Here is a 288,358-nt window from a genome sequence, read left to right as displayed (position 1 = left end):
CCTTTTCAATATCCCTTTGGCTATTCGAGGTCTTTTCTGGTTCCATATAAATTTTAGAATTATTTGTTCCATTTCTTTGAAAAAGATGGATGGTACTTTGATAGGAATTGCATTAAATGTGTAGATTGCTTTAGGTAGCATAGACATTTTCACAATATTTATTCTTCCAATCCAGGAGCATGGAACATTTTTCCATTTCTTTGTGTCTTCCTCAATTTCTTTCATGAGTATTTTATAGTTTTCTGAGTATAGATTCTGTGCCTCTTTGGTTAGGTTTATTCCTAGGTATCTTATGGTTTTGGGTGCAATTGTAAATGGGATTGACTCCTTAATTTCTCTTTCTTCTGTCTTGTTGTTGGTGTAGAAAAGTGCAACTGATTTCTGTGCATTGATTTTATATCCTGACACTTTACTGAATTCCTGTACAAGTTCTAGCAGTTTTGGAGTGGAGTCTTTTGGGTTTTCCACATATAGTATCATATCATCTGCGAAGAGTGATAATTTGACTTCTTCTTTGCCGATTTGGATGCCTTTAATTTCCTTTTGTTGTCTGATTGCTGAGGCTAGGACCTCTAGTACTATGTTGAATAGCAGTGGTGATAATGGACATCCCTGCCGTGTTCCTGACCTTAGCGGAAAAGCTTTCAGTTTTTCTCCATTGAGAATGATATTTGCGGTGGGTTTTTCATAGTTGGCTTTGATGGTATTGAGGTATGTGCCCTCTATCCCTACACTTTGAAGAGTTTTGATCAGGAAGGGATGCTGTACTTTGTCAAATGCTTTTTCAGCATCTATTGAGAGTATCATATGGTTCTTGTTCTTTCTTTTATTGATGTTTTGTATCACATTGACTGATTTGTGGATGTTGAACCAAACTTGCAGCCCTGGAATAAATCCCACTTGATCATGGTGAATAATGCTTTTAATGTACTGTTGAATCCTATTGGCTAGTATTTTGGTGAGAATTTTCGCATCTGTGTTCATCAAGGATATTGGTCTATAGCTCTCTTTTTTGATGGGGTCCTTGTCTGGTTTTGGGATCAAGGTGATGCTGGCCTCATAAAATGAGTTTGGAAGTTTTCCTTCCATTTCTATATTTTGGAACAGTTTCAGGAGAATAGGAATTAGTTCTTCTTTAAATGTTTGGTAGAATTCCCCCAGGAAGCCGTCTGGCCCTGGGCTTTTGTTTGTTTGGAGATTTTTAATGACTGTTTCAATCTCCTTACTGGTTATGGGTCTGTTCAGGCTTTCTATTTCTTCCTGGTTCAGTTGTGGTAGTTTATATGTTTCTAGGAATGCATCCATTTCTTCCAGATTGTCAAATTTGTTGGCGTAGAGTTGCTCATAGTATGTTCTTATAATAGTTTGTATTTCTCTGGTGTTAGTTGTGATCTCTCCTCTTTAATTCATGATTTTATTTATTTGGATCCTTTCTCTTTTCTTTTTGATAAGTCGGGCCAGGGGTTTATCAATTTTATTAATTCTTTCAAAGAACCAGCTCCTAGTTTCGTTGATTTGTTCTATTGTTTTTTTGGTTTCTATTTCATTGATTTCTGCTCTGATCTTTATGATTTCCCCTCTCCTGCTGGGCTTAGGGTTTCTTTCTTGTTCTTTCTCCAGCTCCTTTAGGTGTAGGGTTAGGTTGTGTACCTGAGACCTTTCTTGTTTCCTGAGAAAGGCTTGTACCGCTATATATTTTCCTCTCAGGACTGCCTTTGTTGTGTCCCACAGATTTTGAGCCGTTGTATTTTCATGATCATTTGTTTCCATGATTTTTTTCAATTCTTCTTTAATTTCCCAGTTGACCCATTCATTCTTTAGAAGGATGCTGTTTAGTCTCCATGTATTTGGGTTCTTTCCAAACTTCCTTTTGTGGTTGAGTTCTAGCTTTAGAGCATTGTGGTCTGAAAATATGCAGGCAATGATCCCAATCTTTTGATACCCGTTGAGTCCTGATTTAGGACCGAGGATGTGATCTATTCTGGAGAATGTTCCATGTGCACTAGAGAAGAATGTGTATTCTGTTGCTTTGGGATGAAATGTTCTGAATATATCTGTGATGTCCATCTGGTCCAGTGTGTCGTTTAACGCCTTTATTTCTTTGCTGATCTTTTGCTTGGATGATCTGTCCATTTCAGTGAGGGGAGTGTTAAAGTCCCCTTGCAATCTGTTTTCAACCAATCTTTCCACAATTGTATCATTCCAAATTCTTACATTCTAGTGAAAGAGTCCATTCATCATTTCCTGAACATACTATTCACTTGTATAACTTTCTACCTTTCTTTGTGTTGGCATTTCTCCTAGGATGTCTCCTTCCCCTTTTCTACCTACACATCCTTCAAGTTTCTATTCAAATTTTACCTTATTTACAAAAGCTTCTGCTATTGTGCTTCACAAATCCCATGCTTTCAGAGAACTACACTACTCGCTACTCATTGCAGCAATTTGGGCATACATATTGTTATTTTATTATCTTTATCTAGAATAAAACAGAATCTTATTATTGCCTACCACATCCAGAAGAAGAGAAGGGGAAAAAAAGCAAGAGAGCAAAAACAGAGTAAACTGAAGATGAGGGTTTTGAAATAAAAGTATATACTCAATATTTTTGTCAATTGATTACAAATATTAGTTTCTTCACAATAAAAGCTTAGCTAAGATTTTATATAAATCTTGCCTATTAAAAAGACCTGGATTTAAATATTAAATTCTAGTTTAAAAAGTAAAATATGAATTTTCTATGGTAGTAGAATTGCCATAAGTTAGATATAAAGCCTCAGATTTTACTCAATAATTGAACTATGCCTAGATAAAGTAGTTATAATTTTTTTGGTTATAAGTAACTGAAACTGAAACTGACTCTGATTAATAAGCAAAGGGGAACTGCATTACGAGTAATTGGTTTTCTTACTGAACACGAGGACAGGCTATGGCTACCAGAAGTGCAATGGAAACGGGAATTAACTCAGTCAGGAGTCTCCCTCCAACTTGCACCTTCGCTCAGCTTTGTGAAACTGCTTCATTGTTCTCCCTCTTCTTTTGCTTACTCCACTTCCTCTTTCCCTCCCTCCTTCCTTGTTTTTTCCCCCTCACTTTTCCTGTTTCTAAGTCTATGTGACAGAAAACACCATATCCAACAGAGCCCAAGGTTGAAGTTAAGGAATTCGGTCATTTAGTAACATTTTCTTTTTTTCCTAGAAGTCTCATATTCTTTTTGACCCAACTTGGGTCCGTGGCTACCTACAATCTAACAACTACAGCCAGGAAACAGGAGCTTATTGTAGAAATAGCATAGCTCCCAGAAATAGCATAGCTCCCATGGTGTAGTGGAGAAGGGAGAGGCAATTCTTAAAAAAAAAAAAAAAAAAAAAGAGAGAGAGAGAGAGAGAGAGAGAATGAAAAGTTGCTAGAAAAAGCAGGGCAGTTTCTAATCAGCCATGCAAATAAGTACCCTATTTGCCAAGTTAAAACCAAAAAGAAACAAAGTTAGAGCTACAAATAATTAACAAAATAAGCTGCTTTATATTTTATCTCTTCCTTTCCTTCACTTTGACTTAGTTGAAATGACTTGTTGGCACAATTAGCAATATAAAATAGATGATGACCAAAGAGACAGGCTATCTTAAATTTGGCCAGTCAGTAGCAGAATAAGCAAAAGTTGATAGTTTACAGCAGAATTTACTAAACAGTATGCTCTGAAGCACTAGACCCATGAAATGTCCCAGGACAAAATTGTTCCATGTTCAATTATGTTTTAAAAATCACTTTTCTACAACCCTCTCCTGGAGAATCATAATACATATGTATGTTCCAAAGGCTTTAGAGAAATAATTCTCTATAAACACCAGGAAATTATTCTCATTCTAAGCTTACTCCTTTCTAATGATTTTTGACCTTACTGTTTTTCTAGCTACCACTTTATGTTATCTTTATAACTATTTCTGCTGAGCCACAAGTCCCTTTATGCTTTTCAGTCTCTGGATATTCCCCAAACTTAGGATGGGTAGGAGGTTTGGGTTCACTAGGCAATTTCCGACAGGCCTGGAAAGTTTAATGTGTTCACTCAAGGGCAAGGTCAGTGTTATCGTGTTTAATCAACTTGTTGTCAGACTCTTTAATAAATCTTACCTTAATTAAAGTTCTGGGTACTTTCCGATCTTTGTTATTTCTGAAGTAACTACAATTTTGGAGAAATGTGATGAAATTTAACAAAATATTAGGCTAGTTTTCAAGTTTAAGGATTAAAAATGTATCTTTGTAGATTTGTTTGTAAGAATGCTAAGTTTACTTCTGTTTTGGACAAAGATTGTATTGTCCAAACTTTGAAACTTTATTAAATCTTAATTATGTTGATTTCTTCTAATGAACAGAAAGAAATCTATGGCATAAATTATTTTTTATAGGGCAAGTCAGAGGCAACAGAATCATCCACTACATTTTGATTTCTCATTAAACTCCCAATTCTAATGGGAATTTCCAAGTCTATACTCTCCCTAAAAAGCTTTATTTTTTTAAAAAAAGTTTTTGAATAGTTAACATGGAAGGTGATCTCTGTTAAGGAATTGGGCATAAAGTGTATTTCAACATATATTAAGTCATAATGTTATAAAGCATGCTGACACAAAGCCTATAGTGTCATAGGAAACTAAGAATTAATGTATTTTGCATAAAAAGGAAAATGGAATTTAGCCAAGACAGCTATAATTGCGAGACAATTTTATAGTTAGGTTGGGTAGCTTCTCCTTCACTGGTGTTTAGGTCTACAATGTTACTTGTGAGTCAACAAGTATAAAGAAGGATCTTCATGACCCTGAGAATACTCCTTGTCAGGTGTTTTCTAACATGTCATTAATAAAATGGAGTCATGGGGCCATCCCACAATGTAATTATGTCATCATGAGAAAGTTAAAGGGAAATATTTGAGGATTAAAGATTGGAAAATACCACTGCTTCTCTTGTGATGGAAAAATTCCATGTAGCTAAAGAATAAATAAAGGATATCTCCAAACAGGGGTCACAAATAAGTCATCAGCATAAGTGTACACCGTGCCCATGTAGATATTGTAAGACAAAGAAACCCAGGTAAGAATGCAGGGAAGTTTTTCTTTTCTTTTCTTTTCTTTTTTTAAAGATTTCAGTTATTAATTTGAGGGAGGCAGAGAGAGAGCATGAGCTTAGAGGGAGAAACAGACTCCCTGTTGAGCAGGGAGCCCAATGTGAGCTGAAGGCAGGTGGCTAACTAACTGAGCCACCCTGATGCCCCCAGGGAAGTATTTCTAAATATGAATATATTTGCAATCCATAAAGAAAAAAGGCTTTTTCTATAATAAAAATGTATAAAATTAATTGCAAAAAAGTGTTTTACAATAGATATCAGGGTTCCTATGGAGTCCTGTGATATTCTAATACATTCAGAAATATAATATAATAGTTAGATTTTATCTATCTCCTGTATTTATTTTATGATAATTTTGATCCAGGTTTATTCTTTTGAAACTGAAAATTCTTTGGCTAAATTTTAGGAATTAAATTAAACTTCATCTACCTCTTAATCTAGCAACTTTTATATTCAAATTCTTTATAATCCAGGTGTTAGAGGGTAAGGGAATGAATGGGAAGACAATTTACCTTTATTTTTATATTCAAATATATATAAACATATTTTGGGGGATCTCAAGCTTACTCTCTACCAGTCAATATTCTTGGCACTATGGAAATAGAGATGAACAAGAGGGAGAAGTTCCCTTTTCTCACAGAGCTCACTTTCCATTGAGGAGATCAAGCAGTTAAACATGTAAATCAGTACCAAATTTAAGCAAGATGGTAAGAACTAAGAAGAAACAAATAGGAGATGTACTACATGCAATCTCTGTTAAGAGGTGATGTTTGAGTTGAGGCACTGCTGCAGCCATGTGAAAAATCCTGTATAAAATGGTACTATTTATGAGGAACAGCAAATGCTAAGACCTCAAGAAGCAAAAGAATTTGAGTCTGTTTTGGTAACAGAAGTACCTGTATAGAAGTACAGAGTAACTAGTACCAAGAGCAAAAAGGAAAGAAGTATGAAATGAGCCTTTGAGGAAGGCAGAGACGGGTTTTTGTATGGAGTCTGCATTTTATTGGAAATGCAATGGTAAACTATTGAACTTCCTGATTAGACTCAGTGGTTAACATCCTAAAACTAAATCGTAAGTATTTTGAGATATCAGATAACACAAAGATTAAGAATTATTTTGTGGAAGATTTTTTTCATCATAAAATCTTACATTTATCTTCCATACTGTCATTGCTAAAGAGATGAGATCTTAGTTATGAAGTTAAATATAGCTATTATTTTACAGGATATCATTTGGGAAGTTAATAGTTTACATTTTGAAATGATTAATTTTATAAATCATGAATAAGGAGTAATCTATTTGGAGGAAGTAGTTGTGGGTTAAGAAGGCAAAAAGGTTTAAGAAGTTATTTCATTTTTATTGTGTTGAACTGAAGAGGGCTTTCTGAAACAGGGATTAATAATATTCATTATTTTATATCTACTTCAAAATGCAGATGTTAATTTTAATAAATTGATAATTATAGAAAGGAACAAAGAAGAAAATAATAACCCATAATAACTTTACTTTCCATTCTTTCTTAATCACTGTAATATATATTTGACAAAATCAAAATTTTATAGAATATGAAATTTTACAACCTAATTATTTTCATATAACATTACATTTTTGGTAATTTTTTCATGTCAGTTAATATTCTTTGACAACATCATTTTAATATTTGTATAATAATTATTCTTGTGAATCTACAATGATTCACTTACTCATTTATCTCTTTTGATTCATTTTTCCTTTTTAACCTAGAAGGGGTTTATGAGAAATTGTTACTCATAGCACTTTTTTATTTTAAAATTTGTCCAACTATTTTAGAAGACACAGGACCAAATCCTTGGCAACACAGAAATATAGAAATTCTTGGTGATGGAACAATTTTCTTTTAGTTCTGTTACTAAGCATCACAATGACTAATAAGACAACCTCAACAATGACAACAAAAATTATTAAGGCCCAAATATTGGAATGTTACTTATATGAGTATGTCAGAAAATTATTTTTTCTGAGGTGTTCCCCCCCTTACTTCATATCTAGTGTGGCTTTAGAAGTTGTATCTAGTGTGGAATGAAGTGGGCAATGTACATTCATTAATTCTGAATTCAAACTATAATTCCCAACCACCAAGAGGATTCCCATATTTCTGCCTGCCAAGGATTGATTCTATGTGTTCTAATGTAAAGGGATACATTTTTTTTTTTTCTTAGAGAGAGAACATGAGTGGGAGAGAGGAGGTACAGAGAAAAGAGGAGCAAAGGGAGAGGGAGAGAGAGAATTTCAAGCAGTTTCCACAATGCAGAACTTGATCTCAAGGCCTGAGATCATGACCTGAGTTGAAACCAAGACTCAGATGCTTAATTGACAGAGCCACCCAGGTGCCTGGTAATCGGACACATTTCAATATAAATAACTCTCATAAGGGGCACCTGGGAGTCTCAGTTAGGTTAAGTGTCTGACTCTGGGGTTTAGCTCAGTTCATGATCTCAGGGTCATGAGATGAAGCCTGCTTTGGGCTTCACATTCTGTGTGGAGCCTGCTTGAGATTCTTTCTTCCTCTCCCCCTGCCCCTCCCTCTGTGCTCACCTCTTTCTCTCTCTCTCTCAGATAAATAAATCTTTAAAAAAAAAAAAACTGTCATGAGTAAGAAGATCTTTCTGGAGGCCAAGACTGATGCTACAGTTTTTATTAGAGATACCTAAATTAGAGATAATTTTAAAAAATTATTTATCATCTTTTGTTTGCCAAGAAAGGTGATTTCTGCCTGGAAGGAACCTTTGTTTTAGTGAAAAGACAAATATCAACCAAGTAATCAAATAGTGCAAAGTGTCTTAGAAAAGAGATACAGTATTATGAGAAAGCCTAACAAGTGACCTATCTTGGACTGGGTAGGGTCATCAAAGTCTTCCTTAAGGAGTGGCATTTGAGCTGAGATCTTTTTTTTTTCTTCTAAAGATTTTATTTATTTATTGGACAGAGAGAGAGATCACAAGTAGGCAGAGAGGCAGGTAGAGAGAGAGGAGGAAGCAGGCTCCCCGCGGAGCAGAGAGCCCGATGTGGGACTCAATCCCAGCACCCTGGGATCAATACCTGAGCCAAAGGCAGAGGCTTAACCCACCGAGCCACCCAGGCACCCCTTGGGCTGAGATCTTAAAGAGAAACAGAGGTTAACCAGGTAGAGGAAAATCTTTCAGATAGGAGGAAAAATAAAGACTCATTGCTGCCATCACTGACTCCAAATAGTGAGATATAAATATTAAAAGAGAACAAGAAATAGAATTGGCTTTTCAGTGTTCTCCCACTTGAAACATTTGAACAGAGCCTCATTTAAAAGAATAAAGACGCAGGGAGCTTGGGTGGTTCAGTCAGTTAAGTATCTTGATTCTTGATTTCTGCTTAGGGTCATGATCTCAGAGTCATGATTTCAGGGTCGTGATCAAGCCCCACATCAGGCTTCACACTCAGCATGGTATCTGCACGTCCCTCTGCCTCCCCCTCCTACTCCACTGTGTGCTCTTCTCTCTGTAAAATAAATGAATAAATCTTTTTGTTTGTTTGTTTAAAAATCACATGATCTTTAAAAAAAAAATAAAGACTCGTGCTTTGTACCATATTACATCATTAGAGTGTATAACAATAATTGTGGGGAATTGGGAAGTACAAATAGAATCAATTAAGATGCTTTTTAGCTACAAAGATTATTTAGCTTTTTGCTTATAGTTCATCAAATTAGTTAGAAAGAAAACAAATGACAAGTGTTTGTCATGGATAAGTAACTCCTAGAAATACACACAGCATCAGTGTCAACATGAAAAGTCCTTTGATATGCATTTTAACCAAAACATTTTAATCTAATTAATAGAAGTAGTAGTAGTATTAACAGTAATAGTAATAATAGTAGCATTAATTGTAATAGTTAATTGTAATACTTATTCTGAGCTTACCACAAATTTACCAGGCTAGTGCTTGATTGCTAATACTTACAATTATGGATGAAGACAGGCACTATGATCTCCTCTTTACAGAAAATACAGTTTAAGTTCAGAGAGGTTAAGTGAGCCATTCAAGATCACATAGAAAACAATGGGGTAAAGTAAAACACAAAACCATAAAAGATAATAGGGAAAAAGCCTAGATGACCTTGACTATGGTGATAACTTTTCAGATGCAACACGAAAGACATAATTCATGAAGGAAATATTTAATAACCTGAACGTCATTAAAATTAAAACTTCTACTCTGCAATAGAAGATAGGTCACAGACTGGGAGAAATTACTTACAAAATACATATCTGATAAAGAACTTTTATCCAAAATATGCAAAGAACTTTCTAAATTCAACAATAAGAAAACAACCCAATTTAAAAAATGGACCAAAGACTTGAACTGAAATACCATCAAAGAAGACATATAATATGTACAATATGCAAATTGTGTGTATATATACATAAAAATATGTACAATATTATACACACACACACACATAGTCATATGGAAAGATGGTCTATATCTTATGTCATCAGAACAACACAAATTAAAACAAAAAGATACCAGTATACACTTTTTAGAATGGCCAAAACTGATAACACTATAACAATAGCATATGCTAGTGAGGATGTGAACCAAGAGGAATTCTCATATATTGCTGGTGGGAATGCAAAATGGTACAACCACTTTTGAAGACAGTTTGGCAATTTCTTACAAAACCAAACCATACTTTTAGTGTATTATCCAGAAATCTTGTTCCTTGGAATTTACTCAAATGAACTGAAAACTATGTCCATAGAAAAACCTGCATATGAAAAAAACCCTGCATATGTACCTGCATATATAGCAACTTTATTCATAATTGCTAAAACTTGGAAGCAATTTAGATGTCCTTTAGTAGTACATGCAGACAATGTAAGATTATTCAAAACTAAAAAGAAATGAGCTATCAAGCCATGGAAATTCATGAAGGAAACTTAAGTGCATATTAGTAAGGGAAAGAAGCCAATCGGAAATGTAACACACTATATGATCCCTACTATATGGTATTGTGAAAAAAGATGAAACTATGAACACAGTAAAAAGATCAGTGGTTGCCGGGGTAGCAGTGGGAAATGAATAGTGGGGAGAGATGAATAGGCAGAATAGGCAGGGGATTTTTAGGATGCTGAAACACCCGGTATATTATGATGGATATATGTTATTATACACATTTGTCCAAACCCATAGAATGTATAACACAATGAATCCTAAGATACACTATAGACACTGCATGATTATGATGTGCCAATATAGGTTCATCCTTGGTAGGAAAATAAAGTAGTACTTTGGTGAATGATGTTGATAATGGCGGCTATGCATGTGCCTGGGAAATCTCTACTTTCCTCTGAATTTCGTTTTAAATCTAAAGAGAAAAACAAGTTTTCAGTTTGAAAGGCTCAAAGTGCCAAAGAAGGTGAAGGAAGAAAAAACCCATACCTAAGTGATGACAAGCACTTCTTGATTTTCTCCTCTAAACCTGTAAGCCTTTCTGTTTCTGTGCCATCTCTTCCATCTTCTAATCCTGTTACAAAGGAGAATGCAACAATTCCTATCTCAAAAACTTATCTCTGAGCTGTACCCTGTCTGAGAACTTACACCTGCTTAAAGTCTTTGCTCCTTCAGTTAGCCCATTTCCCTCCAGCTATATAATTTCTATCAACAGACAATATGTTCTAGAATTCTTATCCTAAAGCAACAATAAAATCCTCCTGTTATGTACATTCTGTCTTAGATCCTCATTTCTCAGCTCTACTTGAGAATTTTCTTTTGTTGTCATTTTTTAACAATTAGAGATCTTTCTCACCTTTCTCACTATTTCTCAATTTTTCCAGTATTTTCTTTAAAGAATTGTTTACTTAGATTGCATCCAGTTCCTTTCTTCTCATTCACATCTCAGCTCACTTCTGTCTGGATTCCACCCCCAGAATTCCAGTGGCACTGCTTTTGTTAAAGGTACCAGAGGCCAGATACTGAGAAATTCAACGGATTTGGTATTCACCTTACTCAGCCTCTTATCAGAGCTTGACACAGCTAATCACTCCTTCCTTCTTAGAAACTTACATGTTCTTTATAATTTTTCCTTAACTCATTGGCTTTTACTTCTCAGTCTCTTTTTGCTGATTCCTCCATTCTTACCAATCTCCTAATAGATTTCTTCAGATTTTTCACTCTTCCTGATGACTTCCCTTACTGTACTCTCTTTAGCTTATCTTGTAGATCCCTTGGTGTAACTACTACAGATGTGTTGTTAGCTCCCATATCTATATTTCTGGTGCAGACATCACCACTAAGCTCTAACCTCTAAAGCTGTGCACTCAACTTCTTCCCTGACACCTCAAAAACTTACATATCTTAGCATTTCAAATTTGAAAAATTCAGACCATGAAATAAAACTTGGTTCTCACAATCTACCCAGTTGCTCTCACTAAAGATTCTAGGAATTATATCTGGTTTCTTGCTATATCAAATCAATCAGCAAACCCTGTCAATTCTTGCTCTAAGATATGTCTTCTTCATCTCCTTTATTTTTTTTTTAATTTTTTATTTTTTATAAACATATATTTTTATCCCCAGGGGTACAGGTCTGTGAATCACCAGGTTTACACACTTCACAGCACTCACCAAAGCACATACCCTCCCCAATGTCCATAATCCCACCCCCTTCTACCAACCCCCCTCCCCCCAGCAACCCTCAGTTTGTTTTGTGAGATTAAGAGTCACTTATGGTTTGTCTCCCTCCCAATTCCATCTTGTTTCATTGATTCTTCTTCTACCCACTTAAGCCCCCATGTTGCATCACCACTTCTTCATATCAGGGAGATCATATGATAGTTGTCTTTCTCTGCTTGACTTATTTCGCTAAGCATGATATGCTCTAGTTCCATCCATGTTGTCGCAAATGGCAAGATTTCATTTCTTTTGATGGCTGCATAGTATTCCATTGTGTATATATACCACATCTTCTTGATCCATTCATCTGTTGATGGACATCTAGGTTCTTTCCATAGTTTGGCTATTGTGGACATTGCTGCTACAAACATTCGGGTGCACGTGCCCCTTTGGATCAATACGTTTGTATCTTTAGGGTAAATACCCAATAGTGCAATTGCTGGGTCATAGGGCAGTTCTATTTTCAACATTTTGAGGAACCTCCATGCTGTTTTCCAGAGTGGCTGCACCAGGTGCATTCCCACCAACAGTGTAGGAGGGTTCCCCTTTCTCTGCATCCTTGCCAGCATCTGTCATTTCCTGACTTGTTGATTTTAGCCATTCTGACTGGTGTGAGGTGATATCTCATTGTGGTTTTGATTTGTATTTCCCTGATGCCGAGTGATATGGAGCACTTTTTCATGTGTCTGTTGGCCATCCGGATGTCTTCTTTGCAGAAATGTCTGTTCATGTCCTCTGCCCATTTCTTGATTGGATTATTTGTTCTTTGGGTGTTGAGTTTACTAAGGTCTTTATAGATTCTGGACACTAGTCCTTTATCTGATATGTCGTTTGCAAATATCTTCTCCCATTCTGTCAGTTGTCTTTTGGTTTTGTTAACTGTTTCCTTTGCTGTGCAAAAGCTTTTGATCTTGATGAAATCCCAAGAGTTCATTTTTGCCCTTGCTTCCCTTGCCTTTGGCGTTGTTCCTAGGAAGATGTTGCTGTGGCTGAGGTCGAAGAGGTTGCTGCCTGTGTTCTCCTCAAGGATTTTGATGGATTCCTTTCGCACATTGAGGTCCTTCATCCATTTTGAGTCTATTTTCATGTGTGGTGTAAGGAAATGGTCCAATTTCATTTTTCTGCATATGGCTGTCCAATTTTCCCAGCACCATTTATTGAAGAGGCTGTCTTTTTTCCATTGGACATTCTTTCCTGCTTTGTCAAAGATTAGTTGACCATAGAGTTGAGGGTCTATTTCTGGGCTCTCTATTCTGTTCCATTGATCTATGTGTCTGTTTTTGTGCCAGTACCATGCTGTCTTGATGATGACAGCTTTGTAATAGAGCTTGAAGTCCGGAATTGTGATGCCACCCACGTTGGCTTTCCTTTTCAATATCCCTTTGGCTATTCGAGGTCTTTTCTGGTTCCATATAAATTTTAGAATTATTTGTTCCATTTCTTTGAAAAAGATGGATGGTACTTTGATAGGAATTGCATTAAATGTGTAGATTGCTTTAGGTAGCATAGACATTTTCACAATATTTATTCTTCCAATCCAGGAGCATGGAACATTTTTCCATTTCTTTGTGTCTTCCTCAATTTCTTTCATGAGTACTTTATAGTTTTCTGAGTATAGATTCTGTGCCTCTTTGGTTAGGTTTATTCCTAGGTATCTTATGGTTTTGGATGCAATTGTAAATGGGATTGACTCCTTAATTTCTCTTTCTTCTGTCTTGCTGTTGGTGTAGAGAAATGCAACTGTGCATTGATTTTATATCCTGACACTTTACTGAATTCCTGTACAAGTTCTAGCAGTTTTGGAGTGGAATCTTTTGGGTTTTCCACATATAGTATCTTATCATCTGCGAAGAGTGATAATTTGACTTCTTCTTTGCCGATTTGGATGTCTTTAATTTCCATCTCCTTTATTTTAAGTAACCTCTAGGTTACTTCTTTTAAGTAATCTCTAAGTACCTCTCTTCATTCCATTTATTTTTATGTAACCTTTACACCTAACATGGGGCTTGAATTTTCAACCCCAAGACCAAGAGTTCCATGCCCTATCACATGAACCAACCAGGAACCCTCTTCTTTTCCTTATTACAAATAATTAATTATAGTGGTATTATGGTCTCCTTCAGTTTACACTGTACTTTTTATAAACATAATCTTACTCAGTCCTGCATTAGCAATTGATGTGTAGGTAGTAAGCTATCTTATGACCATGAAGGAAAATGGGTCTTAAACTGAAGCTTGACATTCAGGAAGGTAGAGGAAAGAAAGGATTATAACAGGTCTTTCCTTAATGACATCACTAAACTGCTGAAACAAACCAACACTGAAGCTAACTTACCTCTAGACTTACCAGTTATGTGAATCTTTTTTATTGACAGATTTCTTTTGCTACTTGAAACTGAGAACAGCTAAATATTACACCACATTTTGTCATATAAATAATGTCACTAACAATTGGCCTTCCTAATCTCTCAGTTGAATTCCCCCCCACCCCGGTGAAAGATTCTTTTGTCAAAGCCTGCAGTACTTTGCTTTAATGATCAGTTTGCTCCCCCAGGAGACCAAACACCCAAAAGGAAAGGTGTTCCTATTATTTGCTGCTCTATGACTTTATTATCAGACTGAGTGTGCTCATAATCAGCCCATCATCCATCCTCCAAACACTTTTATTTAGTGGAATGTCTCATCCTCAGCACTCTTGGAATTTGGGGACAGATATATCATTGTAGTGGGCAATTCTGTGCAATGTATAATATTTAGTAGCATCCTTGGACACTACTCATTAGATGCCAGTAACATAACCCCTCCCCATAATTGTCACAATAAAATGTATCTAGGAATTGAAAAAATATTCCCTTGGAAGTAAAATGGTCCACCTGAGAACTACTGACCTAATATAGTGACCAAGAGTATGAATTTTTTTTTTTTTTAAGAAGAGAAAGAGAGCATGCATTGGGGGAAGAGGAAGAAGGAGAGAAAGAATCTTGAGAAGGCTCCATGGTAGTCTTGATCTCACAACCCTAAGATCATGACCTAAGCTGAAATCAAGAGTTGACATTGAACCAACTGAGCCACCCAGGTACCCCAAGAGCAGGAATTTTATTACAAACATTCTCTTGGGCTTTTAAGATAATGGCAATTCATAGAAGTTAATTCTTACAGGATCATATTATATCCAACTTTGAACATAGAAAGAAAAGGCAAAAAATCCTTTGGTTTGGTATGTAATAAAGGAGTATGAGGGTATACTCAACTTTACTAGGTACAGGATATGATCTCACACACCAAACCTGCTTTTCACATAAGTCAATCCCCCTCAGAAACTTCTCATTCCAAAGGAATGGGTCATTTTTATCACTGAAAAAGGAAGGACCAAAAAGAGGAGAACGTTTCTTGTTGGTAAAGCATATCATACTAGGTTCCTGTAACAGAGCTTTGCACCAAACCTCTTTCATCACTTCCTTGTTTCTTACACATACCCAGCCTAATCCCTAAATGGTTTCTCTCCATGTAGAGTGAGATCTTTCAAACTGTTACTAATTATAAACTTCTTCAGAAGCAAGGTGTTTTCACTGAGAGTGAACGTGCAGGTACTTGAGCCCACACAACCTCCTTAGCCTCAGGGCACGCACTTCTGCCTGACCCGCCTTCTCTCATAGACAGGATGATGAAAACGGAAGCTGTAGAACTGGGTGAGCCAAGCCAAAAACCTTGTTTGGATGATTAAGTGTTCTGTAATACATAAAGAATTCATAGAAATGGTGCAAAGTGAATGTACCTCACCATGATCTGATAGAATATAGTCCCTATCTTTATGTCCAAACATACTTTTATGTATACCAATCACTATTTGAATATATCATTTTGGTAAATGTGAAAATTAATTACTGAAGGCAAAATCTGTAACTTATAATCATGCCTTTTGACTTTTGTTTTCCCCCATCTCTTAGGCTGAAGCAAACACAATATTTGCCTTTGAATCTAAATGTAGTTTTAATATTAATTTTCATATGTATTTACTTAAAAGTTTACAAGACAGGGGCGCCTGGTTGGCTCAGTGGGTTAAGCCTTTGCCTTCAGCTCAGGTCATGATTTCAGGGTTCTGGGATCGAGCCCTGCATCAGGCTGTCTGTCAGCGAGGAGCCTGCTTTCCTCTCTATCTCTGCCTGCCTCTCTGCCTACTTGTGATCTCTGTCAAGTAAATAAATAAAATCTTTAAAAAAAAAAAAGTTTACAAGACATCAGTTAGAGGTCTTGATTCCACAAACAGGGACATTAATGAAAGCCGTAACAATTATATATAATGTTAATAATTAAGGTCATTGTTATGATTAAGAATGATAATGATATATGGTATGGTTCATTTCCTCAGATACTCCAGGAAAAACATAATTTTAAGAACTGATCTAGCCATGAGTAGAATGTCTATATTTTCTTTATAGAAAAGAGATTTTTGGTGCCTGGGTGGCTCATTGGGTTGGGCGTCTGCCTTCAGCTCAAGTTGTGATCTCAGGGTCCTGGGATTGAGCCCCACATTGGGCTCTCTGCTCAGCAGGGAGCCTGCTCACCCCACCCCTGCCTGCTGCTGTGCCTACTTGTGATCTCTCCCTTTGTGTCAAATAAATAAATAAAATATTTTTAAAAAGAGAGATTTTTACATTAAAAAATTAAGTCAGATTATAATAGAATATAGGGAGCTTGGAATGAAAGATTGTAATGGGTATTTTTTTTTTAAGATTTCTTTTTTTTTTTTTTTAAAGATTTTATTTATTTATTTGACAGACAGATCACAAGTAGGCAGAGAAGCAGGCAGAGAGAGAGGAGGGGAAGCAGGCTCCCCACTGAGCAGAGAGCCCAACATGGGGCTCAATCCCAGGACCCTGAGATCATGACCTGAGCTGAAGGCAGAGGCTTAACCCGCTGAGCCACCCAGGCACCCCTAAGATTTCTTATTTATTTATTTTTCAGGGAGAGAGAATACAAGCAGAGGGAGAAGCAGGCTCCCCGCTGAGCAGAGAGCCCTATGTGGAATTTGATCCCAGGACCCTGGGATCACGACCTGAAGGCAGCCACCTTCCTGAGTATACATGGTATTCTTATTTTTACTTTGTAGATGGTAATATTCCTTAGGATTAGCTTGGAGATAGATGCCAAGTCTAAGACTTTTTTTTTTTAATTTCCCTAGGTTCCTATGAATATTTTGAATAGTTAAACAGCCAAAATATTAACTGATATAATAATTTCTCACTATTTTGATTCTATATCCTAATGCATGTGGAGCCACTTGTCTCTATCTTTATATGCTGCCTAATAATAGTTATTCTAGCTACTAAATCCCTATAATATACTAAGCATGCATATAGTATGCCAATAAGTTACCCTCCTCCCAAAAGAACTCTGAAATAATACCATTATTCCTATCTTACGGATGAGGAAACGGAGTTTGGAGAAGTCAGGAACTTACCCAATGTCATATAGCTTGCAAGAAACAAACTGTGTTGTTTCTATGAAGGAAGGCAATTAGTACCTCATCCATCAAATAGGCATAAGACAGAAGGGATTATCATCCAAAAAGAGGAGTTTTTATTTTTTGTTTTTTTAAAGAGAGAGAGGGTGCACTTGTATATGGGCAGGGGAGCAGCAGGCAAAGAGAGAAGCCCGCTTCCTGCAGAGCAAGGAGCTCAGTGCGGGACTTCAACCCAGAACCCTGGGATCATGACCTGAGCCAAAGGCATATGCTTAACTGACTGAGCCCCCCTGGTGCCCCAAAGAGTAGTCTTATTATTGAATATGTAGGTGGCAGGCACAAAGCTGGAAGTGAAAGCTAATAAAACTTCAAATGAACTTAGCAACTAAAAGAACAGATATCCTATATCAGCAAGATGGAATTATTATAACGATGAATGTAATGGCTTAGACTTACTTTCAAAAAAATCCATTAAAACAAAAATCCATAAAGAACGGGTGGTTGATTTGGGGTGACTCTCTCTCAATAATCATTGGTCATAAGCAGCTTACAACTGTCATTTTATCAAATATCTTAAGCCATTAGAGCCACTTGGTGTTCATAGCATTCCCCTTATCTATCAAACTTGTGACCCTAGCAGAAATAAAACGGATTTGTTTTGCCTGATTTGTTTTTTGGAACTCATTCTGGATTTTCATTGGTAACTGCTTGACTCAAGTTTTCCTAAGCTATCCATTTAATAATATATTCTAGAAAATTTTCCCAAGGATTGATGTAAAGTTTACTAGACAGAAATCCTTGAACTCTATCATTTCCTTTAAAAAAAAAAATCAGAACAACTCTTCTTTGGACTTCTGCCATCTCTATCCAATTTTTCAAACACAACCAATGAAGAACTTTGTGTTCATGTATCCAGGCACTTTCAGAAACCAGGTTACAACCTGGACCTGTAATTTGAACAGGTTAGTTATAGGTTGGGAAAGGGAAAAAGTTTTCTTTCTGTAACTTATTAATTTTAGTTCCCCATTCCTAAATAGTGGGCCTCTCTGCCTAATTCTTTTTATTCTGAAAATCTAGGAAGGGAGGAGGGAAGGGAGGGAGGGAGGGGAGGGAAAAGAAGGGAGGGAGGGGAAGAAAGAAGATAAAAAAAGAGAAGAGAAGAGAAGAGAAGAGAAGGGAAGGGAAAAAGAAGGAAGGAGAAGGGGAGAATGGAGGCAAGGAATAAAAAAAGAAAAACTTTTTGTTTAGCCTCATTTTTCAATTCTCTATTGATTATTAACTTTAAGACACAATAGACAAAGTCTCCCAAGCTTCACATTATTCATAGATTTCTCAACCAGTTCGTCCTTGTCTTAATTAAGCCCGGAGATTCTCTTACCACTTTTATTTAAAACATTAAATTTTCAAAAGAACAAGTCAAGAATTTCCATAAACTGCTTTTATTCTAATCATAAGGAAAAAAGATATCTGCTTAGTGGAAATCACCTATAAACACCGTATCTTGTTTATACAATACTATGTAGCAGTGCCTTAATACAGAGAATCTGTTTCAAAATCATCTTAAAAATAGCCAACTTACTCAAAACATGTTTTTACTTCTAAGAACACAGGCACAAAGCCAAGAAACTAAGAAGTTCTGATGGTAATTGGAAAGTTAGAAAATTCATTCATAGGGAAAACATTTGTGATTAGTTAGTGCAAACTTTCCCTTAAAATATATCTGGTTTTGTTTGCACTTGTAATGAACTATTTTCCCATCTTGTCACAAGATTATTTTAGAGCATCTGTTTAAAGGCAACATTGGTTTTAATACATCATCTGAGAATGTCTCCTATTTGGCATGTGAATGTACCAGAATAGTTGGTCATTTAAAAATACAGTCATGGGGCATGGTGGGGGGGGCTGTATCTACCTTTGGCTCAGATCATGATCCCAGGGTCCTGGGATAGAGCCCTGCATCAGGCTCCCTGCTCAGCAGGAAGCCTGCTTCTCTCTCTGCCACTCCCCCTAAATGTGTTCCCTCTCTTGCTGTGTTTCTCTCTGTCAAATAAATAAATAAAATCTTAAAAAAAAAAAAAAAAGAGGTAGGTCATATGAGGCTCAGGATATCAATGGGGACTCAGCCAGTAGAGCACACAAGTCTTGATCATTGAGGACTGAAGTCCCATGATGGGTGTAAAGAATGCTTACAAATAAAAAAAAGAAAAGAAAGTACAGTCCATGTTTATTTAAAATCCGAAATGCAATGTAAAGGTACTGTTTGGAAAAAAAAAATAGTGGTATTTCTTCTTTTCTACATACCCACTCTAATTTCTTAGGTTCTGCCTTGTCCCCAGCCAGACCTCCCATTCTCAATCATCACATATCAACTCTCACTTTAATCAGTGACTTTGAATTCCATTTCCAGTCTTTTTCTTTGCCCGAGATTTAGGCCCTCTAGAACAATCTCCTCCTCACTCCACTCTCCCAATAAGCAAGAAATAAGGAAGAGAATCCTGTTGTTTCCAACCTGGAAAGATTTCCTGTGCTGTACTACCTAACTTTAGCCCTCTCATGATCTGTCACCAAGATAATAAGAATGGACTTTAACTGGTCTCCCATTAAGCAAATTTTCCCTGTTCTTGTGTAATACCCATACTGCCATATCTGATAACTTTCTGATTTTCATCTTTCACTGGATCCCTGTTACCTTCAAAACAGAATTGGTGCTCATTGGCATTGGAATCTACAATTAGTCCCCATTGATATCCTGAGCCTCATATGACCTACCTCTATGCCCTTCTACCTCTGGATAAACCATGAATACATCCTCACCTGAATATGCCATTTCACAACAGGGTACTTTTGATTATTCATTTCACTGGGCCTGGAAATTCATTCTTCTCTTCTCTACACATGTCTTCTGATTCTTCAGGCCCACTGCAAATACCACTTCCTATATGATTTTATTTTCTTATTCAGAATGAACCATTTATTCCCCTTAGCACTCAATGTTCAGTATATTTTTCTTAATTAGTCTAAAAAAAGTTAATTACTAAATTTATCACTGTTTTAACATTGGATTTCATGTACTTATATTTTCCTCCAGTTGTCTAATGTGTTCAAGCCTAGTCTGTCCAATAGGAAGACAGTAAATTCCTAGAGGTGAGGCATCAAAAGATTCATAGCCTGCGTTAAATAATAATCTTACACTAAATAAACTATCTTTACCTCAAAATTAGTTTCCTGAATTAAAGTTTTTATCATTTCTGTGTAAAAATACCAAAACTTGATGTAATCTGTTATGTGGTCATTGCTCAGTCTACTTGGAATGTGATTTGAATATGTTAATAATTTGGGGAATTTTTTCCAAGATGACACATAAGGTGGATGAATATCACAGAGTTGACACAAGAAACTGAAATAGATCTTATTTAAAGTTACAGTGGAAATCATAAGTTATATGGCTTCCATTAGTTTTACAATAATCAAGAATAAAGCAAGAAAAAGCAGCTGGTAACCTTTATTATTTTAGAGTTCCCAACATTATCATAGTTTATAACAATTTTTTAACAATCTGAATAAAATCCTAGCATACTGTATATGCTTCCTATTCATTTTTTTTTATAATGTGAAGCTTGGTAAATTCTATTATTTCATGAACTTTATCTAAAGTTGACAGATTTTGATCTTTTTTAAAAAAATCATTGAAAATACTTTAAAATGACTCCTGAATGGGTTTGGGGGCTTTTCAGTTTCCTTAGTATAAGTTTATGAGAATATTGTTTTTAATAACTTAGAAATTTTTATTGTTTAACTTTGGCTGAAAATTAACTTACTAGTTTCTTTGCCATCTAACATTTCTTTTTTCTTTAATTATTTTTATTAACATATAATGTATTATTTGCCCCAGTGGTACAAGTCTGTGAATCATCAGGCTTACACAATTCACAGCACTCACTATAGCCCATACCCTCCCCTATGTCCATAACCAACCACCTTATCCCTACCCCTCAACCCCCAGCAGCACTCAGTTTGTTTTGTAAGATTAGGAGTCTCTTATGGTTTGTCTACCTCCTGATCCCAACTGCCATCTAACATTTCTAATTAGAGTCATTTGTAATTTGAAATATCTGATTATATAATTACATTGTCCAATATCTAAAAATAAAGTTTGTGATCCATTGTAAGAATCATTCCAAACAACAACAAAAAAGTATGTGTGTAGTTGTTCATCACATCATGATATATACCACAAAGTTTCAAAGAACTTCAATTTCTGGAAGTAAATATTATAAATAATAGACTGAATCTAATATTGCAGAATTTGAATGATTCTATAGCAAAGTAAAAAATGCTTGTGTGAGTTAAATTTTTTAAAAGCAGAATATAAAGTATGCTTATTATGATTACAAATATGTAAAAGAAGATTATCTAGAGGTGGATTGCTGGGAAACCTTAAGGAAGAGATTCTAAAATATCAGTGATGGTTGTGTTTAATTTATCAATTTGGGGAGATAATTTTTCTCTCTTTCTTTATTTCTCAATTTTTTAAATTTATTTCTTTATTTCTTTATTTTTATGAGGTTGTTTCATGATTATTTTAAAAATATAATTTAAAAGAATATTTGCAATAATACATAGTAAACTCTTTCAGCAAGAAATCTATTTGGAATTTGAATTTACCAATTAGTTTATAACTTTTATGTACTTAAGGTAACCTAAAATTGTGTTATCTATACAATATTTATAAAGATATAGATATTGCCAACTCACACATGTTCTTATTTTATTTGCAAAAAAAAAAAAAAAAAAAAAAGTAGACCACCACCATGCCTATTCTGCTTGTTTTCACACTTTCTATTCTACTTGTTCTTCAATTTCAATATATTTTCTTGGGCTCATCTTCAATTCATCACAGATATGATTGGGTGGATGGGTCAAGACCTGTCAAATGGAAAGATCCAGCTTACCTCCAGACTCTCTCTCAATGCATGACTATACTGATTATTTTTTTAAAAAATCATCTTTCAGGGGCGCCTGGGTGGCTCAGTGGGTTAAGCCGCTGCCTTCGGCTCAGGTCATGATCTCAGGGTCCTGGGATGGAGTCCCGCATCAGGCTCTCTGCTCATGTTTGTTTTGTAAGATTAGGAGTCTCTTATGGTTTGTCTACCTCCTGATCCCAACTGCCATCTAACATTTCTCTCTCTCTCTCTCTCTCTCTGCCTGCCTCTCTGCCTACTTGTGATCTCTCTCTGTCAAAAAAACAAATAAAATCTTTAAAAAAAATCATCTTTCAGGGGCACTTATACATGTTTCAGACACCATGCTGAACATTTAAATTTAGTATCCTCCAAGCAGCCCTATCAAATGATTTTTAATGTCCCCATTTTAAATATGAGAAAACCAAGTATCACAATATTCAGTAAGTAACACTCAGATAAAGCTTCTGACTTTGGTAAGGTGCTCGTGTCTTCAGCTGTAGCTGTTGTCTTCTGGTTCACAGATCCTCATATAATTCTCTCTCTATAAGAACCCTAGTTTTCTGCCAAGGTTTAGCTGCAGGAAGTGAGGAAAGGAATATGACTACCTAAACAGAATGTCCACCAGTCATCCTGTTTTCTACCTCATTCTCACCTCACTCTCACAGGTATCTGGTGCCAATAACCTCTGAGCATTTAGGGATCTACAGTGGAAAAAAAAATTTCTTCCTGAATCTCTCATTGTTTGTTTCAGATTCAGATTTCTTGGGTCTACTAAGTTACCACATACTTCAGTATTTCAGTTTTTAAAATACTGAGCTCTTGCTGCTGTTTCTTCCTCTTCTTTTTTTCCTCTCTCAATATTTTATTTTGAAATATAACATACACACCTATAAGTGAATAAAACATACATATACAGCTATGGTAGGCAATACAATGGCTCCCAAAGGCATCATTTCCTAATCACCAAGACCTTTAAATATATTATCTTACATGGGAAAAATATAGATGTGATTAATAATTTTGAGGGCTGCCTGGGTGGCTCAGTCAGTTAAATGTCTAGTTCTTGGTTTTGGTTCAGGTCATAATGTTACAGTCATGAGACAGAGCCCTGAGACCAGCTCCTTGATGAGCATGAAGCCTACTTGAGATTCTCTCTTCTCTGTCTGTCCCTCCTGCCTCTTCATGCATGCATTCTCTCTCTCAAAAAAAAAAAAAAAAAAAGAAAAAAGAAAAAAGAAAAGAAAAAGAAAGAAAGAAAAAAGAAAAATCTGGTGCCCCAGGTGGCTCAGTTGGTTAAGTGTCCGATTCTTGATTTTCAGCTCAGGTCATGTTATCTCAGGGTTATCTCTCCACACAGAGTATCTAACCTGGCTAAGACTCTCTCTCTCTCTCTCCTTCTGCTTCTCCACCCCTCCACTCCTGTACTCTCTCTCTCTCTCTGAAAAGAAGATCAATATGGAGACTTAATCCTGGATTACTTAATTGACTCAATATATCCACAAGGGTTATTAAAGGTGGTCATAGGATGTGACTGCATGTTGACCTGTGAAAAGGATTCCAGCAATCAGAGGCTCCTCACTGCCTCACTTGTCCTTAGAATGAGCATCTTGCTTGTCTTCCCTGCTCCCAGAAGCTACCTCAGGAACAGCTCTGAGATAGTAATATGGTATTGAGACCATCTGGATAGCATATATGAGTGAACCCAGTTAAGGCCTGTATATAAACTTTTTTTTTTTTTTAAGATTTTATTTATTTATTTGACAGAGAAAGATCACAAGTAGGCAGAGAGGCAGGCAGAGAGAGAGGAAGGGAAGCAGGCTCTCTGCTGAGCAGAGAGCCTGATGCGGGACTCGATCCCAGGACCCTGAGATCAAGACCTGAGCCGAAGGCAGCAGCTTAACCCACTGAGCCACCCAGGCGCCCCAAGGCCTGTATATAAACTTTTAAGATTCAATGGTCAGGCATGGAGTTCTATTTGTCTTGTGGCCACCAAAGTCAAGAATTGTATGTAAGTTCCCATGCTTATTAAAATTGCCATTGACCAATCTGAAGTGGCCTCCTTCTTTCCTTGGTCTTTCCCTGCTCTTTGATTATGGGGACCAATTTCAGATTATATTCTGGAAGCTCCCCATGAGGTTGCAAACCAAAAAGGTGGGTAAAGTGAAAGAGCAATAAAGGAGAGAAAGTCAGAACAATATGTGAGAAGCTGTTGCTGCTTTGAAGATGGAGTAAAGGAACTAGGAACCAAGGAATGCCAGTGGCCTCTAGAAGCTAGAAAAGGGAAGAAACAAATCTTCCCCTAGAGCCTTCAAAAAGTAATGTAGCACTGTTGACTCCTTAATTTTTGCTTAATGAGACCTATGTTGGACTTCTAATCCCCAGAACTATAAGAAAACAAATATGTGGGGGTTTTCTTGTTTTTAAGATTTTATTTATTTATTTGGAGAGCATGTGCTAACAGGGTTAGAGGGAAAAGGAGCTGGAGAATCTCAAGGAGACTGCACTGAGTGTGGAGTCTGATGTGAGACTTGTTGCAGGGATAGATCTCACAGCCCTGAGATTACGATCTTAAGGTCATGACCTGGGACAAAATCAAGAGTCAGATGCTTAACTGACTGAGCCACCCAGGTGCCCCATAAATTTGTGTTGTTTGAAGTCATTATGTTTCTGGTAATTGTTAAAGTAGCATTAGTAAACAAGCACAGCATAATATAAAAATAATTAAAAGTTAATACTCATGCAACCATCATCAAAAAATAAAACACTTTCCCTGCCATATGTCCTTTCTCCAATATATCCTCTTTGTACTAAATGTAACTACTGTCTTGATATTTATGTCATATTATTCCTTGTTTTTCTTTATATTTTTATATCTCGTGAATGCACACAAAAATATACTTTATTTTTGCTCGACATTTTTAGTATAAGAAGTATAATAAGGATGTGTGCATTGTGTCTTACTCCTTTAGTTCAACATTATTTCTATATGATTCATGCACATTGCTGTGTATACGTCTAATCATTGTAATATATATTTTTATTAAAGCCTATTTTATCTGATATAGTTATACTAGCTTTTGTTTATCTGATATAGTTATACTAGCTTTTGTTTATAGTGCTTCTGTGCTATTTAATTTTCCATCCTTTTCAAATTTTTTGTACCCTTAGGTTTTACATATGTCTCTTTTAAATAGCATATAGATAGACTTTTAAAGCAACCTGATAATCATTGCTTTTAACTGGCATTAAGGCCATTTATACTTAATGTAATAAATGACAGATTTAAATTTAAATCTACCATCTTGTTTTGTGATTTCTATTTGTTATCTTTTTTCCCTCCCTATCTCTCTTTCTTGCCTTTTTTGGGGAGAGGCACAAATTACTGAGTGTTTTTTATCATTCCACTATTTTCTTCTAGTTTTTCTTCTTCTTTCTTTTTGAAAATTACACACTTTTGTTTTTATTCTTTTATTGTTGCTTCCATAACTTATTCAGTTCTGATGTCTCCTAATAAAATAATAGATTTGTCCATGGTTAAAAATGCTCATGGTGGGGGGAGCACCTGGGTGGCTCAGTGGGTTAAAGCCTCTGCCTTCGGCTCAGGTCATGATCCCAGGGTCCTGGGATCAGGTCCCACATCAGGTTTTCTGCTCAGTGGGGAGCCTGCTTCCCTTCCTCTCTCTCTGCCTGCCTCTCTGCCTACTTGTGATCTCTATCAAATAAATAAATAAAATATTTTTAAAAATGCTCATGGGAAACTTTACAGATCAAGTGGACATCATCTGATCTTAGCCTCACTAAATGCAAATCAACCAGACATATTCTTGTGGTGTGATGAAATGTAAGGCACACGATCTCAACTGTGTAACACTATTACTGATAAACCAAGCCATGGAACTATATTCCTATGGACTGAACTGTGTCCCTCCAAGTTCACACGGTGAAGCCCTAATCCCCATTGTGATATTTGGAAGTGTAGCCTTTGGGAGGTAACTTCATTTAAATGAGGGGGGGGCTTATAATGGGATTAGTGCAGTTTTATGAGACACCAGAGAACTTGTTCTACCTCTATCCCTTTGTGACCACAGAGAGAAGGTCATGTGAACACACAGAGAGATGGTGGCCACCCATAAACCAAGAGAAGAGGTCTCAGGATGAAACCTCTTTACAGCAATTTCTTAGACTTCCAAGCCTCCAGAACTGTGAGAAAAATAAATGTCTATTGTTTAAGCTACCCTGTCAATGGTATTTTGTTATGGCAACTCAAGCAGACTAAGAATAGATCTAATCAAACTAATCAAGCATCTAGGTCTAATTACTAGCTTAGAGGAAATTCAGGGGGAAAAAGAAAAATTTAAGTAGTAACCACCCAAATCTAGAATATAGGCTATTTGATAGGACAAATACTCATATTCTTTAACAACTCAATGGAAGGATAAAGTAGGAGTTTGGTGGGGGTGGGTGGGTGAATGACACTGTTACAAAATAAGAGGCAAATCCAAATGTAATGTGTGGGCTTTGTTTAGATCGTGACTCTAATAAACCTACTGTAAAAATTCATTTGGAAGATAATATGGAAAACATGAACATGAACTGGGTATTAGATGTTATTATAGAATTATTATTAATTTTGTTAGATATGATAGTCACAAGGGATTGAATTTTTAAAAAAGGTACTTAGGTGTCTCAGTCGATTGGGTGTCTGACTCTTAATTTTAGCTCAGGTTGTGATCTCAGGACTATGAGATCATGCCCAGCAGGGAGTCCCCTTGGGATTCTATTTCTCCCTCTCCCTCTGCCCTCCCTCCTCCCCGTTCAAAAAAAAAAAAAAAAAAAAAAAAAGTCTTTATGAGGGCGCCTGGCTGACTTGGTCAGGGAAACATGCAACTCTTAATCTCAGAGTTGTGAATTTGAGTCCCATGTTGGACATAGAAACACACAAAAAGGTCTTTATCATTAAAGATACATCTTGAAAGATTTATAAGTAAAATGACATAATGTCTATGATTAGCTATATAATATTACTACTACTACTACTACTCCAACAAAAAAAAAAAAAAAATAAAGGTGTGGGACAGATGAAGGAAGGAATTTACCAAAATATTATTTCTATATAATTGAAAATTTTGTGCATGATATTAAAAATCTGTAATAAAATATTTTTTAAAATCTAGACCTTATCAATAACTTTATTCTTCTACCAGAAAATAACTTCTGGGATTCTATTAGTTTCTTATTAGTGCTGTAAAAGATGACCACAAATTTAGCAGCTTAAGACAACACAAACCTATTCATCTTACAGTTTTGAGATCTGAAGTCCTAAAATCAAGAAGTCTGCAAGTCAACAAGGATGTATTCCTTCTGGAAGCTCTAGAAAAGACCCCATTTCCTTACTTTTTATAGTTTCTGGAGGCCACCTGAATTCCTTTGTTTATGGTCTCTTTCTATCTTCAAGGCCAGTAGGATAGCATTTTCAAATATCTACCCATCTCCGTCTATCTCTTTCTCTTTCTGTCTCTCTGTCTTCTTCTCTACTTTTTTTCTCTCTCCTCCCTCATCTCCTTTCATGCCTAAGACCTTCCTATCTCCCTCTTCTAACTTTTGTGATTATATTGGGCCCATCCAAATAATCCAAGATAAGCTTCCTATCTCAAGATCCTTAACTTAATCATATCTGTGAAGTCCATTTTGCCATATAACATATCATATTCACAAGGTAACCATTATTGGGCTTACTGTAAGGACTTGTACACTACAGTTGATTTAATTCTACATATTATTCTCGATAGAAGAATATACACAACCGAAGTGAAAGAAGTTCAGAGTTAGGGGGAAAATTGCTTTTCTTCATCACATATTATATTTAGGTATTTATAATTTGCCTTTAAGGCTGTATTTCACAATTTGATTTCCTTCTTTTTTTTTTTTTAAAGGTTTATTTATTTATTTGACAGACAGAGATCACAAGGAGGCAGAGAGGCAGGCAGAGACAGAGGAGGAAGCAGGCTCCCCGCTGAGCAGAGAACCTGATGCAGGGCTCCATCCCAGGGCCCTGAGATCATGACCTGAGCCAAAGGCAGAGGCTTTAACCCACTGAGCCACCCAGGCGTCCCTTGATTTCCTTCTTGATTTAACATCTATAAAGGGTCATAGCTAAAAACAGAAATATGCATAGAAAATTTTTCAAAGAAAATAAAAATAATCCATAATTTTACTACCTAAACATAACAAGTTTGAGAGAATTTATTTTATTTTCACTTTTTTTAAAGATTTTAATTATTTATTTGACACAGAGAGATACAGTGAGAGAGGGAACACAAGCAGGGGAAGTGGGAGAGGGAGAAGCAGGCTTCCTGCTGAGCAGGGAGGCCTACTCGAGGCTCAATCCCAGGACCCTGGGATCATGACCTGAGCTGAAGGCAGGCCAGCCAGGGGCACCTATTTTCACTTTTTTAAGACAGTGAGATTATAGGGGCACCTGGGTGGTTCCGATGGTTAAACATCTGCCTTTGGCTCAGGTCATGATTTCAGTGTCCTGGGATCATATCTCATGTTGGGCTCCCTGCTCAATGAGGAGTCTGCTTCTCCCTCTGCCTCTCCCTCCACCCTGCTTGTGCTCACTCTCTCCAATAAATAAATAAAATCTTTAAAAAAATAAAAATAAATAAACAGTGAGATTATATATTATAAAAATATTTGGATCTTTTTGTACTTACATAGGATTATGTAAGGATTATAGCCATTTACTTCTATCATGGAATGTTTTTTAAAATATCATTACTATCTTTGTGTTATTCTATTGTTTTATAAAACCATCAACCTATTTTGAATGTACTTATTATCTTCTTTTTTTTTAAAGATTTTATTTATTTATTTGACAGAGAGAGATCACAAGTACGCAGACAAGAAGGCGGGGGGGGGGGAGCAGGCTCCCCACGGAGCAGAGAACCCGATGCAGGGCTCGATTCCAAGACCCTGAGATCATGACCCCAGCTGAAGGCAGAGGCCCAACCCACTGAGCCACCCAGGCACCCCGAATGTATTTATTATCTTTAGAGTGATTACTAGAAATAGTGTTATTGACTCAAGAAACATAAATATATTTTTATGGTCTTGAAGTATAGCAAGAAATTTCCCTCTTGAAATCTTTGGCCTTTTCTGATTGTGATTTTTAAAACAGACCCAGAAAATAACCAGTTTTTGCCTATTATTTTCTTACAATTCAGTTATATTAGCAGCTCTCTAACTTTTTTTTCCTACTTCTCACATTTTGTTTTTCTCTTTCCCTTCTTTCATTTCTTGAGCATATTCATAAACACCAACAAGTATGGGGATAAACAAAACATAGGCTTTTTAGATGATCAAGACTTACTCTTACCTCCAGTAATGGAGAAAAGAGATTTAGAATAATGAATGGGTGGATCAGACAACTAATCGTTATTATAATCTGTTCAAATGTTAACTGTAGGTAAATGTACTAAATCCAGAAAAAATAAAAAGTAATATTTTATAAAATTAGACACATTATTTATGTCTTTAGCAATTCTATTTATTTTTGCTTTCCTAGATTTCCTTTTGACCTCACTCTGTTTGTATAACAAATACTCAAATATATTTTCAGAATTAATTCTAAGGAACTCATAGTGGCCAAAGATTTCAGTATTGCAGTATTACAAAAATCTAAGGATTACTAAGAAATGTAGCATGGGCTAGTGACGAGTTATGATCTCTGAGTCAGAAGTTGAATTTATTACTAAGGGCTGAATGACTTCAAAGGGATCATTTTAAGTCCACAATGTTATAATTTCTCAATTTATAAAATGGGGATCTTATAGGATAATACACCTAACATAAATATAATGAAGATAACATTGTAATTTGTTTCAAATAAATTCACAAGTATTTACTGAGCAGCCTTTCATAACTAGATATGAAAGCATTATTCTAGATACAATAAAAAAGATTGAATGGTCCAAACTTCATAGAATTTATAGGAGTCTAATAACTATGGTGACTCAAAAAAGAATGATGAAAGTTACAAAAGGAACTGTCAGGGCTGCTGGGCAAGCTGTAGAGCAAGGAAATTAACTGATGGAGGGAATCTCCTGAGGGGATGAGAGCCTAAGGCCAGGGAGAGGGAATAATAAAAAGAAATACTGTCTTTATGAGTTAACAGTCGGGCTGCTTACAGGAATAAAAACAGAAAGCAGTTCATGATTTGTTGACTTTCAGAGTGTTTAAACAAATTAGTTGCCAATAGTAAGAACTTCAAGAATACAGAGAAAAAAAAAGAAATTTCCGGATTTCTTGAAAAATGAGAGGATCTAAACCAAGATAGCAACCAGCTAAAGCAAGGAGCATCTACTTTCATTTAAGTACGTGCCCTCCAGTTTGTCACAGAGACCCCCCTCCTTACTCTCTTACAGCTAACCTATTTTACATTAATCTGCCTCTGCCTATATTTGGGTTTTCAGTATCTGATCTGGAAATAAGCCTATACACTAAAGAGCAGAAGTCAGTCCTGTGTACCTGGAGTCCAGAGACAAAGAGGTATCAGACTGGGAGCCTGAGTGGCAGTGGCTAAGTTTGTGCCAGACTGGAGCAGGCCTGGTATGGTCAAAGGATAAAACTGGAGTCCTGGGGCATCTGGGTGGCTTAGCGGATTAAGCAACAGACTTCAGCTCAGGTCATGATCCTGGGGTCCTGGATGAAGTCCTGCATCGGGCTCCCTGCTAAGCAAGGAGCTTCTTCCTCTCTTCTGTCCCTCTCCCCACTGGTGTGCTCTCTATTTCTTTCACAAGTAAATAAATAAAATCTTTAAAAACAATCTGAGGGTTTTGAAGGGGCGGGGGTGGGAGGTTGGGGGAACCATGTGGTGGGTATTAGAGAGGGCACCGATTGCATGGAGCACTGGGTGTGGTGCAAAAACAATGAATACTGTTTCGCTGAAAAGAAATAAAAAATTTAAAAAATAAACAAACAAACAAACACTGAAGGGTCTTGGGCAGGGAAATTATATGCCCATACTGGAATTTTTAAAGAAGTTCTCTGGATAAAGAGTAAAAAAAGGGATTATAAAAAGTGCCTTAAAAGCTGAAGACAACAAAGTATCAATTTGGATGATTTTGTCAAGTTTCAGAAGAAAATGACGGATGAATTTTAAATTTTGTGCAGACTGGGTCTAGTCTGATTTAAAAAAAAAAAAAAAGTAATCGTGACTCCCTGGCTTTTTCTAAAGACAATAAAGTAAAAGTTAGTCATATCTTGAAAAAAATATTGACCAAAATTATTTTAACATGAAGGGGGAAATAAAACTTGCATAAAAAGTGAAAAACCAGATGATAAAACCTGAGTGAGTGATAAAAGAAAACTTTCCCGTATGTTACAGGAAAGTCTTCCCCTTACTCAATACAGTACATCCTAGTATTATTCAAATAAACTTAAACTCATACAGACACACTGAAAAAGTTATAGCTCAGAATGACCCATGGGGCTTATTTCCTGTTAGACGCCATCCCTTGTTCTGCTCTCAAATTTTATTTGAATACATTTCAGCGATGATTCATTTTGTCAGTCTGCCAGAAGTTTTTCCTACTGAGCAAGTGGCATGTACTTCACGTACTTCAGCAGGAACACAATTGAGAGTTTACTCAGAATGCTTCCAAATACCTTATTTGCTAATTTAAACATAAGTCATACTATTTTTTTTTATTGGTAATATGCCTCTCTGAGACTAAATATCATATGACAAACAGTGGAAGTTAAAACAGCAAGGGAACATGATCTAGGAATGACCTTGACCTACATTTTGGGAACCAGACCTCCTTCAGGGAGGCCCACTGCCTGGAATCTATGTGGAATCTGTGTGTGGTGTTCAGTGTAAGCCACCACCTCCCAGATCCAGGCTGCACCAGAGGATATACCCTGCCATGTCTGACAGAATGACACACGCTCGTTTTTTGATTCTTGTGCCCTAATATATTAGCGAGATTTTAGTCAAGACCATTATTTTATTATATTTTCATCTACCTCAAGGCTCAAGTTAGAAGTCTATGAATTGCTGAAGTAAAGCAAAAATAATGATAATGATAGCTAATATTTATTGAATCATTATGTGTCTGAGGACGTTAACTGCTTTGTATATATCAATTCATTTGTTTTTTAAAAATTTTAATAGATTTTATTTATTCATTTGAAAGAGAAAGAGAGCACAATCAGGAGAACAGGAAGAAGGAGAGGGAGAAGCAGACTGCCTGCTGAGCTGGGAGCCCAACCTTGGGCTCGATCCCAGGACCTGGAGATCATGACCCTAGCCAAAGGCAGACACTTAACCATCTGAGCTACTAAGGTACCCCCATATCAATTCATTTAATCCTCACAACCATCCTATCAGATAAGTGGGGAAGTTATCCTTTTTACAAATAAGGAAACTGGGTTATATAGTGGTAAAATCATTATTGAACCTTTGCTATTAACCACCACACTCTAGCTCTAGAGTTTGTAAAAAAGACTTTCAACATCTTTTTTTACAAACATTCTCCTGTACTCTGATTCACCTTTTTTTCCTGTAATGTTTAGCATTGCATTGGATGTGCTCTTTTTTGGAAGGCTTCTAGACTTCTCATGGACATATCTTATGAGTACAAGTCCCACCACATATAGTTACATAGCAGTGATCTGAACTTAGGTTGAAGCTGGGATCCTTACTTTCCCCAATTCTTGGGTAACAACCACCCACAAATCTTCCTTTGTCCTTCCTTCATCTCCATCAAGTCCAATTGACAACTTGATTTTTTGCTTTTACTTACTGCCCTTTTGGAGACAGCATTCCTTCTTCAGTTGGGGATGAGCAAATAAAGAATCCTCTCTCTTCACGGAGTTAGAAACAAGAAACAAAGGAGACCTTCTCCACACAAGTATACTTATGGAAGCCCGGTTGGCAGCAAGGACCATGTGTTCCTAAGATCCAAATTTCCCAGCTGCAACTATTGTCCCCTAGAGAGAGCTGATTAAGCCAAATCTAGAGACTCATCTCTTGAACTGTCCTTCTCCTTAACCATCTCACTTCCATATAAGCAGCACATTTAAATTATTGCTGAGTCCATCTGTTTCCCTTCCTATTCATCCTCATTAATTTTATAAAGGCAAAATATTCTCTCACCTGAAACACTGAAAATGTGTTACCTGGTTTCCCAGACTTCCCTGCCTTTACCATTCCATTTTTCACACTCTAGCTAAAGAATCATTGCAAAATGCAAACTTAACCCATTTATTTCCATGCTCAAATCCAATGACTCTCCATTGCTCTTAAAATAAATAAAAAATTTCCAACATTGCTTTCAATTCATTTATCTTTCCAGACTCATCTTTCATCATCTGTCCCAAACACGGCCCTACATTCTCTTCCATTCCATCACTTGTAACTTCTCTTTGTTTTGCTAAGATATTTTTTTCTTGCCTACTGGGCATATTTTGCACATATTTTGCACATATTTTCTCCCCCACTTCTCACTGTCCCTTCTCTTTTATTTATTTATTTATTTATTTATTTATTTATTTATTTGACACAGAGAGAGAGAGAGATCACAAGTAGGCAGAGAGGCAAGCAGAGATAGAGGGGGAAGCAGGCTCCTCGCTGAGCAGAGAGCCTGATTCAGGGCTCGATCCCAGGACCCTGAGATCATGACCTGAGCCGAAGGCAGAGGCTTTAATCCACTGAGCCATCCAGGTGCCCCATGTCCCTTCTGTTTTGTCAGACTAGCCTATCCATGTTTTGTGTGCTTCTATATACATATTTTCCTGTACTTCCTCATTTTGTTCATGGCCGGTTTCATTTTAATTGCTATTGTTTGTATAGTTTGTATCTCTGGCTAAACTGTAAGCTATGCAGGAACAGGAACTATTTTATTTTTATTACTATTGTGTCCCTAGCACCTATTACAGTGCCTGGCAAATAATAGGCACTGATAATGATTTATTGAATGAATGAGCACATGAGTAATCTGCGACATTACAAATTAAATAGCTTTCCACAGATCTGTTTGAAAACTAAATTTTCAAATTTACTTCTGAAGTAGTTTGTTAATAATTTGGAATTTTGATCCATTTTATCCATTTGTTCTTTTAGGAGTGAATATATTTTTACATAATCATCTCTTTCTTTCATCATTAATGACTGCTTCTAAATTTCCTATATTTTTTTTTTGTTTGACTAAGAATATACAGTAAAGCCATGATCCAAGGTAGAGAAGTTAGAAATGGCAATAAGAACTGGAAAGACTAGAAAATAGAAAAATAAAATGTTATTTAGAAAGTCAAATTACCTGGTATTTATTGAGTGCCTAACAAACACAGAGCCTGGCACTTAGGTGGCAGTCCAAAAATACAGGTTGACTTTCTTAATGAATGAAACAAATTTTGAGAGTAGTTTTATCCCAATGTCCCCAATAGAGAAGGATATTGATAACAGCGCAGATACCTCTCTGCTTATAAATCAAGGCTAAGTATTGACTTTATAATTTTTGTTTCTACTTCTCATGTGGAATAAGTGTTTTGTTGGGTCTCCCTCCTACAGAATTACAAGCTGTGGACAGGACAGGTGTTTGAGGTATTTTGAATCTTACAGAAGTTTTGGAAGTTCTTTTAGTGTCTTTTTGGCAGGAGGCGTGGTTGTGGATAGAATTAGCTGTGGCCAGAGCTGGGAGCTAGGAGTCGTAGACAGCCAAAAGGGGCTGGATTTCCCTGAGAATCTGAGAGAAAATGCTGGCAGCAATACTACTATTGGGATACTGAGCCTTAAGCCAGCAACTAAGCATTGAATTGAAACTTAACTCCCAGGTAATCCAGGAATCCTTAGAGAGAACTAAAATGATCCTTAGCTGTGGGAACCCCATGGGTACCAGCAAAAGCACAATGCAAATCCCCTCTGTTGGAACTGCTGCCTAATTTAGCCCCAGTGAAATGCCACATAGTAAGATAAGGCAATTTGATAAAATTTAAGGGTTACAAAGAAAACAGCAGTTAAGATTATTACAGTCAGTAAAAACAATAAAGAACAGATTTAGACCCCTGTACAGACTTAGAAGAGGATGGACTTAGATGTTTTGAGTAAACATATATGAAATATTTAAAGAAATAAAGGATTCCATCACAAAGATAACCAATTAAAAGCTATGAACTCATATATTTGAGGGGAAGTGAAACATCTAAAAATGAAAATACAGCTGTTGAAATTAAAAAAAAAAAAACTCCATCAATAGTTAAGCAATAAACACATCAGCAGAGAGAGTTAATGATGATATTGCTGAGAAATTACACAGAATGCATCACAAAGAGACAAGGAGATATGAAAGACAGGTGGAGGACAGAAAGAGGTTAACACAGACCTAGACAGAGTTCCAGAGTAAGATAATAGAAAGAAGAGGCAAAATTTAAACACATAGTAGTCATAATTCTTGCCATATGATAAAAGCATGAATCTCTGTAGAATCACAATATATTCCAAGTAGAATAAATTAAAAAGAAATCCTGAAAACACGAGATTACATACAAAGGAATAATGTTCAGAATGATAGCAACAGCAATAAAGGAAGTCAGAGAGATGGGATAATTTCTTCAAATTGTTGAGACACAAAACTATCTTTCAAGAATGTGTAAAATAAAAACATGCCTAGATTAACCAAAACTGACAGTCTTTATTATTGAGAAATCTACACTAAAACAAATAAAGCAATTAATATGTGTGAAATCAAAGCCCATATTGACTATATAATTTAGAAAGAGCAATGTTGAATATATGGGACTAAAGAAAGAACAAGAATAAAATCCTGGACATAGTAGGCTAATTAGCATAGTATGGAGGAATAGAGTTAAGGTATTTTGAGGTTTTTATATTTGGGAAGGGGTTAAGATATTAATTAATTCTGACTTCTTTTCTTTTCTTTTCAGTAGTCTCCATGCCTAGAATGCAGTCCAACATAGGGCTTGAATTCACAACTGTGAGATTGAGATTTGAGCCGAGATCAAGAGTCATATGCTTAACCAACTGAGCCACCCAGGCACCCCTTAATTCTGATTTCTGATAACGATTTGCTAGGCTCATGTAACATTCCTGCTAAAAATAATGAAAATTATTCAACAAATTTTGAAAATAAGCCAACACTTTTTAATCATTGAATATATTAAAAGACATTGGGAAGTTCACTGGCTAGCTTTTGGAAGAAAGCCTCCATTTGGAGATGTAGAGAAAGCATTAGATCCCCAAATTAGCAAAAGCTATAAACTCACATGCAGTAAATATAGCAAAAAACAAAACAGGAGGGATAGACAAAAAAAAAAAAAACACGAAACAAAGGCAAGAAATGGAAATTAATTTTCTCATTCAACAAATTTTATTATGACACTACTATGAGAAGGCACTCTAGGTGTTAGGCACTATTCTTGGAGTTGCAGAAACAAGACAGAAGAGAACAGATATGAAAGCCTTTAGACTCTGGAAGAATCAATCACAGATTTTAAAGCAATTACCCTAAACATGTTTAAGGAAATAACTCACAAACTTACAAATATGTATGGGAAACAATAAACCATAAAAAATGACATAGCAGATAAGAGAAAAAAAACCCAAACAGAACATCTAAGAGTGAAAAATAAAATAAGAGAAATTTTGAAAAGCAATGAAGATGGCAAACAAGCATACAAAAATGGGAATTTTTGTGGGAATGCAACACAGAACAGCCACTTTTGAAGACAGACAGATTGGCAGTTTCTTACAAAATTAAACTTTTACCATATGATCTGGCAATAGTGGATAGTTATTTACCCAAAGGAGTTGAAAGCAGCCTTTTCCAGCATATTAATAATTCCCTTCAGTAGGTGAATAGATAAATAAACTATGGTACATTCAGATAATAGAACATTATTGAATGTTTAAAAGTATGAGCTAACAAGCTACAAAAAGACATGGAGAAATCTTAATCTTATATTACATATACATATTAATACATATTAGTAAGTCAATCTGGAAAGGCTATGTACTATATGATTCCAAGTATTTGACATCCTGGAAAAGGCAAAACTATGGACACAATAACAGGATCAGTGGGTTGCTAGGTGTGGTGGCTGGGGAAGGGGGAAGAGGAGGGAGAGACGGATGGGCAAAGTAGAGGATTTCTAGGGCAGTGAAAATACTCTGTATTGTAATGATAGATATATGTCATTATATATTTGTGTAAACCCATAGAATGTACACCAAGAGTGAACCTTAAGGTAAACTATAGACTTACAGTGATTATAGTGATTATAATATATCTATATATTTATATATCTGATTTATATTTGATTATATCTGGTTTATATTTGATTATAATATAACTATATAATTATAAATATAGATTTATAGTGATTATAATGTGTCAATATAGGTTCATCCTTGGTAAAAAAGTGTACCATTTTGATGAGTGATGTTCGTACTGGGGGAGGTTATGCATGTATGTGAGCAGGGAGTATATGGAAAATCGCTGTACCTACCTCTCGGTTTTATTGTAAACCTAAAGCTGCTCTTAAAAAAAGTCTTTTTTTTAAAAGAGACCCTATATATCTATATATATTTGTCTGGTACAGAAAGAGATATGGAAGGTTACACACCAAACTCAAACATTGATTACTTCAATTTGATAATAGAGGAAAGAGAAAGTAGAAGAGAGAATGAACTTTATCTTTATTTGTAAAAAAAAGGAAATAAACCAAGGATGGAGCTGGCCATGATTGGATACAATGTAAGAAATAACCAACTGATAACCAACTGGTGAACTACAAGAGGAATTAGAGTAAATTATCCAGAAGACAGGACAGAGAAATGAAATAAAAAATGGAATAAAGCAAAAGTGAAGATAATAAGTGTGAAGAAGACAATGAAAATATCCTTTTGTTTGGTTGGAAAACCATCAGAAGGGGGAAAACAAAAGTGGAAGCGGTTTAAGATTGGAAAAGATAAAAGCTAAGAATTTTACCAATCTGAGGAGAGATAACCACAAATTCAAATTATTTTTTGGGATTTGAGCCCAACAAATCCCAAAAGATGATTTGTTGAAATACATGCTTAAATGCATCATGATGAAATATCAAAACTCAAAAACAATAAAAAGTTTTCAAAAATCAGTCAAGAAAAAAATTACCTTTAATGGAGCCACTGTTACTTTGAAGCCTACTTCTCATCAGCAACGATGAAAGTAAGAAGATATCATTTATTTCCAAAGTAATGGGGAAAATAGCATCAATCAAGACTTCTACAGCAAAAATGAAGGTGAGAGAGTTACCACGAGCAGGCTTTCACTAAATGAAATTCTTAAGAATCAAATTCAGGCACAAGGAAAGTAATCCCAGATAGATGTGTGAGATACAGAAAATAGTAAAGAACAAAGAAATTTACAAATACATGAGCAAATTTAAGTAAACATAAATTGTATTAAAAAGTAATAATAATATCTGCTCACTTTAAAAAAATATTAAAATGCCAGACTGTAAATATTAAGTGTAGTTTAGGGTGTTAAGGTATTAATTGAAGAGCTTGATGTCTATGTCAACTATTTCCAAACTAGTGGTGAGAAAAATAATAAAAGTACAAAAACCAATTTGACAAATTGAAAAATAAAGAAAAGAAATATAAGCACTTGGGATAAATAAAGAGCAAAACATACAAGGCAAAAATTTTATCAGTAATTACATTCAGTGGACATAACCTAATGCCTTAAGTTTAAAGTTGGACAAAAGGCTAACCAAAAACAAACAAACAAACAAACAAAAAACCCACAACTCTATGATGTTAAAAAAATAACTAAACTATAAAATTCAGGAAAAAACTGAAAGTTACAGGATCAAAAGAGATACACCATGCAAATTCTAACTCAAAGAAAGCTAGTCTAGCTACATAAATATTTTTAAAAGTTAACTTCAAGTCAAAACATTGGAAAAAGAAAGCCAAAATGAGAAAAGGAACCTACAGCAATTTTAATATTGTGTGCACAAAAAATATGGTCTCAAAATGTATTATCTACAAATAATATCACTTTTATTGTCCTTTATTTGTCCTTAATGCCTTTTGCTTGTTTTCATCTCTATGTGCTCTAACTAAAGTATCTAGTGAAGAACTTTATGGAAATGATGATAGCAAACGTCCTTACCTGGTTGTGGGTCAAAAACAGGAAGTCTTTTAAAATGTTACTATCAACTGTGAGATCTTTTTGAAATTACTCTTTATTAAGTTAAAGAAGTTTCCCTATACTCATACTTTTAATTACTTTAATTATTCATGACTGGATGTTGAATTTTAACAAATGTTTTTATTTGCAAAGTTACAACAACTTATTTTTCAATACTTGCATTCCTGGGCTATAACCCAGTTGGCAATAATGTTTGATCCTTTGTATAGGTTATTGAATTTGGTTTGGTAAAATTCTGTTTTGAAATCTTGTTTCTAGGGGTGACTGGGTAGCTCAGTCAGTTAAGCGACTGACTCTTGGTTTCAGCTCAGATCATATATCAGGGTCATGAAATTGAGGCTCTGTGCTTCACGCAGAGTCTGCTTGGGACTCTCTCTCCCTCTCCATCCGCCTCTTCCCCTCTGCTTTCTCTCTCTCTCAAATACATAAATCTAAAAATCTTGTTTCTATTTATATGAATGGAATTATTCTTTCCTTTCTCATATTGTTACAATCAGATTTTCTTTTATTTTATTTTAGTAAGAAAATGTTGTGGCTGGAAAGAGACTGCAGGCCAAGCTAAGACAATTCTGGGTCCTTAATTTCTATGTGAAAGTTTCATGCAGCTGTGAGACTATCAAGGGTTCAAACCAGGATATGCAGTCTCTGCTTTTATTGGCTATTTCTATTTTGCATAGTAAGCAAATGGCTCTAATTCTCTATTCATCAGAAAAATTTCAGGAATTAAGATCCCTATGAATTCTCAAATTAGATAACATGTACTCCAAAATAGGGAGCCTTCTGCCAATGTTTCCAGAAAATTTATACGCATGTGTGATTGCTCATACTATCTTACACTTTGCCATCATTCATTCCCTGCCTTCACTCTCAGCTCTGTTCAGCTATGAAATAGGTTAGTAATAGTTCAATGGCTGTTTACACTTTTTGCTTAGGGCACCTTTTGCTGTGGGCCTCCATCACAGCTGGCAGTTTTTCCCATCTCCTGGTGAATGGCCAAAGCACGGTACAGAGATGGGTTTCTGCTTCTTCCAAGGCATGCCAATTATTAGGACTATTTCTTAGCACTTCAGGGTTAAAAGCACAGCAAGTTGTTTTTCCCTTTGGTGGGAATATCGTGGCATCTCCCAAACGTCCTTTTTAGTATTACAGCAAGATCTGACACCAAAGTTGTCTGGTCTTTCCTTTTTCAAGGGGATCCGATAGTGTAAACAATTAGGTTAGGGAATTGGCTAAGGGATGTGATCATGACTTTCTCTTTTCCTGGCTTAAGTAAGACCTCTGATTACTGGACCAGGGGTTTTTGTTTCGTTTTATGTTATGTGATTGTTCCACTACCAATTTTTTCCTAAGGAACTCATTCATAATCAAGTAGTCATAGCCAGATAGCTCTTCCAGACAGGCCAGTCTGATGATTGTGCCAGTCCTACTGCCTATTACGGTCTTGCCTTGTCTTAGCCATCCCCATGGTGCTGCTCATTTTCAATGAAATATTTTATAGCAGCCTTTCTGGCCTACAGAGAACAACTATTTTAAACAGATGTTTAAAAACAGATTTTTTAAAAGATATTCATACTTTCTTCAATATATATTTCAGGTGTTTGTTGAAGAGACTATTATATAGACCCTCTAGATCTGGCCATTCCTATAATTTCTAAAATAAAATATTTCTAACACTTAACATCCAACTTTCTCTATTGAACCCATTTTTAAGTATGTTTGTGTATTTGTGTTAAATAAGACCCCGAAAAAAAAAGTTACAATCTACTCAGCTAGTCTATTTCATATAAAATCTTTGGTGTATGAACCATACTGACAGATTCAGTAAAACTAAAATTATGCTGTTTTCTCCTTAGTCAAGAATCTATCTACAAAATCTATCTCACATATATTTCCCACTTTAGGGTTAATATATATCAGCATGTTCCTGCCTGCTATTATTTTGTTGTATAACATTTTACTTTCCAATATTAATTTTGGACTCTGGACTCATGCTAGGGTATTATTCTAATTAATAGTCTATGTATGAAAAGATGTGGGGCATAAGAAAGACTGTTGACTTCTTTCTCAATGTGACCTCTATCAGATGAAGGTATGTAGGTATCTACAAGCTTGAAAGAAAACAGCTTTTCAGAAAATACATAGAGAAGAATCACTTCTCTATCAAGAAAAACTTTGAAAGTTCAAATTACTCTGGCTCTAGATCTTTTTTTTTTTTCCAAATGGATGTCCTAACTTTCATACAAGGAATTTAGCAAAGTTCTAACAGCTGTCATTAGTGCTCTCCACCAATTATTTCTAGTTCTCATACTAAGAAAATCTGTACTTCATTCCCCCTCAAAGTTATCAAAGTCTGTATGACTTCCTTTACATGAGTGGAAGTGATGTCTCCCACTTCCCTTCCAAAGCTTTAAGAGCTACTTCGCAATTTGTCATCCTTTCTTTCCTTCCCTTTGCCACAATCACCAGCAATGGTCCAGATAATGCATCTTGCATTAACTGGGTCCTGGAGTGAGGGGGTGCAGAGCACAGCTACCAACCAAGCCTGCAATGGATTCTTAGTATAAGTGACCCTTATTGTTTTAAACCATTAAAGGTGTGGAGTTGTTTTGTTATCACAACCTAGTCTATCCTGACTCTGAATTCAACGCTGAACTCAACTGACAGTAAAACACGGAGTCTGATTCTTGGCTATCTCAATCCAGTAGGTACAAGATATAGGAAATTCTTTCAATATATTCATATAAAGGCCCTCAGTTTACATCAACTTTTTCAAGCAGGTACTTTAATATTTTGAATCTATAATTCCTTTGTCATTATTCATCCAATGCCATTAAGAGCCTCCCTACCATGCCATCCTTGAATTCCTCACATTCTTTATATTGTTCCATGAAACTATTCCAAGCCCCCAAACTTTATCTTTTATTGAGATTTGTTTTTCCCAATGACCACAGGTCATAATTTACATAGCTGTTTTATCAAAGGACACTGTACTTGATATATCACCCTTCCATGAGGATGTATGTTCTGAGATTCTTCATCATTCATATTTCTTGGTTGAAAGCAGCAGACATGGACTCTGGCTAACTTTAAAAAAGGAAATTTAGGGGCGCCTGTGTGGCTCAGAGGGTGGGGCCTCTGCCTTCGGCTCAGGTCATAATCTCAGGGTCCTGCGATCGAGCCCCACATCGGGCTCTCTGCTTAGCGGGGAGCCTGCCTCTCTGCCTACTTGTGATCTCTGTCTGTCAAATAAATAAATAAAATCTTTAAAGATAATAATAATAATAAAGGAAATTTATTGGAAGGCTGCTGGGGTCATGCAGATAAAACAGGAAGTTAGGAGACCAAACCTGCATGAGAAAGGAACCAAGGGAGATCTAGAAAACAAGGAATGAAAAATCACAAGGAAGCAATTATCCTAAAGCTGGAATAGTTGTTTCTGCCCTGAAAGATGTCTGGCTACTTATTCTCTCTATCCTTACACCACTTGCTCAAACTTCAAAGTCTTGGAAGAAAGCTTCCAATTAGCAGAAGTTAGATCACAAGCTCACCCACCAGCAGTTCCCAAGAGTGGGAGAGGTATGGTCTGGCCTTTCAAGTTTCATTATTAGAGGCATAGACCTGACATTACCTCTACCATGATTATACACAGTGGAAGGAGGTAAATCCTCAAAGTCATCAAGTTCTACTAGGGAAAAGAATGGATGCCAGGCAATGACAATACCTAAAAAGATAGCTGTGCTCTAGAGAAATGAGAAAAAGGAAAGGATGATATGGTCTTTAATGAAAGAAATGTTTATGACTTTATCATGTTAGATTACTCTAGGAACTCTGGAAGTCTTTACTTATCAAATGCATTTTTTTCCCTGTAGGAGCATGTAGCTGGAGGCACTTGGGAATGATATAAACCTCAATTCAAACCAGAGCCTGTCATTTTCTGTATATTTGGGGGCAAGTTCCATAATAACTTTGAATCTCTATTACTTCTTAGAGTTACCTGAGGATTCTGAGCTAATATGTATAGACACACACCCACACTAAATAAATATTGGTTTCCATCCCCTGTATATTGGTCAGGGTTCTTTAGAGAAAAGAACCAATAGGATATGTATATACAAAGAGAAAGAGACTTATTTTAAGAAATTGGTAATTATCCTAAGGAACATGCAGTTATGGAGGCCAGCAAGTCCACAATCTTCAGTGTGGGCCAGCATGCTAGAAATCCAGAGAAGACCCAATACTGTGATTCAAATCTGAAAGCCATCAAGGTGAAGACTCAGGAAGAAGCAGATGTGTTGTACTTCAAACATGAAGTCCATCTAATGCAGAATCCCCTTTTGCTCAGAGGAGGTCAGTCTTTTGTTCTATTCAGCCCTTCAGCTGACTGGGGGAGGCATACCCACTTTATGGAGAGCAGTCTGCTTTACTCAAAGTCCATCAATTTAAACGTTAATCTCATCCAAAAATATCCTCACATAAATATCCAGAATAATGTATGACCACATTTATATGGGTACTGTAGTCCAGCCAAGTTAACATATAAAATTAAGCATCATACCCCAAGAGTTTCTATTATTCAGGAAAATAGTCTTATTTCTCTGCATTCAGTAAAGCACTTTCTAGGGCTGTTAAAACCAGTTGAACAAGGGATGTCTAAGATTGGGTATATGGGAAAGATGGAAATGGCAGATGTGAGCCACAAAACAGTACAACCCAGAGCCTAAGTACTCAAGTTTTAGAAGAGGCTGCTGCAGCAAGAAAAAGGTATAATCAGACTCTATCCTCTCCTCCTCCAAGATGATGACCTTCACCAATACCAGCTCCTATCAGCAAACCTTGAACTTGATAAAAAATGAGCCAATTGTCTGCAAGCTTGTAACTGTCCACTCCTAGAACAATGCCAGAATAGTACTTCGCCCCACTATAGAGCAGGAATGTGGACACAGACAGGCAAAATGTTTACTTCCAAAATTCAAATGCATGAGGATGACATAAATGAGAAAGATGAGATTTTTGCAAGGACTTCTCAGGTGATAGAATGAATGCAAGAAAACTAATGGCTATATGTAACATGGCACATACCTGGAGATGCATAAATCTCCAGGATGAAGATAGACAGGGTCCACAAGAGTCCTTTGAATGACCATGTTGAAGCTATCTGCATTATGAAGAACAGCTACAGGCCAAGAAGGGAAAGATCATCCAGAGTCTGTCCAAGAAATAAGAAATTAAGAAATAAATTTCCTGTTTCATCGATACATAGTGGACTCATCAAAAATAGATGATCTCCCAAAACCCAAGCCTTTATCTGGGGGAAAATGGTTAAAGAAAAGAGAATATCTGAAGAATTTAAGAAGCAATTAAAATAATATCACTAAGTAAGAATTAACGTTTACATTTAATTATATAAAATTGTTATTTGATCACTTTTAACCTACAAAAAGAGTCAAGGTGAAGCCAAGTTACCATAAGCAAACAGACAGATCCCAACCTACAAATTATTACATCATTATTCTAAGTCCAAGGAAATATAGCTATTTATTTTAAGAGGGAAGAAGACTTGGAAATGTTAATACTACAATTCAACATTATAAAATCAGAGCCTTGAGATCAATAGCACAGCTAGTAAAAATGGTTTGGATATAAAATATAATACATATTACACACATTCATACAATAGAAAGAACCCTTTCTCTTGCAAATGAAAGGTGTTTTAGCTAAGCAAGGGCTAGACTCTTTATGGGCAAGGGTTGGGGGATGGATGATAATACATACACATGTGTATATACGTGTACATGAACAGGTGTGTGTGTGTGTCTGTGTAGACATAGGGGCATGTGTATTTATGTTCATAGGTGTATTATGTGTGTGTACATTTTTATGTGGGTAGCTGTGTATGTAGGTGTGTATGTGTATAAGTGTATGTTTAGGTATAGGTGCATGAGGTAAACATTTCTAGTCATGATATTTACAATATTACAGAAAACATAGACCTCATTGCTTCATCACTGTAGGTCTAGGTGCTATGCTAAGTTCTCCCAGGGACATATAAGGCAGTTGCATAATTGAGCTTCTCCCTTACAGATGGAAAACAGACGGAGACTGAACCAACTCCATCTGCTTCCTTTCAAATTTTCCTTGCCATTTCGTTACTTCCTCTTTTCCTCCTGCCTTTTCCAAATGTATGGGAGTAGGGAAAACCTTTCATAAGGGGGATGTTGGCTGCCCGAAGGGAAAAAGTTGCTTCTGCTCTAAGTAACTAATGAGTTTTGCATCCTCTCCCTTGGCCTATGGCTTCTTCAGGAAACTGATGCACTGGTTCCTCACAGTACTTGAAACCTGAAGAGATTTATCAGTTTAACTGTTTTACCAGTTTTTCGTGTGTGTGCTTTGCCATACAATTTTCAATTTTTCTTAGTTGTATATATTCCTTTTAAATAAGGAAGCTTAATCTGTAAATTGTTGAATTAATCAAGACAAAACCGAAAGGCTTGAATCTAAGCAATTCTTAAGAACAGCGTCATATGTTTCTCTAAAGCACGTATTATCTAAGCTTATTACTTCACAAAGATCTTTTAAGCTTTGCAAATATCACCCACAGACCAAAAGATTAGATTCAGGAAAGTAGAGAATGGCCAAAGTCCAAGAAAATACTCTTGATCTGGATAACTCTACAATGTTTTGGATGTAGTACAAAGAAAAATGCATAATGCTACTATTGGACTACAATGCTCAGATTATAAATCTGATTACCATCTTAATCATCTCATCAGACTATTAAGAGAATATTTTACTAAAGAAGATTTTGGATTAATTTGAAGTATAGCAAATTCAAAAGAGGCAAACATCTAACTCAACAAGTACTAGCATCTACTATATGCCAACTGCTGTGAGAGAAAGAAAAATAGTATAAGAGAGTAAAGCTTCAAGGAGTTCAAAACATTTTCTGGGAAGTGGAAATTCCAATTTTGGTAGCAGCCCTATGAAGCCTTGGTTCACAAAGTTTCACTAAAGCTAGACATTCCAACATCCTTAACTCATGGCTTTGGAGACTGCTTTAAAAAAAATACCTATGCCAGGAACATGAACACACCTACGAAATTAACAAGGGAAGTAGCCATCAAAGAAACCTTGTGGACCCCTGCTTGGGTTCTGCAAATTTTGGAAAAACAACCACCTTGGGTTCAGGGAGGACAGAAATGAGTATTCTCTAAACCAGTCTGTCTCAACATGCAGGCGTTCCAACCCCCAACCTGCTCTCACAGCTCTCCTTCCTGTGGTCATCATGATCCTAGATCCTGGATCACTCAACCAACACTGCCTCCTTGAAAATCAGTTGCTTTTTTGGCAACAAGGCTAGCAGTGCTTGATTTTACTTCTATAAGTTATAGAACATGAGACACTATTCAGTAGGTCCTTTCCCTTCTGCTTCCACAGCTTCCCATCACAGCACACAATTCTTGCTGTAAATGCTCTGTTGTCCAATCAATAAAACTATATTATTCTCCCTGAATAAACAGAACAAGAGAAACTAAAGATTTGACTCTCATCCTTGAGGACCCTACATATGGAGGAGAAAAATTATATATATATATAATATATTATATATATTATATATATATATATAGAGAGAGAGAGAGAGAGAGATATCTCCATATATATAAATTTGAAAGAATTCAAGGATAATTAGAAAAATAAGAAATAACATTGTATTGAATAAAATGTGCTGTGGGAAAGAGAAAAGAATAATCAAAATGATATGAAATGAAGATGAGAAAGCTTCCTAAAGGAAAAGAAGTAAATTCCAGGTAAAGGAAATGGAATAGACAAGAAGATGTGAAAACAGAATTCATTAAGCATTAGGCAATCTTAATTTTATATTTTTGACAAGAATATAGCAGTTCTAGAATAAAACAAATTCTGGAAGAGGATGTTAATTTATAATCCTCTGATTTGATGGAGAAGGAAAATATAGAATAGAATTTTGATTCTGAGTAGAACTTTGGGTTATGAATTCTAGATTTTAAATGAATCAGTCTTGGCAACATGTAAGTCTAAGCTCATAAATGTCACTAACCTTATAGCATTGACACAACCTTAATTTGGGAAATTTACACCATTGACACAACCTTAATCTGGAGTATGCCTTTTGATTTAAAAGTTGGGGCACCTGGTTGGCTCAGTTGGTTGAGCGTCTGCCTTCTGCTCAGGTCATGTGGGATTGCCCGGAGCATCTCATCAGGCTCCCTGCTTAACAGGGAGTCTGCTTTTCCCCCTCCCTCAGCTTGCCAGCTTATGCTTTCTCTGTGTGTGTGTCAAATAAATAAAATCTTAAATAAATAAGTAAATAAATAAACTAAAAGCGATATTTTACTTCTCTCTCTCTTTATTTTCCTGTTTTAATTTGCATATTTTTTATTTTAAATCATTTTTTAAATTTATTTTCAGCATAACAGTATTATTCATTGCTTTTGTACCACACCCAGTGCTCCATGCAATCCATGCCCTCTCTAATACCCACCACCTGGTTCCCCCAACCTCCCACCATTTCAAACCCCTCAGAATGTTTTTCAGAGTCCATAGTCTCTCATGGTTCACCTCCCCTTCCAATTTCCCCCAACTCTCTTCTCCTAACTCCCCATGTCTTCCATGCTATTTGTTATGCTCCACAAATAAGTGAAACCATATGATAATTGACTCTCTCTGCTTGACTTATTTCACTCAGCATAATCTCTTCCAGTCCCGTCCATGTTGCTACAAAAGTTGGGTATTCATCATTTCTGATGGAGGCATCGTACTCCATAGTGTATATGGACCACATCTTCCTTATCGATTCATCCATTGAAGGGCATCTTGGTTCTTTCCACAGTTTGGCAACCGTGGCCATTGCTGCTATAAACATTGGGGTACAGATGGCCCTTCTTTTCACTACATCTGTATCTTTGGGGTAAATACCCAGTAGTGCAATTGCAGGGTCATAAGAAAGTACTGAGATCAATGAGGTAGAAACCAGAGATACAGTAGAACGTATCAATGAAACTAGAAGCTGGTTTTTTGTAAGAATCAATAAGATCAATAAACCATTGGCCACACTAATCCAAAAGAAAAGAGAGAAAGCCCAACCTAGATGAAATGGATGCATTCCTGGAAAACTATAAACTCCCAAAATTGAACCAGGAAGAAATCGCCAACCTAAATAAACCAATATCTAGTAATGAGATTGAAGCAGTGATCAAAAACCTCCCAAAAAACAAGAGCCCAGGACCTGACGGATTCCCTGGGGAATTCTACCAAACTTTCAAAGAAGAAAAAACACCTATTCTCCTGAAGCTGTTTCAAAAAATTGAAGCAGAAGGAAAACTTCCAGACTCTTTCTATGAAGCCAGCATTACCCTGATCCCCAAACCAGGCAAAGACCCTACCAAAAAGGAGAATTTCAGACCAATATCACTAATGAATATGGTTGCTAAGATTCTCAACAAGATCCTAGCAAACAGGATCCAACAGCACATTAAAAATATTATCCACCATGACCAGGTGTGACTCATTTTCTGTTTTCTTTTTAAGATTTTATTTATTTATCTGGCAGAGAAAGAGAGCAAGCATGAGCAGGGGGAGGAGCAAAGGGAGAAGGAGAAGCAGGCTCCTGCTGAGGACAGAGCCCTATGTGAGGTTCTATCCCAGAACGTTGGGATCATGATCTGAGCCTGAGGCAGATGCTCAACTGACTAAACCACCCAGGCGCCCCCCTCTTCATTTTTTTTTATTTAGTTTTTTCTCTTTTTATTTTTTAATAGTAACTTAAAAATCTAAAAAATATTTACATTACCTGCTTCAGAAAAAATAAATGGCTATGCAAACAGCACAAATTTCCTCTTACTATATGAATGAATGCTATAATGCTGAAAACAAAGTGAGTTTGTATAGCCATGGGGATTGGATAAATCTCCATTCTTAGAAGTGTCCAAAAATGAACTAGGCAAATATTTAGAAGAGCCAAATGAACTTTTAAGCTCCCCTATAACTTTGATTTCAAGACTCCATGGCTCTAGCTAAGAGCTTTCCATATGAACAATCTTATTTATTTTTAAAGATTTTATTTATTTATTTGACAGAGAGACAGTGAGAGAAGGAACACAAGCATGGGGAGTGGTAGAGGGAGAAGCAGGCTTTCTGCCAAGCAGGGAGCCTGATGAGGGACTTGATCCCAGGACCCTGGGATTATGACCTGAGCTGAAGGCAGATGCTCAACCAACTAAGCCATCCAGGTGCCCTGAATAATCTTTTCTTATGCAGTCTTCAATAAAGGCAAAAATTTCACTTTATACCAGCAATGAGCTATGTAACGGCCCATCCTAGGGATTCACAGCACTGCCTAACATTTCACAAAATTTGATCCTGGACACATACATATCAGAGTCTCTCGGATACATGCTAAACTTTTGAATTTCTAGGTGCCTCTTTAGACCTACTGAAGAGGAATCCCGACATGTGAATCCCAGAAATCTACATATTTCACAAGCTTTCCAAGTGACTGATATAATACCATAATTTGTAAACCACTGCTCTAATCCTTAATATTCCTACTGAGAAGGCAGACTTAGTAAGGCCTATTTACAGTTATGACTTCAGTAATAAAGTCATCTGTTCCTTAAGGAGTGAGTTAAGCTTACAGGCATCTCAAACACTGTTTAAGCATCCAGCTACCTTTGGAAAGTAAACTTATAGCATGTAAAATGTTCCTTGACCTTTTCTTTACAAGAGATCATTTTTTTTCATGGCCATTACAATTACTAAGAGTAATCTTTCTCAAAGTTATTTGTCTCAACGAAGAACATTGAGTGAATAAGGCCTCAGTTATCAGGTTAAGACAGCCAGTTGTCTGGTTAAGACTTAAATGTATAAATATTTTAGTCTTTTTCATTTCTATTTGATATTAGAAAAGGACATAGCATTCAATCACATTTACAACCTAAACCACAGAATGCAACTTAAGAAATGCAAGGGAATTATCTTACTTATTTCATTTTACTGTAAAAGTATCAACTATTTGGTTGTATTAATAAATAATTACTTCTTTACCCTCTGTCCTACGATTAATAATTACAACAGCAAAATTGAGGATTCTAGAGTCTCACCTACCACTTTTCCCACTACAATTCCTTTTAAGTACATGCCAAAAATTTATTACAGCATATTGAAAATATGGAATTAATAGTAAAAACCTGGCTAAATTGGGCTAATTGATAAAAAGATTAATCATTAAGTCTTTTATATATTATTTTCAATAATATACATGATATCTAATTTTAATACTGAAATGCTAATAGTGAGCATATATAAACTGTTTAGGTAAGTAAGAGTATAATAATTAACATTACTTATTAAGTTTTTTGTAAATTCTTTCTACAAATAGACCAGGTCAAAATCCTTTCTGAATCATCACAAATTCCAAATTAAAAGGATTTGATTTATCTGTCTATTTATCTTTTATTTTCTTATTTTTATTTATTTATTTTTTAAGATTTTATTTATTTGACAGAAAAAGAGATCACAAGTAGGCAGAGAGGCAAGCAGAGAGAAGAGAAGGAAGCAGGCCCCTTGCTGAGCAGAGAGCCCGATGTGGGACTCAATCCCAGGACCCTGAGATCATGACCTGAGCCTAAGGCAGAGGCTTTAACCCACTGAGCCACCCAGGCACGCCTATTTATCTGTCCTTTAGACTTTGATAATCAAATTATGATATAGATTGATATATGTTACCTTTCATGCTTTTGATATAACTATTGATATAGTTACCTTTCATGCTTGCCATAATTTATCTTCTAAGGACTTTTTAAAAAATACATTTTAAACAGAAAATGCAATTTAATTTTTAAACTAATGTCTATAAAAAGCCTTGGGCACAAATTAAGCATAATGAACACTTAAGTAAGTTTATCCATGAGTACATTTGGAAAGGTCATTTCAATTTATGAGAGCACATTTTGCTAAAGTTAGGAACATCTTAAGATGTACAGATTCTAAGTTTCAATTGGCCACTAAAAACCAATCCTCATTTCTATAAAAAGAATAGTTTTTGGCTTCAGGGGCCAAAGAAGATTAGAAGAGAAAATAATAGTTTATAGAAAATACTGTATTAGAACACCATTTCAGAGAGAACAGAGAATTAAAAGAGTATATGTTTTGTGAGTAGCGTGTTCAAATGCATCTTAAGTGTGGAGGCTGAGAAAAATTAAGGCCATCCCACCTCAGGTTTAGCCTTAGCATAAGTACAGCCATCTTAGCTCCGGCAACCATCTCAGACCCCTGTGCCCAGGGCTGAACTTTCCCCTACTTTGCTTTAGTTCTAAGGACCCCCACCCTGCTTTAGTAACAAGAAGCCCCACCCTGCTTTGGTTCCAGAAACCCCCACCCTGCTTTAGCAACAGGAACCCATAAATACCCCTGCCTTAATTAAGCTCGGGGTCCAAGTCCCTACTCCGCTGTGTTGGGTATACTTGGGCCCAAGCTTAAGCATATCGAATAAACCATTGTGTGATTGCATTGGTGTTGGCTCCTTGGTGGTCTCTCGAATGCGAAAACTCGGGTACAACATTAAGGAGGTATGTGGGTGGTCTAGTCGATGAACCGTCAGACTCTTGGATTCAGCTCAGGTTGTAATCTCAGGGTGGTTAGATCGAGCTCCACATAGGCCTCTAGAGCTCCGCACTCAGAGGGGGGTCTGTCTCCCCACCCTGAGCTCACTCATTCTTTCTCTCTCAAATAAATAAATCAATGTTAAAAAAAAAATACACCTTAACTAAATGACTAGCTCTTCTTCAGTTACAGAACTTGATTCACCTACTTAGATACTACAGAGCTGATACAGGAGCCTAGTAGGGGGTGGAGCATGACACGGCAGACAAAATACATACCCTAGAGGCATAGTAAGGCCCTTGTTTATAACCCTATTCTGACAGTTGTATCACTTTGGACAACATACATACTCTCTCCAAGCCTCAGTTTTTCCCTTTGCAAATGGGGATGAATCACATCTAGTTTCTAGGGCTTTTATGGAAACCAAATGAAATAATCGTGGTAATATGGTTAGCATCATAACTACTATATACAAAGCCTCCAATATCTATTAACCATTAGAGATATATATACATGTTCCTGTGCATGAAAACTTCAAAAAAGTATAAAAGTTTACAAGATAAAAATGGCACTAACTAATTTTTTTCTAAGATTTTATTTATTTATTTGAGAGAACACCCAAGCAGGAGGAGGGGCAGAAGGAGAGAGAAAAGCAGACTCCCTGCTGAGTGGGGAACCCAACATGGGGCTCAGTCCCAGGACCCTAGGAACATGACCTGAGCTGAAGGCAGATGCTTAACTGACTAAGCCACCCAGGTGTCCCAAATTGGTACTAACTTCTGAGAGATTACAAAAATGGATTCTAAACAAATCCATGTAATAGAACATTATGACCATTATGTACCACTAAAAATCATATTTTCAAAGAATAATAAATAACATGGGAAAATGGCAACGGTACAGTGTTAAGTAAAATAGCAGGATATAAAACAATAGATTCTATGAAAAATGGTATGCATAGAAAAGAACACTAGTAGTAAATCTCTCAAAGGGTACAGTGGTGTTCTCTGGGTGCTATACAGACACTATTACCCTTGCCCTGGTTTTTAGCATCCATGATCACTCTCCTTCTGATATACTCTTGTTCATTCATGTCCTTTTAAAAGCATCAAGTTTTTGAGCTCCTGATTGAACATAATATTCCATGTGTATTTTAATACAATAGGATGATCACTTCCTGTGATCTGAATACTCTTTAGTATAGAGAGAGAGAGAGAGAGCACTTAACTCTGTGCCAGGCACTGGGGACACAAAGATAAGATACAAATTTTTCCTTAAGGGATCTATAGTTTAGTAGAGGACAGAAAAAAAAAAATATGATGAATATTCTTAAAGAGTATATAAGATACTCTTTAGAGGCATAGATGAGAGCAGTCAATTCTTCTTAGATTTTTGGCACATCAGCTGAATTGTGACACATGAGTAAGAATGGCTTTGATTTCATGCCTGTTAAGTGAGATGCATGTGAGATATTCTTATAGAACTGTCCAGTAATCAGTGGGATACATGAGAGTAGAAGTAAGAAAGAGTTCTGGGGTGGAGATGAGAATTTGAGTGCCACCAATACACAGCTGATGGTAAAAGCCATGAGAATGCATGAAGTTGGTAAAAGTGATCATGAAGAAAGAAGCAGGAATATGATGCAGGCATAGAAAAAAGACAATGTCCTCAAAAGCAGCATTAAGGGATGTACAAAACAAGAGGGTCCCACAAATAAAGGCTGAGCAAAGATGACTGGAGATGTAAATTGAGGAATAAAATAACTGACAAGGGATTTTTAAAAAAGAAAAGGGGTCAACTAGATGTCCATAAAAGTGAGACATAAAACCAATTGATTGGATATAGAAGTGAGGTTCTTTGGGGTGACATTTGCCTGAGCAGTTTCAGCGTGTCTCTGTGTGAGTATGTGTGTATGTGAACTTGTGGGAGTGGGAAGGTGGAGGTTGAGGGTGCTAAATTTAAAAATGAACGAACATAGGGTGGTGGGGTTATGGACACTGGGGAGGGTATGTTATATGGTGAGTGCTGTGAAGTATGTAAACCTGGCGATTCACAGACCTGTAAACTTGGGGCTAATAATACATTATATGTTTAAAAAAAATAAATAGAAAAAAATGAATGACAATAAAGGACATAACAGACAGTTCACTGAAAGAAAATACAAATGGAAAACATGCTATATATAAAAATTGACCTCTACAACATATAAATCCAAGTTGAAATCAGATACCAGGTTTGCTTGCCAAATCAACAAAATATTCTAAAAAATAACCCTCCATGCTGGCAAGGGCACAGCGTGATAGGACTGGCAGGAATATGACATCATTCCCCATTTTTCCTGTTATATACCTGTATAACTGATCTCCCCTTCCTTTACGGCCCCATTGTATACTACCTGTGACATTTCATTGTCCATGTGCTCTTGTGTAACTCTCCCTTTGGCTAGCTTTTAAAGTTTTGAGGATTGCCTCCCAGTGTGACTGATCCTTATTGTCATTTAGCATCTAATTTCCATCACAGTGCCTGACTCATGGTAAGTACTTAAGAGATGTTTGGTAAACAAATTTATAAGGACCAGAGTTCCTGTTTTACTATGTGATTTTAGCTAAAACTGGCAAAATCCACCCAAAGTCTGAGTGGTATGATTGAAAGAAATAAGCCATAAGTGATTTCCTTTATGAAATTCTGGTAGTGTCTGTGAAATCAGATATAAAAGTGGGAACATATACCAAGCATCTCATGCATATCTACAAATATTTATGCTGTCCTGAACTTCCTTCCATTTTATTTTAATTCTCTCAAGGTAAGTATTTGCCCTTAGTTAAGTCACCATTTATCCCCCCATCATTCCTGAGTATAAACTGTAAAAACTATCCAGAGCTGCCTCATCAATCTAAGCCAGTCATAACCTCTACTGTTCGTCTGGGCATATGACTAACACTGTCTAACAATTTTATTGAAATCGATGAAAATGGAAAAAGTATAAATTCACTTGGTATTTGAAGTAGGAAAGTAAAACATGAGTCGGCGTTAAAGTGTATTTTTAATGTGCTTCGTATTTCCTAAACTGTAATTTTAATGAATCATCAGAAATTATTGTGTCTGTATGTACTATTCAGGGAATCTCAGGAAAAGTACAGTCATCACTGGGCCCGCAGGAAAACAGGTATAAGATTTTATGACACCTCTTCTGTGAGAGCCAAAGTACCCCCAACCATCAGCATTTTCTGGTGTAACTCTTTTAAGACTGATCAACATCACCTGGAGAAAGAACCAAGCCAGGTCTTCCAAAGAACTGGCCAATTTTCTTTACGTATGCTAACATTGTACTCTTATTCCCTTGCTTCTTTGTGAAAATACCAAAATGAAGACAATTTCTCTAATTATACATGACTATCCTTTATGGGTTAAATCAGTGATACTCAACCAGGGACAATTTTGCTCCCCCACCTCATGGTACATTGGTAAGTCTGAAGACATTTCTGGTTGTCACAATTTAGGGTAGAGAAGAGGGTTACCACTAGATCTAGTTGACAGGGGTCAAGGAGGCTGCTAAATATTCCTTAATGCATAGGATTGATGAAGTCCCAGAACCTAAGTCAGGTTCGGTGGGGTGAGGAGGTTCGGAGCCGACGACTAAAGAAAGAATTCTTAAGACGTCATTGGTGCAAAATGGTGGTTTATTAAAGCACGGGGACAGGACCCGTGGGCAGGAAGAGCTGCTGCCCCGGGTTGTGAGGAGTGGTTGGTTATATACACAGGAGTTGGGTAGGTGAGGACAAAGGGGTGTTCAGAAGGGCTATTGGGGCAAAGAATACTATCAGAATATTGAAGGCTTAGTTACTATCAAGTAAAGACAATTGAGAGTCTCCTGGTGGAATGTTACATTCCTGCTATCAAGCATCCCTGTTAATGAGATTTAGGTTTAAAAGAAATTTAACTTTATTTACTTTTCCTTCTACTTCCACCTCCTTCGGTTTTTTATGGAGGGGAGGGTGACATTAGGCTTGAGGAACTGAGTTCTGTGTCTTTGGAAATTGGGCTATTGATAAGTAACTTCTTTGTTGTAATCTCAAGGACATTTGCAAACCAAGGGAGACTCCTGTCTTGTAGGATTGTGATCTCAGCAAGTTAACTATTTATCATTTTATGGCAGTCAGGGGTGCCTGAGGAATGCTACACACATGGAGGCGAGCGGATGAAAGGGGGGGGGTGCAAGGCGCCAGCTCTTGCTTTGTCCTCAGCCAGCCTCCTGCTCCCTCATCAGGATAGGCCCCTCAAACAAAGGATTATCCAGTCCAAAATGTCAATAGTGCTACAGTTGAAACACCCTGTCCTAAATGATAGAATGTGTACAACTTTCAGAGAACCCTGTCTATCTTTTGAGACCCAACTAAGCTACCACTCCTTTCATGAGGTTTTCTTGGATCAACCCACAATGATATCTTCACAAGTTGGACCTTCTATAATTCAGGTTTCATTTGATGGTGACCTCCTTCAAAGAAATTCTAGGGAATCATGCTCATACTCACTACTGATACTTTCTTCTTCTCCTTCTTCTTCTTTTTTTTGTAATCTGTCTGTATTCACTAATGAAACTATTTGATAGCTTTCTAAGTTAAAAAGATTCATGACTTACATTACTTTCTCTTTCTAAACTTTTTAAAAAAACTTTTCCAGGATCTTTATTTTAATACTGCTTTCATAGATAATAATTTCTGAAGTATTGAAAAAGAAACTAATTATTCCATTGTTTTTCCAGCTAAAATGTTTGGGTAATATTTCTAGTAACCCATATTGTCAATGTCCATTGTCTGGCCATTCTACTAAGAATAAAAACAAACAAAAAGGCTATGATTTTTGGCCTCTGATCAATCATGTAATTCACCTTCTATTTAAAGTTTGAAGATTTGGCTTGTTATTTCTAATGCCAGGAATTCACAACTCCCATGAGTGCCAGGAGTGGTAGGAATGGGAGATGTGGGGGGAAAAAGAAACTACTCTGAATTAAAGTCAACAATTGAATAGAATTCATTAGCAGTACTTTAATGAAACAAGTGATTTCCTTGGAAAAGAAAGGCATTTCAATAAATCACTACCACATTGGTCTTTTTTTTTTTTTTCTATTCTTAAGGGTCCTATAATATGTCTGACACATACAAACATTGAAACTGTAAGCACATAGGATAGAGTTTGCCAAGGACATAAACTGTTATACAATTTATGTTATGTTATATTATATAAATTACATTGTGATAATTATTTTCATTTGATCTACCCATTTTAAAAAAAAGCTAACAAGATAGGTTAATTGGTTGTACATTTTAAGAAAGGAACGGTCGTGATAGAAAATCTGAATTTTGAATTTTGCCTGAGACTGAAGGCAATGATGACGTGGTAAAGTCACTAGCAGAAGCCAACTAGAATATTTTAGTTTTCATACTCAAATGAAATTCTGTTATTTCCATACAGCTTTCCTTCTAAAACAACACAAACCCAATCCAATCTGCCTTCCACAGAAAATCCCTTCAGATACTTGAAGACAGCCTCTTTTATTCTTCCCAAGTCTTCTCTTTGGGCACATTTTGATACATCAAATATCTATCCTAACCAAAGACGGGGAAAATTCAGAGAGTCAACACTGTATGATGCTGACACCAAAGTATAACTCAACTGTAAGCAGTCTGTCTTCCAAGATCTAAATATAATTTGACTCTCTTGAACTCCAATCCCTGTGTGTTGGAGTGTGCCTCCTTCATGTCTTAAGGGATTTTTAAATAGGGAGGAGAGTTAAAGATTCTTTCTCCTGGTTACCTCTGACTCAGAGCTTATGTTTTCAGTAAACATTCTATTTTACTTGATTATCCTTTCTCTTTGCCTTTAGCACTAACTCAAACATGAAATACAGACCTTTGTCCTACATTTTCCCAAAACCAATCACATAAGGCATTTGTGGTTGTATCGAACTTTACTATAGTTTGGGGAGCAACAGCAGATGCTTACAGTGTAGGAATGTAAATGACTTAAAATTACATAGTAGGCATCTTTGTAAAATTATATAGTACACATCCTTGTTTTTAAAAGTCCCTTAACCATCCTGTTTGTTTTTCTGTGCTTTTAAACACATTACATAGATTTCACCCATTCTTTTTGCCCTAGCATCTACCCATTACAGTCTTAGCTCAAACTCCAGCTTGTCTTGTTACCTCCTGTGGGACAGGGTCTGGTTTTAGAACCTTGCATTATCAGTGGTACCACTATTACACTGGTCAACCTGGCTTAGAACCACTTTAATGCATTCAGGTATTCCTTTCTTTGCTATCAAGTACTGTCCACTCATACATGAGCTTGTAAGTTATAGGAAAACGCACCCTTCCTTTGCAAAGGGCAGATCCCTTTCATCACGTATATGGCTTTACTTTCAGTGTTTGTTTGATGGAAGCTCTCACATAACTGCCAGATTCAACTTCTGAAGACAGGGCATTCATAATTCCACCTCTGCTCCAAACGTCTAACCGGACCTGCTGAGTTAAGTTTCACCTTTTTCAGGACAGTATCATATCACACTGCTTCTCTAAGAAACCAACTAAATTCATTATCAAACCACTATTTTCTTATTAGCTCTCCTCCAGGGAAATACACATTTCTGCTTCCACACGTTTGGTTATAATTTCCCCCACTGTGTTTATTTACTAAGACTACCACAATGAAGGGGTGCCTGGATGGTTCAGTGGGTTAAAGCCTCTGCCTTCGGCTCAGGTCATGGTCTCAGGGTCCTGGGATCAAGCCTCACATTGGGCTCTCTGCTCAGCGGAGAGCCTGCTTCCTCCTCTCTCTCTCTCTCTCTGCCTACTTATGATCTGTCAAATAAATTAATTAATTTTAAAAAAAAAGACTACCACAATGAAGTTACACAAAATGAGTGACTTAGAATGAAAGACCCCCCCCATCGTTAACTAATTAACTGCTCTTTTGTTGTGTAAGAGTACCCCTCCTCCCCTTGCAATGAAAAGACCCTTCCCCCAGGGTTGAATTCAATGTAACTGCTCTTTTGCCTTTCTGTAACCGCTTGGCTTTTAGGGAATGACACTTGTCTCCTGTTTGAACAAGATACCTTCTCCTAATAGCCGAGGCATGGTCACGCAGGCAAGGGGGCTGCATGGTCACATAGGTCACGTAGACAGGGGGCTGCATAGTCACATAGACAGGATGTCTTTCTGCTGAGTAATAAGGTCAAACTTTCCCTCTTTGTTTCCCCTTCCCGCCTTTCTCTTCGCGCGCGGGGGTCTTCCAAAGCCAATCCACTAACACCAAGTATGCCTTTTTTCAAATGTTCAAATTGTCAGCCAATCGGCCCCGTCCCATCTGGGACTTGTATGTACCGGTCTATAAAAATCCTGCACCACCCCAGACTGGTATGCTCAGCTAGCAGGAGCTGCTGACCACCCGCAGGCGCCCGCGCTACAATAAAGAACCTCTTGCTGTTTGCATCCTGTGGCAGTGTTGAATTCTTGGGTAAGGGGATCCGCGGGTCTTTCAAAACAACAGAAATGTATTTTCTTGCATTTCTAGAGGCTAGCATCTCCTGTTCTTAAAAGGACATCAGTCATACTGAATTAGGGCCCACCTAATGACCTCATGTTAAATGTCTCTTTTGAAAGTCCCTGTCTCCAAGTATATTCACATTCTGAGGTACAGGGGTTAGGACTTTAACATATGAATGGGAGGGGTGGGGGACACAATTCAGTCCAAAACACCCACCTAAGTCTTCTCTTTCCTCTTCCTCTCCAAATCCCAACCAATATTTAAGGCCACATTCAAATTCTACTTCCAGTCCTACTATCTAATCATTACAGTTAACTATCTCTCTCTTCTTTCTCTAAGCCCTGACCTTATGCACTCTGGCACTTGTATATTTTCTTTCTCTTTCTCTCTCTCTCTCTTTTTTAAAAGATAGAGTGTGCATGCACACAAGTTGGGAGGGGCAGAGGGAGAAGGAGAGAGAGAATCTTCAGCGGCCTGCACCCTAAGCTCGATCTGAGGAACCTGGAATCATGACTTGAGCTGAAATCGAGATTTGAACGCTTAACCTACTGAGTTGCCTGGGCTCCCTGGCACTTGTATAGTTTCACTTTACTGGATATAGGTCTGTCTTCAGAAAGTTCAAGCTCTTTTAATCTCCTTAAGTTGTTGGTAAGTGCTTACTGAATATGGATTTAAAACTCAATTAGATTGACTTTCTTCAGTCTTGTCATTTTTTTCAAAAGAACTTTTCAGACTCTTACTATGATAATTGTCTTCATAGATAATGGATAAGTTCCTAAGTAGCAAAGAGTCACTACTCTGTTACCAATCAAAAAGTAAGTGTTCAAATATTTGAGAAGAAAAATTTCCCCTTTGTATAAGCACATATGACATCTCTTCCCTAATTTTCAATGAATCTTAAACTTTCTGCCTTTAACATTTCTCCCTCTTCTTAAATAGCTCCTTTAAACGTATTTTTCCCCAGGATCCCTCTTACAAAATAGCATAAAATACAGACTAGGTATCTCACTCAAATTCTTTCTTGCACATTGGACTGATACTTTAAGTTCTTTTAAATTGAAAACTTTAGCATTTACTTTATGAATATAATGGAATCTAACATGTACAGTGCATTTATGTGTAGAGTATATTCAAATTGTCTCCCTGTATTATCTCATTTAATCCTGAACAACTCTGTGAATTCATACCATGATTCCTAACCTTTTGTATTTGAGGAAACTAAGGCATAGAAATGTTAAGTAGCTTGCCCAAAATATTAAGGTGGGTTAAGACAAAGTAGTCTAACACTGGTGCCCAACACTTAACTGCTCTCTGTATGTTTCCAACAGAAAGAGAATGTTCTGTGTCTCTGTCTCCAGTATTCTTTTTAAGATTTTAAGTTTTAAATTCATAATTACAAATTATTTTTCTTTCTTTATTTTTTTAAAGATCTTATTTATTTATTTGACACACACACAGAGAAATCATAAGTAGGCAGAAAGGCAGGCACAGGGAGAGAGGGAAGCAACCTCTCCCCTGAGCTGAGAGCTTGGTGCAGGACTCGATTCCAGGACCCTGAGATCATAAGCAGAAGGCAGAGGCTTAACCCACTGAGCCGCCCAGGCACCCACAAATTATTTTTCTAATGTAAATCACATATTCCTTTCTTTTTTTTTAAGATTTTATTTATTTATTTGTCAGAGGGAACATGCACAAGCAGGGGGAGTGGCAGAGGAGGGAGAAGCAGGCTCCCCGCTGAACAAAGAGCCTGATGCAGGATAATGCAGGACTCAACCCAATACCCCAAGATCATGACCTGAGCGAAAAGCAGACACTTAACCACCTGAGCCACTCAGGCATCCCCACATATACTTTTGATAAGGATTTTCAATTACAGAAAAATATTCTTAAGTATATTTGTTCTAATTTTTTTACCTTTATTTCAATCAGTTGAGCAGTATGTGTGGGAAAAATTGACTCTACAAGTTCTCAAGCTGTTTGGTTTCCTTTGTAATCAGGTCTCTTATCTAAGGTCAAACCAGACAGCAGGCCTGTGTGTGATTATGCTGCCCTCACCTGACAGATATTGGGAACTGCAAGTAGAATAGACTAGCAGAGACTATGAAGCCCAACTTAGAGGTGCTGAGAGAACCTACCGAAGATTTCACTGAACATTTTCAAAGCCACTTTATCTGTGACCTTGAAAAGCCAGTTAAGTTTTCATATGTCCTTAACTTATTTCATAGACGAAATGTACCAAGTGGGAGACTATTCAGTTAGTGTAATTATTTATAACACTATGTATTTATAGATACTACATGCATGTACAATGTGATAATAGGAATGTCAAAAATGTTCTCCCTGTGAACTCAACATACTAATAGAGAATGCTGGTATGTTACACTGAAAATTATATTTTTAAAAACTGGAAAAACCTTGAAATTTCTCCGGGGGCATATGTAATTTACCTATTTAATTTTACTTAACAAGGCCTGCCATTTTTAAATATCTTTAACATAAATCTTGGAACATGGAATTTAGAACACTAAACTGAATCCTCTATTCATAACTATAAATATGGGAGCAGCCTGCATTGATTAGCTATAACAGTAGAGATCATGCCCCACAACAAAACCCAAGGTGGGTCTCTAAAAAGGTTCTCTTTCTCTCCTTGATAAACGATCTGTTGGCTTGCAAAGGCAGTGGCTGAAGTTCCTTGTTGATCATAATTTTACATGATAGTCTCATTGAACAGAGTTAAAAAGTAGAAACAGAGCAACAAAATTCCACGCTTGTTGATATAGACAATTCCCTGGGAAATGTAAATCTGAGGCCAGCAAAAGGGCTCAACATTATTTCTCAAACTGGTCTGCCCCAGAGCCTAGGATTCCTGCCATCGATATTTTTTTTCCTACTTGCAATATGATGTGTCTGGTAGTTTCTCTGGTAGTCCAGTTTTGAAATATCAAAATACAACATTATCTAGAGAGATAAAACACTATAAATCACAAATTCTTCAGCACGGATTAGTTTATCAGAATACTTACTGTCAAAAGGAAAGCAGTAAATAATACCTTGAAGGGAAGAGGGGAAGATGCAGGTAGTGTAGAATGGTCAGGAGGAGAGAAGAATGTTCCAAAGCATATGGAAATGCCAAGGAAGTGGGAGCAAAGAAAGATCACATAGGCAAAGGAAACCAAACATTGAAAGGGAAAGGGGAGAAAGACTGAACACAAAACCTGGACCACTTGAGAATTTTATGTGGGACTGGCCTTGTTGACCAAAACTAAAATATAGAGATCGTCCAGTAAGAAGGGTAATTTTTTTTTTTTTTACCAGTTTCAAGATTAAACAACGCAAACAAAGTGTAGAATGATCACATTTCTTTATAGGACTTTAAAGTTGACGACTTTGCCACAAATAAATTCTCGCTCTCTCCAGATAAAACATTCTGCATTTAGAAATACCAAATGATATTGAAAAGCTGAGGCCTCAGCTAAATATTGAACAGACTGTTCCATCCCTTCTCAGCCGGGATAAGGAAAGGACAAAATATATTTCTAAAGGTTCTAGTTACTTTATGTCTTCAAATGTTTAGAATAGACTAAATAAATGTTTAAAAAAAAAAAGGAAGAGAAGAAACATAATTGAAATAATGTATAACAACAAAAGAAAAGGAATTGTCATGACTCCTAAAATCTAATTTTAATTCTCCCAAACTGTAAAAATGAATACTAGATGCCAAATAAGTGATAATGTAAATAAGTTCTGTTTGGGGCGCCTGGGTGGCTCAGTGGGTTAAGCCACTGCCTTTGGCTCGGGTCATGATCTCAGGGTCCTGGGATCGAGTCCCACATCGGGCTCTCTGCTCAGCAGGGAGCCTGCTTCCTCCTCTCTCTCTCTGCCTGCCTCTCTGCCTACTTGTGATCTCTCTCTGTCAAATAAATCAATAAAATCTTTAAAAAAAAATAAGTTCTGTTTGTTTGCATATCTGAGAATTGTTAGTTGGTCCTTTTCTGGTAACCTCCTTGTCTGGGTTACACACTTACTTGTATCATAATAGTTCTTTCCACAGGAAATATTGATACAGTATCTGTACTGATGAAGCATGGCTCTAGCATCTGAAACACGGCAAAGAAAACAGTCCCATCTGGCTCTGCTGCTCTTCCAGTAAAGGGCAGCACAGCCTCCTACGCTGGGTTCTTTTAGTCTCTGTCCTTCTCCCTATTTAAAAGACAACATACTTTAGGTAAAGGTTAAATTTTTCTATTTCTAATTCCTAAAGATGATATTCAAAAGATTTTCTTTAAAGAACAGAAAGTGGTACTCTGGCCAATCAGGACAGATTCTGGATGTAAACAACAGGTATTTGGCTACCTTATTGTTTCCTACACCTCCTGTTCAATCTCAGTTCTACATTTCATTTAAAGCTTTTAATTTTAATGTAATTTAAATGCCATCACTTAAAATAATATGAGTTTTGAAAATAAAACCAAAATATGTGTTGTTTACAAATATAGCTGAAAAATTGCTTGTAACTTAGTTAATTTTAACATAGTCACACAGCTTCATAAAACAGGAAGGAAGGAAGGAAGGAAGGAAGGAAGGAAGGAAGGAAAAAAAGAAAAGAAAGGAAGAGTCAAGCAAGAACTTACAACCCTGATACCATCAACATGGTGAATGAAAGCACACATTTTTTTCCTAAGGTGCTGATCACATTTTAGTAGCACAGTTACCATACTGGAAGACTTTTTAAGAGAAAAAGCAAGATATTATTATAGGCTATTCATTTAAGATGACTACCTAACAGGAGGAATACTAAATATTAGATTATAAATATTACTAGTAAAAGTAGAGACATGTCTCTAGGAATTAAAAACCCATCTGGAGTTAAGTCCTGGGTCCAACTCTTACTGACTCTGTGATCTTGAGCAAGATACACAACCTCTCTGAGGTCTGTTTCTTCATCTATTAAATGGTAACGACTCTCCCTCTACTTGGATTATTGAGATGTTCAAAATGAAACCACATCAGTGAAAGGGTTTTGTAAATTATTCAAAGTGATTCAAGGTTACCTCATTAAGCATTAGAATAATTATATTAATAATAATAATAAGCTAAATCCTAAGATTTTCCTTCAAGAAAAGTTTCTTTCTTCATGTACAAAGCCTTAAGATGTTAGAAATGTGACAAGAATGTAAAAGCTTGATAAATGTTTTAGGGACTAACCCTGGATTTAAAAAAAAAAAAAACCATTAAGCTAGAAGGTCTCTCCTCACCATGACTATACTTTGTATCTCAGACTTAAAAATGAATGTTATTTATAGTTAAAGCTGTTAATTCCCACAAGAGGATTACAAGACTGCCAATCAAGCAAAAGCCCCAGCAGGTGGGGTTAATATCAGCTGATAAAGCAGGTTCTGTCAAAGCATTTGCAGAAGTGAATTTCAGGATCACTGACCCTTCTACACCCTCTTCTGAATCTAAAAAATTATATCTTCCAGCTCAGAACAAAATATAACAGTCTAGTGTTAAACAGATGTGTTCCACCTAAAATAAACTGCATATTATACAGAGAGTATGTGTGTTTTATACACCTAGATTTGGGACATTATACTAAGAATTCAAAAGACTGCCTAGTGTTTTCAAGGGTATTTTCAAGTAAATTATATGCATTTTTTGCCAATTATAACAATATTATTCTACATCCAAAATTGGACTCTTTACTTAACATCCAGGTCCAAAGTCCATGTACGTTTAAGACCAATCTACCTGGACTCCCAATACAAAAGACTTTATACACAGTCTGTCCCCAAACCTCCCTTCACGAGCATTTGGGCTCTGTGAATATTATCACTATCATTCTAACCACCTGTGTAAAACTTTACATCATCTTTGATTCCTTCATCATCCCCACTCCTACCACAGCCATTAATTAATGAAAACCTTTGGCTTTTAGCTCTGAAATGTCTTTTATATTCATTCACTCCTCTCTTCAATTCCTACTGTCACTGCCCTCATCCAGGGATTTATCAAATTTCAATTAAATCATCTGTACAACATTTTAACTGTTCTCACTGACTGCCTCACCTTTCCAAATGTACTTTCCACATTCCTAATGGAGGAATCTTCTGAACAACAGGGCAGTGAGATTAAAAGTCCTGAGCAAAATATTTCACAATGTAGTTCATACCTGTCTTTCAGACTTATCTCTAAGTTGATGTCTCCATAAACTGTTCTTTGGTCACACCACATACCTAATGGTTACTATTTCTTGAGTACTGTATTCCATTGTCCAGGGGTTGTAGTCATGCTATTCCTTCAATCTAGAAAGTTCTTTCCTCCCTGCTCCAAATAGTAACATTTGTCCTTTTCGAAACTATTTTTTCCACCTCCTCTCATTTGAGCTATACTCCAACACTAAAAATTTATCACTATTTCCTATACTCTTATAAAGTCCTGTTGCATTTCTAAAAAAAAAAAAAAAAAGCAGTTCTTTCACATATGCATGTTGTTTTTTCACCAGATATTAAATCCAAATACCATAAGCATGTCATTTTTAGCTTAGTATTTCCTATGGTCTCTAGCAGTGTGTGTGTGTGAAGTTCATCCATCAGAAGCTCATTGCATGTTTATAAAAACTAATGATTATTATTGTAATACTATGCACGATGTCCTGGCAGCTACAGATGTGATGAGCATATAGAGTTGTCTAATCATTATGTCGTACACCTCAAACTAAGGTAACATTGTGTGTCAGTTATATATCAATTTTAAAAAATAACAATAATGACTATCATTAAGAGAGCTTATTATGAGCCAGCTCTACTCCAACATTTTTCACTATATGAATTAGGTTTAATCCTCAAAATAAATCTGTGAAGTAGGTAACGTTAGTCCCATTTTATAAGTGAAGTAACAAAATGCCCAAAAAAGTTAAGCAGCTTACCCAAAGTCTATACTAGTCTGGGGTCAGGATTAGAATCAAGATCTCTCATAATTCACAGCTTGCCCTCAACCAGTTTGCTACACAGCCATTACTGGATAGATAAACACAAAAAACTATAGTAGATAAAAAGAATTTTATATGACTACTGACTGACAACATTGAGAACATTGTTGTCTAAGGGGTAATATGATTAGAATCCAGAAATTCAAATTCGCTCTTTAAAGAATAACATTTCCTATCTCATAAGGCCATTTTGAAGACTAACTGAAATGAAGTACATAAAAGGTCCAACACAGTACCTAGAACACAGTAAGTTTCAAACAAGTTGGTTTTTTTCTTTTTTTTTTTTTTTTCAATTGTAAATAGTTTAGAAAATATACTCAGACTTATTCCCCACATCATAAAGTCCTAAGGGAGGAGAGATGCTTTACATTCAGAGTGGCTGAAAGTCAGATAAAAGGAAATGTTTAAATATATCTGCTCTATGGGACCCCTGAGGGGTATAGTCAGTTAAGCATCAGACTCTTGGTTTCAGCTCAGGTCATGATCTCAGGGTTGTGAGACTGAGCCACACATAGGGCTGCTCCATGAGCTTGGAGTCTGCCAAAGTTTCTCTCTCCCTCTCCCTCTGCCCCGTCCTGCTGTCTAACTCACTCTCCCTCTCTTGAATACACACACACACACACACACACACACACTTGCTATAGATAGAAAATAAAAATACATTAACAATAGTTTGGCAAAAGCTATGAATGATTGCCCCTGGATAATATCAAAAAGAGATTTACTTAGCTTTTCAGCTGATGGCATCTCAGAATACATTCTTCTCATCCTTTTGCTGGGAATAGAGCCCTAGAGCCTATGGAACCTGAAGCATGAAGTTTATCCAGCAACAATAATCATATCACCTACTGCCATTCACTGAACAATTATGCATCTCATGTGTATCAACATTTTTCACGAAACACCTATGGAATCCGTGCTGCTATTATCGTGACTGGTGTTGCTGCTGTTACTATACAAACAAGGAAATTGGTGTGTGAAGAGTTTAGGTACCTTACCCAAGTTACACTGCTGTAAGTGACATAGCCAGATTTTAAGTGTATGTGTGTCTGGCTCTGGAGCCCAACCTATTAATCACTCAGTCTGTTTTTAGTCAATCTGTAATCTACTGTTGCCTTAGATTTATTTTCTTTCATAAAGGGAAATTTTTTAGTGTGATTCATTACATTATAAATACTTGCTGCTTTAAAAAACTCATTCAAGCCAAACACTGGTTGTCTAAGCAATCCAACTTCTTTTAATTTAACACAAAGAGCAGACATAAACAAATTATCATTTATGTAGTCTGAATTCTGATACCATAAAACCAGAGGGCACAATGTACATTTATCTATCCACATAGTCTTTTTCTAGAATGTCTGAAACCAGCAATGACATCATTGGAGGGTAGACTGACTTCATATCATATGACTTTATGGTGATGTGTTCTGAGTCTGCTTTTATCTTGCTTTTTAAAAAGGTCATATGGGTAATACATCAAATAAGGTATTTTTAAAAATTCAGCTCTTTCCAAGTCAGCAACACTGTCCAGTCTTCACATCTCTATAGTTTCATTGCTTTTTTTATGGTGATTCTCTTTTCTTATTTGATATCTACCACTGTCTGTTACAGTCTGGGCTCTCACATTAAAAAATGCCTCTGTTAAAAAATGCCTTGCATGGAAATTCTGTCTCCTATAGGAAAATATAAGTTTTAAATATTTATGTTGGACCTGCTCACTGAAATAAAAATGTGAACAATGAAGACGATCATCCAATCTTTGCCATAACTATCTGAACTCTCTTTTTTCCACCACATAAAGCAACAGAAAGAACACAGAACTCAGAGGGTTTAATTTAACATGACGGTGGTTTGGGGGCCCCAGCATCTGATGGTAGTAATTATAGATTCCTGTTGCCAAATTCAGTATTTTGAAGTTGAAACAGAGCTTTCATTTAAACCTAACTTTCAACTATTCATAAGGTTTGAAGTTATTTTCATTGTTTTGTCAGACATTTCAAAGGCTGTTTTTCAGTGATTATCCTGAAACTCCAGAGATACCCACTAAAAGATACTTTTCTCCTTAAATAGTTTGAAGTGTTATGTTTTTGTGCCACTACACTTTCATCATTTCCAGCTTTGTATTTCTGATTCTTTGACCAGACCCAGAGTCTTTATGAACCTAAGGCTATTCCAAATGGAGTTAAGATCCTGAACAAATCAGTCTACATGCTCCTTTCACATCTTCTGTACTAAAATGCTTTATTTAGATAAGATATTTAAATTAAAATTTGAATTGGAAAATTCCAGAATGGCAACACAGTCCAGAAGGGTATATATGGAAGAGAAAAAGAGCAATCTTCCCATGAAAATAAGACATTCTCTGTTTTGGTTATGTATACAAAGGAGCTCCTCACCAATCTTTCTTTTATGATGGAGAAATACAAATTTCTCCTAACCAAATGTCCATCAAAATCTGCACAGGGTGCCTTCATGGCTCAGTCAGTTAAGCATGCAACTCTTGGTTTTGACTCAGGTCATGATTTCAGGGTTGTGAGATTGAGCCCTGTGTAAGCTCTGTGCTCAGTATGGAGTCTGCTTTCTGCTTGAGATTCTCTCTCTCTCCCTTTCCTTTTGCCTCTCCCCCTGCTTGCACTTCCTCTCTCTCTCTAAATTAAATAAATAATCCTTTTTAAAAATCTCCACATATCAATTTATTTTGTTGTTTCTTTTAGAATTGAGTGTTTAATTTAAACTATCATTTGGGTCAGTCAAAAAAATAACATATTGTAGCACCTACAAAATTATTCTTGTACAGTCCTTCAATACTATTTATTCTGTCCTGCAATGAAATCCAGTGCTGCCAATTCATAAAAGTTGCTCAAGTTATATTTAATTATCAGAAGATATAACACATTTCTAAACATTTTGGTAGTAGACTAAATAAGGGCCACCAAAGATATCCAGGTCCTAATCCCTAGCATCTGGGAATATTACCATCTATGGCAAAAGGAATTTTGCAGATATAGTTAAGAATTTTGAAGTGGGAAGATTTCCCTGGGTAGTCCAGGAAGGTAGGCCCTAAATGCAATTACAATTATCCCTTTAAAAGAAAGGCAGAGACTTGACTACAGAGGAAAGAAGGCCATGTAATAACTGAAGAAGAGATTGGAGAGATGTGGCCAGAAACCAAGACATGTCAGAAGCCTCTAGAAACCAGAAGAAGCAAGAAATGCAATTCTTGCTGGAACCATTCCTACTAACATTCCTACTGACATTTTAGCCCCACAAGACTCATTTCAGACTTCTGGTCTCTACACCTGTAAGAGAATAAATTTCTGTTGTTTTAAGCCAGAAAGTTTGTGATGATTTGTTATAGCCACAATAGGAATGTGAGACAGCATTGCACATACATGGCTACATTTTATAAACAGAAGTGAGGTCACAGGGCAAACCACTGCCACCAGAATTGGAGAAACACACCAGTGAACAGAGAGAATCACAATTAACTAGAGGAGAAACCCACCAGCAGAATTATCTAGGAACCAGTGCCACAATAGGAAAATATCAACCTCAATCAACAAATTGCCAAAGACTCAATTTAAACAAATCTAAGAGTTCAGGATGGCCCCCCATTTTTGTGAGTTTTACCTTCTGGAGCTCTCTATCAGGTTCTCTCAGTGAATATCAAAGAAAACTCCTCTCAGTTTCTGGCAGGGAGAGAGGGAAAGTAACCATTTTGAAATATGCCAGAGCATTCTGTTCTTCTTAACAAGACTTGGGCTCAGGTGGAAACTATTTTGCCGGAGCCTAACCCATTAGGGTTTTATCAGAGCCTAATTGACCCCCTCTGGTCTTCCGTGTGAGGAAAGGGAAATATTCAATTCCACTCCCTACCCAGATCTGACCCACCTAAAATGTGGGAATGGATGACTAAGAAGCACTTGTGAAGTTCACAGCTCAGAGACTCACTAAAAAAACATAGCCCTATCACAGGGCTATAGCATACTTCTCCTCTCCCACGCCTTATCAGCACATCACTATAGGCCTGTTTATGAGAATTCCTTTCACCCAGTACATCATATCTAACTTACAAAAAAGAAAAAATTACAAGACATTCTTAAAGACAAAAAACACAGTTTGAAGAGACAACACAAACATCAAAACTAGCCTAGATATGGCAGGGATATTGGAATTTTTGGAAAAGAATTTAAAACAACTATGATTAATATACTAATGGGTCTAATGAAAAAAACAGACTACATGAAAAATAGATGGGTAATCTAAGTAGAGAGATGGAAATTCTAAAAAATACTCAAAAGAAATGCTAGAGATAAAAAACACTGTAACATAAATGAAGAAAACCTTTGGTCGGCTTGTTAGCTGAGGAAAGAATCTAAGGATGTGTCAACAGAAACTTCCAAAACTGAAAAGCAAAGAGAAAAAACACTGAGGTGTGAGGGGCAAACCAGAACAGAATATCCAAGAACAGTGGGACAAATGCAAGATGAATGCCCAGAAAATTACACCTAGTCAAAATGTAGAAAATCAAAGATAAAGAAAAAATCCTGAAAGAAGCCAAAGACAATAACACCTTACCTACAGAGGAGAAAAGATAAGATTTGCACCTAACTTCTCAGAAACCATGCAAACAAGAAGTCAGTGGAGTGAAATATTTAGTGTGGAGAGAAGGAATGAAGTAAGACATTCAGAAAAATTAAAGCAATACTTTAAAAAACTATCTATTTAGGGCGCCTGGGTGGCTCAGTGGGTTAAGCCACTGCCTTCGGCTCAGGTCACGATCTCAGGGTCCTGGGATCGAGTCCCATATCGGGCTCTCTGCTCAGCAGGGAGCCTGCTTCCCTCTCTCTCTCTCTGCCTGCCTCTCTCTCCATCTACTTGTGATCTCTGTCTGTCAAATAAATAAAATCTTTAAAAAAAAAAAACTATCTATTTATTTGAGTGAGAGTGAGAAAGACAGCACACAAGCAGAGAGAAGGGCAGAGAGAGAGAACCAGATTCCCCGATGAGCAGGGAACTGATATGGAGTTTGATCTCAGGACACAGGAATCATGACCCACGCTAAAAGCAGACGCCCAACCTACTGAACCACCCAGGTGCCCCCAAACAATATTTATTTTACATAAGGCATAAAGTGTGTTTTTAAAACAAAGCTTTGTAAATAAAATCTCATACAAACAAAATATGAGAAAACAGTACCCAAGAATCATAAACCATTCCTATTTCAATCTTTAAGACTGTTTCTTGGATTAGAAGCCACAAAATATTGCTGATGCTTAGCTGACAACTGGAGCTACAACTCAGAGGGTAATTAGAAGAGATATTCCTGATGGAAATGAAGTCAATGCCCACACAGAAAAACATGGTTCCTCTCAGTAACACAATGCATAAATATGAGAGAAAAAATAAGAGTATCAACTTATTGTCCACTTGCCATATGCAAATTTCTGTATTTGGGTTAACTCACTTAAAGGGATTAATGCACCTATTCCCATTTTAGAAACAGAAATGTTAAGCAATTCAGTCAAGGCTACACAAGTGGTGAACCCAGACAAGCTGGCTCCAGAGTCTGCCAAGCACTAGGCTATCTTCAGTGAAATCTGAAAAGGAACTGCATTGTTTCCCGCCCCCAAACATTGACTATATTCTGAGCTTCCAGTTTGAAGTACCAGTTTAAATGGCTATCATTATTTAGGTTTACAAAAGTAAAATTACATCTTTTAAACACCTCTAATCCAAATTTGTTATGATTTTTCTAAATAAAAATGATTTTATTTGAAAGTCTTTAAACCAGATAATTATCCCCTTTAATTATCTCCCAAGGTCAAATCCCATAAAATTTTTAACTTCAATGTAAAGAAAATTCCTTGGATTAATTTGTTTAAATTTATTTCTTTCAAGCTTAGGGTGTTATGTTGAGTAAGTCCATATTCATTAGGCCTACAGCCTTCAAGATTTTGTAAATGACAAATATATCTATTCTAAGGTAATAATTTTTCAATTTTAAGAGTCTATTCAAAATATTTTGTATGAAAAATATTTTTGTATGAGTATTTCTAAACACCTTGTTATTAATTTTCATTTCTCTGGAGGTTTTCCGGCTTTATTAGTATTTTTAACTTAATCCAATTCTTCCAATATGGTTATACTAATGGTATTAGACAACAGCAAAATAATATGCTTGATTTCATTTCTGAAACCATTCCTGATGTTACTCAATAATTTACTGGTTGTGAGGATTATAAGCAAGTCATTGGCCAATGATTTAAGAAATAATCATCAGTTCCAAGTTCTTCATTATAGTAAAATATAATTGAGATTATTTTTGCTAACATGTATTGATTTACCATACCAAATACATATGAAGATCCTGCTATGTACAAGGCATTATTGCAGCATAGCATTGGCCATTTAAGAGCTAATAATCTAATATAATCTAGAAATAATAAGTATAACATAGAGAATATCAGATAAATTATTTCCAAATAAGTGTTTTCTTTACTCATTGAGCTTAGATACCATAAAACAACATCAAGTGTATGTCTTCCTAAGTTTTATCATTCTTGGTGGGGGTCAAAAATAAACTTCTATTTCTATTAACATTTCTATTAACATTTTCTTTATCAGTCGCCCATTACAATAGATGTTTCTATTAAACAGTTGTTATATAATTTAGTTTAAAAGAAGAAAGAGGGGCTCCTGGGTGGCTCTTTGGGTTAAAGCCTCTGCCTTTGGCTCAGGCCATGATCTCAGGGTCCTGGAATCGAGTCCCGATTCAGGCTCTCTGCTCATCAGGGAGCCTGCTTCCTCCTCCTCTCTCTCTCTGCCTGCCTCTCTGCCTACTTGTGATCTCTCTCTGTCAAATAAATAAGTTAAAAAGAAAGAAGAGGAGAAGGAGAAAGATATAAAGAAGAAACACCACTGAACAATGTGATCTAAGGGCTGTTAATAGTTTTACTATTATTAACTCAATGAATAAATTACTGTGGTAAAGTAGCTGAATTATAGATTTATGACTCCAGTTAATGTCTGCTCATTTCTAGAGTTGAACCACAAAGTGCTTCCTATTGCATGAGTAATATTTTTACTAATACAGAGGATTCCCCTTTTCCAGATGAAGTGTTTCATGTAATACAATATGTGTAATTGCCCTTTTCCCACAAGTTTTCCCAGCAGCAATTTGACGTTTAATAAATTCCAAGTCCTGGTAAGCTAACAATGTATTATAATGGTAATAACAAGTAAATATTTACCTAATTAAATAAAATAACTCTTAGATGTTATTTTTATATTGGTCACATGTGTAAGCCCAAATAAGAAGAAGCAAATAGCTAAAAGAAATACAATCCAACCCAATAAAACAAACATTTTCTACTTATTTTTCCACATTTGACTTTTAAATATGTATAGGTCCTATAAATTATAAATTTTACTAGCAGGTTCCAAACTATAGACTCAAAATGCAAAGTGAAATATCAGATAACCACCCCCCCAACAGAAAAATAATATGAGTACTTCACTAGAAAGGTATGTATTTCTAGTCCTCAAAGTTCAGAATATAGATATCTGAGGACATTAAACTAGTTTCCCACAAAAGAAATGAGTCTTGAGTACTCTGGATAAAAGGAAAGGATAAGGTTTTTAAAACTAAGCACTGAAATTGTTATAATCATATCAAGAAGAATACATAGAAAAGAGCGAAATAGAAGAGGCAAAAATAATAACATCATCTCCTTATTATGTGCTGATTAATAGTGCCACCAGTTAACATACATTAGAGTCCCACACTAATGCTCTAAGGTCATCATTTTATGCCTTAGAAAACTGAAGCCCAGAGAAAAATGTCATTATAACAAACAAAAGAGCTAGGACTTGATTTAGACATCTCTTACTAAAAACAATGTTCTTAACCAGTACTTTATGCTACCTACTTAGCAAGCAAAAAAAAAAAAAGTAGAAAGTATTTACTCTTAATTTTTTTGGCCTTTTATTTTGAAATCATTTTTAGCATACCTAAATTTGTAAGAATAGGATGAGAGAGAATAATCACACAAGTGTGATAAAACACTAACAACTGGCTAAACATCATTCATCACTAGGGAAGTACAAATCAAACTATAATGAGATCACCTCACACCTGTTAGAATGGCTGAAATAAAAAACACAAGAAACAACAGGTGTTGGTGAGGTTGTGGAGAAAGGGGAACCCTTCTGCACTGTTGGTGGGAATGCAAACTGGTGAACCATGCTGGAAAACAGTATGGAAGGGCCTCAGAAAGTTAATAATTGAACTACCTATGATCCAGCAATTGCACTACTAAAATGCAAAATGCAAAATGCAAAAAAAATAGTAATTCAAAGGGTTATAAGCACCCCAATGTTTATAATGTTATGAACAATAAATTAGGGACACCTGGGTGGCTCAGTTGGTTAAATGTCTGCCTACAGCTCAAGCCATGATCTCAAGATCCTGGGATCAAGTCCCACATCAGGCTCCTTGCTCAGAAGCTTCTCCCTCTGTCTGCCACTCCCCCTGCTTGTGCTTGCGTGCTCTTGCTCTTTCTCTCAGACAAGTAAATACAATCTTAAAAAAAATGAAAACAAAAAACAAACCAAAACCCCCACAACAGTAAGCCAAATTATGGAAAGAGCCCAAAAGTCCATCAATAGATGAATGGATAAAGAAGATAAAGTCCAAAGATCCATCAAAGGATGAATGGATAAACAATGAAATATTGCTCAGCCATTAAAAATGAGTCTTGCCATTTGTAACAATGGAGCTAGACAGTATTATCCTCAGCGAAATAGTCAGAGAAAGAGAAACACCACATGATTTCACTCATGTGGAATGTAAGAAACAAATGAACTTAAGCGAGGGGTGGGGGGAAGGAGAGGCAAAATAAGAAACAGACTCGTTAACTACAGAGAACAAACTGGTGGTTACCAGAGGGGAGGTGGGAGGAGTGATGGTTGAAACAGGTGACGGGGATTAAAGAGAGCACTTGTAGGAATGAGCACTGGGTATTGTATGTAAATGGCTAATCACTAAATTCTACACCTGAAATTAATATCACACTGTATGTTAATGAACTGGAATTTAAACAAAAACTTGGAAGGAAAAATATTTAAAACTTCAGAGTCTAGGAGAAGAATATACTAGAGTTCCTTGTACTATATTTGCAACTTTAAGGGATGTGTGGAATGTTTTCGAATTTAAAAGTCACAAATAGTTAAAAGAGTATGTATTTTTACACATATTTTTTTCCTTTAGAATCATTAGGGAGCAAGTTTACAGACATGATGTCCTGTTACATTAAAATACTTTGATGTGCTTTTTCTAAGAACAAGAACATTCCCTTTCATAATCACAATATAGTTGTCAAAATCAGAGGACTAATATTGATACAATACTATTATCAAGTCTTCAGACCTTATTCAAACTTCATCAGTTGTCCTACTAATGTCTAAGAGTAGAGCCAAGAAGTATTGTAAATTTTTTTTTTCTGGAATCCAGGATCACATATTTGATTTAGGTGCCACATCTCTAAGCTTCTTTAATCTGAAATAGTTCTTCATTCTTTGTCTTTCAGAAACCTCTAATGACGAACCAGCTACTTTATAAAATCTCCCTCAATTTTCTTTTGTCTGCCATTTCCTCATGACTAGATACAGACTATGCATTTTTGGTTAGAATTCCACAGGAGTTAATGTTCTGTCTTATCAGCCTTAGAAAGTACATGATGTCAGTTTGTCTCATTGCTGATGATGGTGACTGATCACTTCTTTAGATGGTTTCTATCAGGTTTCTCCACTATAATTTATTTTTCTCTTTGTAATGGATAAGTAATTTGTGGGGAGATACCCTGACACTTGTATATACAACCTGATCCTCACCAAACTGTCACACAATAGTTTTGGCATCCATTGATAATTCTACTTGAATGAAATATTACTATTGGTGGTTCTAAGAACATACTAGTTTGATGCTGTAAAAAAAATATACAAATATTCAGGTCCTGATTGGTTACTCATGAAGAAATGTGTAATGGTTGGTTTTTAAAACCACTTGAGGAAAAAAAAGTTAATGGGGAGAGCTGTATGTGTAATTAGAGCTGTGCTTCCTGCTAGCAATTCTGCTATAGTCAGAGGTCTGGCAGCTCCTCCCTTTTAGTTCTTACAGAAATATAGACACTTGACACACAATTTTTTTTTTTTAGGAAAGAACATTTACTAATATTATGAAAACAATTCACTCTCAAAGTATTTCCAGATTTCCAATCCAAATCAAACCTTCCAGAGGAATTGTTAAACAATACAGGGCACTGGACATCTGGTCAGTACAGATAAGTTCTTGGCCAGCAGAATTTGTAAGACCCCAGACAAATGATGTAAACTCACTTGGCCTGAGTTTCCTTTACTGTAAAGAGTTAGGTTCAGGCTAGTGATTCTTAATCTGGGTGCAAAACATACATACAACATCTATTTTACAAATCTTATATCTGACCCAACCTTCAGGAACTCTGACTTAATGGTTTGGGTGAATATTGCCAAGTAGATTTAAGAGCCAATAGATTAATTAGGTGATCTTGGAGATACCTGGTTCTATGATTATGTAGTTCTTTTTTTTTTTTTCTTTAAGATTTTATTTATCTACTTGAGAGAGAGAGAGAAGAGAGAGCAAGAGAAAGAGCACAAGTGGGGGAGAGCAGCAGAGGAAGAGGGAAAGCAGGGAGTCCAATACAGGGACTCAATTCTAGGACCCTGGAATTATAACCTGAGCTGAAGGCAGATTCTCAATGGACCGAGACACCCCTGATCAGGTGCCCATGATTATATGGTTCTATTTCTCCTTCCCATAGCAGACCAGAGAGGGGGCATATTATTCCAAATTTCATTCTCTTTCATGCTTTTTCCCCCCCAAGATTTTATTTATTTATTTGAGAAAGAGAGAGAGAGCATGGTAGATGCGGAGGAGGGAGAAGCAGAGTACCTACTGAGCAAAGTCCCCGACTCAAGGCTCTATTCCAGGACCTTGAGATCATGACCTGGGCCAAAGGAGACACTTAACCAACTGAGCCACCCAGGTCACCTCTCCTGCATTTATTTATTTATCTATTTATCTATTTATTTATTTATTTATTTGACACAGAGAGAGAAAGAGAGATCACAAATAGGCAGAGAGGCAGGAAGAGAGAGAGGAGGAAACAGGCTCCTTGCTCAGTAGAGAGCCCAATGTGAGGCTCGATCCCAGGACCCTGAGACTATGACCTGAGCTGAAGGCAGAGGCTTTACCCACTGAAGCCACCCAGGTCGCCTCTCCTTCACTCTTAATATAAATTTCTGGCCTGTACTAAGGATGGTGGTACAGTGGTAAGTCATAAATAGCTAGTTAAGAATGTAGGTTCCTAGACATACCCCATAAAATTCTGATACAGTAGATGTGGGACACCATTCAGGAACCTGTGTTTTTATAGGCACTCAGGTGATTCTGAGGCCACTGATCAAGAGTCACACCTTTTGAAACACTGTGGATAGTGTAACTGGAAACTACAAGGATGGGGTTTTACTTGAGGAATCTTTGGGACTCTGGTTCATGCTAAAATACAACGAGGTAGGTGCAGTGACTACAGAGCCGGAGCCTCACAGCTCTGAACCTCCCTCTGCATTTGAGCTCCAGTCATGCATGTAGCCAGGATCCTGGCTTTCATCGAAACCTATTCTGAACAGTTAAGAGAAAGAGGGTTAGAATCCAGCACAGACCAACAATTTCCACAAATAAATAGAAACAAAATTACAATTGAAAAATGGGCAAATGACAGGATGAGGCAATTCACAAAAGAACAAATCCAAGGGGGAGTAAGCATTCATATCATCAATGAGATAGAAATTAATAAAAGAGTAAGATACCATTTTTTCACCAAAATGGCATGCACTTTAAAAGTTTGATAGTATCAAGTAATTTGCAGGAAAACTTGCACTCTAATGCATTCATGGAGATATAAACAACATGAGTCAGTTTAGAAAGCAAGCTGATAGTGTCTGTTAAAATATGTTCATATGCTCTGATGGTAAAAATTTCACTTCTCAGGGATGCAAGCTGGTGCAGCCACTCTGGAAAACAGCATGGAGGTTCCTTAAAATGTTGAAAATAGAACTGCCCTATGACCAGCAATTGCACTATTGGGTATTTACCCTAAAGATACAAACGTAGTGATCCAAAGGGGCACATGCACCCAAATGTTTATAGCAGCAATGTCCACAATAGCCAAACTATGGAAAGAACCTAGATGTCCATCAACAGATGAATGGATCAAGAAGATGTGGTATATATACACAATGGAATACTATGCAGCCATCAAAAGAAATGAAATCTTGCCATTTGCGACAACATGGATGGAACTAGAGCGTATCATGCTTAGCGAAATAAGTCAAGCAGAGAAAGACAACTATCATATGATCTCCCTGATATGAGGAAGTGGTGATGCAACATGGGGGCTTAAGTGGGTAGGAGAAGAATAAATGAAACAAGATGGGATTGGGAGGGAGACAAACCATAAGTGACTCTTAATCTCACAAAACAAACTGAGGGTTGCTGGGGGGAGGGGGGTTGGGAGAAGGGGGGTGGGGTTATGGACATTGGGGAGGGTATGTGCTTTGGTGAGTGCTGTGAAGTGTGTAAACCTAGCGATTCACAGACCTGTATCCCTGGGGATAAAAATATATGTTTATAAAAAATAAAAAATTAAAAAAAATTTCACTTCTTAGCATTAACCTTAGAAATACTGGAATATAAACAAAAATAAGCATATTTAAGAAGAACTTTAAAATAGAATATATAGAAATAACCTATATGTCCCTAAAGGCACAAATGTTTAAATAAATTGTGGTATAATATCAGTAGATATTATGCAACAATAAGAAGAAGTGATGTAGATCTGTATGAACAGATTTAGAGATCTCTCTGAGATGTCTCGCTGAGTGAAAAAATATCTAAAGAATACTATTCATTGTGGTAACCTGTCTCCAACTTGGCACCATTAATTCCTTCCCTCTGTATGCACATGCCATTACCCATCAAGAGGCTGAGCCAATTCCTGCCCTGTCTTTGATCTGACCTACTCTTAATGACTTTCTTGACCAATAAAATGTGGCAGAAGAGATTCTGGAAATTCTGAGGTTAGGTTGTAAAAAGCTCTACAGCTTTTATCCAAAGGATACCAACATAGTGATTGGTAGGTGTACATGCACCCCAATGTTTATAGCAGCAATGTCTGCAATAGCCAAAATACGGAAATAACCCAGATGTCCATTAGCAGATGAATGGATAAAGAAGATGTAGTATATATATACAATGAGATATGACTCAGCCATCAAAGATAATGAAATCTTGCTATTCACAACAACATGGATGGAACTAGAGGGTACTATGCTAAGCGAAATAAGTCAACTAGAGAAAGACAAATGCCATATGATTTCACTCACGTGTGAAATTTAAAAAACAAAACAGATGATCTTAGGGGAAGGAAAAGAAAAATAAGACAAAAAAAGAGGAAGACAGGGTGCCTGGGTGGCTCAGTGGGTTAAGCTGCTGCCTTCAGCTCAGGTCATGATCTCAGGGTCCTGGGATCGAGTCCCGCATCGGGCTCTCTGCTCGGCAGGGAGCCTGCTTCCCTCTCTCTCTCTGCCTGCCTCTCCATCTACTTGTGATTTCTCTCTGTCAAATAAATAAATAAAAAATCTTTAAAAAAAAAAAAAAAAGAGGAAGACAAACCATAAGAGACTCTTTTTTTTTTTTTTAAAGATTTTATTTATTTATTTGACAGAGAGAGAGATCACAAATAGGCAGAGAGACAGAGAGAGAGATGAGGAGAAGCAGGCTCCCTGCTGAGCAGAGAGCCCTATGCGGGACTCATTCCCAGGCCCCTGGGATCATGACCTGAGCCGAAGGTAGAGGCTTAACCCACTGAGCCACCCAGGCGCCCCAAGAGACTCTTAATAATAGGAAACAAACTGAAAATTGTTGGAGGGGAGGTGGATAGTTACTCCATGGTAACTGGGTGATGGGCATTAAGGAGGGCACTTGATGGAGTGAGCACTGGGTGTTATGTGCAACTGCTGAATCACTAAATTCTATCTCTGAAATTAATAGTACACTATATGTTAATTAAATTGAATTTATATTTAAAAAAGAAAAAGCTCTCCTGGGTTTCTTGGAACTTGTTATTGCAACTCTTGCTTTGGGAGAAAATCATCTGCTATGTATGAAATGTATGTATGAAAATCATCTGCTATGTATGAAACCTGATTGTCCTGAGAATGTCACATGCAGAAGGAGGACGGTATCACCCAGCTCTGGCTATTCTAAACCAGGCAACATATGACATGTGAGTGAAGCTGCTATTTGGGGGAATTATAATCCCAGCCGATGCCATGGGCATAAGAACCAACATCCCAGATATATATCCCCAGTCAACCCACCTCAGTCATCCTCATCTTTCTGAGCCACCTTAGCTGAGGCTCCAGCCATGGTGGAGTAGAAATGAACCATCCCTATTGTACCTTGCCTCAACTTCTGACATACAGAATCATGGGGATAATAAATGTTGATCATTTTATAGCAGTTAAAAAAATTACAGTGATGGTTACTGGTGATTTTTAACTCCTTCTTCCTTACATATTGATTGGCACTTTACTGTAAAGAGGAGTTTTTTGTTCTCCATTATTCACTTATTTATATATACTCCAGAACTTCATTTTATTCTATAGATTATAATGTTATTGTCATTATTTATTTTGATGCTTTTGTCCCAAATATGATCAATGGACCCCTTTTAAGCGTGTTCCCTTGTCCTTTTGGCATGTCCCCATGATTTTTGAGCATTCATAATTTTTGGCATAAAATGATATCCTAGGCTCATTTTATAGTTTCTCTGGTGCAGCCTTTATTTCTTTCCCCAGGAGCACTGGTTCCTTTTACTGAAGATGTTATCTAGAACTCACACACCAATTCAGCAATGTGGCAAGATACAAAATCAATGCACAGAAATCAGGTGCAATGTGACTGAAGAAAGAGAAATTAAGGAATCAATCCTATTTAAAATTACACCAAAAACAGTAAGATACCTAGGAACAAACCTAACCAAAGAAGCAAAGGATCTGTACTTAGAAAACTACAGAACACTCAGGAAAGAAGTTGAGGAAGACACAAAGAAATGGAAAAAACATTCCATTCTCATGGGTTGGAAGAACAAGTATTGTTAAAATGTCTATGCTACCCAGAGCAAGCTACACATTCAATGCAATCCCTATCAAAATACCACCAACTTTTTTTCACAGGGCTGGAACAAATAATCTTAAAATTTGTATGGAACCAGAAAAGACCCCAAATAGCCAAAGAAATGCTGAAAAAGAAAACTGAAGCTGGTAGCATCACAATCCTGGACTTCAAGCTCTATTACAAAGCTGTAACCATCAAGACAGTATGGTACCGGCACAAAAACAGACTCATAGAGCAATGGAACAGAACAGGGAACCCAGAAATGGACCTTCAACTCCATGGTCAACTAATCTTCAACAAAGCAGGAATGGAAAAAAGACAGTCTCTTCAACAAATGGTGCTGGAAAAATTGGACAGCCACATGCAGAAGAATGAAACCACACCATTTTTTTTAATAAACATATATTTTTATCCCCAGGGGTACAGGTCTGTGAATCGCCAGGTTTACACACTTCACAGCACTCACCAAAGCACATACCTCCCCAATGTCCATAATCCCACCCCCTTCTCCCAAACCCCCTCCCCCCAGCAACCCTCAGTTTGTTTTGTGAGATTAAGAGTCACTTATGGTTTGTCTCCCTCCCAATCCCATCTTGTTTCATTGATTCTTCTCCTACCCACTTAAGCCCCCATGTTGCATCACCACTTCCTCATATCAGGGAGATCATATGATAGTTGTCTTTCTCTGCTTGACTTATTTCGCTAAGCATGATACGCTCTAGTTCCATCCATGTTGTCGCAAATGGCAAGATTTCGTTTCTTTTGATGGCTGCATAGTATTCCATTAACCACACCATTTTCTTACACCATACACAAAGATAAACTCAAAATGGATGAAAGGCCTAATGTGAGACAGGACTCTACCAAAATCCTAGAGGAGAACACAGGCAGTAATCTCTTGGACCTGGACTGCAGCAACTTCTGGATAGAAACTCCCTTTTGGAGACATCTCCAAAAGCAAGGGAAATAAAGTAAAAAATGAACTACTGGGACTTCGTCAAGATAAAAAGCTTTTGCACAGCAAAGGAAACAATCGACAAAACCAAAAGACAACTGACAGAATAGGAGAAGATATTTGCAAATGTTTTATCAGATAAAGGGCTAGTAATCAAGATCTATAAAGAACTTATCAAACACAACATCCAAAGAACAATAATCCAGTCAAGAAATGGGCCGAAGACACGAACAGACATATCTCCAAAGAAAACATCCAAATGGCTAACAGACCTATGGAAAAATGCTCCACATCTCTTGGCATCAGGGAAATAAAAATCAAGACTGCAATGAGATACCATCTTACACTAGTTACAATGGCTCAAATTAACAAGACAGGGAACAATACATGTTGGTGAGGTTGTGGAGAAAGGGGAACTCTCTTACACTGTTTCTGGGAATGCAAACTGGTACAGTCAATCTGAAAAACAGTATGGATGTTCCTCAAGAAGTTAAAACTAGAGCTACCCTATGACCCAGCAATTGCACTACTGGGTATATACCCAAAGATACAGATGTAGTGATCCAAATGGGCTGCTGCATCTCAAAGCTAACAGCAGCAGTGCCCACAATAGCCAAACTGTGGAAGGAGCCGAGATGTCCTTCAACAGATGAATGCATAAAGAAGATGTGGGTTCATTATAGAATGGAGTATTACTCAGCCATCTGAAAGGATGAATACCTCTCATTTACATCAACATGGATGGAACTGGAGGGTATTATGCTAAGCAAAACAAGTCAGTCAGAGACTGATAATTATTCTATGGTTTCACTCATCTGTGGAATATAAGGGATAGTGCAGAGGATCATGGCGAAGTGAAGGGAAAACTGAATGGGAAGAAATCAGAGAGGAAGACAAACCATGAGAGACTCTTGACTCTGTGAAACAAACTGAGGGTTTTGGAAAGGTATGTAGGTGGGGGGGGTGAAGTAACAGGGTGATGGACATTAAGGAGGGCATGTGACGTGATGAGCACTGGATGTTACATGCAAGTAGTGAGTCATTGAACATTATGCCAAAAGCTAATGATGTATTGCATGTTGGTTAACTGAATTCAAATAAAATAAAAACAAAAGTAAACAAAAAAAGAAAAAATAAGAAACCAAGGTTTGGGTACTAAGTGTACTCACTGCTACTAGTGTCATTTCTATACCTTCAATAAACACAGCTAGAAAATGTATGTGTTGCGGCCAGCGCGACAAATCGACCAGGAAACATGAGGGTAAGAGGATGGTGAAAAGAAATTAAGAGACAAAGAGATGGGGGCAGGAGGAGCACTGAGGATGATGTCCAGCAGTACAGATTTTATTCCACATCTTATAATCATTTATAAGGCAGACCACAATAGGAGGAGTAATACATCAGTATCTCGTCAGATGACCGCAAGTTTCTATAACAAGTTTACATTAACTACAAGCAAACCTCGTGATGCCAGGTAGTCTCGGCTAATGCTATTAGCAAGACAATCAACCAGGGAGTGAGTTATGGGAGGTACAGGAACAACAAGGACCAACTAAGAATTTATGACCCTGACCACATTGTTCCCTTCTGTAGGGAGCGCGTGTGGGAAGTCACGTAGGCGAGCGCACGACACATAGCACAGACCCTTTCTCAGTGCTACTCAACCTTTCCTGTCCGTAACCCTTTATTAAGGTATTTGGACTTAAAGGAGACACAAGTCAGGGCCTGGTTTGGTCCTCGACTCCAACCATGCCATGGCCTCCAACATGTATGTATGTGCATTTTTATATACACACATACACTTAGATAATAGGTAGATACACACATACATACATAGATACACGCACACATACACACACAGATACATAGATATAGAAAAACCCATGAACTCATAGGAATACCCCAATGCCAATCCAATATCACTGGCTTCATGCTGATCTCCCCCAGTGCATAGCTGTACTCATATCAACAATATTAAGAAACTGGACTTTTATTGCCCTCAATGTATGTCAGCAGCTCAACTTAACAATATACATATTTTTTATGGTTAATAGTCCAAAAGTAATATGCATTCAGTAGAAACTGTGCTTTAAATTTGAATTTTGATCTTTTCCTGGGCTATAGATATGCTGTGTGATACTCTCTCATGATGCTGGGCAGTGGCAGCTGGCTCCAGTTCCCAGTCAACAACAGAATCACAAGATGACTTGTCCCATTAACACAGCAACAGAATCACACTAACATTCACAACCATTCTGTACCTATATGACATTCTGCTTTTTCACTTTCAGTACACTATTCAATAAGATAGATAAGATGTTCAACACTTTATTGCAAAGTAGACTTTGTGTTAGATGATTTTGCCCAATGGCAGGCTAATATAAGTGTTCTGAGCATGTCTGCATTAAGCTAACCTACAATGCTGGGTAGGTTAGCTGTATTAAAAACATATTTGACTTACACTATTTTCAATACAATGTGTTTATCAGGACATAACCCTGATCTGGGGTTATGCAAGTCAAAAAAGATCTGTACTTATTTGTGCAATCCATAAAAACACATACAGTATTAATCGATTGCTAACTTGCAACACTACAGTAAACAATCCTACTGCCTAGTTTGCAGTATTTGGGTACAGTACTTTCAGTCTGTATTCTAAGGTTAATATTTTCAAAATATTGTATCTTGCTGGGATCGAGCCCCACATCGGGCTCTCTGCTCAGTGGGGAGCCTGCTTCCTCCTCTCTTTCTGCCTACTTTTGATCTCTGTCTGTCAAATAAATAAATAATATGTTTAAAAAAATAAACAGTTCTTATATATTTTCTTGTGTCTCCTTTCTTAAACAAAAGACAGAATAGTATATACAACATGCAATTTTTTAAACATAAATAATATTTATTGTATGAGAAAATCCAGATAACCAAAATAAGAAAACAATAGCTACTGGAAATTATACTGCCAATGGATAACGCTATCAAACTTTGTTTTTTATATAAACATTTATTTTTATCCCCAGGGGTACAGGTCTGTGAATCACCAGGTTTACACACTTCACAGCACTCACCAAAGCACATACCCTCCCCAATGTCCATAATCCCACCCCCTTCTCCCAAACCCCCTCCCTCCAGCAACCCTCAATTTGTTTTGTGAGATTAAGAGTCACTTATGGTTTGTCTCCCTCCCAATCCCATCTTGTTTCATTTATTCTTCTCCTACCCACTTAAGCCCCCATGTCCACATGGCAACATGCAATTTTTAATATGATTTTCTCACTAAACAATATATCCTTCAAATCACTCCATATCAGCCCCAAAGATCTTTCTCCTATAAACTTCCAAAGAACTTCATTGTATAAATATGCTGTAGTTTATTTAACCAATCTCCCATAGATGGACACATATGGTTTACAAGACTGTGCAGCTAACAAAAAATTTCTTCAATGAATAAATTTCTGCATATTAATTTTCACGTAATTAGAGATGTATTTTCAAGGTAAATGTCTAGAAGTGGAATTCCTAAGTCAAAAGATCAGAGTTTATGTAGCTTTGTTATGTATCGCCAAATATGCCTCTGTAAGTTATTTTTAAAAGATTTTATTTATTTATTTGTCAGAGAGAGAGAGGGAGAGAGAGCGAGAGAGCACAGGCAGACAGAATGGCAGGCAGGGGCAGAGGAGGAAGCAGGCTCCCCACTGAGCAAGGAGCCTGATGTGGGACTCAATCCCAGGATGTTGGGATCATGACCTGAGCCGAAGGCAGCCGCTTAACCAACTGAGCCACCCAGGCGTCCCTGCCTCTGTAAGTTTTATACCAATTTGCATTCCTATCAGCAAGGTATAAAAGTTCCTGTTACCCACACAGACTATGTTGCCAAGCTTTTAAATTTTCTGCTTATCTGATAAGTGAGAAATGGTACTTTACTATAATTTTAATTTCTCATATTATGAGTAAGTTAAACATTCTTTCACATTCATTTATGTATCTATATTTCTTATATACACATATTATATACATATACATATACAATTATATACATATATTATAAATATAAAATCTATGATGTTATATTTATGTATAAATATAAAATCTATGATGAAGTCAGGATAATGGTTACTCTCTGAGAAGGGCAAGTAGTGACTGTTGGCAAAATGTGAAAATGTACTGAGCTTACAATATGTGTGCCTTTTAATTATATTTCAGTAAAAGATTTTTTAAAAGATTTTATTTATTCATTTGAGATGGAGAGATACAGAGAGAGAAAGGGAGCATGAGCAGGGGGAGAGGCAGAGGCAGAAGGAGAAGCAGACTCCCCACTGAGCTGAGAGTCTGATGTGGGGCTCAATGTAGGCCTTGATCTCAGGACCTGGAGATCATGCCCTGAGCAGAAGGCAGATGCTTAACCATCTAAGCCACCCCAGTGTGTCCCAGTAAAAGATATTTTTAATAATAAATGTCAAATATATATAGGAGAAAGAATAAGAGTGGTTTAGAGAAAACATAGTCAACTGAAGGGAAATTTGGAAATGGGTGAGAAAGGCAAAAATAGTATTATAAAAATGTCATTAAAAATCAAAACACATGAAAAGCATGAAGATGATAAATATTAAATATATCAGTAATCACAAGAAATTTGTATGAATTAAATTTTTTAACCAAAAAAGAAGCATAAGTAAGTTGGATAAAAAGATAGTATGTACATCTACATCTATGCTCTTTACAGAAGACATGAATAAAGCATGAGAATATTAATAGTAAAAAATATAGAAAAGACATCTCAAGCAAAAACAACCAATAAATGTTAAGACAGAAAAGAATTGTTATATCTAAAGATTGTTACTATATATGATAAGTGACAATCGAATGGGGAGTTTAACAATTTTATGTACAGCTAAAAAATGAAGATTCGAAATAATATTGAAGTATAAAGATAAAATATTACACTTGTAATTACAGTTGTGATAAAAGATTAAACTGACTATAGATTCTGAAAAACAACCTGAGGGTCTTGAAGGGGCGGGGGGTGGGAGGTTGGGGGAACTTGTGGTGGGTATTAAGGAGGGCACGGATTGCATAGAGCACTGGGTGTGGTGCAAAAACAATGAATACTGTTACGCTGAGAAGAAATTTTTAAAAAAGATTAAACTGACAAAAAGTATATAGGAAATATGAACAAATAGCAAAAAACAAAAATACTTGAACTCATATATGAAATGTAGCCATCAACAGTTGCAGAAAATAATGTTTTCTTTTTTTTTTTTAAGATTTTATTTATTTATTTGTCATAGAGAGAGAAGCGAGAGCAAGCACAGGCAGACAGAGTGGCAGGCAGAGGCAGAGGGAGAAGCAGGCTCCCCGCCAAGCAAGGAGCCCGATGTGGGACTCGATCCCAGGACGCTGGGATCATGACCTGAGCCGAAGGCAGCCGCTTAACAAACTGAGCCACCCAGGCGTCCCAATAATGTTTTCAAGCATAGGGAAAAACACTCACCAGATCATGAGCCAAGTCTCAACAAATTTTAAATTTTATCAAAAGACTACATCCTCTGATGCAAAGCAACACAGAGATAACTTTTTAGAAATCCCCTATGTTTGAACATGAAAAAGATTGATTTATAGATACCATAAAGCTCGAGTATCTCAGTACAAATTGAGATATGGTCCAAGGGGTTAAGCAGATGGCATCATTAGAACTGAGAGGCAGATTTAGATGACTAGATTGACAGTGTCATATCAAACTAATCAAGTAAAGAAAAAACTCTCTGAAACAATTAGAGTCCCTTTTGGCAAAAGGTTTTTTTTTTTTAAATAAATTCATTTCAATACATTTTGGCTAAACTAATGCAGAAAATATATATTCCAGGGGCACCTGGGTGGTTCAGTGGCTTAGGCTTCTGCTCTCAGTTTAGGTCATAGTCTTAGGGTCCCAATGTTGTCACATATTACAGAATTTCCTTTCATAAAGCTGATATTCCATTGTATGTATATACATTTTCTTTATCCATTCATCCACTGAGGGACTTTTAGGTTGTTTTCACATCTTTGCTATTGTAAATAACGCTGCAGTGAACATGAGAGTACAAAGAGTTACTTAATCCCCTTCTATTTCATCTATCCCCTCCACAACTTCGTCCCCTCTGGCAACCACCACAATGTTGTTGTTGTTTATTTTTATTTTTTATTCTATTAGCCAACATTAGCTGTTGGCATAATGTTCAATGATTCAGTACTTGCATGTAACATCCAGTGCTCATCACGTCACATGCCCTCCTTAATGCCCATCACCCTGTTACCTCATCCCCCCACCTACATACTTTTCCAAAACCCTCAGTTTGTTTCATGGAGTCAAGAGTCTCTCATGGTTTGTCTTCCTCTCTGATTTCTTCCCATTCAGTCTTCCCTTCACTTTGCCATGATCCTCTGCACTATCCCTTATATTCCACAGATGAGTGAAACCATAGAATAATTATCAGTCTCTGACTGACTTGTTTTGCTTAGCATAATACCCTCCAGTTCCATCCATGTTGATGTAAATGAGAGGTATTCATCCTTTCAGATGGCTGAGTAATACTCCATTCTATAATGAACCCACATCTTCTTTATGCATTCATCTGTTGAAGGACATCCCGGCTCCTTCCACAGTTTGGCTATTGTGGGCATTGCTGCTGTCAACACTGGGATGTAGGTGCCCCTTTCGATCTTGTTTTCTTTCAAGAAATGCAAATGAAAACTACAATGAGATATCATCTCATACAAGTCAGAGGACTGGTATTAAAAAAACAAGAAATAACAAGTGTTGGGAAGGATATCGTGCACTGTTGGTGGGACTGTAAATTGGAAAAATGAGTATTCAGGTCCTCTGCCCATTTTTAAAATCAGATTATTTTGTTCTTTTGTTATTAAGTTCTATAATTCCTTAAATATTTTGAATATTAACCTCTTATCAGATGTGTGATTCGTAAATATTTTCTCCCACTTTACAGGTTGCCTTTTCATTTTGTTGACAATTTTCTTTGCTCTGCAGAAGATTTATAGTTTGATGTAGTCCCATTTGTTTATTTTTTAATTTTTTTGTTAATTTTTTTATTTTGTTACTTGTGCTTTAGATGTCATGCCCAAAAAACCACTGCCAAGACCCATGACAAGAAACTTTTTTCCCATGTTTTCTTCTAGGAGTTTTATAGTTTGGGTCTTACATATGTCTTTAATCCATTTTGAATTAATTTTGAGGGTGGCATAAGACAGGGGTCTAGTGGGGTGCCTGGGTGGCTCAGTGGGTTAAAGCCTCTGCCTTTGGCCCAGGTCCTGATCCCAGGGTCCTGGGATCGAGCCCCACATCAGGCTCTCTGCTCAGCAGGGAGCCTGCTTCCTCCTCTCTCTGCCTGCTTCTCTGCCTACTTGTGATCTCTGTCTGTCAAATAAATAAATAAAATCTTAAAAAAAAAAAAAAAGACAGGGGTCTAGTTTCCTTCTTTTGCATGTGAATATCTGATTTTCCAAGCATCATTTTTTGAAGATAAGTCTTTTGAACAATAAAGTGACTTGAAGCAAAATGGCTCATGCTAAACCAATCAGAATACCTCATAATATTATTTTAGAAACACCAAAACAACAGGGAAGTTATTGTTTATATCAATAGGTGTTAAAACTTAAAGAATTCCTATAGACAGAAGTTTGGAAGGAGAATCAAGGCCTTGAAGGAGTCATGGAAAACTGAACATTATCAGCAGAATATCAGTAGACATTGACTGCTAAGGTGTTTAGAGAAGCACTGTAACCTCCAAGCTTCTGAACTACCATTCCATTCTCCCAGGGCTGGGAGAAAAATCCCGATTTTTTAACTCTTTTTAAACAAATTCCAGTCTAGTTAACATACAGTATTAAATTAGTTTCAGGTATACAATATAGTGATTCAACAATTCTCTACATTACTCAGTGCTCGTTGTGATAAGTACACTTTTAATCCCCTTTACATATCTCACCCATTCTCCCACCCCTCTGATAACCCATCAGTTTGTTCTCTATAGTTAAAAGTCTTTTTTGCTTTGTTTTGTTTTTTTGTTTCTCTATTTTTTTTCCTTTGTTCATTTGTTTTGTTTCTTAAATGGCACATATTAGTGAAATCATATGATATTTGTCTCTCTCTGGTTTATTTTGTTTAGCATTATACCATCTAGATCCATCCATATTAAATGTTGCAAATGGCAACATTTCATTCTTTTTTATAATCTTCTTTATCCTTTCCTCTATTGATGTATACTTGGGCTGTTTCCATAGTTCCAAAGTTTGGCTATTTTATTTATTTATTCATTTATTTATTTATTTATTTTCAGATTATTTATTTATTCATTTGACAGAGATCACAGGTACACAGAGAGGCAGGCAGAGAGAGGAGGAAGCAGGCTCCATGCTGAGCAGAGAGCTCAATGTGGGGCTCAATCCCAGGACCCTGGGATCATGACCTGAGCCGAAAGCAGAGGCTTTAACTCACTGAGACACCCAGGCCCCCCAGTTTGGCTATTTTAAATAATGTTGCTATAAACATAGTGGTGCATGTACCCTTTCAACTTAGTGTTTTCTTTTTTTTTTTTTTTAAGATTTTATTTATTTATTTGACAGAGAGAAATCACAAGTAGGCAGAGAGGCAGGCAGAGAGAGAGAGAGGAGGAAGCAGGCTCCCTGCTGAGCAGAGAGCCCGATGCGGGACTCTATCCCAGGACCCTGAGATCATGACCTGAGCCAAAGGCAGCGGCTTAACCACTGAGCCACCCAGGCGCCCCAAATTAGTGTTTTCTTATCTTTTGGGCAAATACCCAGTGGTGCAATTACTGGATGGTAGAGTAGTTCTATTTTTAATTTTTTGAGGAAACTCCATACTGTTTTTTGCATTGGTTACACCAATTTGTACTCCCACCAACAGTGCAAGAGGGTTTCTCTTTTTTTCCACATCCTCACCAACACTTGCTGTTTTTTAAGTTTTTGATTTTATTCATCCTGACAGGTGTGAGGTGATATCTCACTGTGGTTTTGATTTGAATTTCCCTGATGATGAGTGATGTTGTGGATCTTTTGTAGTGTTTGTTGGCCATGTATATGTTCTCATTGGAGAAATGTCAGTTCATGTCTTTTGCCATTCTTTAATGGGATTATTTGTGGGGGGTTTTTTGTTTTTGTTTTTGTTTTGGTGATGAGTTGTATAAGTTCTTTATATATTTTGGATACCAAACCTTTATCAGGTATGTCATTTGCAAATATCTCCTTCCATTCAGTAGGTTGTCTTTTAGTTTTGTTGGTTGTTTCTTTTGCTGTGCAAAAGCTTTTTATTTTGATATAGCCCTAATAGTTTATTTTTTCTTTTACTTCCTTTGCCTCCGGAGACATATCTAGAAAGGTGTTGCTATGACCAATGTCAGAGAAATTATTGCCTGTGCTCCCTTCTAGGGTTTTTATTGTTTCAAGTCTCACATTTAGATCCTTAATCCACTTTGACTTATTTTCATATATGGTGTAAGAATGTGGTCCAGTTTCATTCTTTTGCAGGTAGCTGTCTAGTTTTCCCAACACCATTTGTTGAAGAATCTTTCTTCCATTGCATATTCTTTCCTCCTTTGTCAAAGATTAATTGACCATATAATTGGGAGTTTATTTCTGGCCTTTCTATTCTGTTTCATTGATTTATGTGTCTATTTTTGTGCCAGTTGTGCACTGTTTTGATTACAGCTTTGTAGTATCTTGAAGTCCAATTGTGATATTTCCAGCTTTGTTATTCTTTTTCAAGGTTTCTTTGGCTATTCAGGGTCTTTTCTCATTCCATATAAATTTTATAATTGTTCTAGTTCTGTGAAAAATGCTGTTGTTATTTTGGTAGGAATTGCATTAAATGTGTAGATTACTTTGGGTAGTGTAGACATTTTAACTATTTATTTTTCCAATCCATGATCATGGAATTTTTTTTCCTTTTTTTTTTTTTTTGGTGTCATCTTTAGTTTCTTTCATCAATATTTCATAGTTTTCAGAGTACAGATCTTTATCTCTTTGGTTAGGTTTATTCCTAGGTATCTTATGGTTTTCATTGTAATTGTAAATGGGATTGTTTTCTTAATTTCTCTTTCTGTTGCCTCATTATTAGTTTACAGAAATGAAACAGATTTCTGTACATTGATTTTTGTCTTCTGCAATCTTACTCAATTCATTTATCAGTTCTACCAGCTTTTCAGTAGAGACTCTAGGGTTTTCAATATATAGTGTCATGTCATCTGCAAATAGAGAAAGTTTTACTTTTTCCTAACCAATTTGGATGTCTTTTATTTCTTTTTGTCATTTGATTGCTGTGGCTAGGATTTCCAGTATTACATTGAATAGAAGTGGTGAGAATGGAAATCCTTGCCTTATTCCTGACCTTAGGGAAAAAGCTCTCAGTTTTTCCCTATTGAGTATGATGTTAGCTTTTTAAATTTTTTCAATAAAACTCATCCTCAAAAAAAACAGAAAGGTAGATATGTATGACAGTTCTGGCACCAGAAAACCTTCAGTGGAGACCGTTTAGGATTTAAAGAGGACTCTATATTTTCCTCTTTTTAAAGGATGTTTAATCGACCCTAAGCAAAAGAGTTTATTGGTTAATACTGTGAGCCCTGGAATTAAATCATACCTGAATTCCAAACCTGGATTTTCACAGACATACTGTTGATGTTTTGAATACAAAAACTTTATTTTCTTTATTACTGCATACTTTGTCCACAGAAGAGTGTTTATCAAATACTAGGGACTTCACAAATACTTGTTATAAATTCATGAAATTGAGTAAGTTACAAAACTTAGTAGTTACTTAGGCCTATTTCCTCATTTGTAAAATTATATTTGGCCTACCTCAAAGGACTGTTGTGACAATTAAATGAAATAAATGTTTAATACCTCACATGGCAAGATGAATACTAAGAGAATATGCTAATTATTAATATTTTCCCTGTTTTGGAAGACATTTTCAGCTAATGTATAATGGTTTTTCTTTGTAAAGTGACATTATTTCAGTATCCTTAAAATTGGATAAAATCTCATATAATTCTACTACTTTTAAATATTTCTACATAAATCAGGAATCATATATGTGAAATAATGAAACAAGAGTTTGGCTCTTTTTTCTTTTTTTAAAGATTTATCTTATTTATTTAAGAGAGAGAATGGTGGAGAGGCAAAGGGAGAGGAAGAGAAAGTCTTAAGCTGAGCATGGAGCCTGATGTGGGGCTTGATGTGGAGACCAATAATGACACCTGTGGGAAGCCCAATGGGGAGCTGAATGTGGGGATCAATCTCATGACCCTGAGATTATGACATGAGCTGTAACCAAGAGTTGGACACTTAACCATCTGAGCCACCCAGGCGCCCCAATCATTGACTCTTTTGACAAGTTTTCATGATCTATAATGGTGCAAGTGAACTGAATTTCTGTCAAAATTGGAGGCAAATGTGTGATGTCCATTATGCTTCCAAATCCCTCCAGTAAGCTAGTGCCAGAATTAGCACAAAGTAGAAACCTAAGTAAGGAAATATATGTGTTTGGCAGGTGAAAATATGTATTACTATAGTGATTTTTTTTTTACCATATGCCTCTATAACTGTGCAAATGTTACATATTTGACTATAAGTGTTCCTAGTTATAACAGACAGAAACTTAAACATCTACCCTGAATGTAAGACCCATTAATTATGACATTTTTATCAAACTGAAACAAAATTTCTGTACAATTTCCACCAGAAGGCATCTTTTAAATATACATTGGTGTAGCATATGATTATACTAGATTCTTTAGCGAGAAAGAAAACACTCAGTTCATACAACTGAATGTGAACTGCCCTGAAAAACTCTATTGAAAATCTATATATGGAAGCCAATATATAGCATACATGAATACACAAATTAACAAAGTTCCAAAGTGTGTTATTTTCCTCCTGCTAACAAAAAGTACATAAATGCTAAATTAATTTAGAATAATAATATATAAATATTAAAGTCTGTTTAGACACTATCACTGTTAAAGATCTATTTAAAAATTTTAGGTAAACCTATATATGATTAAACCTTGTAATTAATGAGTTTAGTTGTTTTCATTTTAATTGCCTCTTCTATATTTGTCCTCTTGCTAATTACAAATTTCCAACGTTAAGCTTGAAATAAGTTAAATTCCCTACTTTGTCAATGTTGGATGAGAAATTTGGCTATTACGATGAAAGGTGTTAGGAAAAGGCAAATTGAACATATCTATCTATTTTCCCTACATCCTTATATTCCATTAAAAACAGCAGGAAAGGATTTGCAATTGTAAAAACCAGTAACAACGGGGAAAATGAAAATGAAAAAACACAAATCAAACTTCAAAATGCAGGAAGCAAATGGACCCAGAAATGACTTAGCCAACCTGGTATTTTATTAAAAACCTGTAGCAAAAGTTTTTTTTCCTGTTTGTTTGTTTTGTTTTGTTTTGTTTTGTTGCCAAAAGAAACAAAATAAAGAAAGAATAGCAGAGATTTTAATCCACAAAGCATTTCAGGGCACCAAAATTTAGAAGAAAATAATTTAGTGAATTTAAGAGGAAAATGGACCATGACAAATGCAATGGTTGAGAAGGATAGTTCCTACTAATACAGCAAGAAAATTTCTTGATCAGAAAAACTAATTTTTCTTCTTTCAGAAAATAGCAAGTGAATTTCTGAGAACAGATATCCAGTCCATGCTGCAAAGAGATAATGTTGTGTTGTTTGTTTTTTGTTTTTCCTCGAGTAACATAAAATAGGTGGACAAAGATGTATTTACCTCAGGACTTGAAGTTTTTCATTGTTGTAGTTTGTCTTTGCCTTACTATTAATGAACAGGCTTTGTAATTCTCTTATGTCAATCCTATTACTTGTTCAGAGCTATTTCTGCAAGGGTCAATATTCAAGGATCTTAAATCTGAGCTTGCATCTATCCAAGTTCAAGTGGAGTTCAGTAAACAGGATTCTCATCCACTGAACATAATCAAGGATACCAGGCACAGAGAACCAAACTGTGAGTCTGCAGGTAGTCTTCTTGATATAATTTTTGAACTTTCACCTGAAGTGAGAGAATAATGATTTCACTGAGCATGTATATGGTGTGTTCTTTTGAAGTATTTCAAAGTAACGTTAAGTAATGCCTTACCTAACTATAAAGACAAATTCTGGGTATATTTCCCTCTTAAAGATTTGTGCTAGTCATCTTCACTAATGTAAATTCAGGGTATAACCATAATTTTGAGTCTGATATTCTAAACAATTAAAATAAAACAGGGGAAAGGGAATTAATTGTGAAATTTAAAATTCTTCCTTCTTCCCCTTGAGTGAAGAGAGAATTGAAGGAAAGAACGGATCATTTCTTGCACTTTGTATTTGAAGATTTGATGCCAAAGCTGTGAAAGGAGTATTACATTCGGTGCTAAAGATTTGGAACCAGGCACTTAACCAATTGTGTGTTCTTGGTTTGTCATTGTTTTTTTAATTTAATAATACATTTTGGGGTTTTGGGGGGGGGGCTTTTCTAAGCTTGAAAGTAGGGATAATAATGTGTGTTTCAGGTTACTTCAAAAATTTAATGGCACAGAAATAATGCTTTTAAAAGAAAAGTACAGGGAGTTTGTTGATATTTAAAAAATTAAATGAAATTTTTCTTTTATTTTTTTTTAAAGATTTTATTTATTTATTTGTCAGAGAGAGAGAGGAGTGAGAGTGAGCACAAGCAGACAGAGTGGTAGGCAGAGGCAAAGGGAGAAGCAGGCTCCCAGCTGAGCAAGGAGCCCGATGCGGGACTCCATCCGAGGACGCCGGGGATCATGACCTGAGCCGAAGGCAGCCGCTTAACCAGCTGAGCCACCCAGGCGTCCCTGAAAATTTTCTTTTGATTGATTTTATATTTCTCCTATTTTGCCTCACTGTACAGGTGATTATGATTACTAATAAACTTTACAGGTTTGTATCATGAAAATGAATGAAGTAAAATGCTCCCACGATTTTGGCATGAAATATATTTATTAACTGCAAAAATAGCTTCAACTACAGCATCCATTTTAAATTATATGTATTTTTGGCCATTATACATGCTACTTAGAATTACCAAACATTAAATCTAGAAAAAAATTTGAGAGATCACCTAACTCCTCATATCAAATATTTTGCCTAAATATTCTATGTAGAAGCTGCATTTGACATTACACAAGTTGCCAAAATATATATGAACAATTAGAAAAGTATCTATAGTGAAATTATAACAATAGTTACTAAAATAAATGTATTTATAAGATACAGAGATATTCAAAACAAGATATCTGCTCTGAATTTCCAGCAAAATTCTAACATTTCTATTTGCTTCAAAACTATTAAGAAAATGTCTGTATGTAGTAAGAGTAAACCTGAATAGGTTAATCTCTTTTTCTGTTACTAGGAGCAAGAATTCAGTCATACTTTTGAAGCTTACATTTTCCCAGAATATTTGTAACTGATAATAATGGTAGACAAATAGAAGACTGCCATTTGTTATGCATTCCTGACATACAAATCATTTAAAAGGCTCCTAACATCTTCTACCTGTACAGTCTCATTTGTGGGAAAAAAAAACAAAACTACTCGAGAAGTGTAGGAGCCAAGAAAACATTATATATGCTCTGTAGTAACTTATATCAAAGTTTCTATCACAGTTCTATTCCAGTTGTTATGGACTTTAGATACTAGGGAGGGTAAATATAATAAAGGGGTGTTTTCAAAAGTATTAAGGGGTGTGTTTTATATGCAAAGGAAAGAAAACTAACATTTGCTTAATGTCAACCATTTGCTCTGCATTAATTTGTTACAGCCATTCTGAGGATGCTATTTCCCATAATCCATTCATAATTCTGGGGGTTATTTTTAAAGAAAACTCCCATGATGATGAAAAAAATGTAAAAATTGACTTACCCCAAAATTAACTACTAAAGGTGGCAACAAAAATCCTGAATGTTCTGTCTCTACAAAGCCCTCCTCCATTAAACAATATAAAATTCAGAAAATACATATAAACCGTGACATAAATACCAAATGGGAAAACAAATTTAAATCACCACCTTCCATTTCCCACTTATGCGCATATTTTCAGAAAATATTCTTACTATATTTCATGTACATTTTATTAGCCTGTATTTCATTACTCTAAATTAATTTCACCTTTAGTAATAAATCTCCCCATTCTTAAATGCGTTGTGGCAAACAGACCTTATCAGAAGCAAATAAAAATATTATGATAAAGGGCCTCAGTCAGTAATAAGATAGGAGAATATAAAATAATTTTGAGATAAAGTACAATATATGCATGACTATGTACACACACCCATACATACACACAGAGATATTCTTTCCATGGAAGAGATAATTAGGCATAAGCAATGCATATATGCATGGATTCATAAATAAAATTTATATTAATTTTAAATGTTTTATTTGAGTATTTTAAATTTTTAATAGTTATCAATTTTGCTCAACATTTATTAAGTTCCTACAACTAAATACTATACATTTTACATAATACATTTCATATCATTTAATTCTCAGTCTTTTGAAGTAGACACTATTATTACCCCAATTTTACAAATAAGAAAACTAAAGCACAGAGTTTTATGATTTCTTCAAGGTCATATAGCCAATAACTGACAGCGCTAGATTTGAACCCAAGTGTTTATGTGTTTGTTAATCATTATGTTATAATGTCACTTGGAAGTGCTGTAATGAATGATTCCTGCCTACAAGAAGCTTAGCTACTCCTTGGAGAAGAAGACATATATAAATAAATTAACTGGAGAGTAATTCAAGGACTAACTGATCTAGCATGAGGATAAAATTCCCTCTACACCAATGTTGAACCTAAGACCATATGTCAGTCTTACTAAAATCTCCAGTTCTCAAATAAAGGAGTGGGATAAAGAAATTATGGTTTGGGTGAAATCATTGGAGCTGTCTTTATGATTTGAGAGGTAAGGGAGGTCTCCACAAACCTAGTAATAATTCCTATGATCTGACATGGTGCTGTCAGACCTATTTGGTGTGAAATTCCTGCCACTTTCTTTAATAATAAGGGAAAAGCAAAACTGTTTTCCCCAGGAGTCCAGTATGACATTGGGGAAAATAGTCATGGCACGGGTTAAAACATCTGACATCAATATATTAGCACTGTTGAGAACATTAGCCTGGGCTTAGTTGATCAGATTAGTTCACAGTCACCTTGGAAAGCACTGGAGAACACTAAGGAGATATGTGATTAGAGGTAGAAAAGGGTAGGACATGAAACCCTGAAAGGCTGAGCAGAATACAGTGTGATACCCTTAATAAAGCATAGATCAAGATACAGAATCTTGATTTCTATCAAAATCAGTCAGTTACAGAGAGACAAATACCATATGATTTCATTCACATGTGGAATTTAAGAAACAAAACAAACAATCATGCCAGTAGGGGGAGCCGGGCAAACCAAGAGGTAGACTCTATTTTCTTTTTGTTTTGTTTTGTTTTGTTTTGTTTTTAGAGAGAGAAAAAGAAAGTGTGTGATGCATGTGGGAGGTAGAGGCAGGCAAAAGAGAGGGAGAGAGGGAATCTCCAGCAGGTTCTATGACCAGTGAGAAGACCAATGAGGTGCTTGGTCTTACAACCCTGAAATCCTGACCTAAACTACAATCAAGAGTCAGACACTTAACCGACTGAGCCACCCAGGCACTCCAGAAAATAAATTTCTGCCTCAAAAGTCTGTAGTATTTTGTTATAACAGCCTGAGAAGACTAACATACCAGGAAGTTCTGTTTACATGTGATTTTTCACAAATAGAAAAGTGGTAGACCGTTTAAAAGACTGAAGTAGTAATTTTCAAATACATTCCACACATTGAGAAGATTTTTATACAAAATGGGCTACCTAATAAGAGCACTAAGAAGCAAACAAACTTAATTTTAGAAATTGATCTTAAAGATTGCTGAAGCAATAGAACTGTTGCTTTAATTCCATTTAAAAATTCGAATACCATTCTTTGGACTATATAATTAATTTTTTTAAATTTTATTTAATTATTTGACAGAGAAAGATCACAAGTAGGCAGAGAGACAGGCAGGGGGGCGGGGAGCAGGCTCTCTGCTGAGCAGATAGTCTGATGCGGGGCTCAATCTCAGGACCCTGAATCATGACCTGAGCTGAAGGCAGAGACTTCAACCCACTGAGCCACCCAGACATCCCTATATAATTAATTTTTAAATGGTTGCTATGAGTCCATGAGTGACATATCTTACTTTGCTGCACAAATCTCCATATAAAGCTAAATAAAATGGTTCCATAATTTTGCATTTTTAGTTTCAGTTTGATACATAGCTGACACATTATTGCACATAAATGATGCAGAGACATAAGACTGACAATAATTTCTCAATCCACATGTATGACTGTCGAGAACTTACGGCAGACATTTTGTCTTTTGTATCAACTTTTCAGTCATTATCAGTCACTTAAAATCTATTTGGATAACTAGAAATAACAGATTTGTCTATTACATTCAGTATAAACTAATGAGGTTTAATCCAAAACAGAGAAACTTATCATTCAAATAATTACTATCTCAAGGATTTGGGGGACATGGTACCTTGCTGCTCTATTACTTTTCATATTCTCATCTTGGTTTTAATGACTATACAAAAAATTGGGTTTGTTTATTTGGTTAGTTTATTCATTCAGCAAGCATTTTATTGAGGTAATGACAGAGTAGAAAAAAAAACAAGGATTTTTGAGATTTGAGAGTCAGAGAAATCCAGATTTGAACTCTGGCCCAATCTACTCTATAGTAGCTCTGTGAGTTTTGGCAAGTCTGAATCTCCTGAAGCCTGAGAATCCATGTCTGAAAACTGAAGATACTAATTTTGTGAGAATTACAAATAGAATGTTTAAAGTACCTGGCACACAGTACATTCTTTAAAAATGGCTGCTATCATTTATGGAGTAGTTATAACATGTGAAATAATTATAAGAAGACAATGATAAGTAAAAACTTGTTTCTGTCCTTAGAAAAACTTAGAGTTGTGGGGAAAAAGGAATGTAGAAATAAGTCCTATAAAATTGTTGTGGATTCTAGGAGAGAAGTCAGTCTAGGGCACAGTGATAAGATGACCCCAGTCTTTGAAAATCTACCAGTAAACTACAATAGTTGTATTGAAAGCAAAGCTCTTCTCTTGTGCACTGAGAATGTACAAGTCAATTTTAAACTATATATTCTGATTAGATCAAATAAACAGATTTAAGATGGTAACAGATGTCATCATCACAGTATCATGTGAACAAGGGTAATAACGATAATGAAATATTTTAGGGGTGGATTTGGGGTTTTTAAAGAGTATTTTTAAAACTAATGTTTAAGAATTAGTTTAATGTTAATGTAGTTAACTATTGTTTTGTTATAAATAATATTAAACTAATGTTTAAGAATTTTATCACTTCCTTTCTATTCTAGAACATCGCCATTATGTGTGAAACAAAAATTACAAGTAGAATCATTTAAAATTGTCTCATTTTATTTCTTAGTAATTAAAAACCATGGTTGGGAGATGTTAGAGTTTTAAGGACGAAGTTTGAGAAATGTTATCCCATATCAGCTATTATTTTACTTATTTTTTTAAAGATTTTTTTTTATTAATTTGACAGAGATCACAAGTAGGCAGAGAGAGAGAAAGGAGGAAGCAGGCTCCCTGCTGAACAGAGAGCCCAATGTGGGGCTCGATTCCAGGACCCTGAGATCAGGACCCGAGCCAAAGGCAGAGGCTTTACCCCACTGAGCCACCAGGCGCCCCTCAGCTATTATTTTAAATTACTACTAAAACCCAACACTAAGAGGAAAATAAAACCCTAACCTGGTAGAATTACATTTTAATTTTTTAAACAGTATGTATCATAAACATTAACTTTTTACTTTTGCTTTTATTTTTACTTTTTTAAAAGATTTTATTCATTTATTTGAAAGAGTGATCACAAGTAGGCAGAGAGGCAGGCAGAGAGAGGGGGAAGCAGGCTCCCCGCTGAGCAGAAAGCCCGAGGCAATGCTCCATCCCAGGACCCTGAGATCATGACCTGAGCCGAAGGTAGAGGCTTAACCCACTGAGCACCCAGGTGCCCCTACTTTTGCTTTTAAGGAGTTTTTTAGTAACCCTTTAAATGAATGATATTCTGTCAAAATCTAATTTTTACTTAACAGAGATCTTATTAACTGAAAGAGTATTATAACTGTCTAAAATCAAGAAGGAACAACAACAAATATTTTTATAATATGTAAGTTGGAAAATACAATAACTACTGAACCAGAGTAATTCTTGGTGGAGTTTTCTATCTTCTTGTCCTTCACCAGTTTCCAAGCACACACAGATATGTTTATTATCACCTAAAGTCTTTAATAATCCTATTGTTATTTTAAATCCTTTAACTTAAAGCAGGCATGAAATTTTTAAACTACTAATAATATCATTGCAAACCAAATGTTAATCATAGTTTTAAAATGACCATTAACGCTATATACACAAACATTAAAGATATATTCTTTATTTTATTTTACAGACTCACAGAACATTTATCTTGTGTCTGGATTTAAGCACCTTCCAAATACTAATTCAATTAATTTTAGGATACTGATGCTAATTTTTACAAAGATAATTATTTGAGAAAATCTGAAAACACCAGAGTGAGGTGATGACAGGGAATATTAACAGATCAAAAACTCCAATGGCTAATCATACTCAACTTGTGTTTTCTTCCACAGAATTTTCAGCAAATATGTCTCATATTTCAGTATGTGTCTTCTGATTTGTTTTTCTGTTGATCGGTTCCCTAGCAGTAAACAGCAGTAAACTTCACCAGACTTTTTACTCTAACTCAAATGAAACCATAGGTAAAGATAGACTCTGTCTTTCACTAAATAGACAACCCAGCTGACTTAAGTCTTAGTGAGTGGCATACTAGAGTTTTGTTCTTCATGTAACTCATGAATTCATTCATGTAATTCATAGCCCAGGAGAATCAATGAATCAGGTTTTCCCTAAATAATGGAAATGCCTTTTCAGTAAGGGGATTCTTTGAAATTGGCAAAAGTCTTTTTGAAAAATGGAAGCTTTTTCTACTAGATTGCTAGCTAGGGTGGCAAGAAGCAAGCCAAGAAGGAAGCTATCCTTTTCTTTCTTCAACATTTGAAATAAAATTATTTTTAGATATTCTTAATATACTTGCTGTGTATTTATTATATTTATTGTGAATAGTAGCTACTTCAAATTAACTCTCTACTCTTGCAAAAAAAAAAAAAAAAAACTAGCTTGTGTCGCTACTTTTTTGGGGACTAAACAGCTACCAAAGTTACTAAAAGTTTCCATTACTTTGTTCTGTAGTGTTCTTTTGAAGCAAACTAATAATGTTCAGGTTTCTGAGATATAAAATGTTTTTAAGTAATTACAATAATTAATTAATTATCTTTATAAAAAATATAATGCTTGTTTATTTATTTTAAAGTAAACTCTATTCTCAATGTGGGGCTTGAACTCATGACCCTGAGATCAAGTCACATACTTGGAGCACCTGGGTGGTAGAGCTGGTTAAGGGCCTGACTCTGGGTTTCAACTCAGGAGGTGATTTCAGGATCATGAAATCAAGTCCCACGTTGAGCTCCATGCTCAGTGCAGAGTCTGCTTAATACTCTCTCTCCCTCTTCTCCTTCCCACCCCCACCAAAAAAAGAGAGTTGCATGCCCTGCTTACTGAACCAGCCAGGCACTCCTTACATAGTTTTTTGGGTTTTTTTTTTAAAAGATTTTTTAAGATTTTATTTATTTGAGAGAGAAAGTGGATGAGAGACACAGAGAGAAAGAGAGAGAGAGCATGAGCTGAGGAGGGGGCAGAGGGAGAGGGAGAAGCAGACTCCCTGCTGAGCAGGGATACCGATGAAGGGCTGGATCCCAGAGCCCTGGGACCATGACCTGAGCCAAAGGCAGATGCTCAACCAACTGAGCCACCCAGGTACCCCTTATGTAGCTTCTTTTAACCAACATTTATTTATTTCTATTTTCCCTTATTTTCACTTTCATTTATTCTTTTTCATTAGTAAATCCATTCAACTTTAATATTCTTTATTACAGGGGCACCTGAGTGGCTCAGTGGGTTGGGCCTCTGCCTTCAGCTCGGGTCATGATCTCGGGGTTCTGGGATCAAGCCCCACATCGGGCTCTCTGCTCAGCGGGTAGCCTGCTTCCCCCTCTCTCTCTGCCTGCCTCTCTGCATACTTGTGATCTCTGTGTGTCAAATAAATAAATAAAATCTTTAAAAAATATTTTTATTACGTTTATAGTTACATAAATGTTGTATAATAAATAGGCATTTCCTTGACATATTTTTAAATGGCTCAAAACATTTATTTTGTTTATATTCCCTCTTTTACATGAGCATGAGAAAGATACATGACTTAAAATCTATACCTACAGTCTCCACGAGCTCTTGACAGTCTTTTCTTAAAAGCTTCTTCTTGTTCAATTGGGTAAAATCAAATTGGCAAGGATTTTTGACAACCAATGATTCTGAGTAGGGACTATAATGATGGAAACAATAAACTTATGAAATCACGAAACTATACTGGGTGTCGCCCTCGGCCCGCAAGGACGACAATGAGCCTGGTATGGTGTTAATGCTTCATTTCCGTTTATTTAATCAACTTCCTTAGCTTATATACAGCAGGGTGACCAATAAGGGGTCAAGCAATGGGGAGAGCCAATGAGAGTCCTGTTACTATGCTGATTAAATTTGATACAGCCAATAACTATGTCCTCCTTTAGGCGAGCTTCACCAGAAAGTTCATTGTATACTTGCAGCGTACTTTGCTAGCAGTGAGCCAAGCACCTTCTTGTAATGGCAGGGACTTTCCCGGCCCGAGGCAGTCCCCGACATCTCCCCCTTTTTTGTTTTATGGCAGAGATCGTGCCTGTCTTAGGTCATCAGTAGCAGAAAACATCCTTACCCGTCATCAGACACAAGATATCGATGATCTCTGTCCTGTCTTAGGTTGGTATGTTTCTCTACTGATCTTACCTGTCTTTGACTACCGATCTAGCATGCTTAGTCATATCTGGGGAGATGTCCCAGCCTCTATTGACATAGGGGCTTGTGCTATAGCTCGGCTCTGCTCTCGCTGCTGTGTTCTCCATTGGTGAACGTTTCTGAATAGAAGCAGAATGCCAATAAGGAGGAGGACAAGATGACCAATTGTACCAGCCCATTGTTTGGTGAACTGGAACATGTTGCTGAATGTTGGAAATAGCTCTGGAAGGGGAGCTGGTTGCACACGCATACTATTTACTCAAGTTATCTCAGCCAGAAGGATTCGTGTGAAATTTTGAAAATCGTCAGACCAAGCACCCTGTAAATACTAAGAGAGCTGTTGGGAGGAATTGCTGGCCTTATTAAATTGAGAGAATTTTACAGGGGTAACACAAAGCGCAGAAAAAGGAACAATAGGACGAACACTCAGTATATCAGCTAGTGAAGAACGGAGGGAAGATAAAGGAAGAATTAGTTAAAGGTAAAGGATAGGGCCAAGCCTTTACCTTTAGCCCATAATTCACGTGTCGCTGTCGGGGGAATTAGGAATATCAGAGTCCCCCGCGACAGTAGGAGGATCACGGCTTCCTCTGTCTTCATCCTCGTTCTCAGGGGCCTTCCAGACCAATCTCTCTGAAATCCAAATTGGCACTTCTTTGTCCTGTGGGAAAACACAAACGGAGCCTCTGCTCCAGATTAATACAGGATCTGGGCCTTTCCATTGTCCCGTAAGGATATCCTTCCAAAGAACTAAGGGCTTGGGGGAAGAATCCATATGGGCTGAATGTCTTTCAGCTGCTGCTTGACCGTTTTTATCAAGCGTCAAAAAATTTAAAATAAATAGAATTGTATTTAGTTTGTCTTTAGGGGACCGGAACGTGTCCCCTATTCCCCCTTTTTGTTTTAAAAGAGTTTGTTTGATGGTTAAGTGGGCACGTTCCACGATGGCCTGTCCTTGAGGATTGTAGGGAATACCATGATTTAGGGTAATGTTTAGTTGAGTAAGGAAACCGTGAAATACTTGTGAGGTGTATGCAGGTCCATTGTCTGTTTTTATTTGTCGAGGTTTACCCCAAGCGGCGAAGGCTTGAAGGCAGTGGGAAATAACATCTTTGGATTTTTCCCCAGCATGGATAGAGGTGAATATGACACCAGAACATGTGTCCACGGAAACATGCACATATTTTAGTTTACCAAATTCAGGGATATGAGTAACATCCATTTGCCATATATGGTTGGGTAACAGGCCTCGTGGGTTAACTCCTAAGGAGGGGGATGGCAAGAGGGTAACACAGTTTTTGCAAGAGACTATAATGTCCCTGGCTTGAGCTTTTGTTATGTTGAATTTAAGTCTGAGAGTAAGAGCATTAACATGAAATAGCTTGTGAAATTGTTTTGCTTGTTGAATATCTTCCATTAAAGTGAAGATAAATTGCTCTTTGGTTAACATGTCTGCAGTGCGATTGCCTTCCTTCAAGGGGCCGGGGAGAGCTGTATGTGCCCTGATATGCCCTATGTAAAAGGGTACCTTTCTGTCCCATATAATGTGTTGGAGATTCTTCAAAGTTTCTCTAATGGTGGATTTGGTGCTGATGTGACCTACGTTTTCCAGGATGGAGACAGCTTGGACAACATATTAAAAGTTAAAAGGTGTATCATGAAACAACTGAAAGGCTTTAATGACTGCAAATAGCTCTGTAATTTGAGGGGAGGAGCTTTGAAATAAAAAGGTCCAAGTGTTATCTTAGGTAACCACAGCGCCCACCCCATTTTTAGAACCATCAGTAAAAACGAGTTTTGCATTATCCAAAGGTGATTGACGTGTAACCCTTGGATAAATTAATGGGTGAGTAAGACTAAATTGCAGCCATGGGTTTGCCGGATAATGATTGTCAAATTTTGCAGTTGAGATAGTCATAGTGATGGCCCAATCATCGTCACATGCTGCTAAGCAAGTTAACTGCTCTTGTGTATAGGGAGTTAGGATGACGTCAGGTTGTTTGCCAAATGCAGTGATGCTAAGTTTTAGTCCTTTCAATATGATTTTAGCTATGGCATTGGGATACCATGGCAGAACTTTTCCTGGAGAGTAAGCTAAATTGACCCAGGAGATGGGACCGTCCTGCCAAAAAACAGCAGTGGGCGTGTGCTCTACTGCAAGAACACAATAATATAGGGTTTCAGAGTAATTAATTCTATCAACTTGGGCAGTCTCAAGTCTATTTTGAATCAATTTAACAGCTTCTCGAGCTTGTTCAGATAAAATACGGGGGGAGTTCAAGTCAGAGTCTCCTTTCAATGTCTCGAACAGGGGCTGTAGCTCCTGATTAGTGAGTTTTAGGTATGGCCTGATCCACTTAATATCTCCCAGGAGTTTTTGAAAATCATTTAATGTTTTTAATTTATCTGTTCATAGGGTTACCTTTAAAGGTTTAACTTTAGTATCATCAAGCCTAGTGCCCAGATAGTCCTTGACAGATGTTTTTTGGATTTTGTCTGGGGCTATATTCAAGTCAAACTGTTTGAAACATTCGAAAAGGAAAACAAGGGCCTTTTCAAGCTGTTCTTCCTGTTTATGGCAAAGTAGTACATCATCCATATAGTGGTATACCAAAACAGAAGGATAGAGCTCCTTGACCTTTTGCAAGGCCTGATCAACATAAAGTTGACACATTGTGGGGCTGTTAGCCATACCCTGAGGAAGAACTGTCCATTCAAATCACTGATCAGGACCAGAATGATTAATAGTGGGTATGGTAAATGCAAATCGGGGGGTATCACTGGAGTGTAATGGTATAGAAAAAAAGCAATCTTTGATATCTACAACAATTGAAGGCCAACTCGAGGGGAGGGCAGATACCAAGGGTAACCCTAATTGGACTGGTCCCATGATAACCATTTGGGCATTGATTGCTCTCAAATCATGCAATAACCGCCATTTACCTGATTTTTTCTTAATGACAAAGATAGGAGTATTCCATGGTGAAGTGGAAGGCTTTATATGTCCTGCAACAAGTTGTTCATACACTAATGTGTGGGCTGCTTCGTATTTTTCTTTGGGCAGGGGCCACTGAGAAACCCACACAGGCTTGTCATTGTGCCATTGAATTTTCAAAGGCTCAGTGGCCCCTATGAAAAACCCAACCCCGGTCCACCAATACCAGAGGTATAATTACTTAGGGGTACTGAATTTGTAATACCCTGATTTTTCCTCCCTAATCCTCCAACACCTGAATATCCAGCTTTAGTCATGAGGTTTCGAGCTTTCTCACTGTAAAAGGCTTCGGTAGTCAATTTTAGGTCCATTTGAGTAAGAATGTCTCTTCCCCAGAGAGATATAGGGATCTTAAGTACATATGGCTGAACCAGGCCGCTATGACCTTCCTCATCCTTCCATGGTAATGTAGCAGCACTACACATAGGACTTTGGGCAACCCCTAGGCCTTTAAGGGTTTGATCAGCCCTTTGTAGGGGCCAATCTTTTGGCCAATCAACTTCATTAATGATACTACGATCAGCCCCGGTATCCAGAAGGCCCATAAATTTTTTATTTCTGATCCACAGAGAATAAAGAGGTCTAGCCTCCATTCCAAGTGTTAGACATGCGAGGGGTGGGCCAGTGGAGCCAAAACCCCTCTGTCCACGGGATTTTTCTGTGTTGGGGAATAGTTTATGACAGCTTGGTAACACTATAATTTGTGCTATTTTATCACCTGGACTGATAACTGTAATGCCACGAGGGTAAGACACTAATATTTTGACTATTCCTGTATAATCAGCATCAATTACTCCGGGGTGTACTATTAATCCAGCAAGGGCTGTGGAGCTACGCCCTAATAATAGGCCTACAGTGTTCACAGGCAGTGGGCCCTTAAAATCCGATTCCACCACCTGGGTTCCCATCTCGGGGGTTAGTACAAGTCTGGTGGTGGTGCGGATGTCCAATCCAGCGCTTCCTTTTGTAGCCCGCCTTGGCTCATCGGCGGGTAATGCATGCGGGCTACCTGTTGAAGCACCCCATACATTTGAGGGCCCTGGGGTGATGGGCCCCATTTCCCATTTTTTTAATTCCTTGGGGGTAGTGGATTACCTTGAATATCTTTTACTGAGCGACATTCATTCGCCCTTGCCACACCTAGGACATATGCCAGGTTGCTTTACTGTTGGGGGACCCTTCCTGTCAGGACATTCTCGCTTAAAGTGCTCCTGAGCTCCACATTTGTAGCATTCCCCAGAATTTCCTTTAGCGTCCTTACATTGGGATAGCTAAATGCCCTGAAGGCCTTGAGTAATGGCTGAAGCAAGTACTTGTCCTTGAATAACACTGTCATTAATATCCCTGCATACCTTAATGTATGTGCTTAAAGCTTTAGTCTTCCATGGCCTAAGGGCCTCTTTACACCATTTATTGGCTTGCTCATAGGCCAGTTGTTTAATTAGAGGCATGGCTGTGTCAACATCTCCAAATACTCTCCCAGCTGTTTGCATCAATCTTGCAACAAAATCAGCATATGCTTCATTTGGACCTTGTATCACCTTAGATAGTTGACCCTGCAAGTCCCCACTGCCCTGAAGGGTTTTCCATGCTTTGGTAGCAGCAGCCGCAATCTGCATGTATACAGCAGGGTTGTATTGCAGTTGGTCATGTTTACCAGTGTACGGCCCCATGCCCATAAGCATATCCAGATTCCATTGTGGATTGCCTGCCATGGCATTACGCCGTGCAACATCCTGGGAATGCTCTTGCCATGCTGTCTTCCAGACCAAATATTGCCCTCCAGAGAGGGCTGCCCTTGCTAAATTCCCCCAGTCTTCAGGGATTAAATTCATGCCTGCTATGGACTCCACTAGAGAAATAGTAAATGCTGCCTGAGGGCCATACTGCATGACCGCTTCCTTTAATTGTTTAACTAATTTAAATTCCAAGGGCTGGTGATACCATTGATGATTTTGGTCCTCTAGAACTGGGAAAATCGAGCTGCGATTGGCCCCCCTCCATGCGGTCTTCCAATCCTCATTAGCAGAGGGATGACATTTACATGTTATCCCCCGCCAGGGGATTGTAAGGAGGCAGAGCACTAGGGGTCACTGCTGAACAGGGAGGGTCTGGTTTTAATTTGAACTTCCACTCTAGCTCCTCCCCCGACATTTCTTCTTCCCCTTCGCTAGAACTACTCCTTTCTGAAGCAAGAGATGAGCGTTCTTCTTTCACTTCCTCGAGTGCCTCAGCGCCCTCCTGAATAACTGAATCACATTTTGGCTTATATCCTCCCAGGCACCCTCTGACTAGAGTCCATATAACTAAAGTTCCCGGTGGCAATGGTTTATTTTTATCCCTCTTCTTAAAATCCTCACCTAACTGGTCCCATTGGGGGATATTTAGCAAGCCCTCGTCCAGAAACCAAGGCGCCACTGTCTCAACTGTGTTCAAGAATGTCCTAGCAGTTTTCGTTTTTAATGGCGTGCCATTGGCCTTTAGAAGGTCCTTTAGGGAACCCTCTAACCTCGACTTTGACAGTCCAGATCCCATAATTAGAATCCCAACCTAATGGCTGTTCCGTGTATACTCGCTGCTTAATCCCGGCTCTGAGGCTGCCCCGCTTCTTATTGCGGACTTGTTAAATCCCGGCTCTAAGACTGCCCCACTTCTTATTGCAGTCTTGTACAAGATTCCCACCACTTTGATCGTGGTCCCTTCCCCGCTTACCTGCGGACTTCTCCCTTGCAAGGTTTTTCTATTTTTCTTAATATTTCCCGGGTCTCAGCACCATTTGTCGCCCTCAGTCCGCAATGAGCCTGGTATGGTGTTAATGCTTCATTTCCGTTTATTTAATCAACTTCCTTAGCTTATATACAGCAGGGTGACCAATAAGGGGTCAAGCAATGGGGAGAGCCAATGAGAGTCCTGTTACTATGCTGATTAAATTTGATACAGCCAATAACTATGTCCTCCTTTAGGCGGGCTTCACCAGAAAGTTCATTGTATACTTGCAGCGTACTTTGCTAGTAGTGAGCCAAGCACCTTCTTGTAATGGCGGGGACTTTCCCGGCCCGAGGCAGTCCCCAACAACTGGGAACAGATGTCAAAACAAAAAAGGAATCAAGACAATTCTGGTTTACCATTCCATACCTTGGGAAAGCACTAAATGAACCAAGTCCAGGCATAAATCAATAAAAAACTAAGATGGGAATAAAAGCATAAGTTGGATCACATCATTGCTTAAAACTGACTTTGAAAGAAAGAGGCAAAGGGGAGAAGATAGAGGAAGCTTTCTTCAGTAAAGAGATGGTACATCCACTGTTAGTATAACCTCCATGATGTGGAAATTTCAAGAAAATCATAACTATATGGACCACTTAGGGAATGTGTTGGTTGTATAATAATAGAGTTTTCCAAATAATGGAATATAATTAAGTAAACAAGTTATACTTATGTAAATGAAGAATAAATAGGTTCTAAATCATGGCATCAAGGAGTTTTCTATGAATAAAATTCCATGTGCTTTTGGTAGATATTGTAACATATTTTAGTCAAAATTCTATAGGTATAGTTACTAATTGTTACCATTTTCCTGGTGGGTAACATCACCAAAACTTGCTTTATGGTATGAAGAGATGTTCTGGTGTTAGTTTTTGAATAGCATTGTTCCTTAGATTGTTATTCTTTAAAACCACTTTGGAAGTACGACTTCTTAAACCTTATTGACAAAAATGACTCTTACAATATGTTAACTTTCGTAAGAGTGTAATGACTTCAGATTTAGCTCTAAAATTAAATCTAGTTTCAAATCCTTAATCCTTACTCTACCATTTACTATGTGATCATGGACATATAACTTAAACTCTCTGTGCTTCAGCTTCCTCAGTTGTAAAATGTTGTTAATAATTGTCCATGTCACATATAGCTACATGAGAATTAAATGATTTTTGACACATAAATTAATTGGAACAATGTCTGGCACAAAGTAATTATTCATAGTAAATATATAATAATTATTAATTTAAAAAATTTTGTTATATAAAATATTGGGATATAATTGTATGCTATGTGGTAACAAAATTAAAAAACAAATAATAAATAATGTTCATTAAGTACACAGACAAACTGAAGGCTTTTTAAGTAAAAACAAACTACAAATTATCTAAAATCTTTAGGTCAAAATATCTTTAACCATACAAACATTAAATTAATGTCCTTTTACAAGAAGACAGAAACATACTAAATACTTTATTAGTGAGAACTCCTAGTTCAGCATGGACACTGGCAGCAAGAGAATAATAGGATATAAATATATTTATCCTAGCATTCATCTTTGTTCATGCTATAGATTATATCAGATCTTTGTTCATGTTTAGATTTGTTCTAGGTTCTTTGTTTATTTATAGATTATCTCTTTGTTTATGCTATAGATTATATCAAATCCAAACCCTAAAATGGAAGAAGCCAAAAGCCAAAGTTTAGAAGAAGACTTTGAAGGACAGGCCACACATACAGGTAAAGCAAATCCAGAAGAAAAAAAATTACTAAGTTAAAATTAAATGTGGATATCTCTAATGTTCTTACTGCCATTATTCAGTATGAAATCTAAGTAATAACTTTGAATGCTTTGATGGAATGATTTAAAAATATTTGAATGGGAAAACTAATGTGAAATCAAATACTCTTAGAGTAGTTTTATTTAGATGTCAAAGAATGAGAAAAACACTAAATATTGAGAATTTCTTACTACGTAATTATCATAAGGCCTCTTCTACACTATAATTAAGCTCTTTCCTCTCTAATTTCCCCCATTGTGAACATTCCTTACAATTGTAAGCAGTACTAGACCAAAAGGTACATAGTTTTTAATTTTAATTTTTGTATATGAAAAAATAAAGAGATGATAAAACATTCTTAAATCAAATGGATTTCAGTATTCCTCTAGAAAACCTAAGACTTCAACTCATTTCACCCAGAGCCTGTTTTCCTAATCTGTTAAATTGTATGGGACTGTATAAATGCCACTATTAAGAGTTTAAAAATCAAATAGCATGTCAGTTTTAAAGTTCAGCTTGTACCTCTTAAGCTTCTTCACTTATTTTGTATACCTTCAACTAGTATAATATTGTATATCAACTCTACTTCAGTTAAAAAATAAATAACACTTAAAAATAAATAAAAATAACAGGTTGGGGTTTTAACACCATTGCATCTTATTAAACTAATATTTTCCTCTTTCTTTTAATAATACAAAATGGAGCCTTTAAATTTAGTCAGAAAGTTGAATAAGTTCACATGAGTATGAGACAAAATAAATGAGAATTCATTTTATTATTTTATTTTATTTTATCATTTATTTATGAGTGGGGGTAGAGGCAGAAGGAGGGGGGCTCCCAGCTGGATGGGAAGCCCCGCCTGGACTTGATCCCAGGATCTGAAGATCATGACCTGAGCTGAAGGCAGATGCTGAACTGACTGAGCCCCCCAGGTATCCTAGGAATTCATTTTATAACAATAATATGAAGAGTACCTTTCTAAGTATGATGGAACCAAGAAACCATAGAGGAAGACCGATAAATTTAGCTATAAAAATGAGGGAGGGATATTTGTTATGCTCCACAAATAAGTGAAACCATATGATAATTGACTCTCTCTGCTTGACTGATTTCACTCAGCATAATCTCTTCCAGTCCGTCCATGTTGCTACAAAAGGTGGGTATTCATCCTTTCTGATGGAGGCATAATACTCCATAGTGTATATGGACCACATCTTTCTTATCCATTCGTCCATTGAAGGGCATCTTGGTTCTTTCCATAGTTTGGCAACCGTGGCCATTGCTGCTATAAACATTTGGGTAGAGATGGCCCTTTTCACGACATCTGTATCTTTGGGGTAAATACCCAGGAGTGCAATTGCAGGGTCAGAGGGAAGTTCTATTTTTAATTTCTTGAGGAATGTCCACACTGTTCTCCAAAGAGGCTGCACCAACTTACATTCCCACGAACAGTGTAAGAGGGTTCCCCATTCTCCACATCCTCTCCAACACATGTTGTTTCCTGTTTTGTTAATTTTGGCCATTCTAACTGGTGTAAGGTGATATCTCAATGTGGTTTTAATTTGAATCTCCCTGAGGGCTAATGATGATGAACATTTTTTCATGTGTCTGACAGCCATTTGTATGTCTTGATTGGAGAAGTGTCTGTTCATATCTTCTTCCCATTTTTTTGATATGTTTGCCTGTTTCGTGTGTGTTGAGTTTGAGGAGTTGATTATAGATCCTGGATATCAACCTTTTGTCTGTACTGTCATTTGCAAATATCTTCTCCCATTCCGTGGGTTGCCTCTTTGTTTTTTTGACTGTTTCCTTTGCTGTGCAGAAGCTTTTGATTTTGATGAAGTCCCAAAAGTTTATTTTCGCTTTAGTTTCCTTTGCCTTTGGAGACATATCTTGAAAGAAGTTGCTGTGGCTGATATCGAAGAGATTACTGCCTATGTTCTCCTCTATGATTCTGATGGATTCCTGTCTCACGTTGAGGTCTTTTATCCATTTTGAGTTTATCTTTGTGTACAGTGTAAGAGAATTGATGGGACTGGAAGAGATTATGCTGAGTGAAATAAGTCAAGCAGAGAGAGTCAATTATCGTATAGTTTCACTTATTTGTGGAGCATATCAAATATCATGGAGGACAAGGGGTGTTAGAGAGGAGAAAGGGGTTGGGGTAAATTGGAAGGGGAGGTGACCCATGAGAGACTATGGACTCTGAAAAACAATCTGAGGGGTTTGAAGTGGCGGGGTGTGGGAGGTTGGGGTACCAGGTGCTGGGTATTATAGAGGGCACAGATTGCATGGAGCACTGGGTGTGGTGAAAAAATAATGAATACTGTTTTTCTGAAAATAAATAAATTGAAAAATTAAAAAAAAAAAAAGAGGGAGGGAGGGGAGGGGTCAAGATGGCGGAGAAGTAGGAGGCTGAGACTACTTCAGCTAGCAGATCACCTAGATAGCTTATCTAAAGATTGCAAACACCTGCAAATCCATCGGCAGATCGAAGAGAAGAAGAACAGCAATTCTAGAAATAGAAAAACAACCACTTTCTGAAAGGTGGGACTGGTGGAGAAGTGAATCCAAAGCGACGGGAAGATAGACCCTGGGGGGAGGGGCCAGCTCCCAGCAAGCAGCGGAGCAATGGAGCACAAAATCAGGACTTTTGAAAGTCTGTTCCACTAGGGACATCGCTCCAGAGGCTAAACCGGGGCGAAGCCCATGCAGGGTCAGCGTGGCCTCAGGTCCCGCAGGGTCACAGAAGGATCGGGGGTGTCTGAGTGTCACAGAGCTTGCGGGTATTGGAACGGGAAAGCCTGCTACAGAGACAGAGCCGACAGTAAGATCACAGCTCGGGGTTACCTTGAATCGGTCGCAGGCTTGGTGAGCTCGGCGTGTGGCCGGAGGTCAGGCAGACGGGAGTTACTGGGTGCTGTTCTCTGAGGACACACTGAGGAGTGGGGCCGCGGGCTCTCGGCTCCTCCAGGCCTGAGACCAGGAGGCCGCCATTTGTATTCCCGTCCTCCGGAACTCTACGGAAAGCGCTCAGGGAACAAAAGCTCCTGAAGCAAAGCAGAGCGGATTACTCAGCCCGGCCCCTGGTAAGGGTGGTGCAATTGCGCTTGGGGCAAAGACACTTGAGAATCACTACACCAGCCCCTCCCCCAGAAGATCAACAAGAAATCCAGCCAAGACCAAGTTCACCTACCAAAGAGTGAGGTTTCAATACCAAGGAGAGCAGCAGAATTCCAGAGGGGGATAAAGCAAAGCACAGAACTCATGGCTTTCTCCCTGTGATTTTTTATTCTTGCAGTTAATTTAATTTTTTTTCTTTTTCATTTTTTTTCGCTTCCTCTGCTAAAATTTTTTTTTACTTTTACCCTTTTCTTTTTTAACATTTTTAACTAGTTTATCTAATATATATATTTTTCTTTTTTATTTTTATTTATTCGTTTTTCTTTTTTTAATTCTTTTCTTTTCTTTCTTTTTCTTTCTTTCTTTCTGAACCTCTTTTTATCCCCTTTCTCCCCCCTCACGATTTGGGATCTCTTCTGATTTGGTTAAAGCATATTTTCCTGGGGTTGTTGCCACCCTCTTAGTATTTTACTTGCTCCTTCATATACTCTTATCTGGACAAAATGACAAGGCGGAAAAATTCACCAAGAAAAAAGAACAAGAGGCAGTACCTAAGGCTAGGGACCTAAACAATACAGACATTGGTTATATGTCAGATCTAGAGTTCAGAATGACTATTCTCAAGCTTATAGCCGGGCTCGAAAAAGGCATGGAAGATATTAGAGAAACCCTCTCGGGAGATATAAAATCCTTTTCTGGAGAAATAAAAGAACTAAAATCTAACCAAGTTGAAATTAAAAAAGCTATTAATGAGGTGCAATCAAAAATGGAGTCTCTCACTGCTAGGATAAATGAGGCAGAAGAAAGAATTAGAGATATAGAATTGTCAATTAACCAAATGACAGAGAATAAAGAAGCTGAGCAAAATAGGGACAAACAGCTACTGGACCATGAGGGGAGAATTCGAGAGATAAGTGACACCATAAGATGAAACAACATTAGAATAATTGGGATCCAGAAGAAGAAGAAAGAGAGAGGGGGGCAGAAGGTATACTGGAGAGAATTATTGGGGAGAATTTCCCCAATATGGCAAAGGGAATGAGCATCAAAATTCAGGAGGTTCAGAGAACGCCCCTCAAAATCAATAAGAATAGGCCCACACCCCATCACCTAATAGTAAAATTTACAAGTTTTAGTGACAAAGAGAAAATCCTGAAAGCAGCCCGGGAAAAGAATTCTGTAACATACAATAGTAAAAATATTAGATTGGCAGCTCACTTATCCACAGAGACCTGGCAGGTCAGAAAGAGCTGGCATGATATATTCAGAGCACTAAACGAGAAGAACATGCAGCCAAGAATACTATATCTAGCTAGGCTATCATTGAAAATAGAAGGAGAGATTAAAAGCTTCCAGGACAAACAAAACCTGAAAGAATTTGCAAACACCAAACTAGCTCTACAGGAAATATTGAAAGGGGTCCTCTAAGCAAAGAGAAAGCCTACAAGTGGTAGATCAGTAAGGAACAGAGACAATAAACAGTAACAGTCACCTTACAGGCAATACAGTGGCACTAAATTTATATCTCTCAATAGTTACCCTGAATGTTAATGGGCTAAATGCCCCAATCAAAAGACACAGGGTATCAGAATGGATAAAAAAACAAAACCCATCTATATGTTGCCTCCAAGAAACTCATTTTAAGCCCGAAGACACCTCCAGATTTAAAGTGAGGGGGTGGAAAAGAATTTGCCATGCTAATGGACATCAGAAGAAAGCAGGACTGGCAATCCTTATATCACATCAATTAGATTTTAAGCCAAAGACTATAATAAGAGATGAGGAAGGACACTATATCATACTCAAAGGGTCTGTCCAACAAGAAGATCTAACAATTTTAAATATCTATGCCCCCAACGTGGGAGCAGCCAACTATATAAACCAATTAATAACAAAATCAAAGAAACACATCAACAATAATACAATAATAGTAGGGGACTTTAACACTCCCCTCACTGAAATGGACAGATCATCCAAGCAAAAAATCATCAAGGAAATAAAGGCGTTAAGCGACACACTGGACCAGACATCACAGATATATTCAGAACATTTCATCCCAAAGCAACAGAATACACATTCTTCTCTAGTGCACATGGAACATTCTCCAGAATAGATCACATCCTTGGTCCTAAATCAGGACTCAACCAGTATCAAAAGATTGGGATCATTCCCTGCATATTTTCAGACCACAATGCTCTGAAGCTAGAACTCAACCACAAAAGGAAGTTTGGAAAGAACCCAAATACATGGAGACTAAACAGCATCCTTCTAACGACTGAATGGGTCAACTGGGAAATTAAAGAAGAATCGAAAAAAATCATGGAAACAAATGATAATGAAAATACAACGGTTCAAAACATGTGGGACAAAACAAAGGCAGTCCTGAGAGGAAGATATATAGCGGTACAAGCCTTTCTCAAGAAACAAGAAAGGTCTCAGGTACAAAACCTAATGCTACACCTAAAGGAGCTGGAGAAAGAACAGAAAGAAACCCTAAGCCCAGAAAGAGAAGAGAAATCATAAAGATCAGAGCAGAAATCAATGAAATAGAAACCAAAAGAACAATAGAACAAATCAACAAAACTAGGAGCTGGTTCTTTGAAAGAATTAATAAAATTGATAAATTCCTGGCCAGACTTCTCAAAAAGAAAAGAGAAAGGACACAAATAAATAAAATCATGAATGAAAGAAGAGAGATTACAACTAACACCAGAGAAATACAAACTATTATAAGAACATACTATGAGCAACTCTAAACTGAAAGCTTTTCCGCTAAGGTCAGGAACACGGCAGGGATGTCCATTATCACCACTGTTATTACATAGTACTAGAAGTCCTAGCCTCAGCAATCAGACAACAAAAGGAAATTAAAGGCATCCAAATTGACAAAGAAGAAGTCAAACTATCACTCTTCGCAGATGATATGATACTATATGTGGAAAACCCAAAAGACTCCACTCCAAAACTGCTAGAACTTGTATAGGAATTCAGTAAAGTGTCAGGACATAAAATCAATGCACAGAAATCAGTTGCATTTCTCTACACCAACAACAAAACAAAAGAAAGAGAAATTAAGGAGTCAATCCCATTTACAATTGCACCCCAAATCATAAGATACCTAGGAATAAACCTAAGCAAAGAGGCACAGAATCTATACTCAGAAAACTATAAAGTACTCATGAAAGAAATTGAGGAAGACACAAAGAAATGGAAAAATGTTCCATGCTCCTGGATTGGAAGAATAAATATTGTGAAAATGTCTATGCTACCTAAAGCAATCTACACATTTAATGCAATTCCTGTCCAAGTACCATCCATCTTTTTCAAAGAAATGGAACAAATAATTCTAAAATTTATATGGAACCAGAAAAGACCTCGAATAGCCAAAGGGATATTGAAAAAGAAAGCCAACGTTGGTGGCATCACAATTCCGGACTTCAAGCTCTATTACAAAGCTGTCATCATCAAGACAGCATGGTACTGACACAAAAACAGACACATAGATCAATGGAACAGAATAGAGAGCCCAGAAATAGACCCTCAACTCTATGGTCAACTAATCTTCAACAAAGCAGGAAAGAATGTCCAATGGAAAAAAGACAGCCTCTTCAATAAATGGTGTTGGGAAAATTGGACAGCCACACGCAGAAAAATGAAATTGGACCATTTCCTTACACCACACACAAAAATAGACTCAAAATGGATGAAGGACCTCAATGTGAGAAAGGAATCCATCAAAATCCTTGAGGAGAACACAGGCAGCAACCTCTTTGACCTCAGCCACAGCAACATCTTCCTAGGAACATCGCCAAAGGCAAGGGAAGCAAGGGCAAAAATGAACTATTGGGATTTCATCAAGATCAAAAAGCTTTTGCACAGCAAAGGAAACAGTTAACAAAACCAAAAGACAACTGACAGAATGGGAGAAGATATTTGCAAACGACATATCAGATAAAGGACTAGTGTCCAAAATCTATAAAGAACTTAGCAAACTCAACACCTAAAGAACAAATAATCCAATCAAGAAATGGGCAGAGGACATGACAGACATTTCTGCAAAGAAGACATCCAGATGGCCAACAGACACATGAAAAAGTGCTCCATATCACTCGGCATCAGGGAAATACAAATCAAAACCACAATGAGATATCACCTCACACCAGTCAGAATGGCTAAAATCAACAAGACAAGAAATGACAGATGCTGGCGAGGATGCAGAGAAAGGGGAACCCTCCTACACTGCTGGTGGGAATGCAAGCTGGTGCAACCACTCTGGAAAACAGCATGGAGGTTCCTCAAAATGTTGAAAATAGAACTGCCCTATGACCCAGCAATTGCACTACTGGGTATTTACCCTAAAGATACAAACGTAGTGATCCAAAGGGGCACGTGCACTCAAATGTTTATAGCAGCAATGTCCACAATAGCCAAACTATGGAAAGAACCTAGATGTCCATCAATAGATGAATGGATCAAGAAGATGTGGTATATATACACAATGGAATACTATGCAGCCATCAAAAGAAATGAAATCTTGCCTTTTGCGACAACGTGGATGTATCTAGAGCATATCATGCTTAGCAAAATAAGTCAAGCAGAGAACGACAACTATCATATGATCTCCCTGATATGAGGAAGTGGTAATGCAACATGGGGGCTTTAGTGGGTAGGAGAAGAATAAATGAAAAAGATGGGATTGGGACGGAGACAAACCATAAGTGACTCTTAATCTCACAAAACAAACTGAGGGTTGCTGGGGGGAGGGGGGTTGGGAGAAGGAGGGTGGGGTTATGGACATTGGGGAGGGTATGTGCCTTGGTGAGTGCTGTTAAGTGTATAAACCTGGCGATTCACAGACCTGTACCCCTGGGGATAAAAATATATGTTTATAAAAAATTAAAAATTAAAAAAAATGAGGGAGGGAGGGAAGGAAGGAAATAAATGTCTGCTATTTAATAGGTCATCATAGCTAATTTCAAAAAACTTTTGACAAAATGGAGGAAACTAGCTGCAATTCAATTGACAAAGGGTTAATTTCCTAATAAATACTGAAAGCACCTACAAATCAATAAGAAAAATAACAACACTCAAGTGTAGAGAAAAGCAAAAGACAGACAATTGAAAAAATAGCCCTTATGAAGTAGTACTATTGTGAGATATGTTTTTTTCCCCTCACTGTTTGTAAAAGTAAAAAGTTTATAAGACACTTTGAAAAGAGGCATACCCATACATTACTGTTAGGGGTGTAAACTAGTACAACCTCCTTAAGAGTAGTTTAGCAATATCAAAATTAGAAATATACATGCTTTATGACCAATCAATTTTACTACAACAACCTATAGATAGACCTACATGGATTGAAAAAAAATGGATGTGCAAGGTTCTTCACTCAGGAATATATATTACAGAAAAAATGGGGAGGAAACAATATACATCAACAAAATCTTTTTAAAGCAAATGAATATCTAACAATGGAATACTATGTCTCCATTTTTTTAAAAAGAATCTCTTTATGTATGCATATGAAAAAATGAGCTATATTATGAATTAAGAAAAGCAAGGCAAGAAAAAGCATCTGTAATATACTACTACTTGTAAAAAAAGAGAGGAGAAAGCAGATTTTCTACACATGCTACACACATGCATATTTTGCATATACAGAAAATATATCTGAAAGATGAATACAAGTGAACAACCAATAATGATTGACTATAATTTTAATATAAGTAACTTTATATTAAAAATATATATTATCTTTGGGGTATTTTTAATTTCTTAAGGAATCTCCACACTGTTCTCCAAATTGGCTGCACCAACTTGCATTCCCACCAACAGTATAGGAGGTTCCCCTTTCTCCACATCCTCTCCATCACATGTTGTTTCCTGTCTTGGAAATTTTGGTCATTCTACCTGGTGTAAGGTGGTATCTCAATGTGGTTTTAACTCGAATCTCCCTGATGGCTAGTGATGATGAACATTTTTTCATATGCCTGATAGCCATTTGTATGTCTTCATTGGAGAAGTGTCTGTACATGTCTTCTGCCCATTTTTTGACATGATTATCTGTTTTGTGTGTGTTGAGTTTGAGAAGTTCTTTATAGATCCTGGATATCAGCCTTTTGTCTGTACTGTCATTTGTGAATATCTTCTCCCATTCCGTGGGTTGCCTCTTTGTTTTGTTGACTGTTTCCTTTGCTGTGCAGAAGCTTTTGATCTTGATGAAGTCCCACTTTTGTTTCCTTTGCCTTTGGAGACATATCTTGAAAGAAGTTGCTGTGGCTGATATCGAAGAGGTTACTGCCTATGTTCTCCTCTAGGATTCTGATGGATTTCTGTCTCACATTGAGGTCTTTTATCCATTTTGAGTTTATCTTTGTTTACGGTGTAAGAGAATGGTCAAGTTTCATTCTTCTACGTATAACTGTCCAATTTTCCCAGCATCATTTATTGAAGAGACTGTCTTTTCTCCACTGTATATTTTTTTCCTGCTTTGTTGAAGATTATTTGACCATAGAGTTGAGGATCCATATCTGGGCTTTCTACTCTGTTCCGCTGGTCTATTTTGTTTTCTGTCTGTTTTAATGCCAGTACCAAGCTGTCTTGGTGATCACAGCTTTGTAGTAAAGCTTGAAATCTGGTAACATGATGCCGCCAGTTTTGTTTTTCTTTTTCAACATTTCCTTAGCAATTCAGGGTCTCTTCTGATTCCATACATATTTTAGGATTATTTGCTCCAGCTCTTTGGAAAATACCAGTGGGATTTTGATCAGAATGACATTAAGAATATAGATTGCTCTAGGCAGTATAGACATTTTAACAATGTTTATTCTTCCTATCCAAAGCATACATACAGATGTAGTGAAAAGAAGGGCCATCTGTACCCCAATGGTCATAGCAGCAATGGCCACGGTCACCAAACTGTGGAAAGAACCAAGATGCCCTTCAACGGACAAATGGATAAGAAAGATGTGGTCCATATACACTACGGAGTATTATGCCTCCGTCAGAAAAAATGAATACCCAACTTTTGTATCAACATGGATAGGACTGGAAGAGATTATGCTGAGTGAAATAAGTCAAGCAGAGAGAATCAATAATCATATGGTTTTGCTTATTTGTGGAGCATAACAAATAACATGGAGGACATGGGGAGATGGAGAGGAGAAGGGATTTGAGGGAAATTGGAGGGGAAGATAAACCATTAGAGACTCTGAAAAACAATCTGAGGGTTTTGAAGGGGTGGGGTTTTGGAGGGTGGGGGAGCCTGGAGGGCACGTATTGCATGAAGCACTGGGTGTGGTGCATAAACAATGAATTCTGTTACACTGAAAAGAAATTAAGTTAAAACAAAGAAAATATATATATAATATAAATAAAGTAATTATTAAGAAATATGTGGAAGAAAGAGAATACATCCACACATATAATACTAAAGGTATAGATATGGCTAATCTTTAGTGAAGGATATTTAAAACTCCATATTTCCAAGAATTTTGACCTTCCAAGCAATTTTATTATTTACCAAGACAACTGAACATCTGAATTCTAGTTGGATCATCCTTGAATTAATTAGTTTTTCCTAAATCTGCAAATCCCTTCCTCTCCTTTGTAAAAGGTTCTTAGAATCTTAAAAGGAATTGGGTGATTATGTAATAATTTTCTCATAGCCTTTTAGTTCTGTTAATTGAAGTCAGGTCTTCACTTACTGGTTGTTTCATATGTGCTATTGTTGTTTTCTGGATCTTGATATCACTTCAATTTGTTTCTCTGATAATCCTAGTGTCCCTAATGATAGTGTGGTGCCAATTCTAGATTATTGCTGAAGCTTCCTTCTTATTTAATAAAAGTGTTATTTTTCCAAAATTCTAATTCCCCTACCTATTCTAAATTTTTAATATCTTTACCCCCAAATTTTGCCAATAGCTGAAAGTACATAATTTGTATTTTCATTAATGTAGATGTTTCAGAGAAATTCTTAGCCAAAACCTATCTAACAAGATTAACATGGGAAAACATTTTTATGAGCAGGGAAGTCAGGCATTTCTAGCCCAAGCAAGGTTCTTTAAATGATACAGAGGATGACAAGTCTATTCCAATGGTGATACTTATACAAAATTCAATTGTATGAATAGTTGTTTTGAAAATGAAGAGGGAAACAATTTGTTTTTTCTTTTATTCCAGGACCCAAAGGAGTAATAAATGACTGGAGAAAGTTTAAATTAGAGAGTGAAGACAGAGATTCAATTCCACCTAGCAAGAAGGAGATTCTCAGACAAATGTCTTCTCCTCACGATAGAAATAACAAAGACTTAAAAGAAAGATTCAGCAGAAAGGTAAGGAAAAATCAGTAGTTATAACTTACAGTGTGTATTCAGTCTAAATGACTGTAAAGAATCACTTTAGAGATATAAAATAGATATATTTCAAAAATATTTATTATGATATTGTTTATGTTGGCCACTCCCCCTAAAAAAACCCCAGGAAATGAAGTAAATGCCTGTGAAGGTATTCCATGTTAAAAAATATATATATAGGAGCTCTTAAAAGAATGAGTTACAAATACACGAGCTGACTTACAGGCAGTTCTATAATATGATAAAGCAAGATACAGAGTATTTTAAGTTATATGATTATCTCATTCTCTAGAGCAAAGGGGAAAAACGCATCACTGTATATATTTTTACACTTATAGAATTACATGATTTTTACACTTATAGAATTACATGAGCAGTATATAGAAAAGTATGGGGGAAATAAATGTATGGAAAGACATTCACCAATCTGACAATATTGGTTATTTAGAAGGGTGGAATTTGTTGAGAGATCTCAACTTCCTTTTCCAAATAGGAGAAAGAAGGTAAGCAGAATAAGCCACATTTTTTTTAAGGTATCAAAATATTTTTAAAGCAGAATTTTTTTTAAATCTCATTTATTGTTACATAATGTGTATGTCCATGTGCTATGTCAAAATATGTTAATGGGGATTATCTCAGAGTATTAGAGTGGTGAATTTCACTATTTATTACTTCCTGCTTTTAGCTTTTAGTGTTTTTGAATCCTTATAATTAGCATATATTATTTATATAACAATAATAACAACAATCATATTTTTTTTAAAAAGATTTTATTTATTTGACAGGGAGAGAGATCACAAGTAGACAGAGAGGCAGGCAGAAAGAGAGGGGTAGCAGACTTCCCACTAAGCAGAAAGACTGAAGCGGGGCTCAATCCTAGGACCCTGAGACCATGACCTGAGCTGAAGGCAGAGGCTTAACCCAATGAGTCACCCAGGCACCCCAACATCAATTGTATTAATTTAAAACCCATTAAGTGACTTCCATTGGGGAATAAATCACGTTAGTGGGTTATATATCACCAAACAAACCAATGTATATGGGTTGTATATTGATTCTCAACAGACAGACTACATCGGAAACATACTTGGTTCTAGGCTTCTGGCCATTGTAAAAATCTTCAAGTCTAAGAATTTGTTTCCAGGGAGCCTGGGTGGCTCTGTGGATTAAGCCTCTGCCTTCGGCTCAGGTTGTGATCTCAGGGTCGTAGGATGGAGTCCCACATTGGGCTCTCTGCTTGGCAGGGAGCCTGCTTCCTCCTCTCTCTCTCTCTCTGCCTGCCTCTCTGCCTACTTGTGATCTCTCTCTGTCAAATAAATAAATAAAATCTTAAAAAAAACAAAACAAAAAAATAAAGAGTTTAAAAAAAAAAAGAATTTGTTTCCAGATTTGGGTTCCTTCACAGACACACTACATGATACAGTTGAGTCAATTAACTTTTCCCATCTGAAGAATTGCAACAACACATTCTCTCTTTGTTTTGAAAAGATATGAAGAGAAAATAAATATGAAAGTATTCAAAACATGTAAAATGCCCTACAAGTGAGAGACATTATGATTATTGAAAATGTTGCAAGGTTAAGCTTGAGAAATATATCTGAATGCCTAACCACCTGAATATGTGATTGGAACAAGATCTCACAAATGCCTATGTAAATCAGTATTACAATACTGATACAATATTTTTATGGTTCAGTCTGTTAAATTAACAGTACTATGGTGCAACTTAAAAGTTATATAAAGCATCTAATTTTTTTAGAGTTAAAAAAATAAAATTGAGAATTATCTTAAAGCAAAAAAGTAATATGACAGGGAAAAGAATGAAGACATTAGAGAAGCAAATATAAGAGGCAGAAATGAGAAGGAATTAATGAAAGAACAAGATATTTCTACTTAACCTGAATCATAGTATCATCTATAAAATGAGAGTAATAATACCTACCTCACAGTTTCATTGTGAGATTTGAGTAAAATAACCTATGTAAAGTGCCTAAAGACATATTAGATTTTCCATAAATACTAGCTTCTTGTCTTCTTAATTCTCCTCCACTTTAAAAATTATCAGCAGCTGCTATTTGAGATGCTACTTGATGGCAAAGCAGCAGCAGAAAATCCCCTTGAGAGCCATCCAACTTCTGTGGTTCTGGCGGCACCACGTCTCTCAATAACACAATCTCCCACATACGTATATATGTATATATGTATTTTGGTGGAGGAGGAGACTGTTTAACATTCTGTAGAATAAGTTAATAATGGTGTAGCTATTTAAAAAGGCTCTGCAGGTATTTTATACCCCAGCTGCAGTGGAAAGTAACTGTGTTGGAAGACAGAAGTTAAGTCTTTTCTCACTTTAGCCTAAACCAGTAGATAAGAATTACCTTCAGGTAATTTAAAGCTCATTTAAAGATGGCTCACTCAACCTCATGCATACAAGATTTAATTCAGTAGATCTGGGGTGGTGCTCCAAAATTTGCTTTTACCAGAATTTCTCAGGTGCTGCTGACACAGCATAAACCTCTTGAATGATCTGATGAACTCCAAATAATAATAAAATCTTTCTTGCTTGAACTCCATCCCATATATTCCAAATGGTCAGTAAGTGATAAGACATTTTTTTAAGGATATAATCTTTTGTGGAGGAGACATTAATATCTAAAGGCATTTGTTAGGGGTACATTTAAGTTGTGTGTGTATGCCTTTTTATTATTTATGAAAGCCACTCCAGAGTAGACCCTGGTGGAATTTTTTCACCCTAAGTAATGGGTAGCTAAGTGGCACATTTTTCTCACAGACACTGTAACCATCTCATGGCTCAACCACATTCAGCAATATTTAGCCATGCATTTAATCAAGCAATAATTACTGCATTCCTATTATGTGCCAGATGCTACAGCAGATAATGAGGAGAGATGAATGATACAAAATTCCTGCCCGATGGACATATCAGTTATAAAAACTATTATGAAATAAATAAGTACATGATACAATGTCAGGTAGTATTTGTTGCTATGAAGAAAAATAAACCAATATTAGGAATAGAAAGCATGGTGTGGGAACTCTTTGAGGTAGTATAATCAAAGAAGGTAACATTTGAACAAAGACTTGAAAGTAGTAAAGGAGGAAAAGGCTTCCACACCAGGAGTGAAATAGGGCAGTGGGGAGAAAACAGTAAATGCAAACTCTTTGAGTTGAGAATGGGTTTGGTATGTCTAAAAATTATAAATTTCTGGGGGCACCTAGGTGGCTCAGGTTAAGCATCTGCCTTGGCTCAGGTCATGATTCCAGGGTCCTGGGATGGAGCTCTGCAGAAGGCTCCTGCTCAGCAGGAAGCCTGTTTCACCTTCTTCCTCTGCCCCTCCCCACTACTCGTGCACACGCATGCTCTCTCTCAAATAAATAAATAACATCTTTTAAAAAAGTAAAAAAAAAGAATATAAATTTCTCACCAAATTATATCAATCATTTCTTTTGTCTATTTCTAGATGAGCATTCAAGAATATGAATTAATTCACCGAGACAAAGAAGATGAAAATTGTCTGCGTAAATACCGTAGACAGTGTATGCAGGATATGCACCAGAAGCTGAGTTTTGGGCCTAGATATGGGTTTGTGTATGAGCTGGAAACTGGGGAGCAGTTCCTGGAAACCATTGGAAAGGAGCAGAAAATCACCACAATTGTTGTTCATATTTATGAAGATGGTATTAAGGGTTGTGATGCTCTAAACAGTAGCTTTACATGCCTCGCAGCTGAATACCCTATGGTCAAGTTTTGTAAAATAAAAGCTTCTAATACAGGTGCTGGGGATCGCTTTTCCTCAGAGGTACTCCCCACACTGCTTGTCTACAAAGGTGGGGAACTCATAAGCAATTTTATCAGTGTTACAGAACAATTTGCTGAAGAATTTTTTTCTGGGGATGTGGAGTCTTTCCTAAATGAATATGGATTACTACCTGAAAGAGAGATACATGCCCTAGATCAGACCAACATGGAAGAAGATACTGAATAAAGAGTCACTATGTCAACATCTCAAACTTCTCCAAGTTAAATATTGATTTTCGTAGTATCCATATTCCTTTAGAGAACACAAAGTATGCCTGTGGCTATTTTAATTTGTAAGAAAAAAAAAGACTAACACTAAAATTATTTGATTGGCATTTCTTATTTTCTTAAATGCATAGAAGTCTTTACTACAAAATATTGTAGTCTTCAGCAACGTGTTAGTCAAAGAGGATATGGATAATATTGTGTTGGTTTTCAAAAATCCCTTTTAAGTTATGTGTTGGCTTTTTTACTCCTTTTTTTTTCCTCAGTAGTATTATTTGGACTTTTAAAATCATATTATCAATTAAAATTTTTCTCATGTGATAAGAATAAAGTTTCACGAGGAAATAACTTTTCTATTTGAATTCTGTTCTTTCACAAGTACTATATTATTAGGGCCCTAAAAGCATTATACAACCCAAAATATTTTAAAAAATCATTCAGTAAGGTATTTTACCATATATATATATATATATATATATATATATTCATATTTATATCTTATAAGAAACTTAGAAACTTTGTGTCACATTAAAGTTATAAAAAAAGGTAGTTTTTTTAAAAATGCAACTTCAGAAGCTAACCATATTAAGGAAAAAAAAGTTTTCGTCTACGGACAAAAGAATATTTAGTAGTGATATAACTACAACTATCATTTTTATTGTCTATTATGGGCCAGGATTTTATACATACATTGTATAATTTTTTACCACAATTCCATGAGTAGATATCCTCAAGTGGATAGCACTTTATAAATGATGAAACTGAAATTTGAGACATTTCCCTTGATATTCGAATGTTTCCCTTGAAAACACTGGGAAAATTTTCCTCCTACATGAGAGAATTATTGGGGAGAATTTCCCCAATATGGCAAAGGGAACGAGCATCAAAATTCAGGAGGTTCAGAGAATGCCCCTCAAAATCAATAAGAATAGGCCCACACCCCGTCACCTAATAGTAAAATTTACAAGTCTCAATGACAAAGAGAAAATCCTGAAAGCAGCCCGGGAAAAGAAGTCTGTAACATACAATGGTAAAAATATTAGATTGGCAGCTGACTTATCCACAGAGACCTGGCAGGCCAGAAAGAGCTGGCATGATATTTTCAGAGCACTAAACGAGAAAAACATGCAGCCAAGAATACTATATCCAGCTAGGCTATCATTGAAAATAGAAGGAGAGATTAAAAGCTTCCAGGACAAACAACAACTGAAAGAATTTGCAAATACCAAAGCAGCTCTACAGGAAATATTGAAAGGGGTCCTCTAAGCAAAGAGAGAGCCTACAAGTGGTAGATCAGAAAGGAACAGAGACCATATACAGTAACAGTCACCTTACAGGCAATACAATGGCACTAAATTCATATCTCTCAATAGTTACCCTGAATGTGAATGGGCTAAATGCCCCTGTCAAAAGACACAGGCTATCAGAATGGATAAAAAAACAAAACCCATCTATATGTTGCCTCCAAGAAACACATTTTAAGCCCGAAGACACCTCCAGATTTAAAGTGAGGGGGTGGAAAAGAATTTACCATGCTAATGGACATCAGAAGAAAGCAGGAGTGGCAATCCTTATATCAGATCAATTAGATTTTTTTAAGCCAAAGACTATAATAAGAGATGAGGAAGGACACTATATCATACTCAAAGGGTCTGTCCAACAAGAAGATCTAACAATTTTAAATATCTATGCCCCCAATGTGGGAGCAGCCAACTATATAAACCAATTAATAACAAAATCAAAGAAACACATCAACAATAATACAATAATAGTAGGGGACTTTAACACTCCCCTCACTGAAATGGACAGGTCATCCAAGCAAAAGATCAGCAAGGAAATAAAGGCCTTAAATGACACACTGGACCAGATGGACATCACAGATATATTCAGAATATTTCATCCCAAAGCAACAGAATACACATTCTTCTCTAGTGCACATGGAACATTCTCCAGAATAGATCACATCCTCGGTCCTAAATCAGGACTCAACCGGTATCAAAAGATTGGGATCATTCCCTGCATATTTTCAGACCACAATGCTCTAAAGCTAGAACTCAACCACAAAAGGAAGTTTGGAAAGAACCCAAATACATGGAGACTAAACAGTATCCTTCTAAAGAATGAATGGGTCAACCGGGAAATTAAAGAAGAATTGAAAAAAATCATGGAAACAAATGATAATGAAAATACAACGGTTCAAAATCTGTGGGACACAACAAAGGCAGTCCTGAGAGGAAAATATATAGCAGTACAAGCCTTTCTCAAGAAACAAGAAAGGTCTCAGGTACACAACCTAACCCTACACCTAAAGGAGCTGGAGAAAGAACAAGAAAGAAAACCTAAGCCCAGCAGGAGAAGAGAAATCATAAAGATCAGAGCAGAAATCAATGAAATAGAAACCAAAAAAACAATAGAACAAATCAACGAAACTAGGAGCTGGTTCTTTGAAAGAATTAATAAAATTGATAAACCCCTGGCCCGACTTATCAAAAAGAAAAAGAAAAGGACCCAAATAAATAAAATCATGAATGAAAGAGGAGAGATCACAACTAACACCAAAGAAATACAAACTATTATAAGAACATACTATGAGCAACTCTACGGCAATAAATTTGACAATCTGGAAGAAATGGATGCATTCCTAGAAACATATAAACTACCACAACTGAACCAGGAAGAAATAGAAAGCCTGAACAGACCCATAACCAGTAAGGAGATTGAAACAGTCATTAAAAATCTCCAAACAAACAAAAGCCCAGGGCCAGACGGCTTCCCGGGGGAATTCTACCAAACATTTAAAGAAGAACTCATTCCTATTCTCCTGAAACTGTTCCAAAAAAATAGAAATGGAAGGAAAACTTCCAAACTCATTTTATGAGGCCAGCATCACCTTGATCCCAAAACCAGACAAGGATCCCACCAAAAAAAGAGAGCTATAGACCGATATCCTTGATGAACACAGATGCGAAAATACTCAACAAAATACTAGCCAATAGGATTCAACAGTACATTAAAAAGATTATTCACCACGACCAAGTGGGATTTATTCCAGGGCTGCAAGGTTGGTTCAACATCCGCAAATCAGTCAATGTGATACAACACATCAATAAAAGAAAGAACAAGAACCATATGATACTCTCAATAGATGCTGAAAAAGCATTTGACAAAGTACAACATCCCTTCCTGATCAAAACTCTTCAAAGTGTAGGGATAGAGGGCACATACCTCAATATCATCAAAGCCATCTATGAAAAACCCACCGCAAATATCATTCTCAATGGAGAAAAACTGAAAGCTTTTCCGCTAAGGTCAGGAACACGGCAGGGATGTCCATTATCACCACTGCGATTCAACATCGTACTAGAGGTCCTAGCCTCAGCAATCAGACAACAAAAGGAAATTAAAGGCATCCAAATCGGCAAAGAAGAAGTCAAATTATCACTCTTTGCAGATGATATGATACTATATGTGGAAAACCCAAAAGACTCCACTCCAAAACTGCTAGAACTTATACAGGAATTCAGTAAAGTGTCAGGATATAAAATCAATGCACAGAAATCAGTTGCATTTCTCTACACCAACAGCAAGACAGAAGAAAGAGATATTAAGGAGTCAATCCCATTTACAATTGCATCCAAAACCATAAGATACCTAGGAATAAACCTAACCAAAGAGACACAGAATCTATACTCAGAAAACTATAAAGTACTCATGAAAGAAATTGAGGAAGACACAAAGAAATGGAAAAATGTTCCATGCTCCTGGATTGGAAGAATAAATATTGTGAAAATGTCTATGCTACCTAAAGCAATCTACACATTTAATGCAATTCCTATCAAAGTACCATCCATCTTTTTCAAAGAAATGGAACAAATAATTCTAAAATTTATATGGAACCAGAAAAGACCTCGAATAGCCAAAGGGATATTGAAAAAGAAAGCCAACGTGGGTGGCATCACAATTCCGGACTTCAAGCTCTATTACAAAGCTGTCATCATCAAGACAGCATGGTACTGGCACAAAAACAGACACATAGATCAATGGAACAGAATAGAGAGCCCAGAAATAGACCCTCAAATCTATGGTCAACTAATCTTTGACAAAGCAGGAAAGAATGTCCAATGGAAAAAAGACAGCCTTTTCAATAAATGGTGCTGGGAAAATTGGACAGCCACATGCAGAAAAATGAAATTGGACCATTTCCTTACACCACACACAAAAATAGACTCAAAATGGATGAAGGACCTCAATGTACGAAAGGAATCCATCAAAATCCTTGAGGAGAACACGGGCAGCAACCTCTTTGACCTCTGCCGCAGCAACATCTTCCTAGGAACAACGCAAAAGGCAAGGGAAGCAAGGGAAAAAATGAACTACTGGGATTTCATCAAGATCAAAAGCTTTTGCACAGCAAAGGAAACAGTTAACAAAATCAAAAGACAACTGACAGAATGGGAGAAGATATTTGCAAACGACATATCAGATAAAGGACTAGTGTCCAGAATCTATAAAGAACTTAGCAAACTCAACACCCAAAGAACAAATAATCCAATCAAGAAATGGGCAGAAGACATGAACAGACATTTCTGCAAAGAAGACATCCAGATGGCCAACAGACACATGAAAAAGTGCTCCATATCACTTGGCATCAGGGAAATACAAATCAAAACCACAATGAGATATCACCTCACACCAGTCAGAATGGCTAAAATCAACAAGACAAGAAATGACAGATGCTGGCGAGGATGCGGAGAAAGGGGAACCATCCTACACTGTTGGTGGGAATGCAAGCTGGTGCAGCCACTCTGGAAAACAGCATGGAGGTTCCTCAAAATGTTGAAAATAGAACTGCCCTATGACCCAGCAATTGCACTATTGGGTATTTACCCTAAAGATACAAATGTAGTGATCCAAAGGGACACATGCACCCGAATGTTTATAGCAGCAATGTCCACAATAGCCAAACTATGGAAAGAACCTAGATGTCCATCAACAGATGAATGGATCAAGAAGATGTGGTATATATACACAATGGAATACTATGCAGCCATCAAAAGAAATGAAATCTTGCCATTTGCAACAACATGGATGGAACTAGAGCGTATCATGCTTAGCGAAATAAGTCAAGCAGAGAAAGACAACTATCATATGATCTCCCTGATATGAGGAAGTGGTGATGCAATATGGAGGCTTAAGTGGGTAGAAGAAGAATAAATGAAACAAGATGGGATTGGGAGGGAGACAAACCATAAGTGACTCTTAATCTCACAAAACAAACTGAGGGTTGCCGGGGGGAGGGGGTTTGGGAGAAGGGGGTGGGATTATGGACATTGGGGAGGGTATGTGATTTGGTGAGTGCTGTGTAGTGTGTAAACCTGGTGATTCACAGACCTGTACCCCTGGGGATAAAAATATATGTTTATAAAAAAAAAAAAATTTTCCTCCTACATGAACAAATGGAAATGCAAAACAAAATATAATTTGAAAAATGTTTTTAAATGCATCATTAATGAACTGTAGAGCAAGATAAAAGAAACATCTAGGGGTCTGAATCATAGTGTAAAATAATGGTGAGTGAGAGCTGAAGCACTATGGTCTATATTTGAAGACATGGTGCTTGATAAATCCCCCAAAACTGTCTCCCTGTGGGAAGTCTGCTTAAAACAGATTTCCCTGAGGTACCTGGGTGGCTCAGTCAGTTAAGCAACTGCCTTCAGCTCCCGTCATGATCCCGGAGTCCTGGGATTGATCCCCGCATCAGGATTCCTGCTCAGGAGGGAATTCTGCTTCTCTCTCTCCCTCAGCTCATGCCCTCTCTCCCCCTTACTCTCATTATTTCAAATAAATAAATAAAATCTTTTAAAAAAACACAAACAAACAAACCAGATTTGCTTATTTTCCCCCTGGCAGATGAATGAATGGCAGAAAATGTCTGACAAATCAGACATTTGTTACAGATTGTAGTCTCCACTATACTAAATGAAGATTTTGTATCGTCTCTTTCCTTAAATTTTTCATACCCTTTTCCTCCAGTCCAAGCACTTCACCTTCCTCATACTTCATTGAGAAAATATAAATCATTTTTGAAAAGATTTTATTTATTTATTTGAAAGAGAGAAATACAAGCAGGTAGAGCAGCAGGCAGGAGGGAGAAGTAGGCCCCCCCATGGAGCAGGAAGCCCAATGAGGGGTTCTATCCCAGGACCCTGGGATCATGACCCAAGTTGAAGGCAGATGCTCAACCAACTGAAACACCAGGTGCTCTGAGAAAATAGAAGTTATAAGACAGGCCCTGCCTCACCTTTCCATCACCAGTCTAAAATGTGCAACTCCATATTACAAGAGGACAGAGGAGACCTTAGTCTTGTCTGGTCCCAGGAATTCAGCTAGATAGCTATCAAATCATTCTGATACCTGTGAACTCAACTGAAGATCTAAGATAAGAATGATATTCGAATGTTTCCCTTGAAAACACTGGAAAAATTTTCCTCCTACATGAACAAATGGAAATGAAAAACAAAATATAATTTGAAAAATGTTTTTAAATGCATCATTAATGAACTGTAGAGCAAGATAAAAGAAATTTTCCTGCAATTCCTACTGGGCATTTACCCCAATGATACAGATGTAGTGAAAAGAAAAGCCATCTGTACCCCAATGTTTATAGCAGCAATGGCCACGATCACCAAACTGTGGAAAGAACCAAGATGCCCTTCAACAGACAAATGGATAAGAAAGATGTGGTCCATATACACTGTGGAGTATTATGCTTCCATCAGAAAGGATGAATACCCAACTTTTGTATCAACACGGATGGGACTAGAAGAGATTATGCTGAGTGAAATAAGTCAAGCAGAGAGAGTCAATTATCATATGGTTTCACTTATTTGTGGAGCATAACAAATAACATGGAGGACACAGGGAGATGGAGAGAAGGGAGTTGAGGAAAATTGGAAGGGGAGATGAACCATGAGAGACTATGTACTCTGAAAAACAATCTGAGGGTTTTGAAGGGGCGGGGGTTCTGAGGGTGGGGGAGCCTGGTGGTGGGTATTATGGAGGGCACATATTGCATGGAGCACTGGGTGTGGTGCATAAACGATGAATTCTGTTACGCTGAAAAGAAATAAAAGAAAAAAAAGAATTCCTACAATTCTACAAATAGATAAGCAACTGCTTTTTACACAGTAAGAGGTGTGAAGAAAGGAATCCAAGGTGATATATCATCGGAAGATAAATCATGGGGACTCCAAAAGCTGTCATCAGAAAGTGATGTAGCAGAGCACAAAATCAGAACTTTTAGAAGTCTGCTCTGCTGAGGGATGTCCCTGCCTGAAAGATGCTTAGGTGGCAAAGTGAGACAGAATCCTGGGTGAGACAGTGTGGTCGCAGGATCCCTGAGATCACAGGAAGACTGGGAGTGCTTAATTATGGCAGAGCTCCCAGGCATTGAAGCAGGGAAGCCAGCTGCGATAGCAAGCCCAGGAGGGAGCTCTCAGCTCAGGGTTACCATATAATGAAAATTGGGACACAGTTGGGTGACTGCTCTCCAATCAGGGGCCCAGGTAGTGGCAGAACTGTGGCAATGTTCCCCATTTCTCCCCAGGAGGAGCAGCACAGGTGCACACCTCAGGAGTCTTCAGGGTTTGGAGACTTGAAATGAAGTTGTGTGCTTGAAATAGAAATGCTTGGTTGCAGGTTGGATGAGTACACAGTGTGGGTGGAGACCAAGGAGACAGGAGTGACTGGCTGCTTTTCCCCTGTGGGTGCATTGAAATGTGGGGCCCCAAACTCTGGGTTCTGGGGCTGGAGATTGATAGGCCACCATTTTCTTTCTCATCCTCTAAAGTGGCATGGAAATACTTCAGGGAACTAAAGCCACCTAGAGCAATCTGGAATCTTTACTTAGCCTGGCCCCCTAGCAAAGGTGGTGGAATTCCATCCAGGGAGATGATCAGCAAGACCAATTTTACTGATCATAAAGAACTGCAAAACTGAATTGATAGGGAAAAATAGAATATAGAATTCATGAGGTTCTTTCCCTCAATGACTCTTCAGACTTTTTTCATTTTTACAGTTACATTCTACCCTTCCTATTTAACTTTATTTTTGTATATATGTGAGCTTTTCTTTATTCAGAATTTTGGGATGCAGTTTCTTCTAATAAACAGATCAAAATACACCCAGAATCTAGTGTATGGCTCTCTTCACTTTACCTTTCTGATCATATTTTCTCTCTTTTCTTCTTTTGTTTGTTTTTGTTTATTAAAGTCTTTTTAAATTTTCATCCTTACAGTTACAATCTTTTCAATGTATTTAACTTTATTTTTGTATATATGTAAGTTTTTCTTTCTTTACAATTTTGAGATGTAGTTTCTTCTAACAAAGGCCACAATACACTCAGGATATAGTGTATTGCTCTGTTCTGTTCACCTATCTCTTTATATTCCTTCTCTTTGTTTCTTCCTTGCTCTTCCTCTTTTAATTTTCATTTTTACACTTACATTCTGACCTCTTATTGTATTTAATTTTATTTTTATACATATATGTTTTTCTTTCTTTACTATTCTGGGATCTAGTTTTCTAAAAAACAGACCAAAATATACACTTAATCCAGTGCATAGCTCTGCTCTTTTCACTTCTCTGATTATATTCTCTCTTTAAAAAAAAATTTTTTTTCAATTTTGGATCTCTTCTAATTTGTCTAGTATCTATTTCTCTGGGTTTCTTGTTACCCTTCCGGTATTTTGTTCTCTTGTTCATCTATTCTTCTCTGGACAGAATGACAAGACAGAAAAACTCACTTCAAAAAAGAGAACAAGCAGTACTGATTGCCAGGGACCTAATCAGTATGAATAGAAGTAAGATGTTGGAACTGGAGTTCAGAATAATGATTATAAAGATACTAGCTGGAATTGAGAAAAACATAGAAGACACAAGAAAATCCCCTTCTGGAAAAATGAAATAACTAAACCCTAATCGAGTCAAAATTTAAAAAGCTATTAATGAGGTGCAATAAAAAAAAATGGAGGCTCTAACTGTTAGGATAAATAAGGCAGAAGAAAGAATTAGTGATATAGAAGACCAAATGATGGAGAATAAAGAAGTTGAGAAAAAGAGACAAAAACAACTACTGGATTATGAGGGGAGAATTTGAGAGAAAAGTATTACTATAAATTGAAACATATTGGAATATTTGGGATCCCAGAAGAAGAGAAAAGAGAGAGTGGGGCAGAAGGTATATTGGCACAAATTATAGCAGAGAACTTCCCTAATTTGGGGAAGGAAACATTCAAGTCCAGGAGGCACAGAGAATCCCCACTCAAAATCCATAAAAATAGGTCAACAGCCCAACATATAATAGTGAAACTTAAAAATCTCAGAGACAAAGAGAAAATCCTGAAAGCAGTTAGGGACAAGAGGTCCATAACCTACAAGGGTAGCAACATTAGACTGGCAGCAGACCTATCCACAGAGACTTGGCAGGCCAGAAAGGACTGGCATGATATATTCAGGGTGCTAAATGAGAAAAATATGCAGTCAACAATAGTTTACCCAGCTAGGATGTTATATAAAATTGGAGAGATAAAAAGCTTCCAGGACAAACAGAAACTAAAAGAATTTGTGATCACTAAACCAGCCCTGCAATAAATATCCTTTAAGTGAAGACAGAGAGCAAAAATAACATGGACAAGAAAGGAATAGAAACAATGAACAGAAACAGTGACTTTACAGGTAATACAATGACATTAAATTCATATATTCCAATAGTTACTCAATGTAAATAGGCTAAATGCTCTAATCAGAAGACACAGGGTATTCAAATGGATAAAAAAGCAAGACCCATCAATATGCTTTCTGCAAGAAATCCATATTAGACTCAAAGACACCTCCAGATTTAAAGTGAGGGGGTAGAAAATGATTTATCATGCTAATGGACACCAAAAGAAAGTGGAGGTGCAAATCCTTATATTAGACAAATTAAAATTTAAACCAAAGACTGTAATAAGAGATGAGGAAGGATACTATATCATATTTAAATGGTCTATCCAACAAGAATATATAACAATTATAATTATGTGTGCTCCTAACAAGGGAGCAGCCAATTATAGAAAACAATTACATAGCCATCCAAGCCTCCCTCAAAAAAATTGAAAAATCCAGAACACAGCAGCTGTCTCTACACCTTAAAGAACTGGATAATCAACAACAAATCAAACCAGCTCCACACATAAGAAGGGAAATAATCAAGATTAGAGCTGAGATCAACGAAGTAGAAACCAGAGATACAGTAGAACGTATCAATGAAACTAGTAGCTGGTTTTTTGAAAGAATCAATAACATTGATAAACCATTGGTCACACTAATCCAAAAGAAAAGAGAGAAAGCCCAAATTCATAAAATTATGAATGAAAAGGGAGAGATCAAAATGAACACCAAGGAAGTAGAAACAATCATCAGAAGTTATTATCAACAGTTATATGCCAGTAAGCTTAGCAACCTAGATGAAATGGATGCATTCCTGGAAAACTATAAACTCCCAAAATTGAATCAGGAAGAAATCAACAACATGAATAGACCAATATCTAGTAACAAGATTGAAGCAGTGATCAAAAAACTCCCAAAAAACAAGAGCCCAGGACCTGAAAGATTCCCTGGGGAATTCTACCAAACTTTCACAGAAGAAATAACACCTATTCTCCTGAAGCTGTTTCAAAAAATTGAAGCAGAAGGAAAACTTCCAGACTCTTTTTATGAAGCCAGCATTACCCTGATCCCCAAAACAGGCAAAGACCCTACCAAAAAGGAGAATTTCAGACCAATATCACTAATGAATATGGATGCTAAGATTCTCAACAAGATCCTAGCAAATAGGACCCAACAGCACATTAAAAAGATTATCCACCATGACCAGGAGGGATTCATCCCTGGGCTACAAGGATGGTTCAACATTCACAAATCAATCAATGTGATAGAACAAATTAATATGAGAATAGAGAAGAACCACATGGTCCTCTCAATTGATGCAGAAAAAACATTAATAACAAAATTTTAAAAACATATTGATAATAACATAGGGGATATATATATATAAATATATATATATATATATATATATATATAATATATATAATAATATAGGGGACTTCAACACCCCACTCACAGGAGGTGGACAGATCATCTAAGCAGAGGATCAACAAAGAAACAAGGGCTCTGACTGACACAATGGACCAGATGGACTTCACAGATATATTCAGGGCATTTCATCCTAAAGCAACAGAATACACATTCTTCTGGAGTGCACATGGAACATTCTCCAGGACAGATCACATACTGGGTCACAAATCATGTTTCAACCATTACCAAAAAATTGGAATTATTCCCTGCACATTTTCAGGCCATGAAGCTTTGAAACTGGAACTCAATCACAAGAGGCAATTTGGAAAGAACTCAAATGCATGGAGGCTAAAGGCATCCTACTAAAGAATGAATGGCTCAACCAAGAAATTAAAGAAGAATTTTAAAAATTCATGGAAACAAGTGAAAATGAGAACACAACCATTCAAAACCTTTGGGAAGCAGCAAAAGCAGTCCTAAGAGGGAAGTATATAGCACAAGCCCTTCTAAAACAAACAGACAAACAAACAAAAAAAAAAAACAAGAAAGTTCTCAAATACACAACCTAAACTTACACCTAAAGTAACTCAAGAAAGAATGGCAAATAAAGCCTAAACCCAGCAGGAGAAGAGAATTAACAAGGCTTAAGCTTAAGCTTTAAGCAGAAATCAATGAAATAGAAACCAAAAGAACAGTAGAACAGAACAATGAATCTAGGAGCTGGCTCTTTAAAGGAATAACAAGATTGATAAAAACTCTAGCCAGACTTATCAAAAAGAAAAGAGAAAGGACCCAAATAAGTAAAATCATGAATGAAAGAGGAGAGATCACAACCAACCCCAAAGAAATACAATTATAAGAACATATTGTGAGCATCTATATGCCAAGAAATTAGGCAATATAGAAGAAATAAATGCATTCCTAGAGATGTATTAAACTACCAGTATGAAAACAGGAAAAAATAGAAAACCTGAACAGACCCATAACCACCAAGGAATCTGAAGCAGTAATCAAAAATCTCCCAACAAAAAAGAGTCCAGCACTGAGTGGCTTCCCAAGGGAATTCTACCAAACATTTAAAGAAGAACTAATACCTATTCTTCTGAAGCTCTTTCAAACATTAGAGATGGAAGGCAAACTTCCAAACTCGCTTTATGAGGCTAGCATTACCTTGATCCCAAAACCAGACAAAGACCCCACCAAAAAGGAGAATTACAGACCAATATCCCTGAAAAACATGAATGCCAAAATTCTCACTAAGATACTAGCTAATAGGGTCCAACAGTACATTAAAAGGATTATTCACCAGGACCAAGTGGGATTTGTTCCTGGGCTGCAAATGTGGTTCAACATCTGCAAATCAATCAATGTGATACACTACATTAATAAAGTACAAGAACCATATGATCCTCTCAATAGATGCAGAAAAAGCATTTAACAAAGTATAGTATACTTTCTTGATTAAAATTCTTCACAGTGGAAGGATAGAAGGAACATACTTCAATATCATAAAAGCCATCTGTGTAAAGCCCACAGTGAATATAATTCTCAATGGAGAAAAACTGAGAACTTTTCACCTATGGTCAGGAACAAGACAGGAATCGCCACTCTCACCAGTGTTGTTCAATATAGTACTAGAAGTCCTAGCCTCAACATCAAACAAACAAACAAAAAAAATGAAATAAAAGGCATCTGAATTGGCCAAGAAAAGTCAAACTCTTCACTCTTCACAGATGACATGATACTTTATGTGAGAAACCCAAAAGACTCCATACAGGAGTTTGTCAAAGTGACAGGATATAAAATCAATGCACAGAATTCAGTTGCATTTCTATACACTAACAATGAGACAGAGGAAAAAGAAATCAAGGAATCAGTCCTATTCACAGTAGCACCAAAACCCATAAGATACCTAGGAAATAGTTAACCAAAGAGGCAAAAGATCTGTACTCAGAAAACTATAGAACACTTATGAAAGAAGTTGAGGAAGACACAAAGAAATGGAAAAAAACATTCCAGGCTCACGGATTGGAAGAACAAAAATGTTTATGGTACCCAGAGCAATCTACACATTCAATGCAATTCTTATCAAAATATCACCAACTTTTTTCATAGAGCTGGAACAAATGATCTTAAAATTTGTATGGAACCAGAAAAGACCCCAAGTAGCCAGAGGAATGTTGTAAAAGAAAAAAACCGAAACTGGTGGCATCACAATCCTGGACTTCAAGTTCTATTACAAGGCTGTAATTATCAAGATAGTATGGTACTGGCACAAAAACAGACACGTAGAGCAATGGAACAGAAAAGAGAACTCAGAAATAGACCCTCAACACTATGGTCAGCTAATCTTTGACAAAGCAGGAAGAATATCTAATGGAAAAAGGACAATCTCTTCAACAAATGGTGCTGGGAAAATTGGACAGTCATGTGTAGAAGAATGAAATTGGGTCATTTTCTTATACCATACACAAAGATAAACTCAAAATGGATGAAAGACCTAATATGAGACAGGAATCCATCAAAATTCTAAAGGAGAACACAGGCATCAATCTCTTTGACTATCAACCTCTTCAGGTTAGACACGTTTCCAAAGGCAAGGGAAAACAAGGCAAAAATGAACTAATGGGACTTCATCAAGATAAAAAGCTTTTGCACAGCAAAGGAAACAATCAACAAAGTCAAAAGGCAACAGACAGAATGGGAGAATATATTTGTAAATGTCTTATCAGATAAAGGAGTAGTAACCAAGATCTATAAAGAACTTATCAAACACAACATCCAAGAACAAATAATCCAATCAAGAAAGGGCAGAAGACATTAGCGGACATTTCTGCAAAGAAGACATCCAAATGGCCAACAGACACATGAAAAAATGGTCCACATAACTTGGCATCAGGGAAATACAAATCAAAACCACAAGGAGATACCACCTCACACCTGTCAGAAAAGCTATAATTAACAAGTCAATATAGGACAGAAGTTGACAAGGATGTGGAGAAAGGGGACCTCTCTTACACTGTTGGTGGGAATGCAAGCAGGTACAGTCACTCTAGACAACAGTATGAATGTTACTTAAAAAGTTGAAAATGAAGCTTCCTTATGACCCAGCAATTGTGCTACTGGGTATTTACCCCAAAGATACAAATATAGTGATCCAAAGGGGCACTTGCACCCCAATGTTTACAGCAGCAATCTCCAAATAAGCCAAACTATGGAAAGAGCCCAGATGTCCATTGACAGATAAATGGATTAAAAAGATATTATGGATACACACACAAAGACACACAATGGACTATTAGTCAGCCATCACAAAAGTGAAATCTTGCCATTTACAATGACATTGATGGAACTGCATAGTATTATGCTAAGCAAAATAAGTTAATCAGAGAAAGACATTTATCGTATGTTCTCATTCATTTGTGGAATTTAAGAAACAAAACAGAGGATCATAGGGGACGAGAGGAAAAAACAAAACAAGATGAAATCTGAGAAGGAGACAAACCATAAGAGATTCTTTATCATTGAAAATAAACTGAGGGGGACGCCTGGGTGGCTCAGTTGGTTAAGCAGCTGCCTTCGGCTCAGGTCATGATCCCAGCGTCCTGGGATTGAGTCCCACATCGGGCTCCTTGCTCGGCAGGGAGCCTGCTTCTCCCTCTGCCTCTGCCTGCCTCTCTGTCTGCCTGTGCTTGCTCTCTCCCCTTCTCTCTCTCTGATAAAGAAAGAAAGAAAGAAAGAAAGAAAGAAAGAAAGAAAGAAAGAAAGAAAGAAAGAAAAGAAAGAAAGAAAAAGAAAATAAACTGAGGGTTTCTAGAGGGGAGAAGGTGTTAGGATTGGGTAAATGGGTAATGGACATTAAGGAGGGCACGTGATGTAATAAGCACTGGGTTTTATATAATATTGCTAAATCACTGACCTCTACCTCTGAAACTAATAATATATGTTAATTAATTTATTTTAAATAAAAAATTTAAAAATGAAATAAAATGTGCACCTGCACATAAACACTGTTCCCACTGACAGTAAGATGAATGAAGTGTCTATTTTAAATACCTCATGGCCTATTTCTAAGTTTTAAAACATATATTATAAACCCTATTTCTAAGTTGATAAATTCTAGACATATCACAAAGAGGAAAAAGTACTAGGAGAGAGACACACAGGATAATTACATATAAAATAAGAATTTTTTTTTAAAAAGTCCAACATCTTTTCTCCTACCAAACAAACTTATTAATCCTTTATGGAGTTCTCTGTTAGGGAATTACTGGATTCAAAAAGTCTTAGCAAGAAAACAGGATCCTTATATGAGATATTTTTAATGGAAACACTCCTGAGTGGAATGACTCTTTAGATTGACATTAATTAATTAATGAGCTGAAAGTAAATACTTGGGCAAGGCAGTGAGGAATGATAGTGAAATGGGTATCTCTAAAGAGAATAATATTTTAAGAATAAAATATAAGTTCTTTTCAATTACTAGTCTTTATAAACTACAATGTAGTACAACTTTGTAGGGCAGAGCATAGCTAAACAGTGAAAGGAGATTCATTTGTGGAAAAGAAGAATATTTCATTTATGGAAAAGAAGAGTGCTTTGAAAGATTCCTTCAATGAAAGCTTTATTCTTGTATTAGCCATGCATTAATTTAAAATAGAGAGCTAGCAAGCTTAAGCAGGACTAAACCCAGGAATGTATTTAACCCATAATTGCCAAAACAAAAGTAACTAGGTGGCACCTGTGTAGAGAGTATGTGATGATAGCAACCATTCTCAAAATAAGCACTTGGTGACTAATGGATGCCAGAATGGAGCTTTGATGGTAACACTCAGCAGGAGGAGTCAAACAAAAGGCAGGATTTGACTAGAATATTTGAAATCGGCTGCTGCAGAAAACCTGGATTACAAACCCCCCTCCTGTAAACACTCATTCTGCTTTTATATTTGGCAGAAGGAGACGAAGAGATCATTTTTGTCTTGGCAAAAGAATGAAGTTTTAAATGTAAAGGTCTAAAATGTCATAACATGTCTCATAAGAAACCACCCAAATAATAACTGGAATAGACTTGAAAGAAGCCAACAGTTTCAGTTGTAAAGTAATATTAAAATAATAGGAAAAATTTTAAGGAACAATAAAATTATCTTGGTAAGTGTGAAACTCATTCATTCATTTGTTCCTGAAATATTTATGGATAAGCTGCAATGTGCCATGAGGCGTTCTTGACCTGAAGGAGCTTCAGGTAAAGAAAACAGACATTTAAACAAGAAATAGCTAATACCTGCATCTAAGTTTATATCTATATCCATGTCTATATTTGTAGTGGTGGTTAGTATCCTGAGCACTGGTACCAGACTTCTGGGGTTAATCTTGTGATTTCAGGTAAGTTAGTTAACATCTCTGTACCCATTTCCTCATCTGTGAAATAAGGATAATAATATCACATCCTCATAGGGCTGTGAAGAAAAAATGAGTGAATCATGTAAACTACTTAGAACAGTACTCAACTGTTTGTTATTATCATTATTAGTACTAGTAGGTACCTATGAAGTAAAATGGTATATACAGTAGCTAGATACAAGATTATAAAGATATGCTCCTATAAATAGAAGCTAATTTATGAAGAAGGTGGGATGCAGCCCATCTATCCCAAACACATGACTCACCTTCCTGGATATAAGAATCTTATTAAAAATTCTATATATTTGAATTGAATGAAAGATATCCCAAAAAACTGCTATTTCAAATGGACTGTAGAGACAACAATAACTATAAAATTAATCAGTTCTAAAAACAGACATGTGAAATAAATATTACACACAAATGAGAAAGATACAGAATTTTGAATTTTTTATACAAGATAATCATGATCATTTACTTAGTTGTTCAAATACATCTAGTAAACTTTAATCTCATGATGAAAGTTTGATTTCTCCTTGTTTTACTACATTTTCCACAAGTTTCAATTGTCTAATACATATAAGGAATTATATGTTAAATAATAGGAAGAGGGTGATAAAAATGAGTAAGATATAGTCATTTTTCCTTCCCCAAAGATTTATAGTCTAGGAGAACACACATTCCTGAAGTTGAAAGACACGGGATCTTGTTTTTATTTTGTTTATGTATTACTATTTTAGGTATTACATTCTGGACACAGCACAGGTTGGATTTCAGTGAAGGAATTATTCTCCATTCATGCCCTTCTAGTGAGCTAATACACACTGTCATCTCTGTTCAGTTGTTCCTCTTATTTCACTATCAACTCCCTTTTTGAAGTCTTCAATCTCAATATACCATTGTCTGATGAAGGGTAGCTGTCTATACTTCCAAATCTCTCCATCCTTTGCTTTCAATGCACATGTTCTACAACACTTCCAGTTTCTCAACCAAACCTCTTTAACACTTTCTCCATTTTCCTGGCTGATACTATATATAGTATAATGTTATATAATATACATTATCTCATTTGATTCTCACAGTTGTTCTATGAGGTAGGCAGAGCAATGGTTTTAATATGTCCTGTTTAAGGATGGAGACAATTTTTTTCAGAATTATTGAGATGTAACTGACAAAATTGTAAGATGTCTAAAGTATAGAACATGAGGACTGGATATACATATATACTGTGAAAGGGTCTGTCCCCCCCCACACACACACACATACACTAAATGAGTTAATTAACCTAGATGATGGAGAAATTAAGGTGTTTATGGTTAGTTGACTTGTCTCAGTTTACACAGCTAGTAAAATGTAGTCAGAACCTAACCTTGGGTCTCCAGATTCTAATGCCTATGCTCTTCTCATCACATTATACTTCTTACTTACCAGTCATCAATACAAAGCCAAATTTTGGGATTGCCTAAAATTAGAAGATCTGTCTTAACATATTTCATGTCCATGTGTCAATTCTTCAGGGGGAAAATAAATTACCTGAAATCCAGATAAAGCTTCAGTTAAGTCTCACAACTCCGAAATCAATATGGTGGCCATGGCCCTGATAGAGAGAACAGGTCTAAGTCAGTTTTCAATTGTGGATTTTCCTTAGTTGGGCAATAGCATTTAAAGAAAACATTGAATTTTATCTTCAGGCTCTTATCTATAACAAGTATCAAAGTCTTTTTTTTTAATATTTCAGGGCTTTTTTTTTGTCATAGTATATAAGACAATGCTTCTAAAAAATCATTTTCATAAAACCAGGTGCTTTACCTAGGCTATTTTATTTCTCAGAATGTCCACTCCCCACTCCAATCCCTAAGCACATACTATCTTGATTTAATCATGCTATCTCAAAAACAAGAATTCATTTTTAAGGCTGACATTTATTCATTGCTGACAAGACATAATTATCTCCTCCACAGGGTTCCTGTCCTAACAAATTAATGCACTTTCAACAGGCAATAATAAAAACACATGAAATTGAACTTGCTAGGTAACCTGAATTACAAAGATGCAATACTAATAAATTGTTATAAACTCACAGAAGTTTAGAAGCAAAAAACCATAGCTGTACATTTATATTTATTAAAAATAAATACATTTTATTGATGCCATTTTGCTCATCATTTTTCATACTTTGAGCATTTAAAGAAAAAATGGATTTACAAATTTTATTTTGTGGTTTTCACTTTGGTGGGGGAATAGAGAAAACTTTTAAACCACCATTTGACTTTTCCTGAGGAGAAATAGCACTGAATTGCTATTCATTTGAAACTAGAGTTATTTTACTACTCTCCTCAGTTCCATGGGAAAAATTTAAAGTTGAAATTGTTCCAAATATAACAGTAGTAACAAGAAACATAAATGATTTAAGTCCACTAATTAAAAGGCACATATTATCAATGTAGACCTTCAAAAAACCCAGATACTTGCTGTTCAGAATAGATAACATTTAATGTGTAAGGACACAGAAAAGTTGGAAGTAAAACGATGGACATATACAGATAACTGAGGTTAAAAAGATATAAAAATTATGAACAACTTAATGTCGACCAATTTGAAAACACACAAAATGGGAAATTTTCTAGAAAATATAACTTACCAGAATTGACTTAAGAAAAACAGAAGTCTGAATAATCCTGTAGAAGCAAAGAAACCAGAGAACTAGTTACAAAATATTACCCAGATCCAGATGTATTTATAAGTTAGCCCTATCAAACTGATGAGAAACTGATCATTTTATGTAGTCTTTTCCAGAGAGCAGAAAGAGAGAGAATAATCACCAACTGATTTAATTAAACTAAGGTAATCTTGATATTGTAATTTTCCAAATTTAGAAAAACGGTAAATGAGAAAAGGAAATCACAGGCTAATGTCACTTATTCATTTGGATGCAAAAATTCTAAATACGATATTAGCAAACTGAATCCAATAGTGTATGTAAAAGGTAAAATATGACCGAATTGTGTTTATCTCTGGGATGTAAGACTGAATGTTTGGAGTTCATTAACTGTAGACGATGCTCCTACCCTGGCCTTGCTATCTTTAGTTTCTGGCATCACTGCCTGGGCTGCTTCCCACCTTCAAGCCATATTGGTGCAGCTATCAAAATTTGTTGCAGTAGCAGTAACTACTCACATAGTCTGACTGAGTCCTCTGATCAATGGACCCAGAATCTAACCTCCTCAAAATCACTGACATTAAATCTTAAAGGATAATTAACCTTGCATTTATTATAAGAAACATCCAAGAGGGAGAGGTCCCCCCATCTCTGCCCCTCTCACTGCTGCCTGTCCACTTCCAACTTGCCATTGCCATAATACTCTACCATACCTACTTCCCTTCAACTTCCTCTCTAAAAGCAGCTCACTTCCCTTTACTTTCTTTTTTTTAAAATATTTTATTTATTTATTTGACACACAGAGAGAGAGAGATCACAAGTAGGCAGAGAGGCAGGCAGGAAGCAGGTTCCCTGCTGAGCAGACAGCCCAATGTGGGGCTCGATCCCAGGACCCTGAGATCATGACCTGAGCTGAAGGCAGAGGCTTTAACCCACTGAACGACCCAGGCACCCTACTTTCAACCGTTCCCCAAACATGCCTTCCATATCTTCCATAACTGAAACCTCATTCTTCAAAGAAAGCATACCTTCCCTTCATCATTTTCAAGTGATTCTTCTTTCAAAAACCCAAATATCATTCTTAGCACTCTCCTTTACTCTGGATCATTATTACTACTTGCTTCTGTAAAAAAATCATATGTATTTTTTAAAAGGCTCATTCTATTTGTCTGTATCACTTTTCTTCTGTTCTTGTAACTGTCAACTGACCTTCTAATCATCTTCCCTCATTTATCAAAAACTAGATACTCTACTCAAACAACCTTCCTTTATGCTTCAAATTTTATCACGCTGGGTGTTATCATTATTTTAGCAGACCATCCTCCCATAATCTAAACTTCATTTTTGTTAACTTCCTCTTCTCTTGACCTTCAATAACCTACTTCACCTTATCCACTCATGTCATTTGCCATCATCTCTGTATTATTCCCAAATCACCATTCCAGGAATTTTGACTTATGATCACAATCATGTATCCTTATTTACTTGTCAACTACCATATAAATGTGGGTCTTGGGTTTCTTCTAGATTTCCACCACATTGGTCTTTTAACATTTCCAAATCATTAAAGCATTCTCTTGCTCTCTCCCTTTCCATTACATTTCTAACTCATTAAGGCATTCTCATTCTCTCTCTATCCCTCTCTTCCCATTTCCAACTCTTCATTTCCTTTCATATTCAGCTTATATTTCATGGTTCACCATTTAAATAATATTCTTGAATAATATTCTTGCCAATATCCTAATTTTCTAGTTCTTCCTTGGTTTCAACTTATCTTTTAGACAAGATCTACAGATCACTTTAAAAAATAAATCTGATATGATACTATATGTGGAAAACCCAAAAGACTCCACTCCAAAATGGCTAGAACTTGTACAGGAATTCAGTAAAGTGTCAGGACATGAAATCAATGCACAGAAATCAGTTGCACTTTTCTACACCAACAACAAGACAGAAGAAAGAGATATTAAGGAGTCAATCCCATTAACAACTGCACCCAAAACCATAAGATACCTAGGAATAAGCCTAACCAAAGAGACACAGAATCTATACTCAGAAAACTATAAAGTACTCATGAAAGAAATTGAGGAAGACACAAAGAAATGGAAAAATGTTCCATGCTCCTGGATTGGAAGAATAAATATTGTGAAAATGTCTATGCTACCTAAAGCAATCTACACATTTAATGCAATTCCTGTCCAAGTACCATCCATCTTTTTCAAAGAAATGGAACAAATAATTCTAAAATTTATATGGAACCAGAAAAGACCTCGAATAGCCAAAGGGATATTGAAAAAGAAAGCCAAAGTTGGTGGCATCACAATTCCGGACTTCAAGCTCTATTACAAAGCTGTCATCATCAAGACAGCATGGTACTGACACAAAAACAGACACATAGATCAATGGAACAGAATAGAGAGCCCAGAAATAGACCCTCAACTCTATGGTCAACTAATCTTCAACAAAGCAGGAAAGAATGTCCAATGGAAAAAAGACAGCCTCTTCAATAAATGGTGTTGGGAAAATTGGACAGCCACACGCAGAAAAATGAAATTGGACCATTTCCTTACACCACACACAAAAAATAGACTCAAAATGGATGAAGGACCTCAATGTGAGAAAGGAATCCATCAAAATCCTTGAGGAGAACACAGGCAGCAACCTCTTTGACCTCAGCCACAGCAACATCTTCCTAGGAACATCGCCAAAGGCAAGGGAAGCAAGGGCAAAAATGAACTATTGGGATTTCATCAAGATCAAAAGCTTTTGCACAGCAAAGGAAACAGTTAACAAAACCAAAAGACAACTGACAGAATGGGAGAAGATATTTGCAAACGACATATCAGATAAAGGACTAGTGTCCAAAATCTATAAAGAACTTAGCAAACTCAACACCTAAAGAACAAATAATCCAATCAAGAAATGGGCAGAGGACATGACAGACATTTCTGCAAAGAAGACATCCAGATGGCCAACAGACACATGAAAAAGTGCTCCATATCACTCGGCATCAGGGAAATACAAATCAAAACCACAATGAGATATCACCTCACACCAGTCAGAATGGCTAAAATCAACAAGACAAGAAATGACAGATGCTGGCGAGGATGCAGAGAAAGGGGAACCCTCCTACACTGCTGGTGGGAATGCAAGCTGGTGCAACCACTCTGGAAAACAGCATGGAGGTTCCTCAAAATGTTGAAAATAGAACTGCCCTATGACCCAGCAATTGCACTACTGGGTATTTACCCTAAAGATACAAACGTAGTGATCCAAAGGGGCACGTGCACTCAAATGTTTATAGCAGCAATGTCCACAATAGCCAAACTATGGAAAGAACATAGATGTCCATCAATAGATGAATGGATCAAGAAGATGTAGTATATATACACAATGGAATACTATGCAGCCATCAAAAGAAATGAAATCTTGCCATTCGCGACAACATGGATGGAACTAGAGTGTATCATGCTTAGCGAAATAAGCAGAGAAAGACAACTATCATATGATATCCCTGATATGAGGAAGTGGTGATGCAACATGGGGGCTTAAGTGGGTAGGAGAAGAATAAATGAAACAAGATGGGATTGGGAGGGAGACAAACCATAAGTGACTCTTAATCTCACAAAACAAACTGAGGGTTGCTGGGGGGAGGGGGGGTTGGAAGTGGGGGGTGCAGTTATGGACATTGGCGAGGGTATGTGCTATGGTGAGTGCTGTGAAGTGTGTAAACCTGGCAATTCATAGACCTGTACCTGGGGGATAAAAATATATTATATGTTTATAAAAAATTAAAAATTAAAAATATAAAAAAAAGAAGTTGGGTAAGTGGCTTGCTTCGGCTCAAGTCATGATCCCAGGGTCCTAGGATCGAGCCTCATATCGGGCTCCCTGCTCAGTGGCAGCCTGTTTCTCCCTCTGCCTCCCACTCCCCTTGCTTGTGTGTGCTCTCTCGTTGTGTCTCTTTGACAAATGAATAGATAAAATCTTTTTAAAAATTTTTTTTAAAAGTAAACAAAAAAAAAATCTGAGAAGACAGACTACTGGGGGGAAGTCACACAATTTCATTCATTTATTATTACTAACCTCAAATGAGACTGTACTGGTACACTGCCTAGTAATCCCAATTTCTTTGGTCAATTTGATCTCCCATTCTTGGCAACAATTCCTTGAAATCTTCTTTATTCTCTTTCTTTCCTCTCAGCAGATGACCTTTCCAACTTCATAGAACTCTGAAGGCATCAGATAAGATAATCTTCAACTTTGCACTACCAAACCTTACACCAATTTTCTTCACTTTCTGAGTTATTATATTAGATGTTCCTTCTTTTAAGGCAAATAGCTACCTATACTTTAGAGAGTATCCTCAGGAATCTTAAATTCATTTTCTTGCTTCTGTGCAATCATTCCTCTTGCTTCTACATACTCAGTCACTCCATTTCATTAATATATTCCCCCTTAATATGTATATGCCCCACCATTAGGTTTAGCATGTCACTTTTTGAAGCTCACCTCAGTCTCTGAATTGTTAAAATGAAAATATTGTATAAGTTGTAAAGCTCTATATGAGAGTCAGATTTGTTCTAACCTAAAGAGCAAAAAGATTAAGTGACTTTACAAGGTGTTGTTTCTTAATTAGAAGATCTAGACATCCAGGTCAACTCTCCATAATCATTAGCTATTATTTCAGTTATAATTTAGAATTAAAATTTAGAATATGTTTTCCATAGTGCTAATTTGAAAGCATAGGATTATTATTTTTTAAACATTGTTATTTTTGTTTAGATATAAGTATTGCAGTCCATTGTCTTAGCTTTCTGACATTCAGAATTTAAATCATGGGCCAGGCATCTGGTATATCTATAACTAAATTGGATTTGACTAAAATAGAATATAAGAGCTGATTAAACTACCTTCATCCATTTCATTAAGTTCCTCTTCACAATTCTATAATAAACAAAAGGTCTCCTTAACAAACTGAACCAATTGAGTGAAAGATCTTTTCTTAAAATATCGAGACTTTTTCTACAGGTCTCTTTGGAATCAGAATTTCATAAGTTCCACAAAACAGCATAAAGTCTAGGTTCATTTGATGGTTCTAAGTATATAAAATACTTAAATAATATTTTAACAAAGATGAAAAAAGAAGGAATAATCTATTTCTGATTATCTGATTACTCAAATGTCTATTCTCCCTCTATGTCATTGGATATAATACATAATAATGTGCACTTCATTTATATCCACCAAATTTAGATCCATTAAACAAATCTCTGCCCTGCTCACACATAAGAGTGTTGTAAAAATCCACTGAGACAATGTATATGAAAACACTTTAGAAAAGGCAAAAGCAGAGACAAACAATCATCATTTCTAACTCCACTTTTTTCACTTGTCATTAACCAATAAATTAAAACCTATTAAAGTAATTAATTTATCTTTTAATAGGTTATTAAGTATATTAGAACTCACTGACTACCTTTAGTGACTATTCATTAACATACTTCATATTTCTAATATAATTATTAGCTTAAAGTCAGAAATCAAGAATGATTTATTAGATATTTATTATACATTGACTCGTTTATACTTAGAAAAACATTTTAGGTAAAAGTCAAAAAACAAAAACATGCTGTTAATAGAGCTTGATTATTCCCAACTATTTTGGTAATATGGCTATGAACCTACTGTCCTTTGAGCATAATAGGTACAGGTAAAAGGGAAAGACATTTATTTACCCACAAATATGTCAAAACAGTAAGGAAACAGGGGTGCTATTGGAAAAGGCAGATAGTGGTAAAATAAATGAATTATGTTTTTAGAGTAATAATAGTTAACTGTTTCCCTAGAGAACTTTTTAAAATTCTCTTTCTCATGTATTTGACATATACTAAAGAATGTATGTGTAATAAATTTCCTGTGATGAATGCCATTAACTCTTTCCCTCCCTGTATGCATGTGCTACTCCTCCATTAAGAGGTGAGCCTCTTTCCCTTCTCCTATAGGGTATAATCTAGGCCTGTTTATTTTGACCAAAAGAATACAGAGGAAAGATCTTCTGGGATTTCTGAGCCCAGTCCTTTAAGGCATAACAATTTTCCACTTCCTTTTTGAACACTGATTGTAGGGGTTCTTCCTTTTTTAATTTAACCACCTTGCTTCGAGAGGCCTAAGCCCTTTGGAGAGGTTATATGGAGAATCAGCAGATAAATTGTCAACCATGTGTATGAACTATCTTGGATGTCACAGCCCTTAAGTAATTAAACCCCCAGGCAACATCATGTGGAACAGAAGAACCTTTGAGCTGATCCCAGACTATCCACAGAATCATAAATAAATAATAAATGATTAATGAAACCATTAATAAAATGGTTAATGCCAATATGTTTTGAGATTTTTATGAAGAGATAACCAAAATAGAAACTGGTACCTAGAAATAAGAGTAGTACTGGGCCAAAACCAAAACACGCAGCCTTAAATTTGGAACTGAGCAGGAGATGAAGGCTTTAGGGACTTCAGGAAACAGAGGTGGCTAAAACAATGAAGAAACTTATTGAAAGGCAACCCTTGTTATGAAAGGTACTTTCACTTGTAGTAATGTGAAAGGTAGAACTAATGAACTCCTGGAAATCACTAAGGGGAAGAAGTAACTGAATGAACTTGTATATCTGGCCAAGGAGATTTCCAAGGACTTTTCCAGGCAGAATACTAAAAATGACAAGTGACTTTCAGCTGGCAAGGATCAAATACAGAAAAAGAGAGTGAACAAGTAAGCAACTGTTCCATTTTGAAGCAAATGTTGTAGGAAATATAAAGGCCTTGAGCACCTTTTCCAGCCAGCAAGAAATTCTCAAGGAGGAAATGACCTCTGGGCAATGGTCAACTCCAGAGAACTACTAGTAAAATATATAGCATCAGGTTAAGTTACAATCAGAGGTGCAACTGTAATAACTTTTAAGACATCAGAAATATTTATGCCAGTGCCTCAAAGATCTCTCAGGTGACAAAAAAGACTTCTAAGAATCGTATAAGCATGTATTATAGTCCATCCACTCAGTGAGCCAATTGGTACCTAAGATTCTTAAGGATATTGTCCTTTAGCATCCTGGCATTTAGCTCAAAGTAGAGGAAGAGGCCAGTCTCAGATTTGTAGGTTTGCCTTTTGTTGAATGTAGTGGATCATAATTTGATTCATAGAAAATATGCAATATATTTTTTTTAATTACATAAGTTTGGTATAAAAGGAAGAGACCGTTCAAAATAAAAGAAAGGGTTCTGGGCCTTCAACTTTTGAAATTCAGGAAGCAGGTTGAGAAAGCTATTCAACGTCAAGCAAGCCATTCTCATGGAAAAGGACAACTCAGAGTAGAGTGAAATCTTAGATTTGACTTCTGGGCCAAGGGCTGAGAATTAGACCCTACATATCATACACTCCCTGCTCCTAGAATCATGATGAATGAGAGGTTTGTGTCTCATTAGAGTTCAGAATTGCTATGGACCATTTCCTGCTTTGCACTTCCCATTCCCCCCCCCCCTTTTTTTTAAGATTTTATTTATTTATTTGACAGACAGAGATCACAGGTTGGCAGAGAGGCAGGCAGAGAGAGAGGGGGAAGCAGGCTCCCCACCGAGCAGAGAGCCCGATGTGGGGCTTGATCCCAGAACCCTGAGATCATGACCTGAGCCAAAGGCAGAGGCTTAACCAACTGAGCCACTCAGGTGCCACCCATTTGCCCTTTTTGAACAAGAAATCTATTGCCCGTCTTGCTATTGTTTGCTAGATGAGTATGAGAAAGAAAACTTGTTTCTTTAGCTCACACATCTTCATATTGAGAAGCACTATAGTAAAGGTGGCTTGTATATACCTGAAACAGATTTAAATGATGAGATTATGAGCCTTGGATCTGAAACCTATGACATAGATGCAACTTTAAAGGTGTCTTGTGAGGGGGTGAATGCATTTTCCACATGTCAAGAACGTGAACTGCTACTTGCAGATGGTATAATAATAATCTCCAGCAATGGCTGCCATCAAGCCCTTTTCTTCTCATATATGCATATCCATTGAGAGGTAAAGGTTTTTCCCCCACTTCATCTTTAATCTAGGTTGTTCCTATAGATTACTTTGACCAATACAATGTAGTGGTGATCTGAGATTTGTAAGCCAGGGCCTCAATAGGACTCAAAGCTCCTATTTCTTTCTTATTGGAATGCTCACACTTGGGATGTTACTTCTTGAATCCCAATTATCATGACAGGAAGAAACCCAGCCACCCTGATGGAAAAACCCCAAGTCACATGAAGAGGCCACACAGAGGAAAACTGAGGTATGATAGCTGGGTTCCCAGCCGACAGTCAGCATCAACTGCCAAACACGTGAGCTATTTTGGATGTTTCAAACCCAATCCAGCTCCTATAAATTGTAGCTCTACCCAACACCACGTGGAGAACAAGTGAAATGATTCCTGTCAATTCAGAAATCTGGGGGGAAAAATTAAATGGTTGTCTTTTTTTTTTTTAAGATTTTATTTATTTATTTAGATACAGAGAACACATGAAAGACATAGAGAAAGCATAAGCAGAGAGAAGGGGAGGAGCAGACTCCCAGCTGAGCAGGGAACCCAATGTGGGACTAGATCCCAGCACCCTGGGATCCATGACCTGAGCTGAAGGCACCCAGGGGCCTTAACTGACTGAGGCACCCAGGGGCCCTAAATGGTTGTTGTTTCAGGTCAATTAAGTGTGGGGTGGTTTGTTAGCAGTAGACAAACAAAATAATACATATGTTGATACCACTAAGTGAATAAAATGATCAAGTAACCCATTTCAACTCAAGAACTAAAACATCACTAATGTTTCATCTATTCATTTGTTCCTTCTTGCCTTCCTGCTCTGCCATCAGTCCCATCAGAAATGTTAATACCATCCTGAATTTTGGTAACACTCCTTCTAATTTTCTATCACCCCTTTGGTACCACTCCTTGGTATCAAACACTTCTAAGAAAGTGTTACTATGTATTCCTGTGTAATGTAGTTTAGATTTGCTTGTTTTCAAACTTTATAAAAGCTATTATACTGCATGTGGGCTCCTGAGACTTGCTTTCTCAGGTCATTCTTCCTATTAAATAAAAGTACAAAGCACACAATCTGTCATTCTCTTGTCAATGAATATTTGAGTGGTTACAAACAGGGCTGCTTTGAACACTTTCATAGATGTACTCTTGGTCACCTATGGAAAAGTTTCTCTAAGGTATGTATGTAGAAGCAAAATGGTCAGGTATTAGACTATGTAAATGGTTAAATTCACAAGATAATGCCAAATTGCTTTCTATGGCAAACTGTGTTATTGGTTTACAACCCCACCTATAAATGTCTTTTTGATGCACATCTTCATTGATACTGTCATTATTTATTTTTCAATGTTAGACGTAAAATGGTATTCACTATGATCTTAGTTGACATTTTATGAGATTAAACACCATTTCATGTGCTCAGTCACATCCTCTTAAAATATAATTTCCTTTTTTTTTTTAAGATTTTATTTATTTATTTGACAGACAAAGATCACAAGTAGGCAGAGAGGCAGGCAAGCAGGCTCCCTGCCAAGCAGAGAGCCCGACACGGGACTCAATCCCAGGACTCTGGGATCATGACCTGAGCAGAAGGTGGAAGCTTTAACCCACTGAGCCACCCAGGTGCCCCTCTGATTGGCCTTGGCTTGTTACTGTACAGTACAATGATGAATACAAGTGGTGATAAAATAGGCATCCTTATTGAGTTCCTGTTTTTTTTAAGATATTTATTGATCTATCTATTTATTTATTTATTTACTTTTAATTTTAATTTTTTATAAACATATATTTTTATCCCCAGGGGTACAGGTCTGTGAATCGCCAGGTTTACACACTTCACAGCACTCACCAAAGCACATACCCTCCCCAATGTCCATAACCCCACTCCCCTTCTCCCAACCCCCCTCCCGCCAGCAACCCTCAGTTTGTTTTTTTTTTTTAAAGATTTTATTTATTTATTTGAGAGAGAGACAGTGAGAGAGAGCATGAGCAAGGAGAAGGTCAGAGGGAGAAGCAGACTCCCCGTGGAGCTGGGAGCCCGATGCGGGACTCGATCCTGGGACTCCGGGACCGTGACCTGAGCCGAAGGCAGTCGTCCAACCAACTGAGCCACCCAGGCATCCCAACCCTCAGTTTGTTTTGTGAGATTAAGAGTCACTTATGGTTTGTCTCCCTCCCAATCCCATCTTGTTTCATTTATTCTTCTCCTACCCACTTAAGCCCCCATGTTGCATCACCACTTCCTCATATCAGGGATATCATATGATAGTTGTCTTTCTCTGCTTATTTCACTAAGCATGATACACTCTAGTTCCATCCATGTTGTCGCGAATGGCAAGATTTCATTTCTTTTGATGGCTGCATAGTATTCCATTGTGTATATATACTACATCTTCTTGATCCATTCATCTGTTGATGGACATTTAGGTTCTTTCCATAGTTTGGCTATTGTAGACATTGCTGCTATAAACATTTGGGTGCACGTGCCCCTTCGGATCACTACGTTTGTATCTTTAGGGTAAATACCCAGTAGTGCAATTGCTGGGTCATAGGGCAGTTCTATTTTCAACATTTTGAGGAACCTCCATGCTGTTTTCCAGAGTGGTTGCACCAGCTTGCATTCCCACCAGCAGTGTAGGAGGGTTCCCCTTTCTCTGCATCCTCGCCAGCATCTGTCATTTCTTGTCTTGTTGATTTTAGCCATTCTGACTGGTGTGAGGTGATATCTCATTGTGGTTTTGATTTGTATTTCCCTGATGCCGAGTGATATGGAGCACTTTTTCATGTGTCTGTTGGCCATCTGGATGTCTTCTTTGCAGAAATGTCTGTCATGTCCTCTGCCCATTTCTTGATTGGATTATTTGTTCTTTAGGTGTTGAGTTTGCTAAGTTCTTTATAGATTTTGGACACTAGTCCTTTATCTGATATGTCGTTTGCAAATATCTTCTCCCATTCTGTCAGTTGTCTTTTGGTTTTGTTAACTGTTTCCTTTGCTGTGCAAAAGCTTTTGATCTTGATGAAATCCCAATAGTTCATTTTTGCCCTTGCTTCCCTTGCCTTTGGCGATGTTCCTAGGAAGATGTTGCTGTGGCTGAGGTCAAAGAGGTTGCTGCCTGTGTTCTCCTCAAGGATTTTGATGGATTCCTTTCTCACATTGAGGTCCTTCATCCATTTTGAGTCTATTTTTGTGTGTGGTGTAAGGAAATGGTCCAATTTCATTTTTCTGCGTGTGGCTGTCCAATTTTCCCAACACCATTTATTGAAGAGGCTGTCTTTTTTCCATTGGACATTCTTTCCTGCTTTGTTGAAGATTAGTTGACCATAGAGTTGAGGGTCTATTCCTGGGCTCTCTATTCTGTTCCATTGATCTATGTGTCTGTTTTTGTGTCAGTACCATGCTGTCTTGATGATGACAGCTTTGTAATAGAGCTTGAAGTCCGGAATTGTGATGCCACCAACTTTGGCTTTCTTTTTCAATATCCCTTTGGCTATTCGAGGTCTTTTCTGGTTCCATATAAATTTTAGAATTATTTGTTCCATTTCTTTGAAAAAGATGGATGGTACTTGGACAGGAATTGCATTAAATGTGTAGATTGCTTTAGGTAGCATAGACATTTTCACAATATTTATTCTTCCAATCCAGGAGCATGGAACATTTTTCCATTTCTTTGTGTCTTCCTCAATTTCTTTCATGAGTACTTTATAGTTTTCTGAGTATAGATTCCGTGTCTCTTTGGTTAGGCTTATTCCTAGGTATCTTATGGTTTTGGGTGCAGTTGTTAATGGGATTGACTCCTTAATATCTCTTTCTTCTGTCTTGTTGTTGGTGTAGAAAAGTGCAACTGATTTCTGTGCATTGATTTCATATCCTGACACTTTACTGAATTCCTGTACAAGTTCTAGCAGTTTTGGAGTGGAGTCTTTTGGGTTTTCCACATATAGTATCATATCATCTGCAAAGAGTGATAATTTGACTTCTTCTTTACCGATTTGGATGCCTTTAATTTCCTTTTGTTGTCTGATTGCTGAGGCTAGGACTTCTAGTACTATGTTGAATAACAGTGGTGATAATGGACATCCCTGCTGTGTTCCTGACCTTAGGGGAAAAGCTTTTAGTTTTTCTCCATCGAGAATGATATTTGCGGTGGGTTTTTCATAGTTGGCTTTGATGATATTGAGGTATGTGCCCTCTATTCCTACGCTTTGAAGAGTTTTGATCAGGAAGGGATGCTGTACTTTTGTCAAATGCTTTTTCAGCATCTATTGAGAGTATCATATGGTTCTTGTTCTTTCTTTTATTGATGTGTTGTATCACATTGACTGATTTGCGGATGTTGAACCAAACTTGCAGCCCTGGAATAAATCCCACTTGGTCATGGTGAATAATCCTTTTAATGTACTGTTGAATCCTATTGGCTAGTATTTTGGTGAGAATTTTCGCATCTGTGTTCATCAAGGATATTGGTCTATAGCTCTCTTTTTTGGTGGGATCCTTGTCTGGTTTTGGGATCAAGGTGATGCTGGCCTCATAAAATGAGTTTGGAAGTTTTCCTTCCATTTCTGTTTTTTGGAACAGTTTCAGGAGAATAGGAATAGTTCTTCTTTAAATGTTTGGTAGAATTCCCCCGGGAAGCCGTCTGGCCCTGGGCTTTTGTTTGGAGATTTTTAATGACTGTTTCAATCTCCTTAATGGTTATCAGTCTATTCAGGCTTTCTATTTCTTCCTGGCTCAGTTGTGGTAGTTTATATGTTTCTAGGAATGCATGCATTTCTTCCAAATTGTCAAATTTGTTGGCATAGAGTTGCTCATAGTATGTTCTTATAATAGTTTGTATTTCTCTGGTGTTAGTTGTGATCTCTCCTCTTTCATTCATGATTTTACTTATTTGGGTCCTTTTTGTTTTCTTTTGAGAAGTCTGGCCAGGGGTTTATCAATTTTATTAATTCTTTCAAAGAACCAGCTCCTAGTTTTGTTGATTTGCTCTATTGTTTTTTTTTTTTCTTTCTATTTCATTGATTTCTGCTCTGATCTTTATTATTTCTCTTCTCCTGCTGGGCTTAGGCTTTCTTTCTTGTTCTTTCTCCAGCTCCTTTAGGTGTAGGGTTAGGTTGTGTACCTGAGACCTTTCTTGTTTCTTGAGAAAGGCTTGTACCGCTATATATTTTCCTCTCAGGCCTGCCTTTGTTTTGTCCCACAGATTTTGAACCGTTGTATTTTCACATCATTTGTTTCCATGATTTTTTTCAATTCTTCTTTAATTTCCCAGTTGACCCATTCATTCTTTAGAAAGATGCTGTTTAGTCTCCATGTATTTGGGTTCTTTCCAAACTTCCTCTCGTGGTTGAGTTCGAGCTTCAGAGCATTGTGGTCTGAAAATATGCAGGGAATGATCCCAATCTTTTGATACCGGTTGAGTCCTGATTTAGGATCAAGGATGTGATCTATTCTGGAGAATGTTCCATGTGCACTAGAGAAGAATGTGTATTCTGTTGCTTTGGGATGAAATGTTCTGAATATATCTGTGATGTCCATCTGGTCCAGTGTGTCGCTTAACGCCTTTATTTCCTTGTTGATCTTTTGCTTGGATGATCTGTCCATTTCAGTGAGGGGAGTGTTAAAGTCCCCTACTATTATTGTATTATTGTTGATGTGTTTCTTTGATTTTGTTATTAATTGGTTTATATAGTTGGCTGCTCCCACGTTGGGGGCATAGATATTTAAAATTGTTAGATCTTCTTGTTGGACAGACCCTTTGAGTATGATATAGTGTCCTTCCTCATCTCTTATTATAGTCTTTGGCTTAAAATCTAATTGATTTGATATAAGGATTGCCACTCCTGCTTTCTTTTGATGTCCATTAGCATGGTAAATTCTTTTCCACCCCCTCACTTTAAATCTGGAGGTGTCTTCGGGCTTAAAATGAGTTTCTTGGAGGCAACATATAGATGGGTTTTGTTTTTTTATCCATTCTGATACCCTGTGTCTTTTGATTGGGGCATTTAGCCCATTAACATTCAGGGTAACTATTGAGAGATATAAATTTAGTGCCATTGTATTGCCTGTAAGGTGACTGTTACTGTATATTGTCTCTGTTCCTTACTGATCTACCACTTGTAGGCTCTCTCTTTGCTTAGATGACCCCTTTCAATATTTCCTGTAGAGCTAGTTTGGTGTTTGCAAATTCTTTCAGTTTTTGTTTGTCCTGGAAGCTTTTAATCTCTCCTTCTATTCTATCTTTTCAATGATAGCCTAGCTGGATATAGTATTCTTGGCTGCATGTTCTTCTCGTTTAGTGCTCTGAAAATATCATGCCAGCTCTTTCTGACCCTCCAGGTCTCTGTGGATAAGTGAGCTGCCAATCTAATATTTTTACCATTGTATGTTATAGAATTCTTTTCCCGGGCTGCTTTCAGGATTTTCTCTTTGTCACTAAGACTTGTAAATTTTACTATTAGGTGATGGGGTGTGGGCCTATTCTTATTGATTTTGAGGGGCGTTCTCTGAACCTCCTGAATTTTGAGGCTTGTTCCCTTTGCCATATTGGGGAAATTCTCCAGTATACCTTCTGCTCCCCTCTCTCTTTCTTCTTCTTCTGGATCCCAATTATTCTAATGTTGTTTCGTCTTATGGTGTCACTTATCTCTCGAATTCTCCCCTCGTGGTCCAATAGCTGTTTGTCCCTCTTTTGCTCAGCTTCTTTTTTCTCTGTCTTTTGGTCTTCTATACCACTAATTCTTTCTTCTGCCTCATTTATCCTAGCAGTGAGAGCCTCCATTTTTTATTGCACCTCATTAATAGCTTTTTTGATTTCCACTTGGTTAGATTTTAGTTCTTTTATTTCTCCAGAAAGGGCTTTTATATCTCCCAAGACGGTTTCTCTATCTTCCATGCTTTTTCGAGCCCGGCTATAAGCTTGAGAATTGTCATTCTGAACTCTAGATCTGACATATTACCAATATCTGTATTGACTAGGTCCCTAGCCTTCGGTACTGCCTCTTGTTCTTTTTTTTTGTGGTGAATTTTTCCGTCTTGTCATTTTGTCCAGATAAGAGTATATGAAGGAGCAAGTAAAATACTAAAAGGGTGGCAACAACCCCAGGAAAATATGCTTTAACCAAATCAGAAGAGATCCCAAATCGTGAGGGGGGAAAAAGGGGATAAAAAGAGGTTCAAAAAGAAAGAAAGAAAAAAAAAAAAGAAAAGAATTTAAAAAAAGAAAACGAAGAAAAATATAAAAAGGAAAAATATATATATTAGATAAACTAGTTAAAAAACGTTAAAAAAGAAAAGGGTAAAAGTTACAAAAAATTTAGCAGAAGAGGAGAAAAAAAATGAAAAAAAAAATTAAATTAACTGCAAAACTAAAAAAAAGCACAGGGAGAAAGCCATGAGCTCCGTGCTTTGCTTTCTCCTCCTCTGGAATTCTGCTGCTCTCCTTGGTATTGAAACTGCACTCCCTGGTAGGTGAACTTGGTCTTGGCTGGATTTCTTGTTGATCTTATGGGGGAGGGGCCTGGTGTAGTGATTCTCAAGTGTCTTTGCCCCAGGCGCAATTGCACCACCCTTACCAGGGGCCGGGCTGAGTAATCCGCTCGGGTTTGCTTTCGGGAGCTTTTGTTCCGAGGGCTTTCCGTAGAGTTCCGGAGGACGGGAATACAAATGGCGGCCTCCTGGTCTCCGGCCCGGAGGAGCAAAGAGCCCAGGGCCCCACTCCTCAGTGCGCCCTCAGAGAATAGCGCCCAGTTACTCCCGTCTGCCTGACCTCCAACCGTGCTCCGAGCTCACCGAGCCTGCGACCGGTTCAAGGTAACCCCAATCTGTGAGCTTACTGTCGGCTCTGTCTCTGTAGCCGGCTTTCCCGTTCCAATACCCACAAGCTCTGCGACACTCAGACACCCCCGATCCTTCTGTGACCCTGCGGGACCTAAGGCCACGCTGACTCCGCATGGGCTTCGCACCGGTTTAGCCTCTGAAGCGATGTCCCTCAGCGGAACAGACTTTTAAAAAGTCCTGATTTTGTGCTTCCGTTGTTCTGCCGCTTGCTGGGAGCCGGCCCCTCCCCCGCCGGGCTCTATCTTCCCATGGCTTTGGATTCACTTCTCCGCCAGTCCTACCTTCCAGAAAGTGGTTTTCTGTTTCCAGAGTTGCTGTTCTTCTCTTCGATCTGCTGATGGATTTTCAGGTGTTTGCAATCTTTAGATAAGCTATCTAGCTGATCTGCTAGCTGATGTAGTCTCAGCCTGCTACTTCTCCGCCCTCTTGACTCCTTCCCGAGTTCCTGGTTTTTAATGTATATATGCAACTTAGTCTTGCTGCACTATCATTTTTTATATAATGTTGCCTTTAATTTATCAATAGTGCTTTGGTTTTCACATCTGTTACTATGCATGAGTCTGTAACTTACTGAATGTGTATAATTCTAGTATCAATAGACAATATATTGGCTTTATTAGAGCTGAAGAATATTCCCTCATTACCTAGTCTTTGGAAGAATCTGTCTGAAATGTTGAAATAGTATGATCCTTGAAAAAGAAACATCTGTAGATGTGGGCTAGATGTTCTGTCAAAAAAAAATTATTTACTATTCAACACTATTGAATAAGTCTAGGTAGCTTGACTATTCTTTGGACAACTGAAGAAAATTGCATTTTTCTAAACCTTGATCTGTTTTGTCTAAGTTTTCAAATATATTAAGAAGTTCATCATTTTCAGCTCTGCTTTATCTATGGGTTAGGACTCCTTTTCAATCTTTTTTTCATCTACTTGTGCCTTGTGTTCTTCTTGTTCAATTATGCCAATTTTATTTTTGTCAGGAAAACAACTTTGACATTGTGACTTTTTGTTTTCTAATGCATTGATTTTTTTTTCCCTTGCCTGTATCTCCTTGCTTTAACATCAGGTTACATATGTTTTTTCTCTAATTTAATTTCCTGTAATACTATTTCTGTTGCACAGCCCAATTTTTCCAACTGTAGTACTTATAATTAGATTCTAAGTATTTATTTTTCTTCTTTTATCCAGGAGTTTATAAAACTTGTAAATATACGATGTTAAAAAATTTAACCTTTATTATTACTGACCTCTTATTTCTGATTATCCATTTAATACTGATTTTTAAAACTTTATTGTGACTTATTTCACACATGGTCAGTTTTTGCTAATATAAAATGTTTAAGAACATTCTCTAATTGCTGATTATTTTAAATTTGTCCATTGAATCAATATTGTTGACTGCATTATTCAAATCTGTGTTTTCATTCACCCTTTGGCTTAGTTTATTTATCAATAATTGAGAACTGCTGAAATCTATCTTGTTCAGTTTGTTGGTTTAGTCTAGTAATTTATACATTTTGAGGTCATTTTATAAAGTATATACAAATAAAAAATAGTTATACATTTCTAGTGAATTTATCCTTTTATCATTATTTAGGGTCCTTCTACTACCATAAAATCTAATTTTGATTTAGTATCACTAAATCTAAACAAATTTTATTTGCCTGTGTGTTTTCATCTTTTAAAAAATCCAGCCTATACATAGCTGATTTTAAAAACTTAACCAATCTTTCATTGAACCGGATTTAGTTTATTCATCTTTATTTTAATTAGCATTACTTAACCTGTTACTATTTTCTTACTGGTTTTGTTCCTCCCCCACTGCTAATTTCTTTTGTGCCAACTTACTGTCGTCCTGTCCCACTATTTTAAACTTCCCTTTGCAACGATTCATATCTATATCTATTATTTTAGCAGTTACTCTTGAGATTTTAATAACACATTTTAAGGTTAAATAGTATCTTAACCCACTTTCTGAATAATGAAAGCACCTCAAAACACTTTAATTCTAATCATTCTCTTCCCATATTAAAAACTACTATCCAGTTTCTCAATTACATCCTATTTGAGAAGTCCACATTCATGTTGCATAAAATGTTTATTTCATTTTACAGTTTTATACAATTTTACTTCTTATAAATATTTAATTATGACTGTTTTATATTAATAACACTTTTGATTTACATGTTTATCATTGTATTTGTTCATCAGTTCAATTTCAGATCATCCTTGCAGAAACATTTCATTTTTGAAGATCATCCTTTTTGCACTTCCTTTATTGAAGTTCCGTAGATGGCAAAAATCTGTTTTTCATCTGAACATTTCAGTTTTGCTTGGCACAAATCCCAAGTTGATAATTAGCTTTCCCTCAGAAATTCGAAGGCATTATTCCATCATCTTTTGGGTACATTATTGCTATTGAGAAGCCTACTAAGTATGTGACTGTCTTGCCTTCATTATCTTTTTCTTCCTTTGAGTGCTTTTAAAATCTTGTGTCTGGTATCTTGCAGTCACATTACTTTGGGTTTAGGCATCGATTTGATCTACGTATGCTTGAAATATACGGTGCTTCCTGAAATTATGACTTTATGTTTTTCCAACAAATATGGAAAATAGTTATTTTCAGATATTGCCACTGCTCCATCCTCTATTCTTCCCTCCGAATACTTCTAGTCTTCTCTCCATATCTCTAAATTTCTCTTAAATATCTCTATTTACTTATTTAGAGTAAGCTCCTTGTTACTCCCTGCTGTGCACGGGGTAATTCCTTTAGATCTCACTTCCAGTTTATTTATTGTCTCTTCAGTTAAGTCTAATATAATATTCAACATGTCTGAGGATTCTTTTTTTTTTTTTTTAATTTCAAGTAACTTATTTTTCTTTTTTAGCAGTTGTTTTTTAGATTTGCCTCTCATTCCATCTTTCATCGATGTCAGTGATGAGACTTTAGAGAATTGAATTCAAAATTTATTATTTCTATAGGTTCTTTCTCATGCTAGTTTCACTTTGTACCAGTTATCTCTAGTCTAGTCATAATATTGCTTTATCTTAAGCCATGGAAATCTTGAGCCTGTATCTTGCTTCTGCCAGGAGTTATAGGATACTATAAACTAAGTAGCCACTTCAACTGTCTTGGCTAGGTCAGCATCTCAGATTCAGATTTATCTCCTTGTTTCTAGTCCAAGGCAACCAGCATATGAATGTACTGCAATTAGTATTTGCCATCTGAGCGACCACTGTCCACTTGCATGCTTAAAACAGTATTCAGAATTCCCAACTCAAAATGTGCTCACCTTTGTGGGTGAATAAAAACAGAGATATGATTCTCAGATACTTTCCCTACTTTCTTTGACTTAATTAATGCATTCAAAAATAGATTTTATTTAGGATTTTGTTGTTCTGCAGTACCTAGTATTATGCACTGTTAGAAGTAAAGTCTCATTAAATATATTAAAACAGGTATAATATTCTTAATCTGAGAAAACACATGATTTATGGTAATTCTTTATAATTCAAACCTTTCTGAAAGGTTTCCTACCCTTTGATCAGAACTTGATCAATCAGTCTTTTGGAACTGAGTATACATTAGAAAAGTTCTAGAGTATGAACTTACCCAACAGGTTGTTGCCCCACTTTGTAGAAATTCCATTTATTCTATGACTATTCACATTTTTAATATCCTGATCAATATGTGATCCAGATCAACAGGACTAAAATCTATGAAAATAAACTATCATTTTGAACTTTTTAAAAATAGATAATAAGGATTTGTTACATGCAACTTCCATCTATATGCACGACTTTATTTTTGGAAGCCTGAGCCATCTATAATATAAGCAGGGCTAAACAAGGCAGCTGGTGATTTCATTTCATTTTAGTCAGAAACCTAACAGGCAGCAGAGGTAGCTGCTCTGGTCTTAAATGCAGATGAACTGTTTGCAATCTTTATTATTCATAATGGTTGCTCAGTGTCCTCTGGTAGATCAGGAAGCTGTGTCTCACCCTAATCACTGAAGTAATGAAAGGAGATACCCGCAGCAAGGACTGCAACTGCAACTGCTGCAATCACACCTACAAGTAAAACAAACACAAAACAAATGGAAATGGGATGAGCAAAAGAAAGGCTTAACTGATCCTAGGCTCTGAAATGTAGGCAACCAATGAGCCTAAACAACAAGATACACCTGCATAAACACATATGCTTACACACACACACACATATATTAAAAGCCAGCTAAGTCTTATGAGGAAAATAGAGCAATAAATTGAATAGATGGCAAAGGCTGGACCAGTAATCATGTACTTTGCCACTTACCAAAACCTTCAAGGAAAAAAAAAGTATTTCTCTTACACACATGTGCACTCACACACATCTGAGAGGAAAATTCACACATACTTTTTTTTTTTTTAAGAAAGATTTTATTTATTTATTTGACAGAGACCACAAGTAGGCAGAGAGGCAGGCAGAGAGAGAAGAAGGGAAGCAGGCTCCCTGCTGAGCTGAGAGCCCAATGCCCTGAGATCACAACAAGGCTTTAACCCACTGAGCCACTCAGGTGCCCCTCACACATACTTTAAAAGGTTTCTATAAATATCCACACTGACATTCCAGCTAGCTTAAACCAAAAGACAGTTCCAATAGGGGGTGGGTCTCAAACATGACAAGGCAAAGTCATTTGTGTAACTATTCAAACTAAAAAACGCAGATTCCACCATTATAAAATCTAAGAATTAGTAAGTTTGTGTTGGTAACTTCTAGTTTTCTTATTTTTTCCTGATAATTTTAAGTTAACCAAAACAAAACCGACAGAGCAGTCCAGACACAGACATACACATACAAATGCACTTCAGTACCAAGAATTTAGGTAATATCTAATAAGTACCAAGAAAGATCTTCTGACTTTCAGTCAAAAGTCTTAATGCTTATAAAGCATTTCTCAAACCGGCATTCCACTTAACAGTCTACATTTTCTTTAACCAGTAAGTCTGAACAACGTTAAAGTGATTGCCACACTTCTTGGAGCCTTTAAAATTCAAAGCTCATTACGAATTTCCATACTTGAATTTGACTTTTTTCATAGAACATGTATCAAAATCTTCTACAACAGCAGTTCTTCAAAGAACACCAATCTGGAAGGCATTGGTCCAATTATAATAACTGATTCCTGAAACTCTGTTTTTCTTGCAAAAACACAAAAAGTGGGGTGCCTTGGTGGGTGGCTAAGTTGTTAAGCATCCAAATCTTGATTTTGGCTGAGGTCGTGATTTCAGGTTTGTGAGATCAAGCCCTCTGCACTGGATGTGGAGCCTGCTTAAGATTCTCTCTATCCCTCTGCTCCTTCTACCCTCTCTAAAAACAAACAAACACACCAACAAAAATAATAGGAACTGTCATGTTTGAGGGCAACTGCAATAATGCATTATTTATGAACCTTTCCATCTCTTCTATCTCCAGAGTCTTGCACTTTCCATAATACTCAATAAATATGGGCTTAATCTAGCACATCTAAGAAAGCAAAATGTAATGGAAATAATTTTAAAATAATGAGAAAACTCAAATCCAAAGTACCATCTTTTCAATTTTATAAGAAATATTAAATACCTATGTTTTGCTGAATTTTCAATATTACTGTAGCTTTAATTGGTTGTTTTGGTTGTTCATCATCTGTGTTGTCCAATGAAGCTTCGGTATTCACAGAATAACTCATACAAGCTACAAGAGGATAACAACAATCAATCCTAAATAAAATGAGTTTTTAAAAAGAACATCATAAGGAACATATACAGTGAGCTCCATTTTCCTTCAATTTGACTTTTTTACAACACAATTAATTTGCTCATTATCAAATGTAGGTGAATTAAACTTCATGGAATATGTGTAGATAAATAAATGGAATAAATGTAGGTGAATTAAATTTCATGGAACAATTTTTTAAATACTGTATATAGTTTTATAACTGACTGAAACCAAAGAGCTAAAGAGCTAGTTATGAGTGACTCCCACAAATTATGGGAGATAATAACAAATATAGTAAACAAATAATAACAAATATAGTAGATAGATAATTATGGATTATATAGATAAAATAATTAAAGACAGTTATGGATAATAGCAAACACAGTAAACAAGAAATTTGTTTACCATATGGTAGTAAAAATAAACTGATACCAAAAATCAAACCAGATATGAGCAGGGTAACCTTCATTCTTAATCGGAATTAATTTCTATCATCCTTTTTGATGGCTTGACAGTAATTTCAAAATAATTATATATTAATATTAAAAGTGGGGATTAGCAACTGCCCTTTGGGCCAGACTTTATGTGCCCCATAAAGCCTAAAATATTTACCATTTGGCCCTATACAGAAAAAGTTTGCTGACTGGCTCTAACCTGAAATTTGAAATATAGTAGTCCCCCCACTAATATGCAGTTTCAGATACCTGCAGTCAATTGTAGTCCAGCAGCAGATGATCCCACTTCTGACACAACGTCAGAAGGTCAACAATGCCCTAATGCTACGTCACAATGCCTGTATCATTCACCTCATTTCATCTCATTATGAGACATTTTATCACGTCACCTCATCAGAAGAGGGGTGAGTATAAATACAATCAGATATTTTGAGGGAAAAAGCACATTCACATACCTTTTATCTACTGTTTATTGTTATAACTTCTATTTTATTTTTAAGTTATTGTTTTTAATCTCTTACCATGTCTAATTTATAAATTAAACTTTATTACAGGTTTGCATATCTAGGAAAAAGCATGGTATACTGAGTTCACAGTATATAGAAAGGTACTATCTGCAGTTTCAGGCAACCATTGGGGTTCTTGGAATTTATCCTCTGAATATAAGGGGGCCAACTGTATACAAGCAAAATCTGATCATAAATTTGACCTTAAAACAACTCAACATTAAACAAGACAACAACCTTATCTCATTTTACAGATGGAAAATAAAATCTGGAATGTTAAGTTCATATTTGAGGGTCATAGGCGGCAGACTGAGAATTCAAATACAAGTTCTCTTTCTGTTTCATTATGCTGGTAATAATTTATGTAGATTAGCTTAGCTGAATTTATTTAACACTGATTAAAAGTGACTGAACTAAAAACATCCTTAGATAGACCAGTGGTTTTCTTTTCTTTTTTTTTTTTTTCCCCTAGTGCTAAAGAATCTGACAGAAAATCCCAGCATTAAAACAGAATTATGCTGGCTAAAGCAAGAACAGAGGGCTCCTCAAGCCAGACTTCCTTCATTCCCTCAGAAGTGGTAATCAAATGCTGTTTTACAGAACTCTAGGGAGCTGTCTGAAAGCATTTACTCCATGTTGATCCTTCTATTTACAGAGAAGAGAACCACGGAGTGAGTGACAGTAAATGCTACTATTTAAATTCAAAGTAAAAGAGCTTATTGGTTGGATTTAAAATGTTCTTATAGACATCTCTGCATTTCAATATAACTTGCAAGTATGATACATAAACTTATTGAAACACGTATCTGTGGTACCAAAATGGATGAAAGAAAAAGAAAAAAAGTGCCTAATTTTTATCAATTTTCCATGAATAAAAGTTTACTGTGATTTTCAGAAATCATCTTTAGTAACTACCTCATTAGAATCTGGGGTATGACCATTTCTTTTTCCCCTCTTCAAGCATATGATGAAAGTACTTTAAAAACAAATAAAACCCTTTGCTCTTTTTTTTCCTCCCATATCATATTGGTTGCAAAGGCCAAATATTTTTATTATGAACTATCTCTAGAACCAATCAGTCTTCTGTATTTCCATAGATTCTAATTTTCTTAAGGACTATAACACCTTAGTTCTAGATTACATTAACCTTAACAGCTTCATATTTCCCCTAACTTTATATATAGAACAAAAAGTTGAATGAATAATACAGTTTTATTCATGTTAACACACACATAATTTTGGTTTTTCCATTAGTAAATATCAGTACCAAAAAACTTTTTGGGGGGACACTATAATCTTTATATCAGACAACAAATGCAGATAAAAATAACGGATGAAGCATGAATTACACCTATTTGTTACAGGATCTCTTTTTTTAATTGAGTACTTGTATTTAAAGAGCACAAAATGGTTTTGTCATGATATATTACTTATACATTTAATATTGAATTATTATATATGAAAGTCATGCTCTAGTATGCCAAATGTTCTGCACAAGTAATTTACTTCTATAAAAAAGACATTTCATTGCTCTATTTTCATTTTTAATCTGTCATACAAAATCATACTGATTTGATACAAATCAGATAATTTTACTGAAGCAGAGCATTTTTTCAAGGATGACTAAGATGTTGTCATAAATATTTATTTATGTCTGTTTTTGGTGGGAGCTCCTGGGATTTTAACTCAAATCTCAGACGTGATGTCATTTTACTAGTGTCTGAAATTTAAATGCAAATAACATATGATTCAATAGGAAATTAGATCTTAAGCATTCCTTAAAACCAGGTAATTTTCACTTCAGACAAGCCCCAAATTAATCATGTCAGAAAGTAACCTTTTTGAGCAACTGTCAACAAAAGAGAAAACAAGAGCAATAACGAATGAATGCTAAATTGTAAATGGGTTCAATTTCATGATAGTTGATAGTTAGGCAAGACTATTTAGATGCTTAAAATACAATGTGAGGACTTGAACTCCTTAGTTGTCTTCTTTCCCATCCCTGAATACTGAAGCAGTGAGATTTCACTATACTAAGTGATTTAGTCATAAAAATACATGTTCATTATTTTCTTTATAATTAAATTGTCAATGTTTAACCAAACAACAAACAACAATATAAATTTGTTATAAATAAATAAATTGTTATAAATAAATAAAAAAAACAACAAAAATAAATTAGTTCTGTTATCAAGACAGAATTGACAAAGAGTTTCACCAGATTTTAAAGTTGTGTCTTCAAATTTTTAGCTGATACTGTAGATAAAGTGCATCTGAATTATTAACTTAATATCTAGTAGGAGATGACCAATGTATCTAAGAAATTTTAAAACCATAGTTACCTCTCACCTTAAGTGAGTCATTTTGACAAACAAATTGTTCTTCATCCCTTAAGTCATTTAAAAGTATGTTATTTTAAGGTACTTACCTGACAAAATATGTATTTCAAACATAGCAACTACTTGGCAAATATATTACAGAACAGAAATAATTAAGCAACAATCAGCAGATAATAGCATCAAATACTTAGAAAATAAGCCAGATTCTTATAACAAGTTAATAACCCTAAATGTATAGATACGAATTGATTTCATTTTTTGAACTTGAACATCTGAACTTCACCTTTTATAGGGTATTATATATGAAAATCCTAATTTCAAATATGTAGGAAAATCAACACATACTATAAAATATTATTTTTATAGTTTAATGTTAATATTTTTATTATAATTCAGAAAGTTCATTATTTAGAAGTTTGATAATACTGGTTAATATCACCTTACAGTTATGTATCTCTTTTTGTTTAGAAAGTATTTTCCCTAATATTTGTACTAAATTCTCTTAACCTCAAGAGAAGTTGGGGTTCAAAGGGGACTTAAAGTTACCCAGATGTAGGTAGCATACCTGGACTCAGTTAAAATACTATCTTCTTAAAATCCATAAAATAATGCATCTAATATTTTTGAGTAAATAAATACTAATTAACAATCCATTTGTTTTATTACTAACAAAATAATATATTTTTGAGTAATTAATGAATGAGTAAAGAAGTGAATGAGTAAGTGAATATAATTCTAAACAAATAGGATGTTATGAAAAATCACTTAATTTTTCTCTTAAAATGTGTTTTTACCCTAAAAAATATGCTAATTACTCAATCATTCCTTCTAATTCAACAAATACTTGAAAAAGCAAAACTAATACAATTCTACACACGTCATATGCTTGGTCGCAATACAACTGATGCCAGTGTTCAATTCCTGAAAAGCCTAGAGTTACTTTTACTGTATTCATCCTTCAAAATGAACTCAAATGTCACCTGCTCTCAGAAACTTTCTCTAATCCTATATAAGGATAATCCCTGTGCTAAACATTCTGATAATTCTGTTCATCCCTCTACTACAGAACTAATCACCTAATTTAGAGTAACCCATTTTTCTGTACTTCTTTCTATACTGTGAACTTCGTGAGAGTCAGGACTGTATATTTCATCTTTAGAACCCTAATGCTTAATACATAATAGGCAATCAAAAATAGTAATCAATCACTCACTCAGATGGGATTTATTTAAGTTTCAAAAACAGGGAAGAGTCCTTAAAGAAGCATACTTAACATAATGAAGTAGTACCTTCAATACATCATATAATACTAGAAAAATACATAATCTAGAGATCATAAGTCTGATACAGCATACATTCAAGTATATACACCTAAACTTTCCACAAATTGCTGTGTTGTCTCCTTTGTGTTTGTAATATTAAACTCTTCCTATTCAGTTTATCTAAGTCTATACTAGATTACCAGCATAAAAAAAAGACAGAAAATAATTTTAAAATATAGTGTGAAATATATAAATAAGTCCCAATATTAAAAACTTAGAAAAATCAAAATCCACAAAAAAGATTAATGAACATTTATGTATCATCTAAGATTAAAAAGTGGGTTTTAAATACCTCAGTTACTAGCTCATACTAATACTTAACATGGTACGGTGTTAATGATAAAGCTTACTGAAGGAAAGGTGCAAAACAGGATTAAAATATATTTAGTATATATATAAATGATAAAAACAATTTATTAGAGAATGGCATTAAAATTTGATAATAATAACCAAGAAGTATATTACCTTGGTTATAAATAAATCTTTTAATTATTTACAAGGATATTTCAAAGAATTCCCAGAACCATTCAAAACTATGGAGCTTTTAATATATCTGGGATTATCCACTGAATACAGAGCATTAATTTATACAACAGACATCTACTTTTCAATTAAAGTAAAACATAATGCAGTAATAATAAATAATGAGAAAATGGAAACAGTTTGCTAAAACTGAAAATAGTAATGTTAAAATCTGGTTACTGTAGATTGTTATTGCTAACCTACAGTAAAAATATTTTCTTCTCATTGAATAATTAACAAAATCACTGGAAACTTTAAGGTTTTAATCATTAATGTTATGTTCTTACTTTTATGACCTTAACAACATGCAGTGCATACATATTTTATCTTCCAAATCAGGAAAGGAAATTTCCTTTTAAGGAAGGGAATCTGGTCTTTGATTTTTACCTATTACATTGCCTTGAACAGAGCAAATGCTTAATAAATATATAATAGACATACTAAATCCTATAAACTAAAATTAATAAGTTTAGTGCTGCATACTGTAATATGTTTTAAATGTTCTATGTTCCTTATAATGTTCTCAATTATATCACCATAGAGCTGTGACTATCACACCCTTTTTAAATGTTCATGTTCAGTTACAAACCTTAAAAACCTTGTCTGGCTAGATTTAAACTTTACAATTTTTCAAGCATAAAATAAGTGACAAAAAGATGTACTATAGGGGCGCCTGGGTGGCTCAGTGGGTTAGGGCCTCTGCCTTCGGCTCAGGTCATGATCTCAGGGTCCTGGGATGGAGCCCCACATAGGGCTCTCTGCTCAGCAGGGAGCCTGCTTCCTCCTCTCTCTCTGCTTGCTTGTGCTCTCTCTTTCTCAAATAACTGAATAAATAAAATCTTAAAAAAAAAAAAAGATGTACTATAATTTCCAAAAAATGATCTATTTAGTATGTATCAGTCAATTATTAACAAATATTTAAGAATACCTGTCATGTTTGAGGTATGGAGCTCAGATAGAGAGATAAACATTCTAGGTACATATTATCAAAAATCTGACAGGGGTGTTTGGGTGGCTCAGGCACTTAAGCATCTGCCTTTAGCTCAGGGCATCGTCACAGTGTCCTAAGATGGAGCCCTGCAGATTGGGCTCCATGCTCAGTGGGAAGCCTGCTTCTCCCTCTCCTCCCCACTCCTACGCTCTCTCATCATCTCTGTCATTATGAAATTATACTGACAGAAGGAAGATGAAATTAAACCAGGATAATGTAACATCATTCATTTAAGTCAAAAAAATTTTTGAATGATGCAATGAAGATGGCCATGCTAAAATAAATATCTAGAGCATGGAAGGTAGTAGTTCTATAGTCCGTGTTGGTTAGGTCCCACTGAAAGGAACTGTTAGAAAAAAGCAGACTCTAGAACAAAATTGCTTAAGTTTAAATTCTAACTCCACCATTTACTAGCTGTGTAACCCAAGAAAAATTACTTGACCTTACTGAGACTCAATTCTCTCATCTGGAAAATGGGGCTAAGAATATTATAAGAATAAGAAGATTATTATAAGAATTGAGTGATTTAGTATTTGTAAGGTTCTTAAAACAGTGCCTATACATAGTAGATTCTATATAAACAATAGCTAATAATATTATTAGAGTATTAGATTGAATTCGGGGTAATGCCTTTCAAGAGAGACAAACCAAAGTATATTTAAAGAAATAGTTTTTAGGGGCACCTGGGTGGCTCAGTGGGTTAAGCCGCTGCCTTCGGCTCAGGTCATGATCTCAGGGTCCTGGAATCGAGTCCCGCATCGGGCTCTCTGCTCAGCAGGGAGCCTGCTTCCCTCTCTCTCTGCTTGCCTCTCTGTCTACTGTGACCTCTCTTTGTCAAATAAATAAATGAAATCTTAAAAAAAAAAAAAAGAGTTTTTAATCTTTCTTAGATCACCAACCCTTTAATAGCTATAGAACTCTATCCAGAAAAAATTATATCATTACTTTTAAGTGGTCTGTGGACCTCCTGAAAGCAAGCTATGATCCCAAAGGTTATGGGTAGCACAGTTTTAAAATTCCTAATCTATAAGAAGACAAATAAGGTGGTAAGAAAGAATGAGGTCTGATAAGTATAACAAAGAGACCAGTTAAAGGACTATACAAATATTTGACTTCAACATACTTAGAGCATGATAGTTGTCCTCAAATTGAAAGCATGGCCTCAATAAAAAAGTACTCAGCTCCAGATTACTGAATAAGGTGTTAGTTATAGGAAGGAAGACTAGCATTCAGAATAAGGAAGAATACAGTCTAAGTCCCCATCTCCTAGAATAAAGATTTCAATGTTAAAGAAAATGAACTAGATTAACTCTAATGATCTCATGTAAAATTCATTCGGATTATTGACAACAGAATGGGTCAAAAACTACTGGTAGGCACTAGAGACAAAAGTGAAGAAAATAATCAAAAATCGCTATCCTGATGACTCTACATCTGGTTGGCCGAGATCGTGTGGCCACTAATCTGGGAAAACATTTTTCAGAAAGCAGCAAACATGTTTAGCAGTTTACTTTCAAAGTATCTATCAGTTAGGGAATATACTATAGCTATCTCTTAAAAAATAATAGTTTTGGGGGCACCTGGGTGTCTCAGTGGGTTAAAGTCTTTGCCTTCGGCTCAGGTCACGATCCCGGAGTCCTGGGATGGAGCCCTGCATCGGGCTCTCTGCTCATCAGGGAGCCTGCTTCCCCCATCTCTCTCTGCCTGCCTCTCTGCCTACTTGTGATCTCTGTCAAATAAATAAAATGTTTAAATAATAATAATAGTTTTTTAACACAGTTGCTGTTTTAACAGCAGATACTGAGCAATTTTAAATAAAGTATTTTTTTTTCTTTAAAACAAGCTTACTGTTCCACAGCATAATTAACACTAACCTGGAGTTGCTGGGAAAAAAAAAACAAAAAAACAAACTCACTAGTCTCAAACTAACCTAAGATTTTACTGACAGACTTGATATTCGCCAATGAAATACTTACTTATTATTGTAACAACAGTATTCTGACTCAAATACTCTTATGGTGGGAAGCAGGCATTAGTTAAATCACAGAAGAATAATTAAGAAATCAGAAAAGACTTAAATATTGCTATATTCAAATTTTATAAACTTCCATATTCAAAAACCTAAAGACTTTCTACTATGATAGCAGAAATTTTAAATTTGATGAACAGCTACATACTCAGTATTTACTGATACTTGCAAATAATTACTTTTAACATGTATTTATAAATGTTGCAGGAAGTCTGTCATAAACTTACACACTTATTTATGGGTATGTTTTCATAACCTGCTTTCACTAGATACATAACAAAAGGAAAGCAACACAAAACAAAATAAAAGCAGCCTTCTAAATAGAATGTAAAGTCAAATGTGAAAGTGATGGTTAGGAGGAGAAACTGTTACATAATTAGATAGTATGGCAAATCTATGCTCTATAATAATAATCTTGATCTAATGTTTGGAACTGCCAATTTCAGCTTGGTATCCCAATTATATGAAGGGGTAAGAAAATAAAGCCCACTAGTATCGAAGAGATGTCTAATAAACTGTTTAAAAATGCTTAACGAAGTGATTAATTAAGATAGTGAATTTTAAGAAAACTTTTCTTACAATAAAAGAAATACCTAAAAGCTATGTATTTCATTTAAAGCTGAACTTGTTTTATGAAGATCTACTTGCTAGGCTTAGAAAAACCTTAAGCAACTTAAATATGGTAGAATTTTCCCAGAAAACACTGACTGTATGTTTCTATCCGTAGAAATTAAACAGACACATTTTTAAATGCCTCAAAAATATTAAACAGAACTAATGTTAAAGAAATCTAAAGACAAACTAGATGTCTTAAAGGTCATCTAGCAAAAGTCTAATCAGGTTCTTAAGTAACATCATATAATTACCTGTGTTTATTTCCTCTGCAATTTCCAAATCTTCTATTTGAATCATATGATCTAACATCTCTATAAAATGGTCTCTCATTTCTTCAGCTGACTCATCACCAAATTTATAATCACATAACATTACAGTGGATCCTGGAATGGGGATGAAAACTCGGTGAGGGAGGATATGAAACTCTTTTTCAGAATCTGAAAGGAGAAGGAACATTATCAATATTTAGATAGGTCTGTAACTAGCATCCATGATATATTTGTATATGAAATAAATATTAAAAAAAATAAAACCTAAAAGGCCTTTTCATGTCTTAATTGATCAGACATAGAACTGCTCTTGCTGAATTCTGCTCTCAATACCCCTGGCCTCTGTAAGGGACTAAATGATACTCCTATAAAATATAAACTTAACCACTGCCTTCAATGTGAGGATATTGTTATGAAGGAATACCCGGGAGAATTTTGTCCCTGGTCTCAGAAATTGTTGTTTTTCTTGTTTAACGGTATAAGCACTGCATTTTATAAATACTTCTCTTCTTCATGCAAGTTTAGAGTCAAATTAGTTGCCCACCTATGTCAAATGTATAGGACAATTTAATAACATTCCTTTTGCTCTAATCTTACTGCTGACTTCATCTTACAGATCGAGCCCCCTATATCAAGCATGTGTAAGACATCAAGATACATGTTTTCTATACTACTCTTACTACTAACTCCATCCTGCTTCTTTTTCATTTTCCTTTTGCCTTGTTCTTATTGCTAATATTTTTTATCTTGCTAAATTGTAATACCTTTCTGTAAACAGCCTTAAAGTATCCTTAGAAAAAATAATCTGAAACTAAATAAACAATAAGTGTTTCATTCTTTGAATACTCACAAAATAAAATACAGTATTTCCCCCAACTTCTAACATTGTCACTGCTCTACATAAACACGTAATTATTGTTTGGTTCAAAACCTTCATCCTACTGAACGATTAACAAAGAGATTTTGTGTAAAGAATCACCTCTTTCAGCAATGGATATGATTAAGTTGCCAATGAAAGATCAAGTAGAAAACGGGGGCTCACTTTAAACGCAATCTACATTTCCTTGTCAAGCTAGTGGTAGTTTTACACAATTACACACAGAAGATGACGAAGAATTCCTTAAGTGTCACAGAAAATGCTATGACTTAAATTATGTGTTCCTGCCAGATTCTGCTTGTCATAGGAGAACTGGGAGAAGAATTTTACTCTTTGACCAGACTGCCTCCTAGCTATAAAATTATATTACTGCAATTTTTACTGTAGCATGTACATTGTCCACCCATTGAAATTAGGAATGCATTATTTTACTTTGGTCTATAGTTTCTTAAAAAAGGTTAAGTTCAAAACTTTCAAAGATGGCTATAATATTAGTATATGTAATTGGCATGCAAAATTTTAAAACTATTTCAAAGTGCATTATTCTATTCTAGTTTTCCTGAAAAAGAAACAGATATGCTTGATATGAAATCAAATGTTAAAGCAGTGTTGCAATAACTTTACTCACTGAAAAAAAGAACTTATAATTTTTAAGTTAAAAATTTAAATTACCCATTTAGTAGCTAAATAAAATCAAGTTTTCTGGTTGATCTGAGGCTAAAAATGAGAAGATCTTATTAAAAAAAAAAACAAAAACAAAAAAATCAAAACAAAAAGAAACTCCTCCTAAAGCATTCTAAGAAACTTTAGGAATATTCCCACAGCAGAGCATCTAGTTAAACTCTATCTGAGTAAGTTCAAAACAGAGAAAAAAATTCAAGGTAATGTAAGAATTGTTTTTTTACTGCTTAGGAACAGAATCCTAACTCATACTGGAGTATTATAGAAAATTGTGTAGAATAGTTGGTACTGGAGTTGATTCTTGAAGGATAAATAGACATTTGTATGAAACAAAGAGAAGTGCCATCCAGAGAGCAAAAGCATGACCAAAGGCAAAGAGGAATACAATTATGTTCTCAAAGGACAAATGGTATGGATGGATATGAATACAGGAATGGAAGAAGGTAAGAGTCCTCAATTTTCACAATGAGGAGGTCATCTGCTGAGAGTAAGTTGGACAAGATTAAATGCAGGCTAGAAGCTCTGGAATACTTAAGGGGAATCTGAGAAGAAGACCATAATAAGCTAAGGGATAACTGGACTTCTTACATTTTTATTTTCACTGGATAGCCAGAATTCAGACTATGTTTATTTTAAAGATTAGGAATGTTAAGTTAATATGCCCTTTGCAGAATTCCTTAGGCATGCAAAAATACTCTAGTTCAGATTAATTTCATGGCATACGTTCTACATTTTACCATATAACAAATCTATAAAATCTTACCAGTATAGAAGAAAGGTGACCCAAGTAAAATAAAGACCAAATCTAAAATCTAACAACTTGGTATACATATGTTCAACTTCAAATTTTACGTTTGTTTCTATTATTACACTTGCAATTTATTCTTTTATCTTGATATCTTAAGATCAACTAACATGTTGCTGAAATAATTCTATTACTAAAGTTTAAAAATATATGTATTTATATTTGCTTTCTTTTTGAAATATAATGATACACTTTTCCAAAATTAAAATTAGGACATTTTAAAGACAACTATCAAGTAAGTCTCATTCTTTATCATCTCCAATATAATAGTAACTACCACTTACTAAACATATAGCTTACCAATTTGTACTAGGGGCTTTACAAACATCATCCTTTTAAATTTCACAACCTCAGAGTATCTACTGTAATCCCTGTTTTCTAGGTAAGGCAATGGATACTTGGATAGACTAAATCATTGGTCTAAAGCGACCCTGCTAGTTGCAGGGTAGACGTAGAACCCAACCAAGTATGTTAGTCATTATTTATTTTTTTATTTTTTATTTTTTTTTTTTTTAAGATTTATTTATTTGACAGAGAGAAATCACAAGTAGAGAGGCAGCCAGAGAGAGAGAGAGAGAGGGAAGCAGGCTCCCTGCTGAGCAGAGAGCCCGATGCGGGACTCGATCCCAGGATCCTGAGATCATGACCTGAGCCGAAGGCAGCGGCTTAATCCACTGAGCCACCCAGGTGCCCCCATTATTTATTTTTTTAAAAGATTTTATTTATTTGACAGACAGAGATCACAAGTAGGCAGAGAGGCAGGCAGAGAGACAGGGGGAAGCAGGTTCCCTGCTGAGCAGAAAGGCCTATGTGGAGCTCGATCCCAGGACCCTGGGATCACGACCTGAGCCGAAGGCAGAGGCTTTAACCACTGAGCCACCCAGGTGCCCCATTCCAACAAACTACACTGACCATTCTCTTCACACAGGCCTCAAAGGCCACTCAACTACCAGTGAAAATTTTTATTTAAAAAAAAAATTTCGGGTAAGATTAGATGATAACCTTAATTTCTAATACATCAAATTTAATGTATAAGTGTCACAACTGTGATACTTATATCACAGAGCTGTGAGAAGTAATTGTATTGCTTGAACATCAGCAAAAATTTAAAAATACTAGCTCACTCAATATAAAATAATACCAAGATAGTCATACAATACCAGTTTACTAAGCACCGTTAAATGGAACAGAGTATTGAACTAATGTGTGTAATAGGGAGTACAGTGCCATGTCTCTGAGAATCCTAAAATTCACAGTTCAGTTGTAGCACATACTGTTGCTCAGTAAGTGAAGTAATGTTGAACACCACAAAGAGTTACCACATATGTATGCAAAGTTAAGTACTAAAAACAAGGCCACCCTGTCATGAGGATGATAAGATGAATGGGTAACTGACCAGGTTTTACATACTTCCCAAAACAAAAATCTCAATCTAATTGCTGCATGTAAGATTCAAATTCATGTCTCAGAAAAACTATATATTATTAGTAAATGGAGCTTCAGAGTTATTTGTGAGTACAGGAAGGACAAATGTTAAATCTGGCAATTATACTAATCTATCACACTAGAAATATAAAGAAGATTATGATTAGTCCACCAAGCCTAGTATACTATCTATCGATATAGGCAACAAGAAGTTAATTCTACAGTTACACAGAGTTTTTCTTATTAACATAAAAATATTTCCTTAACAAGCTAATGTGTATGTTTCAATTATGTACATATTCAATTGTGAATTGCAAGTGCACTCAAACCTGACTGGTAGGAAGGCAGAGAAAAATGTGTAACTTCCAGAAGCATAGTCATTATTATAATTGTGTTTTTGTATAAAAAAATTATTATTAATACAAATTATAGAAATGGTATAGTTTACACATCTCAAAATGGAATAATATAAAAGGTTAAAACACCATAGCCCAGGCTTTTTAAAACCTAACAAAGTATTAGAGTAATAGTGAGTATATAAATTAGTACTCAAAAAAATTTAGTATGAATAGAGAGATCAGTTCCATATATGCCACAATTTATAACTCTTAAAATTTATTATAAATACTTAAACTAATAAATATATTTTGAATAATTTTTTTAAAAATCTCAGATTTAATTTAAAATATTAGCTTTAAAATGTTAATAAAAGGGTGCCTGGATGGCTTAGTTTAAGTGGCTGCCTTCGGCTCACATCATGATCTCAAAGTCCTGAGATTAAGGCCCACATCAGGCTCCCTCCCTGCTCAGTGGGAAGCCTGCTTCTCCTTCTGCTGCTCCCCCCGTTGTGCTCTCCTCTCCCCCTCAAATAAATAAAATCTGGCAGAAATTTATGCAGAATTTTTTAAAAAATCCTCCCTGAGGCTGTTAAATGTTGACAAATTTGTTATTATATGGTTTCCAAACATTTTTTGGGGGATGGCAATTGAAAAACTAAGAAAATTCATTCTCATTCACTAAGAAAAGTAAAGATGCCATATTGTCATAAAAGATAGATCTGGGTAGTTACAAAAGATGACGTGACGTATCTATTATATTTTGACATCCTATTACTCTAGCAATTGAATACACGTAAAAAATGTTCTTAATTTTATACTCATAACTTTTTTTTCTGGTATTTCATTCAAAAGCAGATCTTCAAATAGCATTTCACAACGATCTGCAACTGTATTCAATATATCTCTCTTCATTGCCTATGAAAAAACAAAACAAATTACAGTAAGAAATAAAACCCATTACTTTAGATTTATTTTGTTACCACCCTCACCCAACATAATGGACTTTCCTATATTAAATCACATCCACCAAAATAACGATACATCATTCCATTTTTTAATATCCATTTATTTAATATGCTTACTAACCCATTAACAGTTTAATAGCAAATTTGTCTCACCTTCATTTAAATAATTGAAACCAAATAAATTAATGAAATTTTCCATCTAAAGAAATACTGCTAGTGTTTCAAATTAGGAAATGTATAAGCATGATAAAAGTGCCAGTAAACATTTTTTAAATTTCTGAATATCCAGATTATAGAATACTACCTAACAGTATTTCGGATGAATACTTTTCCTGTTATTTAAAAAGTTTAATTTCCTGCCAAAGAAATGATTTCAAATGCACTAATATATCACAATTGTGGAGCACTGAATAAATTTGTATAAACATCAGTTTAACAAAGGCATTTTAAAACAGATATCCTACATATGAAAATCTTGGGACCATTACATGGTATATTTGGACTAACCAATAGATTGGGACTTGATTATCAGTTAAAATCAAATCCATAATTATGATATCTGAGATTGAGAAAAATTTTAGGATTTTTGAATGTTACATTAACATGCTTCTGTTTTTCATATACCAGTTATTCCTTTTGTACCTGCACAGCATCTTTAACCTTGGGTTTATTGCTATGGATATAGGCTCTGCATTTCACAGCACCCTTAAGGTTTACAGAGCCGCTGCAGATCTGGACTGTGGCTGTGGATCTGTGGTCTGAATTCAGAAGCTGAAAGACAAAATCTATTTAAGTTCTAATAGCCAACAATTAATTATATGAAACATTTAAACATACAAGCCATTTCTGAAGTGAGAAGAAATTTTTTACTGAACCAAGTGTTTGAAAATATTTCCCATAAATTATTAAAAGGCCTTCATAAGTTATATATTATTTTCTGAGTATTTTAAATGTACTCTGAAGTTAAACACAACTACATCTGAATCTTTTCTTACTAACATTACCATCTGAAATACCATTACTTATTTAACATATTCATTAAAAATATATTATTTGCAGATTACTCATATACTGCTAAGAGGAAAAGATATATAAAGAAGACATACATATATATATATGTATATATATATTTGGTATATCATCTATCTAGTAGGAGATACAAGATATACAATATAAGATTTACACAAAAATAACTGGAACACAGAGGTTGTGATAAATTTGGTAAAATGATAAGCAGTGTAAAGACACTCATTTATTTAAACACCATAGACACTTAACTTCCATAGGCTAAAAGTAATGCTATATGTTCCCCAGCAGCAAAAAGGCAAGTCAACTGTGGTTGTCACCAGAAAATGACATTAGTGGCTGTAAGTAGTCACACTTCCACCTTACAATCACATTCTTCTGTAATCTAAGAAGTGGTAATTCATGCTTGGTTTCAAGATGTTTCACAGATATTTTTAACCTTATTTTTTTTTTAAAGATTTTATTTATTTATTTGACAGAGATCACAAGAGAGGCAGGCAGAGAGAGGAAGGGAAGCAGGCTCCCCGCTGAGCAGAGAGCGGGATGCAGGGCTCAATCCGAGGACCCTGGGATTATGACCTGAGCCGAAGGCAGAGGCTTTAACCCACTGAGCTACCCAGGCACCCCTATTTTTAACCTTATTATTTTAATAAATGCCAAAACAAGGAGAGCATTAAAACAGTGAAAGTACTACTGGAAGCCTATAAAATCATTATGGAATCAAAAATTGTGATTTTTAAAACAAGATACTCCACAAATGAGACATGGCAAAAATAAAAATTCTAAGTAAACCTAGAATAAATAGGGTCAATTCTGAACAAAACAAGTCCTGCAACTTGTGAATAATGTTATATGTGCCTTTGCAATAAAGAATAATCAGGAACTGAAGAGGAAAAATGGTGAAGAAGCTGAAGGTCTTAATCTGTAACTACTGAAAGCGCATCAACAGTCAATGCCTAATGTAATTCAAGCACAGCTAGTTTGTTTTGTGTGTGTGTGGTTTTTTTTAGGAATTTAAACTTAAACATAGTTAAGTTCTTATTGGTAGAAAATTTGTCACAGACTAAATAGTTCAAAAGGTTCTAAATCTGTTTAAAAATGTCTTTCATCGAACCAAACAGCAGAGTGATAATATTCATATTGTATCTAGAATAAGCTTCCTATGATACTTGTAGAGATCATGGATATATCAATAAGCTCAGGGTGGAGGAAGAGTACTTGACTTCTCTTATTCACTATGCAGAATTTTATACTATTGATGAAACTATTCCATTTTGGAACATAATGCCCTATTTCATCTATTTAATATCTAACATATGTTTTATAGTATATAACACATTTATAATAATATATAATATAATGTAATATAACATAACATACAATAGTGCCCTTATAAATTAGGGCACTATTTTCCAAAAATGACAAGAGTATATATTACAGACTACACACACACACACCTACACCTACACACACATAAATGAACACTCAGAGAGTTTTCAAAAGATGTAAGGATTAACTTACTCCTTTCTGGTAGAAATGTACCTGTGTTCTACAAAGATCAATTCCTCTTGGTTTCTTTGGACTTTGGTACAAACTAGTTTACAAAGAGACTCTGGGAACCTAACTTGGTCATAAGTTGAGGAATTTCTGTGATGATGATATGGTATTTTGGAAAAGAAAAGATTCCTCTGGTTATGATGACCAAAAGAAACTTTACATAACTGGTAGCACTTGGGGTAGATCTTAAAGTACAGACAGGATTCTGACTGTCTGAATGACAGAGAAAAGATGGCATTGGCAAGACACATGGCTCAACGTTCATAGTAGCAAAGGCTACAGTCGCCAAACTGTGGCAAGAGTCCAGATGCCCTTCAACAGATGAGTGGATAAAGAGGATATGGTCCATACATACAATGTAATATTATGCCTCCATCAGAAAGGATGAATACCCAACTTTTTATCAACATTGACAGGACTGGAGGAGATTATGCTAAGTGAAATAAGTCAAGCAGAGAGAGTCAATTATCATATGGTCTCACTTATTTGTGGAGCATAAGGAATTAGACGGAGGACATTGGGAGAAGAAGAGGAGAAGGGAGTTTGGGGAAATCAGAGGGAGAGCTGAACCATGAGAGACTGTGGACTCTGAGAAACAAACTTAGGGTTTTGGAGGGGAGAGGGGTAGGGGTTTGGGTGAGCCTGATGGTGGGTATTAAGGAGGGCACATATTACATGGAGCACTGAGTGTGATGCATAAACAATGAATCTTGGAACACTGAAAAAATAAAGTTAAAAAAAAAAAGGACACATGGCTCATAAAATCAACACGATTTTAAAGGCACAGAAAGTAAACCTCTGAAACAGTAATTAAGAAATTAATGAGTAAGCATGCTGAGGCTATGAAGAGTCTTGAATTAGACTCTTCTAACTAGATAGTATAGAGCACCTAAGGAATTTTAAACAAGGAGACTAACACAATCAGTGCCTAACCCTTATATATAGTCAATAAATACTTAAAAAAAAAAACCCTAATAAGTAAATAACAAGTGAATGAATGCAAACTGTGATTCAGATAGGATAATCTGAGGTTATATGCAGGATACATTAGAAATATAGAAGATATTCCAAGAGATATACAAACAAAGGTATCAGGAGTTTCAGAAAAAGAATCACTTTGGACAAGACTGAATAGATAGAGACCAGTTAAGAGTTACTTGTAATAATACAGGTAAAATAATAACATTGTAAGGCTAGTGGCTTTAAGTCCATAAGGAAAACAAAAGATGTACTTAACACTGCAAAGTAAGAATCAACAAGACTTGATGAAAGTTGAGGAGGAAAGTGACATTAAATATTTATTGACTACTTATTACATATTAGTCATTTTGAAGTTTCCAGCTCGCTGACCAGTAGAATGATTGATAAGAAGATTTATACTGTATAATAATAAATATTATCTCTCATAATACTTATTATCTCTCATAATATCTCTCCTATTTTCCCACAGCCTACACATCTACCAACTCCAATTTTACCACTAAAATAATTTTAAGTAAATTAAAAAACCAAGAGGTCATGTAAGCCTATCTAGTAAAAAGCATCTAGGTACAGGAACAGTTTTAAAACAAGGGGCATATCTAAACTCAAAGGTAGTGAGAAGAGAAATTGAGAACACAAAGTTGAATGGCATTAAGTCCAACGACAATTTAGTAAATACTCTATTGTTAAAACAGAGAAGGAAGAAATTAAAATATCCTCTTATGCAAATTATTGTTAAGTCTATTTACTCAGTTAAAAACATATACAATATTTGTGTTATTTGTACAAAATATACAATAAAACATATCCTGTTCTGCATGCATACTTTTGGGAATAATTAGTGGCTTTAACTTTTTATTCTTCAAGATATCCAACTTTCAATTCTGAAAAGATGTATAATTTAAAACAACCATATACAAATATAAAAATTGCTAATAATGTGTGATTTTGACCAAATCAGAGGTGGTATAAACACACTTCAAAACTGAGTATATGACAACTCCTGGCACACCTGTGCACAAATCTTTTTAAGTCATTGGAACTAAAATTGGCTTATAAAACTTACAACCCAAGTAATCACACACATATACATGTTCTTATGTATATATTATATATATGCATGTTATAATATATATATATATTTTACACATATATTTTTAAATTGTTCTCTACTGGATGCTAAAATTTTAATTGAGGCAAAAGACCAAAAATAGGTTTTATTAAATATTTTTTTATTAAAATAATGTTTCTTGTAAATAAATTTCCTAGAACCAGACATTTTTTACATGTCACATTTCTAAAATTCTTTGACTCTCTAATTATAAACATAAAAACCGAAACAATTTCATTGTGATTATTCTAAAAAATAAATTATTTTAGATAAGTAGTATTTTAAAATATTTACCAACTGTGTGAGCACTCTGACATCAAAAGAATGACTAGTTGCTTGAACATTTCCTCTAGATTTTTTCTGAAAAAACACAAAAGTTAAAAACTAGATTACTGAGACTGGAGTAGAATACAAAAGACAATTTAGGAACTATCCTACATATATTAAGTAACTTAGAGGAAAAAAATCTTATCACTTGTTTTATATTGGCTTTTTCTACAGATATATGTCAATTTGTGTACTATCAATCAATGTGTACTCTTAAAAACCATTAATTCCCTACTTTTATTCCTCCAAAACAAGGATTGGCAAACTATGGCCTATATGTCAAAGCCAGACTACCTCTAGTCTTTGTAAATAAAGATTTACAGAATACAATCAAAATCATTCATTTACATGTTATTTGTGGCTGCTTGTTCAATTGCTGGAGACCTTGTAGCCCAAAGTCTAAAATATATACTATTTGCTTTTTTAATCAAGTTCATTGACCCTCGCACTAAAGGGAGAGATTACCAAAGCTCCTCTTCAGACATATCAAAGCTATTTTAGAAACCTGTATAGATTCTTTCTATAAAATGGCCAAATTCAGTCTTTAAACTGCTATCGAAGTAAAACATGTACCTTTAGTTTTAAGCAAGCAGTTTATAATTGGGAAATTAGAATTTAGATGACACTCCTTTCTTCAGATTTCAGGATTCCAATTAATTCAGAAATAATCTCCAATCATTTTCTGAAAAAACATTTATTTGCCCTTGACTTTAAAAGACCTTAAGGGGCAGGCGGGGAAAAGACCTTAGAAATAAGAAGTAGATGTAAACTGTTTTCAGGAAGGCAAGAACTAAAAAAACGTCATCTTCTATTTTTCCTCAAGCACAAATAATTTCATTAGTAAGCTGATTTTCTCTCAACTCACCTGTCCTTCTAACAGATCACCATCTTCATCTTTAACTTGTCCATTAATCAAATAAACACCATTTTCTATTTGCTTAGCCCAGCGTGCAAGTCCATTCTTAAAAGGAACACAACATGGATATCTTTCAGATATAATGTCATTTCAATTAATCTCCCTAGGGCCCACTTTTTTCCACCTAATAAACTAAAATGTTAATGTGGTAATCAGTAATGTGGTATTTATTTCTTGAGTTAACATTTTGCCATTTTTTTTCCTTCATATATTTTTTTAAAATGTCTGCTTATAGTTGACACACAATGTTACATTAGTTTCAGGTATACAACATAGTGATCCAACTTATTTATACATTATGCTATACTCACAAGTATAGCTACCATCTATCACCACACAACAGTATTATAATATCACTGACTATATTCCCTATGCTTGACTTTGTTCAGTCTCATAAACAATAACAAAAAAGTATATCCCCAAATTTTGGCAACTTAGCCATATTAAATAATAGTTTTTCTAATCTTTATCCCAAAATAACATTCATATCACACACTTAGGAGGCTTAATAAGTACATGATCAGAGTCAAATAAAAGTCAATAATTCCCATTATATGAAAAATGAGAAAAGAGAAAGAATCTCAAGAATCTATAAAGCAGTACTAAAGAGGAAAAAATAAGCAAGCTCCATTTGTTTCCACAGGAAAAAAGAAGAGAAATGAGATATGAATAAAAGAATGGTATAGAAATACAAAAGGGCTAAAAAGAAGAAAATAAAACTAAAGACCAAGAGAAAAGAAAAAGACCAAACAGTATACTTTTTATATAATTAAATTTTATGTGACTATATTTTACAATCTACTTAACTACATGTTAATCAACAAATATTTATGGAGCACCTATTATGCTAAATACATTAGTAATATAATGCTGTGCTATCTCTAAATTTCTAATTTGACTGGGGTAATACATTAGTCACCCATAATAATATCATTATAATTAGCATGCAATTTTTGAGAATTATAAAATGAATGGCATAGACAACCAGAATAAAAGCAGATTATCTGTTCAGTGATCACTACAGAAAATTTGTTTTGCCTTGATACCTTTGTATTTTTCTCCAGAGTATAGCTGACAGAAGTGGTAGAGAGCGGGATGTGAATATTAATATGAACTATACACTCTAATGAAAGCCATGAAGTTGACAGTCCATTTTGATACTTCCAATCTGCTGGTTTTGCTGAACTCTTTAGCAGTGGGGAAGGTGGAAAAACACAAGATATGTGACGTAGGTAAAATACATGGATCAATAAAATATCATAAAATGTACAACCTAATAACTCATACAAAGTGATATCTAACATATTTGGCCAACTTCTTTCATCACAGGGCACAGGTTAAAACTAAATAGAAATAAATCATGCATTAAATTCCCTATTCTTTAATACATTCCAGGCAGCCTTGGCAATTCCAACCCCCAGTGCTAGGGGGAAAAGAATCAGATAATTCATGTAGAATTCTGACAAGTCCTCTGGTTCTCAGCTGCAACTTCAACGGTGTCAATTTGGAAGCTTCTATGTGGAGCAAATAATCAACTGAGTGACTATCAGGTGCCAGATGTTCTCCTTTCTGTCCTATCCTTGCTAACACAATACTGTGAAGTTAGTTTTTCATATGGTTTTTAGACACCGTAGCAAAATTTTAGTCTGGATTCTTCTAGTAGGTAGCCTGCTTACTAGGCAATGTAACTACCAAAAGCCCAGATGCTTTTACTACCAGCCTCTCAGATATAACACTAAATGCATAAATAGGTAGAGAGGGCTTAAAAAAAATATTTGAACAATGAAAAAAAAAATTTTCCTTGCTTGTAATGAAATTAATCATACTCCAAAATAAAAAGTACAGCTGGTTGTGGACATTGATAGGAAGTGAAAGCACCAAAAATTATTAAAACTAAATAACTGAATTTTATTTTAAAAATATTTTGTAATACAAAAATCTTTAAAAAGCAATTTTTCTTACCTTTGGATCATGGATATCATAAGTTCGACAAAATATTCTTTATGGATTAAGGACAAAAATAACCAAAAAGGGAATTCTTCATAATCAAAAGAAAATAAGCCATCAAAAATTAAAAATAAAGTACATACATCTGAGAGTTTTTATAAAATCATACTTCATATACTAAAATATTTACACATATACATCTATATGTACGTTTGCACAAATACAGACAGAACGTGGAAATAAGCATATATATATTCACATTTTGTATAAACTAATATATATGTACACAAAAACTGCTTTGACTATAAAATTTGTGGTACTATTCCCTATTGCTTAAAATCCTGCTAATCACAATGAATAGAATGGAAGCACTTGCAAAATTTTCCTCAAATACACATCCTCTGTAACAAACAGGAGTGCTGGGGTGCCTGGGTGGCTCAGTCGGATAAGCAGCTGCCTTTGGCTCAGGTCACGATCCCAGAGTCCTGGGATTGAGCCCTGCATCGGGCTCCCTGCTCAGCGGACAGCCTGCTTCTCCTCTCCCTCTGCCAGCCGCTCTGCCTACTTGTGCTCTCTATCTCTCTGTCAAATAAATAAATAAAACAAATAGGAGTGCTGTTTTGAATGCAGTCAAGTCTGAAAATGTTCATTGGGTCAAAGGCCCAGTGTACATAAAACTTTTAAATACCAAAGGAGTTACAAGCTCAGCTTCTGCAGAAATGATCAGTTTTTGAATTTTGTCTTTTCAAGCCCTAATTTACTGGTTCCTCGCACCACTTTGCTTCCCTGGTGTGGCTGCTCCAGCTTAGGAGGTACTCTTGTCCCTAAAAGATGTAGAGAAAAGAACCCTAAAAAGGCTTTTAGTATCACTTGATCTCAGCTAAAGACATAAAAATGTCTTGGATGTCCTACACTGTCCAGCAGTTTGGAGGTGAACTACCCATTACTTTTAGTCATTATTTTGCCTAACCTGTCAGAGGACCTAACTGAACATTAAAAAATGGGGTAGTTGGCTGGTAAGAGCTCAGAAGCCCATTCCTTGCCACCTTTCTCAAACTCTGTAACAATCCTAAAACATGATTAAAGCCATTGTTACGGGGCGCCTGGGTGGCTCAGTGGGATAAGCCTCTGCCTTTGGCTCAGATCATGATCTCAGGGTCCTGAGATGAGGCCCTGCATCGGGCTCTCTGCTCAGCAGGGAGCCTGCCTCCTCCACCCCCACCCGCCTGCCTCTCTGCCTACTTATCGCTGTCAAATAAATAAATAAATCTATCTTTTAAAAAAGATAAATAAATAAAGCCATTGTTATTCTCATTATTGTTGGCAGTCCTGATTATGTATTATTTATAGAAAAAACTTCCAAAATACACCTGTTTTAAAAATACAATATTAATTGGAGCATCTGGGTGGCTCAATGGGTTAAAGCCTCTGCCTTCCGCTCAGGTCACGATCTCAGGATCCTGGGATCAAGCCCCGCATCAGGCTCTCTGCTCAGCAGGGAGTCTGCTTCCCTTCCTCTCTCTCTGCCTCCCTCTCTGCCTACTTATGATCTCTGTCTGTCAAATAAATTAATAAAATCTTTTTTAAAAAAGTTTAAAAAAAACGATATAAATTAATGTTTTGGGAAAAAAACTTGAAGAATATTATTTTGATATCATATACTTTAAAATATAAACTCCTAAATAAAAGATACTTTTTTGTGGAAGAACAAATGTGAAGTGTCACTCGTTCCGAGATTTCCTCTTCTGTGAAATTCCATAATCTCCTTTTATTCATAGATTTTTCCATAGCAAATACTAGCTGAAAGGGAACAAAACACACATCAACTTAATGCAAAATAAGAGAACAAAAGTAAGTGCAGAAAAAGACCATTATTATGACTCTAAGCTCCCAATGAGCTTTAAGATTCCATGATTCTATCATTAAATTTTGTTTTCTTCAAAACAAAGAGTGAAACTGATTATTAACCTTTGGATTCCACTTTTAGGAATCTATAAAATCTGGGTTCCAATTATAAAAATATAAATCACTGTCATTTATCAACTGACATGAGGAATTAATTTGGGATAATTAGCATTTAAGTTTAGAAGTATAGAATAAAGACTGTTTTAATTAGAATGAGAAATGACAAGTGATTTTTTTTTTAAGATTTTATTTATTTATTTGACAGAAAGAAATCACAAGTAGATGGAGAGGCAGGCAGAGAGAGAGAGAGGAAAGCAGGCTTCCTGCTGAGCAGAGAGCCCGATGCGGGACTTGATCCCAGGACCCTGGGATCATGACCTGAGCTGAAGGCAGCGGCTTAACCCACTGAGCCACCCAAGCACCCGACAAGTGATTTTTAATCTACAAAAATGAAGCATGTCACCCATTTGGGATTTCTTATGAACTACCACAAAAGATGTAAGGCACTATGTAAGTACATATAAAATACAGTATCAGCAAACGCAAAGTAAATCAGAAATAGCAACATACATTTATGCCACAAGTAAGAATTATAGAAACATATATTTCATATGAGTAGAGGGGTCATAAATTTGACTCTAAACTTCTTAATCATAATGTACACAGGGACAAGTCTAATCTGTTACCTAATTCATATGGTCCATAAACTGAACACAACTGATGAAAAGAGGCACAACTTTCTTGGTAATGATATCAAAAGAAATTTCTTCAAAGGTGATAGTAGGTAATATAACAAAGTTCTCAACAATGACCTTATGAGAGACACTAGTTTTATAAGGTTACTTCTTACAAAGTTCCTCACTATAGGCAGCAGAAGTAAAGTCAGAAAACAGACACTCAATAATGTCTTTAGCATTTCTTAGCATATAAGCCAAGCAGAGAGAGTCAATTATCATGTGCTTTTGCTTATTTGTGGAGCATAAGGAATAACACGGAGGACATGGGGAGATGGAGAGGGGAAGGGAGTTGGGGGAAATTGGAGGGGGAGACAAACCATGAGAGACTGTGGACTCTGAAAAACAATCTGAGGGTTTTGGAGGGGTGGTGGGTGGGAGGTTGGGTGAGCCTAGTGGTGGGTATTATGGAGGGCATGTATTGCATGGAGCACTGGGTGTGGTGCATAAACAATGAATTCTGGAACACTGAAAAGAAATTTAAAAATAAATGGGGGTGCCTGGGTGTCTAAGTGGGTTAAAGCCTCTGCCTTCGGCTCAGGTCATGATCCCAGGGTCCTGGGATAAAGCCCCACATCGGGCTCTCTGCTCAGCAGGGAGCCTGCTTCCCCCTCTCTCTCTGCCTGCTTCTATGCCCACTTGTGATCTGTCAAATAAATAAAATCTTTTAAAAAAATAAATAAATACAATTTTTAAAAATAAATACCATCATAGGTCTAGAAATACAGCATTTCTAAAATCTTGCTTGCTTGTTAGGAACAAAAATGATACAAAAGGAAAAGGAAAAGAGGACCAACTGTATCTCTCTAGCACTGAGGCTATGTTCACCCGATTCAATCCAGTGCCAAACACAACAGGATGCACAACCACTGCGATTAAAAACACATACATTTAGATATTTCAAAATGTCAAAGAAGATGAACAACTGTCAAAGATATGTTTATTTAAAATGGAAAAAACATCAGAAATTTGAGTAACTTGCCAGAGACAGGAATATTTCCATTTTCTTCCCTTTCTCCCTCAGGTACAAATTACAAAGATTTAATGAGGGACATTTGACAGGAAAGGTTATAAAACTGGAAGAATCTGTAGAAACTGTGATTCTTATTGGCTGCACACCAGAAAATGTTTTTTGGAGATTCTATGGGGTTTTACACTTCTCAAGATTATAGGGTCCCCCCTCTCTCAGGGTGGGAAACAACTTTTAGAAGGCTCCTTTGGATCCTGAGTACTAAAAGAGATGAAAGCTGCCTGCACAAAGTTTGCTTTAGATTTGGACTTAAGGGGAAACAGCTTGTAGACATTCATATTTATTTATAGAACTATGTTACCCAATTTTCTGATATGGGAATAAAAAAAAGAGGTGACTAATGATAAATACTCTGCCCAGGAATACAGAATAAGTATCTGATAATGTTTTACTCTCAGAATTGTGAGAAAATGGAACAGGTATAGCATCACAAAATCTGTCAATTTCACATTACAGCAATCACATGGAACTAGAAGGAAGCTCTAGCAGAATACTGCTATGGTACAAGAAAAACTGTTAAACCACTATAATTTGTCCTGTAATAGTAAAAAATTATCTTTAAACTTACAGCTGTTTAAAAATATATAGTTTTGATTAAAAATAGAATATTTCAGACTTACTCTACGCAGGGCATTCTGAAAATCATTTCCCATTTCTAAAGTTGTAATGATAAATACTCCAAGAACTAAAAGTCCTCCTGGTAGCATTCTGGACACCTAAAATTAGAAATATAGTATCAGTTAAAATAAGCATTTGTCATTATATGTGATCTTTTTTGTTTGATAAGCTAAATATTAAATCAGCAAACACTCACTGGGTCCCAACTATATGCACAGCATTGAGGTGGGAGCTTTGAAAAATGGGTTAAAGTCTTGAGAAATGGTTGATAACCTGAGGAATGAGGCATTATTATTATAAACAATCTTCCTAGAGTATCCTTAATTTTTTGCCTTTATAACTAAAGCCATTTAATACCATTAATAATGACACCTTTTAATCCTTTCTCATGAGATCAGATTGAAATATCTTCTAAAAATTTTTTAATGGCTTCTACTGTCACCTAAATAATATATAATTTTATCTGCTACTGGTATTTCAGACTCTCTAAAATCCAGCTAATCTGATATGCAGGGCCTCACTTGGCATTATTTTCCCTGAAATACCATACACATATCTGGCTAACTCTATACCTTCTTTCAGACTACTCCCTCAGCCTACACTAACTTTCCCTTACCTTCTATGTGTCTGAATTCTACTGAATACTTCAATGAAAGTCAGCTTGAGGAAGCTGCCTTCCCTGATACTTTGATCTCCCAACTCCCACAAGGCTTTGGTGTAGTTTTTCCCATGGAACTTATCATTACTTGTGTGCGATGGTCTGGAAGTTCTTTAAGGGAAGCCTGGGATTTAAAGAGAGGGACTCTGACCTGAATATCCATTGTTTCCTATTTTTTTACATTTACTTCAATTTTTTACATCTATTTATTATATTGGGTATAAATGTTATTTCCAATTTTTCTTTAAAATAATATTGTAAAATGCTAGCAAGACTTTCTATGTTCATGGGATTATTTGGTTAGAATCAATTCCTTGAAGTGGATTACTAGTTTATGAAGTTATATCTATTCTTTTTTTTTCTCTCTCTTTTTTTTTAAATTTATTTTCAGCACAACAGTATTCATTATTTTTTCACCACAACCAGTGCTCCACGCAATCCGTACTCTGTAGTACCCACCACCTGCTACCCCAACCTCCCACCACCCCTGCCACTTCAAATCCCTCAGATTGTTTTTCAGAGTCCATAGTCTCTCATGATTCACCTCCCCTTCCAATTTCCCCCAACTCCTTTCTCCTCTCCATCTCCCCTTGTCCTCCATGCTTATGCTCCACAAATAAGTGAAACCATATGATAATTGACTCTCTCTGCTTGACTTATTTCACTCAGCGTAATCTCTTCCAGTCCCATCCATGTTGCTACAAAAGTTGGGTATTCATCCTTTCTGATGGAGGCATGAAGTTATGCCTATTCTTAAGGTTTTTGACCCATATTACCAATTTGTCCTCCATAATATGTTATTTCTCTTCAAGTGACTGTGGCTAGTTCCTAATAACACATTAACCTCTTTCCACCATCTAAACTCAGAGATAAAGTGCTTTTTGTGTGCACACATAGCACAAACACACACAAAACTGATCAGAAAGTTAAATCTTCTTAGATACCATAGTCTATACCTGAATATATTTAATTGTGTCTCCTTGTGTTTCCCTTTGATTTCATTAATTCTATTCATTATAGTAGCACGTATAAAGCAAAGCTTGACATACAAATAAAGAACAAAGTTTCCATATTTAGCATGGAAATATGCATATTTTCAAAATCACCAACACATAAAAGTAGCCATTTCTTTCTAGAGGCAAAAAAGTCAACCTATTTTGTTATAAAAATTTTCTTTGTATGCATACAGATATGACATACATCTCTCTATACATATGTGTGTATATATGCTATATACATTTGTATAAGTATGTAATTTTATGAGAAACAAAAAACGAGGTCAAAATTATTTAGAAACCATTGGGAATTTAAGTTAAAAATATTTAATATTTTCATGAGAAGGTGATATTAAAAATTTCTTAGATTCTTTTACTACCCACCAACCCCCATCACAAACACATACACACCTACAGATAAACATGCGCCTCTCTGAAAAATTTAAAGTTGATGGGAGATGGAAATGATTACTTTCACCATACTCTCACATATCCTATTAATTGACATAATCTATTCAATGACTACTTTTAAGTGTATTTACTCAGCATTCCCTCTTACCTACTCCCAAATCTGTTTCCTCCTATGAGAAGGCCAATACCATCTTCCTAGACATCCAGGTTAGAAAACTCTGTCATCTTTAGCTACTTTCTCAAATACTCCTCACTCCCAGTCTACTTGGTCCCTAAATCATCTTACTACTAGCTCTGTGACTACAGTGTTTTGGCAATGAAATTTTAGCTCACTGCATTAGTTAATTCATGCATTCATTTATTCAATTTTGGAGTTCATGTAAACCATGGAAATAGTATACGTGGCACTAAGGATATAGTCATAAACAAAACAGATATAACCTATCCTCGAGAAACTAAGTCTAGTATGGGCTCACATCATCTTTTTTTGAACTATTACAGTAAATGATGTTCAGTCTCTCTACCTTACATTTACACTATATCAAGATATTGAAATTACTTTCTCAATTACTGATCAATCATATTAATTGCTTCTCAAGATAGGGAGCTCTGAGAGCCTACCACAGAGCTACTATCTATCAAAGAAATTCCTCACTTCTTAGGATGGCACTCTAAAACCATCTATAAACTGGCCCCTTCCAGCCTTCTGTCTAAATACATTCTTTTACATACCTGTATTTCAATTATACCCAATTGCTTGCTCTGCCCCAACTCCTTCCCTTAACTTTCATAACTTTGGGTCATTTATTCATACTGTCCTTTGTGTGTTCAATGTGTTCTCTGATTTCTATTGACAGTCCTATTCACCTTACATGTTCAGAAACTTCTGTGAAGCCTTTTGATTCCAGCCATTGGCAGGTATTTCATTATTCAGCATCCTATATTCTTATAGCACTTTCCTACTTTTTCCCCATTTCTCTTGTGGTAATGTCTTTCATTTTGGTTACAACATACATTCTAAGGACATTAAAAAGAACCTAACCAAACCATCATTTTATTCTCTCAGTACCTATATTAAGTATTTGAAACAACCTGACCAGCAACTTAATCATCAATAACAAGTATTATTTTAAAGAACACTTGGAAATAAGCTAAAGGACCAATAACAAAAAGAAATTAAAAAACATAAAGGTTTTTAAACATTAAAAAGCATAAAGGTTAACAATCGAAAAGCATAGCATATAAAATCAAAGGCTTTCAAATCAGACTGCCTGGGTTCAAATCCCAGTTCCATCACTTATTATGTAATCTTGAGTGGGTTATTTAACCTCAAGTAAAAAAATGCTTTTTAAAATTAGACACAAGTAATCAGCAAATGAAAAATATAATCATGGACAAAACAGAACAGAACAGAAAAATTCTTCTATCACTGATATACTACATAAGTTTTGAAAATTTAAAATGAGTATTCTGAGGTCCTAATCTAGTAACCTGAGGATGAAGTGCTTTTGTTCTGTTGGTCAATAAGCACAACTTAACTATATGAAAAGACAAATATGGTAACCTGGTTGGCATGTTCTGTGGCCCATTCTTCATCCAAGTTATCCAACTTAGCTTTTTGTTGATGTTTGAGGTTCTCATTTTGTTCCTCTTTGGGTGGCGTTCTAGTGGCAAGAATGATATAATCCTTTTGTGAAGAACACTTAAAAACAAATTAGAAAAGCTTATTAGAGTGACATCTCATTGAAGAATATAAAGTTCTTGTGACATGCAAAAACAGTAATATTCATAGCAGCTTATATTATTAATACTTTTATTATAATGGAATCTATAAGGAAACCAAATCGTTTTCCTCACACATCATTTATTTATATACTTAATATCACCTCCATATTTGTTTGGGTATCTTCAATATGAATCATATAATGGTCCTTATAAATTGCTTACTGGTAAGTCAATGTACTGTACTGTAACTAAAATATATTTGATCAATTTTTTGATCAATTTTTGATCAATTTTTTTTAGTTATATTTATTTTCTAGATAATCTGAACCGATTGAATCGTTCAGCACATATAAAACCTCAGTAAAATAAAGCAACAATAGACCTTGTGTTTCTTACTTCCATTGAAACAATGGTAGTAGGGAACTTGTATATGTGTGTCCACAGAAAAGCAATGGGGATGGGGGATATATAATTGAAGTGATATCAGATTAATGTTCCTCAGTTTTAATAGCACTTAAATGGTAACCAAAGGTGGAATATCTGAAGATAAATTCAGTCTCACTACAGTGAGAGTTTGCTGTAAAGAAAAAGTAAAAATAAGACAGATAAAACCAGTTATTGTGGGGTCATTCTCATACATGACCTGAAATTGCCACTGTGAGTGTCACCCTGGAATAGAAAATAAAGGAAGAGAAATTATTTCTACAAAAGTTATTTCCAGAAAGTTACATTCAAATGCACACAAGAAAAGGCAGGTGCTGGTTAAGCAAGCATGACTTTAAAAAGAAAAAGAAAAAGACCCAGAGAGTAGGAAACAGGCAAGCTTGAGGAAAAGAAGAAAAAAGTGATGAACCCTGGAATAAAGAAGAAGAAACGTACTGGAAGGGATGAAAAGGCAGAATAAGGAAATCATGGAAGGAAAACCGTAAATTGTGGGAGACTTGTTTATAAGATGGTAGTTTTGCCAATTTCCAGAAACAGCCTATGTAAGTAAGACAAGTTTGGAAGAGGGTATTTCTCTCTGATCTTTTATCTTTACTGAAGATGCCTTTCTCTGAGACTCTTATTCCCTTAAACTTTTTCAAATAAAGGTAAATATAATACCTTAAATAAAAAAAGTTGCTAACAAAAAGAACCCCATATTGGATGCAAGTAACCTCAATAAAAAAGTACTTCAGGGAGCCTACATGGCTCAGTCAGTTGGGCGGCTGCCTTTGGCTCAGGTTATGATCTCAGGGATCCTGGGATCAAGGCCAGTGTTGGGCTACTTCCTCAGTGGGGTGTCTGCTTCTCCCTTTCCCTCTGCCCCTCCCCCTGCTTATGCTCTGTCTCTCTCTCTAATAAATAAATTAAATCTTTTTAAAAAAAAGTAGTTCAGATTATTACCAAGAGGGGTAGTTTGGCTGTCTAAGGAGAGGTCTCATAGTGTAGTGTTACCTGGGTGAACAGGACAGGGTATACAGTTAGTCTTACAAGTTAAGAAATCACATTTGTGAAAACCCTGAGAATGACCTGGTCTCTCAGGGCTAGAATGACATTAACTAAGCTCATTCAGAATGATGCTGAAAACAAGAATACCATGAAGGGTATACACATGACTCTTCTTGATAGTACATTCTTTATAAGCAGATAACATGTGGCTTCAAATTATAGGAGAAGTAGCTTCAAAATCTGGGTAGAATCGGAACAAGAGAAGCTAATTACACAATTTGAAGGTTGTAAGGCATTATGATAAATATCCAGAAAGAAAATTGTCACAATAGAACTATTTTTGCTACTAGGTATCAAAATCAAATCCTTGGGTCACAGTGTACTCTTCCCTAAATAGTGTTTGGGTGGCATAGCCCGTTTGTCCATGACTCTCCTTTTTTTATGGCTTTCTACTGCTAACCTATCCTCCCTGCTGATTACATTTGTCTTCAATTATAATAAATCAGCAGGTGCTTATGCTTGTTAAAGTAACTGCCCAAATCTCTGTTCCATTTTGTATTGATTTTTAAGGATTAATTCCAAAAAGGAAATCACATTTGTTTTATTTGCAAATTTCTATTCCCTTGTCCTCTCTCCACTGAATCAACATTAAAAAAAAATTCAGTAAGATCAGTGATTACCATAGCATGTAACAAAAGACATGACCACTAATTGCCACAAGAATGAGATAAAACAATGGGAATAAAGTTGTCAAAAACTACTTTTGAAAAAATTAGACAACCAGGAATCAATAAAGATTAGAAGAAAGTACAAAACCCTTGGAAAGACAATAAAATATGCATAATTTGACCAGTGAAATTCTAATTTTGGAGTTTCTACATTATAAGTTATGTTTACATTGTCAAAAGGAAATGTGTTCTGACTTAAGCAAACCTGGGCTTGGTTTGTCCTGCTTCTCCACATTTTTCCTCAAAGACCATTTTAAGTTCTTCTACATTCCATTCCTCCATTCCCTAACCTTGAGCTTATGGTTAAATAGCACATTTTTATCAATAAATGCACTAAAAGATACATACCTGTCCAATTAAAAGACCTGAGACAAAAGCCTTTCCTTGAAGATTTATGTTTGAAAGATACTGGCCAACAGTCTCTTCTACAATGTAGGTTCTTCCCATTATGGGGAACTAATTCAATCTCCTAAATTACAAGAAAAAGATACATGCCATTTTTAGGTAAAAATATAATTTGCAATGTTTTTGTCATGGGGGTTATATAGCAACAGAAGTAGTACCATCCTGATTACTATCCCATGCCTTGCAGAGATTGCTTGTTAGGTAGGGTATTCTTTCCTGCAAAGTTCAAATGTAGCTTCAGAATTCTCGACACAGTGCTGCCTGGAATGACTACCGATCAACTAGAGTTGCCATAAAAGATAAAACTCACTTCCATTATCTAAGATAAAGGGAGAGAATGCTAACCTACTAGTCAACACACCTAATTTATTTACTACTCCTTAGTTGTATCATTTTTGATAGTCTATTCCTGAGCCTTATTGTAATCTTTTCTAAAACAGGAAAGAAGACAATTTCTGAACTGCTCTTAGCAGGGAGAGACCAAATTCATTGAGACTCAATAAGCATACTATGAAGAATTACTGTGTGCTAGAAATTGTGGCAAGTGGAATGGCACAAAGATGAATAATACTTGACCTATGGCCTTGAGTAACTCACAGCATAATTAGAATTATGGAATTCGATAAGCAGCAGTGCAATAATAATGAACATTTACAGAGTTTTTTCTAAGTACTTTATATATGGTAACGTCTGTAATGTTCACAAAAACTCCAGGAGGTAGGTACTATTATTATAAATCCTGTTTTATAGATGAAAAACCAAAAGGAAGAAAAGCAATGTAACTTGCTAAGCAACAAAGCTGGTAAATGGCAAAGGTGGGACTTAAACTCAGGTGGGATTTATAAACTCAGGCAGTCTCACCCTAGAATCCATGCCTTTAAATGCTATGTTCATGCTGAGGAATCATACCCAGTCTCTCAGTTAAACCTTTACAAAGGGTGGTCCTGTTCTGCACTCCTATGCTTGTTCTCTCTCTCCAGTTTGTAAACAGCAGTTGCAGCATTTTGAATAGAAAAAATAGTCATTTCAATTGTGCAAAAAGTTTCAGTCTTATTTAGTACAACAAAGTCAAGGCAATTGCAGATGAGGTAGGATGGTGTATCCGCCACCAGTTAAGTAAACCTCCAATCACAATGATTTTGCATTATTCTAAAAGTAAAGCCCAGAGAACTGGTTCCAGTCTGAAATTGCCTACTGGATGTTGTTTTTTCAAAGAGCATGTTCAGTTTTGTCTCAAAGTGCATTCAATTTCTTCCCAGCTCTTTTCCAACAACTGCAAGTAAATTTGGTTTGCACAAGGGTTATTTTTAGACTAAGTCTACAACTGCCTATCTAAATCATTAATGCTGCTATAAATTTAAAAGTTTTCCACTTTTAATAGTGCCTTAACATATTAAACTTCCCTCTTCTCCGTCACGCTATTCCACTCCTTTTCCTTCTGCCTTAATAATTTTTGAGAGAAAAAGCAGTGACAGTGACTCCTAAGTTATATGTAACTTCCCAATCTTATTTTTCCAAGGCGTCACCCAGTAATCATACTACTTTAATGCTTCTTCAAAACTTTAAAATATAGCCAACGATACTTTACAAAGGACACTACTAAAAACACAGATCTTGCCTAAAACAGTTCAATTTATCCTAAAGCATTGTGTGACAGCATAAGGTGTGCAAGTTGTCCAAGCATTGCGACTTGAGACAATTCAATCTCTTTTTCCTCTGGTTTTCTAGTCTACAAAATAAAGATTTTGAATCAGGCAAGTCTGAAAATCTATCCAGGTTTAGGACTGTTGATTCCCAGTAGAGGACATCTGCATTTTCCAAATAGCAGATCACTAATCGTGAGCCAAGGGCATAATGCAGTACTACGCATACCAGCAACCTTAATTAAAGTGCGTATATAAAATATTTGGGGGGGGGGGGAATCAACTTGTCCTTAATAATAATCACAAAAGGGCTGCTACTGTGGGAACTGAGTGGGGGGAGGGGGAATGAATTGGGAATTGCTTTATTTTCACTGAAGAAGTTAAGAATTCTTTCGGAAGAGTAATTAAACATGACATAATCTACAGATTCAGCATAGAAGTCACAGATTCCCGATCTGGACACAAGCAGTTCCATGACGGAGGCAAGGTGATAAGCGGTTTTTAAGAATGTGTTTTAAAACTTTTGTTATAACGGTTATTCCATCTTGAAAATAGAAGCATATGGTAGCCCTTTCTACAGTATTACCTTAAAACATAAAAACAAAGGCTACAAAGCCCTCCTGCATTACTTTAAATCCTCCCCCTGAAAAATTAACCAGGATCCGTCAATTCCTGTTGGTTCGCATACCAAAGGCATCTAAGTCCGCCGTCTTAAAGTAAGTTCTGTCATAACTGGGCTTGAATGTGGTACCCGAGGCTCTGCCCCTATGTTTCCTACACACGGTTCCTTTTCTTCCTCCTGAGCCCGAGCGCACACACTCAACCCTCACAGACACTTCTTACACCCGAAGGCTGACTCACCTGCGCTCAGAATGTGCCCGTGTGACAGACAAATCTGTCAAACTGTCAGTCCTTCTCAGAAGGGGACTTAAGGGGCAAGTACAAGCCAGATTCCCCTCGGGTCCAAATTCCACGGCCAATGAATTCATCAGAAAGCGACAAACTTCCCACACCTCACTTCCCACTTGAAACCCAGGGTCTCTGGAGTCGGGTGGCGCCGTCTGATGACGCACGCAGCCCCCCTTCCTTCACCGCAGTACCTCAGCCAAAGCAACTGCGGTCGCCACCCCGCCCCCTTCCGGGCGCCATTGAGAGCGTGGCGGTAGCCCGGCGACTGCCGTCCAGTCCCTCCCGGACCGATGCCCTCTAGTGGTTCAGTGTCTAGAAGCCGTCAAAGAGGACGACCCATGGCATCCCGGAGCTTTGACGGTAAGGCCGCCTTGCTTTTCCGGGAGGGACGTGAGTTGACGAGTACTCTGTGGCGCCACCTCGCGGATAGTGGTCATGCTGCCGGGGGAGGAGACCGTGGGGGGCGGGGAGAAAAAAAGGGAGCTGAATGGGCGGTGCGCAATCAGGCTCACGGAAGGGGTTGAGAAAAACACTACGTTTCCCGCAGGCCCGCGCGGCTTGAGGCGGGTGGACTGGGGAACCGGAAATCAGACTGGGTCAGAGGCCGCGGCTGAACTCGGTTTCCCAGGGTGCCCCGCTTCCGGCGGGTGCGCGCGCATTTCGGGCGCGGGCGCGTTTGGTGCCGGCGCTAAGGCTGGACTCGATTTCCCAGGGTCGCGCCGCGGGAGCCTCCGGCGGGCAGGCGCACGCGAGCCACGGAGCGAGGTGGCCGAGGCGGCCGCCCAGGCTTCTGGGTCCTCTTGGTCTTCGCCTTTCTTGTCGGTTTCTGCTGCGCAGGCGGCTGGCCCCGCGGCCTCCGGCCCGATCGACATGGCGGCTGTGTTGCAGCAAGTCCTGGAGCGCACAGAGCTGAACAAGCTGCCTAAGTCCGTCCAGAACAAACTGGAGAAGTTCCTCGCGGACCAGCAATCCGAGATCGATGGCCTGAAGGGGCGGCATGAGAAATTTAAGGTGGAGAGTGGTAAGTGGCGACAGTCTTCCCGCTCTTGATGCTGGGCCCGACTCCTTAGCTGTGGCTGGTCTTCTCCCCTTGCGAGCTGGCTCTCTGCCTACGACTTCTCCGGTGGCATCACTTCCCCGGCGCCTTAGATCGCCCCGAGGCCTTCTTTTACCTCCTCTCACAGTTTGAGAAGAAGGCGCCTTTTTGTTTGTTTTAAACGGAATTTACACTTCGTTCCGTTTTCTTCGTAATTACTGTGGTCTTACTGAGGGACCCTTAGGGTTCGGCACGTAGAAATTGTGAAGATCTGGGTGGGTTTACTCCGGGCTAGCGAGAGGGTGCGGCGCCTGTCTCTACTACCTGGAGTACCCTATCTTTATGTTGCCTTGCGGGTAATTTCCGCTCGCTTTTCTGCACACCTGCCTTCAGAGGTGTTTGTCTAATGGACTGCTTCGCGCACTTAGTTCTGTTTTTCAGTCCTGCGCGCTGTTGAGGTGACGAACTAGATGGTCGGATAAAAGAGTAGGTGCCTAAGACAGCATTGGAAACACAGCGAACGTAAATGAGTTTGATCCATCGGATTTTTCTCTAAAAGTTGGGCTTTAAAGACCCGTTGATAGGTACTTACAGTAGACCCTCAAATAAGAAAGTTACCGACAATAGTAACTTGAATATCCGGTAAGAAAGATTAAAATCATACGAACTGCCGTTAGTGAAATACAAACTGTTATTTGTCCTGGTTCACCTGGGGGTGTGGGGGGGTATGTTGCTGTTTTTGCTAAACTGATTGAAAATTCTGAATAAATTATCACTTCAAAAATGTAATTATCAAGCGGAATTGGTGTCAAAAAGTAATTCTCTGAATCCCAACACTGATGATACAACGCGTCTGTTCATTAACTTATACATAAATATTGATTGTCGTCTTTGTGCTTGATACTGTGCTGAACAGGACACACTCAGTCCTTCCCCTGTAAAGTTAACTCATTTTTTACATAAGGTTAATTATTTTATGTTTTTGGATATTTGAGTCTTTCAACAGAACCTTTTTTTTCCCCCCCAGTTTTTTTTTTTTAATTTTTAATTTTTTAGGAACATATAATGTATTATTAGCCCCAGGGGCACAGGCCTGTGAATCGCCAGGTTTACACACTTCACAGCACCCACCATAGCACATGCCTTCCCCAGTGTCCATAACCCAACCACCCTCAACAGAGCCTTTTAAAACAAAGCAGTGTTTAATCCTTTTTTTTCCTCCATTTAATAAGGTTTTTTGGGGTTTTGTTTGTTTGTTTCTTTTTTGTATGTGTGTGTGCTTTATGATAAAATGTCTACTGATATTTGGGGAAAATACAGAGATAATTACTAAGACATATTGCCTACTTTGAAGAATTTCAGTCTTGTGGAACAGACGTAGAAGTTGGAAAACCCCTTGTAGGTCTTATTTTCTTTTGTTATGTTCATGCAAGTCAGCTGGAAATGTTGAAGTTCTGTGCTCTTATTTATCTTTACTCAGATCCTCTTATTTGGAGTGCAATTCAAATACTGTGTCTTAATACTAAAATCAACATCGTTAAAAAATAAGTAGCATATTGACTGTGTGTACATGTGTGTTTGATTTTATTTTTTTCTCTGCTTCTGAAGAACAACAGTACTTTGAGATAGAGAAGAGGCTGTCCCACAGTCAGGAGAGACTTGTGAATGAAACCCGAGAGTGTCAAAGCTTGAGGCTTGACCTAGAGAAGCTCAGTAAGTATTTTTACATCCTTATTTTATTTTTGTAGTATGGAGCTCTTTAGGTACTTTTTTCTATGCTTCGGAAACATTGATTTACTATTTATGAAAATACTGATTGTTGTTGTTTTCATTTATAGTGGTATTTGGAGTTTTCACTTGATGGTAAAAACTTTATGAAGAACATATGGTTTAATTTATGGTCAGGAGACCTCGGTTCTAATTTTGACTGCTATAAAAGCTCTTGTCATATGTAAATCATGACATACAAAATGACTAGAACCACCTGTCCATCTGCTTACATAACTGTACAGATAAAATGAGAGTTGTTTGAAAGCATTTTTAAAAGTTATAATGCATTATGCAACTGAAAATGTAATTAAGGAGAGAATTATTTTTAATTTGTTGAAGATTAAAGCCTATTAATTTCATTATTATGTTAGAAATAAGTATTTATGAATTCCAGGGTATTTCCTCTTTAAAACCTGTTTCTTGGGAAAGATGAGTAATTTCCTTTTTTTTTTTTCCTTAAGATTTATTTATTTTTAGAGAAAGTACAAGGGGCAGGGGAGAGAACTGTTAGCAAACATGAGGCTCAGTATCACCCCCCTGAGATCATGACCTGAGCTGAAAACAAGAGTCACATGCTTAACAGCCTGTTCTGCTCAGGTGCCCTGTGTAATTTCCTTTTTAATAAGTTTCTTATATCATTAAGTTCTAGAAGATACACAAGATCTCATTTAAAGGTCCTGGCATTTCTCAGGAAAATGATGTGTATTATTGCTTTGCTTATGATGGGAGAAAGCAAATGTCAGAAAAGATCTTTATGGAGTGGGGGCATAATATTTGTTATTAGATATAGCTGGATTTTTAATTTGATCGGGAACACAGGAAACTAATAAAAGAATGATTAATATTTCAGCCTTTTTTCTTAACCAGGTCTGTGCCCATCAACTATTTAGGTCATAATTTTTTTCCAGCTAATTTTGAAATGCTTAATTTTTAAAATATATGTATAATGATATATATACATAGGTAATGAGGGCACAAGTAATTTATCAAGTAGCTAGATCTGGTTCATTATCTGTATATAGTTCTGCCTTGGCATAATTAGGTCTGTAGAGCTGAGGTGCTAAAGAATTTCAGAAAAATTACCATGATTAAAGCTTCTTTTATGCAGTATGGAAGAGGGAGGAGGAGGAGAAGATGGATAAGGAGAAGAAGGAAGAGGAGGAGAAGATAAGGATAAACCTAGACACATATCTAAAGTATGACTTTCTAGGGTATACAGTTATGTTCATGTTTTTTCAGTTTATCATCCCAGATCTATAAGTTTGGAAAACAGTATATAATATTAATGCAGAATAGAAAATTCAGACTAATTTAGCAGGGTTTTCCCCTATAATCCAGTTATTTAAATAGAACTAAAGATTGGAAATAGTAATAACGTATTTACTTATTAAATTGCCAGAACATAACATAGGTGTGTTTCAGAAAGTCTATTTTTCCTAGTTATCTGCATGCATTTAGAAAAGAAACTGTCAAGGGGAGGTAGTTCAGTTTTTTTTTTTTTTTTTTTTTTTAAAGATTTTATTTATTTATCAGAGAGAGAGCGAGCGAGAGTGAGCACAGGCAGACAGAGTGGAAGGCAAAGTTAGAGGGAGAAGCAGGCTCCCTGCGGAGCAAGGAGCCTGATGTGGGACTCGATCCCAGGACGCTGGGATCATGACCTGAGCCGAAGGCAGCTGCTTAACCAACTGAGCCACCCAGGCGTCCCGGTAGTTCAGTTTCAAGCATAATTTTTTTTCCTCCACGTTGAAGGCTCTTTTTAGAGCGATAAACAAGCTGAATCACAATGATCCGTTGTTGTTATTTACTTTGTATACATTTTATATAGTTCAAATTTAGTCTGTTGATCTTGGTTTTGTCTTTACTCTTCTGATTTGCAAATATTATTCATTGTTATGATTGACTTAGAGGAATCATTGAAAAATTATTGAAGTGCTAATTGTATATGTTTTTTCCTTTAAATGTTGGTTTGAATCATCACAAATATGATTTTGGACACAGGAATAGCTTTTTTAAAAATCTGGTCTTGGGGCACCTGGGTGGCTCAGTCGGTTGGGCATCTGACTGTTGGTTTCAGCTCAGGTCTAGATCTCAGGGTCTTGAGTTTGATCCCTGTGTTGGGGTCCACACTGGACATGATGCTAAAAATAAATAAATAAGAGAGGCACCTGGGTGGCTCAGTTGGTTAGTGTCTGCCTTCAGGTCAGGCCATGATCCCAGGGTCCTGAATTGAGCCCTGCATTAACCTCCCTGCTCATCAGGGAGCCTGCTTCTCCCTCCCCTTCTGCTGCTCCCACTGCTTCTGCACATGTGCTCTCTCTCTCTCAAATAAATAAAATCTTTTTGAAAAATATACAAATTTTGGTTTAGGATTAAATTTGGCATAGTCATGAATTTGAAATACTGTGATACTGTATTCTATAACTCAGCCTTTCTGTGACTCAGTTTCTTCATTTTAAAACATGTATATGGGTGGCAGTTGGATGAAAACTGTCATTGTAGTTTGTAAGTTTCTGTGTATATACTCATAAAATTCCTTTTATCCAGACAATCAACTGAAGGCACTAACTGAGAAAAATAAAGAACTCGAAGTTGCTCAGGATCGCAATATTGCCATTCAGGTAAAAGTTATTTCTATGAATAAAGCTAACTATAAACATGATACTTGAGGAAGTATTCTGTTTTGTGTTACTTAATGGGATGGTGAAACATGTTCTATTAGGAGAAACTACTACCCGAAATGCATATATATAAATTCCTTAATTGGACCTTTATATGTTTATTGATTAGGTATTTCTTTTACTCATCAGAATATGTTGGTACTTACTATAAAAAAAAATTGTTTAAACACTATAGCTATTAAGGTGGTGATTTTTTAAAAAATTCACATTGTAAGTGAAGTGCCACAGAACTGTAAGTAGGAGAGATATTCATAGATTTATTTGTCCTCCACTCACCCACTTACCTACCTGTTACCGTTCCTTTCTTTTAGATATTTAATTTAATAATGTTGTTTATTTAATTTAATACTTATGTTGTATTTAATACTTAATGTTGCTCAGGCATTATTTCAGTTATTGTGATTCATTTGGGAATATGGATAAATCCATATTGGAAATCATTTCCTCAGAGTAGTGGTAACATACTGGATGTGATCACAAGGATTGTTTACCCATTGGTTTAATGAAGTGATCCTACCAGTGATTCTCTAAATAGAACTTCAGACTCTTGCCATTGCTTTTTAGAAATTTGTGTTTGGAAAAACAAAAACAAAAACTTGTATTTGATTTGAGATTAAAGGTACTTGATGTATAAAACATACTTATAAGGGGAAAGTAGTAAACTTAATCCAATAGAAATTTAAAATTCTCTGCATAAAAAAACTAAAACACAAGTAAACCACTGAAAGTATTTTTTTCAATTAAAATATGACTATATGGATCCTTACTATATGGCTGCTTTCATAGTCTTAAGAGAAATCATTCAAGGGGAAATGGGCAAAGGAATTAAAAAAAAAAAGGAAGCTGCACAAATGTTCAGTGGCAATATGAAATGTTGCTCTGCTTCAGTTGTGATCAGAAAAAGCAGATAAAACAATAAGGTAATTATTTTTCATCTCCCCATGTTAACGTTGATGTCTTTCTTGTCCTTTTTTAAGAATGATCTTCAGTTCTGGCATGAGTGGCTTGAGATTGGCACTTATGAATCAAAGCATATTGATTGCCATTGTCTTGCTGCAAAGCAGTTTGAGAAAATATATTAAATAATAATATAATTATATATTTTATATAAAATATATTAAATAACTTAAATGGAATTAAATAATTCCATTTCTCAGTCTCTTTCTTGAAAAATAATTTGATTCAGCCTGTAAATACAGTGCTATCCATTAAAATTGCATTTTATGGCAGCAAAAAATTAAATTTAATGTCTTTTCTACAAAGGCATGTTTAAGTAATGAGAACACTTCCAAGTGACAAATAGTAATGTGAAATTTTTCCATAAGCTTATGAAAAATAATTTTTAAAAATGTAAAATATAAATAATGTTGAGATTACAGGTAATTTTTAAATTTCTTGATGTATTAAGTTATAAGAGAAAGAAAACTAACCATTCTTAAACTACAGCTAATGTTAAATAAAGTGACATTTCTGTGCTGGAACACAGTTTTTTAATTTAAACATATTCTCCTTTATATAATAGAGCCAGTTTACAAGGACAAAAGAAGAATTAGAAGCTGAGAAAAGAGACTTAGTTAGAACCAATGAGAGACTATCTCAAGAACTTGAATATTTAACAGGTATGAAAAAGTAATTTAGCCTCTAACTCCACTCTCTCCTCTCTCTTCTAGTAGTGCTAGGAATTAATCCCCAGTCCATTTCTGTTGCTGATATTTGTTTGTCATAGCGCAGAATATAGTTCAATGTAATATCCAACTGTGTCTCAAACTCATTTATCTTTATATCATTATCAAGGTTTTAAAGAAGTGTCTAGACGAATATACACAAATGAAAAATACCTAAGAAGTTGTAATTTGGACCAAGATTTACATGTTAAGATACTTGCTACAATGTTATTTATAATATCAAATTGGAAGCAGTTTAAGTGTTCAGTTTTGGAGGCTAACACAGACACACTTTTTGGTATAACTTGTCCATAAACATTCAATATGTATAAGAACCTGAAAGGAATACTTGTATTTAAAAATATGGACTGGAGTTAGGCAGGAATATAAGCTAACTAATACATAAAAGTAGGATAGATACAAAGTATATAGTCTATGATGTAGTTGATATATTAAGGTTAACTTGACTATTAGTGTAATGGAATCAAGTTCCCTTTGGTTCCTTTTATAAAATTTTTGAATATTTTTATTAATAGAATTTTCAGCTATTTATGTTGTTATATAGTAATATTCAATTAGGTAACTACACTTTTCCAACCTCAGTTAAGTTACTTCAGAATATTCATTGGTGATGTTGATCAGTTAGTGGTTAGATAAAATTAAAAGAATTTTTTTTTAAAAAAAAAACTTCAGTGTAGGAATATAGTAAAAATTAAGCATGTAATATTCTGGCTGTTTTGAGTAGATGTTTATATATATTACTGCTTTTTAACTTAACAATGGCTATTTATGAAATTTTAATATATCTATAGGTATATATCAGGAAAATTAATGTTAATTTGTATGTTCAGCTTAAGATACTGCACTTAAAAATAAAATAACCAGTATAATTTAGATGTTGGGTTCGGTGCACATATTTGGCTTATCATTTGCTAAAATTAAATTTGTAACTAAGTATGACAAAAGCAAATTAAGGAGAACTGCTTACCTTGTATTAAATGCTTGTATTTGTAGAGATGCATCTTCGATGTTTGGTTCCTCTGAGCATTAGTCATTATTTTCAAATTCTTTTCTGACTTTTCTAGAGGATTTTAAGCGTCTAAATGAAAAACTTAAGGAAAGCTATACCACAAAGGGTGATCTGCAGTTGAAACTGGATGAACTTCAAGCTTCTGATGTTTCTGTTAAAGCAAGTAACAATTCCAAATGCACAAAATACAATTTTTGCTTAAAACTCACCTAAAGTAAATTTTTGCTTAAAATGCACTTAAATTAAATTTTAAGTATAAGCAAGTGATCTGTAAAGTGATTAAAAGCTGTGTTTTTGTTTTTGTTTAATGACAGGGAAAGAGTTAAGACAGTATTAATTGAACTATTTGTTTACATGATATTTGAGTTCCTTATAATTCTTATCTGACCATCCATTTTCTGTTAAGAATGCATGCAAATATTTATTTCTGTTAAGATTCTGCTTGTGTTCATTAGCTACTGGCAAAATCTTTTAACTAGCTGTATATTGTCTTTAACTGTAAATGTTGGTTATCTTTAGTATCGAGAAAAACGCTTGGAGCAAGAAAAGGAGTTGTTACATAATCAGAATACATGGCTGAATACAGAGTTAAAAACTAAAACTGATGAACTTCTGGCTCTTGGCAGAGAAAAAGGAAATGAGATATTAGAGCTTAAATGTAATCTTGAAAACAAAAAAGAGGAGGTAAGTTAGTAAAATTGCATTTTCATTTTGGTTAAAACTTAAATTTGTGTACCAGTTTATTACAGATGTATTCCATGGTGAGGGGTGCCTAGTGGCTTAGTCAGTTAAGCGTCTTAGTTCAGCTCAGGTCATGGTCTTGGGGTCCTGGTGTTCCAACCTCAAGACAGGCTCTGCACTGCTTAGAGGGGAGTCTGCTTGTCCCTCTTTGTCTCCCTCTGCCCCTCCCCAGCTCATGCTCACTCGCTCTCTGTCGCACGCATGCTCTCTCTCTCAAATAAGTAAATAAAAATCTTTTAAAAAAAAAAAAAAGTACTCCATGGTGTACCGAAGTAAATGTATTATATTAGAAACTTGGAAGACATAATTCATAAACATTTGGCCTAGGAAATGAACCAGTTGCATTTAAATAAATACTTTAAGATATTCTTTGATGAATTTTGATACTATCTGCGGTCTTTTGATGTATCATTGAGATACATTTAGAAGTGGTGGTAAATTTTGTTAGCTAAATCCAAATGTGCTGTTCCATAAGCCATTATTTTTCATTTTCTTAAATATACATGTTTTATCTGAAGCCCATATTTGTGTGTAGGGCATTATTTTGCTTTCACTTGGCAGCTAAACTTTATATCTGATTTTAGTTAATATAACATTCTCTCTCTACCCAACTCTTCCATTTCTAGGTTTCTAGAATGGAAGAACAGATGAATGGCTTGAAAACATCAAATGAGAATCTTCAAAAACATGTAGAAGAGCTCTTAACCAAACTGAAAGAGGTGCAGATGACCACTTTAAAATTTCTCTTTTATAAAAATGTTAAAGCACTTATGAGGCTGTAATTTTTTGAATGATTTCATGTTTTGAACTGTTTTCTGGCACCTATAAGATGGCCAGGACACTTTCATATGCTATAGCTAAGCTGAAATATCTAGATTCAGGAATGGCAAGCACATGCTATATCCAAAGTACTGTCTGAAAATAAGTATGGTTAACTTTAATATCATTGAAGTATTACACTTTAAGATAAAAATATCAGTAATATTTTATCATTAAGTCATTTTTATCCTCAAAGCTGATGTTAATTTTTTCTCTTTAAAAATTGGATTTTTTATCTTAAATTTTGATAAGCATTCTAAATTCAGTTCAGATGAGTCTGCTATAATTGGGTCTTTTTCGTAGGCCAAGGAACAGCAGGCCAGTATGGAAGAGAAATTCCACAATGAACTAAATGCTCACATAAAGCTCTCTAATCTATACAAGGTAAATGCCCAACCACACATTTTAGTGTCCTAATATTGCATTTTTGGATGTCCAGTAACTTTTTAAGATTAAATTTTAGAGTGCTGCTGATGACTCAGAGGCAAAGAGCAATGAACTGACCCGAGCGGTAGATGAACTACACAAACTTTTGAAAGAAGCTGGAGAAGGTAAGATATTTTTAATTATGAGAGGATTATTTTGTTTTTAGATAAAAGGTTTTTTTTTTTTACTTCTGTGTAGATTGTTAGAAGTTAGATTAATCTTATTAGAGACAAAATTTGGTAGAGAAGAAAGAATCTTGGAATAAGAAACTTTGTATTTTATTTCCAACAGGTAGGATATTTGAAAATACAGGTAGTTACTGTTTTTCTAAGTTGTTTTTGTCTTAAAATCTTATATATGATCTGGTTTCTAAAAGGAAACTTTAATTCCATTTATGAAACATTGATAAGTACATATGGGTTTATAGTTTGAATATGCTCTTAATCCATAAATAAGCCTCACTTTTTTAAGGTTAAAAACTGTACTTTAAAGTCTTTGATTTTCATGTGTTCTTTTTAAATGTATTTGGTTTTGGGTTTCTTGAGGGTTTTGTTTTGTTTTGTTGCTGGGGTAATACAAGTTGTTGATGTGATCTTTTCTAGTGATTTTTTGTATTCTAGACTAAAGATTGGAATAAAACCAAAGAGATACTTGGAGCCACTTTTTTACTTTGAGTTCCCTTTTTTTCCCCATGTATAAGAGACATCAAAAAAGAGAAATAGAGTCAGCCGGCCAGGACATTTCAAGAATTACAAGTAAAGCAAGAGCTTTTGGAGGATAACTGGCAACCATAGCCTGTCTAGAATTTAAAGTCTGCTGAAGGGAAGAGTAATGACCATGCTGTTACATCTTATAAATGCCAAGATTTTAATTTTATGTTTGGATATTCTGTCTTTAAAAATGTTTTTAGCCAATAAAGCAATACAGGATCATCTTTTAGAAGTGGAGGAATCTAAAGATCAAATGGAAAAAGAAATGCTTGACAAAATAGGGAAATTGGAGAAGGAATTAGATAATGCAAATGACCTGCTTTCTGCCACAAAACGTAAAGGTATGGATTAATAGATGCTTAATAATGACTTGAATGAAATACTACTACTTCCTACATAGTTCTCATTCATTTCCACTAATAGTATTTATCTATCTTAATGTGATATAGGAAACTCCATCCAGTTTTTTTGGTATTAAAATTAATACCTATTCATATCTCTACTATATTGTCAAATATAAGTACCATTTGATCACACATAATTGTGTGTCAATTTCCAGAATATTTTTAACTATTCTTACTGCATGATTTTTAGAATCAGATTATGTTACATGAAATTTGAAGTCCTATTTTAAAATCTGCGTAGGAATTCATATGTAATGCTTAGTAGGTATCCTGTTTACTTGTCTTGGGAAAAATATTGGCTTTAATGTGAAATACCACAGAAATATACTAGATTTCTCTGTGTTGGCACAGGAGCCATACTGTCTGAAGAAGAGCTTGCAGCCATGTCTCCTACTGCGGCAGCTGTAGCTAAAATAGTGAAACCAGGCATGAAATTAACTGAGGTAAGAATGGTATTAAATCTTATTATTTTCCTTCAGCAAAAGGAAGTTTGCTGAACTTTTAATGCTCAGAAAAATTATTCTTAAAATCATCTAATGCTTAATGGATCATTCTAAGAAAAGCTTTCTTGTTCCTGATTCTTGCCACAGATAGGAAACATTTCCATTTTACTTAAGTTCTATTGTATGTTTATTATGAAGCTAGATTGATGATATGCTTCTGTTGCTATGCTTAGATGTGAAACAGCCCCTTTTTCTCCTTTCAGCTATATAATGCTTATGTGGAGACTCAGGATCAGTTGCTTTTGGAGAAACTAGAGAACAAAAGAATTAATAAGTATCTTGATGAAATAGTGAAGGAAGTTGAAGCCAAAGCACCAATTTTGAAACGCCAACGTGAGGAGTATGAACGTGCACAGAAAGCTGTGGCAAGTTTATCTGTTAAGCTTGAACAAGCTATGAAGGTTGGTTCCATTCTTAAATTTGAACTGTGGGAAAAATATATATGAGAAATTATTTAAGAGGTAATTTTTCCTTAGAATTAAGCTATTTAATGGGAAATACTAGGTGGCTCAGTTGGTTAAGTGTCCAAACTCAAATTTTGTCTCAGGTCATGATCCCAGAGTTGTGAGATCAAGCCCTGCATCAGGTCCCAGCTAGTGTGGAGCCTGCTTAAGATTCTCTCTCTTTCTCTCCCCGCCTCCTTCCTCTTACCTGCACTTCCTCTCCCTCTTTTTCCCCCTCTCTCTGTGTCTTAAAAAAATAAAGTATTTGAGTCAGAAAAGGCTAATTATGCTTTTCAGTGATAGGGTAATTCTACATTATTAAACACCTGTAATCATGAAGTGTTATTCAGCTAAAACTATGGGAGCCTTTTCAATTTTTTAAGACATTAGAGATATTTTTTGTAGTGGATGTTGAAGAGCCAAATCTCCTTGGACTATTCTTCAAATTAAAATAACAACTCTCTTTGTAATAGAACTCTTGTAAATTTGTCATAGTCATTCTTTGTCGGACAGTTCTGATAATCTATCAATGGTAACATTGTTTGACCATAGGGAAGAATTCCTCTTTTGTAACATTTCACAGTTTGGCAAACTTTTGTGTACATTTTTTTTTACTCTTCCTTTGCAAATTTAAAGTACCAAGGATATTCATAAATATCTTACCTCTTAAGATTCCTTTTTACTAGATAATAATTAAAAAGACTGTATCGACATAATTTTGCTTTTAGGGTACAACTTAATACTTATTTTCTGTGAAGAACTCAAGATTTATTGAACAAGTTTTATTGAGAAAATTCAGTAACCTTTTGTATCTGCTGTTCTAAACTGATTAATTTTTCCCCCCTGGGAAAAAATAGTATAAATAAGTTGTATCCTTAATTGAAACTTAAAATTTTGTTCTGGTTGCTATCACAATTCAGATGTCAGTTTAAATCTGGGTATATTATATCTAATGGTCTTTTTCTCCTGAGTCATATAACACGTAACGGCTTGCCTTGGCAGACTATTGGTTTTAATATCTCCCCTCACCCCCCAACCCTGTGGTTTGAGAAGAGGTCCCTTGGGTATAATTAGATCTCAAGTTTCTCAATGTTGAGAGTTTTTTCCTAGAGCTTATTGTCTAAAGCAAACAGTTAAGTACAAGGACTTTCAGGCTCAAATGATAGTAGGTGCTCATTATGGAAAAAACCTATTTGTTCCTTTTTCACTAATGTATGGGAATAATAATAAAAATCCCCTACATACTTTTGTCCAAACTAGCAAAGAATTTAGATAATTTCTGTATCTTCTTTATAGCAGAATCTTGTTTGTAACGTACATCATGTGTCCTCCAGTCTAGATTCTTTGATGTTCAGAGTTTTATAACCAAGTTATTTCTTCCTTAGCATCTTAGTTAATCCCATTTTGAACACTGCCATCTCTCACAAATATATGCCTCCTTCATTTTGTCACATACTTGTTTCTACTGAAATTGGCGTACGAATACCTTTAGGGCAGTGTACTTTCAAGTGATACTTGAAACACCAGCATAAATATGAGCCATCTTTCACTTGGATAGTATTTAAGACATTATAATGTAAAAACGGCTTGTTAAGAAGCAAAATTTGTATGAGTTTGAGATAAAACACAAGATTTCAAACATATTTTGTTTTTTATCAGTTTCCTTTAAACTGTGCCCTTAAATCCTTAGTGATACTGGGATGCAGAACTTACTAACAGAGGTTTGCATATAATGTATCTTTTTAACAGTCTTGTAACATTGTCTACTGCTGTTTTAGAATAAATTCCTGTTTCCTTTTTTATAAAATCAAGTCTTACACACCTTACCGAACATTGTTTACTTTGATGTTTATTTCTGTGTAAGTAGTGTAGTAATGATTGGCATTGTAATATAGTCCTTGATTTTCATCTCAGTAACGCAGCTTTTGAAAGTATTTCTGTGATATCATTTTACGTAAACTGTTTATTTGGTGTGGCTGTAAAATTGTAATTTACAGTTAATCTGGAGGCAAGTGGCAGATCCTCCATTATTTGTATATAGTGAAAAACAATGATGAGCAGTACTTGAGATACTAAGAAATATGCGTTCATATTTGTGGGGATTTACTCCTTAATAACTACTGTATCATAAATAGAACGTTTTAGTTTATCAGTTGAATATAATATTTGAGTACTGTATATTTTTATTCATATAACTGCTTCATTTGTATAGATTTTAGAAGGGTATGCAGAATTTTCACTTTAATTTACATTTTAAAGGAGATTCAGCGGTTGCAGGAGGACACTGATAAAGCTAACAAACATTCATCTGTGCTTGAAAGAGACAATCAAAGGATGGAAATACAAATAAAAGATCTTTCACAACAGGTTAGAATTTTGTTTCTTTTCCTATTTTTTTCCTAAACAGACTGCCCAATAATGTTTAAATCTATTTGCAGGTATCTAAGGTAGAACTACTGCATATGAAATTCTCATCACTTAGGACTATGACTATAGCAGCACTGTAACCTAGTCATTGCTTTTGTTTTCTCATTTTTTTTTCTCATTTTTTCTCATTTTTTTGTTTTCTCTTTTTTTTTTTTAAGTATTTGATAAATTTTCAAATTGTAACTACTGGTTGTAATAAATGAAATAATTCAAGGATAAATAAAAGTCTTCTGTCCCCTGCCCAAATCCCAGAATATAACCAGTGTTAACAGACTGATATATATTCTCTCATGTCTTTGTTCATATATATATATATACACACACACACACACACACGGTGCATTCATGAACATATGTAAGCATCCTTTGTTTTTACTGAAATAAAACCATACCTATAGATTACTCTGCCACTTTTTTTTCCCTCAACTCAACAAGTCAGAAAATATAGAACTATTTTGTTCGTATATTTTATCCTTGTTCTGGTAGGTGGATTTATACATATATAACACATACATAAAAATTTCATATGAGTTGAATTAAATCTTTTTCATGCTGCCTTCTGCCCCACCGTATGCTACATATATAAGCATGCAAGTGCAAGCATATGCACACATAGTTATATATTTCTTGGTGTTTTATTTGGTCATTGTTTTACAAAAATGGAGCCATACTTGTAGAATCATGAATTGGTAGTTTTTTGAAAAGTACTAGCCTTTTTTATACACTTCAATAGAAATGAAAAATAATTTTTTCCACTAAAATTTTTCTGGGTTTCAATATCTGAAACAACCTTAATATTTTTAAAATCATTTAATACTAACTGATGTTATGCATAGAGTAATATTTTCACTTGCAAATTTCTGTTCGAAACATTTCCAGAATCAAAGTCAATACTATTTGGTAACATATTAAAACTTTGTTTTTAGATTAGAGTGCTTTTGATGGAACTTGAAGAAGCAAGGGGTAATCATGTAATTCGTGATGAGGAAGTAAGCTCTGCTGATATAAGTAGTTCATCTGAAGTAATATCACAGCATCTAGTATCTTATAGAAATATTGAAGAACTTCAACAGCAAAATCAACGTCTCTTAGTGGCCCTTAGAGAACTTGGTGAAACCAGAGAAAGAGAGGAACAAGAAACAACTTCATGCAAGTAAGCAATTGACTACCTTGATTTTTTTAGCCAATATTTCTTTTGTGTCCCTAATTGTGCTGTATACTGAGAATATAGTGACTTAGGAGGGGAAAAAAAATTGAGCAACGATACAAAAAAAAAAAATTTACTCTCTGGGATATCAATTTGTGGATGAGATTGATAGTAAGAATAAAATGGGTAGGGATGCCTGGGTGGCTCAGTTGTTAAGCATCTGCCTTCAGCCCAGATCATGATCCCAGGGTCCTGGGATTGAGCCCCACACTGGGCTCCCTGCTAGGCGGGAAGCCTGCTTCTTCCTCTCCCACTCCCGCTGTTTGTGTTCCCTCTCTCGGCTGTGTCTCTGTCAAATAAATAAATAAAATCTTAAAAAAAAAAAAAAAGAATAAAATAGATAAGTAGATAATAGTTCAGTGTGATTAGTGCTATAATGGATAGAAGCCTATCATTAGGAGTGTAGAGGTAGAGGACCTTGCCTGGATTTAAGGGAACAGATTCCCTTAAATCTGTGGAGAAACATTTCCAGAATCAAAGTCAATACTTCGTGGAGAAGAGAATGTAGGAATTATTCAAGCATAGTAACAAATTTTTTCCCAAAAATGGTGCTAGAGAAAGAGTGGTTATAAATGTAAGAAGACTGGGGTTTGGACTGAGTGGAATTGGTTTGATTTTTGCAAGTAGTTTTTTCAGATGACTTCGGGGAGTACCTGAGTCCTGTGTGGTGAAGATTTTAAAAGTGGTTCTTAAAATAACTGACAGAAGAAAGAAAGGATAAGAGAGGCAAAAATATTACTCTTAATATGATAGATGCTAAAGTGCTGATTAGTCAGTTGGTAATTTGAAATTACAACTGCCTTTCAGTCTGTCATGGGAAATACACTGACTTCTTTTTCTGCAGAATTGCTGAGCTGCAGCTAAAACTTGAGAATGCCCTCACTGAATTAGAACAACTCCGTGAGTCACGACAACATCAAATGCAGCTTGTTGATTCCATAGTTCGTCAGCGTGACATGTACCGTATTTTGTTGTCACAAACAACAGGAGTTGCCATTCCTTTGCAAGGTTGGTTTTCATATATTATCTTAAAAATTTTTAAATAGTTTTGGGAAATATTTTTTAAATGTATATTATAGAATAGATTTGCAACATCATAAGCACTGTCCACTCTACTGAATGGTAACTTCAAATTGAACTACCATATATGGTTGATCATAACCTCACCAGTTCTAAAACGTATAGTTATTTTAGGAATGACTAAAAAAGAAGAAATGCTGACCATTGTTGAAAAATGTGTATATTAGTGTCTATGAATTGCTGATTCTGTGTATTTTTAAGTGTAATTGACACACAATATGCTGTTAGTTTCAGATGTACCTCATAGGGATTTGATATTTCCATACAACATGAAATGATTCCCACAATGTCTGGTTATCCTCTGTCACCATACAGAGTTGTCACATTATCACTGATGATACTCCCATGCTGTACATTACATTACATCTCCCTTTTAGTTAAGTTTGAACATTTCATCAGCGAATATTGTCTCTAACCAAAAACCAAATATAATTTTAATAGGTTATTTAGTAGATGCCTTCTCTCATGATCTCTGCAATCTTACCATTTCATTTAAATAAGTCTAACTTGTTTATATTGGTAGTGATATTTGTGATGAGAAATGTTGTATCATTCTGTTTACATTTCTGAAGCTTCAAGCTTAGATGATATTTCTCTTGCATCAACTCCAAAACGTTCAAGTACATCCCAGACTGCTTCCACTCCTGCTTCAGTATCTGTCATTGAGTCAGCAGAGGCCATAGAAGCCAAGGCTGCCCTTAAACAGGTGAGACCACATCATTATAACTTTATCTTGGATTAGGTTCTTTGAGAACACAGGTTGTCATCTTTAATAATTTATCCAATATTTAGTTGCAGGAAATTTTTGAGAATTACAAAAAAGAAAAGGCAGATAATGAAAAAATACAAAATGAGCAGCTCGAAAAACTTCAGGATCAAATTACAGATTTGCGATCACAAAACACCAAAATTTCTACACAACTAGACTTTGCTTCTAAACGGTAAATTTTCTGTTGTTCAAAAGCTAATAGTCTAAATAAATAAATAATCCAAACTTCAGTATCCAAATGAATCAAAGGATTAATGTGCAAGAGTGTTACTTATTTGTGGACCATACTCTAGGGTGAGAAACTGTGGGGGTTCATTTTTTTAATATTGGCTTATGATTCTCTTGGGCATTCCTAAGGAGTCCAGATAGTTATTTGTTTAGAAAGTTGAAGTTGATGTGTGGAATGTTGCTAGTTTTCCTTTCTGAGATTGAAGGATGTACTGTTTTTATAGGACTTAATTATTTATTAAATACATCAGAGAATGAGAGGTATGTGAAAAAATTTCATTCAGTCTTCTCTAGAAGAGAAGTAGTAGATAGTTAATTTGGGGAGAATTTACTTTTTTGGTCATTTATAAAGGAATATAGTAAATCTCATTTTATAGTTATTAATAGATCCATTAAATACTTATTAGTTTAGCAGGTTAGGACAAAATTTTTCCTAGATATACTACAGGTTAAAAAACAATGTTTTTATAAGGGTGTGGCAGGTAGTTTTCCTCCATACACTCCAACAATTTGATACCCCAAGTAAAAGCACCTTCTTTTTTCTATGCTGATAGCTGTAGCCAGCCATTTTGTAAGCTTTCAAGAAACGTAAGAAATTAAGAAGAATTAGAGAGGCTAAAAGGATCTCCATGCTCCCTCTCTAACCATTCATAAATACCTTAAATTGCATACTGTATCATGGTGGATATTTGATATATCAACATTATATTGGCATTATTTTGAATGTGATTAAAGTTCTTATAAATGCATTAGCTTAAAAAGTTAATTCAGCATGAAAGTAGAATTTAAAGTTTTAAAGCTTATTCAGAGTTTAAATTTAACTATTAAATTTGGAGGTGAAGATTTTACATTATGATAAACTACTCTTTTCCATATTGGCTTAAAAAATTTTTTTGAAGATTTTATTTATTTATTAGAGAAAGTGAGAGATAGAGCATGAGCAGAGGGGGAGGGATGGAGGGAGAGGAAGAAACAGACTCCCTGCCAAGCAAGGAGTTCCGTCCCAGGACCCTGGGATCATGACCTGAGCCAAAGGCAGACACTTAACAGACTGAGCCAGCCAGGCACCCCTCATATTGTTACTCATGTGAAATTTAGCTGTTGTGAAGTCCTTTAAGGAACTAACCTAGGATATACTATTTTAGTTGCTTATAGAAATTTTTTTCTCTCATAAGTTATGAAATGCTACAAGATAACGTTGAAGGATATCGTCGAGAAATCACATCCCTACATGAGAGAAATCAGAAACTCACTGCAACAACTCAGAAGCAGGAACAGATCATCAATACAATGACACAGGATTTGAGAGGAGCAAATGAAAAACTAGCTGTTGCGGAAGTGAGACCAATTTCCCTCATCTGACTTGCATTATAAATTTCATTTGACATTTGTTTTTTAGTTATTGCTTTGATTTTACTGGTTGACATGATACAGATGTTGGAGAGGTTTGTGAATTTCGAGTCCTTATTACATAGTTTCCAGATATCCAGTTGTGCATTAATCCGGTGACTGTTTCTATTAAAACTAAACTGGGAAAAGTTTGATTTTTTGGATTAAGACTTCCTTACGAGTCTTCCATTTCATATTAAATTTGTAAGTTGCCATTTCTCCAGTTACAGCAAAAACAAGTGAGTATTTCATTCATTCTCGCTCATTTCTGATAAAGGACAGTATAAAAATTTTATTAGCATTAAATTCTATTTCTGAATTTCCACATGAATACAAATGCCCGTTAGAAATTGACAGTACTTTCAATTAAGTACTGGATTCTTGATGAATTTTTATATAACGTTTTACTTTCTCATAAAATTATCTCCCAACTTTTTGACCATTACTTGTGAGCAAGGTACAGTTGTCTCCCATTTTACCTGTGGAGAAACTCCCAAAAGTTAAGTGATTTCCTGTTTAGGATAGCGAAAGATGGATTGGTTGGGACTTAAATCTAGGTTTTCTAATTCTGTTGTCTACATTCTTTCATTGTTAATGTACTCACACTCATTTGTGGGGAATGGAGGCATCACTTTTTCAAACCAGTGGAGGAAGTTTTATGATTGCTTATTTATGATTTATTATATAAATGTGAATACTTTGAGGATACTGATTTTCAGAGCAGCCTGCCAAATCTGAGAATCTGATTGTACTCTTTGTGAGGGAAAAAAAAGTTGGAATAAAGTAGTCAGCACTCTCAAACAGGTACTTAGAAACCAAACTTGGATTCAAAATGCATAATTTAGTAGTATGTAGGTATGACTGTAGCAAAATTTTGCAATTATGTTTCTTTTACTTTGATGTTTTAGGGTTTTGGGTTTGTTTTAATATCTGATTGGTTAAGAGCAGAGAAATCATAAATATCTGTGGTAATTACAAGATTTTTTTCCTTTGATCTATTGATAGTCCCAATAACTTTTGCTTCATATTTCAATACATGAAACTTCAAAGAATTATAAATCCTTGTATAATGAAGAGATGATCTTGTCTCTAATTAACATTAAGAAATAAACAGTAGTGAAGATTCTTTTTAATTTTATAATGGTATTATTGCATATGACACGTTATTTCCAGCATTTTTTTCTTTTACTTGTATTTACCTCAAGGTAAGAGCAGAAAACTTGAAAAAGGAAAAGGAAATGCTTAAATTGTCAGAAGTCCGTCTTTCTCAGCAGAGAGAGTCTTTATTAGCTGAACAAAGAGGGCAAAACTTGCTGCTGACTAATCTGCAAACAATTCAGGTAACCAAATAAAAATATCTCAAGAAAAAAATTCTTGATGTTAAATTTAACATTGAATCCTCTTGGGTTCTTAATTAGAAAACTTTTCTGTTACTTTTGTCATGCATTATGATGATAATTGAGTTTTGAGATTTATTAGGGCATGTCAATATTCTAAATAAAACCTTTAAACAGATGATTGAAACTGCGTTTGGCAGTTTTCCTCTTCAAATCTATATTTACAGAGTTCTATGTAGTTTAATTATTTATAAGATCAATTCTTTTAGAGATGCCTGGGTGGCTCAGTTGGTTAAGTGTTTGTCTTCACCTCAGGTCATGATCCTGGGGTCCTAGAATCAAGTCCCATGTCAGGCTCCTTGCTCAGCAGGGAGCCTGCTTCTCTCTCTGCCTGCTGCTCCCCCCTGCTTGTGCTCTCTGTCTCTCTGACAAATAAATAAAATTTTTTTAAAAAGGTTAATTCTTTTAAAACTTCAGGAAATCTGAGTGACTATTATATTTCTTTTTTTCTTTATTAAATAGATATATATTTTTAAAGATTTTATTTATTTATTTATTTGGGAGCGAGAGAGCACAAGAGCAGGGTGAGGGGCAGAGGGAGAAGCAAACTTCCTGCTGAACAGGGAGTATCCAATGCAGGGCCCAGTCCTAGGACTCAGGGATCATGACCTGAGCCAAAGGCAGGCGCTTAACTGACTGAACCACCCAGGACCCCTAAACAGATACTGTAGTATGAAAAATGTCAAAAGACTCTTGGTAAATATTCTAGATTTTAAGTTCTTCATGTAGAAGTGGGTTGTAATCCCGTAATGCTCTGTAGCCTTTAATTTTCTTTGCATTGCTTTTTAACTTTTTTCTTAAGCATAATCAAAATCTTTTTTTACCTTAGGGAATATTAGAGCGATCTGAAACAGAAACCAAACAAAGGCTTAGTAGCCAGATAGAAAAACTGGAACATGAGATATCTCATCTAAAGAAGAAGCTGGAAAATGAGGTGGAGCAAAGGCATACACTTACTAGAAATCTAGATGTGAGTCAATTTAGTATACGAATATCCGTAAGTTGTTTATTTCCAGAAGTGAAGCTGGTATGTAGGTACACTGCCATCTCTTGTTGAATCATGGTTTTAGAGAGACTTCTTTCAAGCTGTTAAGTTTTTCTTGCCTTTGTGTGCCTAGTAATTTTGGGGTTCCATACATTGTAAGTTTTATCCTCTTAATTGCTAGATATTTTTATAATCCTGTAAATCTTGGGTTTTGTTCTGGGATGCAGTAATTGAAAATAGTTTGATTCTCTTGAGTGTTACTTTTTATGATTTATTAGGTAGGCCCAAAGCAGCGCTCAGTCTCTAACTAATTATTCTCTACTGTTAAGCTGAGACCTTCCTGAATACTCGTCCCAGTGTCCAATGAATTGTGTGTTTTCAGTCTGGCTGCTGGTAACGGGCATTATTCCTAACTTGCTATGAGCACCAGACACTCTTTACTCTAGTCCCTTTGGGTGATTCTTAACCCTGTCTAGGATAATTTCACATGTATACACTGATGACTATTTTGCTGACTATTCAAGAGGGATCCACTGCAAATGTCCAGGGTACTCTACCTAGTGCAGCTCTCTGTAGAAGTCTGTCTGAGGAATTTGCTCTAATTTATTCTTCCTGTACTCTCAGTTACATGTCCTCAATTCAAGGAGTCTGCTGGCCTCTGCCTTATTTCCCTGATTTCCCTGTGTTAAAGCCTGGACCTTCCTAAGTCAGGAAGCTAGGGAATTTGTGGGGCTTACTGCTTTGTTTCCTGTCAGGTATCACACAATTTTTTTTTCCAGTTATTTCAGATTTGGTTTATATTATTCTATCTGGGCCAGAGTTTAAAGTATTATAAAAAGATAATGTGAACCTCTGATTACTTAAGAACCTAAAGATAGTATTTGCAGGATTAATGTATTTTTCTTTTTAGGTTCAACTTTTAGATACAAAGAGACAGCTAGATACTGAGACAAATCTTCATCTTAACACAAAAGAATTATTAAAAAATGCTCAAAAGGAAATTGCTACATTGAAACAACATCTCAGTAATATGGAAGTACAGCTTGCTTCTCAGTCCTCACAGAGAACTGGTAAAGGTAAATCAATAATTAAGTAGGCTGATAGTAAATTACTTTTTTCCTTTTTTTTTTAAGGATTTTATTTATTCGAGAGAGAGCAAGCTAGAGAGAGAGGGAGTACCAGCAGGAGAGAGGGGCAGACGGAGAGGGAGAAGCAGACTGGTGAACAGGGAGCGTCACTCAGGGCTTGATCCCAGGACTCTGGGATTAGGACCTGAGCCAGAGGCATCCCAGTAAAGTACTTTTTTAGGCTGGTAACATACCTTGTAAATAGCCTATTTTTTGTGGATAGTAGCAAAAGAGAAAAAAAAAACTTTTATTCTCATATAGTAAAGCTTAGTTTTAGGCTTAAATTAGTAAATTTGCAGACTTACAAGATTCAGAATAATTCTATATGGCACCTGACCAAGGTATGCTCTAGTTTTCCAGTTGTTGAAACCATTTATTGATAGTTTTTTTTTTTTAAGATTTTATTTATTTATTTATTTGACAGAGAGAGAGAGAGAGAGATCACAAGTAGACGGAGAGGCAGGCAGAGAGAGAGAGAGATAGAGGGAAGCAGATTCCCTGCTAAGCAGAGATCCCGATGCAGGACGCGATCCCAGGACCCTGAGATCATGACCTGAGCTGAAGGCGGCTTAACCTACTGAGCCACCCAGGCGCCCCCATTTATTGATACTTTAAAAATGTTTCCTCTTGAGGAGAGTTAATACTTAAATTCTTCATTCTCCCTTGTTAAAACCATAATAAGGCTCATTTACAGAAATAATTGATTTGTTTGGTCTCTTTTAGAGTAGTATTCATAATCATTGTTCTTTGATAGTCTTAGTTTAAAGATTTGTTTCATTAGCTTACGCTTATCTTTATGAATACACAATTTCAAATGCAAGGCCTTTAGTCCAGGTAATCTTAAAAGAAGATATGATATATATGTGTTTGTCTATGTAAATATATGTACATAATATATATAGATATAGTGGATATATAGTTTTTCAATAGTCAGTAGTGCTTTCTTATAGATATATGATAAGCAAACATCCTTTTCAGTCTGCAATTTCTTCCTTTCCCATGGATTTTAGAATGAAAATTGGACTGAATGATTTAAGTGTTTAGTGTTTTAGAGTAAGCAGTGTTTGAATAATAAATTAAAAACCTGGTAGTATCTTCAAGTATCTCAGTTTAGTGCAAATATTTAGTATTCTTCTCATTTAAATATCTTTTTAATATTTGTAATAGCAGATTTCAAATATTTGATATTTTGAAGAAGAATAACAATACCCTGGCAAAATACTTGTTTTTATTTTGGTATTTAGCATAGGTTGAAATATACTTTTAAAATAAATCCTTCCTCATTTGAGCCGAAATCCTAATTTCACTAATTCTTAGACAAAAGAATGTCTCTAATGTCATTTAAAATGTTAATTGTAAGAAAGCTCTTAAATCTTTTAGGTCAGCCTACCAGCAAAGAAGATGTGGATGATCTTCTGAGTCAGCTAAGGCAGGCGGAAGAGCAGGTGAATGATTTGAAGGAGAGACTCAAAACAAGTACTAGTAATGTGGAACAGTATCGTGCAATGGTTACTAGTTTAGAAGAATCTCTTAACAAGGAAAAACAGGTATATACAATTTTTAAATTCATTTTGAAGGCACTTAACATTTTGTAAATTAGGAGCTTGTTGTGGGTAAGCACTGTAGTAAATGTGAGTTCAAGTGACATCATTGTGTTTACCTCTTATACCTTAAAAGTACTTATGTCTAATAAGCCAGATAAAACAAAACAAAACCCACAAAATTCATAAAACAAAGAAGAGTATAATTGCTGTAAGAAAGGTTCAGATCAGATGTTAGTGTGAATGGGAAGGAAGTGGTCTCCTGCATGACTTCACAAGAGAGACGGCATTTGTTCACAGCCTTGACAGTATCATTTGGATATTCAAAGGTAGAAGACTATTCCATATAGTAGGAACCCTCAGTCAAGTAAAAAGACTTCAGATGAGAACAGGTTGGCTAGCATATTGACTCTGTGAAGTGAAACAAAGAGAAATAGAATTCTAAATATACCAAGTACCAAGTTGGAAAGGTTTTGAACATCATATTAAATTGTATTCTGTTAGATTATTAAGAGCTCTTGATTTCTTTCAACACGTTATAATCAGAATTTGTTTTAGTTAGCTTAATGTGTAGTAGATTGGAGGATAGAGTTTGTTTCAGTGGCTATTGTAGTGGTCTAGAGTCACAGTTTTAAAAGATTCTTTGATGCTTAGCATCATGAAAATCAAGATATGTGGGGAAGAAAACCTTTCAGTGGTAGAATGGACAGATTTGGCGGCAAGTGGATATGAGGATTGAGAGAGAAATGGGGAAATGGAAATTTCACTTCAAAAGAAAAATGACCAGTAGCCTAGTTAAGTGGTAACTTAAGATTTTAAATGCTGTTTTTAAACTCTTTGTTCAGCGTTGATGATTTTTTTTTTAATACAAGGCAAATGTTGATTTTTAGTACTTCTCAAACTTGGTTTAGACTTAGAGAAACTCTAATTTTAAATATATATAATTTTTGTATCCTATTATTTGGGTGTTGCTAAAGGTGACAGAAGAAGTACGTAAGAATATTGAAGTTCGTTTAAAAGAGTCAGCTGAGTTTCAGACACAGTTGGAAAAGAAGTTGATGGAAGTAGAGAAGGAAAAGCAGGAACTTCAGGATGACAAGAGAAAAGCCATAGAGAGCATGGAACAACAGGTAAATTGGTTTATTAACCATATCAGTCCTTTGTGTGTGTAAGAATTTGAATAGCTCATTAGTATCATCTCAGCAGATACTGATTAAACACATTTAATAATAGTTTCGTGCATTACTCTGCTCTTTAGGTCTGTATGTGTTTTCTTTTAAGAATTTTAGACTGCTTTATGGTAGTAGGTATCAATGCTGCTTTTTAGAAGCCTCTGTCCAAGCATTGGTATTTTAGTGAATATAGACCTGTAAAGTTTGTGCAGATAATATGAAGTTACCTTTTAAATTTAATAAGAACTCCCTTTGGACTAGTTTGATATTTTAAATCTGTCTTTACTATAAAATAAGTTTGTAGTTAACTCTGGTTTTAATGTTCTCCTGGTTTAGTTATCGGAGTTAAAGAAAACACTCAACAGTGTTCAGAGTGAAGTACAAGAAGCTCTTCAGAGAGCTGGCACAGCTTTGAATAATGAGCAGCAAGCCAGACGTGACTGTCAGGAACAGGTAAGTGCTGATTTGGAGCCAGTTATTGATAAATGAGATTTGATCCGAGGGAACGGTTCTTGGAGTTTATTAATACATCTTGGGGATGGGCGAACCTCAGAGAAATGCAAAGTTATTTACACTGTTGTGGAATTTGGGTGAAGATCAGCTGAAAAGTGAAGGCTAAAAGTAAATAGTGCAAGAATCGCAAATCAGTCTTCACAAATGGGGAAAAAATATAAAAATACGAGTGAGAATAAAACTGAGATAGAATGGGAAAGGAAGACAAGTAAGGAGATTAATAATGTTCTCATTTTTAAGTTGGGTAGTATATGACAGATTTTTTGGGGGGGTTCAAAATGGTGGTTGTCACATTTATTGCTTACTTGTATATAGGGTGTGTGTGTGTGTATGTGTATGTACAAAGATTAATTTAAAAATTGAATATAGAGGAATGTACTTCAAAGTAATTAGACGAAAATGAATTATTCTTGATTTATTGCCAAATGTAATAATGTTGGAAATTAAAATGAATGTATCCATAATTCAATATTAAAATAAATTATTATTTCCCTTTGTTGACTTTTAATTTGTATGCATGTATGCACGTGTATTTTTACATATCTGAGTTATACTTAGCCTTTATTTCATAAAACCTCCTCCAGATTGCTACATAGTCTTCATAAGTTTCGTTTTGAACAGTTCTTTAATATTTCTTCTTTGTTTTTGTGGTGAAGGTTCTTTTTCTCCAATTTTTAAAAAAATTCCAGTAGGTTAACATACAGTGTAATACTATTTTCAGGTGTAGAATTTAGGGGGTTATCACTTATATACAACACCCAGTGTTCCTCACAAGTTCCTTCCTTTATTCCCATCACCTATTTAACCTATCCCCCCACCCACCTTCCCTTCAGTAACCCTCAGTTCTCTATAGTTAAGAGTCTGTTTCTTGGTTTGCCTTTTTTTTTTTTCCCCATGTTCTGTTGGTTTTTTTCCTTAAATTCCACACATGAGTGAGATCATATGGTATATGTCCTTCTCTGACCTGTTTCTTTTAGCACAATACTGTCCAGAATGTTGCGAATAGCAAGATTTCATTCTTTTTTATGACTGAGTAATATTCCATTATATGTATACCATATCTTCTTTATCCTTTCATCAGTCAGTGAACATTTGGGCTCTTTCCATAATACTGGTATTATTGATAATGTTGCTATAAACATTGGGGTGCAAGTGTCCCTTCAAATCAGTATTCTTTTATCTTTTGGATAAATAACTAGTAGTACAATTTGCTGGATTGTAGGGCAGTTCTATTTTTAACTTTTTGAGGAACTTCCATACTGTTTTCCAGAGTGGCTACACCAGTTTGTATTCCTGCCAGTAATGTAACAGTGATCCTCTTTCTCCACATCTTTGCCAACATCTGTTGTTTCGTGTATTGTTCATTTTAGCCATTCTGATAAGTGTGATGTGATATCTTCGTTGTAATTTTGATTTTATTTCCCTAACAATGAGAGTGATATTGGGAATCTTTTCATGTGTCTGTTAACCATCTGTATGTCTTGGAAAAATGTCTGTTCATTATGTCATAAGCCCATTTTTAACTGGATCGTTTGTTTTTGGGGTATTGGATTTGACATGTTCTTTACGTATTTTAGATACTAATCTTTATCAGATATGTCATTTGCAAATACCTTCTCCTGTTCCATAGGTTGACTTTTAGTTTAGTTTCTTTTGCTGTGCCGAAGCTTATTTTGATAAAGTCCCAAAAGTTTATTTTTGCTTTTGTTTCTATTGTCTTAGGAGACCTATCTAATAAGAAGTTGGGACAGCCAGTGCCAGAAAGGTTACTGCCTTTGTTCTCCTTGAGGATTTTGATGGTTCCTGTCTCACATTTAGGTCTTTAATCCATTTTGAGTATATTTGTGTATGGTGTAAGAAAGTGGTCTAGTTGCATTCTTCTGCTGCTTCTGCTTGTGGCCGTCCAGTTTTCCCAACATCATTTTTTGAAGGGTCTTTTTCCATAGGATGTTCTTTCTTAGTTGTGGGTTCATTCCTCTGTTCTCTGTTCTGTTCTATTGATTTATGTGTCTGTTTTTGTTCCATTATCATCCTGTCTTGGTGACTACAACTTTGCAGTACAGCTTGAAATCTGGAATTGTAATGCCTCCAGCTTTGCTTTTCTTTTTTCAAGGTTGCTTTGGTTATTCAGGGTCTTTTGTGGCTCCATACACATTTTAGGATTCGTTGTTCTAGGTCTCTGAAAATGATGGTATTTTGATAGAGAGTTCATTAAATGTGTACACTCCTTTGGGTAGGATAGACATTTTAACAATACTTATTCTTCCAATCCATGAGCATGAAATGTCTTTCTTTTTCTTTGTGTTATCTTTAATTTCTTTCATCAGTGTTACATAGTTTTCAGAGTACAGATCGTTTATCTCTTTGGTTAGATTTATTCCTAAGTGTCTTATGGTCTTTGGTGCAATTGTAAATGGGATTGATCTCCTTGATTTCTCTTTCTGAGGCTTTATTATTGTATAAAAATGCAGTGGATTTCTGTATGTTGATTTTGTGTCCTATGATTTTACTGAATTCATGTATCAGTTCTAGCAATTTTTTGATAGAGTTTATCATGTCATCTGAGGATAGTGAAATTTTGACTTCTTCCTGGACTCTGGACGCTTTCTCTTTCTTTTTGTTGTATGATTGCTGAGACTAGGACTTCAGTACTGTGTTAAATAACAGTGGTGAGAGTGGACATCCTTGTGTTGTTCCTGACCATAGAGGAAAAGCTGTCAGGTTTTCCTATTGAGGGTGATATTAGCTGTGGGTTTTTCATAGATGGCCTTTATTATATTGAGGTATGTTCCTTCTATCCCTCCTGTGTTGAGGGATTTGTTGTTCCTTCTATCCCTACTTTTATGAATAGATGTCATACTTTGTCAGATGCTTTTTCCACATCTATTGAGAGGTTCATATGGCTCTTAACCCTTTTTTGTTAATGTGGTGTATCATTTTGATTGATTTGCAAATACTGAACCACCACTGCCACCCAGGAATAAATCCCACTTGATTGTGGTGAATGGTTCTTTTAATGTACTGTTGGATTCAATTTGCTATTACTTTGTTGAGAATTTTTGCATCAGTGTTCATCAGTGGTGTTGGCTTATAATTCTCCTTTTTAGTGGGGTCTTTGTCTGGTTTTGGATTCAGGATAATGCTGGCCTCATAGAATGAATTTGGGTGTTTTACTTCCATTTCTATATTTTTGGTATTTGCTATTCTGTTTTTTGGTACATAGGTATTAAGTCTTCTTCAAATGTGTGATCGAATTCCCCTGGGAGCCATCTGGCTAGACATTTTTGTTTGGAGATTTTTGATTACTGATTCAATTTCTTTGGTGGTTAATGGGTCTGTTCAACTTTTTTATTTCTTCCTGTTTCACTTTGGGTAGTTTATATGTGTCTAGGAATGCATCCATTCCTTCCATATTGCCTAATTTCTTGGCATGTAATTTTTCGTAATATTCTCTTACAGTTTGTATTTCTGTGGTGTTGGTTGTAATATCTCTCATTCATGATTTTATTTATTTAGGTCCTTTCTCTTTTCTTTTTGACAGGTCTGGCTAAGGGTTTATTAATTTTATTAATCTTTTAAAGAATTACTTCTTGATTTCATTTATCTGTCCTACTGGGGTTTTTTGTTTATTTGTTTCTATGTGATTTATTTCTGCTCCAATCTTAATTATTTCCTTGTTTCTGCTGGCTTTAGGTTTCATTTGTTGTTCTTTTTCTAGATCATTTAGGTTTAGGGTTAGGTTGCATATATGAGATTTTTCTTGCTTCTTGAGGTAAGCCAGTATTTTTATTATATACTTCCTTCTTAGGACCACTTTTGCTGCCTCCCAAAGGTTTTAGACCATCGTATTTTCATTTTCACTTGTTCCCATGTATTTTTAAATTTCTTTAATTTCCTGGTTGATCCACTCATTCTTTAGTAGTATACTCTTTAACCTGCATGTACTTGTGGCCTTTCCACATTTTTTCTAGAGGTTAACTTCAAGTTTCCTAGTGTTGTGGTGGGAAAATATGCATGGTATGTATGATCTCAGTCTATTTGTATTTGTCTAGGCCTGACTTGTGACTTAGCATGTGATAAGATTCTATTCTGTAGAATGTCCCATGTGCACTCAAAAAGAATGTGTATTCTGCTGCTTTAGGATGAAATGTTCTGAGTATATCTGTTAAGTCCATCTGGTCCAGTGTTTCATTTCAAAGCCATTGTTTCCTTATTGATTTTCTGCTTCGATGATCTGTCCATTGATGTAAGTGGGGTGTTAAAGTTCCCTATGATTATTGTATTGTTATCAATGAGTTCCTTTATGATTGTTACTGTTTTATTTATTTGGGTGCTCCCATGTTGGGGGCATAAATATTTACAATTATTAGATTTTCTTGTTGGATATTATGATATAGTGCCCATCTTCGTCTCTTGTTATAGTCTTTGGTTAAAAATCTATTTTCTCTGATACAAGTTTGGCTTTCTTTTGACTTCATTTACATGATAAATGTTTCTCTATCCCTTCCCTTAATCTATAGGTGTCTTTAGGTCTAAAATGGGTCTCTTGTAAACAGTATATATTTCATTAAATAGATGCAGTGTAACTTCTACTTATTCTCCTATTTGGTACATTTAGGTTGTCTTTTGTTATCATAAATAATATAGTGTACATCGTTTCAGAAAATATTGACTAGGCTTATGAGTTTTTAATCTTGTATCAATGGAGGAATAATTTCTTACAGGCTAAAATAGCTGTGGAAGCTCAGAATAAGTATGAGAGAGAATTGATGCTACATGCTGCTGATGTTGAAGCTCTGCAAGCTGCCAAGGAGCAGGTTTCCAAAATGGCATCAGTCCGTCAGCATTTGGAAGAAACAACCCAGAAAGCAGAATCACAGTTATTGGAGTGTAAAGCGTCTTGGGAGGAAAGAGAGAGAATGTTAAAGGTATTACTGTAGGTCATGATAGAATATTCTGGAAAATTTAAAGGTTTGGGGTTTTTAAATGTACACTGGAAAGTCTGCTATTATAATAGACTGTTGTTTACAGGATGAAGTTGCCAAGTGTATGTCTCGCTGTGAAGATCTAGAGAAACAAAACAGATTACTTCATGATCAGATTGAAAAATTAAGTGACAAGGTTGTTGCCTCTGTGAAAGAAGGTGTACAAGGTCCCTTGAATGTATCTCTCAGTGAGGAAGGAAAATCTCAAGAACAAATTTTAGAAATTCTGAGGTAAATCCGATGCTTCATCTCTGTGGTATATCAACAACTGTGTAATGCAACTATAAATGTGTATATTAGGGAAGTGGGGGTTATGAGCTATTTACTTATAAAGCCCATTCCATCCCTTAGTGATCATTTTTGACGTTTAGATATATGCCAAATTAAAGAAATGATTAAGTTAAATCTGATAGTAAGAATTTGAGTGGATTCTTTGAAAAACTAAATGCCTTTTGAGTAATTTAAAGATGCACATTTGTAAAGCCACTGTTTATAATTTTAAAATGCCTCATTATTAAAAGATGTAAAAATAGTTATTAAAGTCAGTGGTTTTTGTCATGTTAAAAATTAAGTTTTGAAATGCTGTGTTGTTGGCATTTTTTTTTTTATTCAAATAAAATCTTACATGTTCTTACAGATTTATACGACGAGAAAAAGAAATTGCTGAAACCAGGTTTGAGGTGGCTCAGGTTGAGAGTCTGCGTTATCGACAAAGAGTTGAACTTTTAGAAAGAGAGCTGCAGGAACTGCAGGATAGTCTAAATGCTGAAAGAGAGAAAGTCCAGGTATGTATCCTAAGCTTTAAGAGAGCAGTTGTTAAGTCGAAAGAGAGCTCATTTTTTATTTCTTAGGATATAAAATTTAATTTGAAATAAGCGCTTTTCCTAAACTCATAAACTATTTAAAACATTGTAACAGTGAATTACTGCATAATGATAAAAGACTAGTGGCAATCAGACTACATGGTTTTAAATTCTAGCTTCATACTATTAGATGTGTGTCTTAGGTATATTAATTTCCCTGCTCTTAAATTTCCTCATCTGTAATATTGGAATGATAATAATATTAAGGATTAACTGAGTTAAAATATACGAAGCATTTAGAAATGTGTCCGGTGCATAGTGAGTACTTAATAAATTTCAGTTATCTTTATTATTATGTTGTCACGTATATGTCTGAGTAGTTATCCTTGGATAGGGTTGTAGATAGAAATTGCTACAGAATACTTCTTCCTTAGCAAGGGAGTAAAAAGTAGTCAAAACTATCAACCAGGAAGGGTTGTGAATGGATGGTCATAGCACAAGCTCAGCTCCTTAACCTACACTACTGCCCAAAAGCTTATAATTGCAGTGCCCTCATTCTGCGGATATGCAGTAATACAACTTAACATCTGGAAGGAAGGAAATTAAGACCTAGAATCATTTATCTTCTTTTAACTGATGAGAGTTATAATGGCTCTTGGAATGGCTGCTAGAGAAAAAGTGTTGAAACCCAGGGGAAAGTGAGTAGATTTATGGGATTTATGTTTTCATACAGAAATGAAAAGCTTCAGAATTACATCTTGAGGAAACAATCCAATTCAAACATCTCATCATGGAAGTAAACAGACCCTCCAATTCTGTGACATTAACATTTGGAGGGAAAAGAGCAGAAACAGGGTTTTTAAAAAGATTGCATATTCACTTAATTTTCCTTCAGGCAAATATTAGGAAACACCCAACTGACAAAGTTAGGAGAAAACCAACACCTACACAAAATCAGAAAAGGCGAAAAGTAACACGTTATATCAAATAATACTGAAGCAAGGGGCGTTTGGCGGTTCAGTCAGTTAAGTGACCAACTCTCGATTTCAGCTCAGGTCACAATCTCAGGGTCCTGGGATCAAGCCCCATGTCAGACTCATCAGAGAGTCAGTCTCTTGCTCTCTCTCCACCCCGTCCTTTTTCTGCCCCTCCCCCCACTTGTACATGCATCCTCCTTCTCTCTCTCTCTCTCTTTCAAATAAATAAATAAACAATTTTTTTAAAAAGTAGGATGGCAATGCTGAGCCATAACTTTTTTGTTAACATATACTTTTTTTATTACATTAAAAGCAGGCATGTCGATGAAAAGGCTGCTTATGCAATTCTGTTACATTAAACTTTATTTACAGGATGTTAAACCATTAGAACTAAGGTTTCCCCCGAGAAAAAGATTAATGGAAACATCAGTTGCTTTTCGGACTTGATAGTTGCTGCCTTAAAAGCTGGTCTTAAACATTAAATTTAAAAGAAAAAAAAAAACCTTAGAACGCAATGGCTTTTATTTCAGTATGCATCTTCATCTAAACATTTACTGGTCTTGAACGGAAAAAGGGAAAAAGTAGCAATTTGCCAAGAAATCAGGCCCACCAATTTTAGGCATCTGCCATGCACACTTTCTTTCTTAATCCCTGCTGAGGACCATGAGAAGCAGCAGCACCAAAACCAAAGTATGCACCGAATTCAAGGTTCTTTTTGTTTTAGTTGTCAGATTCCAAACTAGACTCAAATGGATTACGGGGATGACCAAATGAGAACTCTGTTAAAAAACTTCTTCAATTTTTAAAAGCAAAAGCAAATATAGTTCATTCAGAGGACACATGTGTGCTTATAGGTTTCTTCTGTGGCTTTTCTCCAAGTTTAACCACCAAGAACTTTGAGAGCTGGCCAGTCTGAGAACCCCCAGTGACTATTCTTTTCACTTCATCAAAACCTGAGCTAAAGAACCAAATCAGCCAACGATGACCCCAGAGGGTGTCAGGGCTAAGGACCCAGGATTTATTCCAAGGCTGGCGGAGAGGGAGTAAATGTTGTTCTAAAACTAAACACGGGAAGTCAGAGACTTTCCAACCTTATCTGATGGCTTCTGTCCAAAGCAAGGAAGTGTCGTGGAAAGTGGAGTGGTGATGGTACTCAAAGGCACTTGAGGAGGAAGGAAAATCAGCACCCCTCAATTAAGGTGGGAGGAAAGATACAGGCAAAGCCCTGAATTCCTCACCAAAGGCCAATTTCAGAGGAGAGAGAGGGGATTACAATCTGTGCTTTGGCCAAGGGTGGTAGTGGGAAGTGAAGAAAGGACAGTGGCATTAGGGGGTAGGCATTAGTTCGGACCTAAAAAAAGAAATTGGGTGTATCTGGAGCACCCCCACAATCCAGCAGTAGCCCCACAGCCTGTGACCCGAAACCCCTTACACTTACTCTAGCAAGCCACCCCAAGCTGTTGTAGGGAAGAGAGAGAGGCAGGGAAGTAGTAGAAGGAAGGGGGGACAAGGCAAGAGACCTAGGCCACATAATCAGCAGCATGGTGGTTGTGAGATGTGTCTGTTCACAGTTGAGTTAGATGTGTCCCACTGGTTATGATGGGAATCAATTTAAATATACTTTCCTGATCCCAGAAGTTGGACTTTATGGATAGTGGTTACATTTGACAGGATTATTTCTTACAGCATAGCATATATTTCAAATGGACAAAAAATTCGTATTATTTACAGTATCTCAAGATAAATTTGCCCTTGAATGGGAGCTTCCTTTCTAGTACTTTGAGGTCTACAAGGTGTTTCTGGAAAATGTACTCCTATGGAAAACTGCTCCAGTTGAATGGGGAGGGGGCCCCGTGGTTTCTCTTTTTGATTGGTTGCTGTAACTTCGTCCTTTGGCCTGAGTCATAGCTTTAAAAATGCTGAGGGAATAAAGTAATGTGTAAACGATAGGTAATTATACCCAGTGAGAACAGACAAGAAGTTCCTCACAATTGAACAGATATCCAGGAAAGTTGCTTACAACCAAAGTGATGAAACAACCAAATGAAATGAAGAATTTCTGAACAAGGCGGGGAAGGGACTGAGGACAAAGAACATCATTTTTAAAACTATTAATAGATTCAGTATACCAAGAAAAAGAATAGATAAGGGAAGATCAATAGAGATCTGGACTGATATTTTTACCCAGTGTTAGTACTGATTATTTGTTGGTGGGATTTATATCTTTTCACTTAAGTCGCTGTAATTTCTTGCATTTGTTTAAACTCTGTCATTAGCTTGCATCACAGAAAAAGAAACATGGGAAACTTTCAGAAATTTCCATTTTAAAAGCTGACATTTAAATCCTTTTTACTTTTTGTAGGGAAGATTAGAAGTGGTAGGAAAAGATAGGTCTTCACCAAATGTTGGATGTTGCTGTACACATGTGTTTGAAATCTTTAGGTAACTGCAAAAACAATGGCCCAGCATGAGGAACTGATGAAGAAAACTGAAACAATGAATGTAGTGATGGAGACCAATAAGATGTTAAGAGAAGAGAAGGAGAGGCTGGAACAGGATTTACAGCAGATGCAAGCAAAGGTTTGGAGCTTACTAATCAAGAACAAAGTCATTTTTAATAATATTAGAGTTTTGGGGCGCCTCGGTGGCTCAGTGGGTTAAAGCCTCTGCCTTCAGCTCAGGTCATGTTCTCAGGGTCCTGGGATTGAGTCCCGCGTTGGGCTCTCTGCTTGGTGGGGAGCCTGCTTCCCCCGCTCTCTCTGCCTGCCTCTCTGTCTACTTGTGGTCTCTGTCAAATAAATAAATTAAAATCTTAAAAAAAATTTTTAAAAATAATATTAGAGTTTTTACATGAGTTGTTAAAAAAAAATACTGGCCCTGTTTTCAGGTAAGGAAACTGGAGTTAGATATTTTACCCTTACAAGAAGCAAATGCCGAGCTGAGTGAGAAAAGCGGTATGTTGCAAGCAGAGAAGAAGTTACTAGAAGAAGATGTCAAACGTTGGAAAGCACGGAACCAGGTAAATGCAGTTAAACATGGAAATGTTGATTAGTGAAAGGGAAGTTTTTTTTTAGGAAATGGCTAATTTCCTTAAATTCCAAATTTGTGTTTTTCCTTTATTTCTAAAATATTTTTGTGCATAATAAAATGGATTTGTCTAGTTTATTGAAGCGCTTTAAAAAGATTTGTTCACAGGAAATGTTAGAAACTTCAGCTCTAGATTAAAACAAAAGGTTGGAAATCTGCCTTGCCAGATACTAGTTATGTGATTTGTGAGAGCTCCTTAATCTTTCTGAACCTGTTTTTCTCATTTGTAAATATGAAAATATAATGCTACTTTTCATTTTACAAAAAATTTAGTAAATGTAAAGTAGCCACCTGGCACCTCAAAAATGGGCTAGAGGGGCACCTGGGTAGCTCAGTCTTCAAGCGGCTGCCTTTGTCTCAGATCATGATCCCAGCATCCTGGGATTGAGCCCCACATCAGGCTCCCTGCTCAGTGGGAAGCTTGCTTCTCCCTCTCCCACTCGCCCTGCTTGTGTTCCCTCTCTCACTGTGTCTCTGTCAAATAAATAAAATTGTTTTTAAAAAAAATTTAAAAAGGGAAAGAAAATGGTCTAGAATAGTGACTATTATTACCTGTATAGAATTGTCAAATTTTAGAGCCCATTTATCCCTATTTTTGTCACACAAGCAATCTGAAGAATCAAGAAAGGAGGGTTATCGTCCCAAATCTAGATATATTTCTTAAATTTTACTGCTTTATTTAGCTAATGGAATCAGTTATATTTAGGATTATCTTCATATTTTTTGTTTCGATTATAATGATTGATAGACATTTTTTTCTTATAAATGTCACTTTAGTGATAATAGATATTTAATATTTAATATTAAAATTTAATATTAATATTTAATATTAAAGGCTTATAATTTCTCTGGAAATTATATTTGGCTCCTTTGTAACTGTTTTGAAATATTTGTTTGCAGTTGTGAAAAAATAATGCATAATGACATTTACTTTATTTCCCTTTTCCATTTTGGCTAGGCTTTTTAGCTAAACAAACCAAAGTTTCAATCTTATTTTGTAGTTTGGTGCTTGATCACCATGTATAGAAGGCATCTTATGTAAACATAATTAGATAATGGTGTTGTTTTACTAGCACATTAATTTTATAGCACATTAGTTTCATAAAACCATATTATACATTTTTGCTACTCCAGCATCTAGTAAGTCAACAGAAAGATCCAGATACAGAAGAATATCGGAAGCTCCTTTCTGAAAAGGAAGTTCATACTAAGCGTATTCAACAGTTGACTGAAGAAATTGGGAGACTTAAAGCTGAAATAGCAAGGTAAATGGAAAGAAGCCTTAAACTGTGTATTATTATATGAATTCTTAAGCAAGTTTATTTCTACTCTTTATGTATTGACTCTCCAAGTGCATCCTGAGTTTAGAAAAAATGAAACTTGGTAGAGCCCTTACATGTGGCTTTCCCTTTTTTACTAATGAAGCCAAGCAAACCAAAATTTAATTTTATATCTTTATATATGATTATTTTTTAAAAATCTGTACCTTTGATTCTAAAGTGTTTCTAAATAGAGTAACTTCTGCAAGTAGATTTTTCTTCTTGGTTACTGTATATTTATGAGTATTTGGAAGTGTGTAGTAACATAATTTTTTAGAAATTTTTTTTTAATGGTGGCATCTGGGTGGCTCAGTTAGTTAAGTGTCTGCCTTTGACTCAGGTCATGATCTCAGGGTCCTGGGATCAAGGTCCTCATCAGGCTTCCTACTCAGCCAGGAGTCTGCTTCCCCTCTGCCCTTTGTCCCTGCTCGCTCGCTCTCTCAAATAAATATAATCTTTAAAAAAATAAATATAATCTTAAAAAAAAAGTTTCTTTAAATGAACTTACAGTGAACTATTTATTGTCCTTTAAAAGTTATGAAATTCAGGAGCACCTGGGTGGCTAAGTCGGTTAAGCATCTGACTCTTGATTTCAGCTCAGGTCATGGTTCCAAGGTCCTGAGATTGGGTCCTACATTGGGCTCCATGCTCAGCCAGGAGTCTGCTTGCTTTAAAAAATCAAGTTAAGGAATTTAATATTAAAATTGATGTTTCTGGTTTACCTTTTTAAAGTTTTTATGTCATTTGTTTATGTCATTCCCTACTTCTGTAAAGCTTGACAACTTACGGATTTTTCTCATCTATATTCTCTTTTCTTTTTTTATAACAGTCTGGCATTTTGAGTAGGAAAGATAATACTTAATTTCAGAGATGAGGAAACTAAGATTCAAAAACATACCCAAGGTCACAATTAGTTGTTAAACCCACACTCTTAATTCAGGTCATCTGTCCTCAAATTCAGTTTATGATGAATACGGGGTTGGCAGACTATAACCTAAATGCCTGTTTTTGCATAGCCTGTAAGCTAAGAAAGATTTTCACATTTTTAAGTTGAAAGAAAGGAGGAACATGTGATAAAGACTGCAAAGCCTGACTTACTTTCTCAACACCCAATATGGTAGAAAGAGTATAGATTTGATTACAGGGAGAAGTAGATTAAAATCTGTGTACTAACATTTGATTACTGTGTAAAGTTGTGCATGTTAATTAGCCACTGGTAGCTCAGGTTTTCTCTTATTTAAAGTGGGCATGTATGCCTTTACAGTAAGGGAATAAAACCTTTCTAAAGGACCACAAATTCATCATTTGATGAATTATCTCTTGGAGTGTGTGTGTGTTTTAGTATTTTAAAATACCAAACATTTTAAAGCATATAGTAATATAAATTAAAGGATTTTAAAATTTGAAAAAAGTCTCCTATGATTATCTTTCTCCTTTACCCCATTTTTTTTCTTTGTTAAGATCAAATGCATCTTTGACCAACAACCAGAACTTAATCCAGAGTCTAAAGGAAGACTTAAATAAAGTAAGAAGTGAAAAGGAAGCCATACAAAAGGACTTAGATGCCAAAATAATTGATATCCAAGAAAAAGTCAAAACTATTACTCAGGTCAAGAAGATTGGGCGTAGATACAAGACTCAATATGAAGAACTTAAAGCACAACAGGACAAGGTATTTTGAAGTAATTTTCTCTCTCCCTCTCTATATATATATGTATATATATGAATATATATATGTAATTTTTGGTATACACAGTTTTGGCTTATATACTTTACACACATATATAATGATTCCTGAAAGTCTTATTTCTTTATTATTTTTATTATTGGTCTTTAGATTGTGAACATGAGTTTAAGTTTATATTGACATCTTTATTTGGTTTTAAGATTTGCCCTTTAATATGCCTGTTATAGGCATATTACACTGTAAGTTCATAAAGAAATTTTAGTAAATTCTAGGTATTTTTAGTTCAGTTTTCCAGTCTTTAATATTGCCCCTTTTCAAACCAGTTCTTGTAACTCACTGCTGAGTTATATAAAATTATATATATCCAAAAAATGATTGTTCTTTATAATTAATCAGGCTTTATTCATAGCATTATATCAATAGTGTACATTAACCACCTATCAAGAAGAATTTCTTAGTTCTTACTACATTTTGGATCTAAACTAATTCCCCAAAGTAAAAAACTTGTATGTTGACTTAATTACATATTTAGCACCTGTTAGATAAGAAAATACATTTTAAAAATCCAAAATTCATACCCCTTGGTGTTGACTGCTATTAGTACTTCAGTATGCCTTCCTTAACATGTATGTAATGTGTTTGTCCAAAGAAATAAGATCATTTTTATATTTTTATAGCCTGCTTTTTCACCTTACTCATTTCTGTGTCAAACATCCATCTACGATGCAGTATCATTTTGATTAGATGGCTAATATCCAGTTGTATGGAAAACCCTAACTTCTTTAACTAATAACCTTCCTTTCAGGCAGTAGAGTTATTCCATAGAAAGTTCATTTATGAATACTCTTTTAAGATAAATTTTTTGTGTAGCTGTGATTATTTCCTTAGATGAACTTTTAGAAGTGGCATTACTAGGTATAAATGTGAAAATGTATTATTACTGCTTGTCCTCTGAGGTCATGGAGACCTCGGCTCAGTCTTCTGGAGACCACCAGGAACAGCATGTCTCAGTCCAAGAAATGCAGGAGCTCAAAGATACCCTCAATCAAGCTGAAACAAAGGCAAAATCACTAGAGAGTCAAGTAGAAAATCTGCAGAAGGTATGAGTATGAGAGTACTTAAGAGTACATGTCCCTAATTATTTGCCTGTTAAATACTAGAAGAAATATGTTAAATACTCTCTTTTCAAATGGAAATACATAATCTTTGTTATGCGTATTTATCCTTTTTACCTGAATGATTTGTGTATATAAATAGTATCCAGTCATCAGGTATCTACTTTAATGGTGGTTTGACCACCATTTTACATTTATACTTCCATTTAATCTAAATAAGCAGATTAGTAAGTTACATTTTAATTCTGACATACAGTTTGTATTGATTTGATTGAATTACATGGTGAGTACTTTGCTTTTCTTTTAAAGACATTATCTGAAAAAGAGGCAGAAGCAAGAAATCTGCAGGAACAGACTGTGCAGCTTCAGTCTGAGCTTTCACGACTCCGTCAGGATCTTCAAGATAGAACCACACAAGAGGAGCAGCTCCGACAGCAGATAACTGAAAAGGAAGAAAAAACAAGAAAGGCCATAGTAGCAGCAAAGTCAAAGATTGCACATTTAGCTGGTAAATTTCTGTATATGCTGAAGTTTGAACTTAAGAGTGAAAGTTGTTTATTTGATGCAGGCTTAAAATTTAAATGGGAAAGAAATAAGTAAATACTATGAAGTGGTTTCTGTGTGTGTGCTTTAAATACTAGAGTGGGATGCCTGCGGGGCTCAGATGGTTGAGGGACTCTTGATCTCTGCTCAGCTCTTGATCTCGGCTCAGCTCTTGGTCTCACTATTGTGAGTTCAAGTCCTGCATGGGCTCCACACTGGGCATGGAGGCTACTTTAAATGTATATAAGGCTTATTTAATTAGACACAGAATTAGAACAGTCTGATTTTTCAAATGATGAGCATGTTGCTCATCTATTTATGAACCTTTCCTAATTGTTGGCTACTAATAGGAAGTACTGTTGGCCTTCTGCTTTGTTGTGTAACTGTTAGTACCTTCTGTTGGTGATCCTTTGGGTCCACAGTGTGCTGTTCAGAGGCCTTCTGTAAACTCCTAGATGGCATTGGATCTTACCAGCCCAGTGATTTTACTTGCCTTACTTCTCTGAGGGCCCCTCCAGCCCTTCGGGGAGGATATCATATCCAGTTTGTGAAGGGCCCAGTGCTACAGTGTCCTGGACCTTACTGCACCTTGCGTGCTGTTCTGCTTAGTGAGTGGGTAAATAAAATGACCAGTCAGCTAGGTTTCATTGTAAGCAATTTTTTAAATGATCTGTAATATAGTGTTTCAGCAATTATTTCATTAAAAAAAGTTACCTAATTATTTTTAGTATGTGCTTTAGATTATATGAAATGAATATTTGACAATTTATAGTATCTTTGTATTTTAATAATGTGTTGAAATAGTAAAGGCTGTGCGAAAGGACTTCTGACTGCAGTTTATGAACATCCTTTATCTTTATGAGATCTTAGAGAAAGTTACGAATTTTTATGTTGCAGTAGGTACATTTCATATTGGAGTCATAAATATAGATATGTTTAAAATTTTGCTTATTCAGATATATTGTATATCAATTAATTGTAGCTATTAAAGCTCAGGACTAGAATCTGATAACAACCTTAGTGTACCTATTGAAGTACACAAATGTTCTTTACTTCCAGTGTTTGATTATAATATTAATAGAATCACATGGTTACTTCTTTAGGTGTGAAAGATCAGTTAACTAAAGAAAATGAGGAGCTTAAACAAAGGAATGGAGCCTTAGATCAGCAAAAAGATGAATTGGATGTTCGAATGACTGCTCTTAAATCCCAGTATGAAGGTCGAATTAGTCGCTTAGAAAGAGAACTCCGAGAGCATCAAGAGAGACACCTTGAGCAGAGAGATGAGCCTCAAGAACCTACTAATAAGGTGGTTGGCTAATTCTGTGTAAATAAATCATTCTGTCCTTGTACATTTTACTTGAAGGTATCTGGTGATTTAGAAGCTTTTGTCAGTGAATTTTGGCTAGACAAAATATACCAAGAGAATTAATAAAATTAAAATATTTTGATGGCATTATTGAGTGAACTCTCGTAGGGCAGGCAAAATAATCCATAGTTTTCTTTTTATAGGTCCCAGAACAGCAGAGACAGATCACTTTGAAAACAACTCCAGCTTCTGGTGAAAGAGGAATGTGAGTTTTAGTTCTCTCACAGTTTGTTAATCTGTTTTTTCTCTTAAAGTTTCTTTTAAACTTAAAGCAAGAGTTAGTGATCTTCGAGGAGAAAACAAATCTATATTATAAAAATATGTACTAATGAGCTATTTATCTGTGCAAAACTGCACCATGTAGTTACCAACCCTTTTTTCCAGAACTCTTGTTTTCACCATACATTCCTGTCAGGTAGAGCTTTGTGACCAAAAAAACTTACTTTTCATCTTTTAGACTTCTAAGAGGCTACTGATTTTCTCTATGATGTCATGTGATAACAAACATCACATAGGAAGCTAGGCTAAGACTTGGATTCAGTGATCAACAACTGAATATATTCTACTTGGTCAGGATGCACAATTATAGAATATTTCTTGCATAGTTTTTAGTGCTTAAATTCAAAACTTCTTCAGTAAAAGTTTTAAAATATTTAGTGAATAAAAAATACAAAATTATATTCTATAATCTTTTTTTTAATCTATCAAAAGTACCCAAAGCACGTTTGGAAAAATAGAATTAATAGGGTCTGAGTTTATATCTCTGTCATACTTGCTGAACATTTATTGAAGAAACCCATGGTGCCATTTTTTCCTTTTTAAAGCTTTATTGAGATATAATTAACAACCCCCACAATTCACCTATTTAAAGAGTACAGCTGGGGCTCCTGAGAGGCTCAGTGGGTTAAACCTCTGCCTTCGGCTCAGGACATGATCTCAGGGTCCTGGGATTGATCCCCTCATCGGGCTCTCTGCTCAGTGGGGAGCCTGCTTCCCCCTCTCTTTTTCTGACTGCCTCTCTGCCTACTTGTGATCTCTGTCAAATAAATTTTTTAAAAAAGAGTACAACTCACTGTTTTTTGGTTTATTTATTTGTTTATTTATTTTTTAAATTCCAGTATAGTTTATATATATATATATATATATACATATATATATATATATATATATATTTAAAGATTTTATTTATTTATTTGACAGGTAGAGATCACAAGTAGGCAGAGAGGCAGAGAGAGAGGAGGAAGCAGGCTCCCCGCTGAGCAGAGAGCCCGATGTGGTTCGATCCCAGGACCCTGGGATCATGATCCGAGCCGAAGGCAGAGGCATAAGCCAATTTCCAGGATAGTTAAAATACAGTGTTATATTAGTTTCAAATGTTTTATAGTGATTCAGTGATTCTGTATGTTACTTGGTTGATCATCATAAGTATACTTTGATCCCCTTCACCTATTTCATATTCTTTTGTGTAAATACCCAGTAGTGTAATTACTGGATCATATACTAATTCTATTTTTAATTTTTTAAGGACCCTCCATACTATTTTCCAGAGTGGTTGCACCAATTTACATTCCCACCAACAATGCACAAGGCTCCCTTTTCTCTACATTCTTGGCAACACTTGTTAAATTTTGTCTTTTTGATACTAGCCCTCTGACTTGTGTGAGATGATATCTCATGGTGGTTTTGATTTCCATTTCCCTGATGATTAGTGATGTTGAGCATTTTTTCATGTATCTATTAACCATCTGTGTGTCTTTTTTGGAGAAACATCTATTCATGTCTTCTGCCCATTTTTTTAATTAGATTATTTGGGTTTTTTGAATTCTTTTTTTGAATGAGTTCTTTAATTTAGATGTTAACTCCTTATCAGATACATCATTTACTGTTTTCTTCTCCCATTCTGTATGGTGTCTTTTGTTTTGTTAATTGTTTCCCTTACTGTGTAGAAGCCTTTTATTTTGCTGTAATCCCAATGTTTATTTTTGCTTTTGTTTTCTTTGCCTCAGGAGACGTAATCTAGAAAAATGTTGCTATGGCCAGTTTCAGAGAAATTACTGCTTGTGCTCTCTTCTAGGCTTTTTCTGGTCCTAGGTCTCATATTTAGGTCTTTAATTCATTTTGAGTTTATTTTTGTGTATTGTCTAAGAATGTGGTCCAGTTTTATTCTTTTGCATGTACCTGCCCAGTTTTCCCAGCACCAATTCCTAAAAGACTTCCCATTGTAAATTCTTCCTTCCTTTGTTAATAGATTAATTGACCATATAATCATCGGTTTATTTCTGGACTCTCTATTCTGTTCCATTGGTATTGTTTCTGTTTATGTGCTAGTATCATACTGTTTTGATTACTGTAATATATCTTGAAGTCTGGGATCATGATCTCCAATTTTATTCTTTCTTAAGATTATGTGGTGGTTTTTTTTTTATAAAGTATATGTACTTTATATATTTATAAAGTAAATATTTATAGTCATTTTTTATGAATCATTATTCTTACATGTTCTCCTCCATAAGTGCCAGCACATCAGACCCACCAACAGCCAATATCAAGCCTACTCCTGTTGTGTCTACTCCAAGTAAAGTGACAGCTGCAGCAATGGCTGGGAATAAATCAACACCCAGGGCTAGTATCCGCCCAATGGTCACACCTGCAACTGTCACAAATCCTACTACTACCCCAACAGCTACAGTGATGCCCACTACGCAAGTAGAATCACAGGAAGGTAAGTAAAATGGGAACAGATCTGATTGGATTGACTGCTTATTTAGATTTATTATGAGAAGATGATAGCAACTTCAAGGATAAATGAGATTTCCACTAAAGCTAAAGTCAAACATATAGTAAAAGTGGGTAGTTAATATTTTCAAGGGTGTGACTCCTAGGATGCTCATTAATGCAGTGAATTTCCTCCCTCTCTCCATTCCCTTCCTTTCTGCTTCCTTTTGAAGCTGAAGAAGGAAAATAACACATTTATAAGTATACAGCATGTTTTTCTAAGGCCAGCAGTTCTACTCCTAATGGTTAAAGACAATGATATGAAATCTACCTTGGAAAACCATACAAAAAACACTGGTTTTTCACTGAAACTGTCTGACTTTTTTACTTTGTTTACTTTTTTCTTTGTTCCCCTGGGTAGCTTTTTACTTATTACTGATGCTTAATAAAAATTTATAATTTGTCTTTGAGTTTCTTTTATTTATTTATCTTATTTAATTATAATTTAAATAAAATCTTAGGAAGAGTTTTAGATATTTATTTAATTATGCCACCATAAACACACTACCATGGCAGGCACATAGGCATCACAAAAAATGCATAATACATTATGCTTACCCATACTGTTTTTGCTGAGTGAATGGTAAGAGATTTAAAATAGACAAAATAACTATATACACAAATAACTACAAAAACATTGCCAGTTACACAGTAGGGAGGTAAAATCCAGCTTTGCTAGGAATAGAAAACTTAATACATTAAGTATTGTAATTCTTTTTCAGCTATGCAGTCAGAAGGGCCTGTGGAACATGTTCCAGTTTTTGGAAGCACAAGTGGTTCTGTCCGTTCTACTAGTCCTAATGTCCAGCCTTCTATCCCTCAGCCAATTTTAACTGTTCAGCAGCAAACACAGGCTACAGCTTTTGTGCAGCCCACCCAGCAGAGTCATCCTCAGATTGAGCCTGCAAATCAAGAGCTATCCCCCAACATAGTAGAGGTTGTTCAAAGTTCATCAGTTGAGCGGCCTTCTACTTCCACAGCAGTATTTGGCACTGGTAAGCTTGGTTTGATTGATTGATTGATTTTTATTTGAGGGGAAGCTTAATTTTAAAATGAAGTTAGAGTAGACCTGTGCATTTATAGTTTCTTGAATGTAAAATACACATCTTGAGTATTCTTTTGACATACTTGTTTTCTAATAGGTGTTAGAAAGGACAAATGGATTCCTAACACTTGATTTCATGTTTATTACCAGATCATTTATTTTCATCATTCATATCTTTCTTCTCCTCCAGTTATTTTGACTGATTTTTTAAAGTGATACAACCCCATAACATTATATGTAACTTAATACAGGTTCTGAGAAAAAAGACATGTAAGAGAAGACCATATAAGGATTTTCAAATGTAAACATACAATATAAGTTTTGTTATCATAGGAGTCCTGGGTTTTATAACTATAGAAGGGCTTATGTAAACTTTGCAATTATATCACTACACAATGAATCGAATGCATTGCTGTAAAAGTTGATGGCGTTTACTAATCACAGGTGAAATTGATACTATAAGACCATTGATTTAGAGCCTAGGTTGCCCTTTGTTTACAGATATTAGCAGAAGTAAATTACATTGAGTTGTTCAGTTAAGTGTTTACTATGTCTTCCTTTAGTTAAATGACCAAAATATTTCAAAAATTAACTTTGTCTCATTGAGTTCACTATCATCCTCTAATTCAAGATTTAAATTATGTAATTTCAAAGTGTCAGCTACCCCAAGTTCTTCTTTGCCTAAACGGACACGTGAAGAAGAAGAGGATAGCACCATAGAGGCATCAGATCAAGTCTCTGATGACACAGTGGAAATGCCTCTTCCAAAGAAGTTGAAAAGTGTTACCCCTGTAGGAACTGAGGTAAAATACTCTTTCAGTTACAACATTATTAGGTGAATGGACCAGACTCCATTACCTAAAAAACTCCTGTTGAAGTTTCAACTGACAGCTCAGGTGCTGTTGCTGTTGCCAACATTTTTTTCTAATTCTTAGTATATCTTTAATTTAATTATTTGTCAGTTCAGTTAAAAAACAGTTACAGAACACCTAGGTGGCTCAGTCAGTTAAGCATCCAACTCTTGATTCAGCTCTCTCAGGGTTATGAGATCAAGCCCTACTTTGGGCTCTGTGCTGGGTGTGAAGCCTGCTGAAGATTCTCTCTCTCCCTCTCCTGTCACTTCTCCCCGACCTCTCTCTTTCTCTCTCTTAAAATAAAACAAAACACAGTTATAAAAATCTAATTTGTATTCCATTCCCAGGTTGGGTGTTTTTTTATTTTTTTTATTTTTTTTTAATTTATTAATTTATTTATTTGACAGACAGAGGTCACAAGTAGGCAGAGAGGCAGGCAGAGAGAGAGAGAGCGGAGGAAGCAGGCTCCCCGCCAAGCAGAGAGCCCGATGCGGGACTCGATCCCAGGACACTGAGATCATGACCCGAGCTGAAGGCAGCGGCTTAAGCCACTGAGCCACCCAGGCGCCCGGGTGTTTTTTTAATTCAAAGGATAAATAAAGAGTTTAAGTTTCATGAACATTTTAAACCATTGTCTGACTTCTTTTTCTCAGATTAACCGAAACTATATCCCCTTTATTTGCTTTTTTGAAGCTGAAATTGTAGTGAATTAAGTTTTACTCTAAAACATTAAGACTACTCAGTTAATATAATTAGCATGTATTTAATTAATGTAAGTCTTGTTTATACTGAATAGGAATGTGATTGATTATATCATATAATATAAGAACATTTATATTGTACTGCTTCATAAAATTAGAGATTGAAGCTTTATTTTATTGAGAGAACTAGCTGAGCAGATGATCCCTCATCTAGTGAATTGATCTGGTTAACACACTTGTGTGTTACGATTCAGGAAGAAGTTATGGCAGAAGAAAGTACTGATGGAGAGGTAGAAACTCAAGTATATAACCAAGATTCTCAAGATTCCATTGGAGAAGTAAGTAAAACATATTTTAAATAGCAAATTGTTGCTTTTAATAAATGAAATTTGCTTTGACAAATTGAAACATTATTTGGACTTCTTTTAAACTTGATGCTTTTAAACTTCAGGGAATATTGGAATTACCATCGCAGTTTCTGCTTTGCTTTACTCCTAATTAGTATACTGCCTTAGAAACGTCATGAAAGAATTTTTTTTTTTTTACCTCAGTCCATTAGGCATCTGTCCATTGGGCATTTGACTCTTGATTTCGGCTCAGAGCATGATCCTCAGGGTCATGAGAATTGAACCCTGACCGAGCAGTGTGCTCAGCACGGAGTCGACTTGACCCTCTCCCTGAGACTACTCCCCTAGCCCCTATTCATGCCTGTGCACACGCACTCTAATAAGTAAATAAATAAAATCTTTTTTTAAAAAAATTTTTTTGTTTATACTTGGTACAGATTTTGGCAAGCCAAGAGTCGTCATGAGTAAAGATTAATCCCGTTGATTATTTGGAGGTATAAGCGCTGGCTGAGTCTTGAGTTAATCTATAGTGCCCCTCGATGGTCCTCTGTTGTTCTCCCCTCTCTTGCTTCTCTTACTGAATTAAAATAACCTATGAAAGGAAATGCACTTGTGTATTTTTTTAATTTTCTGAACTCTAAGTGAGGCCTTTCCAGAGGCGCCCTCACTAGGGGAAATGGGTAGTCTCTGAAGCTACAAACCATTAGGTTCCGTTCCTGACTGTACCATTTAGAAGCTATGTGACTATGGAAAGTCATTGATTCTCTCTAAGCCTTAGTCTCCTTATCTGTTGAAATAATATAACATGATTTTTAGCATTATAAAGTACCTAAAATAGTACCTGCCACACATTAGGTGCTCAAAACACTATTTACTTTTCTTTCATCCACTCTGCCACACTAATTGAGAATTCAATTCATAATTTAACTACTACTAATAAACTCATTACTGTGTATGCCAAGTGTTCTAAGAAGTTAGCATTTATTAACAAACTTAATCCTTAACAGCCCAATATGGGTAAAGAAACTAATAGTCAAATAAGTAACATACCAAAGTTCTGATAGCACCGAAACTGGAACTTGAACTCGGGCTGTCTAGGTTCTAGTTATGCTCTTTTCCCTGAAAGAGTTTTTGCTGGATTAATTTTCAGGATCATTTATTCTAAAATTGTCTGTATGAAATTAAGGAGTTATCTCAAGCTAATTATAAGCAACCGTAGATTGCAAGTGAATTTTAGTTTCTTAGATGCATTAATTTTTAAGTTAATTTTCCCTAAGAACAGAAAACCAGACCTTAGAGATGAATGCATAGTACTCTAAATGACCTCTATTTCATGTATCCTTCAGAGGTCGTATCTGAAAAGTATAATAACAGTTTTGAAATAATATGTGAATTTCTAATTTATTGCCAGACTTGGTTAAGTTACACTAAAGTCTTTACAAAGCTTTTTCTTGAGATTGGCAAAATTGTCTGACTCAAAGTGCCGTTTGGCTTCCATTCCACTTTTAGCACTATCTACTGAATGTGTAACAGTTCGTTTTTCTGATTTTCTGACAGTGAAGCAGATGTTCTTTATAAGTGTTGCTTTTCTTGAAATAAGCACGTCCCTTTGAAGCCCATTTTAATTATATCATGAATTGCTCATTTTTACAGCAAATGTAATCTTTATGAATGAGTTCATAAGAGTTTTGCTTAGACTTGTACAAAAAATAGATTGCCATGTGCTTAACTAAAAAGTAGACATTTAATTTTTTTATAGTAAATAACAAAAATAAAGCTTTACATTACAGTTTATTTCAGTAGCTAACAAGATGGAAATATGAGGATGAATTAAGCAAAGAATTATTTTTGTTCCTGATGTCTTTAATGTGGTTTGAAGGCTTAAAATAGTGAGTTTTTAGGAGGAGAAGTGCCTTTGTAAATTTACAGCAATAATAGCTTATTTTGTTTAGTGTGTTTCCTAGACTATTTCTGGTTTGGGGAGTAAACTTTTTTTTAAATAATAGTAAGTTGCAGGCCCATGGATATTCTTTTTTCTGACATTGGTTTACAACTGCATTGTCATCTAATCACATTGGTTGTTGAACACTTCAAATATAGCTAGTCTGAATTGAGATAAGCTGTGAGTATAAAATATACATTGGGTTTTAAAGACTAATTACAAATTTTAAAAGGTAGAATATCTGATCGGTAATTTTTAGTTTGATAACATACTGAGATATTTTGTATATATTAATATCATTACACTAATTTCACTTGTTTCCTTTTTTAAGTTTGAAATGACTACTAGAAAATTTAAAATCATGTAAATGACTCACTTTGGGGATGACAATATGTTTCTTTTGAATAACACTTATCTACAATATTCCCCTGGTAGTTATGAATACACATATATTTATATTTATATATATGTAAATATATACATTCACATATATATATCCTTTTTTTTTCTTTTTTAGTGATTAGCCAGTGAGGTTTTTAATAATTCTTCTATAGGAAGACAGTAAAGAAATCCAATGATTTATTTTCTTTAGCATGTGTTTCAAATTAATTCTGCTTTTTTTGTTTTTTAAGATTTTTTCATTTGTTTTTAGAAAGAGCATGTGAGTGAGGGGAGGGGCAGAGGGAGAGGGGGAAGGAATCTCAAGCTGACTCTGTGCTGAGTGTGGAGCCTGACTTGGGGCTTGCTGCCAGGCTCAATCTCATGACCCTGAGATCATGACCTGAGCCGAAATCAAGAGTTGGACACTTAAACTGAGCCACACAGGTGCCTCAAATTTTTTTTTTTTTTTTTTTTTTTTTTTAATTTTTTTTTTTTTTTTTTTTTAAGATTTTATTTATTTATTTGACAGAGAGAAATCACAAGTAGGCAGAGAGGCAGGCAGAGAGAGAGAGAGAGGAGGAAGCAGGCTCCCTGCTGAGCAGAGAGCCCGATGCGGGACTCGATCCCAGGACCCTGAGATCATGACCCGAGCTGAAGGCAGTGGCTTAACCACTGAGCCACCCAGGCGCCCCAGGTGCCTCAAATTTATTCCTTTTTTTTTTTTTTCCTTAATTTTTTAAACAGATTTTATTTATTTACTTCAGAGAGAGAACGAGAGCATGAGGTGGGGAGGGACAGAGGGAAAGAGAGAAGCAGACCCTGCTGAGCAGGGTGCTCTTGGGCTCAGTCCCAGGACCCTGGGACCATGACCTGAGCCGAAGACAACTAACTGAGCCACCCACTCTAATTCTGCTTTTAAAACCATATTTTAAAAATAAAATGCTACCAGTCCACATGTATATGTACTGTCTTACATATACAGTATCTCACTGGTAGTTTTAGGTATATTTAACATTCTAAATTTTTAAGTTTTCATTTTGTTACTCTTAAAGGGAGTTACCCAGGGAGATTATACTCCAATGGAAGACAGTGAAGAAACCTCTCAGTCTCTGCAAATAGACCTTGGACCCCTTCAGTCAGATCAGCAAACAACAACTTCATCCCAAGATGGTCAGGGCAAAGGAGATGATGTCATTGTGATTGACAGTGATGATGAAGAAGAGGATGATGATGAAAATGATGGGGAACATGAGGTAAATCATCCATTGTTTTGTTTTGTTTTTTTAAAAGATTTTATTTATTTATTTGACAGACAGAGATCACAAGTAGGCAGAGAGGCAGGCAGAGAGAGAGAGAGGAGGAAGCAGGCTCCCTGCCAAGCAGAGAGCCCGATGCGGGACTCGATCCCAGGACTCTTAGATCATGACTGTTTTGCCTTTTTATCCAAATAGTTCTGAAATTAATATTTTATAATGAAATTGAGCATAGAACAAGTGATGAAAAAAATCCATCTTTTTTCATTGCTAAGCCCTTTAGGATTTGCTAAATTTGTTAATTAAACTTAATTTTAAATCTTATTGATAAGAGACTGGATTTAATTATAAGCTCTATCATTTCTAGAGATAAGAAGAGAGTAAGATTTTTTTTTCTTATATAATCCCATAATTTTTTTCAAAAAATAATGGAGGGTTTTTTGTTGTTTCTTTGCTAATTGAAGCATATTTTAAGTGAAACTATATTTTATTTTGGGAATTAAACCTATATTGACAACCACTCATTTTAGAAGCTTTCATTAATCAAACAATGTTTTTTAAAAGCTCATAGTGTAGTATAATTTCATGATTTGTTTTCTTTGATTCCACCCTTTAAATTTAGAAATAAAGTGGCATCTGACACTTTGTAGACATTTAGGAGCTTTGGTCTTTGAACTGATCTCATGTGAACAGTTAGAAAACAGAACTGATGATTATTGTACTCATTCCAGTAAGCCTCACAATTTTGATATTTGCTGCCCCTGAATGTATTCCATACAGTTCTCGAGACAGCTCCTGTGTCCTGATCAGTGGTATGTCATTGAACTTTTTAGATATGCTATCAAGAAGTGCAGAATATGTGTGCTACATCTAAGATCTTGTTTTTACTTGGGCGTGTGTCTACCAGGATTACGAGGAGGATGAAGATGATGATGATGATGATGAAGACGACACAGGGATGGGAGACGAGGGCGAGGACAGTAACGAAGGCACCGGCAGTGCGGACGGCAATGATGGATATGAAGCTGACGATGCTGAGGTAACCGGCTGGGACTTTGATCATCCACTTTCTTCAAGAACTTTGCAGAAAACATAATGATTTCCAAGGATATTCACAGACCTATATTCTCAGAACACTAAAACTTTTTATACCTTTGGGGTTTTTTGTTGTTACTGTGGTTTAGTTATTCTGTTTTAAGATAATTGTTTGATTTATTTGCTCTTAGTCATCATATTTTGTTTATAGGGCGGTGATGGGACTGATCCAGGTACAGAAACAGAGGAAAGTATGGGTGGAGGTGAAAGTAATCAGAGAGCTGCTGATTCGCAAAACAGTGGTGAGACCTTTTTTCATCTCTTTTTAATTGAATGCTTCTGGTAGTGTCTTCTAAATTAGGATTGCATTTAATTATGTAGGAAATAACACTCAGTAAATTGGCAAGAGATTAGCTTATTTCTAGGTTTGCTGCTATTATCTTACAAAGTCTAGTATATTTATCACTCTGAAGTCATACTGTCTTTTCTAATACATCAAGCTTCTTTAAGATTCCAGCGTTCTGAAATCTGTAAAGTGTTACAAGTACAGTGTGTTGCTGGTCTTTTTACTAAGTGGAAAAGTTAGATTAGGGACCTCTAACAGCAGTATTAGCAGTTCACAGTCAGAAGAGGTTGTCTGAATCAAGCCCACATTTGAAGGTTTATGGGTATTGGAGCTTTACTGGTTGACTGGTTTTTCCATTGAATAAAAGATATTTTGGTTACTGTGACATACTTTTGTTAAATATTTGAAAGGATGAGTCCTGACCTCACTGAAATGTTAGGTATTAAAGGATTATGGAAATCATAGAAAGTAATTTTATTTTAGAATCTTTTTAAAATGTGTTAAGGAATCGGTAATCATCTGGTATATTACTCTGATTTTACAGATAATACTGAGCTAAAATCATAAATGGTAACATAGTAAAACCTTATATATTTAGACTGTTGAGAAAACAGTGTGTCTGAGTTTCCATATGAGCCTGTGTGTATAAGAATGCAAGGTACATGCTTTTTTGAATTAAGATAAAGCAAAGGTATAATCAACCTTTCAACTTTAAAGTTTTTTAAGAAAAAAATATTAATCCATACACTAAAAAATAGTACTGCTTTCTAGGGGACATAAGGAGAGAGATTGATAATACTTTGGCCTATAAATTACATTTTATAAAACACTGTGGATTTAAGAAACATCTTGTGTGTGTCATATAGTCAGGATACAGGAGGAAGTATTTTTTGCCTCCTTTGATATTATCACTAAAAGTTAAGTTTTTGGGGGGGCTAGTGTTCATAGCCATTTTTCCCATATACAAAGCATACAGTAGATGCTCATTGAATCCCTTTGAAGACTTTGTTATTTACAATCATGCAAAAATAGGCCCAGTGCTCTGGATAAAAATAAATTAGTGGATGGATTTGGTATATTGCCAGAAAGTTACAAAAAGAGTGCTTTTCTTGAGCAGCTGTACTTGAAATTAAATTACAGTTGACCCTTGAGCAGTGCCGGGGTTAGGGACTCCAAACCCCCTGCATAGTCAAATATTAACATATAACTTTTGATTTCCCAAAAACTTGACTACTAATAGCTGACTATGGACCCAGAAGCCTTACTGATATCATTAAGATAGTTGATTACCACATATTTGTAGTTTATCATACTGTAATCTTACAATAAAGTAAGTTAGAGAAAAGAAAACATTATTAAGACAATCATAAGGAGGAGAAAATACATTTACAGTATGTACTGTAAAAAATCCCCTGAAAGTGAACTTGTGTAGTTCAAAGCCATGTTGTTCAAGGGTCACCTGTGTTCAATTCTTATAATAAGCTTATCAGTTTAGGTACCAGTTAAGAATCTGAGAGTGAGTGCCTGGCTGGCTCAGTCAGTAGTGCATGGGACTCTTGAGCTTGGGGTTATAAATTCGAGCCCCGTGTTGGGTGTAGAGGTTAGCCAGAATCCGATTCCAGACCTTGACTTGTAAAACCACTAAATTCTGATAGCCTACTTTCGCAGTGAGAGACAGCTTCTGTTGTTTCTAGCATGTATGTAGAAGACCTAGACATGTGAAGAACCATTGACATTCAAAGTTTAAGAAATCTGGAATATAAACGTTATCTTTTAATTGGTTCCATTAACCAACCTAAGAAATAGACCCGAAGAGGTTAGGGGATTTGCCTTAAGCCATTCAGCTGATAATTGCACTCCCATTCTCCACACCTCACTTCTTTCCTTCTGAAAGTATTGGTGAGGTGAACATTCCTAGTGGTGGGATTTATACCTCTAGGGAATTGTCCCAGTTATTCTGTGGTAAATTTAGTAGTTCAAAATAAGCTTCTCTTTTCCTGTAGGTGAAGGTAATACAGGTACTGCAGAGTCCTCTTTTTCCCAGGACATTTCTAGAGAACAGCAGCCATCATCAGCATCTGAAAGACAGACTCCTCGAGCACCTCAGTCTCCAAGACGCCCTCCACACCCTCTTCCGCCACGACTCACCATTCATGCTCCACCTCAAGAATTGGGGCCACCAGTTCAGGTAGTAAAAGTGAATGTTTTAATGTTTTAGCATATTTTTATAAACTTTTTTGAACTGAAATGAATCTCTTATTTTTCTTGAAATACAGCAGTAGTTTAGTTTACTTCATAAGTAATGTGAACTTTGGAAAGGGCAAGGCTTACTAAAAGTTGTGTATAAATTGAAATAGTTACAATTCCAGCAAATAAAGATCCGGTCACTCTTTGTACAGATTAAAAAAGAAAAAGGGTCTCTTGGATTTTAATTAAAGTAAATTTTATTTTAGCAGCTAACTACCATGTATTTTGAAGGTTTCTTTCTCTAAGGTGCTTGTGTGTGTTTGTTATTGTTGTTTTCAAAAAGAAATGTCTGTTCTGCTTAAGAGACATTTTTTCTTTCATTTTTTTTCAGTAGTACATGTTAACTTCCACTCTTATAATTACGGAAAGGATGCATGACCCTCAATATGTAGCACCCTTTATAATAGGGTTGGACATCTCTTAATCAGAAACTTGCAGAAACAGCAGAAAAACTACAAAGGCTTTTAGTAATCTAGTTTGAGTCTTATCCTGTAACATAGTGTACTAAAAACTGCCAAGTGGGATTCTGCTAAACTACCACAGATGAAAATAACCTCATTCTTTAAAAATATAAAGTCTTAATGGTTATGTGTGGATCCTACAAAATATACCAAATCTACCAATTTAGAATTGTCCAAATTGGGGAACAGTTTATATGAAGACAGTATTACTGTTTGAACTCCAAAGGATAATTAAGCTTTAAGATCCAAAGACATACTTAACTAATGTTTTAGGTTAAGGAAGTAGAAACTAGATTAGATACATACAAATAAAATAGGATCAGAGATTGGCTTTAAATATTGGTTAATATTTTGTGTGGGTTAATAAAAATATTTGGTGGTTTATGTAGTCTCTACAATTAAAAAGTTAACATTATTTGCTTATTTATTTAAAGATTTTATTTATTTGAGAGAGAGAGCACGAGAGCAGGGAGGGTCAGAGGGAGAAGCAGACTGCCCACTGAGAAGGGAGCCCGAAGTGGGACTTGATCCTGGGACTCTAGGATCGTGACCTCAGCTGAAGGCAGTCGCCCAACCAACTGAGCCATCCACGTGTCCAAAAATTTATCACTATTTAAACAGAATTCTTTAGTGCAAACATCAGTAATTTTTCCTGAGAAGATATTCTGATGGTTGTATTAACTGCTAACATTTGAGTTCTCTTATTACCATTGTAATAAGCTGTATCTGTTGGTACTTGGTTCTTGTTTTATTGCCTGATTCCTTGAAACAAATATAATTCCTTTCTTGACACAGAGAATTCAGATGACTCGGAGGCAGTCTGTTGGACGGGGACTTCAGTTGACTCCTGGAATTGGTGGCATGGTAACTATCTACCCATTATGTAAAAGTGACTCATTTGTTTAGCAAATAAGTGTATATGTTTCTGTCATATCTGTTTATTCCCCCATTTCTGTCTTTGTTTTAGCAGCAGCATTTTTTTGATGATGAAGACAGAACAGTTCCAAGTACCCCAACTCTTGTGGTGCCACATCGTACTGATGGATTTGCTGAAGCAATTCAGTAAGTTAAGGAAGGAGAAACACATTTTGTGACTAATAATTTTCTTCCTGTTTCCCTGTCAGTTTCTTTATATTTGGTAGATTCATTACATGTCATTACGTGTTGAGTACTCTATTGTGTACTAAGCACTTGTGGTAGGAGGGTTGAGGATATAGTGTTGGGGAAAATTATATAAAGGTGAGTGAAGTGGGGGCACCTGGGTGGCTTAGTGGGTTAAGTGTCTGACTCTTATTGGCTCAGGTCATAATCTTAGGGTCGTGAGATCGAGCCCCATGTCAGGCTTCAAGCTTAGCATAGAGCCTGCTTATGGTTCTGTCTCCCTCTCCTTCTGCTCCTACACCTACCCCCCACCCCAGCTCATGCACTGTGCACTCATTCTCTCTCTTAAAAAAAAAAAAAGGTGAATGAAATATAGTTGCTGCCATCAGGAATTTGAAACATAAAGGCAGAATAAGAGTGGCTAACACACAAACTTCAGGGGTACCTGGATGGCTTAGTCGGTTGAGTGTCTGCCTTTAGCTCAGGTCATGATCCCAGGGGTCCTGGGATTGAGCTCCACATTGGGCTCCATGCTCAGCAGGGAGTCTACTAGTCTGCTTCTCTTTCTGCCCTTCCCCCCAATGCTTACAATCTCTCTCTCAGATAATTTTTAAAAGAACAAAACAAAACAAAAAAATACACAGACTTCAGAGTCAGAATACTGTACTGCTTACTAGTGTATCAGGCTATTTAGGTTCTCTATTCCTGAGTATCTTCATTTACTAAGGGGAATAATAATACAGTAATTCCTACCATGTAAGTTGTGAGAATTAAATGAACTGAATTTATGCTAACATGTTTAAAATATTCCCTGGCACATAGTAAACGCTGTGCAGATGTTGATGAAGGTGTTGGTAATGATTGTGATGAGATGATATTACTTCAAAAGCCAAGCATATGAGGAACTGTTACCCAAACAATCTAGAAGAATAAAAGCATAAGCAATAGGCTTAAGACAAAAGAAATGATTTAGTCCAGCAATCAGGAGGAAGGAATCTGAGACGACTTAATGAGGACAACATTGAGTTGAGTCTTAGAAAAGAACACCTGACACTTACTGAACATTTCCATGAATCAGTTTATTTAATCTTTAGAGCTATGAGAGTGGACACCATTAATGTTCAGTTTTACAGATTAGGAAGCACAGAGTTGTAAACAAATTTGTGAAAGTTCAGACAGCCAAAAAGTGGCAGTTTTTGGTTTAAACCAGTTGGTCTGGGTCTAGAACCTAAGTTAACTATGCTATACAACTACTTTTAAAGGATAAAAAAACTTCCTGTGTGAAGTACACGTTTAATTGTGGCTGAAGTATTATCTGCATACCAAGATGTAATTGAGTAAATGAAAAAGTTTCCACAAACTTGGGAAAAGATTGATTGTTCTGTATATGATACATACAGCCAGACATTCAAAACCTTTTTTTTTTTTTCTTAAGATTTTATTTATTTATTTGACAGAGCACAAGCAGGGGGAGTGGGAGAGGGAAAAGCAGTCTCCCCACTGAGCAGGGAGCCCGATGTGGGACTGGGATCATGACCCGAGCCAAAGGCAGATGCCCAACCAACTGAGCCACCCAGGCACCCCAAAACCTTTTTTTAAAGATTATTTATTGATTTATTGATTTGAGAGAGTGTGCATGTGCATGCAGAATCAGGGAGAGAGGGGAAGGAGAAGAACAAGCTCCACACCAAGAGCAGAGCCTCAGACGAAGCTCGATCCCATGACCCTGAGATCATGACCTGAGCCGAAACTGAGAGGCTGACGCTCAGCTGACTGAGCCACTCAAGTGCCCCTATCAAACCTATTTTAAACTTGTGCAGTTTACCATAACTCATCTTGATTAACACAGTTTTACAATCACTGTCTGTTCCTCCCTTCTGGAAGTCAGCCTGTCAGAAGCAGACACAGGTTCTGAGTGACAGCCAGTCGGCAGATTCTTGCATAGCTCAGAATGCAAGATTCTTTTATAGTAGGATAATTTTATGAAAATAAATTTAAAAAAAAAAGAAAAAGAAAATAAGTTTTAAAATCTACCTGAAAGAGAATGTTCTGAACTAAAGCAATAATGTTGATGTGGAAAAGAAAAGAAAGAGTTAATTACAAACATAAAATCCATAAACATTAGTGACTGGCTAGTGAAGAAAGGTAGGGTGGGGAGTGGGCAAAGAGAGATAATGCTGTTTTATATCCTGGGCTGTGGGCGGGAAGATGGATGATAGTGTTATTAGAACAAGGGGAAAACAGGTGTCCAACCAGCTAATAATAGAATTTTTCTAGACTTTGGGAACCATCTTGTGAGCTCTTTCAGGTAAGAAATGGGGTAGAGGTGACTTGATTGATCTATGGCTCAACAGTGAAAGCTAAGATAAAACTTTGTCTTGTGACTTCATTCTCTTTTTCTGGTGCATCTCATTTTAGATTTGTATTGTTTTTAGTGTATCTACATGAAATTAAATGTCCAGCAGATTCAGGAAATGTGAGGCATAGTTCAAGAGACCTGAAAGTTACATGTAAATTTCACGTATATAAATCATGTGTAATATTATTAAATTCATTCACAACACAGATTTTAAGAATATTATTATAAGGATTTCGGTATCAACTTTACTTCAGTCTGGTTTTTTCCTGCTTTATGATTATTCTTCCTTCTCATGTATTGTTTTCCCTCGTTGTGGTTTAAACAAGATTAACTTTAAATTTTAACTTAAGTTCATTTTTTTCTCTTTAGTTCCCCACAGGTTGCTGGTGTCCCTAGATTCCGGTTTGGGCCACCTGAAGATATGCCACAGACAAGTTCAAGTCACTCTGATCTTGGCCAGCTTGCTTCTCAAGGAGGTAAGTAAATTAATAAATGCTTAGATCACCTGGGTTCATGAATATTCAGTAATAAGCTATTCTGATGGGATTTTTTTTAAGTGAGCAAATACAAATTTTTTTAAGTTGGTATCTAATTCCTATCCAAACTTATAGGAGAAGCTATATTTACTACATATTCAATGTTGTTTTACATATAAATCTTACCTTTTCTTTTTTTTTTTTTTTAAAGATTTTATCTATTCATTTGACAGAGAGAGATCACAAGTAGGCAGAGAGGCAGGCAGAGAGAGGGGAAGGGAAGCAGGCCCCACCTGCTGAGCAGAGAGCCTGATGCGGGACTCGATCCCACGACCCTGAGATCATGACCTGAGCCGAAGGCAGCGGCTTAATCCACTGAGCCACCCAGGCGCCCTAAATCTTACCTTTTCAACAAAATTCTCAGTTCTTTGAGCATAGAGTAGCTTTTACATTTATTATCTCTTTTGGCTCCTAGTACAGTGTCATATGTCTACTAAGTATTCAGGAATATTTTTTGAACCAATATAAATACATAGGTACTCCGAGTCATTTTAAAGTTGTTGGAAGGAATGCAGCATATTTTATATTTAGTTTGATACTTAACATTCCTAGTTAAATGTATAAAACTAGTTAGATGTTTTCCACAAACATTAAAAATAAGAAAAAAAGATACTTAAAATAATGTGGAAAAAAATGACCCCTAAATTAAGTAATGGTAGTTGGTTGTTGAACATGAATTGTGCTCTTTGTGGAATTAATTACCTTTTAATCCTCAGTCAGCATCCATATAACCAGGTAGATTCGTGGGAAGCTATATGGCATTTTATTAAGTGAGTAAGGAACGCATACTGCTGTTACCCCCAAATAAAGATTAATCTGTAGCCCTCATATAAGTCATATATGTTTTATATAAATTTAAATTTTTATATGGCTCTTTATTTTATAGGACAATTAAGGCTTGGAAGACAGAGCTAGGCTTAAATTGGAATTCTATTTACTACCTTTGTAATTTTGGGGAAGTTAATCAACCTCCTAGAAATTCCAATTTCTTTAGGAAAAAGGGGAAGAGTAATATCTCGTAGTTTTGGTGAGTAGACTCAACCATGGTACCAGATTCATAGTTGAGTACTCAATAAAGTTAGCTTGTATCAACCCGTAAAGAGCAGCATTTTAGGTGTTTTTTCAAAGGATACTGAATGTTTGTAAACTTAAAGGATGCGTTTCAATTACGTTTAAATTTTTGAGAGATTGATTTTTGCCTGATCAGTGAATTAGTGGGCTTCAGCAAAGTTGGGTGTCTGCTGATTTCATGTTTTTCTTTCAGATACCTGGCATATTGATAGTTCTGTGTTCTTTCAATCATTCATTAATATCTAGAATTGTCTTTAGGTTTAGGAATGTATGAAACACCCCTCTTCCTAGCTCATGAAGAAGAGTCAGGTGGCCGAAGTGTTCCCACTACTCCTCTGCAAGTAGCAGCCCCAGGTAGGTACCACAGGCGGACTCGTAGATCATGTGCTTTAGTGGTAAAATGGAAAACTGTGTGACACCTTCTGGCTAAAAATTAGGTAAACCACCAATTAAAGTATTCTTTTCTTTACATTTTGAAGTGACAGTGTTTACGGAGAGCACCACGTCTGATACTTCAGAGCATGCCTCTCAGTCTGTTCCAATGGTGACAACATCCACTGGCACTTTATCCACCACAAATGAAACAGCAGCAGGTGATGATGGAGATGAAGTATTTGTGGAGGCAGAATCTGAAGGGTAAGTATTTACTTTATAATTTCTGCTTGCTTTAGACTTTGACACTTGTTTTCCTTTAGCCAGGAAACAGTTTGTTGAGCTGTATTTTTAGTAGTATCCCATTACAAAAATAAACCAAGCCATACATTTTGGAAGACTAATTTTTGCATATAGTAATATATCTTAGGGCTTGGATGTTATTACAGCAGACAAGTAATTTTTGAAATGTTTATCGCCCTGAAAATTACATGATGTAGTCTAGAAAAATGATGTCTAAAATCACTGATAACTTTGAATTCATGTAGCTGCTTGAACTTTCCCTAAGAAAGAAGTCTTTCTGTGAAAATTTGGAAAGACTAACTTTCCATTTTGTAGTGGGCTCTCAAATGAACCTCACTTACTCTTTCTTTATGTGCATTTAGAACTTGATGTCTGAAATATTAACTTCTTAAAAATTAGAAATTTTCTAGTAGTTTTTAAGACCTGATTGCATTTTAGCATGTCAGTTATATACAAAGTTTAACAAAAGAAGTGTTTTATGACATAGCTTCTGGATTTTTTTTTTTTAAGTCAAAGGGTGTAGAGTTATTTCATGCAAAGAACCACTAACATTGGTCTCAGAGAAGTATTTAGCTTTCAAAGCAGAACCTAATTCTTTACAAAATAAAAAAGTTGGACTGTGTAGAGGCACAGCTAGAAGTAGAAAACAGATTTGCTAGGTAGAGCTCAAAGATTTTGTTTTATTAAGCAGTATTTACTTGCATAATTATATACCAATTCTAGTATATGAGGGAAAAAAGCAAGCCCATTATTATGCTCTAACATAGTGCTGCTTAATTTGGGGGGGGACTACAGACCCTGCTAAGAATACCAGTTGCCATTAATTTTATATCATGCATGCAAGACACTTTAGATATGTCATTTCTGGGGCACCTGAGTGGCTCAGTCATTAAGCATCTGCCTTCAGCTCAGGTCATTATCCCAGGGTCCTGGGTTCAAGCCCCGAATCAGGCTCTCTGCCCACCGGGAAGCCTGCTTCTTTTTCTCCCATTCCCACTGCTTGTATTCCCTCTCTCACTGTCTCTCTCTCTCTCTCTCTGTCAAATAAATAAGTAAATAAAAAGATATGTCATTTCTAACCTACACAAAATCTTTGTAAAGTATTCCATTTTACAGTGAGAAAGCTCAGACTCAGAACATGTTAAAATAACTTGCTTAGGTCACTGGTAAGTGGTTGAGACTGGATTTGACCTGTGACTTCAGCCCCATGCACTTGGTCCTTCAGTAGCACATCTCAACTTCAGCAGGTAGTCATGAGAGAGATCTTTCAGAGACGGTGTTACTAGTGACTGCCCTGAAGCTTGCCCATAACAAAACTGGAGCAGATTGAACTTATTTTTGTACTATTCTTTCCCTTACTTGTGTTTTGATGTGCTTTATTGAATGGGAGAGAGACTGTTTGATTGAATGGGGAGAGAGTTAACAGCTGTTGAGCCAGGAATTCACGTACCTGCAGCATGTCTCATCTGGGCTAGAGCCCATGGTGAGTTAGTGGCAGGTTGTTTAAGAGACTTGTGAGTTATTTTAGTACTTTGCCTTCCTAGAAAAGTGTTTTGAGATTTCAAAAATCTGTATAATATATCTCATACAAATATTGCCAAGAATGTGTATATCCTTTGTCAAAAAGAAAAAATAACAAAGAAGGGAAATAAAAACTAAAATTGGAACATGTCCTAGTGAGAAGAGGAATAAGGAAAAAACAGTTTGAGCTGTCTTTTCCCCTGCTCCTTTAAAAAAAAAAAATACACAGTTTCCAATATTAAGAGTCTACAGTGTCTTATTTAAGTGATAAACTGTATCAGAAAAAGTTTAGGAACAATTTAGGATACCTCCAGGATCAGTTTTGTATTTTCCAATCAATTTTTGTTTTCTTTTCTTAGTATTAGTTCTGAAGCAGGCCTAGAAATTGATAGCCAGCAGGAAGAAGAACCTGTTCAGGCATCTGATGAGTCAGATCTTCCTTCTACCAGCCAGGATCCTCCATCCAGCTCTTCTGTAGGTAAGTTCCTGCTCTGAGTACAACACAACTGATACAACAAACTTGTTTGCAAAAGATGATTTTGTTAGTAACAAAGAAATCATTCTTTTTTTCCCCTGAATTAAAAATGGTTTATTTCAAAGGGAAATTGTATTTTATTAAAGGAAATGTAGTTTTAAGACTCGGTTGTACTAGAAGTGCCACAGGGCTGTGAGGGATGGGTCACTGGGAGGGCAGCTGAGGAGCAGTACTTCAGGTTTCCTGTCTCTTTAAAGGAGTTTCTTGTTATTTGTTCTACATATTAGGATTCTTACATGAGATTTGATTTGGAGAGTTGAAGGGTAGGAGGTCTGTGACTCAAAAAATATTTGAAATTTACTGATTAAACAGTTTCTAAGTTTGGCTTTCAAGTTTTTGAAGTTAACTTAAAGATTATTTTATGTATTTTTCTACAATAAAAATTATTTCTGTGGTACTTTCAAAAAATAATATTTATTGAGCACTTAACTATGTGTTGGACAGCATGCTAAGCCTTTTACATATATTCACTCACTTCTCACATCAACCCAATATGGTAATCACCCATATGGAAATTGAGGCACAGAAACGTGAATAACTTTTCCAAGATACATAGCTAAAAAATGATGGGCAAGCAAGAATATGAACTCAAGAAGTTTGGCTTCAGAGACTCCACTCTTAAACAATTCACTATACTAGCTTATCTGTCTCAAAATTTTTAGGTAGGGAATTACTTTTATTAGTTGAAGAAATACAGTACCAATCATCCACACTAATTATTTTGAATTGTTTATAGCAGTAATTCTCAAATTCTGCCATGGAACCTTCACATTCTATGGAAGACCTGCTTAGTTCTTACTTTCTTTAGTCATGGGACTTTGCTCTCTCAAGATCTCTCTTGCCTATCAGCTGCTTTTCCCAGACATAGCAGCCTGTAAGCCGATAGCCATTGATTCAGATCCCACATCTACCTTAACTAACAGCTAGTAACTTTAAATGTCTGCACAGTTATAAATGAAATATGGATAATCATAACTAGTCTTGCAGTCAGGATTAGAAGTAATGTATATAAATTATATAACTCAATGCATTACACTCAGCAAGACTCAGAAATTGTCAGTTACTAATAATACAATTGCTGAAATCCTCTTCTCCCAATTATATTCTGATATCCCGTGAAAATTATCTTGGACAGTAGAATGTTACATCTTACCAAGGCTTGCACAAGAAAATATGGTTTTTGTCCCCTTTTACAGTTTCTGTAAAATTAGAATGTCTTTAAATTTATTTGATAATATAAAACACTAAGCCTCCTCAGTGGCACCTGGGTGGCTCAGTAGGTTAAAGCCTCTGCCTTCGACTCGGGTCATGATTTCGGGATCCTGGGACCCACATCTGGCTCCCTGCTGAGCGGGGAGTCTGCTTCCCCCTCTCTCTGTCTCTGCCTGCCTCCCTGCCTACTTGTGATCTCTGTCAAATAAATAAAATTTTAAGATCTCTATAAAACAGTAAGCCTCCTCATCTGAACACTTGTTCATTTGGTCAGTAAATATTTGAGTACCTACCGTGTCCTAGGTGATTTGGTAGAAAGTATTACCAAGGAAATGACTTTTAAGTAAAGACAGGAAAGGGCAAAGGAGCAAGCTGTGCAGTTTTTTGAGGAAGGAGTATTCCAGATGAGATCTATAGCAGGTATCTATCAGGCAGCAGGTGGTACATTCAGGATCAGCAAGAGGGCCGGTGTGGTTAGAGCACAGTAAGGCCAGAGAGGCAGGCTAGCAGGAGATAGGAAGGGGGTAGGGAGGAGAGCCCCAGTAGATCATTATAATTGCTTTGGCTTTGGTGGATTTCGGAAGCTTTTAGAGGGCTTCAGAGTGGTGAGAAGTTCTGACTTAAAGATTTAACAGTATCAGTTTGGCTTCTGTGTAAACAAGAGACTGAAAATGTGCAATGAGCAGAAACAAGGAGAAAGTTCGGAGGATATTGTAAATTCGAGGTAAGGACAAGGATGTTTGAGACAGGATGGTAGAGTGAAGTTTTCTGAGAAGTCAGATTTGGGAGTATGTATTTAAATTCGAGCTGGCAAGATTTGCTAATGATTGGATTTGGGGTGTCTGGGAAAGAGGATTCAGATTTGACTCACATTATATGTGGGGGTCTCTTGTTTCCTGAGGGAGGTGATACGTGGTTTTTTTATTGTAGTCCCTGCCTGCTAGCACGGTCATACCTGGATAGGCACCAAGTGAATATGTATTATGTGAGTGCAGTGAATGAATGAAAAAAATCAAGAACTTTTTTTTAATAAGAATATTTTTTCACTTTTTTACCTTTTTTTGTTTGTTAAATGTCCCTTGTTAAAAGTCAAACAACTTTTAAATATTGAAAATAAATGGACACCTCTGCATTTTATTCATGCATTCATTTAGTAACTAGATTTTGCCATTATAAATGCTTTTCTTATTTTTCTTATTTTTTATTTGCTTGCTTATATTTTAATGTTTGGGGTTTTTTCTCTTAGATACTAGCAGTAGTCAACCAAAGCCTTTCAGACGAGTAAGACTTCAGACAACATTGAGACAAGGTGTCCGTGGTCGTCAGTTTAACAGACAGAGAGGTAAATTTCTGACATATTGATTACGTGATAGAATGTAGGATAGCAATACATGGGACAAGTTTTCTAATCCTTAAGCTTCTAACTTGTATGTAGTTTTTTTTTTTAATGTTCCAAGGATTGGAGCATGTGATATTTACACATATCACATATCACATTGAGTATGTGATATTTACTCATCTGTAAGCTTCTCGCAGAAAGACTTGTAAACTACAGTTATATAATGAATATGTGCTTATATTTCATATTTATTCATTTCTTCCTTGAGTTCAAAATAAGATTTGGAGAAGCTGAAGTGTTGCAGTACTAGACAGTTATTTGTTAAATCCCTTCCAGTTGTTGTTACACTTTTTACACAACAGAGTAAAGCTTTGTGACTTTAACTAGTTCAAAAAAATTAAAAATTTTAATATCCCCATGTTTTCTGATGTAACCCTTAAAGATTGTATTCATGCCATGAAACTATTAATCTAATTGTAATAATTTTCAACTGAAGATGTGTGAAATGTCTAACACAGTTTTATATTTATATATCTAGATATTTGATATTGAAAGCAATTTTTATAGTGACCTAGGGTAAGTGAATACTCCAGTTTTGAGGTAACTTCTTCAAAGATGCATTCAGTTTGGTTATTTTTTTCTCTTATAGGTGTGAGCCATGCAATGGGAGGGAGAGGAGGAATAAATAGAGGAAATATTAATTAAATGTCCTGTAAACTGTAATAATTGTGAATAAGATTCTCAAGCCTGTTTTAGTGTAATGATTGTCGAGATTAAAAACATTTTGTATTTAAATTGGTATGCTTCTCTCAACATTCTTTATTAATAAAATGTATTTCAATGTCAAAATTTTTCATTCTTCATTTAATTAGTTGACTCTTCCTTTGCCCGTGGGTCTAAGGACAGTTGTACCAAACATTGGATAAGCTCCGCCCAGAACGAGTGGTAATGACTCTTGCTGTTCTACTGGGTTCATCGACGTTATAGTATTGATCTAAGTAGAAGAGAAATCATTTTTTAATTAAAAAGAAAACAAAACACCTGAACTTAAAAAAAAAGTTTGTGTTGATTATTGTACTCAAAGATAGTTTGTAGATCATCTACACAGATTATTGTACTCAAAGATAGTTTGTGTTGATTATTGTACTCAAAGACACTATCTTTGAGTATAGTCATTAATTAATTTGTATTAATTAGTATTAATTAATTTGAACTTTCTGACAAAAACAAAAACAATTGCCTTGACAGATTGACCTGTCAACAGCTTTCTATAAAATTAGGTTCAACTCTCCTTTTTCAACCTAAGAGTTTCAGAAAAACTAAGTCTAAAAAACAATAATTTACTTCAGTTTTATCCTTTAAGTAGAATAACTTAGATTTCTGAGTTTTTCAAAGAAAAGTGCCCCAAGTAACATAATTTAATTTTTATTAATTAAAACAGTTGGTTTGTTAAAAACTTCTTTGTGATCTTCAGGACTTGTGAAATGATTCAAATAGTATTTTGTGGCACCCAAGACCTTCATTAAATGCCACAGGTAATGTAAAATATTGTTTTAGTAGCAGTTTTACTCAAATAATTAGATGATTTATCATAATAGGCTTTAATCTCATGAAGGATAATGCAGAATTGAATCACAGCTTATTCGATTTAATTAAAAGTGAAGTGAAAATCTAAATTCAGTCTTCTTCAGAGCAATTGGAATACGTATTATAGTTTAATTTCTCACCTTTAGTCACCATTGAACACTTGTTTTTGCTTTAGTTATATTCATGTTTTAGAGATTAGAGCACATCTTTAAGAAGCTAAGAAGTTGCTTAATAACTTACTCCTAGAAAAGGCATAGTAATCATAGCCATCAGGTCTTCTGATGTTAGGCAGTGCTATAGCTGAAGTAATCACATTTGGAAATCCTCTCCACTGTAAACTCATTTTAACTTCATTATGGAGGAAACCTGTAGATTTAAAGATACCAGACTAAATGGATTGTGCTGTGGGGAAGAGCAGCCATAAGAATTGGACAGATCTGGGTTTGAATCCCACTGAATAGCTCTGCTACGTTGGGTGACTTATTTAACTTAGGTGCCTCAGTTTTTGCCCCCTCTGACATGGTTCAAATACCTACCTGTTAGGACTCTGCTGAGGTTTGTAGATTTGTATGTGATGTTCTTGGTAAGAGGTATTTGAAAAATGCATTTATTACAAATAACAAACCTGAATAAATTGCATTCTATTACTCACAAAAAAACAATATGTACATGTTGATCTGGTCATTCACGGAGGCAAACTGATGTTTTGAATCACTAAGTTTTAAATTATTGGGGCTATTTAGTCACTATTTATATTCAATAAGCTTCATTCTGTGAGATAAACTGTATGACGTCTATTTCATGTGTAATAATTTTTAACGCAGGAAGAAACATTACCTTTTTCTTGATAAGAGACTCTGATGGGTGAATAGTGAATTCTGATGGTGTGTGTTTGAGAAGGTCCTATGGCACGTTCAAAGCGACGTCTCCTAACCTGTGTTGTTTCTCCATACACTGGATAATTGATAGCAGGCCTTCTTCCAGGGCACTTTCTGATGGGCTCCTGTTTATAAATATACTGCTGAACACCGCCACCTATTATGTAGTAGAAAATCACATGTGATGAGAAAATTAAGCTTAATCCCCCAGAAAAGTGGAAAAGAGCTTTTACAAGGTAGAGGAAATGGTCAGTGTTTCTCATAAAGTATGTTCAGACATTAATAATGGCTAATAGTCAAGGGTATTATAAAATAATTGCTAAATGCTAAATGTTGAATGAATAAAACCAACAAATTGCATAATTTTTATTTAACTTTGTTTGAAAGTAAATGATGACCTTTATATAATGACCTGAAAATTCAGGTGAAACTATAATTTGCATGCTGAGAGCTCTGAATATATTTTACTGTCCTCAGTTTTTTCATTGAAAACAATTTGATTACAGCCATTAAAGATCTTTTGACAGTAAACTCCTTAATAAATGAAAATACTGAATAAAATTTCTCAGACAAATCAATACTTAGAAGTTTTGTAATTTTGTCATTTATTGTAAACATACCTCTCTTGAAAAAATACACAGATTCAGGTCTGTCCTTGTGTTTAGCTATTGAGAGTGCTGCCACTATTTTTCCATTTAGTCCTCCAAATCCTTTTACAATTTGTTTGGGGTACCCGGGATCTTTTCTGTCATTGGTGAAACGCCAGTATTGGGAATCCTGTTGATTTAACAGAGGAAATAGTGTTAACATCTTGGAATAGAAAAGTTAGGGATTCATTCTTAAATGTAAATATAGGGAGAAAGTTTTAACTTTGTTAAGTGAATAAATTGGTCTTTGATGTTACTCAATTGTTAGCTTTTTATTAAATTTTGATGATAGAATAGTTTAATAAAATATGAATACCTGGGGCGCCTGGGTGGCTCTGTGGGTTGGGGCCTCTGCCTTTGACTCAGGTCATGATCTTAGGGTCCTGGGGTCGAGCCCCACATCAGGCTTTCTGCTCAGCGGGGAGCCTGCTTCCCCCTCCCTCTCTGCCTACTTGTGATCTCTCTCTCTGTGCCAAATAAATAAAATCTTTAAAAAAAAAATACGAAGACCCTTCTGAAGTGGAGGTTAAGCTGATTTATGCTCTTAATAAAAGGAATAGCTAGTTGCCGATCTCTCTCAGCTGATTTCTTACCTTAAAGAAGAAAGTTTTTCCTTCACAGTTGCATCGAGTAAAAACAGTATCAATGGGAGAAGGAATACCCCAAACTTCAGTAATTTTACGAGGTGGAGATGGTGGATTGAATGGACTCAGCATCCAGAAATAATGACCTAAAATTGAAAGTGGTAGATCAGCCTCCAAACTGAATGAATACTATAACTTATCCCAAAAGAAACCAGAATGAAAAATTGTTAATTAGTTCATCATTTTTTTAAAAAGAGTGTGTTAACACACATTATATGACAAGTTTAGTCAACACTGTGAGGATTAGTACAGAAGTTAGTATTTGAACATTTCTGAGAGTAGATATTTCTCTGGTCTCAGGTATAATGAAGTTCATTATAGCCTTTGAAATATTTTAGTTTTCCAGTTTCTCTAGAAAGATCCTTCTGGCCTTGTGAGTTACAGAAAGGCACTTATCTCCATTTCTTTATCTTTTAGAATTAAGTTATAATTCAGTGACTGCTAAAATCTCTTTGGCCTCTATCATGCTAGTGTATGATTTGTTTCCTTTCAGATTTAATCTAAATATAAGAGGACTGGACCAGCAGAGAAGCAACATGAAGTTGATCCTCTAGTAGTAGTGGTATCTGTTCTCCTGTTAGGTTCCCACAAGATGTAGCACTTTTGAACACGTTGCAATCAAGTTGTTATTTTCATATAATGTAGAGCAGGGAATACAAATACAAACCTGGATATCATGTCATTTGGTATGAAATTAAAATTTGAACTACCTTTTAATTACTTTAATTACTAAGGAAAGCAAAAATTTAATAGTATCAGTTCAAGCTGTTATATTTGTTACTCTAATGTGTTTAATTCTGTTAGTCCTGTATTTTGGTAATTACTTTCACGTTCCAAAATATTGTGTGAGTTAAGTTCATCAATCAGGTTTCCCTCCAGAAAACTCAACCCAAGCTTCTGCCCTCCTTTGGTTCTCATAAATGCCAAGAATAAAATGATGGGCAGAAGAAAAAATATGCGCATAGCTCACCTCGAAATGCAACCAATGTTCCATTGCGCAGAGTAGTCAGTCCATCTACTGGCTTACCGTTGCATAAATTAGTCTCATCTAAAACAAAAGATTAAGCCGATACAAAAGAAAATGAGAAAAGAGTTTATGTTCTTTTCAAATCCTCCCACCGGGCTGTTTCCTCTGTTCACATTTTCCTAAGCTTTTGAAAGGGCTAGTAGGAGGTGTGCATATTTCAGAAACAAAAAAGAAGAGCCATGCTTCATAATTGTTTTACTTAAAGGTGATATTATTCAAAAAGTAATGTATAAAAATTGGAATGGGCAAAGTTACCTGATCTTTATGTAAATTAGATAATTACTAGATGTTTGATCCCAACACAAAACTTCATTTTTCATTTCTGATTGCCCTTTGGAATTGGTGTGGAAAAGAGCAAAATGTTGCAGACTTTTGCCTTGCATTGTACTCTTATAAGAATACGCTCCCAACTAAATTTTTTTGACATTCTGTACACCATCTCTGCATATAGACACAAATGCACTAAATTCCTTATTGCTCAATTTTTCAAAGACCAAATAATCTTACGGTGATTACTCCTCTGCTTACCTACAGAGAAGCTGTAAAACTCTGCAAGGTAATACATATCAATAGCGAGATACTAACTCGGGGTATTCTGGCCCAGATAAATTTAAGTTAACATCACCAGTTTTAAAACTGGACATAACTGATGCTTATTACCTGAAAGCATGGGATTGATGGCGATGTCTTGATTGGATCCTCTCACCAAGGTACCAGTACCTGGGGTCAATATAGGGGTTAACGCAGAGGGCCTGGGGATCATGTGAGGTTTTTCTCCAGCAATATCTGCATCTTTATTTGGATTTACTTCAACTATTTCTGATTTAAGTCCCTGGTTGGGGCTGGTGGTAGTTTGGAGCATGGCTTCCTCTGAAGAGGTAGGGTGTAATGTAGGCATTGTTGATGTAGTCATCTTTGGGGGAGTTGCTGTAGTCTTTGGTTTTCTCCCTTTCGGTACTGTTTTTGGCTTTTTGGTAGAAGTAGGCCTTTTTGGTGCTTTGGTTGGCTTTCGGGGTTTGGAAGTTGACACTTCAGATTTCGTGGTTGTATCTTTGGGCACAGCTGTGGTTTCTTCAGGTTTATTCACAGTCTCTTCCATTGTAGTTGTCTTTTTTGTTGTAGTCATTTCTTTGGGTGCAGGAGGTGTTGCTCTAGGAGTACTTTTGGATGATGTGATAGGAGTTACTTGTGTGGTTGTACTTGTTTGGGACTCAGTGGTCTCTTCTGTTGGAATTCCTGTCTCTTGGGTTGTAATCTTAGGTACAGCACTTGTAATTTCAGGTTTTGTACGTGTGTCTTTTTCTGTTTTGTCTTTAGGTGTTGTCATTTCAGGTTTGGTCACTTCAGGAGCCTTGGTTACAGGTACAACAGGTTCCTTGGGACTGTTCTCAAGAGGCTTTGGTGTGGGTTCTGCAGGCGTTGATTCAGCAGGGTTCTTGGGAGTAGTAGGAGGAGGCTCCATGGTGGTGGTTGTAGTAAAGGCCTCTGAGATGGTTGGAGCAGGTGTCTCAAGAAGAGCTGGAGCAGGCTTCTTGGGGGTGGTGGGTGCAGGCTCCTTGGGGGCGGTGGGTGCAGGCTCCTTGGGGGTAGTGGGTACAGGCTTCTTGGGCATGGTGGGTGCAGGCTCTTTGGGGGCAGTGGGTGCAGGCTTCTTGGGGGTGGTGGGTGCAGGCTCTTTGGGGACCGTGGGTGCAGGCTCCTTAGGAGTGGTAGGTGCAGGCTTCTTAGAGGTGGTGGGTGTTGGCTCCTTGGTGGTGGTGGGTCCAGATTCCTTGGGAGCTGTGGGTGCAGGCTCTTTGATGGTAGTGGGCTCAGGCTCCTTAGGAGTGGTAGTTGTAGGCTCCTTGGGCGTGGTGGGTGCAGGCTCTTTGGTGGTAGTGGGTGCAGGCTCCTTGGGGGCTGTTGGTGCAGGCTCTTTGGTGGTAGTGGGTGCAGGCTCCTTGGGGGCTGTGGGTACAGGATCCTTAGGGGTAGTGGGTGTTGGCTTCTTGGTGGTGGTAGGTTCAGGCTCCTTGGTGGTATTGGGTGCAGGCTCCTTGGGGGCTGTGGGTACAGGATCCTTAGGGGTAGTGGGTGTTGGCTTCTTGGTGGTGGTAGGTTCAGGCTCCTTGGTGGTAGTAGGTTCAGGCTCCTTGGGGGTGGTGGGTGCAGGCTCCTTGGGGGTGGTGGGTGCAGGCTCCTTGGGGGTGGTGGGTGCAGGCTCCTTGGGGGTGGTGGGTGCAGGCTCCTTGGGGGTGGTGGGGTGCAGGCTCCTTGGGGGTGGTGGGTGCAGGCTCCTTGGGGGTGGTGGGTGCAGGCTCCTTGGGGGTGGTGGGTGCAGGCTCCTTGGTGGTAGTGGGTACAGGCTCCTTGAGAGTGGTAGGTGCAGGCTCTTTGGTGGTAGTGGGTGCAGGCTCCTTAGGAGTAGCAGGTGCAGGCTTTTTAGGGGTGGTGGGTTCAGGCTCCTTGGTGGTGGTGGGTTCATCCTTGGTGGTGGTGGGTTCAGGCTCCTTGGTGGTAGTGGGTACAGGCTCCTTAGGAGTGGTAGGTGTAGGCTTCTTAGGGGTGGTGGGTTCAGGCTCCTTGGTGGTGGTGGGTTCAGGCTCCTTGGTGGTGGTGGGTTCAGGCTCCTTGGTGGTGGTGGGTTCAGGCTCCTTGGTGGTGGTGGGTTCAGGCTCCTTGGTGGTAGTGGGTACAGGCTCCTTAGGAGTGGTAGGTGTAGGCTTCTTAGGGGTGGTGGGTTCAGGCTCCTTGGTGGTGGTGGGTTCAGGCTCCTTGGTGGTGGTGGGTTCAGGCTCCTTGGTGGTAGTGGGTGTAGGCTCCGTGGTCGTGGTGGGAACAGGGGATTTGGTTGTAGTTTCAGCTTTGGGTGTAGATTTAACAGGAGCTTTGGATGTGGATACAAAATCTTCAGCAGGTGTTTTCTCTGCACTTCGTGTCTCTTTAGTTGAAACAGTCTTCTCTTTTGTTCCACTTGAAGTTTCTTTTTTTGTTAAAGAAATCTCTTTAGTTTCAGCTCTTGTCTCTTTATTAGGTTTTGAAGGTGTCTCTTTGGATGGATCAGAACTAGGTGGAAGACTGGGTTTAGGACTTATTGGTTTGCCTGTTGTAATCTTGGGAGATGTGGTAACTTTATGGCTTTGGGTAGTAGGAGTGTCAGGAGTTGGGGTGAGCTTGAGGTCCCCGCTATCCAGTCCGCTTCCAGCTTCATTTACAACCGGTGGTTCTAGGGTAGGTTTCTTTTTAGGAGTTTTTTCCTTCTTGTCATCTGTTACTAGAAAAAAATATACACATCTTTTATTTTTGAGTAGTTCTTTTCAATAGTGACCTAAAGATCTCATCCTTATCAACTAGCTGTGTATCCCAAGCAAACTGCTAACCTATAATACGTCTATTAATTTATTTTACAATGGTGACTACTGAACTTAATCTGATTGGGCTATTTTGGGGAATTATTGAGAAGGGGTGAAAAGCACAAGTTAAAGTCTGTACAATTAATAGAAAGAAACAAGTGGCAACTTGGAAATTACCAACATGATCAACAACACTAAGTCATCTCTATAAGAATGCTCTTTGCCCCTCACTTTCTCCACTCCTCTTACTTCACGTTGCTCAGTGACCCGTCCGCCCCCCTGGAAACCTAGTTCCAACATCTTGTAAATTTACCGCACCAGTTGCCTCAGAGGCCTCTCCAACTACACCCCAGGGATCTGCTCCAATCACTCCCATGGTCCCTACTGAGCTCTGTGTCCACACACATGGTTGTTAGTGGCTCTCTTTCCTGGGCGCACCTAAATTCAGCAGCCCACCAGGGGATGCAGAGAAGAGATTAGGATGCCATGGCAGGAAAAGAAATCCTGTTTAACAGGATTTCTTACAGCAGCTGCCCCACAGGTGAATTTCAGAGTCCAAAGAGCATATCATGAGCTCATCACTGAGATGAGTTCCATTTAGCAAACACGGACTGCACTTCTGTGATGTGCAAGACTCTTTGGATGATTCAAAGACTATGTATTTGGGTATTTAGCCAAAGAAAAGGCTTCAGGGGAAATAACCACCCAGGAAATAGAGTTCTTCAAAACTCCAGTATCCAAAATTCAGTATTTTCCTGGAGAAAGAGAATATATTTTAGAATTTCAGGAAATAATGAAAAGCAGAACAAAGGGAATCTCTTTTCAGAAGGTAATAGCCTAATCTGTAGTACATTCTCTACAACCAAAAACAACAACAACAACAAAAAAAAAAACCACAGCCAGAATGACACATAATTTAATTAGAAAAATAATAAAAAGGAACTGTAAAATGTGGATAATAATATTGGCTTTCCCAGAGATTCATATGAGACTTTAATGGATTAATATTCTAAAGCACTTAAAGCAGCATATAAATGTTTGCAAAATAAGGAAAAATAACATTAGGAACAAGGAGAGAGAAGAAGAAAGAAAAACGGATCAGGGAACAGGAATTAAACTCAAAAACCAAAACCGAGCATCTCTGGTGTCATCTGTGGTTCCAGAGCTGCCGCTCTAGCATCTTCTTATCCTTTGTTTAAAGAATGGTTTCTTAGCTGCTTTGCACTAGTTTCCTGTAGGAAGTTCTCATTAGTATCTTCTACAATAATTTTTACAAATCTATACATGCCCCAAGTGACTGAAATGTCCTCAAATCATTGTTCCAACACACATTGCCTTTAGGTAACTATTACTAATATGGCATTGATATAGTCTTTGATCTTTATCAATGCTCAAACCTTTGGGTTTCTTCTTTAATTCTTTATTAGCAGCTGAATTTTTGGAAGACTTGATTTTCCGAATAGTTGAAGAGGAAGAAGAAGAGGAGGAAGACTCTTGATTTTCAGAAACAGAATGTTCTATAAATCAAATAAAAAGGTTGATCACACCAACTGTAATTTAAAGCAAAAAAAAAAAAAAAAAAAAAACCGCCAGTCCAAATACAGCAAGAAATAATGTTTACTGAGCTACAAACCTCCCTGTTTTGCTTTTATCAGTAATATGATCAACTCTTCTTTTGTCAGTTAAAAAGTAAGGTAGCTAAGCTCATCGTAGATACTAGTAATATAACTATTTTACTTTCTCTCAACTTTCCCCTCTCTCACAGAATCTAATTATTCTGCAGAAAATCACCTGGGATTTTTTTTTTCCCCCAGTGAGCTGTTTCTTCTGATTTTTTTTAACCTACACCCATGCTGGGTTCAGTTACAAGAAAAATAAATAGCTGATGGTTTATAATTTGGTTCAAGAAAAATAAATAGCTGATGGTTTATAATTTGGTTCAAGAAAAATAAACAGCTGAGGGCTTATAATTTGGCTTAAACTTTGACTTAAAAACACGTTTTAAGAAGTGTAATGAGCCCTTCATGACTCGCATGATTCCCTTATTCTATGAAGAGTTATAAAAAAGTAGTCCACCTACAGCTCAATCCCTCTCAAAACCTTTCATGACATCTGCCATCTTCCTACCTTCTGTTATTTCCTCTGACTCTATCACTTTCTTAGTCTTCTTCTTGTTTGGTGCTTTGGGTGAACGTTTGGTTGTTGATTTGATGGTTTGAGTTGCTCCCGGAGGTGGAGGTGCAGTCTTTGAAGATGGTGATGGGGGATTATGCACTGAGGCCAAGCAAGACAGGTGGATTAACATCCTGTTGACATTCGTCAGCAACTCTTAACTGTGGAAGGCACGGATACAACTGGCTTCAAGAATCAATGCTGGTGAAAACCAGCGTAGGCAGGCTCTTAGCCTAACACTAGTTACTCCAAAGCGATGAATTCTAAAGATGCACTGCTAGGAAATATTGGTTCTGAAATTTTTATAAGTTATGACAAGGTGCAAAGGCTCAGACAGGGTCAGAAAACCTGAATTCCAGTCTTAGACCTGCAGGATGCAACTCTTGTGACCTTGAGCAAATGAGCTAACTCCCTCTTGAACTTCATTTTCTTGTCTGCAAATTGAGATGTTTATTCTGATTACGATTTCTGAAGGTATTTCCTGGCCTAAAACATACTTGACTCTCTCAGTTCCATCTCTTATGCCAGTTTTTGTGTTGATGGAAGTAATAACTGCTTGCGAACAACAGGTATTTGTGCTCTCAGGAAGAGGAATATAATAATTACATTTGTCCTGTTTTCATATTCATTTAAATCATAGGATGCCAATTTACCTTTTTTTTAATTACAAAAGATCTACATCAATAGTTACTCTTGAAAAAAGTTCACACCTTCACATTATGCCTTTCTCAAAATCTGTGGCCCTTCCCCAAGTTAAGCAACCGTCAATGGTTTGGAGTGCATCTACAGGAGAGAAACCTTTTCTCTCCCATAGAAGAGAAGGTGTGGCATATGTTTTGATTGTTAGGAACCAGAAGAAAAGGAGAAGGACTTCGGAAAGATAAGAAAGCAGAGATTAGTGGGAACGCTTTGAGTACAGAGTCCTGATAAATCCCACTGCTCTTGCCGAACATCCCCTAGGAACTCTGACCAATGTAATCTCCAGGAGCTGACGACCACACTCCTTCCTCTGCCTCCCCCCACCAAAGAGCTCAATTTGAGAACCAGTTCTGCCATACTAGCTAGTGATCTTGAGCCAAACAACCTCTTGGACTGTTTTCTTACCTACATTTCTTCACTTCTTGAAAAGTTAAAACTTGGGGATACATAGATGCCTATAAACAGTATCTATAGCAAACCTGAAACAAATAAGGGGTGACTGGTAAGATAGTTTGGCTGCTATTTTTAAAAAAATGAAGTAGTGGGGCGCCTTCGGCTCAGGTCATGATCTCAGGGTCCTGGGATCAAGCCCCGCGTCTGGATCTCTACTCGGCAGGGAGCCTGCTTTCCCCTCTCTCTCTGCCTGCCTCTCTGCCTACTTGTGATCTCTCTCTCTCTCTCTCTCTCTGTCAAATAAATAAATAAACTCTTAAAAAAAATGAAGTAGTGAAGCTCTGGGTGGTTCCATCCTTTTCAGTGGAAACCCTGTCTTTGTGAATTCTGTAAATGAAGCATGACCTTCATCAATTTTTCTGTCGCACATAAGCCTCAGGTAATCTGACCCGCCACCTGGTGGCATAAAGCATTGTCTTTATTAACATTTCCTTGCAATGCTTCATCACTCTCTAACTCTCCTCCCTCCGCACCCATCCTCTGCCCAAAATAAAGTCTTAGTTTTTTTGTCTTGCAGCCAAAACAATTATCAGGGCACTCAGCAAATATGTATCCTTCATCATGAGATCCATCTGAGAGCTGCAGGAACTCTGTGCTCGGAGTTTTTGATTATATGGGTGTAGTCTCCATCATTTCTGGAATGCTGTCCAATGAAAACATTGAACAGTTAAGAAATAGCCCTCAACTATGCTGATTAACAGCTTTTTACCCTATTTCCCCACTGTTCAAAAGAAGCAGGATGTACAGCCTTGTTTAAATAAAATGATATTATGCAAGCAATGCTTATTTTCACCTTTACCTCCACAAATATTGTTTTAAAGGAGAATTTAAGAGCAAACATTTGGTAAAAGAAAGGAATTTGGTTTTTGGTGGGGTTTTTTGTATTTTTATTTATTTAATTTTGGGGGAAACTCTGAAGAGTTTTGTTATACTCTCAGAGTATTCCTTTAGAACCTATAACTAGAGAAGAGGATTTTAAAATGGAACAATATCCCTTTTTATTGACTCTGTCACACAGAGGGATTTCGATAGAGATGACAATGGACTGCAGAGAACAGAAGACACGTACAACAGAAGGTTAACAACTTGATAGGTTTGCCTATAAATTTGCCTATAAATTTAATGTCTTTAACTCCTAAACTGACTAGTTTAGAGAGAAACTGAAAGTGTCGTTCTGTCAATATACACTATTCAATATATATTCAATATACACTCAAAAACACTTAAGCCAAAAATACAACTAGCTCAAAGCACCACTGACTTTGTGGGGTCAGCACCATTAGGATGAGACAAGAAGTCCCTGAGTGAGCTTGTTACCATTGACTTCACCTGAAATCGGACCACACTGGAGGAAAAAGCACGTCCACTCGGCCCCTATCCTCTCTGTTCCTTAGCCAGCCAACTCTGGCTCTCCCGGAGCCTGGCGGAGCCAGGCAGTGCTGTTGGAAGAGGTTTTCCATCTTTAATTCATTCTTGGTGAAGCAAAATTAAAACGAAATTGCTGTTAGTAAAAGCAAGTCCCTAGGTGGAGTGCACATTAGACATCATCAGCGACGCTAAAGCAGGTGTGCAGGTTTGCGGCATAGAGAGATGCCGAGAGATGCGGGTTGGCACCATGAGGCTTACCTTTTCCACAAAAATTCTCATAATCAGGACAGCACTTGCCATATGTCTTACAATCTGAGTCGCAGTCACACTCCCTCCCTCTTGCGAAGGACTCGAAGCAGCGGCCTTTACAGGAAAGCTCTACCCAGAGCAAAACAAAACATTACAGATTACTGAATGTGCGGCCAGCCCCACGTTCTGATCACCATTTCCCACCTGAGAGCCGACTAGAGTTCCAGAAGTGTATTTCTGAGTCTTTCGTTTGGAATTTTGAGAGCAGGTGGTTTTCCGAGTAGAGAAGTCAAGAAAGAAATATGATGACTCAGAGAAGCTTTACTTGCCCTCCAAGGCTCCAAGAGACACCCCAGTGCTATCTCAGTCATTTCACATATGCACGATGGGAAGGGGGGAGCCCTTCGCATGGAAACCTTCCACCCTCCACCTCGCACCACCACTCTGTAATAGATGTTTATTAAAGGAACTTTCGGATCTCACAACAATATCCCAAAGAGCTGGGTTAACATAGATGAGTCCCTGTTTAGGCTCAAAAATCATTTATAAAATGCAGAGACTTTTATCTGACAAACTGAGCAAGGCGTAGAGTGGAAAGATTCCAGCCTAATTCCATGGCATGAATTCTACCTGCTCGTGTCAAAACAAACCTTGGCTAGAAACACACTTACCAAGGCCTCTTTGAAATGAGTACCTTATAGGACACATAACTGTACAGCAATATATTTATCAACTTCATGTGCAAATTCTAAAGTGAATGTAACTCTGAACCACTTTATTGTAATTTTCAAAAGTTGGAGATGAAACGTCCCTGTGTTGAAAAAAAATGATCCAAAATGTGTTCAAGGGAAATACCACTCGTACTTTACAATTCAGAGCCTTTGGGTTCTAACTGAAATTCCCCATGAAACACGCATGCTTCATATTTAAAGAGCCCTTTTTCAGGTACTCTAGAACATTCTCCTATCAAAAAGTCCAACAGTAGATAAGCTTATTTTATATGCATGGATTCTTTTGATGAAACTCTCGAAGAACCCCAACCCCAAGCAATTACATCTCTGATTGGTAGTGAGTTTTTACTCACCGCTATCTACTTAATGACTCCAGAGTCACAGTATTCTCTATTTAAAAGAAGACATTTTGCTTGGGACTCGTCAACAACCTTGTGCACCTGACGGACTTCCAGGCTCCCCTCCCCGGCCCCCCTCCCCGGCCCCCCCGGAGGCACAACCTTTGATACCATCCTTAGGTACAGCACACTGCAACACGGATGCGAGGAAGGGAAACGCACTGGAGCAAAAAGAAGCACAAGAGTGTGGAAACAGCGCAGCAAGGGGGTGCGAGGGGACTCCCGGAACGGTGTGGAGAGACGGGGGAGACACTAGCTGTCGGGACTTACCCACGGTGCAGACTTTCTTGAAGTCAGGGCAGCACTCCATGTAGTGTTGGCAGTTATAATCACAGTTGCAGGTGGCGTCTCTAGAATACCCTTCCCCACATCTCCCTGCACAGCTCGGTAAATCTAAAATTACACAACACTAGCGTAAACATGGCCAAACCGCGTCCCCGGAAGGAAGAGACCTCATGAGGGGGATAAAGCCACTTGGCGAGGGAGAGTTTTATCCATTGGAAAAGGTCGGGAATGATGGGTAGCAATGGGTCCACAGGACCTTAGCCTGATCACTGACGTGACCTTGAGCGTGCTACTTTATGCTTCACTGAGTGGGAAGGTAAATACACTTTTGAAAATTAGGCAAAGTTAACAGTTTTGCAAAAAGTGGGTGACATTCCTGGGGAGAAGGGGGGCAGCTACGGCTCTCCTGAGGCAGCCACAGAGGGGGACTAGTGGACCTTTATTCAGCCTCTCTGTGCTGGGCACTAAGTCATAGGTTCTCTCTCATGTTTATGAAAATGTTACCAGGAGAGTATTAGTAGCCCCTTTTGAGAGATAAGGAAGCTGAAACACAGAGGCTTTAATAACCAGCGGGGCACTCAGTTAAGACTTCTAGGATATATGTATTACAGGTCAATTAATACCTATTAATTATTCCTATTGAACTCTTTCACTCTCAGAAGTGTCCTGATTTGGAGAGTACACTATATGGTCACCTAGAATCTGAACTCTGAAATCTCTGATTCTAAAGCTCACACTTTGTCCACCCAAGCACATTGTCTCTCATCTCTCATGTTGATTTAAAGTAAGCTGAGCATGCCAGCAACAACTTCCCTAGGCTTCCTCTTCTTTTTGTTCCTGAGAACAAAGAAAGCAGTTATGCTTTCTTTAAATGCTGAGGAAGTCACATGCTTCCAGCCACAACTACAGCGAGTACAAAATAGGTTAACTGTTCAATTAGCACCTGGGCTTGAGTATAAAGGTCAAAGTTATTCTGGGTAAAACAAAATGAAAATACAAACAAAAGTGTAATGATCCTCAAAGGTGTTTTTAAGAATCACTTGGAAGGGGCTCCTGGGTGGCTCAGTGGATTAAAGCCTCTGTCTTCGGCTCAGGTCATGATCTCAGGGTCCTGGGATGGAGCCCCGCATGGGGCTCTCTGCTCAGCAGGGAGCCTGCTTCCCTTCCTCTCTCTCTGCCTGTCTCTCTGCCTACTTGTGATCTCTGTCTGTCAAATAAATAAATATAATCTTAAAAAAAAAAAAAAAGAAGCACTTGGAAAACACCTTCCTGAGACAATAACCACAAAAATGTAACAATGGAATCCATCTCTGGAATGGAAACCGTCAGGTGCACTGATCCTAAAGCCATACAGGGAAGCTGAACCACACTGGAGAAATCTCAAAATAATGAGTCCTGGGAAGTTTAAGTCTTTGTGTACAAAGAAAATAGTAAATGTTAGGACAACCTTCACAACTTTTTGCATACATATGTGCACGATACAATGCATATATAGTGTATGTATATAAATACATATATTATATATATATAAAGGAAAAAGAATGAGAAGAGGTTGAGAAGGCAAGACAAGCAGACAACAAACACAACATTAAAGGCTATCCTTTTGTAGTTCGCAGATTTCTGAAATAGGACATCAGTTACCTTTATAAGAAGTGCAATTATTTTCATAGATTAAATGACTGTCCTCCTTTTGTTGTTATTAATTTTAAATTCACTCATTTAGAGGAAAGTAAAAGCATTTTAGAGAACAAATGATCTTACTACAGAGGAAAGGTAGCTTAGGAAATGCTCTCAGTGTTGTGAGCCTAATAATACATCACGAGAGAGCAGAGGAGTCTAGAGATACATGGTGGCCATCGTTCCTTATTAAATAGTCACGTCTGCTTTCATGTGTTTTTCCGTCTTATCTAAGTGATTCTGAAACTATGTCCATGGCAGGCAGTTATCTCTCGTGCTTAGGCTGGTGGGAATTTTAACTATTTTCCTGGAAGTGTCTATTTTATAAATATAATTTCACCATAATAATCCTGCACCTTGATTTTTCTTTTCTCCTGTTTTGCTTACCAAAGGGGGGAAAAAAAAAAGGAAACAAAAAATCCAATGCTTGGTATTATTGTCTCTCATCAACTTTGATTGCATGTTAGAGACTTGGGCTAAGGTGACTGCATTGAATTTATCTTCACATTCTCAAAAATGAGTAGGAAGGACTGTTCATCCAGGACTGACTGTTTTTGGAAGACTGAGTAGTTCAATGTCATAATATATAAGATGACATATATGCGAGTGTAAGTCCATATCTGGAGGACTAGTCCTTGTAAGAAAGACAGAACTTTCAAGATTAATACAAGGCCATTTGAAACTTTGTAAATATTCATTGTTACATGATACCTAGTTATATGTGATATATGTGATACGTGATGCCATGATAAATCATCAATAATTTATGTAATGTAAAAGACTAGTTAAATTTATCATACATGGAAGTGAAAATTACATGTTATCTCAACACTGTTCTTTTCAGTTCATCTCATGATACTTTATCACACTAGCATAGGTGTATCCTGTGTCTGTGTTTTGTTGAAATTTTGGAAGAACCATAAAAATAAGGAGCACAAAAATTATTCTACAGGAAAACTCAAAACTTAAAAGATTTCATAAGACATCAGAAAAATGTGAGAATTCCAAAATGTTTATAAATATACCACACCTACTTCACATAATTTTAAAATTGTACATTAAGCGCAAACAAATACATGTCTTTAGAAATCTATTTCTTTTGTTGTCATAATGGTCAAAACAGAATGATTAGCAGCAGCTGTTAAATAAACATCTCTTTGATGGTTAAGGTACCTTGAGAAGAAACTTGCTGAATCAAGAAAACAGAAAGTAGCAGCAAGTATATGGGAAGTATTTTCCACTCCATGGCTGTTTCCAGGTACCGAGCCCTCACTGAAAAGAAAAGAAAAGTATCAAAACTGCTCTTTAATCTCACAACTAGGTTATGTCTGTGTTACTTACTGTCAATAATTTTTAAAAGGAGATTTAATGATAAAACCATCCCACTCTTGAAACGAGACTTTTAAAAATAATCAGCCTTTATTCTATCACAAATATTTAGCCATTAGATTTAATCTTATGCAGAAAAAAATCATTAAGTCACCATCTCAATCATGTTATCGACTACTTTAATACTTTTGAATCCCCCCAAATGGAAAACAGGCTGATTTCAACACTATTTAAATTACAGCATATACTTACAGTGCAAGGTTTAAATCCCAGCTTGGGAAAAAAAAGAACCAGCTTCAGTAAAGTGTAATTTGACAAACACAGAAGTGACCATTCCAACTTTCCCTTAACTCTCCAATCAAATCTGTGAGCTTCCAACAGGTGTACTGCAGAGCTGTGGTCCTTTTCAAACTTTCCTACTCCTATCCTTATAAACCTTTTTCAAACTCCTTGACTAAAGCATATCCCTATTGAATTGAAAACACATTTAATTCCATGAAGCAAGTTAACTTTGACACTTACCCGTAAAAGCAATAATGAGTTTTTCCAGTGTCCTGGAAGTCTTATATATCAGTGCAAATAAATTGGGATGAACCAATTAGTCCAAAGGTTAGACAGAATCAACAGTGACAACCTATGAAATCAAACTTTCCTCATTTGTTGGAAGAGGGCCCAGACAGCTAGACTTAGGCAACATCTGGAAAACACTTCCATTAAGAAAAATGACTACTACAAAATAAATTTAGAATTATTGGCCAAAACACACTTCTAATTTCTGAGTGAAATGAACAAATTGTTCTGAGATGGTAAATAGTCCTGGCAGGTCTTGACCAGCATATCAAAGCACCAGTGTCCGAGCAGTCAAGCGCTGCTGTCCCTTCTTCCTTTTTTTATCCTCCCCCCACCACCCCCCGCCACAGCTAAATCTAACAAAGAGTGATTTTGAAACTTACCTACTGTTCGTTTGTGGCGCAAATTTTCTTAAATTACATGATTAAACCAAATAATATGTTTCTTGAGTGTTTGCATTTTCACTGAGCACCGAAAATACGCTCTGATTGCCCAGAGGTGGATGGTCTGCTCTGTGGATTTCCTAGCTTCCTTTACCAAGAAAAACGCCGCTTCAAAAGTGTAGATTTCTCCTTTACC

The 288,358-nt window shown here is 36.2% G+C and overlaps 4 protein-coding genes across 6 annotated transcripts; 2 read left to right on the top strand and 2 right to left on the bottom strand.

The window, feature by feature from the left end:
* The first annotated feature begins 112,395 nt into the window (after positions 1–112,395).
* Positions 112,396–127,999, top strand: PDC (phosducin). Its single transcript, XM_045074343.1, has 3 exons — positions 112,396–112,474; positions 123,820–123,971; positions 127,475–127,999. Exons 1-3 carry the CDS (start codon positions 112,414–112,416, stop codon positions 127,997–127,999), a joined length of 738 nt encoding a protein of 245 aa, XP_044930278.1. The 5' UTR covers positions 112,396–112,413.
* A 38,903-nt stretch (positions 128,000–166,902) lies between these two features.
* Positions 166,903–204,404, bottom strand: ODR4 (odr-4 GPCR localization factor homolog). 2 transcript variants are annotated; one of them, XM_004767966.3, is made up of 14 exons: positions 204,006–204,403; positions 201,445–201,565; positions 198,777–198,914; positions 195,151–195,246; positions 192,555–192,661; positions 190,877–190,913; positions 189,961–190,101; positions 188,864–188,959; positions 187,966–188,031; positions 183,639–183,767; positions 182,856–182,946; positions 177,888–178,073; positions 168,723–168,833; positions 166,903–167,191 (listed from the first exon to the last, which is right to left on the bottom strand). In XM_004767966.3, the coding sequence occupies exons 2-14, from the start codon at positions 201,541–201,543 to the stop codon at positions 167,124–167,126; spliced, it is 1,365 nt and encodes a 454-aa protein (XP_004768023.1). In that variant the 5' UTR covers positions 201,544–201,565; positions 204,006–204,403; the 3' UTR covers positions 166,903–167,123. The 2 variants fall into 2 exon arrangements, with proteins under 2 accessions (XP_004768023.1, XP_004768025.1); XM_004767968.3 differs by lacking the exon at positions 201,445–201,565 and having other exon boundaries at positions 204,006–204,404.
* A 287-nt stretch (positions 204,405–204,691) lies between these two features.
* Positions 204,692–270,528, top strand: TPR (translocated promoter region, nuclear basket protein). Of its 2 annotated transcripts, none has more exons than XM_004767970.3 (51): positions 204,692–205,074; positions 206,698–206,802; positions 209,404–209,477; positions 211,060–211,156; positions 212,287–212,390; positions 212,751–212,915; positions 213,599–213,691; positions 214,095–214,175; positions 214,255–214,342; positions 215,128–215,268; positions 215,683–215,774; positions 216,038–216,235; positions 218,537–218,644; positions 219,631–219,857; positions 220,756–220,919; positions 221,564–221,697; positions 221,784–221,932; positions 223,164–223,326; positions 224,583–224,717; positions 225,604–225,744; positions 226,670–226,835; positions 228,267–228,433; positions 229,405–229,557; positions 229,936–230,052; positions 234,837–235,040; positions 235,144–235,328; positions 235,735–235,882; positions 239,320–239,457; positions 239,765–239,896; positions 241,099–241,229; positions 242,745–242,955; positions 243,927–244,070; positions 244,395–244,593; positions 245,732–245,937; positions 246,141–246,202; positions 248,511–248,719; positions 249,495–249,767; positions 250,472–250,620; positions 251,627–251,710; positions 255,095–255,295; positions 256,203–256,334; positions 256,542–256,632; positions 258,680–258,864; positions 260,180–260,248; positions 260,355–260,446; positions 263,214–263,320; positions 264,710–264,805; positions 264,931–265,087; positions 267,007–267,125; positions 269,641–269,736; positions 270,383–270,528. In XM_004767970.3, exons 1-51 carry the CDS (start codon positions 204,924–204,926, stop codon positions 270,436–270,438), a joined length of 7,089 nt encoding a protein of 2,362 aa, XP_004768027.2. In that variant the 5' UTR covers positions 204,692–204,923; the 3' UTR covers positions 270,439–270,528. The 2 variants fall into 2 exon arrangements, with proteins under 2 accessions (XP_004768027.2, XP_012919669.1); XM_013064215.2 differs by having other exon boundaries at positions 260,352–260,446.
* A 6-nt stretch (positions 270,529–270,534) lies between these two features.
* PRG4 (proteoglycan 4) lies at positions 270,535–287,581 on the bottom strand. The gene is given in 14 exon segments (XM_045074322.1): positions 270,535–270,727; positions 271,561–271,686; positions 272,158–272,355; positions 272,819–272,975; positions 273,439–273,575; positions 274,460–274,537; positions 275,177–276,759; positions 276,761–277,769; positions 279,246–279,365; positions 279,976–280,122; positions 282,799–282,918; positions 284,189–284,311; positions 287,054–287,152; positions 287,462–287,581. Coding segments are annotated over 13 exon segments (3,969 nt in total). The 5' UTR covers positions 287,127–287,152; positions 287,462–287,581; the 3' UTR covers positions 270,535–270,629.
* Positions 287,582–288,358: the final 777 nt, after the last annotated feature.

This window comes from Mustela putorius, unplaced genomic scaffold (genome assembly GCF_011764305.1).
Source record: "Mustela putorius furo isolate JIRA1106 unplaced genomic scaffold, ASM1176430v1.1 tig00537335_pilon_pilon_pilon, whole genome shotgun sequence".
Lineage (NCBI taxonomy): Eukaryota > Metazoa > Chordata > Mammalia > Carnivora > Mustelidae > Mustela > Mustela putorius.
The sequence above is the reverse complement of the archived record's forward strand: the minus strand, read 5'-3'. Positions and strand labels throughout refer to the sequence as shown.

Bases quoted from the DNA above. Each gene is read 5' to 3' on its own strand.
- PDC (XM_045074343.1), top strand. From the start codon at position 112,414: ATGGAAGAAGCCAAAAGCCAAAGTTTAGAAGAAGACTTTGAAGGACAG. The intron at 112,475-123,819 runs GTAAAGCAAATC...CTTTTATTCCAG, and splicing joins AGGACAGGCCACACATACAG to GACCCAAAGGAGTAATAAAT. The intron at 123,972-127,474 runs GTAAGGAAAAAT...GTCTATTTCTAG, and splicing joins AAGAAAGATTCAGCAGAAAG to ATGAGCATTCAAGAATATGA.
- TPR (XM_013064215.2), top strand. From the start codon at position 204,924: ATGGCGGCTGTGTTGCAGCAAGTCCTGGAGCGCACAGAGCTGAACAAG. The intron at 221,933-223,163 runs GTAAATTTTCTG...TTCTCTCATAAG, and splicing joins CTAGACTTTGCTTCTAAACG to TTATGAAATGCTACAAGATA. The intron at 269,737-270,382 runs GTAAATTTCTGA...TTTCTCTTATAG, and splicing joins TCAGTTTAACAGACAGAGAG to GTGTGAGCCATGCAATGGGA.
- ODR4 (XM_004767966.3), bottom strand. From the start codon at position 201,543: ATGGGAAGAACCTACATTGTAGAAGAGACTGTTGGCCAGTATCTTTCA. The intron at 192,662-195,150 runs GTAAGTCTGAAA...GTTCCCTTTCAG, and splicing joins TTCAGAATGCCCTGCGTAGA to CTAGTATTTGCTATGGAAAA. The intron at 188,032-188,863 runs GTGAGTTGAGAG...GTGTTTTTTCAG, and splicing joins GTGATCTGTTAGAAGGACAG to AAAAAATCTAGAGGAAATGT.